Source organism: Miniopterus schreibersii (assembly GCF_964146895.1).
Source record: "Miniopterus schreibersii genome assembly, chromosome: 14".
Taxonomy (NCBI): domain Eukaryota; kingdom Metazoa; phylum Chordata; class Mammalia; order Chiroptera; family Miniopteridae; genus Miniopterus; species Miniopterus schreibersii.
In genome coordinates this window covers 33,597,504-33,863,571 of record NC_138114.1, presented here as the reverse complement: position 1 = coordinate 33,863,571, position 266,068 = coordinate 33,597,504, and the positions used below count along the sequence as shown (strand labels likewise).

The 266,068-nt window shown below is 42.5% G+C and overlaps 1 protein-coding gene and 1 pseudogene across 7 annotated transcripts; both read right to left on the bottom strand.

Annotated features, from left to right (window-relative positions):
- Positions 1–38,582: 38,582 nt before the first annotated feature.
- Positions 38,583–138,629, bottom strand: PCGF5 (polycomb group ring finger 5). Of its 6 annotated transcripts, none has more exons than XM_081157953.1 (10): positions 138,572–138,629; positions 92,538–92,832; positions 74,312–74,408; positions 71,517–71,572; positions 71,343–71,402; positions 68,931–69,079; positions 61,746–61,844; positions 59,122–59,211; positions 53,766–53,825; positions 38,583–47,369 (listed from the first exon to the last, which is right to left on the bottom strand). In XM_081157953.1, exons 2-10 carry the CDS (start codon positions 92,647–92,649, stop codon positions 47,322–47,324), a joined length of 771 nt encoding a protein of 256 aa, XP_081014079.1. In that variant the 5' UTR covers positions 92,650–92,832; positions 138,572–138,629; the 3' UTR covers positions 38,583–47,321. The 6 variants fall into 6 exon arrangements, with proteins under 6 accessions (XP_081014079.1, XP_081014077.1, XP_081014078.1 ...); XM_081157951.1 differs by lacking the exon at positions 138,572–138,629 and adding an exon at positions 138,104–138,268; XM_081157952.1 differs by lacking the exon at positions 138,572–138,629 and adding an exon at positions 95,115–95,262.
- On the bottom strand, positions 77,251–85,170 carry LOC308566925 (asparagine synthetase [glutamine-hydrolyzing]-like; annotated as a pseudogene). Its single transcript has 2 exons — positions 84,314–85,170; positions 77,251–84,233 (listed from the first exon to the last, which is right to left on the bottom strand). The product of its transcript is annotated as an asparagine synthetase [glutamine-hydrolyzing]-like (transcript).
- Positions 138,630–266,068: the final 127,439 nt, after the last annotated feature.

The following is a 266,068-nucleotide window of genomic DNA, read 5'->3' as shown; positions in this document are numbered from 1 at the left end:
ACAGCACTGATACGGAGAGCGCTGCCTCACGGCTGGGAGCTGTGAACAGGGAGCGTCTCCGGCCTCCTCGGTCGCTTGGGGTTTCCTCTGCGGGCCAGGCAGTCCGTCCCTCCCCTGCCTGGCACCCTGGCACTTAGCCGCTGTTTCAAGTGTTCTTTTTACATTTTTGGAATGTTTCCTCAAACTTAGATGCAGAATTGGTGAAAAGTCATGGCAAAAATATACAAAGAATCTAAGAAATAAAATTCAGCTTCTTAAAAGCTACTCTTATTGGGCTGGAGCTGCCCGAGTGGTGTTTGTAATCTTGATCACATTGCCCTCTAGTGGCGAAATGAGGCTATAAAGTGCCGCAAACATTTCCTCTCAGGCAGTCTGTTCATTTATTGAGCATCTACTGTATGCTTAGTGCTGAGGTAGGCTCTGAGAATATAGAGGTGTTGACATGGTTTCTACTCTTGCCGATTTCTGGGTCTAGCAGTAGAGGTATTTAACCGTAGCACAGTGTGAAAAGGAACTGCAGCAGAAGTATGTACATAGATCTGTGAGTATGCAGAGGAGAAAGTAATTCTCTCTAAGTGAGTCTGGCAGGGCTCTTCAAACACACTGCACTTGAGAAGCACTTTGAAAAATGCATAGGCGTTTTCCAGGTGTGTGTGTCTGTATTGCTTCATGATTGAAGGAGCAGCCTGAGTAAAGGAAGCCAGTCCTTTATTAGCTATTAAAATGCACAGTGTGTTCAGGTGACAGATAAGTGCCTCTCATGTGAGGTTCAAATGTGCTTCAGCCTTATGTTATAATCCAGCTTTCCCACCTATACCCACAACACACTTCACAGACTTATAGGCCATATATTAGAAAGGTTGGGACACACTAATCAAATAGGCATTTATACCATAGTCAAGATTTTGCTCTATCATTATAATAAAAATAATATATAGCATTATATATAATGTAAAATACAATTTATATAATATTAAATAAATGTCTATTTCTTCATAATAATTTAGTTTACTGTTATAACACATCCCCCCCTTCCTGGATATATAATATTAATTTTCTTTTACCATAGCTTTTAAAATTCTTATGTTTCTTAATTTGTGGGGGGAGGAAGTCAGAGCTTGAAAAATACACTTACTGAACTATCAGACTCCAGTGGCTTGTGGATTTGCCGACTTACTTTGGGGGGTGAATATCTTTTCCTTTTGCTGTGCAGCAATGCAGCAGCTTCCTAGCTTCTGGGCATCCAGTCAACACTCCTGCAGAGTCCTGGGCTATCCCCAGCTCAGCCACATTGGGTGCATGCCTTAGGCAATTTCTCCTGGTGCCCCCCCCCCCACTTTACAGGTCTGTGGAGTGGCGCAGGGTGGAGGTGTAAGTAGGGTAATTGGCTATGCCTCAAGATTCTTTCCTCTGCAAAAGCAGCATCCTGTTAGGGGAGTGAACATGGGTCCTAAAGGCAGATGGATTGGGATCCAACCCTCGCCCTGCCACTTACTAGCTGTGTGATACTGGCAAATGTCTTGGTCTCTCTGAGCTCTAGTTTTCTCATCTGTAAAATGGAGCTATTAATATCCACCTCCAGGATTTCTGGAGGGATTAATAAGACTGTATGAAAAGTGCCTGGAGTGGACCAGAAAAAGTGATCAGTAAAGATGCATTCCCTTCCCAACTCCATTCTTTGTAGCAAGCCTCATTTGTTCCAAACTTCCACTTAGATACATATATGTGCAGTAGTACAAGTTTTATGTGTATTCCATTTTGCCAAAACTACCTAACATATAGGAAGGGCCTTACCATTGGAAACTCAGTCTCTATGCCTCAGCTCACTGGGTCCTCACCCAACCCTGTGAGGAAGGGCCTCTTAGGAAGGAAGGGCTTCCGAGGCATAATGGGGATGGAGTTGTGCTGGGACACACAGCAGATTTTCTCTCTCTCTAACTTGGGTAGGCAGGAGCTCACTTCTTCTCTACCCTTGAATCTTGGCACGTACAACCAAACATTTGTATTTTTAGAGTCCCCTTTTTTGGGATGAGGGTTTGGTGTGTAGAATTTTTCCTCCAATGATAATTCTGGCACTAAAAATGCATCAAATTATTTCAAATCCTGGCAAGTTTCAAAATATGAGTGGGTAACTTAGGAAGGATCTATTCTCAAGAAATGACAATGGTGTCAGCACAATCGGAGAGACTTGAAATAGAATTTACACCACACACACACACACACACACACACACACACACACACACACTTTCAGTTCTCAGAAATTGAAATTGATTTAACACATTGAGATTATGCTACTTGGGTGTTTCTTTCAAATGCCAAGGAATAAGTTTACTTTGGCATCAGAGACAAACATCTCTAACCCACAGGAAAGAGGGCAGAGAGTTTGGGCTTAACAAGTATTATAGCAGAATTACTGCTGCAAATGCAGCCCATCCCCAGTACACCCTCCCCTCCTTCCTGCGGCTTTCCCTCACAGAACACCAAAATCAATAAGGCAATTACGGTAGAGATTCAGGGTACATACCAGCCATCCTGTGTGGTTTCAGAACATACATTTGCAAGGGTGAAAAGAAACACCCCAAAAGAATAATTGCACACTTGCACGTATAATTACTCATATTGCTCGCATTCCTCAGTCCTTTTAATTTCTCCTCCTACCTCCCAAGTTTCCTGGAAGGAATACAAGATGTATTTTTCTGTGTTTTGTACAATGTCCTCCCAGGTGGGCTGCTATATCCTGGGTAGCAGGTAAATAGTAGACTCGCAGTGACTGCTCTATTGCTGAGTATTTCATGGGGTCGTAAGCAAAGCGAGAACTCAATGTAACAGTTCTGTGCACTTTCATAAGGAAAATTCATCTATTGATATATACAAGTTTAACTTGGGGGGGGGGCTCATTTCTAAAAGACAGGAGAAAGTAGATTATCTTTTAAAATCTGAGAATGCACATCTCTTCTTTGGCTTCAATTCCTGACATATATGTAATAGTAAGATAAAAACTATCCATGATCCCCCAACATAGAGGTAATCATTGCTAACACACATATATTGCATGCAGGTCCTTTATTTATGTATAACTGTGTGTGTGTGTGTGTGTGTGTGTGTGTGTGTGTGTGTGTGTTATGTGTGCCTGTATAAAATATATGCCAAGTTACCTGCATCAAGAGGGCCACAATGAGGTGGTCCCCGGGCCAAGGCTGCATGTTTGCCAAAGCCCAATGTGTCTGGGCCATCGGCTGGAGTGGAGCATCCCTGGCTGTTCTGTGGGCCACAGTTCCTACAGCTTTGCAATAGGATTGAAAGGAAGCAAATGGCAGCACATGGAGGGAGGCCTCTTCTGCCTCCAATGTCCCTCCAGCGTTCTCTGCGGATAAAGCTTAACGCTGTGCTTGCTGCAAAGAAAAAATGCTTAAAGGGCCCCGGCAGTATCACAGAGCAGGTAATGAAGGGTGTATTTGGAACTGGGAGGCAATAAATTGGTAACTGGCCCACCACCCAAGCAGAAGGGAGGGAGGGAACTTGCCCAGACAGCCAGTCTGTGTGATTTGAGGAGGGTCAACTTCAAACGGAAGCAGCCCCCCTTTCTTTGGTCCCCTAGGGTGGAGGGGGCGAGGCCCTGTGAACTCTCAGTCCCTCACGATCTGTCCTGGAAAGTCCAGTTTGGCTGGAGTGTCCCCATAACTCCCATTTGCTCAATCACTTATCAGAGTTTCAAAACACCTTGTACAAGTCCAAAAAACAAACAACCCCCCCCCCCAACTCTTCAGTGGTTGTGATTTGCGGTCCCCCTGGAACCTGGGCCTAGGCAGGAGCCCCTCTTCCTTGTAGGGTTGAGTAGGCGCCCCTCCGATCACAGTGGAGACCCTCGGAGCCACTTGGCCATCCTCTGCCTCCTGCTCAGTCCCTTGTCAACTTCCCCATAGCAACTCATTTTCAGCTTCCTCACTTCTGCATCTTCCCACGCTCTTCTCAGAGGACCCACTCTTGGCAGGTGACGTGGCCATCTTTTATCAAGATTTCAGGCCACCCGATTTGACCTCTTTAGACTTCTCTTGCCACTGCCTCAAATGTTCTTTTTCTTTACATCTCCGAGGGAAAAAATACTTGGAGAGCCTGTCACAGCCCTGCTGAGTGGGCAGGATCTTGCCCTCTGGCTGTAGTTGACGATGATCTGCCTCAAAGCCAGACCAGTTGTTGGCCAGGACTGGCCGATCTGGGGCTCCTTTTGAAAAATTAAATAAGCACGATGATTGCACTCATGCCTCTATGCAGATTGGGACTGTAGACTGCTGTGGGGTCGGGGGGGGGGGGGGGGGAATGGCAGCCTGGGCTGTGTGCTGGGGAAGCAGAGAGCAGAAAGGAAGCCGGGGATCCCAAAGTGAGCAAGGTGGAGGGAATGGCTTCCAAATCACTCCCTAGTTTCCTGAGGTCTTGGACTTTTCGATAAGGCCTCCAAATCTGGGAACAATAGATGCTGATAGCCCCACATTTTTAACTGGAGTCGTTAGACACCCCTGCAAGACCGAGAGGGTGCCAGACTGATCTTTTATCTCTCACTGCCTTTACCCATCTCCGGCCTTTGTAAAGAGAAGACTGGAAGCAGAAGAGTTATCCTAGTGTAAGCTGTGTGCTCCACCTTCCCCTAAGGTGAGATGGGATAAAAAATGATTAGGACGCAGCGACAAGAAGAGACTGGCCTCTCCTGCCTCCGCTGGCTGCTGGCCGTGCCGCGGGCACTGAGCTGCTCTTTGCTTGCAGAGTCTGAGGCTGGCGCTGCCCACAGTGGCAGGAGGAGGGAGAGTGTGGTGCCTGCATGCCCACACTTGGAATGGCAAAGGTACAAGAATTCCCTGGGCCCGTTAGGTGTTGGGGAAGATAAGTGGGCTCCATCCGTCTTACCGAGACCCCACTGAAATGGCCTCCTTCCAAGAAGAGGCTGTGTGATATGTGCTGCTGGGCCCAGGCCCAGGAGTGCAGCCGAAGGATGCATTGCCTTGTTTGGGAAACTGCATAGTGCAGAGGTCTTTGAGGGGCCTCCAAAAAATCCACACATCTGGATCTCACAAAAGAGCCGGGCTTTAGTCTTCTGTGGCACGGAGGGCTTCAGTGGCTAAGAGGGCACAGCTAAGGAGAAAGACTTGGCCGCTTTTCTTTTCTTTCTCCCTCCCCTTGCCCTGACTCTGGAAGACCCAGAAGCAGGTGAAGGGGGTGAAAGAGCAAGGAGTGAAAGTGCAGAGGACAGCAGGTCCCCGAGCCATGAGCCACACCTGAGCGGGGAGGGGGTCGAGTGGGGAGAGGGAGGAGCTTTCAGGATTGTAGTGGACTTTTTAGTATTTGGAAGTGAGATTTGTTCTTCTACCCAAAGTTTTTAGAAACGCGTTGCTCTAGGACCAGGAAGGGAGGGTTGATGAAACACGGTGGCAGACGGGCTGGAGGAAAGTAAAACCCTTCCCTGAGTTATCCTTCAGCAAGTGTAGGTTGTTGACAGGCTGTCAGGAAGACAGAGCCCTGAGAAGTACGATTATCGTCTAATAACGCCGAGGTTCAGGGAAGTCAAGCTGCCTGCCCAAGCTCACGTGGCTGGGAAGTAGACATCGCCGAGCTGAAACCCTAGAGCCTGTGGCACCACGCCCAGCGCCATCTCGCCGGATCCCCGTGTCCTCGCTGCCCACTCTAAACACAGCAAGGTTGGAGGATGGCATTTTGAAAAAGGGAGAGTTCAAAGAGAGCACAGGCGGGGGCACTGCAGGCAGGGGTGAGTGTGGAGCGTGGGGTACTGGACCAGATGGGCTTGACCGCGGGGAGGAGCCTGTGCGGGGAAGGAAGGTCAGTTAGGGTGGAGCCAGGTGGCTGAGACCCAGGGAGGGGGCTCGGGTCAGGCTGCCCCAGGAGGATCCTGAGCCAGCAAGCTCGGGTCAGGCTCCCCCAGCAGGATCCTGAGCCAGCAAGCGAGATGGAAGTCGTGGGTCTGCTCTAGCGGAGTGAGAGAAGAGAGCACAGCAAGCAGACCCTCTGAGCATCAGATGTGGGATGAGGAGAATTAGAACCATGGTGGTGGCTACAGAAGTTGGCAGAACAGGATGACGAACTGACAGAGGGAATGAAGGAGAGGCTTAAACAACAGGGTGCTAAAGAAAAGAAGCTGGTTGGGGCCTCCCTCACCTACTGAGGTAAACAGCTTGATGGGCAACCTGTCAGTCAAGAGCCGGGGACTGCCTGGGAGGAACATTGGTCTGGTCCCCGTCAGCCTTTCCTCTGGTCCTTCCCCTGAATGACGGTGCCGTGTGCATCTAATGCTGTGGCTCAGGCAGTTCCCAGGGGTGATGCTCGCTGAGGGGAATGGGGCACAGGAAGGGCCTGGCCTTCACCCTGCTGCTGGATGAGTTTTCCCTCCCCCTCTCCTTTCCCTGGGCCCTGGCACACAGCCCACCCCTCTCTGGGGTCGGTGAGCCCTGAGCAAGGATAACAGAAAGGGATTTTTTGTTGTTCCAGAGCTTCTGCACTAGCAGGGACTGGAAACTCTGCAGCTCCGCTCCCGGGGGAGGGCGGAGAACAGAAAAGCAGGCAGATTGAAATGGTTGACAGCACAGGCCAAAGGCCGAGGGGGAAAAGAGATGAGCCCAGAGAGCGAGGAGCAGAGGTGTTTGAGAGACAAGAGGTGGGAGGGAGCACTGGGTAATGGGGGGTCCTCAAGGCCCCGGAGAGGGGTGGCAGTGTGGGTGGCCCTGGGGGCTGAGAACAAAGGCCAAGTGGGTGGGGCGGGGCTCTGAGCAGGTGGCTGGGGGAGAGCAGATGGTCTGAGCAGGAAGCGACTGCTCGGAACATTCTTCTGGACGAGTCAGTGCCTGAGACTGACCAGCTCGCAGTCAGGTTCAATTCCTGTAATGGCAGAAAACGGGCTTCATCTGCACCCGGAGAGAAGCTTTGCTTTTCAGAGGGACCAGTAGTAAGCAGAGCCACAGAAACGAAATACGAGTGAATGCCAATGTATTGATTTATATAATGAGAAAGAGCTGTGGACAGATCATGTCAGTAGATCTCTAGGTTACAATTGAGTTATACACTTGGCTTTCACAAATCAGTTTTCATTCCTCAAAGCAATTGAGTTATACACTTACACATGGGAAGTTTAGCAGCATCCCCAGCGTCTACCTGCTAGAGGCCAGTAATACTCTCACTCCCCTACTTGTGACAGCTGAAAATGTCTCCATACATTACCAAATGTCCCCTTCCCTTAGGGTCAAAATTGTCCTTGGTTGAGATTAGTTGCTGAGACTAAAGGTAGCTCTGTTCCTGCCTAATGGAGCTTAAAAGTAAGCCTTAAAGGGTTAAACTGTTTCTAAGGCACTCTACTACATTCCAGAGCAAAGTTTAGGGATATTAAAAAGAACACAAACAATCCAGCCTGCTGAAATATAAAATTCACCATGTCTAGCATCCAACCAAAAAATTCCAGACATGCAGAGATATAGGAAAGATAACCCACAATCAGGAGAAAATCAACCAGTTAGAAACAGACTCAAAACCAGCACTCAGTTGTGATATCCTCAGGGCTCCTTGTCTGCTGTGCAGAATTTTGATCACTAGATGGCAACCTAGACAACAGCACTGACTCATCCTGGATTTTTTCCCGGTTTTGATTACCCATGTCAGGCAAGCTAGCACTATTCACTCTTTGCTATCACAAAATAAAGAAGTTTCCTAAAAAGTTACTTGCTGTGACAGAACTAAGTAAACACAATATTCAGGGATTGACAGCAAACAAAAACAGCTGTAAACACATTTAGGAAGGATTGTTGGTTTGTCTACCACATTAGTGTCCCTTCCCCAATAAATTAAACACCTAATATCCCAGTGTACGCACCAGAAGTCATTAGGGGCTTCCAGTTTCTCCATTCAGCCCAGTGACAGCTGTTTACCTTGAACTAACCTGCTCACCACAGGAGAAGTCATTCAGGCCAATTCGACCTCAGAAACCTCAGAAATCTCTCTCTCTCACGAGCTCACTGCTGCTTCCCTGGGCCAGGTCTTGCCATGGCTTTCTTAGACTTTTACAATATCCTTCTAATTCGACTTCCTGCTTTCACTCTCAACTCATTTCCAACTCATTTTCCACACTGTCTTCTGAACAGTCTTTGAAAAGATGAATCTGGTTGTGTTATTTCCTTGCTAAAATGTTCATTGGGAGTTTCCAGATTATTCACCACTGTTTTGGGAAACATACAACATGATTCAAATAAATGAATAGCACTATTAATTTATTGACTAATATTATTTCGAAAGAAGCTCTGAGTCAGAAGCGTGCGGCTACTCTCCCTACTTCATAGCCAGAAGCCCTGGACCCCTGGGGACAGAGCATAACTGCTGCGCTGACCCCTCCCCCTGGGTTCTCACCCTGAGCCACCGCAGGCGCCACGGGAGCCTGTGCTCGGAGCCTGTGCAGGGGAGCTTCAAGAACCTAACAGATGGAAAGTCGCGGGATCAGCCCGAAATATTGTGAACAGTGTATTCAGTTCAGCTGATAACCGTTATTTACATAATAAAGCTGTTCCGAGGTTAACCCCCAATGAGTCCATCAAAATGGCTAAAGAAAGGAGAGTCACTGTAGGGAGATAAATGAGGAATTCAAGGGAAAAGGCAGTAAGCAGTAACAGAAAACGTGAACACTTGTACTTTAATCAAGCATAGTTTCCTCAATGAAGTTATAGTCATGAGTCCTTAGGAACCAAATGGCAGTCAATGAAGATCTATAATAAAAATTTGGAGCAATACAAGGGGAAATGCATACAACCACTGTAGCTGCAGAGTCTTTAAATATATGATGAGACAGCTAAAACTTGGTGAGGCGAGCTTACTTGCCCCAGGTCACACAGTAGGAGCACGACAGAGTTAAGCCCAGGATCCAGATCTCTCTCCCCTGGTCTGTGTCCTTTGCACCTCAACAAACTGACTTCCTTCCCTGAACATACATACCTACAAAATAAAACATGTCCCGTGCCTAAAGCCTATGCTTAGCGGATTTTGAGAAATTGTATATACAGGATGAATCTCAAAAAATTGTGAGAGAGAAGAGGTTTTTGTGACTGTGTTTAGGGGAATTATTGTTTCAATAGGCAAAATTATTTTGGAAGCCTGGAAGAGTTTAATAATACTTGGCTTTCACGAATCAGTTTTCATTCCTCAAAGCAAGAGCAAATAAATAGCTAAGCAGCCAACACCGTGGGTAAAGAGAGTCTTACTGCATGTCAAAGCGCCCGGCACACGGCACTGCATGCTCTCTCCCTTTCGTCCTTCAGCGGGGACTAAAAGGTCTTCATTTCTAAAGAGGGATCTTGGCAGCGCATCCCAGTAACCTCCACACCTACCTTCATCTTCAGCTCTGGTTCCCATTCCTGACTTAAGTGGCTGGACTGCTAGGTTCTGTTTATTGAAAGATGGTGGCTTAGTTGCCAAACGTAAGACCAACCCTCGGGGAAACCGAGGAGCTGACAGGTTTGTCATCAGTGGCCCCAGCTTCCCTCTCTGGACCCCTTGCTCCCTTTGTCACTGGCTCTTCGTCTCCCTGCTCTTCTCTTCCTTGCCAAGTGCTCTTCGGCTCATCTCCCCCCACCTCTATGACACCCTCCTTTCCAGTGGAAATTATTTGATAAATTCATTCAATGACAGGGACTGGATTTGCATTTCAATGTACAGTAGAGCCTTTGGGCCCGAGGAGTGAAGCCTCTGGAATTTCAGCCTGCCTTGGTGAGCAGAGGCATTGTTTGGGGAGAGGGGGACACCTTCCTGAGTTGTACAAATGACGTGGTGTTGGGCACCGTTGAGCCCTGAAAGTTAAGTGTGGTCCTGAAGAGATCCCAGGAAATTGGTGCGGATGGGACTGGCGAGAGGAGGAAAATGAGCTTTTTCTGGAGGCCCTTGCCTGCTGGGCGGGATTGACAAGTGCAGATAAAAGCAAGAGCTGGCTCCTTCTGCCTGGGAGCAGCTGCTGCCTAGCAACCCGGGCTAAAGAATCAAAGGCTTTTTCCTACCCTGAACTAAGAATTCATCCCTTGTCAGTTTTGATGAGTTCGTTAAAGTAAATCCAAGTAGAGAACTGGAGAAGCTAGACTTTTGTTCAAGTGATGATAGCGAAGGTACTTTGCACAGGACTAGAAATAATTTCTCAGCCCTCCTCCCCCTCCGTTATGGCCACCTGTTCCAGCTGCTGGCATGGCACTTTTTAGTAGTAAGAACTCTGGATAACCTGAAAGAGGACTTTAGAAAGGAAAGATTTTACTGATATATCTTAACCGTCAGTTGCTTAAGGCCAGGAAACTTTCTCGAAGATTTTATGTGCATAGGCTGGAAAATCTGTGTCTTTAGCGTTCCATCTGATCCTATCTTACTGTTTGGGGAAAGATCTCTTCTTTGATGGTAGGTAATTTACACCATCAACAAGTTTCACGTTGTGCCAGGTACCTACATTTTGGGTTGTTTCCTGGGAGAAGCATATGGGAAATAAGTGAGTTATTAAAGGAGTAGATTTGAAATTTTTTTTTTTTGCCGAATTCACTTCTAATTTTGCTTCATATTACATCTCTTTATTTTCAGTTTAATTTTTCTGTATGATCAGTAATATTTTCTTATATTCCACTAGAATGCAAATCCTATGAAAGCAGAAGTTTTTGTTTGTTTTGTTTATAGATATACTCCTGTACCAAAAACATGGTTATGGAATCAATAAATATTGATTGCATGAAATTCATTTTTTAAAAATTTAAATTCATATACTGTGGGTCTGTTTCCTTTCTTGTGCAACTTTTTGTTAGCTCTGGCATTAATAACTGCTTGGTTCTTATCGTCTGCTTAGTCTTCTCTGTACCTATTGCTAACACCTCCCGCTTCTCCAACAGCCTCTCAGTACAATTTCCCGCATCATAAAACATATGAGATAGTCTCCTATAGATTTCATTTCAAACTACAACAAGCCTCTCTCCCGGAGCTTCTGCTGCTCTGCAGCTCCTCTCCCTAGAACTCGGGCCTCCTGCTTCCACTCCCGTCCCTTCCCCTCGGCCAGGGAGCATCTCTGGCCTCTGTGGGCTGGATCCCGGAGCCTTTCAAGTCTCACGTAGTCTTCTTCCCTCGCTTCCTTCATCCTTCTGATGGTGTGGAAACTACGGTGGCTTTCTAAGAAAGAATGAGTCACGAGTAAATTAATTTTGTTTAGGTTGCACATATCTCAAAACTTGACCTTCTTGTTTTATTGCTTAGCACGATATAGAAGTTTAGGTTGGCAACCATTATCATTTAGACTTCGAAAGAATTTCTCTTTTGTGTTCTAGTCTCCAGTGTTGCTGTTGAGAAGCTCCAAACCATCCTAAGTCTTGACCCTCTTTATATTTTTTGAAAACTTTCTTTAGCTCCATTTTTTGGCAATATCTATTTTTTTTTTTTTTTAAAAAAACAGCTTTATTGAAGTATAATTGAAGTGCAATGAACTGCAGAAATAAAAAATGCACAGTTTGATACTTTATTACAACGTACACCAATGACACCATCACCATAATTTAGGCATATCCACTAGTTTGGATACATCAGTTTTGAACATCCAGAGTTTGCTGTGCCCCCTTATAATCCCTCATGCCTGTTCCTTTGCGTTACTTTCCTCTCATGACCTGTCCCCAGAAAACCACTGATCTGCTTTTGATCAGTATAGTTATTCTGCATTTTTTAGAACATGGACTCAGATAGTATGTACTCTCTTTTTGCTTGTTTTTTCCTCGGCATAATTATTTAGTCACCCATATTCTTACATGTATAAATATTTCACTTATTTTTACTACTGATAAGCATTCCATTATGCACAATTAGTTCTAACATTTATATGGAAATGCAAATGAGCTAGAGCAGCTAATTTTTTTTAGACATCTGTGGTAACAGCAAGTTGGAGGACTTAGACTACTTGATTTCAAGACTTACTTATTTCCAATACTGTTACCAAGAGAGCACAGCATTGGCATAAAGGTAAACATTTTGATCAGTGGAATATAATTAAGATTCCAGAAACAGACCCACACACATAATGATCTTCAGCAAAGGAAAAGAAAGAATAATCTTTTCAACCAAAGCTGCTGAAACAACTGTGATAGTCATATGGACAAAAATGAAACCTCCACTGCTACCTCATACCATTCACATCGTTTCTTTTAAATGGAAAATATATCTCAACATAAAAGCTAAAACTCTAAACTTCTAACAGAAGACACAGGAGACTATCTCCTGATGTTGGTGTAGACAGAGGTTTCTTAGATAGGATATGAGAAGAAGAAACTGTAAATATTTTAAACGATACATTGGATTTCATCAAATTTTAAAAAATTTGCCCTTGAAAAGATTCCATTAAGAAAATAAAAAGGCAAACCACAGACTGGGAGAAAAAATTTACTATACACCTATCTGACAAAAGATTATATCTAGACTAGATAAAGAATTCTTACAGGTCAATAGTAAGAAAATAACCCAATGAAAATTAGCAAACGATGTGGATACTTCCCAAAAGAAGATATACAAATTCTCCAGTAAGCACAGGAAAACATGCTCCATCTTCTATCCTGAGGTAAATGCAAATTACAACTGCAGCGAGATCCTCTTGCAAACGCACCGGAATAACTATAATTAAGAAGACTGACGACAGCAAACGCTCGTAAGGATCTAGAGCAGCTGCAGTCCTCACACATCACGGGTGTGAATGCAAAAGGACACAGCCGTTTCGGGAAACACTTTGGCAGTGTCTTATAAAGTTATTCCTACATTTGTTAACAGTTCCTCGCCTAGGTCCTTACCCGTGAGAACTGAAAGTGTGTGTCCACACAGACTTGTATACATTTGTTTTAACAGGTTCATTCTAAATAGCCCAAAGCTGGAAATAATCCAAAAGTTCTTCAAAAGGTGAATGGATAAACAGATTACGGTGCGTCCACATCATAGGCTCCTCTTCACAATAAAAAAGAACAAGTATTGATACATGCAAAACATGGATGGATCTCAAAACTTAAGCTGAGCTAAAGAAGCCAGGACAAGAGTCTATCCTGTATATCCATTTACATAAAATCCCAGAGCGGGCATAATTAATCTGCACTGATGGCAAACAAATCAGTGGCTGTCCGGGGCCAGGGAAGGGGTGCATGACTGCAAGGAGACGAGAGGGAGCTTTGGGAGACGATGAGGGTATTTTATGCCCGTCTTGAGGTCCCACAGTGTGTACATTTGTCAAATCCCACTGAACTAGACCCTTAATATGGGTGCAGTTTATGTTACGTAAATTATGCCTCAGCAATACCTTAAGAAGTGGCAGGGGTTGCTGTCACGTGGCATTTCTACTCTTGGGCACATCCTCTAGTACTCATGTCACCCAGAAGTCCAGGCAAAGGTAAAAGGTAGCAACATGACAAAGGGAAAAGGAAAATAAAGGAAAAAGAATTTCTTTTAGCTTATGGTCTCTCAATGCTTGTTAGCTTAAAACACAGAGATACGTTTTATAATTTTCGAAGGGCAGGAAACAGCCCCTGAATAATGAAGAGCAAGTAGTTGATTGAAGAGAATGTAGAGAACTCGTTCTGGAAACAGAAAGACTAGCACCTTACCCTGGCACGCACCGGCGCACAGAGCGGTCGGTACGCGGGTTACCGGTTCCCTAAGGATCAGGAGACATCCAAGTGCACTTAACCCGAAAACTCTGCTGAACAGAACGAACTCTCTGGTGACTCCCCAGGCTGCCATCCCCTAGGCCTCATTTATAAACACTGTGCTGGCAAAGAGCTGAGAGATTAATATCCGAGATTAGCAGATTTCCTGTTTATAGAATGTGAGAAACAAGGGAGTTTAACGCAGCAGTGTTTGAAAAGAGGCCTTTTAGACCTATAATGGAGTGAGTCTAATGGAGGAGGTTTTGGGAATGACAGAGGCAAGTGGGCAGGTCCAATTTTCCTCTCCCTTGGTACCACCCACAGCAAGCTTTTTCCTAATATGTGCAGAGGAGGCCTGTAGCTATTTTTCTCAGCTGACAAACAAGTTGAAGTAAACAGTTTATATTTTCTGGGACATACCCCATTATTTAAAGAGGTCTTGGATTTTACCGTTACCATGCCAAAAAGGGGGGGGGCACTTACAAATGAAAAGAGTCTTCTGAAACAGATCAAACAATTTAAATACATGGCCCTAATTATTTGGAGCCTGATCAGAATAAATGAAATGTAAAAACAAACAGAAAATTATAAGGCAATTAGGGAAATGTGGATACTAATTGGATATTGAATGATATTAAGAAATCGTTATTAAATTTTAAGTGTGATGGGATTTGGATTTTGTCTTTAAAAATAGCTTTTATATACCTACTGGCATATTTATGGATGAAATGATGAAATATCTGGCTTTTGCCACTGTGTCAAATGGATGATGACAGATACACTTTTACTTCACTTAATATCAGACTCTTAAAGGAAAATTGCTTATGGAATGAATTATGGATGAATCTGGCCGTTTACTTTAGTGTGACACTCTGGTAATAGCTTTGGAGCTTCGTCTTTAAGTGATTGAAGCATGCTCCCAACCAAAGCCACAAGAACAGGATCAGGAGCCCCCATCGTGTTCCACTCTTTAGTTTGGGAATTGCCTTGTGTCCTGTTCCCTTTCCCTTCTGTTCGTGACTTTCACAGCTTCCATGTTACTTGGCTTTCTACCTGGTTCCCTCTCTTTGCCTGGTGCTGGCTCCAGGTGGGGGACCTGTAAAGCCCTGGCCCTTTCTTGTTTTCCGGCTTCCAGGGTGGACTCCCTTATGTCTACACACACCATGACCACAGTCAAGGGGCCCCGTGCCCGCCAACCTTGCCAAACCTTAAGGGGGTAGCATTTTGAAAGGGGCTCCCAAAGACTCTGTCTGTTTGAGGCTGTAGAAAAGAGTCTGTTATAATGATACCGTTTTCACAACCGATCGTCAGAACTGGAAGAGAAAGTGTGAAATTGTGGATACATTACGGTTTCACTAACGAGCTGGATGAGCAATAGTACTGACCCCACAGAAAAGAATCCTGGAAAATGCTAATTAATTCACTGTCTAGTTACAATTTTAATTTAATCAGAACGTTATAAATTGTTATTTTTAAACCACAGTTTAAGTAATTTGATGATTTCAAACTGTGGGTCATATTCCTTTAATGAGTTGTGAAATTAATGGGCAACAAAAGGTATTTTTAATAGACTAGACTAGATGAGAATGGAATGGAATAGAATGAAAGTATTAAAGTGAATCACACATAGTAAGAGGAAATATATTTTCTTTTGAACTTTTAGTTTGGGGAGTGTGTGTGTGTGTGTGTGTGTGTGCCACGCCACAATGTAAAACTAATTTCTAACCATGGTCATTGCCAAAAAGGTTTGAAAACCCCTAGGTAATGAATTTGTATATAATCAGGTAACAAAAAGATTCAAGAGGAAAAAAACAAGATAACCTTGAATGACAATTTCTTTCTAACCAAATTCTGGATAACTGGTCACCTGAATAGAGAACTAAAGTTAAACCATGCCAACCAGTCAGAAACCAGAAATAACCTGGCAGAAGAAACAGGCTACTAGGTGTTACCTGATTCGCTGGTGTTTTTGTGCGTGTTATTTTGCTTCCTACGTTTTCCTATTAATTTTAAAAGGCCCTATGCATGTCTGTAACTGCCATGTCCAGACTGGAGTTCGCCTGTCTCCAGATGCAGCTGCTACAACATCAGCAGGAGAATGAATGAGCCTGTGCAACTTTGCAGTTGGTCCACCGAGAGCCCAAATGAGGAATTCCATTCCCCCCCCCCATACAGTATGTTCTGGTAAGAACAAGGTAAGATGACATTAGTCACTCAATCACAGACTGAAGCTGCAAGAACGATGTTCCTACAGGGTCGACTACATGCCAAGGCCACATTTGGCTGAAGAACGTGTGCCCTTTGAAATCTCAGCAGGCACATACCTGCAAATTCTCAGCTGATGAAAGGTTGATCAATTCTAGCAGCCCCAGGGTGGAGAAAACACTTTCCCCCTTGCCAATTTTTTTTTAATATAAACTTTTACATAAGAGCTACAAGCTTTCATAATGCCTACACGCCTGGAAAGTTTTAGTTCCAGTCCTCTGAAACTCCAGGCACTAACAGCCGCTCCCTGTTGTTTGAGAGTCACTGCAGCCTGGGCCTGCAGGTTTCCATCCCAACTAATAAGGGCTGACCCCCCAAGGGAAAGGCACGGCGAGAGGGCATAATTAAGACAGAGAACTTATCTCAGGATGGTACGATCATTTGGAAAATGAAATGTTCAAGCTCTGACGGATGGGGTCAGGAGGACACAAGTCCTAAAGTCTTGAAAGGGGAGTGGGGCGGGGAACACAATTGGATAGAAAAGGAATGTAAAATGTATTTATCAGGTGGTTTCACAGTGGGATCTTGTCGGTGCTGTGTCTCTGGGCACTGAAAGCAGAATGGATGGGTGGTTGGGCGGGGGGGGCATGGCTCTGTGAGCGGTCACCAGTGACTCCTCTGGAGGCACAGCTGGGCCCAAGCAGCAGGGAGAGTGCAGTCAGAGCGAGCACTCAGGCTCCGGGAACCACAGAGATCACTGTTCCAGCTCACCTCTGACACAGACCTGGGCATTGCCACCCTGCCCTTTCCCAGAGAACAGTCTGCTCAGGTTCATGTTCTTGCCTAATTGCAAATTTCAAAGGAGCTGACAAGAGTGACCTCTGCCACACTGCCCGGCAGAGAGGGCACTCATCCCCTCCTGCTCCCAGACCTTTTACCTGTTTACCTCTTGTACCTGTTTCTGCTCCTGTTTCACAAAGGAGCCTGGCTATAAAGTGAGACCCACCTGGTTCAAATCCAGCCTCCCCACATCCTTGTTAGGTGGCAAATTATTGAACTTCTCTAAGCCTCAGTTTCCTCAACAATAAAACAGAGAGATAGTAACGCTTACCTTATAGGATCATGTGAGGATTGAGATAATGTACATGAAATGCTTTGCAAATATTCGACACTCAAGGTCAGGGTTTTGCAACATTTTGACCCAAAATTCTTTGTTGTGGAGGCTGTCTTGTGCATTTTGATGTTCAGCAGTATCCCTGGTCTCTACACACTAATGCCAGTAGCACCCACCCCCACCCCCACCCCCACCCCTCACCCCTGTTAACTGTGACTTTCATCTTACTCCCCCTCCCTTCTCTCCCTCCTTCAGTTTTGGGAAAGCATACTGCCTTGTTAGAAATAACCCAAGTGGCAAGGAACTAATGTTTCCAGCAAGTAGCCAGAAAGAACCTGACACCAGCCTGCAGCCAAGTGAGTGAACTTGAAAGAGGATCATCCCGCAGTTGGTCCTCGAGATGACTGCAGCCCCAGGCAATCCCTTGATTGCAGCCTTGTGAGTCACCTTGAGTGAGAGGTGCCCAGCGAAGCCAGGCCCAGATTCCTGCCCCATAGAAACTCCGAGATACTAAATGTGTTCTCTTAAGCAGCTAAATTTTGTGATAATTTGTGATGCAATAGATAACTAAGAGTAGGCCCAGCAATGCATCAAGTAGTATATGGGGTGCTGCGTCAGGAAGCAGATGGCAGGGTTGGAGTCTCTGCTCCCAAAGGACATGAAACCCAGATGCAGCCCCACAGGGCAGATCCTGAGGTTTTATTGGTTTCCTTCCTTCCTTCCTCCCTCCCTCCTTTCCTTCCTTCCTTCCTTCCTTCCTTCCTTCCTTCCTTCCTTCCTTCCTTCCTTCCTTCCTTCCTTCCTTCCCTCCCTCCCTCCTTCCTTCCTTCCTTCCTTCCTTCCTTCCTTCCTTCCTTCCTTCCTTCCTTCCTTCCTCCCTCCCTCCCTCCCTCCCTCCCTCCCTCCCTCCCTCCTTTCCTTCCTTCCTTCCTTCCTTCCTTCCTTCCTTCCTTCCTTCCTTCCTTCCTTCCTTCCTTCCTTCCTTCCTTCCTTCCTTCCTTCCTTCCTTCCTTCCTTCATCTAGAGTCATTTAAAACTAAATCTCACACGTCCAATTTCACACTCACTGTCTTCCTCAAACCTGCCAGCGCAAGGCAGCTTCAGTCGGGGGGTTTGGAGTGGAGGAAGCCTGGGTTACCTTTTTGCTTTTTCTGCCCTCCCTCCCCTGTGGTTGGGGTGAGAGAGGGAAAATAAATAAACCAGTCCTGAGTTAAGAATTTCTGCTGAGCGACAGGCATTATCATCCTGCAGGTCCCAGGGCTGGTGGCACGGCTATAATTCAAGTTCCAGAGAAATATCACAAAGATAAGCAGCACAGATGGGCCTCTTGTGTGGTAATTGTTTTTCTTTTTTCCACACAAGTACACTTTTAACTTCAGTGGGAAACCTGAGTTATTGACACAGACATCTGATCGATTCTAGTGATGTCTTAGTGACTCTTCGTGATTGCAGCCAGTGGTCACTGACTGGCCGGCACTTTATCTAACCAGGTCCAGGTTGGGTCAGGCTCAGGTAGACTGAGTTTCCAAAAGGGTCCTCAAAACCGATCAGTAGCTTTCCATTTTCTGGACATGTTAAATTTAAAATCAGAGCCCACTACTTGGTAAGTTAGCTTGACTTGATCGGGAAAGAGAGTGGTCAGGATAAAATTAGGCCAGTGGAGAGTCTCTCAGCTATGAGAACTGCTACGATTAGAACATTCTGTGGAGGACAGAAGAGCCGACGCACAGTATCAACGCCCTGTGCGCCCAAGGGACGCCGGAAAAGTTCGCGAAGGTATCGGGCATGCTTTCCCGGTGTGGCTATGCACATGGCCTTGGCACCAGACAGACTGGGCTGAGTCCTGGTTTACTGAATGATTCTGTTGACTGAATGACTTTCAATAATTAATTCACTGAATCACTCTGGCTAAGTTACTTAACTTTTTTAAGGCTTAGTTTCATTGTCTATACAACAGGGATAATAAAGGTGATTCTACTATGCGGTTGTTGGGAAGATTTATTAATATGCGTGCCAAGCTCAGGGAATGTCAGCTGGCTGTGAGTTTACAGAGTCCACACAATAAAGGGTTTAATTTGTCAGTTCTTAGTTTTGTGAGTATCAAGGGAAAGGCTCAAAGGTGACTGCTTTTTCAGTGGCAAGCTAGTCTTCAAGACAGCGGAACCATGTCTTGCAACCGTGTGGGCGGGGAGCATGCGTCAATCCCTAGTCGTCATGGTGGCGTAGCCGAAGAACATTTGTCACCTCGGCTCAGTACAATGTACTTACCGCGATGCTATGTACTGTGAGGACATCTTGCGGACCTCCCTGTGGTGTAATCGTGTGCATGTAAATCACAGGTTTTTCTTTATTGCAGTAGATGGTAGAACTACCATATCTCCAATATGTAATGACACGAGGGAAATGTTTAGGAAATAATGTTAAAAGAAAAAAATGTAGGTTCTATAGGCTGACTCCCTTAATCACTACCTGCAATTAGGAGGCACATGAATTCAGGTCACAGCCCCTGCCTTCCTCCCAATATACCGTAGCCCCTGGGCACTGGGCCTTAGACCTGGTGACCGTCCAGTACTCTAGATCTGGGCACGGTTCTTACATTTGGCCTGGTGGCCAGGTTTGCTCTCAGCTCGGTCCCCGAGCTTGGTCTCTGCCATATGTTCTCAGCACTAACTTCTGCAGTGTCTACACCTGGCATCCACCATCGGTCCCTGACGCCTCCTGCTCCGTGCTCCGGGTCCGGGATATCACACGTGCTCAGAGGATGCCTGGGACGGGCACCTTCTCTAGGGAGCTCCCAGGGAGGGTGAGGCTTGGTGGGAGGAAACTTCTGATTCAACAGGATCCGGAGTTTCTTGTCGTGACTGGGTAGAGATCACCAAACCAAGGAATGGATGAGCGCACTCCGGGACTCGGTTGGTATCTCGGACTCAGGAACCTGACTCAGTCTGCCTCCCGGGCTGCCTGCTATCTGGAGTTTAACCCCCAGCCGTGCCAGTCAGTTCCCCAAAGCAGTCAGCTCAGCCCGCTTCTGAGGAACAGCCATCAGCACCTGCTCCTGGCAAACGGAAGCGTGAAGTGAGTCAGTTGTTTTATTCCACTTGCTCGTGGGGAGAGACGTTTCTCATCCCGTGTGAATCGAGTCATCCAGGAAGAAACTCTGCCCAGAGGCTTATTCAGACGGTGACAGCGAATGCGGCTGCTCCTGATGAGACCAGGCGGGCTCCGGGGCCCCCCGACGGGGCGGCCGGCGCGGCTGCTCTGGGCCCTCGCACCACGCTGGCCTCTCCCTCGGTCTCCCGGGCCTGTGCTTCCCCCTTTAGCAAGTCATCGCGGTGAGAATTGCTGCCTATCTACATGAAGCACGACCAGTGCTTGCTGTCCTACCGGCCCACCCCAGCACATATGCTGTCTTCTGAGGAGGTGGGCCCAGCCGCTGGAGGGCATTTCTTTGCTGAGCCCCTGAGATGCTGCCAGCGAGCAGGCTGGAGGCAGAGGCGAATTGCTCACCGTGGTGAGGGTGGAGGGGGGGGCAAGAGAACTGAAGTTCCAGGGGGAAACACAGGAAGAGAAAGACCCAAGACAGCAAGATGCAGGGCTGCGTCAGCAAAGAGCAGAGGACACCCCAGGTTAGAGATCAGACACTTCCCAAGAGAATTTGGAGCATTTCACTGGGTGTAACAATGGGAGCCGAACCCCTTCCTCCAGCCTCCGTACAGCACCTATGTTGCTCATGAATTCTCTGGATGCTGAACAGATCGTCTATTTATTTATTGGAAGGAAGAGAGATACCATGTCCTTCATCGAGGTTTTGTCTTTTTATCAAGAGAGGCTGTTTGCGGGGACGGCGACATCTGAGTTACTTGTGTAATTACACTATTTGTTTAATGCCTGTTTCTCCCCGCCTCGCCTGTGAGCTACACGAGGACAGGAACTGTGCCTCCTCTTAGTGTACCCCCCCAGTGCCTGGCACAGTGTTGGCACATTATAGATGCTCAAGTATTTGCTGGATGAATGCACAAATGACTGCACTCAATGGCTCCATACGACTTCTGATCCCAGCTGAATTGAAGTCTAAAAAACTGTTTCTTTGTCCCTTTGCCCAAGGCCGGTGGGGCATGTGAGGGCTGCAGCTGCGGCTTTCAGGGTGATGCTTTCAGAAGGACACTTTGGTCGCAATTAGGCGGTGCTGTTCCAGACAGCTGGAACAGCATATGCAGGAGGGTGTACAGGCCGTCAGGATACCCACTCCATTTGCAAGGGAGGAGGCCAATCTAATTTCCATAAGTATTCAAGTCCCAGCATTACTACAGGATCCACATGCTGATTTATAAGAAAAAATAAAGCATTGCTAGAAGAACCTTCTATGTTCTCTCCCTGTCTACCCTCTGGGAACTTCCATTGTAAAGGGGAATTAAACTCCCAGTTGAACTCAGTCGTGACATGTGGGAAGAAACATCGAGTATATGTAGTTACCATAACCTTCAATTTTTTTCTTTAGGCTAAAAGGAAACTTATTAAATTGAGAAGGAGACTCGACAGGCTGCAGTGTGTCACTGAAAGGGAATGGTGTTTTGAATCAGAAGAGGTGGGTGGAAAGCCCAGCTCGACCACGCACCAGCTTTGTAAACTGGATGAATGCTTGGAGCTTGTTTGCCCATCGGAAGAGAGGAACATTACTATGATGTGTGTCCATGACACTGTGATGAAATAGTTTTGATGTAGCTGCTTTGGCTTAGCCAATTCCATGCAGCCTGAAAGTATAACAAATTCTTTACTCTTTTGAGGGTGGTTTTTTGGTTTTGTTTTGTTTTTTTGAGTTTTAAAACAATGCATATATGAGAATCTCTATCTCATATGTGGTATGGGCTTTCATTTCTTGTGATTTATGTCCATTTTTTCCCCACCCAGGGCCCTAGTTACCTTCATGATCTATTGACACTTTCCCAGCCAGTGGATGTTGGTTATTCTAGCCATATTTCATGGGTGGGAAAGCTTTTCAAAATTCTCAGCTTTTGTGCCTTGGCCGGGTAGCTCAGTTGATTAGATTCAAGAAGCTCAACAAATCCAAGTACAATAAACATGAAGAAAATTACACCAAAGGTGCATTAGAATCAAATTGCTTAAAACTAGTGATAAAGAAAAATCATAAAAGCTGTCAGAGGAAAGGAAGACACATCACATACAGAGGAACAAGGCTAAGGATGAAAATAGATTTCTTTTTGGAAAGAATGCAATAAAACAGTGGATTATTAATATTTAAAATCTTTAAAAAGAATCTATTGTTTAAAGCAAAAATATAACAACATATTGCGGGGCTTATAACACATGTAGAAGTAAAATGTAAGACAATAACAGCACAAAGACTGGGAGGGGAGAATGCATAATGTAAAATTCTTAGATTGTACATAGACTATATATCACTTGAAGATAGATTTAAGTTAAATATGTGTACTATAACCCCCAAAGAAACCAATAAAAATACAACAACAAAAAGTATAGCTAGCAATTCAAGAAAGGATTTCTCAAATAATAGTTCTCAAATACACAAATAAGTCAAAAGGAAGGCTGGAAAAGAAGGGAAAGGTCCAAAAAAAAATACAGGACAAGTAGAAAACACACTGACTACTGCTTCTGGGGTCAGCAGCTTTGTTGTATAATTCAAGATTTGACTGTGAGGAAGCCTGAGGATATAAGAGAAGAACTTACATTTATTTATCACTTGTATTTATATTTAATGCCTCCTTACTCTGTGTCTGTTACTGGCCCAGGTGTTGGGAATACGTGGTGGACAAGCAAAGGGAACATACTTGTTGATGAACAGAGAGAGAGAGACCCAGCTGACACTGACTGAGATCTTAGGCCCAGCCTTGGATTTCACTGTGTTTAGGGAGCTCTTCCACTTCACGACTTGTATGGAACTTGGAAGAAGGAAATGGAAACAAGACAAATTAAAACACCACAAATCTTACTCTTATTGAGATTCAGCCATTTATCTTGAATAAACGCTCCTTGGATTGCTGCCAGGTTTTGGTTGATTTCTAGAGTTCTGAAAATGTTAATTTGGACAGTTATTGCCGCTATTCTCATTGCTTTTATGGAGGAGCACATTTTTGGAGGTTCTTGCACTACCATTTCTGCTGAAGTAGTTCCCTGTAATGTTCAAAATTTTGTTAAAATCCATGAGCATGTATACATTTTAAAATAAAAACATAATGCATAAAATAAAGTGAATGAAAACATAAAATAAACGTTGGCTATGTTCTAGAACTTTACAAACACTATTTCTCGTTCAATGTAACTTTGGGGTAGGGAGCAAACTCTAATCCCTGGAGAGAGAGAGCTACAGAGCTGTGTGTCCCAAACATAGGGTTTCCAGGTAAAATACAGGATGCCCCGTTAGAATTGAATTTCAGGTAAAAGCAAATAATATGTTAATATAAGTATGTCCCAAATATTGAATGAGATATAATGATACCAAAATATCATGTTATTTCTCTGTAATTCAAATATAACTTAGAATTCTAGTTTTTGTTAAATCTTGCAACCCTACCCCAAAACAATACAAATTTGGGAACTGCAAGGAATGGGAAAACTTTCCCTACTTATGTTGCAGGCCTCTGGAAGGGTTCTCAGAGCAAGTCGCAGTTGTCAGCATAACCACTGTGGAGGTAACAGCCACAGGTTGCACACTGGTCCGAGGGCAGGTGAGTTTCCAGCTGTGGGGGTGGGGGGGCACAATGTGAGCCTGGGAGTGCAAATGAGAATGGCCTGGAAAGCTTTCACTTTCTATTTTAAAATTTTCTGTGCTACTTGACTATCTTACAATATGTATTCCTTTAACATTTTTTAAATTAAAGTTAAAAAATTTTCAAGTTTGTATTGGAGTATATGCAGAAAAGTACACAAGTCATTATATACAGCTCAATAAATTCGCATGAATAAATTCTTGACTTTATGTTAATTAAAACTATGATAATTTTTAACCAGAAAACCATAGTTTTCTCCTACCTTTTTGGAATCCTTACCTCCTCTTACAGACCTGCCTCCCCAGCCCCGAGGATTGTGTTCATCTAAGTGACTAAAGTATTTTTTTTCTGGGCCATTACATCAACTGTCAAATGCTGGTTAGAATCACGGTCTGTTTTGATATGGAAATGCCCTGTCTCCCCAATTTTACTGTAAGCTTCTTGTTATAGGAACCAAGTTTGTCCATCTTACACCCCAACTCGTCAGCATTGCGCTCAATAGGTCAGCGAATTTTGAATGACAATGGTGATGACTGGCATTGATGGATAATATATAGAATTAGCTCCTTAGCTTGCCATTGGGTTGTCCAAGCTTGATTCTAGCTGAGTAAGAGAATTCTTCCTGAGTTCCTTTTAACTCTAGGATTGCTTTCTACTCTAATGGGACATAAAACAGAATCACTGATTTGAGATGCCCATAAAATACTACTTCCATCGTTTCCAATGTCAGTCTCCCATCTTCCCCCAACCTCACATGGGAAGATTGTTTCTGATGAAGTAATAGGCAATTTCCAAACACTGGGGCTTATTTAGAAACCTTTGTAACTAAAAGCTCCCAACCAATTCACCCTTATATAAATGATGGTTTCAGATCTTGTTTGATTAATAAAGATGTATTGTTGTCTTTAAAACTTAACCAGAAAGTCAACCCAATGCAACTGAAAATGATCCAGCTTTCTCAGCACAGCATCCCAGTTCTTTTGGAAGATAAACAGCCCCAATAAAAATGCATTAAGAAATTTTTGTCTCAGACTTTTCAAGAGGATTCTTCAGTTTTGTTTTATTTTCATACAGATTTACCCAGAGTTTTATTCTATTCTTTTATTCTCAGATCCCTCATTCATATCGGTATATAGACCACTGGGAACTGAGTTATCTTGGGGCCCCTCAGGTATTTTGCATCTTTAGTTGAGACCGGGGGTTTACCTCAATCCTGACTGTATAAAATACCTTCCCAGTTTAGAACTGGGGGAGTAGCTAAGGGGTGGGATGGGCCGTTGTCAGCACAGCACTGCAGAGGCTATTTTGCTGTTGTTCATAATTCCTTATATGCCCCTAAGCAGGAGCAATTTTCTTTACCAGAGCTCCTCACTGGACATACCTTTCTAATCAGGTTTATTCCATAAATCAGGAGCCTTTGCCTCTAGAAATAAGGAAGAACATTTTCCATAGAGTTCTGTTGTTAGTAAACCCCTCAATTGTAGTTGAAACCGGAATGACTTTTCTATTAAAAAATCAATGCAAGTTGTATTTGTTTGAATCTTTTTTAAGAGCAACAATACTTTCTACATATTCTTACACCCTCAGGAGTCTGGTTGCCTGGATCCAAGTATATCTCTGGAACTCACCAGCTCTATGTCCTTGTGGTGAGTCACTTAATCTCTTGTTTCCTCTTCTATAAAATGGGGTTATGATAGACCGGAGCTCACAGAGGTGTGGTGAGGGTGCAAAGAAATACGGAAAGTAAAGCACTTAGCACGTTGCAGGGCACACGACTCAGTAAAGGCTCAAGCAGTGGTAGCTAATGTTTTCGCTCCATTTAGCTTCTCGTTCAGATCCATGGAGTTTGGGAGATAAAAACAGTTCAGAGAAATTCCGTAGTGACAGAGAATAAAATTACAAATCTGCTAAGCCTCTGTCCTCAGAAACACTCGTATTTCTGTTGAGGCCTCCTCTCCTGTTTACCAAACAGTTGGAGCTGTTTCTTCTCACTTGCATCCTACAGATAAGACCCTTGTCCATTTCTTGAAACCAAATATGGCAAAACCCTGTCGGCAGAAAGCCAGGAAAAGGGGGTACCAGGGAACAAGACCAAAACACATGAACCTTGTCCCTTTCCCAAGTACTTCTGGCAGCTCAAGACTAGTGTTAATACTAGTTAAACTGAGGGTATTTAGAGAGATTCAGGGACACACTATCTTCACACTGAGTTGAGATTTTCGTCTCAGCAGGGTATGTGCACACTGAGCGCTGTGACATCAGGGTGAGCTGTCGGTCCCCTCCCAGGGTTAGCCTTCATGTTAGAACAGGCTGAGGACTTATTGTAAAAGCCTTTCTTTATCTGCACAGATTCCAGGCAAGAAACACCCTGGGGGTGAATAGAAATGCTCTGATTCAGGGGCAGAGCAGGTTTTTGTATGGCGACAGAAGTGAAATGTACCAACTCATATCACCAACAATAACTAAAAAGCACCCCTGGAAAACCACTCCGAAGGTTACCCTGACAACAGATGCGTGACAAGGCTCGTGTCACGTGGCTCAGCAAGTGTGTGACGTCTGTGGAGTCCTGGGGACAATCATCCCAGATGGAGAAACTAATGGTGACTCACAGCTCTTCTATGTTACTCTTTCTCAACGAGCGGCGCTGTCCATTTGGACTATAACGGGATTTATCCACCCTTCATTTTGCAAAAATCTGTTTGTCAAGGGATGGCCATGATTAAACCTGGTGAATTTTCTCTTTGGATGCTTTTCCAGTAGATACTTTGCTCTTCACTTGCTATCTTACAAAATGTTGAGAAATCAATGGCACTGTTGATTGTGACCTATGGACTACTAGATTTGTCGTTAGGGCAAACAAAAATACTAATAAAATGTAAATATAATAAATGGTATAATTCACAATTGTGCAGTGAACATCATGTACACAGTGGCCCTGGGTGACCTGTTAGTGAATTTGAGAGAACCTAGTGTCTGTAATGCAGCCCTTTCCTCTGGCTTATTTGCTTGGGATCTGCCTTTCTGCAGAGAGATGCTCTATGCTGTAAATTATACAAGAGAGCCCTCCCTCCCCTGGCGGCCTGCAGGCTTTCAGCTCTACCTGTGACTGAGTGGGTAAGTTTAATTCTGGGATACAGTATTAGAAAGCCCGCTGTTGCCACATCTCCAAACAGCTTGCTCCTTTTGGCCTTTATCTATCTGATTCTTGAGTCTTTCCCCCAATTGATTCTGAACTTAGAAAGTTCAGAAAGCAGAGAAAAAGAAAGTAATATTTATTGACCCTTAAAGCCCCAGCCTTCACTGTTTATTGAGCAACTATTATATAATACTAGATTCTCTGAAATATCATCTCATTCCATCTTCCCTATGCCTCTGAGTTTGGCATCATTGCCCCTGTTTTACAGTAGACTTGAGGTCAGAGCCATTCAGTGGGTGTTAGTAAGGTATAGAGCTGGGACTTAAGCTTACAGCCTTCTGATTCCAAAGCTCTGCAGTGGTTTCCAAATAATTTTTAGGGGCAGCACTTTTGTTTTCTAAAATGAAATATTTCAAGCCAAATATGTGAAACATAAAAAAAGACGGGCTGCTCTGCTTGTCATGTGGGTGGGGGCTCAGAGCTCCACTCACCTCCTTCTCCCACCTCCCATTCTCTATGGTGACCCCTGGGGGTGTCCAGTGTAGCTTTTCAGAGCACAGTTTGCAAGCAACTGCCTCTCTGGACAGCTAAGGGATCTTTGCAAGGAGTTGCTCAAGTTGGGGGCTGCCAAGAAGTAGGTTACAGTTCTCGGTTGTCAGCCGTGGGGACAGAGACAGGGAGCTGCTCGCTGAGCAGGAGTCATTGCCAGGAACCAAACCCGTGTTTCCTGTGCTCTTGGCCTGGGGCTGCCCGGGCTCCGGCTGCCAGGCCGGGGGGGACAGCTCAGCTCTATTTTAACTGCCCCTCAGGCCAGGCCGGGCCAGCTGCTCCCAGATGTGGGAGTGCTGAAGGGCTGGCAGGAAGGACAGCCTGGGGCAGGCGGCCCTCAGCCTCCCGCGGGTGGGCCCGGTCCTGATGGGAGGGAGCAAAGCGAGGAAGCGCGAGCGGCCACGTGCGATCCTTCCCTTCTGTGCCAGCCAAAGGCTTAAGTTACGAACCCTGCAAACCCTCCCGACTGTGGAAAGACTTGGCCATATGGAAAGGTTTCCCACTGTTGCCCTGGCTGGAGAGAATATTTGTTAAGTTTGCACCAGTCGTTAGAGGTTAGTCAGGGGTCGTTTCTGGGGATGAAGGCAGCCTCGCAGCCCTAAGGGGCGGCGCAGGCTCCAGTCCCGAGATGTTTCTGTGCATGCTTTTCCCCTTCACTTCCTTTCAGAGTAGAAAAACTTCTGAGCTTTTCTAATAACCAAGTCTTTGTTCAGTAACTAAGAAACATCACTTTGTTTAAGCCTCTAGTAACTATTCTTATGAGTCTCACCTTAGGCAGGTTTTGCATTTCTTGCCTTAATTAAGCAGAGATTGCTTCCATTTCAGAAGTCCTCCGTGATTTAAAGTTGCATTTGGATGGCTCCTGTGTGCGCAAGCTCTGGGCGTTGTTTTTATCTAGGGACAGGCACACTGATCAATGGTGTGCTTCTGTGTCCCTGTGTTTGCTTGCTCTGCGTGCGACAGACAGTTCTACTGCCCCGTCAGGAATATGGGAGAAACACTCAAGGATTTATTTTTATTTTTTAAAAAATATATCTTTATTGATTTCAGAGAGAGGAAAGGAGAGGGAGAGAGATAGAAACATCAATGAGGAAAGAGTCATTGATCGAGCCCGCAACTGGGCATGTGCCCTGACCGGGAATCAAACCCCGATCGCCTGGATCCTAGGTCGACACTCAACGGCTGAGCCACGCCCGGCCGGGCAAGGATTTTTTTTTTTAAGGTAGCAAACCCAAGAGGTGATTGGTCCGGTTAAAATTCATGTGTAACAAGTTGCTCCCACGTTCAGTGGTGTAAAACAATCATTTCATTTTGCTTATGATTTTGAGTGAGATTTGGGAGCGGTTCAGCAGCTCTCACTGAGCTCTGTCAAGCTCTTGCAGGCAGATGCTGGTTGGGCTGCAGGCATCCGAAGGCTCGGCCGAGCCGGGTGTCAGGGCACAGGGCCAGCAGGTGGTGCCGCTTGTTGACTGGGAACTTCATGCAGGGTGACCAGAGGCCTACAGGTGGCTTCTCCACGTGGTGGTTCCAGGTAGTCGGACTTCTTACATGGTGGCGGGACAGGCTGCTCCACAGTGAGTGTCCTAAGAGAACCAGGTGGAAGTAGCACAGCTTTCCCTGACTTAGCTCAGAAGTTAGGCCACATCACTTCCCCTGCGTGCTATGATTACAGTTGAATCACTAAGATAGTCCCAGGGGAAGCAACATAGACACTGTCTTACTGAGAAGGAATTTTCATTTGCTGTACACATCCTCCAGAATGACGAACCCCAAAGAGAGTTAGGCTACTTCTCTCATTCACTGATTTTTCCAGCTAATTCAAGTACTGAATTTTCCTATACTAAGGGAAGAGATTCTGTCTTTTTTTACCTTTAAGTTCTCCATTCACAGAAGAGAAAAAAAAAAGTATCTCTGCTGTTCACTCATTTGACAAATATGTTAATTATGGGCTGTACCAGAAGCTAGGACTGCGAATGGGGGCCCATTCTCAAGGAACTCACAATGGGGCAAAGCAAGAAAGAGAGCCATGCGTTTTTAGTATTTCTACAGCCATAAGTACGCGAGCTGCATAAGTAACAACTACACCAGTGGAAAGAAATTGTTACGAAATTGGAAGGCAGCAGTTATTTCTGAGGCTGGAGGAAGAGGGAAGGAAAGGCAGAATTTAAAGAGCCTCATTGGGGCCAATCACTGCAGCGTGTCAGGGCCGGACCTCCCAGCCCTGGCTCAGAATCAGGTGTTTGGGGTGAAGGAAGAGCAATGTAGCAAGAGATTCATTCTGGAAATTTAACTTTCTGCTTTCTGCCTAGAGCTCTGCCTGGGAGGGACTAGATATTGATAGACGCTATTTGACAAGAAAAGCAAGACTCAGAATCTAATGAAATGATAAACAATTTCAAATATACAATCTGGCTTCTCCCTGTCTGGCTCCTCTCCTCGTTGTTAGTAAACTGTAAACAACTCACAGTGACCAGTGAAATGTTCGAAGCCGATGCTGTTGGAGCTACCGAGTGGCGTGACTGTTTGCATTTATTCATCTAGGCAGTATTTACCGAGCACCTACCACGTGCTAGGAACATGCTAGCCATAAGGAGTGGATCGGTGAACATGAGATACCATATCACCCTTCTTTTGGGAACATAGTCTTGTTTTGGTCAAATGTTCTGAATTTGTGTACAGAGAGTTGGCTAATATTCCACCCCAACCATAGAGGAGCGGTCACTTCTGGGAGGAAATTGGATTTGGCTTAAATGACATCAAAAATGTCAAACCCTTGTATGGTGAGAATTATACCACCAGAACCAGGTGGTGGGTCCCAGGATGCTGGTGTTAATGCTGGGACCCCAAGACTTCCCGGCCCCGTGGGATCCAGTGTGAACTCCGTCTGCGCGGCGCGTTGCCAGGTTAGAGTGTTGGCTTTGAACAGGAACGCAAAGTTCAGAAGGGTCAGCGGTGCACGGCACGAGCCCTTCTCCCAGGGCCGTGGAGGAAGATCACTGGCCATTAGTGGGACACTGAGGAAGACAAACATCCTACTGAAAAAAGGTTAAGGGGGGCCCAGCCGGGCGTGGCTCGGCGGTTGAGCTTCGACCTAGGATCTAGGCGATCAGGGTTCGATTCCCGGTCAGGGCACATGCCCCGGTTGCGGGCTGCAGCTGATCGACGACTTTCATCATTGATGTTTCTATCTCTCTCTCTCCCTCTCCCTTCCTCTCTCTGAAATCAATAAAGACATATTAAAAAAAAAAAAAAAAAAGTTAAGTGGGACCATCTACGAAGGATAGAACTTCATGTCATGGTTTCTGAAAGTGAAAAATCTCAGTGGACAAAGAAATTCTTTTTTTGTTGTTGTTATATCTTTATTGATTTCAGAGAGAGGAAGGGAGAGGGAGAGAGACAGAAACATCACTGATGAGGGAGTATTTAGTGAGCCAGTGACCGGCTGCCTCCTGCACGTCCCCTACTGGGGATCGAGCCTGCCACCCGGGCCTGTGCCACGATCGGGAATCGAACCTCGTCTCCTGGATCCTAGGTCGATGCTCAACCACTGAGCCACTCCTGGCCGGGCAACAAAGAAATTCTTAATGTTACACTCCCCTTTGTTCTTCTGATTAAAATATGACCCCCCTCCTTTTGTAGGAAGGGTATCTTAATCCATTTCTAGATGCATATTTTACATTGCTTGCTGTGACTCACATTGTTTTCCAAATGTGCATTGAAATCCCTTTCAAAAGTGTGTTTACTTGCTGTAGACTCAAACAATTTCTGGAAGGTGGAGCAGGCAGGGGAAACTGGAGTGTACTCATGTGTAAAAAGAAAATGTAAAACGGATGCTTCAGGAGCCGAGGAGTGATAGTTCCTGGCTTCTGCTGACGTCAGCTCCTCTGTTTCTTCCTGTGTGTAGCTCTTATGCATTTTGTAACAGCAAAGGCCATATTTTACAATTTCTGAGTCTGTGGTGTTCGGCAGATTGTCACCTGTTGGACCTCGGGTTCCTAATCATGTCCCTGCAGACACTGAACCAAGTCAACCCATCTCCAAAGTTCTTGTGATAAAAATAATAAACTTTTCTTTTTCTTTTTCTTATTGTTTAAACCAGCTGAATTGGGGCTTGTAATTATTTGCATTCTAATTCCAATGGAGCATAAAGAAGGGAAACTACAGGTACTGATGAAAATTATATAAGGCTGGTGAGGAAAGGTTGACAGAAGAGCCCTGTGGGTAATTACTGTTTGCTGGTTTGGTAAAAAATTATAAGGATGGTGGTGTCTCCCGGGAATCATGGTACAATTTGCACTGAAGGCTTATTTATCTGTAGAGCCACTGAGTGCTGTTTGCTGAAACAAACAATATGCAGTTGGATTAGGTTTTTGGAAGGGTCACTTCGGAGGAGAGCTGAGCTGTGTTTTTCTTTCAGAAGCTCTATTCTAAGCAAAGATGGGGGCAGGCCATCGGTTGTTTTCCCTCCTTCAATTACTAGGGAGCAGCCTGGGTCCTCACTTGAGATGAGCAGTGTAATAATCTCAGTAAAACTCCCAACTTCATCAAAGCAATTTCTCTGTCCCAAAAAGTTCCAGGCAGTTTGCTGAATTAGATCTTTCACCATCAGGGGCCATCTATCATTGAGAGAACTCACAGCCCCTTCTGCTAGGTCCCCAGTACTGACTTCCAGCCTACTGTCCGTAAGTAAAAATAAGATTTAAAAGACAAAGCTGGGGCTGTGACTCAGCAATGAGAAGGATCTGCAACCATCTGCAGCAACGTAGATGCGTCTCACAAATGAGAAAGGAGCCAGACACAAAACAGAACATACTGTCTGATTCCTTAAAGCATAGAAACAGGCAAAACTAGTCTCCATGTCAGAAGACAGGAGGGTAGGCTACCTTGTGGGGCAGAATTTACTGCTGGCTGGGGGGCATGAAGGAGCCTTCCTGTAAATGCTCTGATTCTTGACCTGGGTGTTGGTGACACAGGTGTGTATTTTGTGAAAAATCATGATTGCGTTTGTGTGTGTGTTGGGTTTTTTTTTGTTTTTTTTTTTTTGGTATGTTAAAATTCAATGAAAAGTTTGTTTAAAAATTATATAACGGACCCTAAGATTCATATGTTTAAGAAAGATACGAGGCAGCAAAAAATGAGACATTAGGGCCTTGCTTGTTTTCTCTTTTGTTTTTGTTTTAATCACGCTAAAGCTGTTCAAACCCCCGTTTGGGTCAGGGCTGTGGGTACAAGGGGCAGACCAGAATTCCAATGAGCTTCGTCTCAAAGGGGAATTGGTCGAGTCACAAAATCTAAGGAAATATTGAAAAACCAAGGCTGGGGAAGAGCAGGGATGCAGAAGCATCTCAGGAATAGCTGAAGCCAGGTTCTCAAAGAGCAGGCGGGGCCCTCTCCCTTGTCTCTGCTGCTCTGTCTGCCTGGTGTCAGCTGCCTTCGCTTTCTTTACAGACACTATCCCTCCACATGGCCAGAGACATGTCCACCCAACTTTGTGCCATGTACCTTCCAGCTTCAGTCACCAGAGGGAGACTCGCAGTGTCAGATCCAAAGACTCCCAAGCAAAGAAGTCAATGGTCCACCTTGCGTTGGGTGTCAACTTTTAGACAAATTAACTGTGGTCAGGGTGGTGGGTCACGTAAAAAAAAAAAAAAAATCATATATGTATAACCATTAGCCTACTGCTTCCAAAGTAAAACACTTTTTATAAAGAAAAACGAAGAATATAGAATTAGGTCCACCCAACCCAAGCTTCAGTTAAATAATGTTACATATTTGCAAATAGTTCCCATTCATTTCAGCAACGTCGTTGGGGAGGCGAGCACAGGCTAAATGCAGCTGTGATTGTCTTGGGGTTTGTGCGGGAGGGACACTCATTCTTCAGGATCCCCAAGGATTAGAGCGTCTCCTTCAAGTCCACGGTGGGGACAGAGCAGGCTGGTGCACAACTCCTCACCCCACAGAGAAGGGCCGCAAAGGGCGCCCCCGGGTTCCCGCAGCCAGCATCTCGAAGCTTCTCGAAGCCCCAGCCCCCTGCAGGCGATGGGGTGTGGACATTCGAGACCTGGCTTCTCCCTCTGGTTTCCTCCCAGTCTCACCAGGCGCTGTTTGAATTCTGCCGTCACCTCCATCCATTTACACAAACCCTAACTTTTAAGGAAAGTTTCTTTTCTCAGAATTAGCTAGGAGATGTTTCCAAAGTCGCTCCCCACCCTTGCACGTTAAGCGTAGCACACGTAAGGATGATCACTGGGGGTCAGACACGCGGCTTTAGATCCTGGCCCCCACTTGCCAACGTGTCACCTCGCAATGAATTCACTCTTTGTAGAGCTGTCTCCCCATCTGTGAAATGGAAATAACACAGAGTCTACATCACGTGTGGCGGGGCTGAAGTGCGGGGGAGCGTGAGGCCCTGGGGCTTTGCACACACAGCTCGCTGCTGGCGGCCTGGCGCGTAGACGCATCGGTTCAGCACCCTGAGATCGCAGCGTTGCAAACCCCCGTCTCTCTGAAGACCCCAGTGTCCTGTCTTGTTTGAACCTGTGCCCTGTGCCTGTTAGACTGGGCGTTCCTTAGGGCAGGCCTGAGACCTGCCTGTCTTTTTAACCCTCACACGAGGATGTATTTTCCCCCATTGCTTTTCGGAGAGAGTGGAAGGGAGAGGGGGAGAGAGACATCAATTGGTTGCCTCCCACAGCGGAGGTACATGCGCTTGGCTGGAATTGAACCCAGGACCCTTCAGTCTGCAGGCTGACGCTCTAACCACGGAGCCAAGTGGGCTAGGGCTTGCCTGTCTTTTTAATGCCCTCAGCAGCAGCCTGATGCCTCAGTGAAAGATCGTGCAATACATGTTCGCTGCGCTGAATGTGTGTGTGTGCGTGTGTGTGTGTGTGTGTGTGTGTGTGACATCTAGTGACCTTTAGTTTATTCACTCACTTGAAAACCCAGCAGCTCTGCAGAGGGACTTTGCATGCAAATGACACGAGATACACCCAACCCTTCCTCAGGCGGCATAGGTCTGCGCCTTGGAAGACAGGAGCCGGGAACTTTCTTCTCACGGGCTTACCTAGCTGACGGAGGTAATGGTGAAGCTGGAAGACGTGGAGGTGTGGTAATCAAGGGCACGGGGCCTCAAACTTCAATGTGCGTAAGAATCACCTTCAGGGTTTGGTAAAACACAGGTTCCTGGTCCCCTCCTCAGCAGGTCCGGGGCCTGAGAATCTGCGTTTCTAATGAGTTTCCAGGTGCTGCTGCTGGGCTGGGACCATCCTTTGAGAACCACCGGGCAGTTAGAGCAGTGCTTCTCAAGCCTGGCTCCACGTCAGAATCACCGGGGAGCCCAGCAGAGAGAACTGGGTCAGAGTCTCAGGGGAGTGGGCCCCTGGCCATGGAGCTGACCCTTGAAAAACCTGGGCTTGAACTGCACGAGTCCGCTCACACGTGGGTGTTGTGAAAATCTGCATTGAAGTGAACCACCCAGTTCAAACTGTTGTTCAAGAGCCAGCTGTACTCCAGCTCCCCAGGTGAGCACAATATGCATTCAGAGTTCGTAATGCCCGCGTGACATCATCCAAGACAAATGAAAAAATTAAGGGGCAGAGATAAGGGCTTGGAGAGAGCCTTATACCTATGGAGTATGACCCGAAATTCCTACGTCATCAATCATGACCGGTCCCGACTGCCAAATAGCAAAAGAAGCCCACATGCATATGGGTGGGTGCTCCCGGGATGGAAGCAAGGAAATTGTTGAATTAGGCTCACGCTGGGCACGTGTGGACACGGAAGAGCCTTCTGGGAAGCACCTGGTTGGCTGTAGTTCCTGCTGAACGGCAGTGAGGACAGAGCTCCGGCCAGGCCCAGGCGTTCAGTCCGGACTTCGCTGAAGCAGGGCGGGCCGGAGCACGGCGACCCGGAGGATTGGTCTGCAGTCCATGAAACCCCCAGCCCAAGCCTGCTGTCCCAGGAGCCGGCTGAAACGGTAGCAGTTTTGTCGCTTGGTGTTTTTATTATTTTTCCTTTTTCTGTTGTTAAATTTCCAAACGTACTTTTTTGATGAAAATGTATCTCTAGTTGATTAATAATAGCCTACATTTATGGAGCATGTATTTATTTGTTGGGGTACTTTTCATGCGTTATTCTGCCTGAGGCTTCTCAAGCCTGTGAGTGAGGCACGCTCATTACTCAGCTTTACAGGAAATGGAAGCACAAGCGGGCGAGTAACATGCCCAAAGTCCCATATTTAGCAAGTGGCAAAACCAAGGCTCAGGTGTGGGGACTGGTTCCGGGGCCTTCACTACACCAACAGTGCTCACAGTGGTGCAGTCTGGGGGCCCTTGGGCCTTAGAGACCCCTCAGAGGGTTCTGCAAGATCAAAACTATATCGTACCGAGACTAAGATGTTACAATTCCCTCTCGTTCTCACACGGGATTTTTCCAGAGACTATATGACAGGGGATGAGATCATTGCTCTGCATGTGTACTTGTGTATCCTTGTGCTTTAAAATGTTCTGTTTTAACTTGCAATGATAAATATTGAAAGATATTTACCCATGTAAATGAAAGTTCCTTGGAGTTCTCCATACGTTCAAGAGCTGTGATGGGTTAAAAAGTTTGAGAACTGGTACTACCTCTGAGGTGAAAGATATCACTCTCATGAAGTACCAGCCAGCAGGGATTTGGGTACCATCCAGCCCAGCTGTCATTTTACAGATTAGGAAACCGAGGTCCGAGTTTCATGTGGTTTACGAAGAGGTCACACAAGGAGGGACAGCAGAACTAGTGCTGGGCCAACTTCCATATGTTCTAATTCTGTTAAAAGATAAATTGAGGCATATTAAAACTTTTGAGTTTGAGTAAAAATCAATTTAAATAGGGTAGTGTCATCCCGTCTGGCAGGTTAAAGGGAACTCTGAGGAACTGTGGAAAATGAATGACTTTTATAGGCAGAAGGAAGCAGAAACAAGGCAGTTAGACTTGCAAAAAAACGGGTTGGTTATTGCAAAGTGGGGGATGGCGGGGGCCTATCAGGGCGATGGCCTAACTCGTGCTGGTCAGGTGGCTCCTGATTGCCTGGGGTAAGATTCCATTTCTGGGCGGGCTGAGGCTGTAATTGAGTTGTCTCAGTTTGGGGATGTGGGACTTAGCATAAGCAACTCTGTTTGGGGCCTGTTGTGCTGCTGTTAACAATTCCCACTGATTGGCTTGAGACAAGGAGGTGAGGCCGGTCCTTTCTCCCAGGCGCTCCTAGGTTACCAGGTGATGCTGGACCAGGTGATGCTGGGCCCAGGTTACCAGGTGATGCTGGACCAGGTGATGCTGGGCCGCCCCTCTGCTTTCAGAGGCACGTTCTCACAAAGAAGGTGGACACCCTAGTGGCTTTGGAATCGGGCCCGAATGTTCACTGTGCTCACACAAATCTCCCCTTTGAAGTAACAGTTCTCTCAGGACATTTTAAACGGAAGAAATCCACATCAATCCTCGTGGCGCGGCAGTGGGCAATCAGCTCCTATTCATGCAGGCTGGCGACCGAGGCCCGTGCCCTGTGGAAGCAGCCCGGGGACAGGGACAGCATGGGAGGCCCGGCCTCGCCCTTCCGAGCTGTTAGCCGCCTTTCCGAGCCCTTCCTCTTGAGGGTACAGCCCCTGAGCGATTGCTGGGATGGGGTTTCTCAGTCTTTTCCAAGTAAAAGAGGCCAGCGAGTTAAGGCGGGAAGGAGAGAGCCTGGGCTGCAGGAGGCCGGTGCTCACCTCAGCTGGAGCTAGTGGGAGGAATCCAGCCCCCCGACGGCAGACACTCAGGCCTGCGCGCCCGGCCCTCGAGGTGGCCGGCTGTGTACTTGCAGGCATCGTCCTCAAGGTCCACTTCTGCCTCCCAACTTGCCCCACAAGGCACCAGGACTATCACAGGCTGATGGCGCCCCCTAAAGGTCAGTGTGGGTGACTGTGCTGTCCTGGCCACCCCTGGGCCACCTCCCCATCTTCAGGGAGCTACCTCTCAGGTCAGAGTCTCTGCCTGCCTGTTCTGTCCCTTCCCGTGTATATAGCTCACTCCCCCCCGCCCCCCCCCCCCGTGTGATCCAGAGGCATGCATACTCCTCTTTAACCCCTTCAGTATCTCAACTCTTAACCAGTTTTTGCAGGAAAAAGTATAGTTCCATTTCCTTCTTTTCATTTCGTTTGTGTTGCCCAAATTCAACTCTAATCACATCTGACAAGACTCCCAGGAGTATGAGTGAAATAATTCTGTAAAGGGAAACAAATTGCACCGGCTTTGAAGTCAAATAGAGTGCAGACGAGATAATCCCGCAGGGCCTGATCCGGGTGCCAGGCTCCCAGGCAGAGCGAACAACCCTCTGGGTCCATGGGACAGGAGGACTTCCTCAGCGGTGGGACTTAGGTGCTAAAACTGGGTCAGCTGGTCACCCTACTCTCAGGACTGGGTGGCGGTCCAGGGCTTTCATCCTTCTGGGGGCTTCTTCTTGATGCAATCAGAAGTCAAGGAGCTCAGAGAGGAGAGAAAGGGGAAAATAAACAACTCTTACAAGTTAGAGGCATCTGGGGACGCTCACAGTCCAGACATTTAGAAAGTTGGATACAGTACACTGAGTTAGATTAATGCTGGCCGAGTATTGATTCTGTTTTTGAATCTCTCATAATAAAATTCCCTACGTAATATAAAAGCAATCCAGAATTTTCCCAAAGGAACATTAATGATTTTCATTTATGTGTATTTTGCCTAATTTTTATTATTTTTTAAATATATCTTTATTGATTTCAGAGAGAGGAAGGGAGAGGGAGGGAGAGAGAGAGAGAGAGATAGAAACATCAATGATGAGAGAGTCATTGATCGAGCCCACAACCCGGGCATGTGCCCCGACTGGGAATCGAACCCTGATCGCCTGGATCCTAGGTCGACACTCAACCGCTGAGCCACGCCCGGCCGGGCAATTTTGTCTAATTTTTATAACTCTAAATAGCTTATGCATCTCATAAAAGCCAGAGAGTAATGGCTTCCTTTTTAAAAGTTGAGATATAATCGACATATGACATTAGTTTCCAGTGTACAACATAATGATTTAATTTTGTATAAATTGCAAAATGGTCACCACAGTAAGTCTAGTTAACATCCATCACCGCATGTAGTCACAATTTTTTTCTTTTTTTTGTGAAGAGAACTTTGAAGATTTACTCTCTCAGCAGCTTTCAAATATACAATACAGTATTATTAACTGCACTTGCCATGCTGCACATGACATCCCCAAGGACTTTAAATTTTATAACTGGAAATTTGTACCTTTGACCACCTTCACCCATTTCACACACGCACATGCACACCTGCTTCTCGCAACCCCCAATCTGTTCTCGGGATCTATGAGTTTGTTTGTTTTTTTAAATTTTTATTTCATACATGAGATGGAATTTGTCTTTCTCTTTCTGACTTATTTCACTTAGCATAATGCCCTCAAGGCCCATTCATGTTGTCATGAGATGGCAAGGTTTCCTTTTTATGGCTGAGTAGTATCCCAGTGTGTGAGGAGCACTTTCTTTATGTAATCATCCACTGAGGGACACTTAGGAAGCTTCCACGTCCTGGCTGTTGTAAATGAGGTTGCAAGAAACAAGGGGTGCATGTTTTTGAGTTGGTGCTTTCATTTCTTTGGATAATTACCCAGAAGTGGAATTGCTAGATCATATTCTAGGTCTATTTTTAATATTTTGAGGATCCCCCTATTGTTTTCCATAGTAGCTGCATAAATTTACATTCCCATCAGCAGTGCACAAGGGTCCCCCTTTCTCCATGTCCTTGCCGACACTTATTTCTGACCCTTTGGCTAACAAACATTCTAACAGGTGTAACGTCGCCTTCTGGTTTTGATTTGCATTTCCCTGATGATTAGTGACCTTGAACACATTTTCATGTACCTATTGGCCATCTGTATGTCTTCTTTAGAAAAAAACATTCTCTGCCCATTTTTAAATGGATTATTTGTTTTTCCATTGAGTTGTATGAGTTCTTTGTATTTTTTTGGAAATTAACACCTTATCAGATATATGATTTATAAAAATTTTCTCCCATTCAGTAGGTTGCCTTTTTATTTTGTTGATGGTTTCCCTTGCTGTGCAGGAAATTTTTAGTTTGATGTAGTTCCACTTGTTTATTTTTGGTTTTGTTGCCTTTGTTTTTGGTTTCAAATCCAAAAATTTATCACTAAGACTGATGTCAATTAGCTTATTGCGTATGTGTTCTTCTAGGAGTTCAATGCTTTCAGGTCTTACATTCAAGTCTTCAACCCATTTTGAGTTAATTTATGTGTATGGTGTGAGATAGTGGTTCAATGTCATTCTGTTGCACATGGTTGTCCAGTTTTCTCAAAACAATTTATTGAAGAAATCTCTTTCCCCATTGTATATTCTTGGCTTATAATTATATATTCTTAAATATACAATCCCTATTGTATTTTCTTTGTAATCAATTAATGGACCATATATGCATGGGTTTATTTTGTTCCATTGATCTATGATCTGTTTTTATGTCAATACCGTACTGTTTTGATTACTATTGCTTTGTAATATAGTTTGGACTTAGGACCTATGATACCTCCAGCTTTATTCTTCCTTAAGAGTGCTTTGGCTATTTGCAATCTTTTCATTCCTCCCTCCCGCTCTATGCAGTGTTATTGTTCCTGCTCCACCAGGGAGGGAACAAGACTTGGCCAGGCTAAGTGAATTGCCCAGTTATATAACAGAATGACCCTGAACTTGAATCCAGGTCTCTGTGGCACCACATGGCTGTTAAGAACTGAATAGTATCCTCCCAAATTCACATGTTGAAGCTGTAACCCCTAGTATCTTAGAATGTGACTTGTATTTGAGATACGGCCTTTAAAGAAAGGTCAAACGAGGTCACAATATGAGGGATGTCCTTACAAAAAGAGGAATGACACTGGACTTGCTAGAGACCGTGGTCAGCATTGCCCCTGCTTTCTGAAATCGGATTCTTTCACTAGTTTCATGGGTGCCAGTTACTATGCAAATGTGTTGTGTGAGGGTGGAGACATGCCACACGGTCACTGTCCCTCTCCAAGCTGATAATCTAATGGCAGGACTAGCAAACCTCAGTGCTGTGGCAGCGATAGAAGTGTGGAGTGTTACAGAGGAGGGAGAAAGTCTGGCCAGGCCTGCTTGGGTTAATGGGATCTGAACTAGGCTTTGTAGGAGTAGGACTTTGGTTGGTGGAAGCTGGTGGTGATCACTTGCTGCCCATTTCTCCATTCTGGGCATGATTCTCCATCTGATTGCTACGGTGGCATCCTGGCACCCAAATCCCATGGCAGGGGTTTGGGTGTCAAGCAGGGTAAGTGTGGTTTCTAGCAAAATCCTATCTGCAAATCTACCAGGCACATAAAAATCAGAGGCTGGCTCCCAGCTTCCGGCCTAGCTGGAGTACAAGACTCCTCTATGCTTCTCAAAACCAGTGGAGGGAGCAGAGCAGAGCAGGGCTGAGCCTGTGCTGACAAAACACTCCCCAAATGCAGGTGTGGCAGAGATCGATTAGCAGGTCACAAAACTGTCTTCTCCTCTCCTTGGGCCTAAGCCCTCCAGCTTCCCTGGGGCCTTCATCTCAGCTAGATGAAGCCAGCGAGTGAATTCTGGCCAATGACCTATTATAAAAGTAACGTGTGTCACATTTTTGAGCACTCTCCCTGCACGATCCTCCACACTCTTTCTCATTCCGCAACAGCCTTGCCGAGCGTAAAGCTTATCAATATGGAGAGTCAAATCCTAGTCAGAGGGTGCTCGTCACCACCTCCATGACATCACTAACGTGGGACAACGCTTCAGGCATCAAAGTAACAATGAGGCAGGGAGAGGAATCACGCAACCTCCTGGCTCGGAAGTCCTGCCTTAGCCCACCGGGAACTCCTGAGGCACGTGTCCAGGGAGGGGCTGATACAGCAAAGCTGTTATCTAACTGGCTGAAGAACGCAGCTTCCAATCCTCTGGGGCCTTTCTTTGACACCCAATTACATCCAAAATATTATTAATCTAACAAAGTAAGAAGCTGTTCTAAACTGTACATGTGTGTACACTCCAAGTATTATTTGAGGGGACGTCTGCCATCTTAAACAGCTCAAACTCTTCAGAAAACGTTTATGATCCCAAATACTCAACAAATTTCAATAAAATTTGCTACAGTCGTACCTAACGGATACTTTTAAATGGAGATTATAATCTACAACTACTAATATGAAGGATGACAGACAATAAATTATGCAATCGAAATTTTAATAACAAAGATACTATTTTTAACATGGTCAAGTATACTTGGCTAAGTCCAGATTTTAAAAAACAGAAGTTTCTAGCCCAACAGTACGACCATACAGCTTTGTACAGAACATTCCATAGATCAACAGAAAATACATTTGAGCACAAAAATAAAAAATATTTAAAGAGAATCTCTAAGCAGCATTTTATTTCTGCAAAACAGACATACATCTTGTACTGATTAAATATCTACAAGTACTTTTCCTTTACAAAAATACATATATTCTTAATAGACTAAGTCATTAACAATGACCTGGTAATCTTTCACTTCAATTTGAATGATTTATAAGCTAAATCTTACAACCACAAAAAGGTTTTTTATTTGTATTAAGATGTTACCACTTTTGACAAAAAAAAGCTTAAAATATTTTATATTTCAAAGGAAAATCAGCAACACAACTGTACACTATACTCTATGGTGGTTTTGTTTAGCGTGAGGGCTACTCTACCCAACACTGGTGCTCGCTGTTGTTGCCCGACGCGAGGACGCAGCAGGACACCGGGGCTCCCTCACGGGCGCTTGCCGTGGACCACAGCTTCCTAAGGACACTTGGGCCCCATCCCCATTCTAAAAAACACAGCAAAAGAAAACTGACCCCAAACAAGACAAGGCTGATCCCATCACATTTCCAATGTGCAGACCTCCTGCTCCAGTGGGCAGATGTGACGTCTGCGGGCAAACAGCCTGTCGACTGTCTCTGTGCTGCCCACAAACAGCTAATCCTCACTTGCACTAGACTCGTTTCTTATTCCATGAAGCTCTGGAAGGTGGAAGAAAACTAGACCCAGCATGTAACACATATCAGTTCCACTTGATTCTAGATTTAAAGGTAGTTAAAAGTAAAAAGCATTCCTGAACAATGTCTTGGTGTTGGATCCTAGGAAAAGGGGCATAACAGGTATACAGACACATTTTAATGAGCATTGAAAATTAAATTACTTTTCAGTTTAATTTCATAACTTTCTGAAAAGGAAGTGCTCAAGCATTTGACTTGTTTGAAAGCACAGTAAGAACAAGTAACACACTATGTGACAACTACTTTACACTAAGAAGACAATCCCTTTTAAATTACTGGGAAAGTGCCACTGCTGTAGAAAAACAAACAGTGAAAACCTTGTCATGTATATTTACGTACATTTTAATGAACTTTCAGTCTCCTGTTTTTCCATCAAAACACTACTGAACTATATCTATCAAGTAAAACCAGCATTGGTGGGTTATTTTGTGCTTTCAAAGGGTTTCAGAGTCTCTGGTATAGTTAATCGTTTTCAATCCTTCATGAGCCACATCTGGCAGACATGTTACGTTCCTTATTGTACAGATATATACCTTAAAATAATAATAGCATTTCACGGTTTTGTGGTTCTAATCAAGAAAATTAAAGTTATGGCAAACTCCTTCATTTCTGCAATTCTCCTACAACCAACATCTTATGTATCAAGCTCAGCCTGCTGGGAGAGTCCTCGTGACAAACCGCGGTCTGGAACAGAGTCTCCGCCTCTGTCCTGTCCAAGAGGCTCGCCTATGGCCTCCAGAGGCTCCATGACGCGAGTGTCACCTTTAAGGTGGCCTCGGCACGGCTCCCAGGAGAACGGTGTGAGGAGAGTGCTTAGTCGGATGTGTGTGTGCTCTAGATCTGAGACCCATTTTGCTAAAATTGGCTGTGTGGCTGAATTCTAGTAACAATAGAGTAACCACTGAGAAACAGGACAAGGAGTTGAAAGAGGCCTGTAGGAAAATTTTGCTTTTGTTACAGAACAAGCATTTATGTATGTGAGTCCAAAAGAATGTACTGTTTTCTAGACAAGCAAGCATGCCAGCACTTTTACCAAAGTCTGTCTTTAATAAAATCTCTCCTGTTACTAAGGACCCAGGAACCAAGTAAACGTGATTTTTGTTTCTATTGCCTCCATGGAAGAAAAGAGCTCTCAGGAAATTAGAATTTAAAATCTCCACTTCAACTTTCTTTCCCAAGTCTGTCTTTCTCCCACTTTCCCTCCAGAGGCGGCTATCTATTGTATTTATCTCTTTCTCACCTTTGAGGGTTACCTAAGACCTGTCAAATGGTGCTGGAAAAACAAGAAGCACATTTGAAAGAAAGTGTGCTCTGCTAACTGTAAGAAAAACCTGTATTTGATTAATTTCACCATGAAAATTCAATTTAAAGCCTTTCTTTGGTGATATTTTAGCAATCACTCAAGGTTATTGCCTCATATAAAATTAAATTGCAATCTAAAAATTTCCAACCTCCAAACTGTTAAAACTGTCTCTCCCACATGGTTATTGATTAGCAGTAAAATGTCTTTGGTGATACGCATTTTCTTATGAAACTCTTTAAAAAAAGTGATTACTCTAACTTACAAGTGCCTATTTAGATATGAAGTCATTCATGAGACAGGTACAGATAACTCAGATGTACGCAGTAAATCTAAAACAGATGTGCACAGCTGCAATGAGGCACTTTCTCTTAAATATTCCAGTAAAGCTAAACAGTTCATAGTATTAAATAACACACCTTTTTTCCTCTCAAACAATCATTTAAATTTAGGTTACATTTGAGTGTATAATATAGTTGAGCAAACTCATTACATTTATAAAATGTGGCATATTAGTATGGGACAGATTTTCAATGAATAAAGAAATAACATACTTTTCTAAAAGTAGTTAAAAGACATCACCGGAGGTAGCTGTACCCCAGACTGAATGAGCTAATATTACCTCATCAATGAGCCTTTGAGTTTATTTTTTTTGGTACTTCTTGAAAGTACTTTGTTAGTCTAGAGAAAAGGCCACGTTCTGGTTTTTCTATTAACTGATGTGATTACTTCAGTTAAAGTGGTGCCTATAAACCATGCGCCTTTACAGCCAAGGCCCCCTGGCTCTGTTACTAATACAACATCCAAGGCAGAAGAAAAGGTTACAGTCTTTCATGGACGTCAAGCTCTTTCAGTTTGCTGCTTAAGAAATAACAGATTAAAGAAAAACATAGTTTTACTTATTCTCCCATTTTGCAGATTCAGATGATTATTCCTATAAGTTATTTATATAAAGAGTTTGTTTTACTAGCACCCTAAGTTTTTAAAACCAACCACAAAAGTTGTCCGTCTTTTTTTTTTCTACCTGGTTTCTTGCAAACTCCACAACCTACCTTAGGGAATAATTAACTGGGATTTAGTGTATTACTAGGTATGAAAATAGCCCCACACTTAGAAAGTCACAGGTGAATGGATAGGAAGAGACTGGGTGAAGAAGTCCGTGGTTCTAGCAGTGACACCGTAAGACTCGGGACCGTCATACAATGTGCACCTTGCCCCGAATGGCAACTGATGTCCTTCTTTATGTAAGGTTTCCACATGTTTTGGCACATATTTCATTGCATTTCAGTAAAAATGTTAATACACTAAAACTATTCTAAATTCCATAATTGCTTCCTATATATTTCCTTGGAAAATAGTGAAATTACATATGATGAAGCAACAGGACAGATTTAAAGAGACTGTGTACATAAAACTCACTTAAGGTTGTAGGCTTTGGCTGGGGACCCAAAAACATCCACGTCTCATTTGTGGTTTTTAAAATGCACTCTCAGTGCGTTTTGCATTAAGTCAATTAAAATTAACTTCCATATGTAAAACATTTTAATATAATACATTTTAAAATTTCTTAGGGATGTCAGGGAATTAGAATTCAGGGCATAAAATTATTTCTGTAGCTAAAGAGTGAATTCAGTTTTTGGCTGAGTGCAATAGGAATGGTCTATTCCAACCCTTTAAAAAAGATTTTTAACCAAAAAAATCTGCTTTTTAAGTTCTGCTTGTGAGCCCTTCCCAGCACAAACACAACCTAACAAATGAAATTAAAGTACTGCCATAACCTTTTTCACAAAAGTCAGAACAAAAACAACAGAAAGCTTTAATGTGGACTTTTTGACATGAAACAAAGATATATGGAAAAAGATATTTCAGCATTTTATATTGTGAAATGCATCAGACTTAGCTGTATTTGTATGTGTTTCTTAGAGTTGTACAATGTTTTACTTCTAAGAAGCATTTTGAGACTCAGAAGGCATTAATTTGTGATACATTTTACTGGAAAATGTAGCACATCTACCATGTATACAGTATAAAAACTATGTGTGTAACACACAGATTGTGCTCATGTCAGGTTTCTAAAATAAATATTTCTCCTAACTTTCAAGGTTTTTTTCCTAAGTTTCAGAGGTTAACTTGTTTTGAAGCAATTAATAAAACAATTTCCAAAGACATTTTTGGAAAACAAATACACATTTTAAAACATTTAAAATGAAGTTCTTCATATAATTTAAGGTACAAGACTTTCTTTGATTTGCAGATTAATCTCAAAATGAATGGAAGACAACACAACTGCAAAATCAAGGACATTATCACAGCTCTGACCCTAATGAATTTATGTATAAAACAGTAATCCCATTTCCCCAATTGCTACAGGATCTAAAATGAATATCCTCAGACCATTAATTTTGGTTAGCATATTTATCTACTACAGTGCATTTATTCTATTTTTGCAAATGGTTTGGAAATGCGATAGGTAACTGACAGTTTTAATCTACAAATGCTTTGAAACTTTTGAAATCCATAAAATAGCTAATGTTACCTGCTCTAAAGATCCTAATATTTAAAATCATCATACCCCTCTGCATGCCACAGTGACACATACTTAAGGCCAACTTAAAAAGAGAAACAATGTACTCATTAAACGAGAGCAACAATATAGTGATACATCCATAAAATGGGCTACACGATGACAGTTCATGAAGCAGCACCCGCTTGTCATAAGGCATTACGAGAGAAGATTAACTTGACTCACACATTAATTCTGTTAGGAGTAAGTGTGATCAGCTGCCAACATTTCAAATGGTGGTTCAGTTCTCCCAGAATCACACACATTTTCAACTCTGGAGGCTAACATGCCCTCCTTGTGCAATTGGTAGACTACACTGACAGACGATTTAAAATGCCCAAAATTACAATGTGCTCTAATGTTAAGAATAATTGGAATTCTTCCCAAAAGATGAACTATTTTGCACACAGAAAGCTTACTGAGAACAGGACAGTGGCTCAAAAACCATCCTTGTAAGTATATTTCCCATACAAAATAATTTTGAGACCTAATAATTACTAGTTTCTTGTACAATACTCTATTTAAACAAGAATTAATAAAATATTAAGTATGTGAAAACTGTAACACCACAAAGACTGAGCTATATTACTAGTGTAATCAGACATTAGAACAGTCTTGGAACAGGCAAACAGTATCCCGAAGGCTGCATCAGGGCTGCACACCCAGCTGGCCTCAGTCATGACCTGTACACTGCGAGACAGCACGAGTAACTTACGCGGGTGGTTCAGTAGCAGAATGGCACTTGGTTTGCTCTTAACAGAAACAACATAAATGCAGGTGACAATTTAGAGACAGACAATGGCCTTATTTGCATGCTGAAAATCTGGTTGTGTCCCTCTAGTCCACACACCGTTCGCTGTGCAATCTGTCCATGAGTAAACAAATAGTGCAGGATTGATCTCAGTGGGATCTAGGCCCCTTGGTCTAACCGAAATCAATTCTTGGTCGATACTGCAATACCATGGGATATGACTACAAAATAAAAACAGACAATGAGTAAGACTTGTTATATAAAAACAATAGAGATTATATACAAAATATTTGAAGATAAAGGGGTTATAATTTCCGATATTTTCTGATACTAGTTATTAAGGTGACATTAAAACTATATATATTTTAAATGAAAATTATGGAGGTAACATTGGTTAATAACATTATATAAATTTCAGGTGTACAACATTATAATTTGCTATCTGTATACTCTATTGCTTGCTCACTACCCAAAGTCTAGTTTCCTTCTGTTACCATACATTTGACCCCCTTTCCCCAATTTGCCCTCCCCTACCTTACTTCCCCCTCCCCTACCTCACTTCCCCCCTCTGGTAACCACCGTCCTATTGTTTGTATCTATGAAAACTCTATTTTTTTAATTGCCATTATTTTTCTAGAATCAGTAATGTTTTCCATAATATACAATACAGGCCAAGTTCAAAGGCCGACAGACTCACACTGGTTGCATATGTGAACAGTGCTAAAGTAACACTTAGGGGGAGGCAGGGCCTGTGGGGGACTGAAAGCTATCATGTCCTCCTTACAGGGTTCAGTTGTTAACCTTGTGGGGCTCAACAAGACAAGTCCATAGGCTGATTCCAACAGAGCTGCTCTTCGTGAGAATCTCCTGAGTCACAAATTAAGAGACACCTCTTGCTATGAATCTATGAAAGGGGGGTCATTTTCATAAATGACTTTTTTTAGTCAGTTTGACACTTTTTTTTTTTCCTAAAAAAAAACCACCATTTTTTTCTTTAAAAAATGTTTCTTTAAAAAATGTTGAAAAGTAGCTGATTTTTTGCATGAAACATTTAGGTTACTGCCTCCTTTCAATGCTCAGTTGACCCTATTAAATACTTGGATTTGATTCCTATATAACTGAATGGTTCAGATTGTCCTTCATGTCACTCTGTGTAGAAAAAGTGTCCTACACCAACATATGGCACTACGAGGAAACAGCTTCTGGTAGATAAATGGTGTATGCCGCCCTGCTACTCTGGCATCTGTTCTTACCCTCTGTTAACACACGTACAGAAACCAAGTCATAAAGGATCTGGAGAACCAATGGTTTTCCTTTACTTCAAGCTGCAGATTCCCCCCTTTAAAATGCAATTTTGAGGAGCTATTCTTAGGAAACCAAGAAAGGGCTGAAAGGGCCATTGACTGTTTCCCCTTCAGCTCCGTGTGGTGAATGCAAAAATCCAGCACAGAGAACTGTTTTCCTTCATGCGAACGGAAGGGACAGACTGAGAGCCTATAATCCTGCAGAGACCGTCTCGATACTTAGCATAGCTGTTACATGCCGAGAAAACTCAGGGTTGGAATCCCTTTTACCATTCAGCCCAGGATGGGAGTGGGGGGCGGGAATGAGAATTCCTAGGTCTCGCTCCTCTGGCTGAGTAAGGTGATACCACTACCAGTTTTCTAGGAGCTGGAGAAAAGTCAGAGACAGTCTCTCAGGGTTTCCATGGTCTAAATCAATTTTGGTCTAAATTTTGTTTGCTTGTTTTTATTTTAAACTTTATTTTGTTCTCTCGGAATAAGAGTATCTGGGAGTGGGGCACAGCAATCTGCATTTTATAAAACTGCCTGGGCTTTCTGAAGCTCAGCCAGACTTGGAGAGGGCTACCTGAACCTCCAACTCTGACCTTACTGCTTCCCAGTCTACACAGCTTGCCCTTCACCACAATCCTCCTTCCACGTCTGCTTCCACTCCCGACTGCTGAATCTGCATACTCTGCAAAAACTAAGTCATCTGTCTTAGAATCCATTCATAACGCAGGGAAGAACCCATCACCGATTTTACTACCGTGAAGTGGAGAGGAAGTAAAATGGCTTGGTTTTAAGTGGCTGGGATTTTCTGTTTTTGGCTAAAAATAGTTTTGCTTTCCCCTCCAACTAACCATTTGTGTTTGCTCTATGACAACACATGGAGCTTAATAATTTTATTGAAATGTGTTACAATACTGGGAATTAAGATGAACTTTAAGTTCTATTTGTGTGTCGGTTTGCCTTCTTGTGCTAAGGAAACAGGCACATCACTCCTGTTCAGTGACTGCACTGAATGAACCCACATTTCCTAGTTACTAGTCCTGACTCATCAGGTACTAAATTAAAGAACAGATACTTCCAGAGTGTATGTTTCAAATGTGATAATTTTAGAAAATCCCAAAATGAACTTTGATGCACTTTTTTTCTTAAAAAACAAGTTCTTTTTCAAAAAAGGAAATTGGCTTTACTGTGGATTTGGAAAATACAGAAGAGCACCAAGAAAAATAAAACACTTAAATGCCACCATCCAAAGATAACCACCATAGTCAATTTAGTGTATATCCCCCTAGTCTTTCTATGTACTTGTTTTTCAAAACTGAAATATTACACATTGTTTGACAAATAATTCTGTCCATTTAAAAATTCCATAAACTAATTTCTACACTACTTAGTGTCATTTGTAAAGGCTGTGTATAACGCCTTTGCTGTACATTTCACTTTATTCTTTTTTCCTTTTATTGCTATTACAAATTAATGCTGACCCAATGACCTATGGTCTAGGCCCTGCTTTCCACCTTACCCACACCCCTGGGGTGGTTCCTAGAAGTGGAACTGCTGCTTCAAACAGCACATACATTTCAAAAGCCTTTTTGCTAAATGCATGTCACAGAGAGTGAACTCCAAGAAAGTTGTTCTGTTTTTACATTTCCAAAAGAAATATGAGGGCTCCTTCTCCCACAGCTCACCACTAAGGACTACTATCCTTTCTTCCCTTTTAGTTTGGGAATTTAATAAGCATAAAACAGTATTTTATTTCTTTTCTTGGCTTCTAAAGAAGTAAAGCATTTCTGTATGCTTACTGGCCAGTTTCCTTCTTTTGTGACTTGCCTAATCATAGCTTTTGCTCATTTTTCTATGGAAAGCTGAAGATTGTCTTATAGATTTGTATGAATTCTTTCTGTATTAAGGACAGTAAGCCTTTCTGTCATAATGCTAGTATTTCCTCAGTTGTGGTATATTTGTCATGTACTTTCAATATTAATAGTGAACTCAGTTTGTCTTTTTTTTCCTTTTATATGTATAGGGAGAAAGGCCACCCCACTCTGAGATGCATTATTCAACTATATTATCTTCTTTAAATATTTACTACTTTGTCATGAGAAACTCATAAAATGTGAAGTATGGGTTGAATCCTGTCCCCCATCATCAGCACCAACAGTCTCAGTACAATTCACTAAAAACAAGCCCTATTAGACCACACCCCACTCCCAACAACTATGTTCTGAGTTCACCCTGCCAACTGCCGGCTACTCTTTGTTCCAGCCCCAAACCACCAGACAAGACCACTGCTCCAGCTCTTTGCTCTGTGTTCCCTTGACTTGCAGTGCCCCACCCCACGTACACACATAGCTATTTCCCTAAGTGCTTTTTGATCAAATGTCATCACCTCAGAGATCTTCCCTTGGCAAGCTTATCTAAACTATTTATCTACTTTAATTTTTCTTCTAACACTATAAATTTTACTCATTTATTTTTTTATCTGTTACCATCGTTAGAGTGTAAGCTCCATGAAGGGAAAAATTTTTTTTTCCTCATTTCTACTTCTGTGTCCCAGGGCCTAAAAGAATGTCTAGTTAAGTGCTTAATAGATACTTGTTAAATGAATCTTCTTTTCCTCCACTAACCTGAAATACTCTCTATAGATTCATACACACTAGTTTGTCCCTAAGCTGTTCTTTTTACTCATATGTCTATGTTTAAGTTAGTGCTCTATTTCAATTACTTCAGCTTTACAATACATGTCAGTATGTGGCACTGCACATGTGCCCTGATTGCTCATTTACAAATGTGACTGACCAGAAGCACTGGTTTATATTTCCTAATGAACTTTAGAATGATGCACTTTGTCAAGTTAAAAAAGAAATTGCTAAAAGTGTGTTTAGAACCTCGTTAAATATCATAATTATGGGGAGAACTGACATCTCCGGGATATTTAGTATACTATTTAAATTTCCCGTGCGTGTAGTAGTATTTTCGTTATATATGAGAAGGCCTTTGTTCTTAGATATTATATGCTGAGGTATTCAGTGGTCTATTGTCATGATACTTACAATTTACTTTCAAATGGTTCCACAAAGAAATAGGTATATGTATAAAGATTAATAAGATAAGGAGAGAGGAAGAATGGAGGGGAAGACAGAGGGCAGAAAATGTAGCAAAATGTTAATTGGTATAAGTAAAGAATAGTCCTCTGTATTATTATTTCAACTTTTTTGTTGTTTTGAAATTTTTCAAAATAAACTATTTGGAAAAAGTAGGACTTAACAATGAATTTTGTCAAATGCCTTTTTGGCATCTACTGATGATTTTTATTTCTTGCATTACTGACAAAAGTAGTATTTGGTCTTGGCTTCATTACTCTTTTAGTATAATAATTTAGTATATATAGTATATTACTTATCTTTATATTAATATTCAAAATAAGATTTGAGCCCTGGCTGGGTAGCTCAGTTTGTTAGTGTGTTGTCCCCGTACACCAAGGTTGAGGGTTTGATGGCCAGTTAGGGCACATACAAGAATCAATCAATGATGCAGAAATAAGTGGAACAACAAATTGATGTTTCTCTCTCTCTCCTCTTACCTTCCTCCTCTCTCTAAATAAATTAATTGAAAAAAAAGATTTGATAGTTTTCTAATTGGGGGCCAGTTTTTGCTATCATGATTATGTCACTTTTGTAAAATGAATTAGGAAGAATTTGATCTTTTTCAATGATTTAAAACAATTTAGAATGGGAATGCTCTATTCCTTGCAAATCTGAAGTGGCTCCTTAATTAACATACATTTGTCCCAACACTAAAACTTCAACATCAGAGACAAGATTGCTAGTTAAGTTTGTTGTATAATTACAATTTTCCTTTCTAGGCTCCAAGGAAACAAGGATGAAAAATAATTTCTAGGATAAAAGAACAATGGGGGTTTCTTTGGGGGGAGGGGAGGCTATCATTATCTTTATGTTTAATTTCTCATATTTTCCTGCTCTCATTATGTTCCTCTTATACTTAAAAATGATAGAGGCCAAAGCAAAGTGTTATTAAAAACTCAACTTTCAAGAAGTTTATTTATAATATTTATAATAAAAAGTAAAACATTTTTCCCTTGCCCCCCAAATTTTGAACATAGTTTTAAGATGTGCAAATCCAAGGGTATGACCATGAAGTAAGTGTTATTTCATTTTTTTCTGTTCTTTAAAAAATTTTTTCAATTACAGTTTACATTCAATATTATTTTATATTCGTTTCAGGTGTATAGCATAGTGGTTAGACAGTCATATACTTTACAAAGTGTTCCCTTGATATTTCTAGTACACCTGGCACCATACATAGATATTACAATATTAGTGACTATATTCCCTACGCTGTACTTTATATCCCCCAGACTGTTCTGTAAATACCAATCTGTGCTTCTCAATCCCTTCACCTTTTTCACCCAGTCCCCCTAACCCCTTTCCCCTATCTCAGTCTGTTCTTTGTGTCTGCGTCTATTTTGTTTGTTGTTCTTTAGATTCCATCTGTAAGTGAAATCATATGGTACTTGTCTTTCTCTGACTGACTTATTTCACTGAGCATAATATCCTCTAGGTTCATCCATGCTGTTGCAAATGTTAAGATTTTGTTCTCTTTTTATGGCTGAGTAATAGTCCAAACAATGGGGATTTTAAAGAAATGCTTTAATTAATCCATGGACTAAGGTTGATTATAGATCATCTATGTATAGTATTTCTTACTATACCACCCTTAGTCCCTTCTGTTTTCCAAATTTATAAACTGTATTTTTATTAAAATTTCTTCAGATCCATGTTCAAGTTTTCTCAGTGCATTATTAAATTAGTTCACTATCATTTCTGTATTAAAAGAGGTAACCCAAGTAAAGCACTTAGGGCAGGGCCTAGTAAGCCAGCTCATAATTAGTTTTAGCTGTTGCCATTATTTTGCTTCACCTCATCTGGCATTTTATCTTTCACTGTGAGTGAATGATTAATTTTAAAAAGATACTTATACGAAGAAGTGTTAAGTATGCAGCAGGGATCCAATATGGGGCAGAGATTTCTCAAGGGCTAAAACTGGTAATTGTTAAAAATTCCTAACTCATAAATAATGGCCTTAACATTTATAGTTTCATTTTTAGTTTAGTAAAATTAAATAGGTATTTCAAGAAAACTAAAATAATGAAAAACTTTGGTGACATAATTTGAAAGAAGTTTTGTAGCTCAAATAAGTATTAGTTTTACCAAGTTACATGTCTTGGGTACTTGAGTTTGGGGTGGAAGCAATCCCCATGGTGACAGCATCATTAGGGTCATATGTACAGTCGTGAGTGCCTCTTACCTGATACAAAGGGCCATCCTGAGGGCAGACTTGCGAAGCTGAGCAGTTCAGACACCGAAACTGCGGAGGAGATGAACTCATCAGATAAGAGGCATCCACAACTGGATACATATTTAAAACTGATCATTCAAAGTACTTTAACGTAAAACATGAGTCAACATGATTAATTTTAAGTAAACACTTTCCAAAATAGGGTGGTTGGTTTTTTATTTGAAAAAAAATTTATTTTAATAAACTTAGTGACTGGTAAAATTTAGCTTGAAGTAATTTTAGTATCTAAATAAGAGTTTGGCTAATATTCTGCAAATATTTTACCAAAATGGTAGCCCATCCTTTCCATCTCTTCTTCAAACACTAATGCCTGTGAAAATCCTCACCTCTTCAATCCAGGAGGGCACCCTGTTTCTTCCATCCCTTCCTATGATTAATCTCTAGATCTCCTCAACTACGTCCTGGGAATACCACTGTTTAAGGATATCAGAGCTCTGGCTCTGATGGGGGCATGAAATTTGCCTTAACCTGTAAGGGATCCATTTTCTCTTTTAAATTTGGTTCCTTAAGTTGTTCAGATTAGATTCTTAGTCTCCATATGTATTTTAATTTCATCAGATGGTGAGTTCCTTGTGTCTCTATCTTATTTATATCTGCAATATTAATAACTAAGGCCCAGAACTGGTTGGCACACAGCAGCCACTCAAAAAAATGTTTTATGAGTCATCTAGAAATGAACATATTTTAAAACTACTGAGTAAATTCATTTGCAAACTAACTTTTAGCAGTTTAACCATTCATATTTTAAAAATCATCCCCAAATATTGCTTTTCAATATTATGCTAACATAATTATGCGTATGTGAATTCAACATTGCATGCCTCTTCAAAATGGAAAAAAAATACATAAAAATGTAAAGTGTGATATAACCAGGATAAATCTAACACCCTAGAGCAGGTTTTTAAGAGAGATATTTAAAAGAATACTTAAGTAAGCAATAATTAAAACAAATGTATTGGCAGTCTTTAAAATTTTAGAATTTTTCCATTTCCCCAAAGACTTTAGCAATTTCCCCCCTAAGAGTTAGTCCTTGAATTTCTGTGCAGGGCTGATCAACATGCCGTGAGACATGCCCAGCATTGCTGTGTCCTTGGCAACCTTCCCCTATGAAGAGTCCTCAAGCTCTATCAGATTTGGACTAACTACCCAAGACCCAAATAGCATTTGAAGAGTTAAAGTGGAAAGAGGCCATTTCACTATTTCCCCCCACCATTAATCTTTCTGATATGAGTCAAGATAGATGTTTGCTTTTCCTAAAACTGCTTGAAAACTCAAAGCAAAGCAAAATAAACGTGGTACAGTAACTTTAGATATGGACTAGCAGGGGTTGCTGAAAGATAAAACCAACCAGGATCATCTGGGAAAGACGGGCTGTATTGAGAATGGGTACTCAGCTTTCCCAAGAAGAGATGAGTAGGAAGAACATGAGTTCATGATAAAAGCTAAGGCTTAAACTGAAAGATGTATTAACAATAAGCTCTCAGATGAGACTAAGTGTAGGGGGAGAGAATTATAATAATAATAAAAGCTAACATACATTTGTTAATAAAATAACTAACCTTTATTATGTCAGGCACACTGCTAAGTACTTTATACTATCTCATTAATTCTCACTAAAATTTTTCAAGATAGGTAGCATTACTCAAATTTTATTTTTTTTTAAAATTTATTTTTATTGATTTCAGAGAGAGGAAGGGAGAGGGAGAGAGATAGAAACATCAATGATGAGAGAGTCGCTGATCGAGCCCACAACCCGGGCATGTGCCCTGACCAGAAATCGAACCCGGATCACCTGGATCCTAGGTCGACGCTCAACCGCTGAGCCACACCCAGCCGGGCGACATTACCCAAATTTTAAGGATCAAAAAACAAACAAAACTAGGAAGCAGGACTCAAATGGGAGGAAATAACCTCAACATATATAACAAAAGATTAGTATCCAGAATACATAAAGAGGTGCTAGAAGTCAATAAAAAGAGAGTCTTAGCTTTGTTGCAGGTATGTGTATGTAAATAAACAAATCCCAGGTGGATTAAAAGTTTAGTATAAAAATGTACTAGAAGCAAGTGAAAGAACCACAAGGTGGACAGTGGTTTAGCAAATAAGCTGACCCCAGCCTGAGGCAGAGCCAGTTAGCAGTGCCAGCAGGTAAAGTACTGAGAACTGTCAGACATCCTGGCATCTGCTGGCAATGGAGAGTAGAGACAGAAAGATATGTGGTTGCTAGTAGGGGTTTAATCAAGAAATGATTGTTTTACTGTTAATTTGTGCATTCATTTCAATGATCAGAATTCATTAATTACTATTACAACTCACAACTGGAACAAGTTAAAAATTGTTTAACAAAAACTGGGAAATTGAGATTCAAATAAATGGAATGATCTTTAGGGTGTATTTTATGTAACTATTACCTTATTAAAGAAAAATTTTCATTCAATTCACTCTTCCAACAAATATTTATTGAGTACCTGTATTAGGCACTGCTCTTGGTGCAGAGACTTAGCAGTGAACAGATATAAGCCCTGCCCTCAGATTGCATTTTAACTGGGGGACAAACAATAAACATAAACAAGAGGCACAGTATGTCAGGTGGTAATGAGATACGATGGAAAACAGTAAGGCATCAAAAAGGATTAAGAGTGCCAATGGGAGAGGGGATTGTGACATTAAATGAAGTCAGGTGCTTCACTGAGAAGGTGATGGAGAAGCAAAGTTCTTTCAGCAAAGGGGTAAAGGGATCGAGTTAGGTGGACACTTGGGAGGCCAGAGCAAGCCTGGCATGTTAAAGGAAACAGAGGCAGTGAGGCTGAGTGCGGGGAGCCCGAGAGGGAGAGAGGGTAAGATCAGAGAGGTGTCTGGGGAAAACCATGTGGGGTCTGTATCTATAGGTCCCTGGAAGGATTCTGGCTTTTGTCTACATACTATTGGATGTTACTGGAGAGTTCAAAGCAGAGAAGTGACATGTTCTAACTTGTTTTAAGAGGATAGCTCTGGGTATTGTACTGGAAAAGGTGGGAGGGGGAACCGGGTGGCAGTAGGATTGGAAGCATCGGGTCCAGGTAGGAGACTGGTAGAAATTCTGAAGGATTGGTCTGGCGGTCTGGGTCAGAGTTGGTGAGTGGAGGTGGTAAGACATAAGAGGATTCTGATTATTTTGTATACTATATAGTATATGTATACAGTACAGAGGTCACAAAGTTTGCTAAGGATGGATAAAAGAAAAAGAAACTAACCAGGACTGACTTCAGGGATTTTGGTCTGAGAAACTGGAGTACTGGAACTACTAGTCTTGGAACTACTGAGATTGTGAAAACTAAGGGAGAAACAGGCTGGAGAGGGGGGAAAAAAACATGCTTATCATGGTGAAAAGATGAAACAGACTAATATATTACTTTACTGTCGCACTAAATATAAAATGTGGTAATTTCTCTATTTATTGGTTTTGTTTTTACGTGAATGAAAAAAAACATGATACTGAACCATTTTTTGAACCAACTTCGATTCAAGTATGCCTTAAATAACTAAGGACTTCACTCTATTCAGAAATGTGTAATCAAAAACCTAATTGTAGCAAAGACTGATTGAACTTACAGTCCATTAATGACAATTTCTATGAATTAGCCCTTTCATGCTTTGACCTTAGAATAACTGGCCATGTGGGTGACCTTTGGGAAGGGATGTTGTGACGGACGGTGAGTGCTAGCAGAGGTCTTGCAGTGGTGACTACTTACATCTCTTCAACCTTAAGGTAAACCTATTCATGACGATGGTTTCAAGCACATTCTGAAATGCCCAACGAACTATCAAAGGAAGCTAAAATTATATCAATGAGATATTAATATTACATGTAATATCACCATATCTAGGCCCCAACAATGCTGGGAAAGAGAATTGACTGTCTCTGTAATCTGTGCCTGGGACCTGAAACACTTTGGTTGGAAGGATTAAATGAGGGTGATATATGTACAACCATTTAACAACTAGGAAATGTCATATAAAAGCAAGTACTAATTTACCAAATACAATTAGATTTTAATTTTTTTTAAAGCACTAGAGAGGTTTAATGAGTTCTTCAAGGGCACACAACTAGTTGGTGACTAATACTAGAATGTAATTTTCCTTCCTGGTCATGAAAATTCAGCCTTACAAGGAAGGCTTTACCCAAGTGAGACTCAAATAGAAAAAAAAATTGTGACTAAGAATCTAGGTGCTTCATTTATTATGATAATCATATCAAGACATTTCTTCTTAAAAATAGCCAAATATTATACCCATTGAATGGCACACAAAAAAGATATTTTGAGGTTTGTTTCATAGAAGTTCCACATATGTCAACATTCAATATAAGTATGTTTTCGAACCACTGTAACATAGCAACCCTCATTATATTTGGATTCTGTATTACCTATCTTTGTGTGAGGTTGCATTTCTTAATGTTATGTTTATTTTTATAGTTAATTTATATTTTCATGAGAAAATATAATAAAATCTATCTTACAGAGAGGTTAAAATTACACAGAGTTTAAAAATATGACACATGGTACCCTATACACCACAAAATCTTAAGGTCTAAAAGGAGGTCATTTAGTCTAGCCTTCTAGACAACCATGTTTATTCATGTAATCAAGTTATTACAGCTATATATCAGTCTTATAATCCCTGATCCTTAAATGTCCCTAATATCAATGTTACATATAACTCAGATAAGATGTGCTTGAACCTTCTAATCAGCCCTAATCAAAGATACAGTTCAAAATATGAAATTCTCCTTCTATCTTTTTGGGATTTTCTTGTTTTTTCTCCTTTCAATCATTTCTCCTATATTGCATAGGGCCTACGGCACAATAATCAGGCAACTCACTGATTAGATTATCTAAAATTCTACTCTATCTGTTCCCTCTGTCATGACCAAAAAATCATGTTATCAGCCATTAAACATACTAGACAGGGCAGAACTTAGTCAACTCACCCATACTCCATATAGTTAAAAGTTCCTGTATTTTACTGGGGTATAAAAAATGTGAGTGCCATCTTCTCTGTCTTGAGGTTAGTAGAGCTCTGAACATACTGAAATGGGGTTTTGAACTTACCTTCATATAACAAAACTACACTTAACACAGACCTGGGTCTTGTACTTGGGGATACTTATCACGAAAGAGCTGGGACAAACAGTAAGAGGAACTGTTTTTTTTTTTCTCTTTCCCAAGCTAGTTTGCTCTTTGAGTTTCTAGGTAATACTGTTAAATTTGAGTAACACAATGGTCTATAACTAAATACACACAAGGTAAGTAAAAAAGCAATTTACGTTTTCGCCTCTGAGTCGCCATCTTGTCATGTAGATGAATTCCATAGTGTGATCCTTCCCCATAATTTCACCATTGCACAGCACATCCAACTTTTAAAAGAATAGTTACAGACCCGTTAACATAAGTAATTTCGAATGTATGTGTTTTACATGTTTTTTCAAATTTCAAAAAAGATTCAAATAGTTATAACAAAATAGAAGTATTATCCATTTATTTAAAAAGAACACTATTTTTATTAAAAGCACTGATCCATCTCATAAGTATTAATTCAGATATAAGTACCATGAAGCACTGTGTGTCTTGCCCCACATACCTGTATCTCAAGTTTGTACACATAATTTTGAAATGCAATGTAGGTTTTTAGTCCATGTCTCTGCAACCTTTGAGATTTCAGACATATTTCTGTGATTGCTTCTTACTCAATGAGAAGAACTGTGGAAACCTCATGGTTCCTCACAGCAGTTTTGCCTTATAAATTCATCTCTCAGAATACCTTCACCTTCCCAACCCAAATTTGAAGGAATTACTTTCATTAGTCTGTATTTGAAGAGGGTAAATGAATGAATGTGGATGTGTGATTTGTGGGGCCTTTGAGACATATGAGAATTGCCAGTAATTACCTGTAGCTAAATTGACAGCACAGTTAGGACCATGCACTGGCCTGTGTTTTCTAGGACTCCAGGCCTTCAGGCTTCTCTGCTCTGCTTGGTTGGTAACTTGCATTAACCGTCACAGAAGGGTTGTACTTATCAATGCTCACTTTTGCTCTAGTATTGCAGGAGCCAAACCACCCCTAAATCCTTAAGAAGGCCTTAAGAACTGTGACCCTGATTTATTAATTCAACAAAGCATAATAAATGTTTTTTGTAAGTCCCTTTAAATAAAACATTTTGGTTCTCTAGCTATTAAAAGCAAATGGATGGAATTAATTTAAAGAGCAGAAAGGGGGAAGAAAAATGAGTTTTAAATAACTGTTTGGCTAGACAAAGAATAGAGTTTTGAACTTTAAAATGAGTATAGTTCTAATTGTATTAGACAAATTATTAGCTAAAATATATTGATTTTTTGATTTATGGTAACTTCAAAATGTTTTTTAGACATTTTATGTTTAAAAGAACAAAACAGATACTTTCATTTTATCTCACCTCTAAAATAAATTCATAAGCAAAGAAGTAAAGGGACACACTTAAGATGCAATTCTTAATCAGGTATACTGCTTCCATTATTATTTAAAAACTAAACTGTCCTGCCCCAATAACAATGCAGTTACAGGATCTTCAGCTGTCAGGTATTTCATTAAATCCTCCTCCTACATGTTGGGCAGCAAAATAAGGGGGGACCAGTAAATATTACTGAAAAATCGTAAGAAAAGTCCTCTGCACTGGAATAGATAAGGAGCTGTCAGCACACTGAGTCTCTTCCCCTTCTGCCCTCTCCTACAGAGCAGTGCATGTGCCAGCAGTAAGAGTGTATGAGAATAACAGTTCTCTCAGCTCTAACAACTTCCTGAACACTAGGAAATAACCCAATGAGTCACACTTAAAAGGAAATAAAACTGCAAAACCAAATCATAAAAAACAATTTTACTCCCTATTTTCACTGTTGCACCTGTAAACTGTTATTACCTGTTACTTTTACAAAGTACATAGGGCTTTAACTCTCAGTTTTTTCCTAATGTAAACACTGATGTTTCTGGAAATTTTTTTATATTTGTAGGACCAAACCATAATAAGAATTTCTAATCCACAGATTAGTCATTTGAAAGAATTTTTTAAAAGTAATCTCTCTCTCACCCCCTTTCTCTCCCTAAAATTTATTGTCCATAAGCCTGAAAACTGTTGCCTTTGATGTCTGTTTATATAGGAAACTAGTTTTGGTCCTTAGTTTTTTTTGGATGCTGCTATCAGAACCCAAAGGAGAGGAAGAGACCATTAATATAAGTTGTAAGATTGTCATTTGGGCAGGTGAGCCATGTTTCATTATGTTATAGCTGTACGCCTAGGATCACAAACATTCTCTAAACATTGAATACATTACAAGCTGTGCTGGCATCAACATTAGGGCACTTTCTCATGTAAAGAAACTGGTAAACTGCATATATGCCGATGCAATACTAAAACACTAGCTTTTACCTAGTGCTAAACAATACTACTTTTACGTACCATGGAATTAAAGGAACATTTACAACATCCCTTTTGACAATGTTTTACATTCTAAAAAAGAAGTCTATGAAAAATTGGTAAAAATGGATCTCAAAGGTCTCAGATTAAAAATAAGAAACACAAAAAAGACACACCCTAAAGCATGCTGGCATAAAAATCAAAGAAAAAGGATCCATTTAACTGGGATATTTATTTTGAAAATACTTAATGTTATTTAAATATATCCTCTAATAAAACACTAAAAGCATTAGTGTTATGTTTTAGTCAGGATGTTAAATTAAAAAATAGAGACCACATAAATAGAATACTACATTCTAAGAATTAAATTTGTAACATAAAAATAACCAAAGTTTCCACAAATTTTAATTTAAATGTAATCTCAGTTAATTTTCACTTATTTTGTAAGAATTTTACTTCAGATCATAATTATCAAAATGATCAAGGTTACATTATTAACTTACCTCATAAGAACTTGGAAGTTTTAGTTTTAAACTTAGAAATTTTTTAATAGTTCCCACAGTTACACGTGTAGAACATCGAATGAATTTCTTCATTAACCCCTAAAGGAGAGAAAGATAACTAATTAAAACATGCTACCTGTTTACAAAGAAACTACAGGTGTAATTTCCACTACCACTATGAGTACTTTCAAAGTGTATTCTGAAAATGTTTGAATTCACGGATCTTTAGTATTTGCAATAAAAATGTTCCTAGGACATCTCGCTTCCCTACATGTCATCAGTTTGGCACAAATAAACTCTTGTAAGAATTTTAAAAATGTTCCCAATTCTTAGTACATTCTTGAAGACTATCATGTATCTATCATGTGTACTAAGAAAATCCTGGCAAACAGACAATCTGCATACCTCTAGACATTTGGTCAAAAACACATCATGAGTTAAAGTAAAGAAAGGTCTTAAAAAGCATATAAATATTTTATTATGTAATGTCATTTCTGAAAGTATTAGGGACATTAAAAAAGTCTCATAACTTTTAAATACTTATTTAAAAAGAAGCAGTGATTTCACATAGGGCCCCATGGAGCCCTAGGGGTCAAGAGAGAGTGGCCAGTTAGTCCACAAGAGCCCAGCAGCTAAGTCACGTAGAATGGACTCTCGTTTGGGGAGCAACAGGCCCAGCCAGTGTCTGATGGGCTGTGGCAGTACATTACTGGAAAAACAATGTTCTGTGTGCCTTGATTATCTCATTTCATCAGCAGTACTAATTTACTCCTTAAGGCTGACCATCACTAAAATACAACATCCAATCCAGAATGGACACCCAAACTGAAAGTGGATTAAATGAGGTTGTAGACATGATAAATATGAACAAATGTGTAAAACTTGCATCCCCAAACCTCAGAAAATATCAATACTAAAACAATAACAAAAACCAGCAACTGGATCTTTTAAAGATATAAAGTATTATTCTACTTACAGTGGACAGCTGGAAGTGTTCTTAAATTCACTAAGTCAAAAGTAGAATTACCCAGTCAATATGTATTTCCTAGTAAATGTATTCCCAGGAAAATGTATTTACTAGCAAAGGCCAATAGAAACAAATCTACAAATGATGTGTAGTCACAATTCAGATGCTAAAATGTTTATTAAAAGAAAAAAGTTAAAAGTTTCCTCTAAGCAAACATACTCTATCCTCAAAGAGTAAGACCTTCTAAACTTCTAAACAGCATCAAAACAAAGGGATAAATATACACGCATATCTCCTCTCTGTTACCTGTTCACATTTCAACCACACCAAGGTTTCCTATTTCCTTGCTCCAAATGGCTAGCACATCTTACAGGCTGCATTAAGTTAGGGAAAAATGTGAGGGCACTGGAAGACCCTCTAAGTGTATTCTCATCTGCAGAGAAATGTTTGTTGAAAGAACCTGCAGAAATGACTATGAAAAAATGATCTTTCAGAAATTATTAGAGATGTCAGAAGAATTAAGAGAAGATTTTTAGAAAGAAAAAGCTTGTTTCTGGAATTTATAATTCAATAAAGTTTGATATCAATCTAACAAAATTCCATCCTGGAATTTAATATTTACTTTGTAGGTACTTAGAAAATAAAAATATAACAATTATGCATCCTCTCTCTCTCTCTAGAAGCACTGTAATTTTATCAGATAACCCTTGTTGTGTCCTAGCTAGGTACATCTGGGATTGCTCTACAGATCTCTGAAAAGTACAGTGATTGACACATCTTAAGAGGGGCAGTAACAATTAAAGAGTGTTCATAGAAGATGACAGGGATGGTAGGGAGAACCTTAAAGAGCGAACCTAAGCGCAGTGCTTCTTCCCTACCGCTTTATTTCATAACACATGGAAAAGGGGAAACATCTGTACTATACACTCAGGAGGGGGAGGGGTAAAGGGAGACTGCTCCTGGGCCCGTGGATGCTGTGGCCCAGCCCTGAAGGGCTCACCATTTCAGGCATTCCTGTATATTTGAAGAAATAATTTATGGAAAGAGATTTTTGTTTTGTTTCCCTCTCATGGCATAATCCCCTTCCTTGCCTTCAAACCTTTTCCTTCCAATTCAGGCCAGAAGAGGAACAGTTCGAAATTGCTCCTTTCTGCTCTAACGTGGTTAACCTAGAGGACTCTTTATCCCTTGGTTCTAGAAGAGTTAAAATACTGTATCTGAAATCAGATAGTGGTCCACAGCTCAAGTTAGATAGGCTTCCAGTTCCAGGATACAATTTAAAAAATTCTAGTTCTTATGATAATGATTACTGAGTTTTTTTGTCTTTGTTGGTTTCTTAAACCCAAACCCCTTACAAGGTTTTTTTCTCTCATCTTCAGATGGTATGGTTAGTATCTCCACCCACTAAAGCAATTGTCAAGCTAGACTTTTTAAAAATTGAGATATAATTCAAATGTCATAAAACTCACCATTTAAAGCATACAGTTCAGTAGTTCTTAGTATGTTCATGAAGCTGGGCAGCCATGACCACTATCTATTCCCAGGGTATTTTCATCACCACACGAAGACACCACATACCCAATTAGCATTCACTGCCCTTCTTTCCTTGCCCCAGGCCCTCCCCCCAGCCACTCATCTATTTTCTCTCCACAGGTTTGTCTATTCTGGACATTTCATATAAATGGAATTGTACAATGTGTGGCCTTTGTGTCTGGCTTCTTTCACTTAACATACTGTTTTCAAGATTCATTCATGTTGTTTATGTTGTGGCATGCAGCAGTACTTCATTTTAGCTTACAGCTTGAATGACAGATTTTGTTGACGCATTCATCAGCTGATGAACATTTTGGGTTTCCATTTTTTTTGGCTATTATGGATAATGCTGTCACGAACATTCATGTACAAGATTTTGTGTGAACGTACATTTTCAATTCTCTTGGGTATATATTTAGGAGTGGAATTGTTGGGTCATATGGTAACCCTCTGTTTAACTTTTTGAGGAACTGCCAAACTGTTTTTCACACTGGCTGCACCATCCTACCTTATCAACATTTATTATTTTCCTTTTTTAAAAATAGCCTCCCTTGAGGGTGCAAAGTGGTATCTCACTGTGATTTTGATTTGCATAGCCCTAATGAGGTTTAGCATATTTTCATGTGCTTATTTGGTTATTTGTGTATCTTCTTCGCCCACTTTTTAAAAAATGGGCTTTTTGTTGTTGATTTTGTAAGAGTTCTTTATAAATTCTGGATACTAAAAGTTTACCAGACATGTGATTTGCAAATATTTTTTTCCCATTCTGTAGGTTGTTTTCAGTTTCTTGACAGTGTTCTTTTAATTTTGATGAAGTCTGGTTTATATTTTCTTTTGATGCTGGTGCGGATCATGTCTAAGAATCCATGGCCAAATCCAAGGTAATGAAAATTTATCCCTGTGTTTTTCCACTTCAGTTATTATACTTTTCAACTCCAGAATATTTTAAAACTAATTTCTATCTATTAATATTTTCTATTTGGTGAGATTGTTCAGACATGGTTTCTTTTAGTTCTTTGCACGTACTTAAAATGGATGATTTGAAATCTATTATCTAGCAAGTCCAATGTCTGGATTTCTTCAGGGACAGTTCTATTGACCGCTTCCTTTCTGGTGTATGTGTTATACTTTCTTGTTTCTATCTGGCTCAATTTTTTGTTGAAAATTGAACATTTTAAATAATATAATGTGACAACCTTGGAAAATCAGATTCCCGCTGGCCCCTAAGGGTTTACTGTTGTGGCTGTTTCTCTTTGTTTAATGACTTACCTAAACTAATTCTGTAGTCTCTATTTTTTCCATCTAGTGACTGGCTAATGATTGAACAGATTTCCTTATACACTTGGAAACAATAAGTCTCTCAGTCTTTGCTGAAGACTCTGTGTATGTGTTTTGGGGCACACCTCCAACACTAAATCAGGCTGTTGGAAACTCTGCCTTAGTTTTCACTTCCTGCTCCTGCAGAGCCTCAGGGTCAGCCAGAAGGGAGAGCTTCACACCTATTCATGCCTTTCCTGAGTATGTATATATAGTCCTGTGTAAGTGGCTTGGCCTTTTAGATTCCCAAGAATATGTCAGAGCTTTTCAAAGCTCCTTGTGAGTGAGGTATTCCAGGAACCACCAGATAGGTCAAATAATGACAATTACTTGGCAATTTAGTTTTGAAAGAGCTCCACCTCTGTTTTGTCCCTTTGGTGCCGGAGAGGCCGCAGTGGGAATGTGGGCTATTTTTTCACGACTCTCCAGAGAGTGGGGAATGGGACCAACACAAGTTAAAATGGCACAAAGCCAGACATTTTTCTTGATTAAATGCTCCACAGACTTCTGCAAACCTTTGGTTATTAGAATTCTGAAAAAGTTGATTTTGAAAGTTTTTGTCAGTTTTTTCATTGCTTTTATGGAGGAGCAAATTTTTTGGAGGTCTTTACTATTTTCACTGCCTTCCTGCTCTTGGCATTGGCTTTTTTTTTTTTTTTTTACAAAAGCAGTAGCTATACTGTGTTAACTATCCATGTAACTACTCCAACACCATATTTGAGAATCATATCCTACTGCAAAGGAAGGAGATGGCTGAGGGGGCTATAAAGGAACATAGATATTGTTTCTCTGCCTTCAAGGAGTTTATAATGTTTCAAGGACACCACCAAAAAAGATAAAAAACAGCATCAGTCCCTGGTGCCTTCAGGAATACAATCAATGCTGACTTAATAACTAACAAACTACACCCTAATTGAGTGATAAATGCAAGTCCCACAGAATTTCAGAGAAGGGATTCACTAGGGTGGAAAAAGCATCACAAAGAATAGAGGTCTCTGCTTGGGTCTTGACAGAAACATAGGAAAGTGGTGGGAAGAGGGAAGAACATGCCAAAAAGGAAAGCTTCTTCAAAGTTTTAGAGGGTTGTAAGTATTCTTAGTAGTAGCCTTTATATATCCTGGATGCAAGTCCTTTGTCAGGTCTGAGTGCCAACGTATATGCTGGTACTCATATATAAAGCAATAATCATGTTTTGAGAGGAAGTTTCACTGATGGGTATCATAGGAGATAAACTTATCAAGATAGGGAATAGTTAAAAGCCTTGACTACTATTGGGAAGGGATTAAGACTTTGTTCTATTGGCCAGAAGATCGGAAACTATGACCACAGCTCTCAAAAAAATAGATGGCCAGCCAGAGTTGGCTTAAGTAAAGTTTTATTGGAACACAACCATGCCAGTTCATTCACTATTGTCTATGGCCACTTTAGGGTTACAATGAGGAAGCTGAGTAGCTTCAACAGAGACCATATGGCTCACAGAGCCTAAAATATTTACTATTTGATCCTGATATTGGCCGTGACTCTGGCCTTCACCCTCTGCGGCTGTGGACTCAGCCTTGGATAAGAGAAATTAAGAGTACAAAACAATTAAGAGACTACTTCAAATAATCTACATATAAGGTGAGCAGCACTAGGACTGGGGAGTTTTTCAGGACTTATGACAGGCTGAAGGGAAAGAGGTCCAAGATGACTCCAAGGTTGTGGACTTGTATAATTGGTTGAAAGATGTTAATGATAACTGAAATTGTATGTATGGAAAAAGAATAATGAATTTGTCTTTAAACATGGGAAGTTTCAGGTGTCAGGGAAACTCCCAACTGGGATACTTATATTCATACTAGAAATCCTGCAGAAAAGTAGACTTTACATTTATTTATAAAGATATTCAGCTTTTCTACAAGACAATAACTCATTCATTAGAGAGCTAACGGATGATCACAATCTCTATTATGAAGAACCCCCCAAAATAGGGGTTACAGAAATGTTAGCAATTAAGAAGTGTAAGGTTATTACAAACCCTGATGAAAAGACTTACAAAAAAGAAAGGGCGTTCCATCAGAGCATAAAAAAGCAACAGAGAAGCCTGGGAAGATAAACAGGTACAATGGCCACCTCTCTAAAGATTTCTGCACTTTATTACATGCCTTATCCTTGTGTAAGACCTCACCAAAGTTCCTTGAGTGAATTTTTTTCCTTATTTATATCTTCACTGTCTAATATCAACATAGTGGGTTAGTATTCACTGAATCACTGTTCATATATTCTTTGTTGCAAGATACTGGGAACACTTAATTGGAAATAAAAATTTATTTTTCATTTCCTAAAAGAAAAATATTATTAAATTAGTGAAAATTCAACCCACTGGCCTACAGATCACACAGTGGAAGTGAAAGAGACATTGAATATAGTCATTTGAATAAAACATGGACTACAAAAAGAGAAACAATATTCTCAGCAGCTAATATTTGCTAGAACAAAGTGACAAAAATCTATTTAAGTGGTAAAGTAGTGAATATTTATAATGAAAACAAAAGTTTCTTGTAATAAAAAAGGAAGTAGAGCCCGGCCAAGAAGCTCAGTTGGTTGAGCATCGTCCGGTGCACAAAAAGGTTCGATTCCTGGTAAGGGGACTTACCTGGTTTACCTGGTTGTGGGTTCAATTCCTGGTTGGGGCAAGTACGGAAGGCAACTGACTGATGTTTCTCTCTCTCTCTCCAAGCATATCCTCAGGTGAGAATTTAAAAAAAAAAAAAAAGTAAAAAATAAGTATGTGTTGTAAATTCTCTAATATAGAGATCTTTACAGAAAGGTTCAACTAGCAGGGAGATACAGAGAGAAACAGGGTTAGAAACAGAAATTCTACAGGAAACATCTGGGAGCCCTGAAGGACTTTAAAAGTTCATACACGGTTTACAACATCCAATTTTACTTCAGAACCAATTATATTAGCCATGACATGAAGAGTTTTGTTGAGTTACAAATAAAAATAGAAAAATAAAGGAGAAAGTTAGAGGAAGTTGAACAAAAAGGTTGGAGACACTGCCCAATGTGAAATGATTTGAGTCTGAGTTGGTATCCCCACTTAAAAAGGGAAAAACAATGTACTTTATGTCAAAGGTATAGAAGGAGGTGGAACAAGAAATAGAGGTGTGGTTCTCTGTGTGAGCCACTAGGTGGTGGCATTGGCCCAGGACGGTTCAGTTGTGCGGGTTGGAAATCAGGTACCTGGAGCAAGCAATAATTGCTTGGGCATTTGTAGGTATGGGACTGTCAGAGAATGGTATTCTACTTGATTATGTTAATAAAAATTTTATCAAAGGTTTACTATAAAATAATTGTAAAAAATTCAACTGTACTTGTCCACTTACCTTTACTACATTGTCCCCTGATTGTCCGTTATTTCGTAAACAATCTAGACATATAGCAATTTGTGGGTCACTTCTGTGATAGTCTTTATCATCTTGATTTTCATCACCTTCTTCATCTACTTTAGGTTTGTCAACTTTGGAAGTATCATCTGACAATTTAAACAAAACCAAGATATAATTCAAAATCAGTAATTAAAGTTAAGAAACAATATATTAATCATCAAAACAAAACTCAACTTTAAAAAAGATTTAAGTTTTTGATGAAGAAATTTTAATACCTTTAAAAATATTCCAACTAACTCAACAATGAAAATATTTTAAAAAATCATCAGTGACTTCCTAACATGGTCTAAGGTATCTAGGCTCACTGGGATATCAAATGAAAGATTCAGGACTAGCTATATTTGGTCACAAAATAATTGCAATTAGTGATTAGATCACTTAGAAAGTAGACAGGATATAAAATACTTCCAAATTCTATATATATATTCAAATTTAAAACTGAGTACTCTTTTAAAACTAAAATATTCTTTTTACTTCTCAAAATTTCAAATTATTAGGTATTCATAAAATCAGCTGGTTAAATATAATATAATGAATTATCTTTTTAAACATGTACATGTGTATTTCTTGATTCCTTCATTCACTGAGTGCCTTTAACTCTGTTAGATATGCACTGTGCTAGGCTTGAGGGAACAATATTGAGACTAGAGTTATCATCCACATCCTCACATGGTCAGGATATAGGAGGAGATACAGGAAAGTAGAGAAAACAGATGAAGTCAGACAAGGCCTTTGATGGAAGAGGTAAAATAGACTCCATGGCAACATGTAACAAAGGTAATAAACTCAAACTTTGGGGTGAAGATTTCCAGATAAAATATCTCTAAGCTGAAACTAGAAAGAATTAGCCAGCCAAGCATTACAGTATGGAAAAGCCCAAGAAAAAAAGGTCAGCTCCTCTATGATGACTGTAGTATAAGCATTGTCGTTCTATCATGAAAAGCAAGTGGGTTCTCTTTTGCATTCTTTCTTCTACATATTTATATGGAAACCACACAGATACTAAGTCGCCTTTTAAGAACCAAACTCCCAGATCCAAGAAAAAATCCAAATTCTCCATCCAAACTAAAGACCAAATATTATAAAATACTTTAGAGGAAGAAATAATGGGAAAAGGGAGGAAAATAAAGTAGGCTGCAGTCCTTCACAAGTCACTCTATAAGATACAGAGTCAAGAACTAAACCTACCATATCGCTTCTGATAATGATCCCCTGGAACCCTGTCCTCTTGAAAAGGTAGTCAAAAATTGGAACATTTCGTCAACTTTATATCATCTATGCTTTCACTACAATACTATCGTCTAAATTGTAATTTACACTTGGGTAATACAAGCCTTTAAGTCATTTCTTCTCAGGCTTTGTTTCTTTGCCTATTTTGTTATAAAGCAAAAATAATCCCTTTCTATTGTATCCCAGTCATTCAAAATTATGTCCCTACTACAGGAAGCCAGCCCTGCACAGTTAAGTTAAACTAATGAAACTATGATCCCCATTTTACAGATGAAAAGAGAAAGAGCATTTTTTTCACCCATCTTAATTATTACATATAATTGAAAATCCTATGATCTTACGGAAAAACCAGAGATGGGAGACAGAGCCTATAAAAACACACATACATCCTTCAGAGATTTCAGTGGTACTTAGGTCATCTTGAAATAAATCTTACATTAAATAATGGGAAAGGATACTTCCTTATAATTTCAGGTATGTTTTACTTTTTTTCCCTTTGTGTGAATTATACACTTCCTAAAAGCCTTTTCTCTGCCCAGTAATGTTACTTAGCTGAAATTATTAAAAATGTACTGATTGCTGAATCTCCTGGGACCCAGAAGAGAAACTTGGATACTCAGCACTGAAAATGGGAAAAATTCCCATCAGCACCTAGAAATATTTTTCAAATTCCAGGATATAAAAAAATTTCTATCACCTGAGCTCCACCCATGAAAACTTCATTCCAAGATCCCCTTGCTATGCTCTCAGGCACATCTCAGTTCCCTCTCAGTTCCCTCTCCTATTCAAATAAATGTACAAAATAAAACAAAATCCCTCACTGTTTAATTGCAGGCTATGGCTTGCTTCAGTTTCCTTCAGCTCTCCAGCAAATATTGCTATAACCAGTAGTCAGTTTTCTGTTATCTCCTCTTTCTCTTCCTAAAGTCCAATTTCCTCTATTTCCTATTACCTTTAACCAGAGTGATCTCATGATTTTAATATAAAGGATTCATAATATAAATAAAGAATTATGTACAGGAGAAACTTTAGGTTGAAGAGAGAGATTAGTTGACCAAAGCTACAAAAAGCTAATCAATTTGAGAGAAGCTGTCAGATACAGACGTAAGAAAAAGTCACCTTGTCCATTTTCTTGAGGCTTATTTTTCTTCCAAAATTCAGATTCACGCTCAAGTTCTTCTAATTTAAAAGAAAAAAGAAGTATAAAAATAATAGAAATAATCATGAAATATGTAATAGAAATGTTGATTTCATAAAACACAGAAATCTGCAAGAAGCCAAAGAGCAACTTACGTTCTCGTAGTCCAGGGACCAGTTTAAATATGATTTCCTCTAATGTATTATCCAACCTTCCAAAGGGAAAAAGAGAATATACTAACAATGAAGACAGCAAAATCCAATGCATATGCTGTTTGAAATCTCTATCTTATGTGTGTTGCAAATGTAGAACATGCAACAGTATCAGCACATCTACAACAAACTCCTCTGCATGCAGAGCACACCTATTTCTAACCTTTCCCACAGTGACAGGTTGATTACAAAAATGGTCCCAGTCCCCAGCTCTCTATCTACACACTCCGAACATCACTCTGAATTCCTCCCTTGATTAAGGGATAGAGTCTCTTTCCCCACCCCAAGAATATGGGCTGGCCTTGAAATATGGTTAAGCCAATAGTATGACACTGTGCTTAGTCCTGTGCCTAAGCCTTAAGAGGCGCCTCATGCTTTTGTGTACTTTCTCTCTCAGAATCCATGAGAACAAAGCTGAAGGACGAGGTGCCAAGTACAAGAAAACTAAGCTGCCCTGCTGATCTCAGCTGGTTCTATCTGGCCAGCAGCTAACTGCAGTTGCATTGGTGAGACCTGAGGAACCACTTAGATCTGTGAATCACAGAATTGTGAGGAAAAAGAAATGTGTTTTTGTTTTTAATTGTTAATCATGACACTTAAGGGTGGCTGGTTTGCAGCAATAGCTGATATACTTACTCTCAAAATCTCTACCAAAACTCTCGCTCTTTCCTGTAAAGGAAATAATCTCCATGCCTCTCTTCTGAGAAATTTAGACCATTTATTCTATCTTCCTAGATAAAAGAATGTAAATATTTATCTTAACATTATTCTAGGGTTTTTTTTCCTGGTAAGAGTGTAACTCTTCCTCTTCAATGCTTTCATTTCTTTACTCTCATTCTCTTGCTCCCACAACACCCTTTACTCTCTTCATACCTTCATCCTGCTCAGCAGCATTACTCTTCTCTAACTACAAACATGTATAGTTTCCTTGCATCTTAAAAAACCCAACCTTTATTTAACTTATTGTTTTTTCAAGCTGTTAGCTCTTTCCCAATCTTTTCTTCCAATTGGGAAACCTTTGAAAGCATAATCGACATTATTTTTGTCACACATTCTGTGTTTTGTTTCCTTTACTGAACTCCCCAAATCATCCATAACTTCAACTGAATAGGTTTAAAAACTTTTTGAAGACATTTTTCTCCCATTTTGCTCTGCAGCAGTTTGATAGGGTTTTCTAACTGCCTCTTTCAAATTGTCCTTTCCTGGTTTTCTTTTTTTCTGTCCCTAAGTATTTTTCTTTTCCAGCTACCTCTAAATCAAGTCTTTTCCAATGCTCTGCACGCTTTGACCTTTTCTGCAGGCTGCCTTCCTTGAGGATCTCGGCCACTTTTGTGACTTCATATAAGCAGATAACCTATATATTTATATATAATTTTAATATAAATATAAGTTAGCTTAAATACATATTTAATTATAATTAAACTACCATATAAGCAGGTAACTTTTATACACACTACATCTCTGCTGAGCTCAATATTTCCAACAGATGCTGGATATCTTAAGCACCTTCCCAGCAAGGGGTGGCCGATGGATGGTGATACTTCTCTCTCTCAAATCAATAAAAACATATTTAAAAAAAAAATGCTTCCAGACACCGCTAAATATACACTTGGAGGTGGGGGAGGGGGGCAAAATCACCCCTGGTTGAGAAGCACTGATATAAATCCAATCAGCAGAAGCCTTGCTCAGGACCATGGGCTACCGGAGACCAATGGCCCTCAATGTTAGCACATTTCAGAATCATCAGAAGGCTTTTACCTACAATGGGCTCCTCTCAAAGTTTCTGATTCAGCAAGTCAGAGGTGGGGCCTGAGAACTGTCATTTCTAACAAGAGACTCATAGTTTGGGGACTATACTTTGAAAACCACTGGGCTAGACATTAACCTGTAGATAAATTACCCCAATTACAGGCACTAAAATTGGCAAGGGGGGAGGGGAGTTTGAAATGTTTGACTTGCAAATCCAGATTTACGGGATGACAGCAAACATCACACAGAAATGAACATTACATATGGCTACCTAGAGAATATCCAGTATTGTTTTTAGATGTGTACTTCCTTAAGATCCCACAGTTTGTGACAGAGCTATGATAGGAACAGTGGGGAAAAAGCAGGTTTAGTGGTAACGACACCTGGCTTGAAGCTGGGAAGTGCCATTTGAGTTTGCTGAGACCTTAGGCAAAGCCATGGTAAATTTTAATTTTCTAACCTGGAACAAAGGGTTTGGATGAGGATCTTACTACTTCCAGCTTTAAAAATATATGATTATACTTACATAAATGACAGTAATTTTAAAAATTCTATAAGCTTTAAGTAAATGTTTGTGAATTCTGTTTTGAACATACAATAAATTAAAAAAAATTTAATAGTACTAAGATTAGTCTTCCTCACTATTAGGTCTGCTCTCTTTCCACTACCATGTAGCTCAATACAAGTCATGCATTGTGTAAAATATTAAAATACTGAAAAAAACTACAACTAAGTTAACCCTGAGACACTAATATAAAGTTATAATTTGGAAATGTATTAAGTATTTAATATGTACAGCCTTATTTTTCAAAGTGTTAATACTCTAAAATGAAATAAAATGCTTTAAAATGAAAATCATAAAATGTATAAAATCTATATATATATATACTGAGTCAAGGCGCCAACAAATATTAGGACGCATAATAAAGATTAGTATGTGCTTCTGTAACTTATTTAAGTTAGATGAACTACAAAATACATTGACTTACCTCAACATTTCTAATGGGTTTGTCTCGTGAACCTGGTTGCCACACCGTGGACAATCATTGCTGTCTTCAAAGTGCTGAACTATACAGGTCTTACAGACTAAGAAGAAAGAAGGTGTCAGGTTAAAATGCATCATTTGAATTTAAACTGAATGTAATTAGAAATAGTCCTTAAAAATTACCTACTACAGGTAGAGTGCTATTCTTTAATCAAACTTTATAAAACCTTAAAATTGTAACACTGAAAAAAAAAACCAACTGAAATAAAGCCTGCTGTCACAATTTAAAAAGTATACACCACTTTGTTAATTGTTTTTCTTAAATATATTCACAAACCAAATAATTTATTCATATTACTATAAAAAAGCTACTCATTTACATAACACAGGTTTTTCTTAATTAAAGATGTAAGACCAAAAAAAGGTTTTACCTTTATTGAGAAGTCTGCATTTACTTCTTTTGCTAGAAATTTATTTGAATGCAAAATAAATAAAAGAACTTGAGTTTTCAACATGTTTGGATTACTTTTTACTGGCAGGGTGCTTCCTGGAACAAACCAGGAGTTAAAATGAACTTCCAGCCTTTGCAGAGTATGAAGAGTCTAGTCTGTGCTTACAGGACACATGATTCCATGAACACAAAGTATGGTAGTGGCATCAAGTTAGTAAAGTGAAAGAATGACTGCAAAGCTGACAGGGAAAGCTAAGATTTTAAATGAAGATTCTCGACTAAAGTAATAGAAATATGATTTGTGGATTTTTTGGCCACAAATCTATATAGCCTACATTTCCTCCAAATAATACTAATCTTTCTTCCTATGAATCTCTTTCACCTTTCCCTAAGCTTCAATTACCTATAATACCAACTGTCTTGCCCCAAAACCTTAGACATATTTACAGCACTGAACTATAAAAAATTTTCAATCCACTTTCCTATCCCAATACCCCCTCCTCCATTTTATTACCCTGTGTAATGTGAAAATACAGACAGGCACCCCCAACCCCCATTTTACAACTCCATTACAAACAACTTTTCCCCCTCCTCATGCTCCACACTATCTAAAAGAAGTAAAAGTTTATCGAGATGACTGAGCAAGAGTAAATACTAAGGGATTCCTATCACTAATATTAGGTAAGAAAATTCAAGCAAATTACATATACTAGTCAGAGCAACAATGGTCAGGGAAGAATTCTACTAACTTTAAAATCATTAACGCATAAAGAGAATAATATCTTGGTATTTCCTTTCATTGATCAACAGACGTTTGTTTACGGAGAGCCAGACATGGTATTAGGAGTTGGGATGCAGAAGTAAACAAAACAAAGTCCATACCCTTATGAAGCTTATATTCTATTTGGGAAGGCAAACAGAAAATTTAGTAGTGAGGAATAAAAAAAAAAAAAAAAAGGGTAGAGAGAACTGGGGGCTGGCAGCTATTAAGATAGAGTGATCAGTGGAGGACTTTCTAAGAAGGTGACATCTGAGCATATTTTTTGTTAAGTACACCTGAATCACATGTTATCAACCTCTTGATACCATTACATACAGCTATTAAGGTAACACCCTTCAGTACTGTTCTCTCAAAATTTGGATGAAACATGTTCTAAAACATATTTTAATGTTTTAGAAAACATTAAAAATAAAACCGCTTAGATATTAATAATATATCCTCTGTCCTCCAAATCTCTTGGTCCCAAAAAGGTTCTAAAAGTCTTTTAAAAAGTCAAAATAATGTTTGGGAAGGAAGGGTTACCTTGATAAGCCACCTAAAGTGCAAGACAGAGAAGCTTAATTCCTCTAGAAGATTGCTGATATTTGCTCTTTTCCCAGGGACAGTAGATAAGGCTCTGAAATTTGGGGAAGTCAGCAGAATAGAGGCAAGAATGAAGGGGTATTACAAAGTCTGATCCTGTCCTGGAGTGCTGATCCTTGTGATTGAAAAGGTTTATCATACCCAAGGATTCAGAAATTCCTGGTTGTCTATCAGCCTTGGCCAAATAGAGAGGCCTGTGATATGCCCGGAGCAAGCCCTAATCTGAGTCAGTCCACAGGCTAAGGGGTAAGGAGCCTCTCCTCTCAATGACAAAAAATACTAATCTAGACTGCTGAAGAAAGAAGTATAAAGCTCACCCACCCACCCACCCAAGGTTTCAAGAATAAGGCTGTGTTAATTGCTTAAGGCCAAGACAACATCAGTGCCCAAGGATGCTGAAGGGGAATATTAATCTATATTCTAGATCTGGACTGTCCAATATGGTAGCCGCTAGCCATGTCTGAGCAACATGAAATGGTGCTAGTTCAAGGTGAGATGTGCTGTAAGTGTAAAATACAGATTTCAAAGGTTCAGCATGAAAAAATAATCTCAGTATTTTTTTTATATTAATTAGATGTTGAAATATTTTAGACACACTGGATTAAATAAAAATATTTTCATTTGTTCTTTTAAAAATGTGGCTACTAGAACATTCTAAATTACACAGGTGGCTCACTTTTATTTCAACTGAACAGTGCTGTTCTAGAGCAAGATAAAAAGCCCCATTTGGAGGTGAATTTATGTTTCACACCAACATGTGAGATACAGTATGTTATTCTAGTTTTGCAGATGAAGAGGTTCCTATAGGCCAGGTAACTTGTCTACTCTGATGAATGGCAGTATAGAGACTTGAATCCAGGTTTTCTGATATGAAATCACAAATTTTATGTAAAATTTTAAAGATTTTTTTAACTTTACAAAGGAAAAGAATGTTCTGTAGAAATGCCATCTCTCCAAAACATCTTAAGCATCTCTGTTAAATCTGACCACCAAATAAACATGACAAGTAAGCCATCCCACAGGGCATAAGAATTTACCTTACTACACCATCCACATTAAAGGAATTTTTAAAAATTTATTTTTCAGAGGCTAAGGCCAAAAAATTGTTCTTTTTTTTTTTTTTCACTTTAGAAAGAGAAAAAATTAAGATGTTGAAATACATTTTTACTCTAGTTTTCATTTTTGTTCAGATGATTTGGTGGTTGTCATAATCATTAACACAGGACTTATGTACCAGACACCACCCAAAATGCTTCAACATATATTTAATTCAACATGTTAATTATTTAATCCTCACTGCAACCCTATTAATTAGGTAACATTATTAGGTCTCTCACAGATGAAGTAAGTAGGTAGAGAACTTCATCAGTTTGCCAAAAATCATAGATTCAGTATGGATGTGAATGCCAGGATTGTAATAAAGAGCTTATTTTCTTAACCAATACATACCTATTTTATATATTTTCTTCCAATTTTACTTCTATAGATCTGCAATAATTTTTTTTTTAAAAGCCTTACCCCTTAATTTGGGAGCCATAAATATCTCTACTTGTAGAATTAAATCTCCTTTTAAACTGAATATTTAGCGCAAAATAGTTTGTTCTTTAAAAAATAGCTTATTTATTCCTTAAAAAAACAAAAAACCCCCGTCCTGACCACTGTGGCTCAGTTGGTTGGGCATCATCCCATGCACCAAATGGCTGCCAGCTTGATTCTGATCAGGGCACATGACCAGGTTGCAGGCTCAATCCCCAGTAGGAGGCGTGCAGGAGGCAGCCAATTGATGTTTCTCTCTCTCTCAAAATCTTAAAAAAAATAAAATAAAATAAACTTGTGGTAAAGACATCTCCCATATGCTTTTTAAAAGCTGTTAAATAAAGCACAGCCTTATACAAAGTAGAAGCTGAGAAAAAATCCAAGCCAGAAGTTCAGTGAGGATGTGCTTTCCCTTAGATGTTTACAAAACTCATCACTACAAATCTACCCTTTGATTCTTAGTCTTTAATTTGGTTTATACCAGCTGTAAAACACATTTAAAAAATATCTTAAATATTTAATGCGAAGCTCTTTAATTGCTCAACTGCTGTACTGGTTAACTAAACTGGTCCAAGATAAAAAGGTCCCAGTCTGGGTTAAGACTGTATGGAGACTAATTAGAATCTTCATTCTCACCAGCCACCTACAGATAGGTGCTGTGGCCACAAGAAACACCTGGGTCAGAAAGGGAGTTAGGTTCACCAAAGATATCCCCAGTGGAAAAAACGCTTAAATAGCAACAAGTGCTAACATTTACTAAGCACTCACCAAGTATTCGGTTCTGGGCTCAGAGCTTTGTATAGATTATAGATAGTATGAACTGTTACCATCCCCCTTTGGCAAATGAGGAATGCAGTATTGCAGAGCTTGATTAGGCTGCCATGGCGGCCCACAGCTGCTCAGCTGTGTAGCAGAGATGGCATCCATCCCCAGGCTGTGCACCTCCAAGCCTAAAATCCAAACCACTATGTAAGGCGTCATAAAGTCAATAACACTTGGTCCCTGGCATCAAGATTTCTTATTTTTAACTGATTTTATATTTAGCCCATCACTAACATCATGAAACTTCTGCCTAAAGCTTACTAAGTGAAATCCTTCCTTTTACCATTTCTTAGATTTGAACAAGGTTGTTGCACAAATTAATAGAGAATCATGTATCATCTAAAACAGTGGTTCTCAAGTTGAAATGGGCATCGCAATCACCAAGAGAATAATGGGCCCCATCCTAAAACAAATCAGAATCTCTGGGAGATTAGCACCAGGACTCTAACTTTGCAAAGCTCTCTACCAAAACAGTCAAAAGATAACTGGGAAATCCTGGCCAAAGGAGGCCAGGAGCTGGCCACAAAATCCTTAACGGAAAGTACCTCTGATAGGTGGGCCTGTTCGAGGATTTGGCCCTCTGCCAAATCACATCAGAAGTCACTTTACCATTCACTATTAGGAAATCACTGCCATGGGACAAAACATAACCAAAAGAATATGGGATGAACGTATTCTCTCCCTGTAATGGGGAGGCCAAGGGATTACAGCACAATTGTTCTAGACAAAAGACAATCTGGAGGCAGACTGCCTGGACCTGAATCTCAGCTCTGCCATTAGGCACATTACTTACTTTGTCCTTCAATGTATAAGAGAGATAACAAGGACACCTATTTCACAGGGTTCTTGTAAGGATTAAATGAAGTAATATAGGTAAAACATGTAAATAAGTGCATGGTAACTTGTAAATATTCAATGAATGTGAGCTATAACTAGTTAGATCCTAACAAGGAGAATCAGAGTAATCAAATATTGAATGGGAACAGACTATGATTAGTCTGATGCGTCCATCTTAAATAACAGATGATCTTGCTACCGGAACTGCAAATATTTATTATACACTGGAATTAATCCTCTGTAGCTATGATAACCCTAGAGATAGTCTTACAACTTCAGTAAGATATTTTTTCACCTGAATGGGCACTGCCTATCCTTGCATGTATGAAACTTCTTTTTCTGGGGTGGAGGGTCCAAGATTGATCAACACTTCTCTATCATACATTCCTTCCTTAACTTTATGTTAATACAATTCCAGCAGTCCCACTCGTCTAGGAGCTACCTTGTTCTGTTTCTTTACTTTGCAGGTACCTGCTCAGAAATACTACTGTATGTTGATTTCATAGTTTAATAAAGGGCTATCCTACATCCTTATTTTCAAGTTCTTGAGAGGTGGTGGTAGGGTATTCTTTACAACAGGTGCAAGGACCATTTGTTGCTATCTTAGATATATGGTCCCCCCACAGCTCTAAGCATCAGAGAGCTAGCTTCCCAGCCCTGATGACATAAAGTAACTTACACAAATTTCTTTTCGTGAGCACTAATTCTGCTATTATTCATAATAAAACAATAGTCTTTTCTCTCATGTCCTTGGTGCTGTCATTCATCAGTAATGTTCTGTTTATTAAGTGATCAAATGCTGATTTCCTTTGGCAAAACCATCCTAATGAGTTGTTTTTATCTGTCAGCATAGAAGCAAGTTTTTTCTTCCTTCCTTAAGCATATCACCATCTTTATGTGCCCTTGTTGATTAATATTCACTTGATACAGTGTGCTTTAAAAACTTTATTATCTGCTAACAGTTTTAAGTAAACTGTGGTCATCTGCAAGGGGAAGAGGCATCAGGTTCCTGATTTTGATACATATTCTTACAGATGAAACTGACAATATTTTAAAGAATGAATAAACACCTTTCTTCTCTTATGTTATACATGGCACATTTTCAAAGGCCTACGTGAGCTGCAATTTCATGGAGAACATTAAGGACAGCATTATTTTCTACTGAGAAGAATGCTTTATTGTTTGACACGACAGAGGGCTAGGCAGCAGCGAAGCAAAAGGATCTTACATCAAGCAGGCCAGGAGACGAAAATGTCCAGGAAGGACATGTCTTCCACTGACAGTTATGGAGTCAAGTGGGACTCCATGGTCAGGGGAGAATTTGGTAACTCAGTGAGTGCAGCAATGCCCTCATACCCCTCCTGATAAATATAAATTCTGTGCTCCATCAGAATAATCACTTCTTCACACATATTCCTGATAGCTCTGCTCTTCTTTCTTTTAACTTTCTACCTCCCTTTTCCTCATACTTGCTCAGTTAAACTATTAACCCTGGATAATCCAACATACTCTGCTTCTACAAGATTATAGCTATGGGAGAAAAACATGCACCACACTGACTGTCTCTCACTCTAAATTCATGACCATGAACCTAAAGTGGGTACTTCATCTGCCAAGCGGTTATACTCAATGCCCAAGTCCATTATGCTGTCAATACTTCATACCTTCTCCTCTCTCCTCCCCAATCTCACTCTCCACTGACAACCTTGCCTCCTAGTTTACTGAAAACAAAAGGAAAAACACCTGAGACAGAGAAAATTCATACCACCACATTACTAGCATCTATACTTTGTGCTCTTGCCTGTTTCCAGAACTTTCAAGTCCCTATCTAAAGCCAATTTCTGCTCTGTGTACTCGATCCCCTCCCAATGACCGAAAAACACTGCTTCAGTATTCTCCCGTCACCTATGTTAGTCTTTTGCTATCTACTGAAGATTCCCGTTAACATTCAAACATGTTCCCCATCTTAAAAACACACAAATCCTGTTAACCCTACTTCCCTTGCCAGCTATTTCAGAGCTACCTATACTCACTCTCTCCAATTCCCCTCTTCCCGTTCTTTTTTTCACTTTTTTTTAACCTTCATGAAGATGAGATACTTACATAATCATAGTACAAGTATCAAAACCAGGGAATTAAAAATTTTCCATCCTCTCACACCTATCCACTTTCCCTCTTTACCACCCACTGAAAATGCCTGATAAGATTATCCATGACCCCCACTGCTACTTCCAGTGGTCTATGCTCAGTCCCATCTGACTCAACACGGGTGCCTCAGCTGACCCCCCTCCTCGACACCGTGTACTCTGCTCCCCAGAACTCCCTGTTTCCTTCCTATCTCACTGACTCCTCCTCAGCCCGAGCTCCATCCTTGCTGGTCCTCTTCTCTTACTCCACTCACGCCTGTGGGACTCCCACTATTTAAATGGGATCTATTCGCTGATAATCTCCAGACTCACATCCAGCTCCCAACTGGACATCTCCATTTGGATGTCTCAAAAAATAGCCTCCTGATCTTCCACCTTCAGCCTTTTCTATATGATTGGATGACATCTTTATCCCTCCAGTTTCTCAGACCAAAATCTTAAAGATATCCTTTAGGACTGACTGAACTCCTTGACTCCTTTTTCTTTTATGACCCCCATGCAGTTCATTAGCAAATCTGGCACTACCTTCAAAATATAACCAGAATCGGACCACTTTTACCACCAGCACTTCCTTGGTGCAAACCTTCACCGCTTTTGGCCTGGACTATTGCAACCACCTCTTAACAGGTCTGTTTTCAATAGCAGTCTGAGTGACGCTTTTAAACATAAATCAGACAATGTCATTCATCTACTCAAAATCCTACCTGAAATGGGTCATTTCTCTAGAGTAAAAGCCAAATCCTTACAATGGCTCTATGAGAACTGCACACTGTGCCTGTGGCCCCCATCTACCCCCATCACGTCTCTGAACTCTCCTTTGCTCACTGCTGTCCAGCCACACTGGCCTCCTGACAATTTCTCAAGGTTGTCAGGCACATGCCTGCCTCAGACCCTTTGTCTTGCTATTCCCTCTACCTGAAATACTCTTCCCTCAGACATATAATTGGGTAAGTCCTTTACCTCCCTAAGTCTGTTCAAATGTCACCTTCTTAATGAGGCCTACCCTGAACACAGGCTTATTTTAAATTGTAACACCTTCCCACTGGCTGCCCCATTCCCCTTACCCAGCTTGGCTCTCCCTTTTTCTATACCATTTATCACCTGCTAATATACACTATGATTTACTTTTTGCCTATGATGTTGCCTAATGTATCCCAGGTGCCCCGAATAGTACCTGGAGGAGGAGGTGCTCAGTGAATATTTGTGGAATAAATGAGGACACAGGGTTAGGAACAGGAAATGGAGCCAAGATTCAAGGACTTACAAGTGCACTATTGTAGTCAAGTCAGAAATCTGCCTACGTTTTCAAATAAACCAAGGGAAGAGATTCTGAGTTTACCAGTAATTTTTTTGACAACTAAAATGAATTAATTCAATCTAAACTAAAATCCATTTTAGTTTTCTAAAATGCAATGATTATTTTCTGTTGAGTAAAGAAATGTCAATGGTTAAGCCTCTGAGGGAACATAGCTTTTGTTTCCTGGTATTTAAAATTTTGATATAATATAGTAGTCTGGTAAAAACCAGTGTTATGAAGCTAAGAAAAGTCTTCAAAGTATCTAAATGGAAATTATCTTTTGCCTTTTTTACAGGATAGACTGCACTTATTCTTAATGTTTACACTCAACCTTTCTACTAGACTCCCCTGCCCTTTTTAAAAAATTTAAGACTTTAATTTTTTTCACCTCCTGGGTAGATGGCGGTCATTGCTACTCTTCTAGCCCCCAAACCCTCTACCCTTCACAGTAAGAAACATTTAGCTTAGAAAGTGCCCAAGCTTTGGTGGCTGACTTGTGATGGTCAGAGTGTATGCAAAAGGGTCAGTGGCATTTATCTACCCAGGCATCCAGTAGTGGGTCAGCTGGCCAGCCTGGCCTGGGTACTGGCATTCAGAGATATGACGGTAGTAACAGCCTTCTTTAGTTTTAGGAGTATTGAGGGAAACTTTTGGGCTGCAGCTGCTATCATGGCATCATCAGCCTGATGTTCAATATATTCCTGTAAAATTCTGAACAGGAATTCTTAACCGAGGTTACGCCATCACTGAAGGCTTCTTTTGGTCACCAGAGAATCTCTTTAGGCATCAGACTGGAGTCCTCAAATGTCTCAGATGTTTTTCTATCCCATTCGCGGGAGTTCTCATATGGTGGCAGAGACAAGTAATAGGAACAAAATCGATGACCCAGGAATGGGACTCGCAATTCAAGGCGATGGGCAGCAGTAGTTTGATCTGCATGGAGGAAATTAAACAGAGTTCCTTCAGAAGCCTCTCACTCTCCTCAGCTTTTCAGGAGGAGCCTTGTGAAAATATATGTAACCCTGTGTAGGTTCATCTGAACCTTCTCGAGAGATTACCACACTATCTGTATTCCTCTGAATGTACTTGGAAATTAAGTACAACATACCCACTGAAGCGTGAACTGTTGTAATGTCATAAGCTTCCAAGGAAAATATGACCTCATACAGGACCTGAATACCTTGCTCAGAGTTAATGAGGACTTCATGGTGTTCACTCCTAATGTAATTTGCCACCTTTCTGGCAGCTAGTAAATCAGGACTGTCTTCCATGCCAACCACAAATGTCTAGAGAGGGTATTGGACTTGGGCCTCTTTCAGCTGCTTCTCAGGGTAGCAGCAACCAAACTGGAATCCAAGCCCCCTGTAAAAGACAGCCAATCCTCCTGTCTGTCATCAAATGTTTCTTAGTGTCATTGGAAAAAAAATCTGGAGGTTGCTCTTCATGGTTTCTATCTTAGAACCTGGAAGTTCGCTGTGAGCAGTGAGCAGGTGGCGAACAGCAGGCGAATGGGGCCTCTGCTAGACTCTTAAACATACCTGTACGCTGAGAACCTAAGAACGCTGTCACAGAGGGCGTGCAGAGGCTCACCTCTGCAGAGATATTTAACCATTTCCACTGACACAACTTTGCCATTTGGCTTTAAATCCAAACCTCATAGTGTCTGTCCCAGAAGAAAAGGCTCCACTTTAAAAAAACAACAGGAGCTATGGAGTGCTTTGAATTAACAAGACCTTTAGCTTCTGAAGACACAGCCAAAAACCCATCTTTAGTCATAGCTTTAAACAAAGGTCTGACTACACAGGTATCTCCACCCAGGAACACTTTCTCACTGGCAGTATTCAGGAAAATAAATGCAAATGCCCATCCAAAATACAAACCATTTGTTCAATTCCTCCTTTGTCATAAAGATGAAGGATTATCTCACCATCTTTGGTCTGATATTCAAATTCAAAATGGTGTTGCAGCTTCTGGTGGCTGTAGATTTCTCTGTTATAACATAGCCACAAATAAGGATATTTCTTCACTCAAATTGGCTGCATTCCAAACAGCTGGTCAACAACCGCCAACCGGTGAAATCCAAAGCAGCAGTTGGTATATCCATTGACATTCTCAAAGCAAAATGCATCTGGACCCCTGTGTGCAACCTTCATAGCACTCAGACACTGAACAGAAAGGCAGTCATCTCTGCCAAAGAGGGCCCAAATGCCACACACGGCACAATGGAGCTATGAGCTCTCTGGATGCGTAGTTCTGGTGAGCAGGTGGCGGAGAGCAGGCGAATGGAGCCTCTGCTAGACTTTTAAACATACCTGTACGCTGACCATGATTTCTAATTCTGAATATGTATTTTAGGTTACATATTTTCTTTCAATCCATTACTGGTGGTATAATTCTGACCTAGATATAATTTATTCTCAGAAGCCAATATGAAAGACAACATTTTTTATCTGTTTTATCTTTTAGTGTCCACTACGAAGCTTTGCTCCACTGTTTAAACATTCTTTACTATCTAGTGCAGAGATTTTCAGCGTTTTTCATCTCATAGCACACATAAACTAATTACCAAAATTCTGTGGAACAAAAAATATATTGTGTTGCTGATCTGGCCTAAAAAATAGGTATAATTTTGATTCATTCACACTGGATGGCTATTGTTGTATTGACTGTCATTTTTTTATTTGACGATCTAAGGGAAAAGAGGTCAGTGCCCCTGACTAAATAGTCAGGTATTGCATATTTTAAAAATTCTTGTGGCACACCAATTGAAAATTGCTGCTCTAATGCATAGTTTCAAAAGCTAAAAGAACATACATCTCATGTAATTCTTCTTCAACATTATTACTAATACTAGATGACACCTAGACTGATTAAAACCTGTAATTATTCTTCCTTATTTAAAAATCATCAAAATGATCACTATACTCACTTTCTTGAATAAGTGACTAGTTTCTGCTAAAATGCTGTTTGAAATATGTAACATCAGTATACCAGTAACCTCATTTCTAGTATCACCTAAAACATTTTATCCATACCCACTAAAACTTTAATATAACTTCTACTTAGGCCTTATATATTTTTCCTTTTTTCTTAAAAATAAACAATTTATTTAAACTGAAAAAACAATACAACAGTTCACCCTGTTTCTCCCCCACCGCTGGCAACCACCAATCCATCCTCTGTATCTATCAGCTTGGGTTTAAAAACAATTTTTTTTAGATTCCACCTATAAGATAGATCATAACGTATTTGTCTTTTTCTAACTTATTTCACTTAGCATGTCCATTCATGTTGTCATAAATGGCAAGATTTCATGTTTCCTTATGAGTGAATATTTCATTGTGTGTGTACACACCATATTTTCTTTATCTATTCATCCATTGACGGACACTTAGGTTGTTTTCATATCTTGCCTGTTGTAAATATTGCTGCAATAAACATGGGGGTTTCATATATCTTTTTGAGTTAGTGTTTTTCTTTTTTTCATCTAAATACCTAGAAGTGAAATAGCTGGATATGGTAGTCCAATTTTTAAAATTTTGAGGAACCTCCATACTATTTCCATAGTAGCTGCATCAATTTACATTCCACCAAGAGCGCACAAGGATTTCCTTTTCTCCGCATTCTCGCCAACACGATACTTGTGTTTGATAATAGCCATTCTAACAGTTGTGAGGTGATACTGCATTATTGTTTTGATTTGCATTTCCCTGATGATTGGTGATGTTGAGCACTTTTTCATGTGCCTGTTGTTGGCTATCTGTATGGCTTCTTTGGAAAAATGTCTACTTAAATCCTCTGCCCATATTTTAAAAATAAGATTTTTTTTTTTGCTATTGAGTTGTATGAGTTCTTTCTATATTTTGGATATTAGCCCCTATCAGAAATAGGATTTGCAATTATTTTCACCCATTCAGTAGGCTGCCTTTTTGTTTTGTTGATAGTTTCCTGTGCTGTGCAGAAGCTTTTTAGTTTGATATAGTCCTATCTGTTTATTTTTGCTTTTGATGCTAGATTCAGAAAATCACCAAGACCTACGTTAAGGAGCTTACCACCTATGTTTTCTTCTAGGAGTTTCATGGTTTCAGGCATGTTTTACTTTCAAGTCTTTAATCCATTTTGAGTTCATTTTTGTACAGTATAAGATAGTTGTCCACTTTCATTCTTTTGCTGTGGCTGTCCAATTTTCCCAACACCATTTACTGAAGAGGTTGTCCTTTGCCCATTTTATATTCTTGGCTCCTTTGTTGTAAATTAATTAACCATATAAATATGTCTATTTCTGGGTTCTCTATTCTGTTCCATTGATGTGCCTATTTTTATGCCAATATCACACAGTTTTAATTACTATAGTTTTGTGATATAGTTTGAAATCAGGAAGCATGAAGTCTCCAGCTTTGTTCTTTTTTTTCAGGATGGCCTTGGCTATTCAGGGTCTTTTATGGTTCCATACAGAATTTAGTTTTGTTTGTTCTATTTCTGTATAAAATGTTTTTGGGATTTTGACAGAAGTTGCACTGAATCTGTATACTGCTTTGGGTATTAAAGTTTAATGATATTAATTCTTTTAATGATATTAATTCTTCTAATCCATGAGCATGGAATATCTTTCCATTTACTTGTGTCTGCTTCAATTCTTTCATTAATGTCTTAATTGTTTTCAATATACAGGTCTTTCACCTCCTTGGATAACTATATTCCTAGGTATTTTATTCTTTTTGCTACAATTGCAAATGGGATTGTTGTCTTCATTTCTCTTCCTCATAGTCTGTTGTTAGTCTACAGAAACACAACAGATTATTGTGTACTGATTTTGTATCTTGCAAGTTTACTGAATTCATTTATTAGTTCTAACAGTTTTTTGATAGAATCAAAAACTTTGATAAACCTTTGATTTTCATATTAAAAACAGGTCTTGACTAAAAATAAGATTTTATAAAGAATACACTATTAGACAATTCACTTTATATCCTTTCTTCATTAAAATAGCTATTTAATTCAGGATCAATAATAGATTCAGATCCTGACTGGGTATATAATCGCAGGTATATACAGTCAAGAAAACAGTTAAAGAGGCTCATTATATACACATTTTAAATTCATATGTTGTTAGAGAAATTTTAGAAAATAGAGCCAAGCAGAAAGAAAAAATTTGAGGGAAATGACAATATGAAGATGTGCCCGAGTCAGTTCTCCAGGATGCAGAACCCAGCTCCAGCACTTATTAGCTGTGTCACTTAACCTTTCTGAGTCTTTGTGAAAAATTCTGAAATATGGATCTGAAACACTCTGCCTTCAAACCTTCTCATAGCTTGCTCCTTCCTGTTATTTTGGTCTCTGCTCAAAGGGTAACTCCCAAGGAAAACCTTCCTCTATTTTATTTTTCCTCATAGCATTTGATACACACAATGTCTGAAATTATATTGTTTACTTGTATGTTGTCTGTCTCTCCTATTAGAACATAAATCCTAGGAGGGCAAAGACTATGCCTGTCTTGTTTATTGTGTTTCCACTGGCTAGAATAAAAACTCGTAAAATGTAGGTGCTATAAACATTTGTTGAAAGATTAAATAATACCACCTAACTAGAAGGGCCCTTGGGAAGATTAAATAAGGCAATAAGAGAAAGCTCATGGCCCCAAATACGACATTTAATAAATAACAGCTATTAGTTTAATCTTTCATTAGCATTTATTTTAATTACTGTATGATTAAAAGTACAAACTGCCTACTTCAAGAGATGCTAGTATTATAAATGTCTGGTTCAGAGCAGTGTTTCTCAAATTTTCGTGCATCACAGAATCACCTGGAGAGCCTGTCATTACACAGACTTCTGGCTTTCTCCCCAGAGATTCTGACTCAGTAGGTCTACAGTAAGGCCCACAGATACGCACTTCTAACAAGTTCCCAGGTGGTGCTGCTAGTCTGGTAACTGCACCTTGAATAGTAAGTATACGCAGCACGAGATTTTTAAACATTAAGTATCAACGTATGAAAAGTTCTCTATAACTTAAAAATTATTCCTCCATTCTTCCATATTACCACATAAAATCACCAAGTCCCTTAACTGTCACATCAACTATATTTAATTATCAATTATCCTTTGTTCTTTGCATAAGTTAAAAGCTAAGTACAAAAATGTGTTTTTCCAAAGAATTCATTCTTAGTTAGGGGGTAATGCCATAGGTTTTGAATGGGCAAAAAGAAGAAAACTTTCCTATCCTGTACCATAGAATTCTGTGTCTAAACCTTCCTTTTTTTTCTGAGAAAAGAATCATCAGATTCTTAAAGCAGACTCTAACCACAAAAGAGTTAAGAACCAATGCATGGTATTCTTCACATTTTAACTGCTGGAACAAAGCTCCTTTGTTCTTAGTTTAAGTGAAAAGTCTTCCATTTTAAGTCACCAGCCTACCTATGCAGCCACCAGCAAATACACTCTACGTAACCTCAAAAAGTTCCTTAGAACCCTAGTGCAAGAGATAGAGCATCCCTTAATCTAGAGCCACCAATCTCTAGTCCCCAATCCAGCATCTCTCCCTCTCCCTACCTAAGACCCACATGACTCCCACCTGTATTTTAGAGGACAGTTTTTTCAAAATCCGTAAGTCCTAACCAACACTGTCTGCATGCCTCTCACTGCATTTTAATCTCTGAAAAACACACAATAAAATAATTAACTGACCAGCTATTTATTTATTCATATAAGCTTTTATTGAGCACTCAAGTATGGGGCTCTAAGAATACACAAATCTGACTGTGGTAGCAGGTGGGTGGCCTATCTTGGAGATGATTTCTGAAGAATGGGTAACTTGTTAGCCAGGTATACAGGAGAAGTGCATTCCACGAAAGCAAGCTGCTAAACCAAGTATTTGCACATGTGTGTGTTGGACAGTGGGACAAAAATCAGTCATACCTAACTACCCTTAATTTGTCCTGTGGGCATTAGAGTATCTGAAGGAAATTTTGGGTCAGCTGAAGAGTGAGTGATGAAGACAGTAAGATGTTTAAATGATCATCACTATGACAATGGTTAAGAGTGGGCTTTGGTGACCTTGGTGAGAAGTAATGAGGGCCTGAACAGTCATGGGGGAAGGAAGTGAGGGGACATTTTTAAGAGATACTAAAGAGAGAGGCCAGTTAGGACTTTGTCCTTGTTTTGGTAATGAGGGTAAAGGGAATCAAGTGTGAAGAATATTTCTTGTTTTGACAACTGAGTGTCAGAATCCCATTCATTCATTTTCAGATAAGTTGAGTTTCCAGGTGGCTTTAGGACATCAAGTGGACATACAAGAGGATTCTGAAACTCAGAGGAAAGGACTATGCCAGAAATAAAGATTTGGGATATATCAGCATCGGTAGTTGATGTCTCAGAGTAGATGAGTTCACACAGATAAGAAAAAGATAGATCCAAATATATGTGTAGAAATTTCTTCTTGTCTTATGAGAAGTTTTGCTTGATAGAGTTTTAAGTTCAAAATTTATTTATTTTTTACCACTCTACCCTAGTGACCAGCAAAGTGCTTGACATACAATTACTTATTTTTAAAAATTCAATAATTATTTGTGTGAACATGTTTATCTCCTTAGGTTTGTTGAACTACTTAAATTATCTCATAGACTTGTAACCATAATAAATGGAGACTTAGTTCCTCTAGTATTAAGTGATTATTTAAAACTAAAAACTCACTTACGTTTTAAATTTTTACCTCATTTTAAAATTTTATCTTTTTATAGAATGTCCTTGGCCTGCTGAAGGGAAGTGGTATTAGTAGGCTTTTATAAAGTTTTTTCCCCCAACTCCTTGCCAGGAACCTGGGACACAGCTTGCCCTGCCATCTCTGCCTCCCTCTTCCAACTGGCTTGCCATTTCTCCTCCTTCCACCTAGCTGGAGTACTTAATAATGTTAAGGGCTGCTGCAGTCAGTCATCCCGCTGGTCCTTCTGGCCCTTCTTTCTATATCTACAGGGAAGCCAGTCAGTGTTAGCTACAGAATTTCTCAATGGGAGAGCAACAACCTCTCTGATTTGAACAGAGAGAAAGAGTTGACTTGCCTTTGTGGAATATTTTGAAGGAAGAGTAAAGCAACTTCATTTATCCATATCAAAGCAGGGAGAGGCACTCATGATCCCTACTGCCCACCTCAATGCACTTTTACTCGAGGGCAACAGATAATTTGTATTTCAAGACAGTTCATAGTTAACTGCCAGTTGAACAGCATGGGTTAGTAATACCCAAAGGAGTATATACCAGCATCACCTGGAGAGGTTTTCCAAAATGCTTGTGCCCAGACCTCATAACTCCCACCAAACCTCTCCAGGTGGAGTTCTGAGCATGTGCATGTTTATACAGCGTCCTAGATGATTCTATTCTTTTTTTATTGTGGTAAATACATATAACATAAAATCTGTCACTTTAACCATTTTTGGTGATTATATTTTGCATCCCTGTTTAAAACTACTGGTAAAATATTATGTCAGTTCAGCAGAGTATAGCTGAAAGGGAGGATTTAAAAAGAAAGAGATGGACAGACAGAAACTATTTTATCTTAGAAAAAGCACAGGCTTTGGAGATGAACACAGGTCTGCTACTCATTAGCTGTGAGACTGAGCAAGTTACTTAACTCGTAGTTTCCATACCACAAAATAGATAGCCTTTATACCCATTCTTTCTTCCCATATCCACTCCAAATTGCTCCAAGGTTACTGTAAAGCTAAAATGAAACCTAGTACATATATAAAGTACTTACTTTTGTACACATAATAGGCATTAAACTAGAACTTACTGGAATTACTTTTCATTGAAATAGAAAAATAAATTCATATGGGCAGAACCACAAAAGTATTTAAAACCCTGGCATAAGTGGCTATAAAATTTCTCATCTACTCATAGGGCAGGTGAGAAAGAAACTTGTTAGGAGTTCCACAGATATGATCATCTTAGAAGAGTGATTCTCCAACTTGAGTGTGCTTCAGAATCACCTGCAGAACTTGTTAAACGCATATTGATGGGCCCACTCCCAGATTTTATGATTCTGGGCTGAGGCTTGATAATTTGCATTTTTAACAAGTTCTCAGGTGATGCTGAGGCTACTGGTTATTAGTCGAAGGGTACAAAATTTTGGTTATACAAGACGAATAAGTTCCTGGATCTTCTGTACAGCATGGTGCCTTATGGCTACCAATACTGTGTTGTATACTTAAAATTTGCTAAGAGAGTATATTTAATGTTCAGTGTTCTTATCACAAATAATAATAAATAAGAGGGTGGGAGGTGATGAATAGGTTTATGGCACAGATGTGACAGTTTCATGGGTGCATACTTATCTCTAAACTCATCAAGCAGATAAATATAATTACAGTTGTTTGTATGTCAACCATATCTCAATAAAGTAGTTAAAAAAACCAATGAGTTAAAGTATGCATATTCTAAGAAAACCTCTGAGCAGATTAATTCCTTCAGTATAATTTAAATAAACCCCAAAAAACCTAAAATAGTTTATTTTTTAAAAAACTATAACCAATAATATGCTTATGATTTTTACAACATTTAAAAATCTGATAAAAGTCAACTACCTTAATTTCAATAAAACAAGAATAATTTTATACCACTGGTATACCAATGAAAAATTCAACCCTGTAAATATAAAGTTAAGATAATTCTTAGTATACTCATTGTTTTAAAAGTTAAAAACTAGATAAAAACAAAATGTGGTAATTTAAAAAGAGCAAGTATAACCCATAACTGCTGATGGGTACATGACATAAGATTACTTACAGGTATGGAGGCATTCCGTCACTGTAGTTGGCTTGATCAGATACCCTTTACAGATGTAGCAGGTGATGTAAGGATTGAAATCTTTCACCAAGTGTTTCCTTTGGGTAGCCATTCGTAGTTAGCTAGGGCTGGTGTCAGTAGTTCAGGTAAAGAAGGGTATTAAGTAGATGAAAGTTTGATCCCAAGAGCTGGTGTGGAGTTCCCAACTGGATATCCTGAGGCATGAGAACTAACATCCAGATCTATCATGAGATTGCCGGTCATCACTCCTTTTGGTGGTTCTGCTTTCCCATACCTGTTTCCACAATAATTTAAAAGGTAGAAAATGGTGTTAGATGCCTCATACTGTATTAATACCATTATATTAGCAGCAAGTGTTAATTGTTCAAATTGGGTAAACAGGTGAAGAGAACACTGCCCTCACTGTAACAACTAATTTGTAAACCTGCTACAATTTAATTCAGAATAATGACAAACTCATCCAGTTCTGAAGCCTCAACTATCCACCTCTATACCAATGACATTCAAGGCCATTAACTCGTTTTGACATCTTTGCTTCTCCAGTAATGCATTTTAACTGTCTGCTTGACTCTATTAGTTCTTGGCGATCCAAGTTAAAGGATTCAAAATTCAAGTCACACTGTCCCCCTATCAAAATGGTCCCTATTTCCATTTTGTACCCCATTCCCATTCAGTCCTTTCCATCCACAGCCACTCCATCCACCTTCAGTTCATCTTATATTCTGCTACCAGGTTAGCAAAGAATGTCAGTGTCTCCTCTTTACAAACAGAAAAACGTTTAAATGTCTTAGCTTGTCTAAGACCCTCCACAGGCTGACCTTAACATACCCCATACCGTTCAACCCCCAAGCAGAATAAAAGGCTTGCTCTCTCCCACAGTCCGCTCTGCAGGCCCTGTGCCCTCTATCCAACAAGCCCTTCCTCTCCTCCGTCTGGATCAGCTATTTTCGCCCACAAGAGGCACACTGGTGTTTGCCACAAGAATTTTTAAAACTTGTAATATCTATTTAGTCAGGAACACGGACCTCTTTTCCCTTAGATTGTCAAAAAAAAAAATGACAACAGCCAACACAATAGACATCCGGTGTGAATGAATCAAAGTTATACCTTTTTTTGTCAGATCCGCAAAAAAATATATCTTATGTGTGCTGCAGAATTTTAGTAATTAGTTTATGTGTGCCATGAGATGAAAAAGGTTAGAAATCGCTGGTCTAGATCCCACCAATCCTTCTAAACCCTTCTCCAAAGCTATCCTCCGGGTAATCTCTCCACGTTTTTTAACCCTTACTTCTCTCCTGTTACATTTCCTTTTACATATTTTGATCTATAGTTATATTCACTCTTTATCTCCTCCATTAGACTGCAAAACTCTTTGAAAGAAACTGGTCAAATTTAGTAAATGTATATATAACCTGGGCAGTGTTACTTACCCTCTTTGTTTTTTTTTTAAAAACTGTATATGAAAACATGAGTGCCAGCCTCCTAGAGTGGTAATTAAATAAGACAATATGCATAAAACTAGCACACAGTAAAAACTGAGTCATTAACTTTTTTCCAGACACGTTTAGCATAGTTGACTTGTACATAAGGTTACTTTTTTAAAAAGTTTTAAAGGTTTCTTATAACAAATGTATCCTCTTAGAAAACATGACGTGAGAAAGGGGTCCATTTTCTAAGTTTAATTCTGGAAACAGGAATTTTCCCCGATCTTAGCTGTTCACTCATAGATAAGCACACATAGAGCAACCGGAAAGGTAAAAGGCATCATTCCACCCACCACCGCCACTGCGAAAGTGCAGGGAATAGGCTCTGCGCGTAGCCGTCCTGTCTGCTGGGGAAACTGCGGAGGGTGTAGCAGAAAAAGAGCATAATTAACAGACGGGGGGGGGGGTCCGGGTTCTCTCCTCAGCTCGGTATGACCTTCAACCAGGCATTTAACGTCCGCGCGTCGGCCTGCGCTTTCCCCTCTACTCACTGGGACCGCGGGCCTGCCTTTCCCACAGGTAGCTTTGCCAGGAAGCTCCGAGTTAGAGAAAGTCCTCCGAAAGAGGAAACGCACGTCCGGACCCGGGCGGCATTACGACCGCCAGCCGGAGCCCTGTCACCCACACAGAGAGGAAGCAAGTACGTGCAGTGACAGCGCAGCGGCGGCGGGGAACTTTTCCGCGTCCTCCAGCGGCGGGACCCTGCAGCACAGCCCTGGGCGGTCCGAGCACAAGCCCGCCCCGCCCGGCCCGCAGGTGCCCGGCCCCGCGGACGCGCCGCTCGGCCCGGCCGGGGCTACGCCGGGGAGGACGCGCCGCCTCTCCCCGGGCCCGGCGCCGGCAGCCCGCCGCCTCTCCGTGCCCGAGGGGAGGCCGCGCCTCCGAAGCCCCCAAACCCCGGCCGGCCACCCCGCCCCGAAGGACTCTCCCGTTCCAGACGGGGCGGGCCGCGGCAGGTGCCTGGAGGTGCCGGTGCCGGTGCCGCTCCCCCTCCGGGCCCAAACTTGGACGGGGAGCGCGGGGAGGCTGGGTCCCGGCCCCTCGGCCGCCCTCCAGCCCGCCGGGTACCTACCCCGCGGCCGCCGCGGCCGCCGCCGCTCCTCGCCCGCCAGCGCGCCGGCCTCACAGGGAAGGAAAGTGAAAGAGAAACAGCGCCCGCCGCGGCCTGGCCGGTCCCGGCGCCCCGTCCGCCCTCCCCCTGCAGGCGGGAGCGCGCCGGCTCCGCGGGGCCACTGGGCTCGGGCACAAGAGGGCGCGACGGGCCTCGGGGCCCAGGGCCGGTGCCGCCCCCAAGGGCAACTCCACCCCCTTTCAACCGCCGGCGCCAGCGACTGGCCACGCCCCGGCCACGCCCCCGCGCCACGCCCGCAGGCCACGCCCGCCGGCCCTCGCTCTACGCAGGTGCGGGGCCGCCCCGCCCGCCCGCCGCCCCGGCTCCAGTACGACACGTAGCCTTGGCCAAATTTTATCTCAGTTCATCTCTCCACCAGTCCCTCCCCGCTGTTTTCCTCATCACAATGTCTGGGCTAGTTTTCCTTGCGGTTTTAAAAACAACGGTCAGTGCTGAGGATGAGTCACGCTGCGAAACTGTCTCCTGGACTGCGTCTTCCCCCAGCCAGTCCCACCTGGGCGGACAGGGCGACGGAGACATCCTTGGATTTGGACCTTATTTTAAAAAAAACATTAACGAACTTGCAACTGTGGGGTGGGTCCCGGCAGCATCACTGTGGACAACTGTAAGCAGGAGGGAGCACGGTGGGGGTGGGGGTTTCGGTGGGAAGGTAAATAGTTGTGATTGTTTGCAAGGGCCAAACCAAAACAACAAAGCCAGTGGACACTGAGATCCACAAAAGACCATTTTCCCCAAAAACTGTACTTAAAAGCATGCATTAAAAGACTCCTCAAAGTCATTCAATCCTATTCTGCATTCTACAAACTTATAAATTTCTACTACAACCACTATTTTGCTAAAGATAAATTAGACCTCGTTCTTGGCTTCTTAGAAGACTGCAGCCCAGTAATCTCAGGGTAGCAGGGAAAACAATGTGGTCTCCACCCGTAAAACAAAATTTTAAAACTAACATCACAAAGGGAATCAGCAAAGGGCAGCTTTCAATCTTATGTAGTATTAGAAAGAGGAAAATTTGTTGCAGTTACATTACCTTTGCTTCTGTAGAAGTGAGAGCAGTGATGGTTAGCTAGGGAGGTGACAGAAGTGGAGTGGGAGGGGAGAACGAATGCAAAGGATTTGCTTCATCTCCAAATGACAGGAGTCACTTTCCTTATTACCAGAGTGACAGACTGTGAAGATGGCTCTAGTAACAGACCAATGAACTCAATGACCACTAATCCAGCAGACATACAGGTATTCAAAGATCCATTTCAAATTTAAAATACACCAAAAAGTGGACCAGGACAGCTTCTTAAAATATCCAATTTATAATTAAACTTATGTAGAGTGGATGTAACATTTTAAAATTACCATTTTTAATATCATAGAAGGAGCAATTCGCTTTCGGAAACAGCATTCAATGACCACATTTTAAAGACAAACGTGGCCTTTTTTAAGCCAACATGCCCATTTCCAAGTTGGGTCAACTTCAAAAAGTCATAGCAATCACAATGAGAATGGAAAACAAGTCAGGTCAAATGACTTTACAGCTGAAGAATTACTCTTCAGATATTTTCATCTCAGAGACTAAACAAATCATTATGTGAAAATTCACCCTATTTCTAGTGTATTTAAAATATGTGATGGAAGATACTACCATAATACTGCAACATACATAGTACGACTTGGTATTTTCCAATTTTGCATGTGAACCTATTTTAAATGTATTTTTAAAGAATAATACTTAATGAAGTCCAGGCGGCTTAAATGTGATTGGCAATCAACATTATAAGTAGGGCTAATTAGCATTACTTGAGGAAATGAGTTTGAGGATTGGTATTAGGAGGACTTCCACTGGCAATGGAGGGGGGGGGGTCACAAAGATGCTATAGAGCAATACCTGAAGATAGTGGGGAAGTGGGTTGCCATAATAAAAAGTGCAAATGGTGGACTTGGGGTGGGGGAGAGAATTACAACCTTTGTAAGGAAATCTGTGCTTTGTGTCCCTAGAGGCAGCATGGTTTGTAAAAAATGTTTAGTGGTCTCTCCTTTCCCTTCCTTCAGCAACCACCCTATCTTTCCCATTCCAAGAAAAAAAAACGAAAAAAAAAACCTTGCATAAACACACACAAAAAAATAAAACAAAAAACTCCAACTTCTGTCTGGTTAAAAAAATAACAACAATAGAAAAGGCAAGAGAGAATGTTACAAAGGGGCAAGTTTCCTGACCTATGTGCAGGTTCTAAGCATTTAAACATAAGACTTTCAGCTGCTGTGTTGCCTCTCCTCCCCTGGGACAGCTTTCCAGTAATTCATTCTTTAGTCCCTTGGTTCTGACAGTGGGGGCTGGGAAAAACCACAGAAGGCTCAATATGAGGGGTGGCTCTGATAACAAATCTCAAGTACCAGTGGGACCCTCAAGTAAACAAAGGCCTGGAAGCAACTGGATATGCAGGACCAGGAAAAAGAAAAGGCAGATAAAAGAGTCATAGCTGGGAGCCCCCTTATCACTAATCTAGTTCAGCTTTCTCATTTTACAGATGTCAAACCCAAGATCCTGAGAACTTGCAAATTCATAATCACAGAGTTGATTTTGGTAAAGCCACAACCAAAAAAAATGTGCTAGTTCCATATTATTTATACCTCTCAAGAGAACTTCTCAAGTCCAAAAATTTAAGGGAGGTCTGGTAAGAAACAAATTAACTTAAAGAAAATAAAGGAACAAAGGGACAGAAGAATGGATGAAGGGAGGGCAGGAAATAACTGCTTAGATGGTGTTTAGGAGTGAACTGGACACTGGTGATTTCCTATCAAAGAAGCATAATCCCAAAGCAGTAACTTGTTTCATTGATCATTGATCCAGATTTGTCCAGGGAACTACAAATGGCTCTGGATGGCCCTTGGAACTACTTGGAACTATCCATATACCTAACAAATATTTTAATTATGTTTTATGTCTAGATTTTTATTTCCATTAAAGCTGGACAATGGATGGGCAATTCTGTACTGAAAAGTTTACATTCCTTCCTTATCTAATAAATATATCATCAATGAACTGTTGAACTGTTGTTTAATGGCATAACATTTTAAAACAGGGTTATATCTTTACATTTTCCTGAAATATTAAATAATATGACTTTCATTCTTGTAAATTATTTTATGTATCTTAAGTATGCTATTTAATCTTTTAACATAAAATATCTCTAACATAAAACTACCTTCTGTATTCTAAAAAATTTTCCAGAAAGATTTTAGAATATATTAAAATTTAAAGTGTCCTACTGGGTCCAAATGTATTTATTTTATGGCCATGGATATTACAGCTCAAAATTTATGATTGCCTAAAATCAATGATGGAGGAGTGGGAGGGGAACAGGGAACTGAAGGATTTCTAATCACCCTTGACCATGTCTTTTTCTCTTAGTGCAGCTCTCCCTGCAATCAATAATTCTCAAGGACTCTTTCTGCTAAATGTCTCTTGAATCCTTCCACTTAACCTACCCTGGTTCAGATCACTCTCATCTCTACCTTCCATTACTCCAGTGAACTCTTAAGCAGTCTTCCTACAGCTCTTCTCCGCCAAAACATTCTCTACAGCATAGCCAGAGGACTCTCTCTCACTACAAATTTGATCATGCTGCTCCCTGGCCTAAAAAGAAAACCCCACAAAAAACAACCCTTGTTCTTAGGATAAAGCCAACACCTAATAAGCCCATTTCAGATCCCTGTCACTTCTGTAGCTCTCCCTTGAACTCCATGCTGCAGCCATAATGAACCTTTTCACCCTCTGGCTAGAAAGATAGGTCTTCTTTCAAATGAGCGCCCTACCCCAATCCCCTCACCTCTCCCCATCCTTGCTAAAGCTGGCCAACTCTTACTTATCCTTTAGGTATCAGATGACTCAAAGGCCACCTTCCCAGGCACCTCAAAGCTGCTTAAGAGTTTCCTTGATATACATACACCACACGCATACATAACAACTGATAACCAATTTTCTCAAGTTCTATATCACACTGTCTTGGATTATATGATTTGTATGAACCTCCTACTAGTGTGTAAGCCCAGCGGACACATTGCTTGACTGTGTATCCCTAGCAGAGTGGATGACAAATGGTAAGCATTCAAATAAATACTGACTGAAAAGCTGAATGATTGCACATACTCTAAAACATATTCTGTCTATTCTTCCTTTGGTTTCCTCTTGGAGGGATATTTATAAAGGATGTGCTAAGGCAATATCCCTGCCCTCTAGGACTACTAATTAAAATCACCCCAGGGATTACAGACTTATCCACAAGAAAAAATTATGGAGCAACATACCAAATTTATTAATAAATTGTTAAGTGGAACCTGATCAAATGACAAAAACTCTAGTTGAAAGATGGAATACCATGGGTGGTTAAGAAGTTAGTCCCACATGCTTAAGACTCTACCAGTTACACAGACAGCAAGGTAAAAATACCAAATGCTATAGTATTAAATGAGAAAGCCAGAAAAAGGGAGAAATTAAGTCAATATACTAAAAGTGGGTACAGATAAACACATAGGTATAGGGACAAGATTAGTCTGTGAAAGACTGTGAAACTAGTTAAATAAATATTTCAAAGTGCTTTAAATACATTATGCTAAAGAGACAGATCTACAATTTTTTTCTCCTTTGAGAGGCAGAAAAACTAGCTGTATTTTCTTTACTGTGATGTCAACAGCTGGCTGAAGCAAGTTTCATTTATACTGAATGAACAGGGCTGTAACTAAAATAGGTACAGACTATAAGGAAAAACTGAATTTATTCCAATCATCAGGGTGATGATGTTTTAAACCATCATTATAGAACCACAACTGTTATTTTGGGAGGTCAGATTAAATCTGAGGATCATAAATGAACAAATAACTTAACTGCAGAAACTAAGAATATTCCATCAAATCTGAATGTGGATGATTCTAAGTTAGGAGTGATTATAGAAAAGTTAGAAAAAAAAGTACTACCAAAAAAAGATATGAAATTCAATTGAGGCAAATGCACTACAGAAACTTAGTAACATAAACATTCAAATACCAAAGGTTACTAGGCACATAGATTGAAAAGGTCCTGATTTTACACATAGCTATGGTTTAGAAGAAAGGCCTCTGGATTCAGTCAAGAGAACCTGGTTTTTAGTCAGGGCAAGCCACTTAACTTTCTTTGGCTTCATGTTCCTCCGCTGAAAATTGAGATTAATATTATCATCTTAATCACTGGCCTGCAGGGAAGATCTTCTTTATATACTTGTATGCTGTTATAATGAGCATATAGAAGATTAAATGAGGTAAGTGAGAAGGGTTTTTCAAATTGTAAACTGTAAAAAATAAAACGTATACGTGGTAATTCTATGGACCACCCAGCAGAGGTCCTGATACTAAGATATATCCAAAGATTGTTTGCAGAACAAATGAGACACTCCAGGCATGGCAATGGATCCAGACAGGACGCAGCACAAAATAAGGCATGAAATGATAAGAAAGTACTCCTTCCTTTGCAACAATATTCATCACACCCATTTTTAAAAATCAAGATGGGGAAACCTAAATATTTCACTAAGCAATTCAAAATCATACAAAGAAAACTAGTTCCCCCAAAATGTTTAATAATTTGGGTCAGTTCAACATGGTAGACATGGTGTGTTAAATCTTTACTCACTCCTCTCAAATGAAGGGTTAGCAGAAATGTTTTATATTAAAATGTATAGTCTCCAGGCAGGTCATAATTGAGCCCTTAGGAGCCATCTCTTGAGCTATCCGCAGCTCACCAGGATTAGTAGACTTCTTACTCCATAGGACAACAGGAGGTTTTAGTTACAAGTCAACACTTTAGCAAGTCATTAACTGTAACTTTTTGCTGGCTAGGAGGCTGGGGAGCCAGAGGGAGGAAAGAGTATCGGAAAGAGGATTGCAAACCACCAAAGATGATCTTCTCTTTTGTGCATCACAATTTTGTCTTGGATCAACAACAACAAAAATCTCTTGAAAACAAAAGGGAAAATTAATGTGTCATACTGTCTTCAACTTGACTAAGATACTGGTTGATTTTTAAATAGATCTGCATAAAAGCTAAGAGAAAACTGGCAATAAATTAAAGCAGGGGACATTAGCTATAATACAAGATAGACATTCTTAATTCTTGACCTTCAGGGTGAAAAACCCTACAATAGTCTCAGATGCTGTGATAACTTGTCCTTGATAGTTCAAGAGGAAAGAAACAATATTTGTCTCCAATGGTTTCTTCAATTCTGTTGGAAGATGTCATCCTAGCTGACTGGAAAAGCTCCTGCCATTTACCAAACCTCAATGAGAAGCTGAAAAAAACCACCAGCATCAAAGCATCTTAGGTTAGATGACGAATGAGAACCCAAGATGGCTTCGTAGAAAAGTGGTTAACAGCGTATAAGCTCCATGAGGGCAAGGCATTTACCATTATTGCTGTATCCCTTGAATTAAGTCTAAAACATAATAGGCTCTCATTAAATATTGGCTGAAGGAATGGACAAATAAATGAAATCTGGCTTTGCAGTCAAGACTGCTCACGTTCAAATTTCAGCACAATCTCTTCTTACTGGCTAAGCGTAATAGGGCAAAGAACTATTTTGGGTCTCCGTTTTCTCATCACTTCAATGGATATAATAAAAATACAAATCTCAGGAGTTTTTAAGAAGATTATATGAGATAATACAAGTAATGCACTTAGCACATAGTAAGCAAACAAATACTTGCTGAATTAATTTTAAGAATTGCGTATCTATACACTTTCCTGCTACTGGGACAAAACAACAATAAAAATAGGATATAACTTAAGGCCTGATGACAAATAGTTAGACAAATCCCTTAGAATTTATTTGCTTTTATGAAGTCCATGGAGGCAGCAGTTGGTCACCTAACTTTCCTGCCAAGTGCCCTCCCTCCCCCTATAGGAATTTTAAAATAAGGTTTATCTCTAAGTGCTAAATGAGTAAAATATGAAAAGCATGGCGCAGATCACTAATCTCAAGATGAAATCAGGAAATGGCACGTACACGGAAGTCTAAAGAGTTTTATGAACACTCAGAACTCCAACTGAATGACCTGGGTATAGCCTTAGAAAGGCAGGACTGAAACGCGACCTATTTAGTAACCTAAAATGGAATCAATTATATTCTACCCTGTCTGAAATAACTTTGTGCAAACAGAACAACGATGAGCACAAAGCACAAAAAAGGGAAGTACGAAGAACAAGACACGGACGGTGTGTAGGCAACACTGTCCCGGACGGGGAGATACGGAACTCTGCAAACTTTGAACTCGTCACCAGAGAAGTATGCTCGATCCTCCCCAGGAGTGGGTCGTGAGACCTCAGCTATCATCCTTCATCTCTGGCTCTGATTCACAAAGTTACTTCCTCAGTATTATCTTGCGCTCTCTTGTCCTGAAATACTGGAAGCAAATATCTGAACTGCAAAGTTAATACTTTGTGACTATTCCATATAAACTTTGAGATCTCCCTTTTTAATTTTAATTGACTATTATCACGATACTGTGTTGTATTCTTCAGGAAGAGATTTGTCATTTTAGAGCTGAGGACATTAAGAAAATTTGATCAGTTTACCCTGGATCAAGTCAAGTGGTGAACCAGTCAGGGGCCAAGGCTGGACTTTACCTGTTTCTGTAAAGCATATTTCCTTCACTTAAAGTATGGTTCCACTTACATGAAGTACCCAGAGTAGGCAAATTCATAGACAGAAAGTAGAACGGTGGTTCCAGGGACTGAGGGGAGGGGAACAGAGAGTTATTATTTAATGGGTACAGAGTTTCAGTTTGGGAAGATGACCAAGTCCTGGAGACGGACGGTGGTGATGGTTGCACAATATATTCACACCGTTGTACTGAATGCCAGGGAGCTGTACACATAAAATGGTTAAATGATAAATTTTTCATGTGTATCTTATCATAAAAAAAAGTTATAAGAAAGTCTTTTTTTAAAAAAGTAAAAGAAAACCATCAACAAACAGTAAGACTCTTGGCAAGTCATTTCATGTGCTTTGACCTGCCCATCTATAAAATCACTTTAGACTTGAAATACACAATCTCTAACAGGCCTTGAAGTTCTTCAATTATATAGTTGCACAATTTAGAAGCATTACCTAAAGTAGGAGCCAGCAAATTTTATCTGTAACGGGTTAGATGGTAAAGATTTTAGGTTTTGTGGGCCATAGTTCCAACTATTTGACTCTGCCGGCACAGGGCAAAAGCTGCCAAAAATGACATGCACGGGAATGTATGTAGCTGTGTTTCAACAAAACTTTAAGAAACAGGAAGTGAACCAGATTTGGCCCTTGGGCTATAGTTTGCCAATTCCTGACCCGGACAACATCTCTGTGAACCTGTATCGATGACAGCAATTAGAAGCTTCCTGTAGCCCAAGGCTGATCACTTGTATAATTCCAATAGCTTTTGATGACTGTTTCAAACCAGAACACTTTTAGTGCAACATCTTAACTTTACGATTTAACTACCAAAAGGTGGTGGTATCATCATCATCCTCACCATCACCATCATCGTCAAATGGCTCAGAGAATTAGAAATGATTTTTTATTCTTCTTTGTAAAGGTTTGCCCCAATCTTATCTTTCTCCTGTGTCACAGTGAAGAGAGTCTACCAACAAAGAGAAAAGGAATATTAAACCAAAGCATTCTCTCCTGTTCTCCAAGGAGCAGGCTTTGTCTCTCACCTCTGCTTTCGAGACACCCAACAGTCCTAGTGGTACTTCAAGAGAAAGTATTTTCCCATCCTACCTGGGCCTGGAGAATGCTCATCTAGAGAAAACACAGGACTTCAAGGGGTAAACTCTGCTTACTTACTTAGAGAAAGTGCCGCAGGCTGGCCTGACCTGGAAAGTCCAGCCTGTCTGTGGCCAGCCATGGCAGCCTGCATCCTGGTCTGAGAAGAGGCCTTGAAGGACAGGGTGGCAAGAACTCACCATCTCATCTCCTTTGAAGGAGAGCAGCTGCAACAAGAGAGGACACATTTGAAATAAGGGAACTAGATTTGGCCTGACAGATGAAGGAGACAGAAAGGAACTTCTAATTCTCTGATGCTGAAAGGAATTTATGCAGCTGACAGGTACTGACAATATTCTCCCCTTCTAGACTTTTGGATGACTATTATATGCAAATCAAGAAGATATGTGAACAGGGTAGAAGAGTTTCAAAGTACTTTTCACAAAAGTCATCAGACAGAGGTCCATTCACTACCTATATTGTTGAATTACAAAAGAGGAGCCTTTGATAGATGATCACTTGAATACCAGCATTTTAATTTACTAAATTAAGAAAACTGCAGAAAAATCCAAGGAAGACAAGTAATTCCATGTATTCACTTACGTTTTTAAAAGGTAAGTTTTGTCAAGAATTGTTGTTCTCAATTTAAGCAACTTATAATGATACTTCACTTCCTAAAAATCTCAGAAGGATGATGCTTATCACATATACTGACAAGGGAGTTATTTGGAAGTTGATAATTATAAATTAGTAGATCATCACTTCCTTTACAGTATTTCCTGAACAATTTATTCTTTACTCCTTTTTACCAATGAAGTCAAGTCTTAAGTGGGGGTGCTCATTTTTACCAGAAAAGGAAAGAATATTTGTAATTAGAAACTGAACTTACAAGCATAGGCACGAGTACTTGTATGAATGCTTTATGCCATATAAGATAATTCACTTTAGAGGTATCAAATAATAAACTAGTCATTAATAAAACTGAATAAATAGAAGTTATCTTTTAAAAGTTGACGTAATACCCATACTCAACAACAATGTGAATGTTTCACACTTCTGTACTTTATTGTTTCCATATGCCACATTAAACACACACACTTCACACACATGTTTATTACATGTTAAATATTGCACAGATTTATTCTAAATGCTCGTTATGGATTGAATTGTGCCCCCCTTCCCCCGCAAGACTTGTTGTTGAAGTACCTAACCCCTGGTACCTGTGATTGTGAGCTTATATGGAGATAAGGTCTTTGAAAGTATAATCCAGTCACAATGAGGTCATACTAGAGTAGTTGGGCTCCTCATCTAATAGGACTGGTGTCCTTGTAAGAACAGGAAAGAGACAGACAGGGAGAATGCCATGTGAAGACACAGACACACAGAGAGAAGATGGCCACAGGATGACCCGGCAGGGACTGGAGCAGCAGCAGCAGAACTGCACGTTGAAAGGAGGGGAGTAAGTGCCATTTATACTGCACTTAATTCTACATATCCTTTTGAATCAGTTCAAAGGAATCTGATATCGATGAGTACTTATACTACCTGGCATAGAACTAATCTGTGTTGTGTATACTCGAATAGTTACAGAGATTACTGATACATATACACATAAACATATACATATACACCCATACAATATGATAGTATATTTTAAAGGCCGCATGGACTAAGACCTAGAGAGATGTATTTTCTTAAAACACTATAGTCACACTCACTTTTAACTCACCTCTTTTCTGTTTTATAAGACACAAATATCATCAAGACCTAATTAGCAACTGTTGATGTCAATAAGTGCACAGCACTATATTTGGCACCCTATACCAGAACTATTAGCATTTATAAGCCTTGACCCTTGAAACCACTGAAATGGTACATAAGAACACTCCATGCCATACACGGAAACACTTACAATGTTCAGAATCAAAATATAGGCAAGTAGCCCCCAGGAAGTAAAACTTACTATGATAAACAAAAATGTGTTCTGTAATGTCATCCTCTGAAGGTGCTGTTTCTTCGCATATTGTAATGCTTGTGCTATAAAAATCTCCATACAATTTCAACCATGAAGACAGAACTGAAGTGGGACTTATTCATATCTTTGCAAAGACAAAAGCTTAGTAAGAATTTAAACCTCCTACTGGATGAATAAAACTTCCTTTCAGCTAAAAATCTCATAGTTAAAAGAAAGAAAAGCTTCAAGGAAAAGTATGAAAAGAATTCCTGTTTTTATATGGAGAGCTGCCTTCCGTTTTCTTAGCCACACAAAGTGTAAATACAACAGAATTGGCATGTGCATGTTATGTAAATCAGGCGCGACAATTCTTACAGGGATATTCAGTTATTTTCTATTTTGATTTATTAAGATTCAATTCTCTATTTCATCTCTGTTAGCACAGAAGCCTCTGGATACACAATATAAAATATTAACCAAGAAACCAAAAGGCAAGCAAACAAACTTCCAGTTACTTCTGGCCCAATAATTCACTTCCTTTAACAGACCAGCTGAGATTTCTCTATGGCTAGTAAGGGACACTGCCTATTACTTTGACCAAATCATTTCTGAATGACTGTCAAGCGTGATGAATCTTAAAATCTGTGAAATGGAGAGGGAGTGAAAACAGAACGGCTTCGCTCAACAGGTCATCCTGTACACATTCCTGTCCCTTCTTACAGAGTCTGGAAATGGTGGTGACACCTCTAAGTTCCTGTCTTAACTCCATCCAGGTAAAAGGAAACTCCACAAAGCCTCCTCAGGCTCACTCCAGGAAGTTTTCAACAAATGAAAACCCATCCTGCATACCAAAGTCAGCTTTCTAAAGCAAAGCTGCCACTACTTATTTCCCTTGCCTAATAACTGATGATGTAATGGACTCTGCTAAGTACCCAGCACTGTGCTAAGCAGTTTATGTTATTGTTATCTCTTTTATTCCTTACAGCAACCCTGTGAGACAAATAAAATCATTGTCCTCGTTTTACACAAGGAAACTATGCCACAGAGAGTTTGCATGACAACCAGGATCACGTAGCTCAGGACAAACGAGGCAGGAGTGACACCCAGCAAGGTGCCTCCAGGACCATCTTCGGGCAGTCTGACCACCTTCCAGACCACTTTGCTCTGCGGCAGCGTAACACCTCTGGGTGTTACAAGCTCTGCTGCCTTATCTCCACTCCTTCCAACATAGAACCTCTACTCCACAATGGACGAGACTCCTCACTGTCCCACAAACTCAATGTGAACAGCAACCGTTAGCCTCTGCTTATCCTGCTCCCCAGTAAGTGGAATGCCCTCCCTCTCCTCCTCTTCAGCACCCACTAAGCCCAAGTCAGTGCTACATCTTCCCAAACTGTTCCTCCTCCCGGCCTTTCCCCACTCATTCCAGACTCTCTTTTCTGCTGGAGATCAGCACACCTGCTATTTAACCAGTGTAGTATTAGTATTGATGTTTCATGTTTATGCAGCCTATTGGCTCAGGTGGTAAATGACCTGAAGGCAGGGACAGAGAGGGCCCAGCACAGGTCTGTGAACCAGCAGATGCTCAATCACTGCTGGTTGAACTTATAATACCCTCTATAGCAACTCAGTAAATAAAAATTAATGCAGCCACACTGTTATGAAGTAACCCTCTAAGACATCATCTCAAGACTTTTGGGTAAAATTAAAGGCACACATAACTTTCAGAGTACTCTGCAGCCTTCCAACCAATTCCCCCAGTTAATCACGTCAACTAAGTAGGAGCTTCTGTGTCTGGTATAGCCAGTCAGTCTATGGATATGTGTGCGCACTAACAGCCAGGGGCTGACATTCAAGCAGTGTTCAAACATAGCCCTGGAAATATAATGAGGGATCCAAGTTTGCTGGAATCAAAATGATGTTTTGAAAAAGCTGGTAAGATGGGAAATGAAAATAAAATGCACCCAGTTGCCATTCCTTCTTGCTTTGGATCATTTATTTACCAAACACTTCCAAGAACCTACATGTTGAACATTGTTTGGGGCCCTGTGAAGGATGCTGCAGCAGCCCTAAGCTGTGTGTGTGTGTGTGTGTGTGTGTGTGCACGCGCATGTGCCTATGTGTGCGCCTGTGTGCGTGTGCATGTGTGTGAAGTAGCCTGCCTGTCTGAGAATTTTTCAAAGTCAGAATGAGATATTCTTCTACATCTGGAAGAGAGAACAGGTGAAGCTTGCTCTCTTACTACTATGACCAGATTTTACACACAGTTTTAAGAGGTTATAAAGATACGTAGAGGTCTGAATCAGAATCTGAAACATTTCTGATTTTCAGTGACTTTTTTTTTTAAAGACAGGAGAGACCAAACAGAAAGCAGGTGTGGTCTAATTGGTACCAGGTGTCTAGCACTCAAGGCACTGAAACAGCCTTTCTGTTTTCCACAGGGGCTTGGCCCCCTGCCATGGCCACACTCCTGAATACCTAACAGTGGCCTGTGCAGACCACCGGTCCTGCTGGCCCCGGGCTTCTATAGCAACCATGGAACCTCTGTGGGCAATCATCTCGCACCAGGCCAAGCCAATTATGCAGTTTGATGTTAGAAATCTTCAGATGACATCTTCTAACAAAGAAAACATAAAAAGCACCTCCTTGTTTATGCATCTAACTAGGAGATTTCCAGGTTAGGTTTTAGAAGTAATGTTTCACAGTGAGGCTATACTAAACACCTTCTGCAACACACACATTACCCAGGGAGTGAAGGTAAAGTCCCTACTAACTCCACACAGTTCCATGAGCAATAAGCATGTGCCTGACGAAAAAAGGGATCTACAGAGCTTCTGGCAGAGAAGGGGGCTCTAGCAGCAGGTAGATTTTTTGCAGTAAGGGGAAGAGTGCCTAGCATCCCTCAGCAGGGAGGCGGGGCCAGCCTTCTGGAAGGAAGGGGGAGCTGAGAAAGAGCACTGGGACATCTGAAGTTGTGAATCATTCATTCATAAGTCAGGAATCACCTAAGCTTTACTCAAGTCTAATACTATTATCAGGTATATCTATCTAAATGCCAGAAACAGCAAAACATACAAATGGTAGAGATTAAAGCAAGGAAGCAAACAAACAAACACAAACAGGACATTCACTTTGGAAATCTTCCAGATTCTGTTCAATAAGTTGGTGTGAGCACATCGGCTCCACACTCCTTCATTCTCCAGTGCTCATTAGTAGCTGCGAAACTAGGATGATTAAGTAATTTTACATCAACGAGTGTCTTAGTTCAGGTTGCTGTAACAAAATATCACAAAATGGGAGGCTTATAAATAACAGAAATTGATTTCTCACAGTTCTGGAGGCCGGAAGGCCAATGTCAGGGTGCCAACACAGTTGGGTTCTCGTGGGAACCCTCCTCCAAACTGCAGAGAGCAGACTACTGTTGTAACCTCACGTGGCCAAGAGCAGCGCAGAGGTAGCAAGGCCTCTCGTGCTTGTAAGGGCACTAATCCCTTTCATGAGGACTCTACCCTTATGATTTCATCTAATCCTAATTACCTCCCACAGGCCCACCTCCTTAGGACATATTAGGCAGTAGGATTTCAACACAAGAATTTTGGGGGACACAAACACTCAGTCCATAACATTAGGTATCCTCTGATTTCTAATGTGTCACCTCCACAGAAGGATTTCCTTGCTTGTAAAGTTCTCTCCTGTAAGGAAGACCCCATCCATTCTTAGTAGAATGAGGTAAGGGAAAATGTAAAAGTCAGATGACAGATGGGTAAATGAAATTATGTAAGGAAATAAGAAGGATTACTGATAAAAATGTAAACAGATTAAACAAGATTACCAAGCAATGCAAAATACCATGTACATTTGGCATTTTTATGAATGTAGCGGTCGCAAACTGCAGATGCCAGAGTGCCAGGAACAATCTGTCTAGAAATGGCTTTAAAAGGGAAAAAGAAAATTATTTGCCCAAACGCCACTGAAATCCACAAATGACAGAAAGCTCATAATTCCCACAGAGCAAGAACAACTGAACATTTATTTTTGATGAAGAGAGCTCAAACTGCCTGATTTCCCCTGATATCAATAAAGTTCAGTCTGACTAATGGGGAATGCTGGTAGAGACACATCCTCCACTGAGGTTGTCACTATTTCCCCTGATCCCAGGTGTCAGGAGCTGAAGGCAGCTCCCTGAAAGGTCAGGATTTCCCGGGAAATGCCAAAACAAGCCCGAGTGAGGGGAATACAGCCTTCCTCATTATCACGGTTTCTGAGAATTGAGTAGCTGGGGTGTGGCTCTTCTCTCCCTTCTGCCTACCAGAGCTTACACACACTTCAAAAGATGAGTCTCTTCTATGCAAATTAGGCAAATTTTTCATCCTAATACAAGATGTGTTTTAAGTCTTCCAGATCAGTCTGCAGACTCCTATGCTTTTGCTGTGTCAACTGCAGTCCACAGGCCATCAGCATCAGCATCACCAGGGAGCTTGTTAGGAATGCGGAATCTGGGCCCCAGGTGATTCGAACACAATTAAAATTTCAGAAGCACGTTGAAAAGTACTTCTTACTCTTGGGATTAGATATTTCTTTCCCCAGATGCTAGGGATCAGTTGAGTCAGATAAGCCAGCCAATCTAACAATGTGAGCATCAAAATGAATGATAGTAATGGATTACAACACGCTGATTTTAAAGAAAAGAATTCACAAGTCCATATTTATAATAAGGAAATAAACAAATGGGTAAAGGGAAAACTCTTCCTTATAATAGAATGCCAACTTATAAATATATAAGGAATGAAAGTTAGAAAATCACCATTTTGCAACTACCATCCTTATAATGGATTCTGGCAAGAATCTCCAGAGATCCCCAAACCATTAGGCGAAAGTTTGCTGGGGAGTAGGACAGTTACATAGTTTTGTAGTATCTCTCAATAGACTATTTCTAAATTACAAAGGGAAAAAGGTACCTTTCCAGTGAAGAAATCTGGACACTACCTAAACCAAGTGACCACAATTAATGTCATTAATTGATGTGACCACCTGACATCATGTACCTGCTGAGGTGATGCACTTAGGAGGTTAGGATTGTCATCAATGTAGCATTTCTGCCAAAAATGCATAACCTAACTCTAATCATGAGGAAATATAAAATAAGCCCACATTGGGGAACATTTTACAAAACAAATGGCCTGTACTTTTCAAAAATGTTAATGTCACAAAAGCCAAACAGAAAGATAAAGAGGCTTGATAATGAAATGCAATGTGTGATCCTAGACTGCTCCCTGGATTGAGACTTCTTCCCTGTTGTTAGATGTGTATTGTTGTCATAAAGGACATCATCAAAGCAGGCCTGACATTAGATAATGCTATTGTATCAATGCCACACTTCCTGAATATGGTAACTGTATCTCCCTGTTAGGTGATACAAACTGAAGTACTTAGAGATGAAGGGTCAGATCTGCAACTTATTCTTTTTTTTGGTAATACTCATCCGAGGACACGTTTTAGTGATTTGAGAAAGAGAGAGAGAGAGAGAGAAACACTGATATGAGAGAGAAATATCAGCCTTCTATACTCGCCCCGAGGGGAATCAAACCCACAACCCAGGTATGTGCCCTGACTGGGAATCAAACCCGTAACCTTTTGGTGTATGGGACGACGCTCCTACCAACTGAGCCACCTTGCCAGGGCTGCAATTTATTCTTAAATAGTTCAGTGAGAATTGTAATAATATGCATACCTTGAGAGAGAGCAAATGTGGCAAAATGTTAAATGGTAAATCTAAGTGAAGGTATGCAGATGTTCACTGAACTATTCCAGCACACTTTCTGGAGATTTTGAATTTACCAAAATAAAAAATTAGAAATAGAAGGGGGGAAAAAACAGTGAAAGATAAATAATTAATGCAATCACAAATGGCCCCCATCCCACAACCTTCTAGTAGAAGAATACAGAATACTATCACCAACTGCACCCTCTGCCCACCCAGAGTGGTCTTGAAATTGAATACAAGTAAATGGCAGGCTGAAAAGAGATTTTAAAAAACCCACCTTTTTTTAAAGATTTAAAAACTTTTAGAAGATCTTTTAAAAATTTTATTATTTTTAGGAAAAAGCACTTTCTAGGCTACAAGCCCCTTCTTTAAATATGCACCTTCACCCAGCAGCCGTGGCTCAGCAGTTGAGCATCAACCTATGATCCAGATCTCTGGTTTGATTCCCAGTCAGGGCACATTCCAGGGTTGCGGGCTCAATCCCCAGCAGGGGGCCTGCAGGAGGCAGCCGATCAATGGCTCTCATCACTGATGTTTCTATCTCTCCATCCCTCTCTCTTCCACTCTCTGAAACAAATGTGTGCGTGTGTGCGTGTGTATGCACCTTCTAATTGCTTCTACAACATGCAATGGTGTGTCATGGCCACAGGAAACAGAGACCCTGTTCTCATGGAGCTTACATTCTTGTAGAAGGAAACAGACAGTAGACAAATTAACAATGCCAGGAAACTGTTAAGTGCTATAAAGAAAAATGAAGCTGAGAGGGACTGTGGGGGAGTGCTATTTAATACAGAGTGGTCAGAATGGACTCTAGTCAGGTAACATTGAGCAGAGAGACCTGCATGAAGTGAGGGACTAAAAAATGTGCAGGTAACTGGGAAACTTGTGTACTAGACAGAGGACCATGTGCATGTGCAAAGGCACGGAGGCAGGATCCTGCTCAGGCGAGAGCAGACAGAGTAAGGAGGAGAGGTCAGAGGTCAGGCAGTCCCTCACAGGCCATTATCAAGACTCTCTTGTCGACTCTGATAAGCTGACTGTTGCCTCCCACCTTTTCCACCAAAGTCCCACGCGCTCTGGACAGTCCACTGTGCTGTCCCATAACGAGGGGACACTGAGGGGATGCAGCCACGTTTGCTCTGCTCAGTGTGTGAGGCTCTGTGGAGGCTCCTTCCTTCTGCTATTCCATCTCAGTTTATTTCTTCCTCACACCAGAAAACACACTCTGCCTAACTCCCACTCCCTTCCATACTCTTATAACCCTCAAAGGTTTCTCTTTGGTTTGGGAGGTTAAAAAAAAAAAAAAAAGAGCCCTATAATAGTTGGTAAGCTTGAGAGTGATATTGGTAACACCCAGAGCTGGTTTTCACAGAAGTCATAACCCCTTCTGGGATGTTAAGTTTTGAAGGGGATTGAAGCAAACAAAGCATTAGTGCTCTGAGCATAAAGAAGTCACTGAAAAAGCCCAGAAGGCGCTTCAGAAAATTGTACCAACCTCTCTATTCTCTAATCAAACCCACTTTTCTTCAAGTTCTGCTGTGAAGCTCCTTGAAGGCAGAGGTCATCTGCTGTCTTTTATTCCTAGTGACAGGGACAGAGCCTGGTATATAGTAGTCCTTCAATAAATATTTGTGGGCCTATTTTATAAAGATTAAAAAGCCAATTTCTTGGTAAGCGGATGAGAACTGCCGAATGTTAATATACTGTGCCTTTCATCTCTATTAACTGCAAATGTTCCATGAAGGATTCGGATGCAGTCTCGGGCACGGCACGCTGCTTGGCCACAGTAGGAACTTGCTAGGTATTTGATGGATAGAAGGATGGTTGGATGGATGACCAACCACACACCAGACAGCAGTTGTGTGGGCTGGCCTGTGACACTCATCATTTATGATATTTGTAACACTGTCTCTAGAGGAAAAAGTGTACCTGGAGCCTGGTTCATAGCAATTAGTTTATAAATGGACTTTGGGCTGCAACCTTGTCACTTGTCATATTGATACCTGGGCGTGCAGGTATGTTTTTCCTCGCAGGCTGTTTGTGAGGGGTGGCAGATCTCGGATCCACGTGAGTTGAGCTGAGTGCATAGAAGTCAAAACTTTCTAGTAAATTTTAGAAATCTAGTAAATTTTGGAAACTCAGAAAAAAGGAAATAAATTCAATAACATGCTTTCAAACTATATGGGAGCAATGTGCTCAAGAATGAATGACATGGAGAATCAAAGAAGTAAAGATTTTTTCCCAACTTAGTGACTCTAGTGAGGAGTTGAAATATATGTGATACTTTCAATATAATTATATTTATGGATCTACTGTCACTGGACTGGAAGGACTAGAATTGTAAACAGTTATGACAAATAGTTTGGTTTACCCATGAAGTTTTAAAAGTTGCTTATATAGATAAAAATTATAAAATTTTTAGATTTTATATATAAACTATACACACACACACACACACACACACACACACACACGTTTCTTAAACTTGGTGACCTTCACAGTATCAAATCAATACCGAAAGTACTCATTTTCAGAAAAAGAAACTGAGAGAGTTAAAGGGGGAAGAAATTTGAGAAGGAAAACAGGGCAGAGCAACAATGAATTGGGAGTGGGGGAGCTTCTGCGATGTACATCTAACTGGCTTTACCCTCTGAGCTATCCCTCTTAGCATCTTCTGGGTTCCCATGTTTATCATCTTCTGAGACTTTTGAAAACCAAAGGTTTGTCTGAATAGAAATGGCTCTACCATTTTGTATTAATTTAGTCTCCATTTTGGTAATTTCCAAACAGGCCAATTACACACACACACGCACACAGCTGCAGAGACTGGAAGAGTTTGGTACAGATGGCTAACAAACGAACTCAGAGGATATGTTATGTCCTGTGATTCTCACAGCTTGGTAATATCCTGGATTTCACATCCAACCACATTCAGCATTCACAGAATCTGAAATCGTCTGTTTATTGTAAAGTTTTACGAGTGTCCTTTTTTTGTGAGGAAGTGAGAGTGGGCAGGTAGTGATTCGGTGAGGCCAGAAATATTTTGTTGAGGGCCCTCCCACACACACACCAAGGCTGCAAAATCACTGTTTGCCTATTGTTGTTTTTTAAATCACATTTGGCCTCTACTTTTCTATATTAGAAAATGTGCTGCCTACCCTGTGTTGTTTCAAGTCATTCCCATCTACCCCTTGTATGAATACTAATGTCAACCTTTTAACCAAAAAATATCCACTCCTTCAACATAAATACAAGTTCTGAATCACAGTTTAATAATAAGCATTGTATTACATAGTATAAACGGTCAAGCCCTCCACCACCACCCTTTGTTCCAATATTAAGAGGCACAATGAAAATGTTTATTATTTAAGATCAATACGTTAACAAACTCTGCTCACTGAAAACCAATTAAGTCACAAGAAGGGTCTTTCTAAAGGCTTCTAAGGAGTCAATATAGGAAAAACTTCTGGCTCTATATTGCATTACAATTACAGCATCCCTCATTTAGAGCCTTAATAGTTAATAATAATGTTGGTTGTGATACAATGTGCCAGATACTGTGCTAAGGGATTTATAAATTTTATCCCATTTAATCCTCACAACAATTCTGTGAACTAGTTTGTATTATTAGGCCCATTTTTCATATAAGTAAATGAAGTCCCAGAAAATTAACTTTCCCAAGATCACAATGGGGGTGGGTTCCAAATCTAGGTTATTTAGCTTCAGAGCTCAAAGGCTTAACCACTATGCTATGAGAATTATAAAAACAGGAATAATAACAATAATAATAATGGCACTTGTATACATGTATGGTACTTTGTAAAATGCTTTTTTTAAAATTTATTTTAGAGAGAGAGGAAGTGAGAGAGAGAAACATTGATGTGAGAGGGAAACATCAATTGGTTGCCTCTTGTACGTACCCTGACCAGGGACCCAACCTACAACCTAGGCATGTGCCCTAACTGGGAATCGAACTGGTGACCTTTTGGGACAATGCTCAACCAACTGAGCCACACTAGCCAGAGATAACTGTATGGCAGTCTTTATATGCAGGCACTATTCTAAGCAATAAACATATAAAAACACTTATTTCTCACAATAACCCTATGGGTTAAGTATGACTATCATTCCCAATTTATAGAAGAAAACATTGAGGCAAAGAGTAGTTTAGTACTTGTTCAAGGTCACAGTGCTAATAAGAGGCAAAGCTGGGATACAAACCTGGACAGTCTGGCTCCCAAGTCCTGGGCCTTCCTTGAAACCACGCTGCTTCTTGTTATAATTTGAAAAGCACAGCGTAAGTAAACAGTCCTAACTCTTGAGAACCTCTGAGGTTGGAAATCACCACATTAAGGCACAGAACCGTAACTAAACGTTCATTACTATAATCAAAAATCATCAAGAACAGATTAAAAGGTTTTCATTCAGCCTTGTTAAGAAGGCAAAAAAGTAATACACTTAAGCAAAACTTCATCCAACATGAGATTCTAAAAAAAAAAAAAAGGCTTTCTGGAAAACTAACTCAATACAGAACAAATGAGGTGTTACAGTCGTTTTTAAAAACCCCTCTAAAAGAAATCGTTTTTGTTCTGCAGCTTTGGGGTTTCTCAGACTCCCTCAGGGGCTGTGGGTGGCTGAGGAGGAGGGCAGAAGATAGGACCCTGCTTCCCCATGCCACTTTCAAACGAGCAGCCCTGTTTATGTCTTCACAGGCTGGGTTTCCCCATGAACTTTCGCTCTGATGGGACCTAGGCTCCCATGAGAACTTGGTCTGAGTGGGCAGAACTTCTCGACTTCTTGACACCTTTCCCTTCTCCTCTGTCAACAATAATCACGACCACAGCAGGCTTTAGGTCACATGTTTTTATATCAATGACTTACGGGATGCACTGAATTAGTTCCCTCTACTGGCCCCCCTTTACAGAGGAGTAAACTGAGGCTTAATTCGCCCACCGTCCTATGACCCCTGTGTGATGGAAGTATGATAAAAACTAGACGGCGCACTCCGCCGGCCCCCCGTTCCTAACCAGTGTGCCATCTGCCTCTCAGTCCACATCAATCCATGTTCGAACTTCCACTGAGACTCTGCTCCACACGCAATCTCCTGCAAACAAATGAACAAAAACAAAACAAAACACCCCTTTCCTCCGGAGCAGCCCCTTACAGATGTACCTCAGCACTGACACAGCAACGCTCCGCCTGCGTACAGCATCATCTGCACGCCTGACGCAAAGGCTCCTAAAATCCAATCTCGTGTTCTTTCAGACGTGAATGTGGGCTTGGCTCTCCAACTAGACTGCTTCCCAAAAAGAGGGACTATATCTCCTGCTCTCTCCACAGCCTCGCTCTCCTCACTAGATGACTTACACGGGTTTGAGTCCAGTGTAGGAAGCTGTGCAATAATCAGTGTTAAGGGCCCTTGTCGGTAGTCAGGGCTCCTGAGTCCTACTCTAGTTTTCGGCAAGGCCTTGCAGAAGATTCTGTCACTGTCTCCCACCCCCTCCTGTGTCGTCAAGGCTCACCTCTACATGGCAACACCTGTGGCTTTACCTCTGGCCCTGGGAGCAGGCCAGGCCCACACAGAGGGTGGGCTAGGGATGCATGGCAGTTAATGCCTCAGTCAAGGATGGATGGGAAGTTGCTGGGCAAATATCCTAGCTTCCTTGCCCTCTGGGTGGTAGAGCTCTAAAGTCTGTGGACTGTCTCCTTGAGTTCCTGCAGGGCACTGAGCTCCAGGTGTCCACAGCAGTAATTCTCATGACAATGCACTTTTACTGACTCCCTTTACTGACTTCCTTCTCCTCCCTGTCCCACTTGCTCACTTCCCTATGGAAAATTCTTCTCCCTATTTCGGGGGAGCATCTGTCAAATAAACCACTTAGTTTCAAACCCTTGTCTCGGGTCTGTTTCTGGGAAACCCATATGGGGATTTCCTCCCTTTATTACTCCATTTCTCCATCCTTTAAACCAGAGGGCTGGATAGAGGATCTCTATGGCTTCTTCAGGTGCTAACATCCTATGCTTTCAATGAAATGAAACACATTTCAATATCAAACTAAAGCTGATAATGGAGGTTATTTCTTAACTAAAACACTGCATCCTATTTTGGAGCAGTAGCTGGACTGCACCCTCATTAGTGCAGAAGCAGCTGGGAGGTACTGCCCAGATCCTCCTTCAGAGGCCCTCTTCAGCACTTGCTGGGGATGCTGCTGGCCTCTGCAGGGATGGCCTCAGCGGTAGAGATCCTTTTGGCCCAAGGTCATGAATTTTCCCAAGGTAGGCGCCGATGACTGAGGGATGCTGAAGTATAGAATCCTGGCCATCTCAGCTTAAGCAAAGACAACCCTGAAGAGCGATTCTAGCTCCAGAGCTCTAATAAACATCCTGAGCTCCACGTCAGACCCTGCTTCCCAGGGAACCCAACCTGTGACAATTACCTTATAAATTTTGTTTATTATGTCATGAAAATCGTAGACCCTGGAACTTTGCCTGAGGAGGCAGGGCTGTTCCTTTTAATGCTGTAAGACCAGACAGTGGTAGAGAAGAGGAAGAAAAGCTAAGTTTTTAATAAAATGGGAACGAGGCAGATATAAACCAGCAATGTATGAAATGCAGTTTCGGTTTCTGAACAAAAACAAGAAACACATAAAAGGTCGGTGTAGTGAAACTGAAAGCGGAGAACTCGGATGAGCAGTCGCCGAGGGTGCAGAGAGAGAGAGATGTCTTGTGAAAAGGAAAACAAGAGCAGCCTTGCCAAGGAGGAGCAGGCTGAACATACCAAACACACCCAGTCAAATTCATGGGGTGCCAAGAATCCATAGGAGAGAAGGCCCTGTACTGCAAGAGGCTACATTCAGTAGGAGGGGTTATACCATGTGTGACGTACTGGGAATTCCCACTAATGCAGAATTCCCACTAACGGGTTGGGACATTCAACTGAAGAGGCGGGGGAGATTCCCATGGCACTGCCACTAGGCGGGGCCTTTCCTGAGAACTCTCCCAACAGAACCGAGAGACCGTTCTCCAACCCACAGGCAGGCCTGTCCCCAGGAGGGACGATGCTCTGCCAGGGGTTGTGCCCAACTGGTGGTGCCTGGCCATCTCCTCTGCTGGGCTGTGACCTCCTGCAGAGTAAGTGAATTTCAAAAGAAGGTGGTCAGGAAGGCACCCCTGAGCAGGTGACACCTGGGCAAAGACCAAAAAGAGATGGGGAGTTAGCCTGGTGGTAATCTGAAAGAAGGGGTGGCTATGTAGAGAGAAATGAAAGTGCCAAGGGTAGAAATGATGCTGATGCCCAAGGAACAGCAAAGAGGAACAGCACGGAGGCCAGTGTGGCTGAGAACCAAGAGGGCGCTGAGGTCAAGGGGATGAGGGCCGGATCCGTACAGCCTTCTGGACCACTACAAGCCCTGTGGCTTCTACTTGGAGAAGATAGGAAGCCATGGGAACATAACTGGGTGGACTGACATGACCTGATGCTTCTATTCCCCTTCTCTAGACTGACTTTTCTCCATAGCTTTCTCACAGTCTGACAGATTATACAGGTTATCTATTTACTGACGGTCTCAATCCACTGGAATATAAACTCCATGAGGACAGGCATTTGTTTTGGTCTGTTCTGCTCACTGCTGTCGACTCCCCCAGTGTCTGGCACTCAGCAGATAACCAACATTTACTGAATGAATGGGTGGATCAGCTTGAGAGAAACCTGAAGAATTCTTTTCTAAATGGCAATATGAATCCAGACAAATAAAGAATGTTTCTACTTCCTCGGAAGGTCGGTGCTTAAATCAATGTTGTGAGGCCTAAACAACAAATACCTACTTGTGATCTGTTTTAGGCACCCGGAGAGGTTCTCAAACCAAACATGTTTCTAATTTCTAAGAACTGGATGCCTTGACGCAGGGGAAACCATAGGAGCACCAGCAGTTTGGGAGGTACAGAACGGTGTTTATAGAATTCACTCATTAGACACACACTGAGCAACAGTGTCTATGAGATGCTCCACAGTGAGATTTAAAATAAATAGGATTTCAAGGATATTGCCTTTCTGGGTGCTACAGGCTAGCCATTCTCAAGGCAGGAGGGAAGACGTTGTGGGGAGGAGGGAAGCATTTACAAACTACTCTAGTTCCCTCTTTATCACGATGGATAATCCCCTTTGAAAATCACTGACCTAGATGGTTCTCAGGGATGCCTTCTGGGTGCATCTTACTTAACTTCTTAGCAGCGTTTGTCACAAGCTATCACTCTCTTTCTTGATATGCTTTCCTCTCTTGCCTTCCAGGGCATCACCCTCTCTTCATGTGCCCCCTACCTCCCTGCCTACTCATTCTTGGTGTGCCCTGCCACTTCCTTCTTTCTTCCTGAGGACCCCTTGACGCTGAGTGCCAAATGGCTCCCTGCTCTGCCCTCCTCTCTATCTCTACGCATTCTATTGGTGACCACACTTAGTCCCATGGCTTTAAATGCCATCTCTATGCTTTCAACATCCAGATCCCTCTCTCTTCACCTCCAGACTCATCTCCAACCGCTTACTCTGTATTAGTTTTCTATGGCTGTTGTAACAAATTACCACAAATTTAGTGGCTTAAGACAGTGATATTCAACCTTCTTCATCTCATGGCATACATAAACTAATTACTAAAATTCTGCGGCACAACAAAAAATATATTTTTTGCTGATCTGATTAAAAAAAAAAAGGTATCATTTTTATTCATTCACATCAGATGGCTATTGTTGTGTTGGCTGTTATTTTTTAATTTGACAATCTAAGGGAAAAGTCAGTGCCCCTGACTAAACAGGTATTGCACATTTTAAAAATTCTTGTGGCACACCGGTTGAAAATCGCTGGCTTAAGGCAATGCAAATTTATTATTTTACAGTCCTATAGGTCAGACATGGTTCTCACTGGGCTAAAATCAGATGTTGGCAGGACTATTCCTTTCTTGAGACTCTAGGGAAGGATTCGTTTCTTTGCCATGCCCAGCTTCTAGAGGCCACCTACATTCCTTGGCCCATGGCCCCCTTCCTCTAGCTTCAAAGCCAGCAACACTGCATCCCTCTGACAATGCTTCCAGAGTTATATCTCTCTCTGACCACTGCTGGAAAGGTTCTCCACTTTTAAGGGTTCATGTGATTAGGCTGGGTCCATCCAAATAATCCAGGATAACCTCTCCATCTCAAGGTCCTTAATTTAACCACATTTGCAAAGTCCCTCTTGCTACCTACAATGACATATTCACAGGTTCTGGGGATTTGGGGGCCGTTCCTCTACCTACCACACTGCATCTCCGAAGGGATGTCTGCCAGACACCTCCATCCTTGCTTTCTCCAAAATGACCTCCAATTCTCCCCTCCACTCCAAATGTCCTCCACCCACAGCTTTCCACATTTCAGACTGACGACAACTCCATTTTTCTAGTTGTTCAGGCCCCAAACTATAGATTCGTCTTTGACTCTCCTCTCTTTCATATCCCACATCAAAGTCACAAAGAAATAGACTTGATCTTCAAAACATATTGAGAATCTAACAGTTTCTCATCTCCACTACCACTGGTCTAAGCCACCACCATCTTGCATAGAATTTCTGCTGTCACTTCCTAATTGGTCTTCTTGTTTCTCCCCAACAATCTATTTACAGAACAGCCAGCATGATCCTTTAAAAAATTAAGCCAAATGATAATGCTTTTCTGATCAAAATGCTGCAATGTCTCCCCAGCTCCCTTGGAATAAAAGCCAAAGCCCTTTATGGTCTCCACCCTCTACCTAAATGTCCTTTCTGACCTCATCTCCTACATGTCCCTTTACTGTCTCCCCTCCAGCCACACTGGCCACATGCTGTCCCTCTAACAGTCCACGCGGATCTCACTTTAGGACTTGCTCTCCTTGCTCTGTCTGTATGGAATGCTCTTCCCCGACACCCTCAGCTCACTTCTTCATCCCCTGCATTAGTTTTCTATTTTTGCCTTGAGCAATTACTACAGATACAGTGACTTGAAACAACAGCCATATTATTTCAGTTCTGTAGATCAGAAGTCTGGCTCAGCTGGTCCGCAGCTGAATTGCAACGGCCAAATATTTTTTTCCATTATAATTTGGCCAAAAGTCTCAAGATCAAAATCAAGGTGTCAGTAGGCCTGCATACCTATTTGGGAGGCTCTGGGGATAAATCTGCCTCCAGGCTCATTAGGCTGTTGTCTGAATTCAGTTTCTTGCAGCCGCAGGACTGAAGTCCCATTTCCTTGCTGGTTATCAGTTAGAGGTTGGTCTTTGCTCCGCTTTCTTCTCATGCTTTTCTCATGGCCCTCCTCGCGCCCTCCCCACCTCCCCAATTCAGCATTGGTAGGCTGAGTCTCTCCAGCATTTCAGATCACTCCAGCTTCAGCCATGTCTCTCTGACTCAAACCACTACCCTCCTTTTAAGGGATCATTGATTAGATTGGACCACTGGGATAAACCAGGATGATCTCTGTATTTTAAGGTCTGTAACTTTAATTAAAGCTGTAAAGTCCCTCTCGCCATAGAACTTTATTTACAGGTTCAGGATTAGGGCATGGATATCTTTAGGGGCCTTTCTGCCCACGACACCTCTTTCCCTGACCATTGTATTTCCACTGTAACCCAGCTCTCTGCTCCCAACCCACCTTTCATTCCCCTTTTCCTGATCAACTTTTTCATTTTTCTATAGCTCTTACCATCTTATAACAAACCACATAACTAATATTTATTATGCTGATTTATTATTGTGAGAGAAAATAACTCCATTACATCAAGGATCTTTGTTTTGTCCACTGATAATCCAATGACTACCCAGTAGGCACTCTAAGAGTATTTCTTGAACAAACAGATAAGCTTAATCTATCCCAGAACATTCTCTAAACCCGTTTCCACAGATTTTTATTTTTTTTTAGTTCAACAGTTTAAAAACACTAATTTGAACAAAGATTTTTTTTTTTTTTTTTTTAAATATATCTTTATTGATTTCAGAGAGAGGCAGGGAGAGGGAGAAAGAGATATAGAAAGATCAATGAGAGAGTCATTGATTGTCTGCCTCCTGCATGCTCCCCACTGGGGACTGAGCCCACAACCCAGGCATGTTCCCTGAACAGGAATCGAACTGTGCGATCTTCTGGATCATAAGTCGATGCTCAACTGCTGAGCCACGCCAGCAGGGCTGAACGAAGATTCTTCATTGATGATAAGGAATATGGGTAAATATCAAAGACCTGACCTCTTAATATTGCTCCATAGCTAAGGTCAATAGTATAGAACTAGCTTAGTTCTCATTAACAACGACTCACAGCAATGCATGCTGGCGAAGAAATGTTTATTATTTCTACAAAAATAAGAACATTTTACTTTTATGCTATTATCTAGATATGCAAGCCAAACAAATTGAGCTTTTGAGTTAATCTGGTCTCAAGATGTACAGAAAAATAAAAGGAGTAATACTGTCACAGAGGCTTTTAAAAAAATATGTGGAAATGCCTGTGGGATAGAAAAATAATCCATACTGGTTTGAGGAAGTACCAGGAGAAAAGACAGAGACTTGCTGAGGTCTAAGATTACTGATTGTCATGGGTCACTTTAGGGCTGGAGACAGGATGACTAAGCTATAAAGAAAAAAAATAAAAGAATTTTGGAGCCAAAAGCAGTTTAGAAATAAAATCCCAACTTTACAGAGGAGGAGATGGAGGCTCAGAGAGGGTAAGTGACTTGCTTAATCTCACACAGCTAGTCAAAAAAAATAACTGTTAAGGATCTTGACAAAATCTGCAAGTATTTATAGATATGGACTTGCTGCCAGCAGGAAGGCAAAAATGAAGGAAAGCATATTTTAAGGGAAGAATAAATAAGACATATTTTGAATGGGGTTCTCACACAAACACAAAAGACAGCAGGAACTGATGTGAAATACTTTCTAAATTTACCAAATCACCACCTTCTGCTTTCTGAATACCTGCAACAGGAATGCAAAGGAGCACAATAATTCAGCTTCATGTTTAAAACAGAGACAGGAGCTTGTTTATTTGGTATTTAAGACAATCTTTCATTCACTTTTGAGAACTACTCATTATGGAAAAAAAAATCGGTTTATTAAGGCAACACACACGGAGTGATTTCCTCAATGGGTGAGCATCAGTGTTACGCAGAAGGAGAAAATAAGTCTATTTCTGGAGTCACCAATCAACTTTCCTCACCATGGTTACCGACTGTGTTTCATAACTTTCCAGAATCACAGATGATTCAAAAATGACCTTGGTAATAATTTAGACCAAATCTCATATTTTATACATGGGGAAACTAAAGCTTAGGGAGGTGGGAAGGACTATCTGACACAACAGCCCTTTAATGACACATCATGACAGAGCTCAAGTCTCCTCCACTCCTATGGAAAAATCATTACCTCAGAAAAAAGGTACCTCAATTTCTCTCTGAGTTTTACTCATTTGTCAACTATACAAAATTGTTTCGGCAGTTAAAATCTCCATGCTTCTACAAGATTGGGAAAAAACTTTTGAAAACTACATTTTTATACGCCTTACTTCAATACAACTTGAAAATATAGGAGTGTGTAATACCAGCTCATGTTTCCTAAGGTTTTGACCTGTTTCCTACTAGACAAAGAGGCCCGTCTGAAAGAGAACAGATAAGCCATGTGCACTCTGCAGGCCTCTGTGAAGCTTGTTATCCCAGACATTTAATATTCATACTCTTTGATCTCTTGACATTTCTTTCATTTTCACGCAGATATATGTATGTATGTGTATAAACGCATGTATATGTGTATATCTGGAAAGATCTTATTAACTTGAATATTTGGTAGGGGTAGATCAGACTAAAAATTAAAGCCATAAAATTTTTTATGCCGTATACTACTAAGTTGAATTCACTTTTAAAATGACCCTTATCCAGTAAGAACAGATTCTCAACACTTTACAGAAAAATCTTGCATTGATTCACCCAGCATTTACTGTGTGTACTCTGTGCCAGGGACTGTGTTATGAACTGGGAGACCAAAAGATCACATCCCTGCCCTTGCTGAGTTCACAGTCTAGAAGAGACAGGTATGAACTGATACTTGTCACAGCATGGTAAGTGCAATCATAGTGGCTGGTTAATGGAACAACGGGGACAGAATGGAGGGAGATGATCGAATTCCCATGGAAGTGACAAAAGAATGTCTGGAAAGAGAAGAAAATGATCATCAAGGCTTCTTAAGGAAAGAGAAAGATTTTTTCCAGGCAAAAAAGATAAGGGATACTTTTCGATGGAGGACCCGACATGTACAAAAGCAGAGACAAAAGCGGAATGGCTTAGTCAGGCCACTGGCAGGATGCAAGGCTCCATCCACCTCCTCCGCACCTGTATCCCTGCAGCCAATGCTAGGTGGTCTCACTTCACACCTATCACCACCTACCTCAGGAGACCTTCACTGCACCATCAGTCATACTTCATGTCCCTTGTGCTATATACTCTCCCACTCTCCTAAACCACTCTTTCATGCCTCCAATATTTCCTCCCCAGTCTTCAGCTAAGAAGTGAGTAAACTGCTCTATAAGGAAGTGACAGGGACAGAGTGGAGAAAAGGTAGGGGCAGGTCAGAAGGCTCTATATGACACCCTGGAGATTTAGACTTTATCCTCAGGCATAGAGGGCCATGGAGACCAGAGGGGACTCTGGCAGAAGGACTGTAAAGGGGCAAGATTGGAGGGAGCGAGGTCCAGTGAGGAAATTAACGTGAATGAGAATTAACTGAAGTCAGTGGCGATGAGGGAGACAACATAATTTTAAGGAAATAAAATCAAAGGCCTATTTTATGATGGAATGGTGAGGAGGTAGAGGGGAGGATCCCAATTTCTAAGCAGCATAATTATATTTAATTTTAATCTGCTAGTTTTAAAGCTTATTGTCTTCAAGAAATTGTAATTAACATAATTTTAATATACATAAAATTGTATTATCTGCTTCTAGGAACATCCTTGTAATAACAACAAAACAATTAACCTTTGAACTGAGCTAAGACCCATGATTTTGAGAAAATCGAATCATCAATCTGCTATTAGCATTGGAAGCTCCTGAGAACAGACAGTTCCTTCATCAAGATGGTAAGTCACCCAATTTTTAGGACAAGTTAGGACCCAAAAGTAAATGTATAGAAAATATTCTATATTTTCCTAAACAGATGGCAAATGAAAAATATAAATACTAGAATTCTGGTTGTGCAGAAACTTTGCAAGAGCACACATTTATAGGTAAACACATACACAGGGATAGTAAGGAATAAATTTATAGACTTCTCTGGAGGAACAGAGCACCAAAGTTTAGAACATAATTTTCCCATGATCTCTCACTAAAAGGATGTAGAAAACAGAAGGATCCCCTGAATAAAGAGATACCAACTTTGTATTTGCTGATCACTTCAAATTCCTTCCTGTATCATATGACATCTGGGTTTTACTGGAAAGGCCAGTTTTTCTTCTTTGGTATGCCCTCCTCTGACAGCCACCTCCACCTATCTCCAGGAACCTAGAATCCAAGAGGAATCCCTTCTCTATGGACAGTATCCATACAGCAGGTGGATTCATATCATAAAGGCTCTAGAAGGTGCTTTCCAGATTGCTATGAAATCTACATAAGAGCTTTCCTATAAGTCACAGCAAAAGTGTACAGAGCTTGTAACATTGTTCTCAATCCTGTTTGCACATTGGTGTCACTTGGAGAGTTAATATATATATGTATATACACACACACACATATACACACACGTATGTATATTATGTCTGGGCCCCACCCTAGGCCAATTAAGTCAGAATCACTAGGGATCGGTCCTAGAAGCTTCCAGATGATTTTAAAGAGCAGCCAGGGTTGAGAACCATTAGCCAGAATCTTGGTTCCTTAAGTGTGATCTGTAGACCAGCAGCATCCCCTGGGAACTTATTAGAAATGCAGAATCTCAGGCCCCACCTGAGATCAAATGAATTGGAGTCTGAAATGTAATGCCATCCCAATGATTTATGTGCACATTAAACTGTGAAAAGCACTGGTCAGGAAGAGTCTGGTGCTAAGTGGGCAAGCTCTAAATAAGACTTATTGATGAGATGAATCAATCCTTCACCTTAAAGATCACACTTTGGCCCAGCTGTATACACATATTAGGTAGAAAGTGATCCCTCAGAAACTGTCAGGATAGCTCCCTACATACTGGACAGAATGCCAGAGGCGAGTCCTATCACAGCTTGGAGAAGGGCACTGGCTTGATGTGTAACCGTTACAAGGGGATCACTGATACACCCCATTCATGAGAAATGTAGAGTCTAGGGAGGCAGGAAATGGGCCTGGGAACAAGTACAAAAGAAACTAAGTATGTCTGTAGTTACTGATATTTTAAAAAATCTCGTTAGTCTTATACTGTAGTAGTGACTTATATTGTGACCTATGTAAATATTACTATCTGCTGGGCCAATCTCTTATAAGTCTTTTCTTGTGCTGCTATTTATTCCTCTGGAGTTTATAACTGTCCTTTTAAAATTTACTAGGTTTTTTGAATCAATAATTCATCCCAAATGCTCCACAGGAACTGGAAAGCTCCTCCAAAGAATATTTTGCCCTTGATCAAATCGTCAACCAGTTTTGTTTTTGTTTTCATTTGGAAACTCCTGGAATGGATCTTCTATTCTGATCTGGACTGGCTTCTCTCTAGGCTGCTACTCTACTGTCACCTTGAAATTTCTCTTTGCTGTCATCCTAGAATTTTTGTTTTGTTTTGCTCCTATGTTTGACTCCCTGTTTCCAGAATCCCATTCATTATTCTTTCTTGGTTTATGCTCACATTTTGGTAAAATATAGCATCTGGTGATTTCCTGTAAAATATGCACAGAGATAAAATTTTGAGACCTTTCATGCCCTCACACTGTCTTCATTCTATCTTCTACTTGATAGTTTGTGTTAGAAATTCTAGATTGTAAATAATTTCCCTCGGAATTCTGAAGGAATTAATCCACTGTCCTCAGGTTCCAGTGAAGCTGTTAAGAAACCTGGTGCCATTCTAATTTCCAATCTTTTTGCATGTGATCTGGAATTTCCAGCACACCCTCTACCCTGCCCAGATTCAGGATATTCCCATTTTCCTTGGTATCTTGAAAATTTACAGTGACATGTCTTATACACTGGTGGTGTGGATCTTTTTTCATTCATTCTACTGGCTATTTTGTGAATCCTTTTAATCTACAAATGTATGTCCTCTAGTTCTAGGAAAATTCTTGCATTACTTCTTTGGTAATTTCATCTACTTTTCTCTATAGTTTCTTTCTGAAACTCTTACTAGTATGATATAATCCCTGCTGCACTGATCATCTAATTCTGTATTTTCTCTCCTTTTTCTTTCCTTTTGCTTTTATTTCTACTTTACCTTCAGTCCTTCCAATGATTATTTTTTTGCCATGTTACTTTTAATTTCCAAGATTGTTATTTTCTAATTATTACTTTTTTAGAGCCCTGTCTTATTGCATTAATTACATGTAGGTTGGTTTTGATTATTTTCATTTTTATTCTTCTTTGCAGATCTGTTTCCTCCATGATTTTTTCTCATTTGTCCGTTTCTGGCTTTTAAAGAAATTGAATGCTTTCTTTAAATGTCTCATATTCATTGGCTATCTATTTGTCTTTAAGAGTAAGACACTAAAAAGCTCATTGCAAGTTCTACGTTCATGGAGCAGAGTGAGTGGGGTTGTTGACTAGTGGGTTCCCTAGAGGAAGAATGGGTAGTAAGTCAGTGTTGTTATTGTGGGACCTCAGATGTCAGTATCTATAGGACTTTTCTCTGAGGGTCTTCATTTCATCCAGAGGGGAATCCTTCAATACACTGCCTGGGTTGGTAATTACCTAGCTATCGCAGGATCGGAGTAGGTGAAAACAGTATAGTATCTCACTGTTTGGTATGCACATAAGTTCATTTAATTCCTGTTTTCAGTTGAACATTTCCCTCTTCCCCTCTTTTTTGCCTGGTATCACTAAATCTGGAGTACCGTTCATTTACTTCAATTTCTCCAGAGGAAAAATGTCCATTCTCTGGCATTCTCTGGCAAGGACTTCATCTCACTGTATGGAATGGGGAAAGTTAACAGGGGCGTGGTTCCTTTTACAGGTTTTCAATCAATTCATTATTGTCAGCTCTATGCCCGATTTCAAAGCTTCTAATTCCAGAGCCTTTCTGGGATTTTGGGAAATAAACCGTTTCTTCCCAGTATCCACTCCCAACCTCCTTTAAGGGGCACTAAGTACTGACTTTCTCCACTACATTAAGTCAGCTGCCCCAGATCTGTTTGCTTTTCACTCTCCAAAACTTGGTCGGCATCTCCCATCTGCTGTTGTCTCTTCTCAGGTTCCCCATTTCCACAGTCCTGTTTCTGGAGGGACAGACAGTAAACACATGTTCAGTTCACCAAGCTCTAATCCATAAAGTCCCTATCACTGAATCTTACAACCATAGGAACTGCCCCAAAAGATGAACCTTATCACTTTTTTAAACCCTTGTAATTTTTGGTTTTTATAGACATACCTGATCAGCCAAGATACTTTCCCAATATTTTATTTTATTTATTATTTATTTATTTATAGATTTGAGAGAGAGGGAAGAGAGGGAGAGAGACAAAAACATCTATTGGTTGCCTCCCACCGGGATCGAACCTGAAACCTGGGTTTGTGTCCTGACCAGGAATCGAACCTGACACCTTCTGGTGGTGTACGGGATGACACGTCAACCAACTGAGTCACACCAGCCAGGGCTTTCCCAATTATTTTAATGTTTATCATCTTTCTTAATCATAAAAACCTTATTCAAAAGAACCTTTTTCTGGATACCACAAAAGACTTTTGATTTGACTCATTAAGTCTTGAAAGATGGTAGAATTTAGAACATTAGATTATAACCGAACGAAGAAAATACAGATTTTCATGCAATAAAGCTGTTTTTGCTGACTCCTTCCTGCCACTTCAAATCTTGTAGATGGTGGCCTAAGCTCAGAGGTATTTGCCTTGATAGTGATCAAGTACTTTCCAAGAAGACCTATGACTACTGGACAAAGTCATCGTCAGTATTAGAGTTTTAGCTGTTTTGCTTTTAAAGATAGGCAAAGGAGGGGTGATCAGAATACTGAAAAAAACAATTAAGCAAGAGGACTTTTCTCACATCTAAAGGATCACAACTTTTTCACTCCCATCCAAAGGATACAAATGTGAAGGCCCTTAGCCTGATCTTTAAGGCTGAAAACTCAGGACTTGTCCTAAACACTAAATTCATTGTTATAGAAATAAGAAATAACTAGAGTAAAAGTAAGAAAAAACTAATATTATACCTTTGATCTAATTCCACTCAAAGGAGCACATATTCTGGACCTGTCAATACTTATTTTTGTCTCCTGCTACTACTCATGACTTTCCTGAAAAGAAAACCATGCATCTAACAAAGGAAATCTATTCCTATCAAGAGAAAAATTAAAATGCTCTGTTTCTTAAGCTGGATAGTAATTACATGGACGTTCACTTTTTCATAATTCATTGAACTGTACATTTACATTTTAGAAGTTATATATGTGTCACATATTATAATAAAAAGACTTGTAACAATTAACAGAGAAGTAAGGTGGGAATTTCATCTGTCATGAAACATAGTGCTCTCATCTTACTTGGCTATAATTATTAGACACACTGACAGTGAAAAAGGGAGAAAAGTCATCCTGATTTACCTTAAATGCCTAAACCAGAGTCCCACCAAATTTCAACAGTCATCTTAGTTGTTTTATTTGAAACACTATTTTAAAAAATTCTTAAACTTCACAGTTTACCTTGCATCCCCTAAGGTAATATTGATAGCTTTGCATAAGACTATTTATTTGCAAAGAGCTTTCACATAGAATACCTGGGGAATAGGATAGGTATTATTTTCTCGCATGCTGCAGATGAGGAAACTAAGGCACTTAATAGTTATTAGTACAGTCACTAATAGTGACAGAATCAGGACTAATTCCAAGCATCACATGTCCAACAAGGGCTCCTTTCTCCTTTTATAAGGAGAAAGAACTTTCAAGTTCTGAATTCAAAACACGATGTCAAAGCTGGTGGTTTCTGCTATGACATCTGTGGGTTTCCTGAGACTCCCTGGAAGGAAGGAAAGATGCACTGGGTATGGCTGTGAAATACATTAACCATTCTGAGTCATTACACTCTAGTTAACAGAAAACTTCACCTGCTGTTTCAGAAGTTAGTTTGACTCAAATGCAAACAGGCAAGTGAGGAGAGGTCAATAACTTTAAGAGGAACAAATGCCCCTTTCCCCTCATACAGTTTCCAAAGGAGGGACATCCTGATCCACTCCTGTCTGTTTGCCCTACACCATCTCCTTCCCCATAGAGGTAGAGCAATTTGGTTGGTGTGTGAAAGCCATGGTTCTGTTTCTCAGTAAATGGATGGAGTTTTTCTTTCAAAGACACTGGGCGTGAGAGATTTGGCCTCTTATTCTCTCTACTTGGACAGTGAAAGGCAGAAACCTGGGTATTTCTGCTCTGCAGCCTCAAACTTTTCTTCCAGTGGGATCGAAGTCTAGACTAGGGTGTAGATGGTGCATAAGATTATTTTGGGCTTCACAACAAGCTTCCCAATCTAACCTTCATCAAAAATGAAGTTAATATTTTGTCTACTGGCTGAATCCTTGTCTGTTCCTTGGTTGGTGAATAAGAACTGATGCTTTCCATGGATCCTTCTCGAAGGTGCCATCACCTGCCTTTCGGTTAGAAGTCTGAGCACCTGGACTTGACTCCACAGCTCTCCTCAGTGGAGTTCCAGGCCCACAAACACTGGGGTGGGCGAGCTGTAGGGCGAGCAAGTTTTCTAAGATTTTGTTCAGTGGATACTCTAATTGCTTCTACTGCCCTGCAGAGCAATACTAAACTGAGGGTCAGAGATTCTGATTCTTTCCAGAGACACCTCTGCCACACATCTGTGATCTGGGTAAGTTGCAATCTTTCCAGAAAGTCTTTAGAGGACATTAGCTTCCTATCTCTTACATGAAGTAATAACTTCCCTATCTTTAAGGTACTTTCCAACTCTACGGACTAAAAGCTCAGAAAGGCTTTAACAATTAATGCATTCCAGAATGTTTAAAAGACATTGACATTGATATACAATCATTGTAACGCTTTTGCCTCAGAGTTCCTGAAGATCAATGACCTTCTACCTCATGCCTGTGTCACCTCATCGTCAAATTCAGCCACACTTAGAATTTACATCATCGCTCATACAGGATCCCTCTGTGATAAGATCCTCTGAGAGTTCCTCATATCCTTTGCCACTAGCCTCAGAACCTCACCGCTCCACATTCCCATTTCTCTCTTTGTTCTTGCTAAACCAGCCACTCACTATGTATTCTAATCTCACATCTCCTGCTCACTCTCGCAGCCCATCAACACTCTAGTTTCACTTGCCTTCCTACTTAACCAGGGACCCATATGGAGTTGGCAGTCTCCATGATACTCACACCATCTCCACGCCCAACTTTCTGAGCTCTGCTGGAGAAAGTCATGAATACAAGGAAGATCCATTCTAACACAGGGCTAAGGCTAAGGCCTTTTAGCAACCTGCCAGGCCCTCATCACCTTTCGCTCCCTGTCACCAGCAAATCCACAGCTACTCTAAACCCTTCCCACGCTCCTCCACCTCCCAACTTTACCGCTCACTCCCAACTTACTTTCAGCAAATCAACTGGTCGCCTCTGTTATTTTTTTCCCCAAACCACTTTAAATGCAGCCACCCTCTCAGCTTCCAACTTTCCTTTCTAAATCTGTTTCTCTTTGCCTTTATTTAACCTCATTTTCTTTCCATGTCACATCTGGCTTTTCATGAATAACTATTTGACCTGTGTCATGACCAGTGTCATAAAATAATTTATTATTCAAAAAGGGACTTTCTGTTAGAATAAAAATAGGCATTATTTGTCCGAATATTTGTTCCAATATCATTCCATAATTAAACTGGGATAACAGGTGTGAACTGAGACTGTCCTGGGCAATCCGGATATATGGTCACCCTATCTTGCTCCTGTCCTTCCTACTTGCTCAGGGCCTGGTACATTAATTACCCTCCCACTCCCTCTCTTGAGCTTCAGTTCCTTCCTCTCCACAGACAGCTACAACATTCTTGGGACTTACTTATGGTTTTATTTTAAAGCAAGTTTCACTGGTATTTTCATTGCCTCGTCATCAGCCTCTCAGATTTTCAGTCCAATCATAGCTCACACCAACTCTCCTCATTTCCTTCCCATTCCGGACTCCTCAGGTACCTGGCTGACTTCTGACCCCCGTCCTCAAAGGCGACCAACGATGGTCTTTTTTTTTTTTTAACCTGATCTTTTCCTTGTTTCCCTCTTGTTTGTTTCTTTCTTCTCAGCATCCTACCAGCCTCTATCTGTCTTCTCCCTCTAAGTATACAAACAATGGTGAATCCAAGGCCCTGAGCTGGCCTTTTATACTTTCCCCCCACTACTTTTGGTGCCTTTACTAGTGGCTCTTCCTGACTATTTCAATCCCTGCCATTGCCATCCAAAGTTACTGTTTCAGTGTTTGACTTCTCCCTCAACCCCCTCATCCAATTCGTCAACAAGTCCTGTTGCATTTATTTCTACAGTCACACCCAACCCATCTGCCCCGTACCCGAATTTAGGTTCTCACTGCTTCTCTTCCGGAGACTATTTTAATAGCTTCCTAACTGGAACTACCCCTTGTTCCTTCAATGCAGATTAATCTTCTTAAAGCACAGCTTCAATGACATCATTCCCCCATTTAAAATACCTTTGATAGTTAGCTACTAAAAAGGCTCCTTAGCCCAGCATTCAAGATATTCACAATATGGTCCCAACCTTGCTGTGCAGCCTTCTGTCCCACTATCCTGCCCCCAGGTTCCTCCAACTCAATCACATTCCCCTCCATTCCTGGATATTCTACTAGCTTTAGTACAGGCTGGTCCCCACATCTCTGCCAGTTGAAGTCTTCCCAATTCCTTAAGGCTTTGCTCGAGATCCCTTAATTAAGTCTTCTCCAATTTTTCCTTCTCTGAAATCACAAAGCATTTTTTTATGCCTAACAGTTCTTCCATGTACTACAGCCTTTGGTTACCTGTCTTATGCACCCTACAAGCCTCTCAAAGAAAGAGTGCCCATGTCTTATTAACCTGTGTACTCCTTATACTACCTTGAATATAAGCTGAGAGGTTGAAATATTATCTTTGTACCCATTATATAGCATATAAAATAATAAAAATGTACTTAATATCATCAAAGTTAATTATGCTAAATTATTAGGAACCCCTAGAAACAAACCATGTTTGTAGTTCCTCTTGTTAGATCAATAGGAATCATTTTATTTAAACTAAAATTACAGAAGAATTGTGTATTCTTACTGGTTTCTTATATAGATGGACAAAATCTTTTTTTTTTTTTTTTAAATATATATCTTTACTGATTTCAGAGAGAGGAAAGGAGAGGGAGAGAGAGAAACATCAAAGATGAGAGAGTCATTGATTGGCTGCCTCCTGCACGCCCTCGAGTGGGGATCGTTCCCGGAACCTGGGCATGTGCCCTGACCAGGAATCGAACCCCAATCACCTGGATCCTAGGTCGACGCTCAACCACTGAGCCACGCCCGGTCGGGCAAGATGGACAAAATCTTATACATCATTTAATTCCCCTCCTCTCATCTCAACCACCATTCTCCAGGTGAGAAAACTGAAGCTTGAGAAATTAAGCTGTTCCCATGGTCACAAAAGTCAGAAGTCATAATTATAGCTGTTACCATTCATTAAGGGCCCAGTGTGCACCAGGTACTTTATCTATGTTATCGTAGTCTTACAGCAATCCTTTGGGGTAAGTGGTATTACCCCAAACCCTTTAGAGATGAGAGGATACTCAAAAAAGTTAGATAACTTGCTACAGAGAGCCAGCCCTGATTGTTAGGGGCAGAGCTGAGCTGCAGGCCCAATGCTATCTGGCTACAAAGTCGAGGCTTTTCTAATTAAACACTGTGGCAGAGGCAAGACCTACCAGGTCTTTCCTACTGTTTCCCCAGTGAATACTTATGCTAACTAAGCAAGCACACACACTTGTAAGTTGTAAGCTATTTTATTTGAAATCCTGGAGCCATGTAAACTAAACAGTAGCTTCATTACTATAAAAATTCTAAAGTTAATTACAGCCAGCATTCTGACTGTCAGAAAACCTCTTCAATCCGGAAAAGAGATATCTTTTCCTGTGTTTTCAATTCTTAAGGCTACTTTCAACTTAAAATACATTGTCCAACCACATTCAACAAGTATTTGTTGAGCCCTTAGGTGTCTAAGGCACATGGGAGGGTACAAAGTTGAATAAGATGTAGTTTTACTAAGAGTTCATGAGCAAGAGGGAGACAGTCAACTAATGGAAGAAATCACTCCTCCCCCACCTATGGGATCTCTGGCTAATTCAGGGTCTTCCAACTAGAAGTCAGAACCCGTGGTTCTCATCCCTGCCCTGCATCTTGAGCAAGTCATCTCAGTGTGCCTTCGTTTCCTCAGAAAGTGAATGGTAAAAAGCAATGACCTGTGCCAAGCAATTTCAAGGTCCTTTTTAGCTTTAAATTTCTATGATCTCTGAGCTCACCCTGAGATTATGCTTCTGTAAGTGACCACAGCCACTGTTAAGGGAACTGCTGGGTGCCCAATCTTCTTTAGCAGTGACTTTTGAAGTACTGAGTTCTAAAAAGACTGCTACAAGATTAAAGCTGACTAATGTGCTTCTCAAGTTTATTATTTATAATAATATAAAGTTTACCCCTCTAAGGAGGTAGAATTAAGCACTACATTCAAATTGTCCTCCCATTATATCACTGGCTTATTATTATAGCCTTAATTCTTTACAATACACTTAAGATGTTTAAAATATAATTTTAATAACGTCTTCGATCTGCTGTTCTGTGGAGTTGTTAGCAACATTAACAACAACAAAGCAGAGTTAAGACCTCTGCAGAGATGTACCTTGTATTCATTAAGTTAAATTAATACTTCATATTAAGTTCTACCTGCTATGGACCTTCCTAAACTGCAGCTAAATTTGAGTTTGGTGCACAGGCAGTGGGGAGAGAAGACTACAGAAATATCAGTATTTTAAATGTGAGTGGAAATATATACTACTGTGGGAGCTTGACTGTGCTGCTTCCATTTCAATATCCTGCACTTTCCCCCTCAACTAGCACAGATAGTATTTTTAATCATCCACTGACTTAAACAGTAACACATTCTTTTGACACGGCTCCACATGCCTCCTCTTTTTCATACTCAGCATCTTAGGATGCGATGCACAAACCCATCTTGTGCTGTAAGTTAACGGCACAAAGGAGGCAATCAATCACGAAAATTGGAAGAAAAAAATTAGAACTGTATCCTCTTAGTGCCTGACCCACAAAGGCACCAACTTTCAACTGCCAAAGATATTCCTACCAAGAAGTCAGGAAAAAAGAATTTATTTATTCACTAGTCAACAAATACCGAGTGCCTAATATATGCGGGGCGTAGTGCTAGGCGCTAAAGTTATAGCAGTGAACAAAACAGGCAACGATTCCTGCCAGAGTGGAGCGTTCATTCTAATGCACAGAGGCAGGATTTAAAGAACACCTAAGTACAGTCATTTCATAGAGCGAAGAAATGCTATGAAGAAAAGGAAACAGGGCTAGGAGGTGGTTCTTGGAGTGAGGGGTAAAAAGCTACTTAAAAAGTTGACCACGAGGGCCTTTGCTAAGCATAGTCCTAAGTGACGAGAAAATTTTACTCTGAATTCTCCAAGGGTGGGCTGGGGTGGGAGTGAGTCAAGTTAGTCTTTCAGGGAGGTCACCACGGTCAAAAGTTTACTATTAGGATTGGCTTTTAACCTCTATCCCCCCACCCCCTACTTAAATCTTTAAGTAGGACTTCTCTACTTAAAGGCCACTTATTTTCCTTTCAAGATCCACTAACTTTTTAAGTTTTGCTAATTACTTTAGCGGTACCTGAGTAGAGGCAATTACTAGAAGGCTTCCCTCCGAGCCCAGTAGCTCACTTGACACCATCCAAATTCTGAATGAGCCAGGACCCAGCCCTGCAGCGAATCAGCGCTCCTCCACCGACTGTGGACGCAGCCAGGTGGAATCCTGTAACCCTCCCAAGAAAGTGAAACACGCCTTGGGAAATCTGGGCAACTTGACACCCCCAACGTCTCGCCAAATCGTGGAAGGGGCGAAAAACAAAAAGAAACCGCCACCCTTTTGTATTAACTCTTCCCCGCCCCTCCAGGCGTCATCTCTGCAGCAGGGCCGCTGTCCCCGGGTCGGAGGCTCGCGACGAGTACGCGCGCCTGTGCACACCCCGCGTGAATCATCGGTGCCCGGTCCGAGGGGCGGTGATTCAGTCCCCGCTCTGGAGCTCACAACCACACTTTCCGGGCGTACTATGACGGCCGCACACGCAGCTTCCTTAATATTAAACAAATGTTTCCAACTACGGGCGCCTGGAGCCAGAAACGCTGTAGACCCAGGCCAGGCGGCCAGGGGGAAAGGCACCTTTCGGCGGGAGCCCGAGTGTTCCGGGGTCCGGGAGGAGAGCGGCGGGCCTGTCCGTGCGCCCCTGCGGACTCCACCTCCACCCCACCCCCGGCGCGCGCGCGGGCGGCGCCCTCAGGGGCGCGGAGGGCGCACAGGTGGGTCCCCGCCCGGCTCTGCCTCCAGCCCCTCCCGCCACTCGCGGCAGGCCGACGCTCCCTCGCCAACGCGCCTCCCGCTCGCCCCTTTCCTCTCCGTGACATCTTATATAATAACCCGAGCGAATCAAAACGGAAGCGAAGCGCGCGGCCGGGGCCCGGCCCCCCGCCGGGAACAGATGCCTGCGCCCCCGGCCCGCGGCCCCCGCACTCGGAGCCCCGGCGCGCGGCTCCCGGGCGGGGGAAGGGCCCGAGCGCCGACTCGGCTCGTCCCTCCTCGGGGAAGGCGCTGCTGTGGCCGGTCCCCGTCAGGAAGCCGCGAGCGTCACCAACTGCGTCAGCTTCTTCAAACACATTTCATGGTCTCCCTCCAGCCAGGGAGCCGGCTGCTCCCGCGGCGGGGCCGCGGCCGCGGCTGGAAGGAAGCCCTCCGGGGAGGAGAAAGTTCCTCGGGGCCCTCCCCTCGCCCGCACCGCGCCCGGTCCCGCCGCGCCGCCCGCCCGGCCGCGCCGCCCGCCCCAATGTCAGGTTGGGCAACTTGGGACCCCCGGGAGACCGGCCGTCCCCTCCCGCCCGCCGGGCTCGCCCGGAGCCGGGGGCCTCCCGGAGCCCGGCGGAAAACAGCGACGTCAGAAACTTCCCCGGGCCGCGCCAGGCGGGGAAGCCGCCCGCGTCCCCGCACGTCGCCCTTACCTTGCTCTCGAGAGGCCACGATCCGAGCGGGCTGCGCGGGGCGCGTGGTGCGCGAGCGCGCGCGCGTGGGGCGGTAGGTGAGGGAGCCCGCGCCGGCGGGGGCGGGGCGGGGCGGCGGGGGTGCGAGCGGCGCGGGGCGGGGGGCTGGGCCGGCCCGGCGGGCGCGAGGGGAGCGGAGCCGGCGGCGGGCGCAGGGCGAGCGCGCGAGGGGGCGGAGGAGTTGCCGCGGGTTTGTTTACGCGTTGCCGCCCGGCTCCGGGCACAGCCCGCACTCCCTGATTGGACACAAACTGGGGCACTGCCTCCCGCCGCCGGCCTGGCCTCCTCCTGCAGCGGCCGCGCGGCTCGGGAGCGCCCTGCCCGGCGCGGCCCGCGGCGTCGCCCGGCCTGGGGGGGACGAACCCCCGCGGCTGCCGGCGGCGGCCGAGGAGCCCCACGTCCGCCCGCCCGGAGCTCGCGGTCGCCCACCTGTAGTGGCCCATGGGCAGGGAGAAATCCGAAACTTCTGACGCTGGGGACTTGGGACCATCCAGCCGTAGAAGGGGCACTTTTCTTCCCCCCAGACGGAGGCAGCGTGCCCTTCAGTGGACAGAGAGGCAGCTCAGCCCCAAACGTTGCTGTGCCCCCTGGGCGCTGGCGAGCCGAGGCTTCCTGTGTAAAGCCATCCCCGGGAGCGGCAGTTCCTTCCCGTCCCCAGCTGCCCTGAACCCGTCCCCCTGCGCAGCATTCACAGTTGCCACCCCAGAAGTGACCTTGCCTCATGGAGCTCCAGATCCTCCGATGACTCCCCATGTCCTCAGACCCCAATTGAGCTCCCCAAGGCCGGGCCTCTACCTTTCAGTCTCCTCTCTTACTCCAGCCATCACCCCCATAAGCCTGATCTGCAGACAGACACCACTTCATCAGATGCCTATGTCCTTTCACAATTGGTTTTGATCCCGCTCTGTTCTCTGCCGGGAAACAAAACCCCAGAGCTCGTTCCACCTGTCAGACCCTCCACTCAGCTTGTCTAACATGTGCAGCCTCCCCCCTCCCCCCCCTTCGTTTGCAGAATCCCCCCTGTGGCTGGCATCCATGTGGCTTGAAGGTCAGTCATGTGCCTACTCTCTGCCCCCTCTCCTCTGTGGACTCCTGAACAGGAGCCTGGTTTAAACAGGGCTCTGGAGATGGGAGAGATGACCGCTGCAAGAATAAAATTGTCTGTCTGCAGCTCTGCTGGGACTGTAAAAACTCCAGAGTCTCCATGAAGAGGGTCTCCTCAGAGAGGGTTCAAGAACCTCATTTTGCAAAAAGCAAAAACAGAATGCTCTCCATTTCTTCTGTGTCTCCTCCCCACCACATCTAGCTATGTAGCCGCTATACACATAATGGGCACTTAATAACCCTGGGAGGAATAAAACTCAGATGTTCTTTAAGTTAAGGCTCAAGTGATCAAAGTGAATATAGGAAATCGGGAAGGAATAGACATGAATGGCCTGGAACCCAGTCATTTTACAGATAATCCCCAAGCTCAGAGTCCCTCAACTCTGACAGTTAGTGTCACTCTCCAAACAGTCGCTGGAGAAGTGGACCCAGACCCTTCCTGACTCGGGATCGCTGATTTCTTTCTCTCCTGATGTGCTGCTTCCACTGGGAAAGTTGTCTTTGAACTCTGAGGGCGAATCTAAGTGAGAGTAAGGTTTTCTTTCTCAGACAATTCCTTAGGGATAATTCAGTGCCGTGGCTTAGTTCCATAGGGGCTGAACGAACTGGAAGTGCAACCAGGGTAAGGTGAGACAGTCCTGAGATTAGCAACTGCTGGATTCATCCCCACCCCAAGGGCTGGAGGGACCAGGGGCGGAGGCTGCCAGAACCATGAAGGGCTTGTCCAGTGGGAGTTGGAGCCAGGAAGGAAATGCAGCTACTGCTGGGGAGGCCTCCCAACACAAAGCGGGAGAAATCCCCTGACTTCTTCCTTCCTCCAACCCTCCGGGGCCACCCAGTGGTAGAAAGCAAGAGAGGCCTATGGACAAGGTGACAGAGGCAGGGGTCAGAACCTTCACAATAGAGGGCAGAGCAGGAAACGGAGAATGGGTCCTAGGGAGCAGTGGCAAGTGACTAGTACTCCCAGCTTGGGTGCTGCACCTGGTTCCCTCCGGGACTCCTCCTCCGGGTCAGAATGCAGGGGCAACACAAACCTTTTCTTTCCGAGCCCCAGAACTCCCTTCCTCTTTCTGTTTCCTCTGCCCTTTTGCTTCCATATCGCCATCTATTCTCTTCTCTACCATGTATCCGCGTCTCCACCATGATGCCCTTGCATTCCTGTTCTCTCTCCCACTGCTCTATCTCTGGCTCCCGTTTTCCTGTTTGCGCTCCCATATACCGCCTCCTGATTCCTCTTATTGCCACCGAGCCTCTTCTCACCTCTGCTTGTCCTACTCCTCCCTGGGCTGCATGGCGGCCTTCGTCAGCGTGACAGAGATGAACTGTTCCTGTGGTACGCAGTGGAATTCGGAACTATCATATTGTTGCCCCTCTAGACACTGCTAGATATTTCAGGTTATCTCATTTAATCTTCAACCCACACCTGTTAGCTGGGAACCACTTACTATAAATTTGGTGGACTTACAGAGAAGGCTTTGCTAGGGTAGGTCACTCTCAACAATGCTGGCAGGTATCTACCTTTCCTTATCTATGTGTCTCCCTCCATTCTTTCTTCATCATTCTAAATCTTTTCCTTTCATTAGCACACATATTTCCCCCAAATCCCAACCCTCTAGAGTCTAATACATCTCCCCTCTAGATCTCCAAAGGTTGAGAATGGCTACTTGGAGGAGGTGGCATTTCAGCTGGCTTTTGAAAGATGGGAAGAATTTCCACAAATGGAGCTTAAGGAAGGGTATTCTTGGTGAAACAATGAATATTATGATCCAACTTAACTGAAACCCAAAAGACAGCTAGGAAATAAACCCAAATTTTAGAAATTTGTCTTTAGATTCCAGTTCTCTATGACAGACTACTCAGAAACACAGATTAACCCTAACCATATTAGTAGAGATATAATTCATACAATTAGAATCATAGCATTTTAAAGCCAGAAAGACACTGTCTAGACATTGTCTGGCGCAACTTGGCCATTTTAAAATGCGGGAACTGAGGTCTAAACGACTTAGGTAACTGGCATATCATGGTAGTTAAACATGAGCACTAGAATTCGAGTACCTGTATTCAAATCCCTGCTTTGACAAATGTTAGGCAACATGACCTCAAACTTATTTGTGTTTAAGTTTTCTCATCTGTAAAACAGGAAAAATGATAGAATCCACCTCAGTGAATTATGGAAATTAAATGTTTTTACAGATAAAATGCATAGTGCGGTGACTGGTGAATATATTATGATTTCCTGTGGCTATTCAGCCAGCAAATACCAGAGCCAGAACTGGTCCCTCAGAGTCTTTTAAGCCACAGTTGAGACGTCTTCATTACTAGAAGTTCTGTCTTAGGGTGCTTGGAGAATGCCGCCTGTGAAAATGTGTTGCTCCTCGGGTTTGCTGGTTAAAGTGGTTCCAGCTCCTGTTCCTCTGCACTCCCTGCTGCCTGCTACCTGCTCTGCCACCTGCCCCAGCGACCTTGCTGTGCAATCGGTACTACGCACTGTGACATTTTGGGGAGAAGGGGGACATGAAAAATTAGCAATGGACATGTATTCCACAGTCAACAGTACAGTTTACAAGTTCTGATGCAGTCAAGTTTTACTAATTTAAATTTCAAAGAACCACTTCAAAAGGACCATTCAAATTTCACAAAATCGTGGAACTGAAGGCATTTGCATTATCTGTCACTCCTCAGCCTACAGGGTGTCAAAACTACCAGCTTCAGCTTTGGTTCCATAGAGGAATCCACTAGGACTAAGAAAAAGCTGCCTTCTGAGTGTCCAATCCTTCAACAAAATTGTGATGGAAGAGAAGCTTCTTTGTCCCTCCACCTTTCCTTTCTGAGCCCCTGGTCCTACGTTTCAAAACTACCCAGCACCGTGATTTTCGTGCAGTCTGTTCTCTGGACTCTAAGTCTCTGGAGGCAACGAACCACAGTTGACTTACCTTTTCATCCCTAGCACCTTGCTTAGCGTCTGGGGCATAACAGACGCCCACATGTTGTCGAACTAACAGACAAGCAATGCCACACATGCCAAAGCATCCCTTCCTCCTCCCCTTCCAAGTCCTCATCTCCTCAGTTGACTGTCCTTAGCTAGTTGTCAGCCTGCCGCACTAATTCACCGGAAAGCATCACAACAGCTGAATGTGAAAGAAATGTGCATCTTACAATACAAACTACATTCAAAGGGTTTATTTTAATGGTGTAAATCCAGGCAGTATTTTAAGAGGGTCAGGAAGACATTTTGGGGACAGCTGGGCCATCCCAACACCTTCATATTATACCATGCAAACTGAAGCTTATCTTTTCTATAAATAAAGGCTATTTGACTATCAGTATTACACATTTTACTTTAGATTTCTTAGGTTTGTAGATGGCCCCCATTCTACATAATGGCTATATTAATTATCCTGCCCAAGTCATTTCCTAAAAGGCACAGTTTTCTTTGTCCCAGTTTTCTCTTTTACTTCAAAGCCAGACTAATGACCCAATACCTTGATCACTCACTGACTCTTTTTCGTTTACATGCTTCCTCTAGGAAGCTGGAAGGAATCCAAAGGATGAATTCTAGACCAACTTATCATTTTATAGAAGAGAAAGCTGAGCACAGAGATGTCAGTGGCAGAATCTTGAGTTCCCATAGCTCTCATCCCATGCTCTGTCCACCTAACGGTGAACTTCCCATCACCAGCTGCCCTCCCGACTGCCCCATTTTTGCCCGTCACCACTCTCCTTTGGGCGCTTTAGGATTACAACAGGTGATCTTTGACTCTCCCTTCTCTGCAGGCTCCCTCTTCCACCTCTGGTAGCTCTCTGACTTGTTTTTCTAGTCTGAACTGGCCCATGGTTCAGAGCAGTTTCTCTTCACAACTCTGTTACTATAATAGGTTGCTAATGGTTTATTGTCTCTCTCCAACTTCTTTCTCTTACAGAAGAACCATCTTAATATAATTCAGTTTTTTAGTTATAATAAAACAATGCCACTTTGCCATATACAATCAAATCCAACATGCATGTAGACTATCAATAAAATACAAGTTTATTACTGTCAAACATTTTCAATTCTGAAACATATACCAGTAACTAGCTATGTGACCTTGGGCAAGTTGATTAGCTTCTATGAACTGCAATATCCTCTGTCTGTTAACTGGTATTCTTATTAGTATATATGCCTAACTTACAGGGTTGTTTGAGAATTAGATGGGATAGTAAATGTAAAGTGATTAATAATAATAGTTGATAACAGCTAATGTTTGTTGGTCTTACTATGAACCAGGCATTATTCTAAGCTCTTTAAATGAAATATCTCCTACCAACCCTACAACATAGATTCCATTATTTCTAAATGAAAAAAACTGAAGCTCAAAGGAGTTTTAAAACTTCCCCAAGATCAACAAGCAAGAAGTGACTGAACCAGGATTTAAAACTGGGCAGTGAAACCTGGACAAACCTGTATGCTGCAGACTGGAATGTAGAAAGCATTTAGTAAATGTTAGTTGTTGTTGTTATCAGTATTATCACTCTAAAGAAATGAGAAAACCTTTCTCTGCTTTCCTTCCAGATTTCTTTCAGAAACTGAGCCTTAGCATCATTTTAGGAGGAGATAGATAACTCATGATAATCCAGTTTGCTGGGTACCACTTGTTTCTGCTTCCCAAAGAGAGGCTGGAAGGATGGTTAGGGGTCCTTGCACTGATTGGGCCCTGTAATCACCCTGGTCCTCCCCATCCCCACTCAGTCCTCCAGTATTCTTGATAAAAAGGGAACCACACAGGCAATCTCTGGCCCAAGAACAGTTCATAATGACAGGCCAAAGATTTATTCTGATTTTGCTTACAGTTCTTTAGGGCTTGCTGGTGGATGGGATCAGAACAGTCTCTGTGTCTAGCTCTGTTTGTCTGCCTCAGACATTTCTGCCTCAGAAGATAATTTAGAAAAGAGAATTTGCCCAGTGGCATCACAGAATATAATTCTTTTGGTCTCTACTATTATTTCAATTCCTTCCCTTAGGGCACCTTTTTGCACAATGGTCATCAAATGGTCTGATTTAACTGGCTTATCCCTTTCATGATGCTAAAAACAAAACAAGCCCCCTCATTACTGGTTTTGATGTCCCTCTGCAGGTGTTCTGTGAGTTGGTCTTTGGCCCACTGTATTTCTGAACTGTACTTGACACACCATGCCTCCCATGATCCCTTGCTTTCCTCTAGTGCCTGTTACCCCTGAGCATCTGATTGTTTATATTTGAACATCTGGTCTTTTTGATTCATAGTAAATATTGACCTTGGCCTTCCAATAATGAGACTTTTACAGATCCTAGAATCATAAAATGTTAAAGCCAGAAGGCCTTTTGTGGATAACAGAGGCCAATCAATTCCTTTTATAGTAAGGAGCCAAGACCCAGAGAAGCGAAGTGTCAGATGCAAAGCTACACAGCCTATCACGGGGGAAAGCTAGAATCAGACCCAATGCTTCTGCCTCATTTGTTTCTTGTGAGTTAGATTATGATTCCTGGAAATAATGATATGAGGAATTTAAAAGTGTCTTCTACCAAAATGTTTGTGTTTTCACATCAGCAGTTTCCTAATACATTTCCAGGAGGCTTGGAGGAATAGGTATTCCAATATAGCAGAATGACCGCCCTAAGAAGACAAGAATTACAGAGCTGGGACTGTGTCCCTTAACGATAATCTTTCTTTTCTAGTGGTACTTTGTACAGTGTACACAGCAAATTCTCAACAATGATGATGAGGAGGATGGTTAATGACGACTAGGCCTCATATTTCTCTGCTCTCAGCCCTTATCTACTATTTCATTCTCTATAGAGGCAGCCTTTTCTGGCTTTCAAGCCTCCTGGAAGCCTGGCTCATGGAGCTCAGAGCTCGTGAGGGTCATGGGTGGGTATTCGGTAGCCGCTTCCACAGTGATGATGGAGATAACTTCAAATTGTTAGAGATCCACTCCCAAGCATGCGCACACACACACATTATAAAACTTTTCTGAACTTGAGGAAGTGTGTTTCTAAAATAATACCAACTGTTGCATAAAAGCAGCATTGTCCGGTTGGGTAGTTTCAAAAATACTGTATGAAACAGAATTAAACAGCTCCGGGTTGATTTGTTTTGTTTTTATTGGAATTCACAGGATCTTTAAAACACTAATGTGAATCCTGAATTCCTAAAGGAGGGTGGTGAAATACATAGAATTTCCCAAAACACATTTGACTATCAACTCCTTTATTCCTTAAACATCTTTCTCATGGGACTGGTGTAACATGGAGTAAACTTTGGGAAATGTTAAATATCCTTTGGGTTTCAATTAGAGCCTTCACTACTCCATTTGTTCTAAAACTATCTGTTTCAAATGTCAGGATACCTTTCCCTAAGGTTTGTTTTCTTAGATATAATGTCTTAGCCTGTGCCTCTCTTCTCATTATTTATTATTTCAGGACAGAGATACTGTTATTTTTTAGCATGAATTTCTCCAGACAGAGAATTTGTAGGTTGTTTGACCTCATATGTGAGCTGCTCGATTCCCATAATTTCAACTGTTCTAATCTACAATTTTCAAGGTGCAGGGTCAATAAGTTAATGATAACTATAATGACAACTAGCATTTTTTAGTGTGTATGGTGGGCCCAATATTATGCTAATAGCTTTACATATAACTTCTCACTTAATTGCCACCACAACTCCATAAGGTAGATGTTACTATATGTTTCCATTTTACACATGAGGAAACTGAAGTGCGCTGAAGTAACTTTGCCCAGGAAGGTACCAGTTAAGGCTGCGAAGCTGGGATTTGAACCTGATTGTGTTCAACTCTTAAGTATTGCCGGACACTCCCCTTCCAGCGTTAGTTCTATTTTTTCAATATAAGTGCTGCCTCCCCAAGCAGAGTCCATGTGGTCCAGACCTCAGTACAATCTTCTGTGCTTGACACAGCACCTGGCAAACTGTAGCCAATACTCCTTTGAAAAGAAAGGTTAAACAGCTTGCCCAAGCCATTCGGCTGGTAAATGATAGGCCCAAGGTTTGAAATCATCTCCCTCACTGCAGGCATCACGCCTCCTGAATTTCCCACCAGGACCATGCTCTGTGCACCAACTGAGCTCTCCTTCCCCTTCGGGCCTCACTCACTAGGCCTTTGAGCATCCCAAAGAAGGACTCATGCCTCCCCCAGCTCTCCAACGGAGTCATTCGGTCTTCTCCCAGACGACTGTTCTAGACCTAGTGAACTAAATCCACCCATAATGGCTAAAGTCCTGGTAAGCAAGAAAGCACTTTGCTATTGGCAGGAGCACTTGGTGGTCTATAAAGGTACGTAGATGATCCTTGGAACACAGATAATGCGTGGATAGAGGCAGAGTCTGTGAACTGCCATGAACTAGGTGAGGTAATGGGTCATCTTCGCCTAGAAGCTGGCAATGATGCCAAGAGAGTGAAATGGGTGGACATTATCAGCTCAAGCTTTATGCCCGCCACTCCAAGTTTATTCAGTTTGTGGCAAGGAACAAGGTGCTCAGTGGAGTGAGGACATGTATCTCGATTTCTCATGTAAGCCAGCGGCCTTCAAAATGAACATGGGCGGATAAGAGGCGAAGAGCCCCGAACTCCCCTAGAACAGGACAGGGAGTCACTTCTGCTGGTTATTTTCCAAAACTGCTCATGGTATGAAGGCTTTGTTTTGGGGGATAATGTTAGACACATGGGGGAAGGGAATCTCAAGCTTCTTGGCTTTCCATTGGCAGAAGAGTAATATAGTCACCTGTTGTATAGATAGCTTTAACCAAATTATATAACTAATTCTCTTTGAAGAACTGTGGGTAAAACAAAGATAACTTCTTACCAACCATAACCTCTACTTTTCAGCTGGCTTGCACTGGTCAGTCCTTTCACCCGATGTGTTAAATTGTGGTCTAATCTAATATGCAATCTGATTTTTTGGTAACATTTCTTTTTCAAGTTTAGCTGTATGTGGTCTTATATTTGTTGCTTTTAAGTATGGAAGTTCTCTGGTTGTTCTTGTTTTTAGAACCTTCAGTTTTATGGGAAAAGTTCCATCTCTATTTTAGTCTGTAAGAATCAAGTACTCACAAAACAGAAGAAATGTAGTGACAAAATGAGCTGAGTATCCAGCCTTCTGGTTAGCAGAACTGTTTCTGTCTGAAAAGAATGAACTGAGCTCACAACATTTGTTTCCTCTCAGAAGATGAGCCCCTCATCTCAGAGACCCTAAAAATGTGAATTCCCACCACGAAGAAGTCTTTATCAGGAGATGTATGTATAATCTCAGCATAATAAAAATACTATTCACATCTGCCTTTTCTTAATTATATGTTATATAATCACTGGAGTCTCTATTGCAGGTACTGCGAGGCTTTTAAGGAAACACTTCAATAATAATAGCTAATACTTACATTCCACTTACTGTCTGCATGCACTTGTTTAAGTGTTTCATGTATAGTGACTTATTTATTTTTTGGAATCACCCTAAGAGGAGGGTACTTTTATGTCACATGTTGGGATCCCTGGGGAACAAACTCTGAGAGGGACATTAGCATTGCAAGATGTTTCTTAGGGAGTGGTCTTGGGATCAACTCCTGGGGAAGGTTTGGGAAGGAAGCAGGATTGAGTAGAGTGAGACCTTGGCTGAAGCCCAGTGAGGTTCTCAGCCAACCATATGGAGCTCTGGAGCTGGGAAGGCCCTTCCAGCTGCCCTGATTGGGGTGAGGGATTCAAGCCTTTGCACCCCTTATTGATCAGTCATTGGATGTGAGCTACTCCTGGAAGGAGGTGTGACCTTGGGAGAGACAATTTTCTCAGCCAAGGCAATCCTCAAAGAGGGCTAACTGCTGAAGGCCATCTTCTGGTAACACTTCCAGCAGATGAGAAGGGGAATCTGAGAAAGGGGAGGGGCAGGCATTATAGGGTCAATCACATATCATTATCTCTGTTTTACAGATGGTATAACTGAGGCACAGAAAGGCTACAGAACTTGAACCAAGTTTTACAACTAGTAAGTGGTGGAGGCTCTGGGGCCCCACAGTCCACCCCCTTGACCATCCTACTATACCCCCTCCAATAGCTACCTTTCTATAGTTTCCAGGTTCCTTGTACACTGTTCCTTTTAAAACGGAAAGAAAAAGAAATTATCATTATATTTCTTCCTACATGCACATTTGGTCAGGGTTCCTTTGTCTAAACCTGAAGGACATATGCATGGTTTCACTTGTTTTTCTCTTGAAAGATGTTGTATTTATATGGGTGATGACAATTATTAAAAGGTTCACCTAGATGCCCATCATTGTTTAGACTCAGGAACAAATTTCATGCATCGCCTTTCTTTGTGAATTCTATAACTGCTTGTTTGGGGGATGGAGCCATTTGTCCTACTTATTAGTCTCATCTCAGTAACTTTTCCAGGTGAGATATGCTTCCTGTATTTATTTGAATAATTGAGGTACCTGGTTGGTCTAACATATTTGAATGGTCCTAAATCTACTTCTTTTTTTTTCTCTTCAAAATGTAAGCTCTGAAAAAATACAGTTACGTACACAAATACACACACATACACACACATTATAATCATTGCAAAACCCTGAAATAATGAAGATCTAATGTCTCAAATTTAATATATCCAAAACAGAATTCTTTATTTTTCCCTCCAAGAAAACTGTTTCTCCATCACTCATCCCTGGTAATTGGCACCAAAATCCACCCAAGTTATACAGGAAACAAGGAATTATCTTCTATTTTTTGCTTTCCCTCACTTCCCACATCCGATCCATCTACAAAATGTAGTCAATTCTATTTCCTACAAAATATATCCCGAATCATTCATTGCTTTCCACTCCTCTGACCACCCCAATCAAACCACCATCCCTTCTTTTCTAGACTATTGTCTTCTAACAGGTCTCCCTTCTTCCACTCTTTTCCTCCTGCAGGTCATTTTCCACAAAAAAGTAAAATGACATTTTTAAGAATGTCAGTCACCTCATGTCCCATCTCTCTTAAAACTATCCAATGGTTTCTTTTTTTTACATAAAATAAAGCACAAACTCCTTATCGTGGCCTACCTGCTCTGGATAACGACCACACTCCAGTCTGACTTGGTCACCTTCCATCCTGAGCTAGTTTAGCCTTTCTCTTCCTGGCACATCTCATTTTCGCTTCTGCCCCAGGGCCTTTGCTTTACTTTTCCTTGCCTAGAATGTCCCTTCCCTATCTCTACAAAGTCAGATCCTTAAGTCCATCAGGTCTCCATTCAAATAGCACTTTCTCTGAAACATTTTTCCTAGCCACCAAATATAATATAACCCACCCAATCCATTCCTACATCTTAACGTGCTTTATTTTCTGCATGGTATTTATCATCAGTGGGAATTATCCTGTATATTTTTGTCTACTTACAAGAGAGTCTAGGAATTTTTCGGTCTTGTTGACTGCTATATCCCAGTATCTAGAATAGTGTCTGGCATGGTTACAAATTATTTGCTGCCGTTAACAGTCTTCTATATACCCTTCTCTCTTTAAAAAAAAAATTATAAATGTTTTCACATTACCGTTGACCTGTTAGTCTTATTTAAAAACATTTTGAAATAAGTCTAGACTTACAAAAACCTTGCAAAAATAGTGCACAGATTTCCCCTATAATCCTTCACCCATCTCCCACAAATGCTGAGAATTTATTTACATAGTACAATTATTACAGTTATTGAAATTGAAAAATTAACATTTATTCAATACTTTTACTGTTAACTGACTACAGATTTTATTCAAAATTTACCAATTGTCCCACTAATATCCTTGTTTTGTTCTAGAATCCAAGGATTCTGCATTCATTTAATTGTTATGTCTCCTTTATTTCCCATTATGTCAGATGTGGAATCAACTTGGGCAGAAGGAAAAAAATGAGAAAAATATCATAAAGGCAGAATCATCAAGACATGCCTGACTCAGAAAGGATGAGACAGAAGCCACACATAAGACCAAGATCTCAGTTGGAAATGATAAGTTACATAGGAATGCTGAAGAAATTGGTGTTTATTTGTGGATAGGTAAATTAAGGGAAATGACAGGACACTTTTTGGTAGATATTATTTACTTATTGAATAATTTATGCCACTGTTCCTCTCCCCTGCATTTTGAATGTAATGAATATTAATTTAAATTAGAAAATCTGTGTGGCTGTTCAGGGTACTTAGAAAATTAATTGTCAAGTATTGAATATAATGTAAATTTATTACTTATAATTCTTACCAGATGAAGTAGTTTTATCAGAAGAGTATTCTTTCACTATTATTTCCTTTCCAGAGCAACAGGGCCTTTTGATTTTTTTTCAGATTACTTTTGGGAGAAAAGACATTGCAGCTACTTGCAATTTAATAAAGAAATTCTTTTATGGCTTCCCACTTTGGGATGCTGTTAGATTGCGTTGGCATGGTATAGGGAGAATCTTATATTTAGAGGTTCTACAAATTCTTGGTGGTTTTAATGTTGTCATAGACTCTAAAATACCTCTGTATGATTTTTACTATGTAGAAGCATTGTTTCATTAACTTTGCCTCATTTGGTTAATAACCTACCAAAATAAACTCAATGAAAACTCTTTCACTTTCTTTTTTAACCCTGAAAGCAACAGCTTTTTCCTTGGTTAACCATGGTGTAAGATAACAGAAAATATATGTTGGTCTCTGCCTCTCCTTCCTTGTAATTTCCTAAGTGATATGAGCACTAGGAGAATCTTCTGTTCTAATGAGGTCACTCTGGGTGGGCTCCTGGTTAGCTCTTGGATGGGGCTGGTCTCCAGAAAAACCAGGCCATGATTAGGAGCTTGGAATTTTCAGCTCTCCCAACCCCGTCCTCCAGAAAGGGGAGAGGGGCTATGGAGTTAATAACTGATCATGCCCACGTGGAGCCTCCATAAAATCCCAATAGTGTGGAGTCCAGGGAGCTTCTAGGTGCATCAACACATCTGTACCCAGAAGGCGACGCACCCCAGTGTCACAGGGACAGAAGCTCCTGTGCTCGGGACCCTCCCAGACCTTGTTCTATGTGTCTCTTCATTTGTTTGTTCATCTGTATTCTTCATCACATCTTTTAATAAATTGCTAAAAGTAAGTGTTTCCCTGAGTTCTATGAGCTGCTTTAGCAAATCTTGACCCTCTTGTTCCTTTAAGGGGAAAATTCTACACTTTAACATAACTATGATATTAAATGTGGTTTTTGGAATGCAACCATTATAAGGTTAAAGTTTTCTCCTGTTCCTATTTGCTAAAAGTTTTTAAAAATATTGCTGCTGAATTTTAATGAATAGTTTTTCTTCATCTATTAAGACAATTAGGGGTGTGGGGCTGAAGGGGTCAATGGGGGAGAAGGGACATCTCTAATGTTTTCAACAATAAAGATAAATTTTTTAAAAAGACAATTAGAAACAGTTTCCTTTTATTCTGTTAATAGGATAATTTTTGTGACAAATTCCATGTGTTCTTGGGCTAACCCGTTTTCCACAGTTTTGTGTGTGTGTGTGTGTAAATAGAAAAAACAGCAAGTTAAAAACAACTATCTCTGAGAAGTGAGATTAGTGAGAGGGTATGATAGGGACCTTTTTTCTTTATATATATTTTGTGGACAATTTTAATTTTTGAAAAAGAACATGTATTACTTCGATAATTGAAAATTCTTGTAGAAAAGCACTAGCAAGACCGTTGCAAGGGTGAGGGTCCAACTCGAGTGCCCACCTCAGAAATGCTGGGATAGTCAGGCAGTCCATCAAGACTCCTATTTCCATGGGGAACTCTATTCCTGGGATAAATGATGAAGAGACTTTGAAGCTAATAGTCAGATACTAAGATACTCATCATATGGCTCATCAGAGAGAAGATAAAAGAGTTGCTGAACCTCTGGGATCAGTATGCCTCCAGGAAGACGGAGCATTTACTGAGAGGAGAAAAAAATGTATTTCTGAGTGCTCAGTACAGGGATGGTGGCGACTCTTAATTTGTCTCTCCTGCTTCCATTCCCACTCTGCAGAGTTTTACCAAGTCCCTCTCCTAAGGTGGCTAAGCACGACCGAGGCCATCCTAAGAGCTAAAAAAATAACTGTAATCGACCACTCTCTCAGACCTCAAAGACTGAATACAAATATTGTCCCAGCTTCTAGAACTTCTTCAGTGATGCCTATAAGGGCACCCCAGCCCAGCACCAGAGGCAGCAGGAGGCATGCCCCCAGTGTTGGGGTGCAGTGGGGTTCGAGGCGTGCGTTAGAAGCAGCGGCTCAGGATGACGACAGTTGAAGAACCCACCAGAAGGTCATGCACTGGGAAGTACAGGGTGTCCAATACGATCTCTTGAGGTGGATAGATCCAATACGATCTCTTGAGGTGGATAGACACAAATGCCCTTGCTCTCATTACCCGCATAGATGCCAAGACCGGTGTAGCTCGGAGAAACAAGGCCTACACAAAGGAGTGATGGAGAACCTTAAGGCAGCTATGGTGACAGATGTTCCCGCCGCCTCCCTCGTGCTCCCAAACACGTTGTTAGTGCCAATCAGAGCTGCTCAAGTCAGCCTCTGTCTCCCCCGTTAGACTGGCCTCCTGGGAGGTCAGAGACCGTGGTGTCTCTAATCTTTTATACTGTTTTTCATATTAGTATCCCCAAAGCACTTATTTTAGTGTGTGTTCAACACATGTTTATTAAACCGAGTGATGAGCCCGGGCTGACATTTTATAATAAGGAGGGAAGCTACAAAATTAGGCCAAGTGATTATAACCAGGGACTTACCCCCCAAAGAAAGATTTATACAAACTGCAGCAGTTCTCCTTTAACCTGGACCAGATAAAGAAGCAAGGAGTTTGAGATCATACAAATTATTTTTTAGAAAAGAAACCCACAAGGAAAGAAATATATTATATTCGGTCCAGAGTGGTGATCAGGAATGGCTAATAGCTACAGAAAGTAGCTGTTTGTGAGCTGTTACATAACAGTGACAACGTAATTGAATGCAGAATCTAGAGGGAGAGGAAAAGTAAGAAACAGATCCATCAGGAAACTTAATTTTAAAAAGAAAATAAGACTAAATTGCTAGATTGAAATAAATACCTGTAGTTCCTTTACAAAATAATACCCAAACTTCAAAATGTTAAAATATCTTCTTGAGAAATGAATGTCACCAATTTTACAAATCAGTGTTGGTGGGAAAATCATGTGCTGCTCACTGGTGTAGAGGAAATCACGGAGGTAAAAGGATTTCATGGGAGGAGGGAAACATTCTACAAATGACAGAAAGAGGAAAGCAAATAACTTCTGTCAGATCAAATTCTTATCAGCGGTTAGGCAGTTAGGATCACAAATGACAGGAAATATTTTAATATGAACCATCGTCGAGGAAAAGGACTGTATGGAATAAGCCATTAGAGCTGCGAGGAAAACTGAGTCAAAGATGAATTCTTTGGGAAAAATGTTCTGTAAGGACAAATCAAGCCTGAAAAGTGCCCGAGGGATTCTCAAGGGGTTTCATGTATCTGTAGAGAAGGGAACATACAGATGTGGTCCCTACTGGGTATTATCAGCTCTCCACTAGATTACACACTGTAGATAATCCTAATGTTGAGATTTCGTGAAACAGGACAATGTTTAGTCCAGGGAAGATAGTTGTCTTTGAGACAGAAAACATATAAGGCTAAATGAATGCCCTTTGAAGTTAATAGTTACAGGGGAAGTCCTCCTTAACATCTTTATGAATGACTAGAAAGGCAAAACCTCCAAATTTTCAAATAACACTAAGCTCCTCTGAGAAGTGAGATACAGGATGCTCTTCAATCAGGCCATGTGGGCCACCATAAAGCCATCAGCTCCAGTCAGGAGCTCAGTGTAGGCAGGGGTCAGATAAGACACGTGGATAAAAAGTCATCCAGTCTATACTTGAAAGATGTTCAGTTTATATCATAAAGAGGTTGCTCCCTGCTCGTAGGTTATGATAAAAGAAGATCTACAAGAAGACCTATTCTAGACCAGCGGTTCTCAAACCTTTAGGTCCCAGGACCAAAAAAATTAAAATTTATTGAGGAAAGAGTATTCTTCTGGTGGCAGGGCCTGAGGCCTGAGCAGCCTTGCTCATGTCTACTGTGGAAGGGAGGCAAAGGTTTTCTAGACGTGGGAACAGGGATCTGCAAACTGCAGCCCACAAACTATGAGTGAGGAGTGTTTTTGTATTTTTAAGTAGTTGAAAAAGTAAAAGAAGGATATTGTATGTGAAAGTTTCATGACATTCAAGTTTCAGTGCCCATAAATAAAGTAACTGGGCAGAGACCGTGTGGCCCACAAAACCTAAAATATTTGCTATTTCGCCCTTTGCAGAAAAAGTTTGCCTCCCCCTGTGAGAGGAGAATAGCTTCCATTTTTGGAGTGTTTACTGTGTGCCAAGTACTATAGAAATAATTTTACATGCATTTTCCCATTTAATTTTCATAACTCTCGCTATTGTTAAAGATAAACAGAGGCATACTTTAAAATGTTGAGTTTGAGCAAAATTCTATTCCAATGGGGAAACAGCTAATCTAACAGATAGGAAGGAGCCCTGAGGAGCTGTACAAACTGAAAGACTTTTATAAGCAGAAGGGAGCGGAACAAGCAAGTTATGCTGCGCAGAAAAGTGGGGAGGTTGTTGCAAAGTTACTTTCCTTTAGCGGGTGGCAGGGGACTATCAGGCAGATGGCCTAACTCGTGCTAGGGAATCTGAGGTTTTAAGAAGTTCAGTTTTCCGTACCTGGTAAAATGGTGCAGCTGAGTTTCCAAGCCAGATATCTGACCAGAGAACCTGGAAGTTTAATTGTGTGATCTGAGCAGGGTCAGTGGACATCTTTCTACAACGTTCCTTAGGCTTTCCTGTCTTCTCTGACCACTGTATCACGTTAAACCTGCAGCTGGCGCAGAACATGAGAGAACATGGAAAATGCCTGGTATAGCCCCTGCCACTGGGCAGGTATTCAATACATTTTAGCTAATATTATTATAAAAATATAACATAGTGATTAATAATGAAGTGTGCAAGTGGCTTATTTTGTCTGATACCTGATAAGCTATAATTAATTATCCTTAGGTCAAATTCTCATTGCCTGTTTTACATACACCACATTGAAGCACAGAAACATAACTATAGAGAAGATATGCATATACACGTATAATATGCATGCATACCTATATCTGCAAGGGCACGACTTCAGGGCTTTATCCTGAGATAAAGCTTTTCCCACCATTCCCACCTCCAAAACTGCAGAGTGGCTGGCACTCCTTTCTCTCTCCTTTCAGTGTCTGCTCTTTTTTATTTCTATTGTGGCTCTAACTTCTTTCAGTTGCTGCAACTCTTTCCCTCCCTCCTCCCTTGAACTCTCCTCTGGTCCACCTCGTTTCTAATCTCTCTGTAAAACTCAGAAGGCTTTCTGTCCCAAGAAAAAGGAAGGCTTTCAGCACCAGGGCTTTGACAGGCCCACGCTGCAGGAACTGCGACAATATAGTGACACCGTCAAGTTTTTGACAGATGTCTTTCATGAGCCATATAGCTTTGTGAACTCTGTTTTTTGTTTATAAACATTGAAGTTTATAAATCATTTAAGTCAACCTCATGACTATTGTTAGAATCTCTTCTCGTACATCCTTGACAGATGGCACCCGGGTTCTGTGGTGAGGGGCTAACCGTCTCCCAAGGTGATCTATTCCCTTGTGAGAACCTCGGTTACCAGGAAGTTTTTCCTTATGCTGAACTGAGTTGGCTACTCTGTTATATCTACCCAGCAGTGTCAGGAGCCAAGTAAAAGAAGTGCTTCTTCCATGGGGTAGCCACCCACACACTTACAGATAGTCATCACGTCTCCCTAAGCCCTGCCTTCCCCCCCTTCTGCATGAATGTTGGATTCCAGCCCCCAGTGCAGTCCAGACAGCTGCCCTTGGAGAGCATTCATGACCTTGTTACAATCTTTTAAATCACCTAGGGCGGCACTGAACAAAAGATACCTGACTAAATATGGTGGATTTGCACTACCACCATGGCCTTGCAGGATAGGATGAAAAATACTGCAAAACCCAGAGAGATATCCAAAATCAAGCATGGATCTTATTACTAATGGCACCAATTGTGTGATCCAAAAGCAATCACAAATGCATTTTTAAAAAATTGGAATATTCCATTAAGTACAAGGGCTCGTAGAGTTAGAAGAAACAAAACACTTCTCTTAAGGATCAAAGATGAAAAAGCCAGTCAGATGGCCAGTTTGGCTAGGACTTGCAGGCATCAATGAGAAGAATAAAATCTAAGTAATGTATAAAGTTTGAGTCCAGGGAAACGACTTACTTGTCCTCTCTTCTCCCCCTTTTTCTGCCCTGTAAACATTTTGAAGTTATAAAGTCATTTCCAGAAAAACAAATTGGATTCAATGTATTCCATCAAGCTTTCCAAAGAATAAAATGCTATTATAAACAAGGAGTTCTTCCTGTTGGACTCTGCATTGAGGTAGGGCATGAGAGCTCCTCCTTCTGGCCTCCTGACTTAATTTTAAATGAGGTTTCCGTTAAATAATTTTTACAAATGCAAATTTTATGGGACCTTATCATTGGAAGAGACTTCAAGTATCCTCTTATCCCAGTGACCTTGAGTCTGGAGCATTTGTATTCCAGGGCCATAAGATTTTTCAAGAAGCACTTAAGGTTGGATATTTGAAGAGGCTCTATTTTCAGATCCTTAACTTCTATTTTATTATTAAACTTGATATTTTTATTAAAGTTGATCTGTCTGCCCGGGTTGGGGGGCTGGATGAAAAAATGAAGGGATTAAGAAGTACAATTTGGCTGTTATAAAATAGTCACGGGCATGTAAAAGTATAGCCCAGGGAGTAGAGTTGATAATATTGTAATAACTATGTACAGTATCAGGTGGGTACTGGACTTATTGTGTGATCACTTTGTGAAGTATATAGATGCCTAATCACTATGCTGTACACCTGAAATTAATATTGAATGTTTACTATAATTGAAAAACAAAAAAAGATAAATTTGATCTGTCTGAGAAGTGGCTCATTTTCCCACTCAGTAAAAGGAAGTTGTGGTCCTTGTTTATGTAAAAGCTTACTTTGGTGCCTGGCTTCAAGGTGCAAAACTTCCTGGGCACCAAGCCAAAGGGAAGCCTTAATTAATGAGGGCAACATGAAGCCCAGGACAGCCAATAAATAAGTTGCAGCTAAGCACCATCAAAGGAAAAATAGTGAGGAGTCACAGAGGATAACAAGGAGACAGGTGTCTACTTAGAACAAGTGGTGAGGTGACACCTTTCACTTAGGTGATATAGAAGATGAGACTGAAGGATGAGGCCATTTTCTTGTTTTCTGTTCTAAGAAGCAAAAAGAGGGAGGTAATATTTGTTGAGCACCGCAGAATACCAGGAGATTTATACCATATTACTAATTCCCACTTTACAGAAGAGACAACTGGAGCTCGGGAGGCTATACCACCTCTTTGAAGTCACACAGGATTCAACCCCATGAGTTGAAAGCAAGTGTTCACATCAACACCTTGTGAGTACTGCTAAGGAGAATGAATCATCAAAGAAAATAATCTTCTGCAAAGAACTTGGAATTGATACTGGAAGGACTACAGCAAAGATTATAAAGAAAAAAGAGCATGCAGCTATTTTTAGGTGAGATCAGGTGTTTGTATTGAACAAATGCTAGACACTGAAGAAGATCAGGGTTGTGATTTCTGAGAGAGCCGCTGTCAGGAATCTCTGAGAAAGCATGGGGAACACATTAGAGATGCGCAAAAGTAAATAGAGGCGGGGTAGTAGCTCATGATAATAACAGATCTATAGAATTGACATTAACCTCCCAGCAAAATTCTGGACAAGCACATCAGTGGAGAGGTTAAGAACCCAAGCTCCAGCATCAGACAGACTTTACAGGAACAAACCTCAGTTCCTCCACTTTCTAGCTGTGAGCATATCACGTAACCTCTCTGACCCTCAGGTTCTTCATCTGCAAACAGGAGTTGGTAATGACCCCTTCGCAGGGCTGTGGTGATGACGTAATGAGCTCATGTATGTAAAGCATTCAGTACAGAGCACAGTAGATGGAAACATTCAGCAAACAATAAATATTATAGCTACAATTTCTCAAATATACGATTAATCAAATGACTGATGAGTGCTCAGAAAAGGAAATGGTGACAGTCAATCAGTCATTCATTCTACAAATATTTATTGAGGGCCTACTAGGGATCTTTCCTACGGAGAAAAGAGAAGCTACAGAAAGAAATTGTGATTTATAGTCTATCTGAAACAGAAAGGTTTGGCTTACTCATTAACTGTCCCAAGTTTCCATTACTGGTTACACTGTGTACAGTTCTTTCTGCTTGATCTGGCAGGGAGGTTGTAATTCTGCATTTTTGTGTGTGGCATTGCAATCTATCTGTTGCCATGGAGAGGCAAAGTGAAAAGAAGGCGAACCATGGCTTCAATACAAACAGTGTCAAAGAACAAATATAGAAAAAAATAATGAAAACAAATGGAAAAAGCAAAATGGCTTTCTGCTTGAATGTGTATATGACAGCATGAAGCCTCTTTTGTCATGAGGTAAAATAGGAAGTAGAATCAAGACCCCATATTCTAAATACTGGTTTAAAACCACATTTTAAAACGCATTAAACTAGCCATGAAGATATTATAAGCAGGACGGAGAATATATTAATTATAAATTATTTCTGTGCTTTATTTTTCTGGATGGTTAGAGCTAATTTTATAGCATTTTTTTTACTCTGGGAACCCAACACCAGGGTTGTTTGAATTGCAAAAATGATATAAGGGTGTGTGGTGCCTTTTCATTTAGGCTTGCAGAAAACAGTTTAAACGTTTTTAGTTGTATCATTAATTTTGCATTCTCTTGCTTCCAACACACAGCCTCCTGTAGAAGGGCATAGTCCAAGGGATGGCTTATTAAGCACCTACCATGTTTGATACATTTTCAATACATCATTTTACTTAACAAACAAACAATCCAACCCATGAAGCTCATATTAGACAAAGCAACTACGATTCAGAGAAGCTGTGTGATTTGCCGAAGATCTCACTGCTACTGAGACGCAGGCTGAGAATTTGTAACTTGAATCTTCTGACTCTATGCTCAGGCTCTGACCACTTCGTGATGCTTCTTCCTACCTGTCAATGTGGTTTAGAGGCCAGAACACAGGCTGGGAAGCGGGTGACCTGGTTCTCATTCCTAACATTAAAAGCTATGGGATAGTGGGGAAATTACCCTACTTTTCTAGGGTCATTTTCTTACTTGTAAAAGAAAAATGGAGGGAGGGAATGCCTGGGGTCACCTTCCCTTCCCACCTACAATCCTGTGCTCTATGGTCAGAGATGGATTTACTGTGAAGCGAATAAAGCTTAAGCTTCAGAGACTCTCACTTGTATGGCTCCTGTGAGGGCTGGCTGTTGCAGGGAGCTACAGAATGTTCTAAGTAGAGAGGAAAAGCCAGGCTGCCACCAGGAAGCATATCTGTGTAAGCATTTCTGGTAAACTGCCTGAAGAGATCTCAGAAGAAAGGCCCTGAATGTCTATGATTCCAGGGATCTGAAGTCTAAATAAATATTCGCTTTCCTACCTAATTTGTGTTCACAATTTTTCACCCCTTTTTCTAAAGAGAACGTGTTGTATAAGCATCAAGATGTGTCTCAGAGTGTGGTCCTGTGGGACAGTAGGAAAAAGGAGGGAAACTGAGATAGGGGCTCTCGAACTCTCCCTAAGCTGCCAGGTACCACGCAGCTGCTGGCCGGCTTTGCACATCACAGTCCTGCCTGGACATACACTCCTCGCCCTCTTCAGACACATGGCTACTATGGACAGCTGCCACCCCAGCTTAGAAGTATCCTGAGATGTCACCCATGCTCATGCAGCACGAGCTCAGATCCTCCCTGACTAGAAGTCTTTGATTAAAAACACCTTGTAAAAAAGGTTGGGAATCCCCATTCATCAGCTTTCCTTGTGGGAAAAGACAATAGCAAAGAAAGGGCCATAGGCAGGGGGCCCTGGGAAGGGAAGAATGCCTTTGGGAATCCGAGTTTCAGCAGCCTCGCAACCTCTACAGAACTGATTGATAACGAAGATCCCCTCTGCCACCCGCCAGACCCCTGTTTCCCAGAGCAGGCCTTTTACTCTCTTTGCCCACCTCCCATGGTTCTCACTTCACGGTGGGAAGAAATCACAAGCAAGTGTGGGCAACACATTCTCAGCCTGTGTCTACGTAAGAATCAAAGCAACAATCTGGACTCCGCAAGACAAAAAATTTAGCTTTGCATCAACCTCCTTGATAGGGGAGAGAAAGAGATGAGAGCCTGGGGTAGCTGCCACCCGCTGTGGGACCTTAGGCACTTACTTGGGTCAAGGATTTCCAGGACCTTTGCTCTGTGGTTACATGCTGCAATAGTAATGACCATGGCAAACACTTCCTGGGCTATGTCCCAGGCACTGTTCTTTACATCTAGTAATACCTTTAACCTCGAGACTCCAGGCTCCATCTGTAGGAGAAGCTGAGCCCCCAGAGGTTCAAGACCATTGGAACTGGACTTTAGGGCAGAGGTGGGGATGGGGGTGATGGTCAGGATGGTAGGAAAGAGAAAGGGGACAGACACAGGCCCTGTGTCTAAACCTTGCAAGCTCTGCCTAGCCTACCTACAATTAAGGTAGGTCTCTAATAAACAAGGCAGCAGGCCTTGAAAAGATTCCTTCTACTTTGGTTGCTCTGCTTCTTGTAGTTTCTAGACCTGTAAGGCAAATACTATCATTACTTTCATTTCACAGATGAAGAGACTGAGGCATAGAGGTGACCTAATAATCTGCCCAAGGACACACAACCAGGAAATGAGGGAGCAAGGATTTGATCTTAGGTGGTCCGGCTCTCAAGCCCATGGCCTAATCATGTGTGTACTGCCACTGGTTAGCTCCACTTGTCATCTTTAAAAAGACCTCACACAGATATACATGGCTTTTTAAGATATCCTGGAACTGATTTCTGTTTCTTTTGGGTGGGACTCTTTGGCTAAGCAGGGTGGGAGGAAGAAGGCCAATTTAATTTGAGGTCCATACATGATCTCTCCCAACATCTGCAATAGGTCCCTATGATTATCCCTAAATTTTAAAATTGATTTTAGAGAACGAGGAAAGGGGAGAGAGAGAGAGAGAAACATCAATGTGAGAGAAATACATTGATTAGTTGCTTCCTCTACTCCAGCTAGGGATTGAACCTGCAACCCAGGCATGTGCCCTGACCAGGAATTGACCCCGCGACTTTCCGGTGCATGGCACAATGATCCAACCAACTGAGCCACACCGGCCAGGGCTCACCCTATTTTATAGATTCTGTGGTAGTCAATGACTTAGCCAAAATCATGTCACAAGGATTTGAGAAAAGGCCTGTTGACTTTTCATGTTCATTCAATTACATTGATGTATTTTGCTTCCATACCTATAGATCTCTTAGCTTTTGAAAGAAGTCATTTTTTTTCCAAAGTAAGAACTTCTTTTTACCTATCTGTTGAATGAGTACAAAGATATTGAGGGGCTTTGACAGGAAGGAAGCAGGCCACGAGTTCTATCACTCTGTCTCCTGGAGCTGGCAGTCTCTTCCAGGGCTACTCCACGTTAATTATGAGGAACGGCCCCCAAAGGGAGCAACGACAAAACAGAGATGGTTTGCAGAAAATGAGATTTGTGAGCAGAGGCCAAAGGAATTGCAGTCATAGATTTCAAGCAGATTTCTCAACTCTTCCTACCTGAAAACGACTTGGAACGCTTTAAAAATACAGATGCCCGGGGTCCAAGCCAACGGTACCAATCAGTAGGTATGGGAAGTGGCCCCTGAGCCCTGGCCTGGGGACAAGGGGGAGAAGAAGGGACAGGTGTGCGTGTGAGTGCTGCAGGTTACATTTCCACAGTAGCCCCTTAGCAAAGCAGGTGCGCCTTGATGAACACTGGCGGCTGAAGATCTGGGTTCGAATTCTGATTCTGGCCCTAATAGCTTTGTGACTTGAACCATATCAGCTGATTTTCCTAAACTTTAATATTATCACCTGGAAAATGGATGTGTTTTTGACTTTACAACTACCTGTTGTGTGGAATTGGTTTTGAGGATTATTTTAAATAATGATTGCCAAATTAACCCAGCACACAGCATGTGCTCAATGGCTTTCAATAAACATAATTTAAGGATAAACGAAGAAGATTTGGAATGAAAATGCCTGTTAGACATAAGAATGTGTCACCAGGAGAAATAATGAATTTCACTCAGGAGATTTGAAATAATTTGCGATTTTCCTGGCATTGAGTACTGTTCTATACTTTAAAGTTTCCTTACAATTAAAGAAATTGGCCATGGCATTATATTCCAACTAAGAAAAGAAAATCAGTTATAAGACATACCTTTTACTTTTAAAGGAATTTTCATCAACAGCACACTTTTATCAATGAGTAATTTTATTTCTTAATTGCACAAATGTTCATCAAACATGATTCTTTTCGAATGCTACAAAGCATTGGGCAACTCCTGAAAAGTCTGTTCTCTGTTAAGTGGCTGCCATGGAGATTCTTTTAAAGGCTGAGTAGAAACCAGACCTGCATTAGAGTGCTTTAGAAGTATCAACTAATTAATTCTCTTCAAAGACATTAAAATAGTTTAGAGTTATGACTGTAGCATTGAAGGAAATGAATGACTGTCGTTCTAACAAATAGTTACTCTCTTTGCAAGCAAGAGGTAAAGCTACAGAGTGCTAATCCTTCAACCTTTACAGCAGAATATCCAAAATCTGCACAAGTGGATACTTACATTCTTGGGTTTCATCCCCTGAAGGAAAAGGATTCCTCACATGGAATAAGTGCTTCTCTTGCTCTTTCAGAATGTGGCCAGCCAATGTCCAGGGGTCACCACCAGGAAATGCACGTGTTTTATCCTGAATTTTCACAAGAAACAGAAGGGACACTTTTCCACAGATGAAGTTGAATTTAATAGAGCCTGAGTGTCCTTGCCCAGGGTTGCCTTGAGCCCATCTTAGGGCTGGTATCGGTGTCAGTCGATTCCAGTCAGTAAAGCCCCAATCGATGACATCTGACTACTTTTCTCTATACCAAGAGGACAAAGCTGGTTCTGCCTCTTGATAAGCCTGCTCAGCTGCCTCAGTTTTCCTGGTATGCTTAAGAGAAGGTTCAACAATAGAGACTGAGGTTGGCCTTCTATGTGGGCCTCCATCAGAGACATTCATACCAAATGCTGGCGATGGGCCCCATGGTAATAGCGGATGCTTTCTTTTGCAGTCTACATCCTATGATGGGTATTGCTACACACTCCTCCTGCCACCACCAAGTCAAGTTCTATTTCACTGAGAGATCAGTAGCTTGGAAGGAGCTTAACTCTGATGTCAGAGAGAACTGAGTGGACCTGCCCATTCCCAACTGTGTGACCTTGGGAGGGCTAATTAACCTCTCAAAGCCCAGATTTCCTTATCCATACAATGAGAATGGTAAAATCAATTTAGTGTAAGGCTTAAATGAAATGATGCATTTAAAGCACCCAAAACTTAATAGGCTGACCTAAGGTCAGAAACATAAATTTTTAAAAAATTAATTTTTGCTCCTGGCCCATGGATAGTCACTTGTTTGGGTAAATGATGCATTAAATTACAAAAAGTTAGAGAGTATGATACAGGAAAACCAATGTTTCTGGAAAATGACTGAACTATAACAAAGTGATAATAATTCCTTAGAAAATCAGATTATAAAACTATGTACTTTTCATGCTTGTTATAAAAACACATACATACATACACATATAACCATATTAATGGGAAAAATCATGGAAAATATGCAATCAGACATTATCCATGATATCTTGTATCTGTGGTGAGATATTATCCTTTTGCATAAATAGATTTTCTAATTTTTCTTCAATGAATATGCATTATGAAATTAAAATTCATTTCTAAACCATTTTGTAGTACTTAAATGACATTGTTCATTTAAAATATACCTTTATCCCAGTTCCTTTTTTTCACATTAAAATCCTGGCTCTCCTGGTGCCCAAAGCGCCCACTGCATGATAACACCAAAGCGGCAGGTGCCCAGTCCTGTGTCCCGCGGCCCTGGCCCTGAGAGGCAGGGGAGAGAGGACACAGTGAAGGCCCAAAGAAGAGTGCCTCTTTACCACCCTGCTAACGGGAGGGGATTGCGTTGCTGGATGGGGCACTGATGGAATGTCCAAGAAGCAAAACAGAGGAATTGTTCTGAAGAGCATCAGGCAGGAAAAGGAGAGGCTAAGTCAAGGGATGGTTTTCCAGGCAGGAAACCATGTGGAAGCAATGTCTGTACAGTGCGCAGGTCTGTTGCTCCTCGGTTTCCCCCTGTAGCTCTCCCTGCTCACTCTGTCCCAACAGGACTGCCCCATCCTATACCTCGCTATGCCACTGCACACCTCCAGACCTCCTGAGGTACACACACACACATGCACACACTCACACATGCACTCCCATGTTGTGCAAACCCACCAGGATATGAAGCCCTCTTCCTGGCCAGGTTGGACTAGGTGGGGGAATCTTCCTGGCGAAATGGAATAAAAAGCACTGTTGCCAACGCTGAATTAACCGATACTGAACTGGGCCGGCGTTTCTAAACCATGCCAGTGATAAAACACTCCGGCCAGGGAGAGCTGCTCTACCCCCCCGCCCTGTCCCCTCCATGCCCACCCACCTGCCCAGCAGTGCACTCGGGCCTGGAGAATTAGCGAGGAAACCGCCACCCCTAGATCCTTACTTCTACCCCAAACGGGCTGCCGCTGGCTGGAGTGGAGAGAGGCAGCGGCCCCTGTCCCGCCACGAGGCCATCACGGCGGAGCTCCTCGGGTCGATCGTGGTTTCCCCCCAGTGATTCTGAACAAGGTGGAAGAGTGATTCACGAGCAATCTCTAATCCTTGGTGCCTTTCACAGTGACGCATGACCTAGACGGGGTGTGCAGGTGTGTTAACCACTCAGGAAAGGGGCAGGAAGGGGCAGCTGGAACAGCATCATTTCCTTTGATCAGAACCTCTCTGCCACAGTTCTCCCAGTATTTCTGTCTGCGGCTTCTGTCTGTGGCCTCTTTCCAGAAGTTTGGAGTTCCCCAGGTTCCCAGGAGCTCTCCCCCTCATGGAGTCCCCAGCATGGTTACACCCTGTGGTGACACTCGGCCACTGGGATGGAAGTGAGGCCTGGAGGCTCAGTGGGGAGAGTAAAAGGGGAAGCTACAGGCAGAGCAGATGGGCTGGACCAAGAGGGTGAGGGGCCGAGGCCCTGGAAAGGCTTAAAGCAGGGGTTACAAATGCAGATATGTGAATGAAAATGAACGAAGCTGGCTGGTATCAGAGGAAAAACACTGCACAGTCCTTCCTACTTGTCTAGAAGGTCTGGCCTTCTCCATGCAACATTCATTTCCCCGCATGTGGTGTGAACAGGGCTGCAGGTAAATATTTCTTATACCCATGTTAGAAAAACAAAACACTTGGCTCTGTGTTGAGGAGAAAATCAGGAGGGGAGGGACAATGCAAACAGAAACAGGCTTGTCCCTTGTGAAGAAGTGGCCACACTTGATCACTGGGGGAATGAGGGTGAATTGAGGTGGGGGCTCCTGATTTGACAAGATAACCTGGGAGTCTGGCCTGCTACATGAACTCTTCCAATATCTGAGTGTTGGTTCAATTACAAACAACAGCAGCAGCACTGAAGGACCAAAGAAAATACAGCAGATGTGGCCCTAAGGCCACTCGTTCTTGACGTTTGCATCAAACAGAGCTTCCTCTTTGTTCCCCAAGGGAGGTAAGATAACAATTTCCTGTGGAGGCTGGGCCTTCCTAGAGAGGGTGCTGGTCGCATCTCACAGCTGTACTGGAGAGATAACCACCCCATGCATTCTCTGTCACCCTCCCCCCCTTGCCCCAGCAGTTAGTCCCTGGGGAGTATTCCAAGGTTGCAGATGGTTATGCCTTTTTCTGCATCACTTCTACTCCTCCCTGGGTTGAAAACTCTTCTTGTCCTGAAAGCCATGGCCAAAGACAGCTCCAGAATGTCTATTTAGAAGGGACCTAGGGTTACGCATCTAGTTGGAGGAAGACTTGAAACTGCCTTTGGAAAGCACTTTATATTACGATTGAGAAAAGGCTGTAAATTGTCCTTATCAAGTTTTGAAGAGAGGGCTGCCTGAGGCCATCATAATGACTCCATCTCCCCAGTGGAAACATTCTTAGGATAAGATTAGATACAGCTGGTCACACAAAGACATCAATACAGGAGGCTTTACTGTGGTATCTTTCTCAGGAATAGTTGCATTCTGGCAATTCTTTGAAGCCAAAGGAATGAATCTTTACTAGTGAAATGCTGATCATGGTACTTTCTGTTTAAAATCCTTTCAGGATTAAGTACAAAGACTTAAGATCACTTACAAAGTCCAGTTTGATCTGGTGTTTGCTTGCCTCACTGCCCTTATCTCCCACAACTAGTTCTTTCCCTCATACTGAATGTTTTTTGGTTCCTTGAGTATGTTACACTCTCTCTGGCATATCTCTATTTGGCTGACTTCTACCTTCGGCCCACTTGTGATGTCACTTCCTCCAGAAAGTCCTCCGTGCTCCCCCCCTTCCCACGCTCCCAGGCCTGGGTTAAGTACCCTTCCTATGTACTCTTCCGAATCATACGATTTAACTGTATTGGGTCGTGCTGTTGCAGGTGGGGTCTCCAAGAAGCAGGTGCAGAACTGTAATTAGGAGTGGAAAAGATTGGGGAGTGACATCTGTGAAAGAAACAAGGAGTGTATTGGTTTCTTAGGGCAGCCACAACAAATTACCACAAACTTGGAGGCTTAAAACAACAGAAATTTTCTCTCACGGTTCTAGGGGCCAGAAGTCCAGAGTCAAGGTGTTGGCAGGGCTACAGTCCCTCGGATGCCTCTAGGGAAGACTCCATTCCTCTTGTCCTCCAGCTGCTGGGGGCTCCAGACATCCTTGGCTGTGGCCTCCTAACTCCAGCCTCTGCCTCCGTGTTCCCACTGCCCTATGTCTCTCTCCTCTGTGTTTGTCTCTTATTGAGACACATTTGAGGCCCATCCAGACTATCTGGAATGGTCTCCTCATCTTAAGATCCTTGATCATTCACATCATGAAAGTCTCTTTTTCCAAGTAAGGTGACGTTCACAGATTCCAGGAATTAGGAGGTGGACATACATATTTGGGAACCACCATTCAAGCCCACTAGAGGCAGGAAACATCCCCATTGCCATAGGTGAGCCGAGTTCTGTGACAGACTCTCTATCGTCAGCCCTGATCCCCGAGGAGAACCAGCACTGAACACTCAGTGATGCTGGTCATGGTCCTCTCGCCAGCACATTCTCAATGCCCATGGTAAAGGGCATGTCCTCTCCTTGGTCTTCTGGCCTCACTAGTACACCCATTCCTGCATGCTCACTTCCCTGAGCCTTTTAATTTCTCCCATGTCTGGCATGGCAATTGGGCATTTCAACCTTCCGCATGGGCCATAGCTTTCTCCAGGCTCCTAGGAGCCATGCTAGCAGCAAGTTTGTATCGTTTCCTGGGTGCTTCCTGTATCTTAAGAGTGACCCAGGTATGAAAAAAACCTGCCTTATCCAGGCTTACGTTCCAGCCTCCTTGACCAAGCACCCTGACCTCATCTTGCAGCTCTTTGAGGTTATGGTCACTTTCTTTCCTTATCAGGCCCAACATAGCCTTGGTTGGGTTATGCTGTGACTTAGTCCTGGCTATAGGCTTGATGTCCAGCGGAGGAAGAGGGAGCCACCTGTTGCCCTTCTGGGGAAAACTCTCTGGACAGTTTCCCCGTGCTAACTCTTAATGGATGGGGTGGGCCACTCCTGCAGGCTCAGCAGGTTCAGAGAAGTTTAGGGAACATCCACCCAAAGCTTCCAGCTCCATGTATCATGGCCCCAGGTGTTGCCAACAAGGGCCTGCCTTTGGCATAAGAGCCCTGCTTTGATCAATTGTTCTATTGTCTCTGAAGTTCAAGAACTCCATTAAATCCTATACTTTATCTTCAGCTTTTCTGCCCACACATAGTAAGAGGGCTTCTTTGTAGAGCCTCCTTTCATACTTAGTTTCAATTGTTAACTGTCCTCAGCTTTCCACCACCCTTCTGTAGGGCATCAGTGCAACTTAGTGGTAGTCGTCCGATTCCATCACCTTAATCAAAGTACATTTCAAATGCTTGAGTCAGTGTGTTCCCCTCTGCCTACATGCCATTCGGAATGGGGGCGGGTCCTCATAACTAGCTGGGCAATGAGTGACCTGGTCCCCAAATCTTTGTCCTACCACTTACTTTCTCAGATTATTCTTGGTACCAACTCTTGCAAGTTGAGTTCTCTGGGAAACAAATGCTGAAATGGAGTCAGAGATGCCAAAGATCGATTAGGGAGTAATGCCTGTGAAAGGAAAAGGAGACAAATCAGGATTGTGAACCATTGGGCCAGAATAAAGACGTGACAGTCTCTGCCAACCCAACAAGAGCTCTGGAGCAAAGACTGCCTATGAGGTTGAGTGGAAATGGGAGGCCTTTGTGCTATTGCCTTGCTCAGTCATTGACTGAGGAGTAAGATTCCCAGATCAAATAGAGGGTGCTATTAAATTTGCATTGCAGATAAACAAATTGTTGTAGTATAAGTATATCCCATGCAATATTTGGAGTATACTTATATTAGAAAATACTCATTGTTTATCTGAAATGGAAATTTAACTGGGTGTCCTGTGTTTTTATTTGTTAAATCTGGCAACTCCTGCTGGGGGTCATCCCAAGAAGTGCTTGCTCTCAGTGACCACTGCTTTGCTTCTCAGTTGTCTTGGAGCCACTCTGAAAATAGTGTGACCTTGGCTTGGAAGCTGAGGTAGACCTGAGGGTGCTCACTTCTGGAGGCTGTCAGCTAACCACACTTTCTTGAAGGGGGAACTGAGCAGATCTCTTCACCTGCCCCATTAAGTTCAGTTTAACTGTGCCTCCCTTGCTAGACGTAAGTCCAGTGAAGGTGAGAAAACTGTCCCTCTTGTTTATCTTGTGTCCCCAGTGCCAGGCACAGTGCTTGGCTCATGGTAGATGCTCAGTTATTACTTGTGAAATTGAGTTAATACTTAAGGCTTTAGGGCGGACATAAGGCAGTGCTCTTGTCCTGTCCCCAGAATCACACTCTGAGTTCCCTGACCCTCAGTGGCTTTCTGTGCTGCGCGTGCGCTAAGCAGAGGTAATGGGTAGAAGATCAGCTTTGAGCTGTGGAGTCTTGAGTTCACAGCCACCGAATTCTACATCAGAGCTAATTATTTATGGAGTTAATTAAGTGCTTTCTAAGTAAGTAAAGAAGGTTCTAATTGAGGAATTCCAAGAGAGACCTCATAGATGAAGGTTGGAATTTGGTGCTAATGTGTTGTGTCTGTTATGTCCATGTCTGTGTCCCACAGAGGGACCAAACCCAACAGATCCTGCGCAGAACTTAGCATCCTTCCTTCCAATACTTAGATCCCCATATCACTTTTGTGATATAAGCCAGAAATCCTTGCCTTGCCCAACTCCAGTCTGCAGTTTCCAACCATTGAATAGGTCCAGCAGATTCCACCCCATTTTCTCTCTGAAAGGCATCTCTGCCTCTCCATTCCCACAACTACTTCTGTAGTTTGGATCTCCATCATCTCTCCCCAGGATGAGAGTATGCTAGCTGGCCTCCCTGCCTTTGGTATTGTGCTCTCTCCAATTCATCTTCCACACTATTGTCAGGCATTTAGCTTTACGACTTTAAAATAAATTGCATCCAGTCAAATCAATCAACTCATGTTATTTTCTTGCCTTAAATCTCTGAGCGGTTCCCCTCCTTTCAGGATCACGTCCAACCTCATCTATTACTCTGCTTGCCAGAAGGTTTCTTACTCTGCTTTTAAGTGTGCAGGCTGGTGATGTCACACCCTTACTTTACATAATTTATTGACTCCCCATTGCCTATTCTGTAAAGTTCAGACCTCTCTGTGTGGCTTATACAGCCCTCTGTGGGCTGGACCTGAGTTCATTTGTGCCACACCCCCCCTCAAACCCCTGCTGTGGCTTCCAGTCTCATGAACACATCACACTCTGTCATATCTACCAGCCTTTGTGCAAACTGGTCCCTCTGCCTGAAATTCTTCTTCCTGTTGCCTAGACCAGCACTTCTCAAACGTTCATGGGAAATCAATCACCTGGGGATAGTGTTAAAATTAATATGCTGATTCGTTAGGTCCAAAGTGGGGCCCCAGCCTCTGCATTTCTAACAGGTGATGCTGATGCTGCTGGTCCGAAACCACACCCTGACTAGTGACGGCCTGGATCATGCTTGTCTTTCAAGTGTCACTGCAGGGTTATCATCCCTCTGAAACCTTTCCCGAACCTTCTAGAAGTAATGGATACTTTTAAAAAATTCCCCTAACTACAGCTCCCCATGACCTTTATCAAAACACCGGTGACACTTCATTGCACTTTCACTCTGTATGCACCTTCCTCTTCTACACTGTAAGCTCTTTTAGGGCAGAAGCCATGTCCTTGTGTTTCCAGCCCTCAGCACAGCACCTGCAGTCGGCATTCAAAAGGAAGTTTGTTGAATGAATAAATGTAGAGTCATCCTCAGGAAAATAAAAAGTATATTCAGTATATAGAGGGTTCTCTCTCTTCTCAACTTTCTGATGCTAGACTTGAGTCTACTAAAATAGCACTCTTTTGGCTACAATATCCAACTCAAGTTTGCTTTTTCAGATTGGTTCAGGTAGTTGAGAGGGAGGAATGCTAGGAACCCAAAGGGCCCAGGGATACTAGAAATTTGTTGCCTTTTCCTTAGAAAGTGCCCTTGGTTGACTCGGCCTGAGTTGCCTTCTGTGTATCTTTCATTTCTGCTGGTCTCTGCTTCCTTCTGTGTTGGCCTCTTACTCTCCTATAGCAAACAGGTCTATTCCAAACTGTCAGGCTCTGGGCAGTCATCAGACTCAATTTAACATCACTGCAAAGGAAAGTCTGGGAGGGGCTTAAGGGTCCAGGAAGTCCTGTCAATATGGTTTAGTGCCGAAACTTCTTCGGCTGATGCAGGACATCATTGGCCCTTGTCAGTGTTAAAGGCCACTGCATACCAGTGCTGGTTATATTTACGCAGTGGGCTAAAATTAGCTGGCATGCTCTGCTGGCAACCGGGAGCATATATAAGGCTCCCAATTTATCAAGTAATGCTAATTTAGGCAAAACCAAAAAAAGGTCCTTCTGCTATTCCCAGTGGATAGGCATTCAACAATAACAACCTTTTCCCTCCTCTTCCTCTTTCTGCATGTCAGGAAATTACAAATATAAATCCAGGCTAACTTTGGTTCAGAGCAAAAACCTACAAACATGAAAACCTAATGGAGGTCCTGTAAGCAGGAGAGTTTAGGGACTCTGCTCAGGTAGAAGTAGAACAGAAATAAAATTAAAACATGTTACCCTGTTTTCCATCAACACTGGAAGAGCAACAAGCAAAGAAGGGCCCCAGTTGGAGCAATGGCATTGTAAGCGCAGCTGGAACATTTGGGGAAGGCTGCATGTAGGTCCTGACCTCCATGGTAAGTACCACCCAGGGCGGAAGCACACCTAGATCCACCTGGGCTGGGACTGTGGATGTTGCCACCTCTTTGAAGTACCTGCAGTCTGTCTTGAAGAAGCGTGAAGCTGTATGGACTCAACATGAAATGGTGATGTGACCGATCGGTGATATCTACCAAGGAGTAATATCAGGACATGTGGTGAGTATTTGTGGTACATCCAACAGACCCAGGGATTGGAAAAGACAGTGGAGTAATGAGAAAAACCCAGGTTGAGGTATTAAATAGGCCTGGTTCAAGCTATATGATATCCCTGAGTAGCCTGTGAAGGTAGCAGAGAATTGACTAGAATTCACTGCTCAACACTAGACTTGTCCTTAAAGGGTACTATGGCCTAAATGCCTGTGTTCCTCCAAGTTCATGGCTTAAAATCCTGTGAAAGTATTAGGAGGTGGGCCTTTGGGAAGTGCTTAGGTCTTGAGAGTACAATCACCACCACCATCCATCTCCATAGCTCTTTTCATTTTGTAAAACTGAATATAGTTGTATTTTTTAATAAACGATTTTAACTCACAGTTGTGAATATGACTTATGATATGTTAGAAATTAAGGTCCTTCATATTGTTTTACATTGTATGTGGCAGGAAATATAATGGCCTTATGCTTTTTGTTTTTAGAGCTTAAGTAGAATCTTACACTGTATGATTGTGTTTGCTTTGCTTTGCTCCATTTGTCTGACTTTGTGTTTGTGCCATACTGTTTTGATTACTTTCACTTATGAAAACTCTTGATGTCTGGCAATGTAAAACCTTCAGCTTGCTTTATTCATAGCATCTGAGTACAAGTGATGGATACATACATGCATGCACACACACATACATACCTACCTGGTGTCCTGGGCCCCTTTCATGAGATTGCGGTAATGGATCTGTGAGCTCATGAAGGATAGGACATCGTGCAGGAACTTGCTCTACAGTATGTTGATTTCCATACCTCACTTTTCTACCCCTGATCAAAATAACCTACAGCCAAAAACAAAACCAAAATTCCTCCTCACCCACAGGCTAAACTTCCGAGAGCTGGAAGGACAGGAGAATAGGAGAGGAGACAGAAGAGAGGTACTAATTGTAAAAGGGAATCAGCCTCCCAGAAATTTCCCAGATCAGGTACAAACTGAAGAGGGGTCAGAGAGTCAAAGCTCACCCAAGACAGTGGTCATTCTCATTAGCTCAACTGCTTTGGTGTAATGAAATTAACTGTAATCTGAATACCCGGACTTAAATCCCAGCTCTTTCACTTACTATGTGACCTTGGGTAAATCATCCCATCTCACTCAGTTTTGTTTTCTATAAATTTGGATGGTATTATTTTCTTTGCGTATGTCACCAGATCATTTTAATATAATTACATATGTCAGGGGTCAAGGAAGGAGAGCATGTGGAGAAAACATGTGTGGTGTAGGCAAGATTCAGAGCTATCGTCAAAACTGCCAGTGGTTAGGGGGCAGAACTAGAGCTCACAGTCTAGATTGGCCACAAAATTGGGCCAGCAGGGCAGGGGTTAGGAGGAGGTTGAGCCCCAGGGTCGTGTGGTGGGAAGCAGAGATAGCACACATCAGTGCCACAAAGAATGATCTGGGAGTGGGCATAGTAGGGATAGACAATGATGTGATAGAAAGAGCCGAGTCCTAGGTAAAGTGAGGAGGAGGAGGGTGGATATTTTTCACTTGCATCAGGATCAGCAGTTAGGGGCCCATGTAGCCGGATGGTAGAATCACTCGTGGGAAGATCTAAGAGTCGCCACTCAGTGCTTTCCAGTTATCAATGTAGTATGAGACAAAGCCATCAGCTGAAGGTCGGGCTAGAGGAGTATTAAGAAATGAAGAAAGTTTTAGGACTAATTTGTTCTGTTTTTCACAACCCAAGGATGGGTAAAGGGGCAAGGCTTTATCATTTTAAATGGAAAAGTGTAGAATGTCTCAAGTAATGTCCTCATTCTTGGCCTCAGTTTCCCCGATTTCCCTTGCTTTCTCTCTAGAGCCCTCCTTTACCTTCTGCTCAGCATCCACGCCCCTCTCTGTCACGTCCGCTCTCTCAGAGCCCTGTGTCTCTCTGCCACTTCTCATATGCTGAAAATCGCTGCCTCAAAGTTCAGCAGGATTTATTTTTAGCATCTTAGACTAGAGTTTAGGGATTATTCAAGTTTTTATCTTCTTTGTTGGCTTGTTAGTTAGAACTCTGTTATTCTAGTGACTGCTTTAGGGTTTATAGAGTCCATCTTTAACTTATCAGAGTCCACACTCAGTAATACTATCCCACTTCATGTAGGTATAAGAGCCTTATAACAAGATACTTTCATTTCTCTCTTTCCAGACTTTATGATATAATTGTCATACATTTTACACACATGCGTGCACACATATACACACACACACCCCTATAAATCCCATGCCATATTGTTATACTTTTGTTTAAACCATTACCTTTTAAAAGAGATTTAAATAATGAAAAAACCTTCCATCTCTACCCATATAGTTACTGCTGCTGAAGCTCTTCTTTGTGTACATCCATATTTCCATCTGGTATGACTTTCCATAATTTTTCTTGTAGTGTGGGTGTGCTGGTGATGGATTTTTTCAGCTTTTCTATTTCTGAAAAAGCTTTCATTTCAACTTTGTTTTTGGAAGATATTTTCTGTGGGTATAGAATTCGAGTTCAAACGGTTTTTTCCAGCAACTTAAAGCTGTTGCTCAGTGTCTTCTCACCTGATGCTTCTGATGAGAACTCCCTAATCCTCTTTTTTGCTCCCTTGATTTTCTCAGCGTCGCTGATTTTGAGCATTTGATTATGGTGACCCTTGGAGTAATTTAAAAAAGTATTTCTTTGTGCGTAGGGTTTGTTGGATTTGTGGGTTTATAGCTTTCAAGTTTGGAAAATTCTGGTCATTATTTCTTCAAATATTTTTCTGTCCCTACCCTCAGTTACACTTACATTAAACTATCTGAAGTGCCCCCATGCTCACTGATGCTCTGTTCATTTTTCAAATTCTCTTTCTGCTGTTTTTCATTTTGAATACCTTCTATTGTTCCATCTTCAAATTTACTAAACTTCTCTTCTGCAGTATCTGATCTGCCATTAATCCCATCCAAAGCGTTTTTCACCTGACGCAGTGTAGTTTTCCTCTCTAGAAGTTGAGTTGGAGCCTTTTTAAAAATCTTCTGTCTCTATTTACCCTTTGGAGCACATGGAAGGCAGTTGTAACAGCTGTTTCAATGTCCTTGTCTGCCGATTCCAACACCTGTGTGAGCTTGAGGTTGATTTTAATTGATTGTTTTTTTCTCCTTATTATGAGTTGTATTTTCTTGCTTGGCAGTTTTTATTGGATGCCAGACACTGTGACTTTTACTTTGTTGGGTGCCGGATATTTTCTGTATTCCCATAAATATTCTTGAGCTCCCCCGCCCCCCTGGAATCCAGTTAAGTTATTTAGAAATACTTTGATCTTTTGGGGTCTTGCTTCTAAGATTTATTAGGCAAGACTGGAGCAGTGCTCAGTCAAGGGCTAATTTTCCCCACCACAGAAGTCAGAACCTTCTGTGTACTTAGCCGAATGCTCCGTGAATTAGGCAGCTTCCCAGCCTGTCTTTTGGGAACAGGTGCTACTCCTAGCTGTGTGTGATTGTTGGGCTCTGCTGGCTCTAATTCTTTTGGGTGTTTCTTTCCCCAGCTTCCCGTAGTTTCTTTACATGCTTGCGCCGATCATTACTCAGCAGCATACGCAGTGGGGACTCGAGGTTTTCAGTGTTCTCTGCATTCTGCCTTCTCCTTCCCAGCCTTCTGACCCACAAACTCGAGCCGCTTTCATCTTTCAGACCCTCGGGCCCACCCCTCCGCTCAGGGAGTCCTTGCACTGTGCTGTGTTTTCCTCACCCCTGAGCTGAAACCCATGAAGTCTCTCAAATAAGAAAGCTGAGATAATCATAGTGCTCATCCTGTTTGTTTCCTAGCTCTCAGGGATCCTTCGCTGCCTGGCGTTCAGCATCTTGAAAACTTATTTCATATATTTTGTCCAGTTTTTGTTTCATGTGGGAGAGTAAATCTGGTCTCTGCTAACTCCGTCTTGGCTAGAATTGGAAACGTCAATCTAATGTTAAAATACTTCCGAGACACAGTTATCATGGAGTCTACGTGGCTATGAATTGTGTTATGCAAAGGTCTAAAAGAGCTCTTGGCAGCATATTTTTGGGAGGCAACTAGTAATGGTTCCAAACCCCCTTCTCAGAAGACTCAGTTTCCCTATACAAGCCATCACTCTGTTGTGCTCATTCTGAGCTGGGCTTGGATGTAAGTGGTGCCCAGCAAAGCCTCAGCTTTATTTAGAAATGGCAAATTGTTGCAGATTTATGGAGACACTTTCTACCACCTTCCCTGGGAATTTAAATGATAAGAGCCAAAGACTATCAGCTGTCTTCGATCTGCAAAGCTCCAAGTCATCTCTGATGTACTGAACTATAAGGCTTGGAAATTCATAGGCTTCTGAGCCAAATTGAGATTCACATTCAATGTAAATAAGAATTTGTCTGTGATTCTGCAGTTTTGTTCTGTGACCTGGTGCCTCCTGAAAAAATAGAAATGTCAGTGCCTGGCAGTGGAGAAGCATGCCAGCTGATATTATGGCCCGAAGGACCAAGAAGGCACTGGCTCCAGAGCCAGCTGGCATGCGGCCATTGCCAGTGGGAAAACCATTCCTGTGTGATAAGACAGCGACAAATGCCTTCCCTGTGGCTGTGATTAAAGCAGGCTCTGCATTATGACACAGTGCTTTGAGCTTCACATAGCAGTCATTTTTGCTTAATATTCATATTCTTATTTCTACCCTCCCAGGCCTTGTCTGAAATTGGGGAGTTTAAAATTTCAGGCAAAAACGATTTTCCTTTTTTGGGAAGAAAAATTAGTGGACAAAGGAATAGAGGAATTGAGACAGGGATGGGGAAAGGGAAAGGTAGAGGATTCTGGCATGGGTCTTTAGAAGAGCTGTGTATTTCCTCTGCATGCTTAGTAGAAAAGAGTTGCTAAGTGTCTAGGGCATTATCAAGGTAAGCTCTGATCTCGGGGGGCTGTATTTTTCCTAGCCCAGCAACTCAGAAATGTGTGTTGAATGAATGAATAAATGAGTGAATAATCTATAAAAATGGTGCTATGTCCTCTAGGGCAAAGAGTCAACATTGTCTTTGTAACTATAAAATCTAAACAGGTTCCTGGCACATAGAAATAACTCAAACACATGTTTTTGGATTAGTTAATGAGTGATAAAGGGAAGGGCGGGAGGCAGGGTTTGAGAATAGACAGTTGGGCTGGCCATCCACCTCCCAGGACCCATGCACCTGGCTGCCAAGAAGCAACATTGTTTGTCTTCTCCAGCTGTTTGTTACACCTGCTTTGGGGCCATAAAATCTCAGGCCCTTATGGTGAATCTCTCCACAATTTGTTAGCTCTTTGTAACTTACAAAACATTTCAAAGGTTTCCAGGTGGCACAGGCAACTAGGGAAATTTCGTGTTTTACCTTGGGAGGGATGGCTAGCTTCTCAGCTGGCCTTCTGATCTTTGTCACCTCTAGCCCCTCTTGTACCCCCTCCTACCTGCGGATGGTGTGTGTGTACTGGAAGACAGCTTCCTTCTGAGTCCTCTGGAAGCCCACCTGCCAGCATCTTTTGGCTTCCACATCCCCTTCTACATTCACCTGGAGCTCTGTTCCTGCTTATGCCAACATAAGAGCTCGTGGGCTTAAGGCTTCAAGGGTTGAAATGAATGGTGAAAGTTTATGGCACCTTAGCAAGATTATGAAAGGGGAATATGGTATTTAATCTCCCTTTAAATTGGACCCAGTAAACTCAATGGAGAAAAATCTGTCTACATTCTTCTTATGTGTAATAAACTAGAGACTAGTCTGAGAAGCAAGAGCTTTGGTCCCTGTCTCATCTCCTCTGCCTCCAACCAGCTGTTTGCTCATCGGGGTAATGGGAAGGTTGTGCTGTAGGGTCTGTAGAGTTCCTCCTGGCTGTAGCTCTTCTATAATTCCAGGAAGGGCCTGACCACCCCACATGCCTGGTGATTCCGATACACTGGAATTCACTGCTCCAAGTAGAGCTTGAGGTGGAGGACACTGGGTAACCGCTGTCCCCAAGCTGCCCATTTGGTTTTGTTAAGCTTAGCACTTTGGGGAGAAAGAAGGATAACCTGGTGGATGTCAGAGACACAAAAACTAAGAAATGGACCACTCGAGCCTAGAGCCACAGTCCTTAGAGATGACAAGGGTGCCTCCTGTTCTGCCTCTCCCAGCCCTCACTGTAGATACCAATACCTTCACTCTGCAGATCAGCCTTAACTGGTCCCCGGACCAAGGCGGGGATTACACAGGTATGAACGTAAATCTGGTGTGACTCTTGGATAATGATTAAAAACAACGATGTATCCAACTGCATCCATATCCACAAACTCAGGAATTCTGAAAATACCCCATTTCTGTGTTTTCTTTAAAATAATATGAAATCTATCTCAGAGTTCTCAACCTGCCACACTCATAGGAAATCCATTTTAGTGAATACTAAAGCTCCATCCTGAGTGCCACTGGGTAAGATAGTCCTGGATCTTCAATGGCAGAGCATTAGCATGACCATTCTCCTGATTGATTGACCAGTTTCTGCTAAGACCTCCTGCCCCAGTTCAAATGATTCCTCAAGTCTGGCATCTCTGTTGCCAACCACGGTTATCTATGATGAGACCTGGAGCCAGTGTACCAGGGTCCCGCCTCCCTGGGGCACCATGCAATCATTCCCCCTAATACATGCCACCACCTGGGATGCTGCCAGAGGGTGAGCAAGGGTCCCCACTGTTTATGGGTCCTGAAGGCCTCAATCGTCTTCTTTGTCTAGAAGAAAGCTCCCTGTTTTTGTGTCCTCAAGTCATTCCTCATTCTTTCTTCCCCTTTCAGGAACATTTATTCAATGATTTAGGGACTTAAAACTAAGAAGGACTTTAAGCAATTTCCGTGTTAGGCGTTCAGGAAAATACAGCTTAGATGCTAGGAAATGGCGTGTGTTGAAGTCAGGGTATAGGCTCGGCTGCTATGACAAGAGGCAGCAGCCTGGAAGTGAGGGTCAAGGTGGGTGCATTTATCTTCATGTGGGCTTGTAGGGCGGAGCTCCTCTGTCTTACCCCTTCACTCGCCCCCAGGTGTTGCTCTCATGTGCATGGCCAAAGCTGGGTCCCCTCTATGTCTGTGACCAGCCAGCCGAAAGGAGAAAGATAGGAAGCTGGGGCCTGTGACTCGCCTTTAAAGAGATGGTCTAGAAGTTCTCATGTCAGTTTTCCTAAACCATTGATTGAACCAACTCACAAGACCACATCTGGCTGCAAAAGGAATACAGCACTGGAGGGGGTGCTAGAACTGAGAGAAAGGAGAGGGTATCTATCAGGGACAATTAGGGCTAGCTGCTCACAATAGAAAGGAAAATACAAGAAGAAACTATAAATTAACACTGTGACAAATCACCTTGTTATTAACATCAGCAGCATTGCCATTCCCTTCTCATTAGTGAGGACCTGACACAAAGATTTACATGTGTCATCTTTAGTCCCTCACAATAATTCCTTAAGGAAGTTATATCCCCTGTGTTATCCAGGGCTCCGTGGTGGCTTTTCACTGCGTATATTTAGAGAAGCAGAATTACTTCTCTGTGTGATTTGGGATGCGGGTTGGCCATGAGAGAAATGTGGATGGTATTTGGAAGACAATGAAGCAGCCGCTATTTCTACGTCAGGCAGGGCGGCAGCACCCACACACCGTCGCTGGTCTGCTGACTCCCCTTGTTGGGGGGCAGCACCCAGGGGCCCAGCTCCTCCACCTCCCGCTAGATTTTCTCCTTCAGCTTCCCTGCAGCCTGGGCCGGGTGCGTGCGCAGCTCCTTGGTGACGGGCACGGGCTTTCTCGCAGGTCGCTCATGTCATCAAGTTGAGGTAGTGTGTCTGCGTCTTCACGGGCCCCACTTGTCTTCCCAGGTTCGAGTCTGTGCTTGCTCTCCCCCCGTTCCCGTGTGGCTCCATCTCTCATCTATTTCCCGAGAAAACCAGCCTGAGCCACCTTCCTCTTCAGGTGCTCCCCTCTTGGCATCTGTGCTTCCACTTTCTCTTGGCCTTTCTCCCACTTCTCGGTCAGCCCCCGTCTGCTTCTTTCCAGGCTAGCCTCTCTCTGCCTTTTCTAATTAGAAGTTTCTCGGTTCTCTTCCCTGTTCCTGCTTTCAAATGCCTTCTATGTGTCAGGACCCCTCGATTTATGTGTCCAGCCCAGGCTACTCTTTAGGTCTAGTTTCCTCCTTGACATCTGCACAAAGATGACTGATGAGCATCCCAAATGTAACTATTTTCTTCCCTCTGAATGAAGCCTGTTTCTCTGCCAGAGTTTTCCACCCCAGTAGACTGCACCCTCCCTGTGGTTCCAACCAGACACCCGGTGCCATCCATGACTCTCCCTCTGCTTCACCCCCTGCAGCTGGAAGTTCAGCAGGTGCCCTCTCTTATGTCTTGTCATAGTCATGCAGCTGGTACTAAGGCTCCAAAGTTTCTTTAGGCTTCTCTCTCCCTGGTTCCACTATGAGAACAATATGACAAGATCTGCCTTGAGGCAGGCAGGTGCTGAGCACCTGGGCATGGCACAGTCACGGGCACAGGCTGGGTCCGCTGCCAAAGTGCCCTTTGAGGGATGCTGGGTTTCTAACCAAGGCACAGAGAAATGCAACAGGTCTGAAGGTCCTTAATGCAGCATTATCATTTTGATGGTAAAACGATACTCTTTATATCACTTTTATTAGATAGACATACATACATATATACTTTGTATTAGTATAAATAGTGTATATTTTTGTGGGGGGAAGGAGGAGCTTGCTTTGTTCACAGGCCTTTATCTCTGAGAATCAAGCATAAGAAAACATTACAGGTTTATAGCATCAAAGCAAGCAAACGAAAGTACAGTGCAAACCTTTTCTTTAAACAATGTAGTCAGTCAAATATTTACTGAACACTCACTTCGTACTAGAAACTCTGCTAAGTGCTGAGAAGGAGCTCACTGATGGATAAGACATGGCTCCTGTTTTCAAAAAATAGTTAAGTTGGTTAGAGCGTCATCCCAATACGGCAAGATTGTGGATTCCTTCCCTCATGGCACATACAAGAATCAACCAATGAATACATAAACAAGTGAAAGAAATTGATGTTTCTCTCTCTCTCTTTCTCTCTCTCCTCTCTTCCTCTCTCTAAAATCAATAAATAAAAGTTTTAAAAAATAGTTAAGAAACAAAGCACAATGAGTGAACAGTTAACAGGAAAAAAGTGAGTATTACAACTTTGTTTATACAAAACAATACGGAGCAATTATATATTAGGATTGCTTCTAAACAATGCTTTGCAAGGAATTAGAAGCACAAGGGCTGAGCAACTGAAGGGATCCTGCAACTGTTTCAGTCCAGCTGAGTATTATCTCAGTGAACACCTCAGCTGGTCATTTCCATGGTTACTGCAAGGTCTCGGGGAGTAACCACATTGATACTTACGAAGGTAATTAGAATCCTGATCGTGCACGCGGGGATACACTTCGCTGGTATCATCTCGTTTAAACCTCACAACAACCCTACGAGGCAGTGACTGTTCCCGAGGCCCAGGGAGGGTAAATGTCTCACACGCATGAGAGGTGGACTTGACCCCAGAACTGTTTGGCTACGACTCAGATTTCAAAGCCAGGTTGGGAACCTGCCTCACCCCTTAGCACGTCCTTCTGAGAGCAAAGAATGAAGCAAGACAGTTATACAGGGGAGCAGGGTGGCTGGGGACAGAGGAGGCGGCATGGATCCCCTCAGGTGCATTCCGCCCACAAACTAAGGGCCGCAGGAAGAGTGTGCGGGTGTGTGCTGGAAAGTCAGTCTCCCCAGAGCACTCCTGACAGTGGGGCTGGTGCGCCTTTCCTGACGTGCATACAGAAGGGATCGCAGAGGGCTGCTGTTCCTGACCGTGGGTGGGAGAGCGCACTGAGAGTGGCCTAAATCTTAAAGATCAGTTCGCACATTTGAGAAATAATTTAGAAAACGGAACTTTAGTTTCTAAAAAGTGAGCAAAACTCTCCCATGGGAATCCATGATCCTTCCAGCCGAGGTTCAGGAGCCCTTGCGGTTGCAGCAGCGGCTCCCCCGCTCCAGCTGCGGCCTGAGCTGGGTGCCAGGTGCGCGGGGACCTGCCAGCAGCCTGACATCCTGGGGTGGCGGGGAGTGTTCTACACGGTGGGAACCTGTAAATGCCCTCGCTTCCCCGGGGAGCTGGTTGCTAAGTGTTTCCCAGCGCACCGCCGCCTGCAAGCGACGGGGGTTTTAATTAGCACCCCTTCACCCGCCCTAGGGACCTGGTAGGCCTAAGGCGCTGGAAACGGGGCCTCGAGGGTGTGGGGAAGGAAGATGGGGAGCGCAGAGTAGAGTTGGAGCAAGTGGCCCACGTGCCACCGTGATCCCCGCATCCGCTGCATGTGAGAGTTACCTGGGGAACTCCTCAAAGGTAAAGGCCTCTGGGTCCCATGAAGTGCCTTGCATAGTTGGCACTTGGAGTTGATAAACATCCCCTCCTCTATGTGACAAAGTTATTTTAATAGTAATTACGCAATATCAGCAATAACTGATCATGTTATATAAAATACATAAAAGTCGTGTTTATGTAATGTATTCATATGCATATGTTACTCCTATGCATACATAACAAAATAAAAAACGCTATGTATAATAACATTTTTACTCATTTTTATTTTATAGTTAATAATTAAAAGAAAGAACAATCTTCAATTTAAAAATAGTATTCAATATAATAGAGCTCATGTTTTTCATTATAAAAACTATTTGATTTTTTTAAAAAGTAAGTGCATGGATTGCTTTAATAAAAATAAAGCTATTATCTGAAAAAAAATAGTTCATGTATGGAATAAAAGTTACCCTTTCCAAAATAAAATGCACTTTATAATGTGTGCTCTATTTCACCATTTAAATTTGAAACAAATAAAAATTCTAGGTGATTCCGTAGAATGGCAAACTTGAAGTAACTCCAGTTCTGTTTCTTGGTCTTCACTAAGGCTATCACCCTGTGTTATTCTTATTTATTTAGAATGCAAGAAAATGTAGGACTATGGGTATTAAAAATGCAAACTGAACCCAAAGCCAGCCTTAGAGTCCAACTGTTAAAAACTTTCTCTAGAAATGAACATATGTCAGTGAGACTGTGTAAGGGGGACTGTCCGCATTACTGGTGGTCCTCCAAATTAACTCCCATGTAGAACAGGGTGTTTATTAAAGGGTACGTAAGAAAATGCGCAGTTTGAAGCTTGAGTCTATATGACTTAAACTCAACAGGAAGGGCTTAGACCAAAGACAGATTTTGAAGGAGTATTTCATTACGAACATTGTATAGCACACGGTAATAATAATATTGCTCTTTAAATTCTCTAAAGACAAGGCAGCCATTACTACCTGCACCTGTTTGTGCCCTTCCTGCCACCCTGCCCTTCGCACATCACCGCCTAGATCCCGCCTCGAACCAAATATTCAGAATCTCTTGGTGGGGGAGGGCCTGAGGAGAAATCTATATTTGTAAAAAGCTCTCCCACATGATTCTAACGATCACCCAGGTTTGGGAACCACTGATATCAGACCAGCAAAGACAGAAACACCTATGACTTAATATCAAGGGAGGAGGCTGGGGCATCTGAGGAGCTGCTCAAGTCTCCAAATTCTAGAAACCTTATCGCTAGTTACACTGATTGGCAGAGGGACTATCACTGACAACAATCATGTTAAAAGAACCTCAAATTGAAACTATAGAAAGTTGTTTTTACTGTGTCATCAAAGATATTGAACACACAGATATTTACATAAAACAACAAAACATACATTTTTATTTAATAATATATTGAGAAGAATCTATTTTTTGCTCTTTCTGTATAAGGACGAAAGGATTTAATAAACCCTCTCCCTCCTTATTGGTCTCTCTGCCCCTTCCCTGACCATCTCTAAAAAGCCTGTTCTCAATAAAGTAAAAGTGTTTTTGTTTTGTTTTTGTTTTAAATAACTTGTTAGATGTCACTCTTCTGCTCACATGCCTCCAGTGGGCTTTCCACCTCACTCAGAGCACAAGCCAAAATCTGGCTATAGTTACAAAGCCTTATAGTGTCCCCCTCCATCCCACCACCACTGCCTCTTCTAACTGCATCTCCTCACTGACTCCGTTCCAGCCACATTGGCCTCTTGCTGTTGTTCCTCTAAGTCACTAGGCACTCCCACCTCCGGGCCTTTGCACTGGCCATTCCCTCTGCCTGGATAACGCTTCCCTCAGGAATTCACATGGCTCCCTCTCTCACCTCCTTCAAGTCTGCGTTCAAATCTCCCACATGATATAAAAGAGCTTTATTTTCCTCCATTGCACCTAACATCACATGACATACCACATATTTTACTTATTTTCTGTCTCCTCTACTGTATTTTTGAGGGCAGAATTTTTATGTTATGTTCAGTGCTGTGTCTCCAGTGCTAAGACTCTTCCTTGTGCATGATTGCCACTTACTAAATATTTGTTGAGTGAACAAATGAATGAAAATGCACCTGATTTCCCACACCTGCCGGGGAATAGGGGATGTACCTCTAGGGCAGGGGTGGGGAACGTCCGGCCAGCGGGCCGTGTTCATTTGGTCTGGCCCTGCCAAGGCAACCGCTGGTAGGACTCACAATTTAATAAATCTAGGAGCTTTTTTCATAGCTAGTTTTTTAAGTTGATAATTCTGTATGGCCCTTGGCAGAAAAAATGTTCCCCACCCCTCTAGGCGGAGGACTCAGGTTAACCAAGTTCCCAAGACTGATGTGCCAATGCACGTCTTTCCAATGAGAACCACAACTTTTAGGCCAATAGTGATGTGCATATTGACAAGATTGACATACTTTCTCCCAGTAGACAGATGTGTGTACGAAACCAAATTATAATAAAAGGTAGCTTGGTGAGCATAGAGTCAAAAGAAGGAGTTAGGTGAAATGGATGCTAAATCTCAATGGACACAGATAGCCTGGTCAACCCTCTCTCAGGGGAGGAAAGGGTCTACCAATGTGACCTCAAGGTCTGTTGTCTGTGACCTCCCTCCCTGGTGTTCGTTGCTTCCTTTCTATGCCTCCATTGCTGACTAACCCCAACATATATTTAATTTTCCCCCCACAATTCTCATTACAATCAAGCCTAATTGTTCTGCAAGCCATTCTCCCTAAGGTAAGTTAGCACATCTCTGTATTAAAATAATTCTCAGACCCGTCTTATTTCCTCACTCCCAAATTTACAGCCAGTCGCATCTCTGTTGCCTTCAGGTAAGAATATAATGTCTATTATCTATTGATTAAAGGCATCCTGGAAATTCAGTAGCTCGTAAATATAACAAACTGGGCATCGTATCTCTGGAGTAAGCACATTTCTGAAATGGATGGAGGCATTTCTGCAACAGCCAGGAGACTGGTTGGATGTCAGACCAGGTTCATGCTGGGCTTGAACATGTTTATAGCTGCTGTGACCTAATGATTTACCACCAGATGGTCTATCAGATTGTAAGGAGAACTGAACAAGGAATATCAGAGTTAATCCACTACACCCAGGGTCTGGAGTTTCTTTTGAGTTGTCTGCTATTGTATAGTACTATATGATAGTGTAGCTTATGATACAGCAAAGTGTAAGGAAAGGAGGAATTGGATAAATAAGCCTAAAGTGAAAAAAATTTAAATACATTGATACACTTATTGAACATACATTTAATATTTATTGAACATCTACTATTTGCCATGACCCATACTAAATCTTGCAGACACAGACACAATATCTGACGTCTTGAAGCTAACAACCCAGAGAAGACAAAATTAAACAATAATTACAGAAATAATTAAATAATTATAACTGTGAGAAGTGTCGTGAAAGATAACAGCTTGCTGTGAAAACATGAAACAGGAAAGACTGATCTAAGCTGGGATAGGTGTGGGGGGGGCAGGTGTGAGAGATGATTCTTAAGGAAGTGGTGTGTAAATTGAGGCCTGAAGGATGTGCATGGACTAACTTGACAAGAGATTGGGAAGAGTGTTTCATGTAGAGGGGACAGCATGTGCAAAGGCTCAGAGGCAGGCAGGGGCACGGCTTCTTGAGAGAAATGCAACACCAGTATTGGCAAAGGGCATCCATCAAGAGACTTTGATGAATAAGATAAGTGTGGAAAGCAAATAACAGCATTCCTAGCTGTTAACAATTATGTGCTTACTGGATGGAGGGGCTATTGTTCAGTTCACAGGTGTAGAATGTAGTTACCTTTCAGCAAGGAAAAGGTCAATGTTCTAGTCCATGGGTGGTAAAGCTTTTAGAGAAACTAATAATCCTGAGAGCTGGGACTTCATCTATTCCACCTCATACAATTTCAGCAACTTTGAAATAAATACTTCTTCTGCAAGCAAGAGTGCTTAACATTTTCTTGGTAGATGAATATCAGTTAGAGAATTAGGTCACCCTTTGAGGAAATGCTTTCTTCCCCTCTTCTGTCTGTCCTTTGAAGTTCTTTCCAGTTATCAAGGCCATCCTTACGGACCGAATCTGCCCTAGAAGGGTGTGGGTCATTTGTGGAAGTCTTTTGCTGGAAGATTAAAAGATCAAAGGAAACAAAGCTTGGGTTCCCAGACCACTGGTGGTCTCATTGGATTTTCTTTTCTGTTGTGTTTTGTTTTGTTTTCAGTTTAAAAGTATCACTCGAAGTTCACTTTGCTTCCCCACCCACCCACACCTCTTGCTCCAATTCTTCCCATGTCAAATCTCTGTACTAACCCAAGCACTACTTCCAGTTTCAACTTTCATTGTTCTCCTTCCACAGGAAGAGGTAAGGGGCTGCTTGCTTGATGCAATTGTGTCTAGTTGTATCTATATGTACATTTGTAAGTTATGAGGGTGTATAATTATGTGCAAATATAAAACTGTTTATGTAGGTAGGTGTCCCTACATATATCAACAAGCTAATGTGTGTGTCCTGTGGTTACAACACTGTAAGAAGGCTGCATTGGCCAATATGGGTGGCCACTATCCACATTTGCCTATTTAAATGAACTAAAGCAAACTAAAGTTAAAAATTGAATACCTCCATCAAATTATTCTCACTGTAGGTGCTCAATAGCCCCATGAGGCTAGTGGCTACCATATTGAACAGAATAGATTTAGACCATTTTCACCACTCAAAACTCTACTGTATAGCACTGCAGCAAGAGTGTTCCTCCTCTCTCCCTTGGGATGCAGTTTAGATTCCTTGATACGTCTTACAAGATGCAGACCTAGCCCCTTCTGACCTCTGTCTTCATATTTCGGCAGCCTCCCCTCAAACACTATTTGCCGGTCATGCTGAACTTCTTTTAGTTCCTTGAGTATTCTACATTCTACTTACTAGGTTCCCAAGGCACTGTTCCTTCTCTCTAGAACACCTTTTCCTTCCTTGTCACCTATCTCCTATTTGTTGCTTAAATTTCACTTCCTTGGGGAGTCCTCCCTGATTGGGAGGCTCTGCAATGTGCACTCTCTCCTTGCCCTCTACTGAAAGTAATGTTTTAAAAACGACTGCTTGTTTAATTACACCTAATTTCCTACTGGAGTGTAGACTGCATGAGGCCAGGGATGTGTGACTGTGTCTGTGCTGCTTAACGTCTGTAGCTGGCACTCGGTAAGTATGTGTTAAATAAATAAATGTCTGCTATGTCTATAGCTTTAAAGGTGGGAGCATACTAAATTGCACCTATAACTGCGATGTACGTCGGGGCAACTCCGTGTTTACATGACACTGATACCAGGATGCAACCTGTATGCATGAGACGCAGAAGTGAGCAGTGAGGGTGGGAAGGAGGTGAGAAGACGGAGACTCAGGATGACAGAGGAAGGGGAGGGTTCCTGAGGGAGCAGAGCAGAGGTTCTCGGCAGTCACTCCTGATATGATTCCTCAGTATCCATTGAAGAGGAATATTACTCAGCCGGAAAAAGAATGACCTCTTGCTTTTTAGAACAGCATTGATGGACTTAGAGGGTATTATGCTGAGTGAGATAAGTCAGTCAGAGAACGGTAAGTGTCACATGATCTCACTCATATGTGGAATCTGATGAACAAAATAAACTGATGAACAAAATAGGTCCAGAGACATGGAAGCATGGAACCGACCGATGGAGCTCAGAGGGGAGAGGGGTGGAGGGGACAGAAAGAGATTAACCAAAGAACATATATGCCTAACCCATGGACACAGACACTAGCGTGGGGAAGGCCTGGGACGGGGGTTGGGTGGAGGGGAGGAAGGGGGGATGGGGCACATTTGTAATGCTGTAAAAGGAACAAAAAAACGGGGGGGAAAGATGATTAATTCTGTAATAGGTTAAGGAAATGGAGGCAGCTGATAATCATTTCTTTAGGTTTTCATTCAACAGTCATCTGCTGAACGTCTTCTGATGCCCAGCCCTGGTCAGGGTTGGGGATACACGGTGAGTAAAATTCCCAGCCCCTGTCCTCAGTGCAGTGGGAGATAGAGACACGTGAACAGCCCTTGCACTAAATATAAGACTCAAAGAACTAACTTGCTCAAGATTACACATACGAGGGGAAAGTGGATTGAAACTGGAACTGCCCTCAGAACTCATTCTGAAAATATGTGCGTATGCGTGTGCTCGCGTGCGGATGCTTGGGGAACAGGCCTTTGCCGGTGACGGATTTTCCCCCATCCAGTCACCTGAAGCTCAGAGAGGTGAAGTGACTGGAACACAGCCAACCTGATTATCTGTCTACATAAATATATTGTGATTTAAACTCGGGCTGGCTGTGCAAAGGCTTTGAAATGGAGTGCAGGCTGAGGGGCTGGCACCCCTTATGGGTGGAAAGAGAGTTATGAAAAGCAAGAGAAAATATGGAAGATGACACCACGAGGAGCTGGTTCGGGGGAGAACTGTGGGGTGTGCTGACCAGGAGGCGTCAACACCCACCTGGAGACTCCCAGGGCACCCGGGATCCCCACTGTCCCAGTATCTGGGAGTGGTTCCTGAAGAGTGGAGCCCTAAGGTGTGACTGCCGCAGGCCAAGGACAGCTGAAAGTCCTCAGCTTTTGGAGACAGGGAGCAGCAAGCGGGGCTGGGAAGAAACACAGACTCGGAGAGCCAGCCAAGTAAAGACCTGGGCTGGGCAAGGCTGGCCTAGAACCCCCTTGGCCCTAACCCGGCGTCCTTGAGACATGTCCCCGCACTCCTTACCCTGTCGGAAAGTTACCTCTCCCATCAGGGGCCCGACTGGGGTGCTGCTGGAGCTCAGCTTGTGGGAGGGGGAATGGAAGAGACAGACTGCAGGCCCAGGCTCAGGGTCCCACGGGGGCCACCATGGGCTTTTCCTACCTCTTTCTGAGTGTTTGTCGCAAGGCTTGGAGCTCTCTTCCAGGTGAGCACTCCATGGCAGCTGACGGCAGGAGCATCACAGAGAACACCCCCAGGGAAGCGGACGGATCACGACAAAGATCAGTACATCTTAATCGTAGAGGATCCGGCGTTCGACGGTCTCCTGCAATTTTACACGATACGAGTTCTTGGAGGGTGGGACCCACGCTTAGCCTTGGCGTGGGGCATTTATCATCTGCTTTAAACTTTTTCTAAAAATTTTGAATTTATGAAAATAGCATGTTTATGGCAAAGCATGAAAACAACACAAAGGTACATAGATATGAAAGTGAACATTTCACTCAGAGCCCCTTTCACTCACTCCCCCCTTAGGAGGTAACCGTGGGTGATACTAGAGTGTGTGCTGCAAGATTTCTCATAATGCTTTCACAGCTCCCCCCTCAAGTATGTAGGTGCACACACACACACACACACACACACACACACACACACACATGAGTTATGCTATGGCATGAAAAGTTATGGCTTTCCTTTTCTACAAAAATAAGAGCATATTCTATACTTCATCTGCGATTTACAACTTCATCCATCACACATGGATTTTTATGTCCATCAGTCACAATTCTGTTAGCTTAGCACTCACAGATGGAAGGACACTGAGCTCCCCTCCCTACCTTACAAGTTTGCCTTGAGGATTAATCATACATTAGAAGGCACTTCGGATGTTTTTAAAAAGTGGTACCCAAGGTTTTGCAGTGGCCACTGACATATTATTTTACAGGGAGACATTATACAGATTAGGTGGTGAGTTCCAAAGAGCGAGGACAGGGAAGTAATTTCTCGTTTTCCACTCTGAATGGGACACTTTGTGATCTGCATTTTAGAAAAACACGAAAGTGAGGTCAGGCTTGGCAGGGAAATTGCTGGCTACAAGCTTTTAGGACAATTAAGAAACAGCAGGATCATTCTGGCACGAGCTTCAACCAGTTGGCAGAAAAACGCCTCTTGGGCTCCTACGGTGATGGCAATTCAAAGTAAATGGCGAAAATCGCCTTTCATGTCTGTGGGCAGTTTCTTTGTTGAAGTTTGTGAGTCTTGTCGAATTCTCTTTGATAATGGGGTATCTCCTCTACTGGGGCAAGTCTGACATCTATAAAGATTATTTCAACCCATATAGAACAAAAATTCAGTGGTGGCCAGAGTTAGGAATCCTTGCAGCCTTGCTCAAACCTAGAAACAAAATTTTTCCCCAAAACTTTTCTTTTTTAAGGCTTTGTCGCCATATACTGTTTTATATGATGATTGACACACTAATAGGCATTTTGAAATATTAAAAATAGCTCACAGACCCCTGTATTATCTTTGCTGAAGTCCAAGGACTTGGAACCCTCGGTAGGACATTATTAACTTAAAATGTCCCTATTCACTTAAATTATAAGCTGTCAACAAATGTCATTTTTCTTCCAAATTCAACTTACAGTTCTCTCTGAGGCCACATTGCTCCTCCCACGCCCACTCCCTAGCCGGGGCAGCACCAATGACGACCTGTTGGCCTGCTGCGGAAAGTTCGAAGTGGAGAGCTGTGCCCTGTAAGGGTTGAGCGTGGCCTTGGTGCTTCAGTGGTTGGTCCAAAGCCAAGTGCGACCGCGTCTGCTCAGAGCCTCCATAAAGTGGAGAGGATGGTGGCACCTACCTTATAAAGCTGTTGAGAAAATCAATGAATCCATTACGGAAGCATCTAGAACAGTGCCTGGACCACATGACGTGTTAGTTGTTCCTGGATCTTTTACATTTAAAGACACTCCCTTTAACTTTTGTTGGTGGAATGAGGTCAGTAGCTATTATGCTACTGAGAGAGGAAACCTCATCTCATTCCCTGTGTCATAACAGAAACTCACTCTCCCCTGTATTAGGTCAGGTTAAGAGTGGAGGCCTGGAGCCAGTCTGCCTGGCTTGACCACTCATGACTTATACCATGAACAAGTTTCTTAACCTTTCTGGGCCTTGGTTTCCTCATTTGTATAAAGGGAGTAACAGCTCGCTCTGGTCATAGGGCTGCTGGGAAGGCCAAGACAGTGTGAATAAGGAACTTACACATTGTAAGCGCTCTGTCTAGTTAGCTGCTAAGTTAATTCAAATGTAACAGATTCAAAGCCACCCACTGAGCATCCACTCTGTGTCCACTCTGTTTCATTTAACAATAACCAAGGAACACCCATCATCTTCACTTACACGCTAAGGAGACTAGGATTTGGAAGGTTAAATTCTCAGTGTTGGAAGGTGATGGAGCTGAAAGGTGGACCCAGGTCTTCAGAATCACAGGCTAGCATTCTCCATGCACCACGAGTATCTGGTTAGTCTAAGGGCTCTCAGGGTCAACTGAGAAACAGGATGGAGGGACTGTGTTTTTGTTAATATTTTAAAAAATTGATTTGAGAGAGAGAGGAAAGGGGGGGAGGGAGAGAGATTTGTTGTTCTAAGTATTTATGCATTCATTGATTGCTTCTTGTACGAGCCCTGAGGGGGTATTAAACCCCAAACCTTGGCATATTGGGACCATGTTCTAACCAACTGGGCTACCCGGGCAGGGCCTAGAGGGACTGTCAGCCCCTGCCTTCTGCTGGCTGTCAGAAACCTTTTTGGTTATTTTAAAAATGACTAACCCATGTGTAAACGCACAACATGCTTGTAACAGCTCAACAATCTTAACAGTTTTTCCATAATCATATTCTTGGGTTCTTTCCCCTCAAAGTTTCACGAACTTTCTAGAATGTCTAGATGACTGAGAGTTTTCAGCCTGGAGAGCTGTTCCTCTTCTATTGATCCTGAAACAGTGAGCTGACTCCTCTCCTTCCTGGGAGCTTTTTTTAAGTGATTACAAACAGCATTTATCTTTACAGTTCTCGAGTGACCTTTAGTGCAAACATTTCTTTCTTCTTCCTGGGATGGGCTCTGACATTCTCCAGGACACAAAGGCCTCGGCTGGATTGATTTATTCTGCTGAGGCTTTGGAAAGGGTCTCGTCTCTGACCACGTCTTAATTCAAACTGTGGGGGAAAATACTTAGCAATGTTTCTCTTTCTCTAGTGTTGCTTAAGTTTTTTTTGCTTTTTGTGGTGTGTTTTTTTAAACCAGTGATTCTAACATCTGCTTGGAAAACTTTATTGTCCCCAGTCAAAAGTATGGCTTTTTATCTTTTATCCAATTATTTCTTATCTTGGGCTACTTCTGCTCTTTTTTAATTCAAATCAGCCAGCATCTGTTCCCAGGATTGCGAGCCAAGGTGCCACCCAGCTCCGAGGAGCTCATCTTTCATCTTTTTCTTTTGCCTCTTCTTGGGAGCATACATTAGTTAACATCCCCAAGCCTCCCACATTGTCCTGATTCCCTTTGCAAATTTACATGGGAGTTTAAAAAGAAAACTTTAAAAGGAGAGCTATGAGGCTTATTCATATTAAGGGCTGAATTAAGGTAACCGAAAACTGCGTGGTTTTTGCTTGAGTGTGCTCTCGTCTGCCTACATGTCATGTGGCTTAATGGGACAAGAACTGCCAATTTAGCACAAAGCACAGGGCTTTTCAGTATCGGCTCCTCCTGTGTCACAGTCCCCGGTAAGTTACCCAGGCGGCTTTTCATGTCATGGGCCTGATGGTGGGAGCCACCTCCATAGGTCAAAATTAATGTCAGAATCTGAGAGGCACAGGGTGGCACATGCCTTACCAAGGACAGCCTCTGATATTTGCAGTTACTTTTCTTTAGCTTCTTTTTGCAAACAGGTCCCCACTTCAACCGCTAACTATGGTTTTGCAGTCTCACGCTGACATGGGATTTTCGTCTAACACTTGAAGAAAATCTTTTATTTAAGCATGATGATTCTTCTGAATTCTAACTCATGGTTATAGGCATTTTAAAAGTGAGAGTGGCATAACTCATGTAAGATGGAGTAAAAAAATAGTTTTGAAAAGTGTTGAAAAGAAATTTTACATCACTTAATCATTCAATCAACACCCATTTATTTAATGCCTGCTCTGTGTCAGATACTACATTAGGCTCCAGCAGCACAGTAGCAGGGAAAGCCCCCGTGTGCCAGGGGCTCCGAGCACAGCTGGTACCTTCAGCAGACACAGTAGCAGTTTGAATGTGAGTTATGGCTTTTCTAAGTCAGGCTTAAAGCTTTGCCACCTGCCCCGAAGCCATGTAAAAAGGGTGATTTCCAGTGAAATTCCGTGAAAAAAGATTCTGTGAGTCCCATGCAAACTTTATCTCCTGGGCATTTTCCTAAGAATTTGGAGCTTTTTTATACACGAACCCAAGTAAGTTAATCCTTTCTATGGTTTGGAGAGCAGTGGCTAGTCTAAAACAAGCACTGGCAAATGACTGTCTGTGGGCCAAATATAGTCCACTACCTGTGTTTGTGTGGCCTGTAAACTAAGAATAGTTTTTACATTTTTAAATGCTTGAAGAAAATCAAAAGAGGAACCATACATTGTGACACATGATAACTATATGAAATTCAGTTTTCAGTGTCCATAACAAAGTTTCACTGGTGCTGAAAGGTGCCCTTTCATTTATGTATTGTCTGTGGTTACTTTTGTGCCACAATGGCATAGTTGGAAAGTTGCAACACAGTGTACTCTGCAAAGCCTAAAATATTTATTATCTGGCCCTTTAAAGAAAATGCTTTCCAACCTCTGATCTAGAAACTTTCTGGTGCTGTCACTCATATGGCATAGCCGTGGTTAACTGTCGAGAGACACCTTAACCCCAAACAGCCCCTTCCCGCTGTATGGCATGAAAAACAGGGAAGTTTAGGAAGAGATAGAGAATGGCACATTTATAAACAGCTTCAAATTTTCTTAAGCCACCAACTTGAATGTGCAAGAAATATAACGTTGTTTTCTATAATGAAACTTAATGTGCTTAATGTCAGGACACACAATCTTCATCGTTTCTACAAAGCCTCTGTGTTTTCTCAGTCTTTTTATCTTAGAGCTCAGCTAATTCTGGATTTTCGTTCTTTCTTGCGCTCCGTGGCACCTTGGCAGAGGCTGCCTCTCCTGAGATGTTTCCCACCTCCAGTTACTGACATTCCAAGAGGGCTCAGGCCCGCACCTGATCTTGCTGCTTTCTGCCTCAATGTCCCTTTGTCACCTCTGCCAGATAGTCCCGGGACCAATCAGAGCTCCCGGGCTCCTGAATCCTTGTCAAGTGTCGGGAAACTTGCACTGCTCTCCCACGGTTCCCTGGGCCGCTGCAGATCAGTCGGCCCCCTGCGGTCTCCAGCCCTGCGTCCCAGGGTGCTGAGTGGAAACCAGGTCTGCGCCACAGTGCCCTTGCACTCACTGATGCCATCCTTCCCCTTCACACAGACAGCCTCTTGAGGGAAACCCCCCCAGGGCTGTCTCTGGAGATGGGAGAACAGGATGGGTTCCCTTTCAGGACTGTGATCCGAGAGAGTAAGCTCCTGCTGGAGAAGCCTTTCAGAAAGGAGCCTATTTGTCTTCCCCAGTTCTGTGCAGGTTCCGGCCAGCTCAAGTCAGACCGATCGGCTCTGATTGATTCAGCAACTTTAGGCTCTCGTTGGGCCAGATGGAAAATCAGTCCTGGAAAAACGAAAATGTGAAAAACCAAGGCAGAGAAGGTCACCCACCCCCTCATAAATCTAAACACACTAAGTCCATTGAAGGACTTGCCAGGAAAATGCTATTTTCAGTTTTCTCGGTGGGTTCAATTTATCTTTACTGCTAAGGAGTCAAGTTGAATTAGATCCAGAATCAGATACAATTCGACTCTTTTTCCTTGAAGGCAGTTACCCCACCTCCCTGCCAGGGACCCGGCTACCCTGTCCTCAGAACAGCTTTTCCCAAGTGAGGGCTCCTGGCCATCTTCCTTTCAGACCTCAGAACTGGGTGCCTCCGGAGTTTCCCTTCCTCAGATAAAGGAGGGATTTTCTCTTTTCTGCTGTATCTCGCTAAGGATGAGAAACAGTTGCTCAGGATGGCACGTTGCTTCACTGGGTTTTGCTTTATGAAGGTGGCAGCTTTTCTGCATCTTACGACCTACCTTGGCCTGAAGCACAGCCTCATCGAGCATCCTGACCATTCCAAGTGTGGAGTTTTGAGAGATATGTAATAGGATGGAGTACAAGGAAGGCCACACCTGTCCAGGCAGCTTGGATGGCCAAGTTAACCCCCGTGTCAATGAGATGTTAGAGTAGGCATGGGAATGCCCACACCGCCACAATATGACCATAATTCTGCATAAAGATAAAATATACAGTGCTTTAAAACATTCCCCAAGTTTTTACTAAGAAGAATCACAGTTCCCATCCTAAAAAGACAGAAGCAGAGTAGAAGAGAGAAGTCTAGGCATATTTCCCATCTGAATGGCAAAGTAGAAATTGACTTCAAGTTTTCCGTATAGAAACAACTGGTTTCTCCCACATTGGCTGCGTAAAAAAGGACAGGTGTCCTGTGGCTGATCCCTTAAGGACAGAGTGAGAGAAACCCCTCCAAATTCCTTGTGGTAGTCTTACTACATAATCACAAAGTCTTTGCTACACCTCCCTTCAAGAGGTGGGCTTAGTCTCCCCCTCCCCTTGAGTGTGAGCTGGATTTAGTAACTCACTTCTGATGACGACAACATGGCAGGTGTGACCTTGTGCCACTTACAAAGACGGGAACATAAAAGGTACTACGGCTTCCTCCTTGCCCTCTCTTGGATTACTCACTCTGCAAAAAGCCAGCTGTCACGTCATGGGAACACTTAAACAATCCTATGGAGAGGCCCACATGGTGAGGATCTAAGGTCATCTGCCAGCAACCAAAGAGAAACGGTGGCCTCTTGCCAAAAGCCATGTGAGTGAGCCGCACTGAAGTAGATTCTTCAGCCCGGGTTAGGTCTTCAGGTGACCCATCCCTGGCCAACATCTTGACTGCACCCCCATGAGAGATCCTGAGCCAGAGCCACTGAGCTAAGCTATTCACAAATTCCTGACTCGCAGAAGCCGCGAGATAATAAACGTCTCCTGTTTTAAGCCACTAAGTTTGAGAGTCATTTGTTATGCAGCAATAGGTAGTTAATAAAGTCTTCCTTGGATGACATTTCATTTATGGTGAAAATCTTACTCTATGTGTTATTTATGATACATACATTTATGTTTAATGGTAAAAGACAAAACAAAAACAAGTCAGCTTTCAAAAGAAATAGGGCTGATAAAATAAGTTACCGTATCAGCTTGTACCTGAGCTGCCCAAACTTCACCAGATGTGGTCAAAGAGCTTGGCCACGTTCCTAGAGGGTTTAGTGGATACACTCAAACACTCCTCCATGTGGGTCACTTGAGTGGACAAAGAAGTGCGGTGGAGGTTTATCAGTTCCACTTCATTGCAACAGCAGAGTTAAGCAGATATTGTGAGGATGTTGCAATATGCCTGCGCGTCCTTTAACACCCCTCCCGCTGAGAGCAAAGAGTCACTGCCCCTTCCCTTGGAACCTGGGCCAACTACGGTGACTTGTTTATAACCAGCAGATAGTTCAATCAACAGCCCCAGCTGAGGGCTCAGCCAAAAGCCGGTATCACTACTACCAGGCGTCTGGCAACGACACTTCCCAGTGATTTCGGCCCCACCACTGAGTTACTCCCAACGGTCAAGCGCCCCCAGCTTGTCTTCCAACTTGAAGCTGCGGACAGCGCAGAGCAGGGACAAGGCAGGCCCTGTGCGCCCTGCCCAAATTCTCGTCTTACGGAGTTCAAGGGCGAGAACGGGCGGTTTTGTGCCACTAAGGTCTGGGTCGGTTTGTCACACAGCAATAGAATCCAGGACAGATACACGGAAACGGTTTTCCTTCGTCTTTCAGGTTAGTTGAAAACAATCCAGTTTAGAGATGAGCTAATTAGCCAACGGAGGGAGCCCTTTGAAGGACTCAACTTCAGGGCAAAGCGGAAGGGTGAGGAGGAGGGTGGTGACATAAGGGACGCTGTATGAATTCTGCTCCGTTGTAGTTTTCTGTTGCAAATTGCAGCTCTCTGAGGAGAACATTAAAAAGCTCATTAGGCAGCATGTTTAGAGATAGAAGCAGTAAGCATAAATTTCATCTTCAAATCTTTCCCTACTTAAAAAAAAAATACAATTGTGAAAAATTTCAAACAGAGAAATGCAGACAATAATGAGACACAGTTATATTTACCACTATCACGCAATTCCCAGGTTAACATTTTTGGACATATTTGCTACGTATCTATTTTTAAATAAGAAATTAGCTGTTAGATACATCCCCACTCCCACCCAATTCCAATTTATCCCATCCCCAGAGGTAACCACTATTCTGAGTTGGTGTTTCCCTCTTGCCTTTGCCTTTTAATTATTTTAAGAATAAATAGTTCTGAAAGTTATAATTGCATTTTTTTGAGAACCAGTTTTAATGGTATTGTCATTAACAAATAAATTGATTTGGTTAAGACACTACAGACAAATGTTTGCTCTCTCACCAATGGATTAAAAATCCTAGGATACATGCTCTCCATCTAGTGGTAAAAACAGGAGAACAGTAGATGCATGTACGTCCGATGTAGAGGAATGAACACATTTAAAGTGATGTCTATGGATAGGAGGCTCTTCTAGCCTCTGCGAGGAGTACAAGGATGGACAGAGCACAGACTCTGGCCCTCAGGGTGCTCACAGTCCGTAGAATACTTACCGTGTGCTCAACAAACGCATGAGGAATATGGGGGCTCAGAGAGGCCAAGTGACTTGCTCAAGGTCATACGACGCGTGAGGGGCGGGACAGCGACCCAATCTCTTACAGTTCTGACTTCAAAGCCCATTCTATAAACAGCAAAGCTTGATAGAACTTCAAAATGTTATTTTTATATTAAAGCAAATACAGATTTCTTATGGAGCAGAATGCAAATTCTGATGAATTATAAGCCATCAAGAAAAGTCTTCGAATAAATTTGTCCTGTTTCTTGGGTGTCCCCACAACCTCAAATCTAAGAATGTCTGCCTTTTGGGGTCCCTGAGGGAAAGACTTTGAGAAGCTCTGCCTGGGAATGGCATTCTCGCACAGAGCGGGAGACGTTCAGAGAGGGGAGTGGGGCACTTGAAAGACCACTAGTAGCCACGGTATTAAAAAATGTTAACACCTGGATCAGCTGGGCTCTGATTGATCAAACAGCGTACTGACCGATCAGACCAGCTTAGCCATGACTACACTTACCGTCTTCTTATGGAAAAAAGAAACTTATGTATCCTAGATATGGGAAAGGGGCAGAGAGAAGGGGAGGGGGTTAATAAACTATCCTTCAGCATGCCCCAAACCTGTTCTTCCCTGTCTATTTTCCTGCCTGCATTAGTCTCCCAAATTAGAAACCCCGATGTTGTCTTCCACTTAATTTCTTTACTAGACTAGAATCCAATTTTGATTTCTGCTGCTTATCTCATTGGTCCCCTGGTCCCACTCTGAGGAAGAGAGAGAACCACGGCATCCTAGAACCAGTCCCCTGTGGATACCGAGGCAGGACCGTACGTTATAAATCTATTTATTTATGTGTGCGCGCCTTTATCTCTCACCAGATTATACATTTCCTGAAAGCAGAGAGGTTGTCTTATACTTGAGTGATTAATTCAGTTTTTATTTTGCAAAGGCTATAAGCAAGCCACATGGTAGATAAAGTGTTATCAGGCATAGTTCTACACCGCCAGGACCACTCAATCCGGGGCACATAGGAGGAGCTCCTTGACACACATCTTAAATGAAAATGAAGTTGGAAAATATACAAAGGTTCCAATCTACATACAGGGAAATCCCACTGAGATTCGTACTCCAAGAGGACTTAACTGGCTTGAATTAAGAGAAGGGGAAATGCTACAGGAAACCCACATTAGCTCTTTACAGAAGATAACAGCCCTCCCATGAACTGTCCAAACGGACCCTGAACTGGAGAAGTGTTTGTGTCACTTCTTCCCCGACTCTAAACTCGGGGAGGCACTTGCATGAGCTCAGTGGAGCGTCCCCACACCTTCCTCAAGGCTTGGCGACGGAGACCCTGGTGGAGCAGGTGAGTGAAAGACAAATACCCTGGGGAAAATTCTCTCCTCTCGCTTCTGCTTTTAGGATGACAAAACAGCACTGGCTCAGCCTTCATCTTAGGAGGCGCTTTTATCCAGAGGGACATGCAGGGCCAAGTGGAACCCAGGAGGAAGCAAACCAAGAGGCTGATTCCTCATCATTAGTTCTGGCTTTGGCTTCAGACTAAAATAAAGGGAAAAGGGGAGAGACTTTGAGTTTAAATGTTGTTTGATCTAATTCACTAAGATAAGGGAGCAAAGAGGGATCAGGGACATAACCAGGAATAAAGTCATAACTAAGAATAAAGAATATTCATTTAACTTAATCATAATCCTATGTTATCTCATTCAGGAGTCCAGGCTTGGTGGGTAATAACTGGAGAAATGTGCGGATTCGGCCCAGGTAAGGAAACTCCTCCCATCTGGTGCAGTTGGCAGAGCTGAATGCGGCCATCTGGTAAACCTCTAATAAAAAGCTGCCGCTTGGTTTCGGAGAGAATGCCAAACACCTGTGCCTGTGATTAATCATGAAGTCATTGAACATGAGCTTTGAATAGCTCAGGTACCAATGGCAAGTGAATTTTAGGTTCCTGCCTATATGTCATGTTCATCCTCTCTCTAGGCATGTGTAGTGTTGGATAAAGTCCTTCTTAAGACGCATGTTTTCTGTGCTTTCAGATTCTCATTCTGCGACCTTCTCTCCCCTCCCTGATCAGGTTTTTCCACTGAACGATGTTCCCAAATTATCCCATTGATTCCATAAACCCTCACACTGCCTAGTACCGCGGATCTTGGGCATCTCTTTGGAGGAAAACCGTGTGATTGAGCTTATTCACGCTACAGTGTGAATGACTGAATGCACGTTATTCATTCTTCAAATGGGCAGGTCTTAGGAGCAGGATGTTGGGCAAACAAGGACCATTGCCCTAGCACTTCCAACACTATCCTGTACTCTTTTATTGTCCTTATCACAACTTATAATCATGTATTTCATAATTAACTGGTCAATTTCTTTCTTTCAATTAGATGACAAGCTTTCAGAGGGTAAAGCCCATATCTGTTCACATTTCTTAGCCTCAACCCACCATGACTGATGCAAAGGAGGAGACTAATAAATACTTATGTGAATAAATGAATGAACTGAATGTTCATGTACAGGTGAGACAAACCTTTTTCACATCTGCTCCAAAGGGCAAAAATAAAAACACACACAAAACAATGGTGACGCGGTCTTAAGAAAAATGAAAAGATTTTTGTAGGGAGCTGATGGTTTATTTTAAAATAAAGCATTGTGCATAACTTTCTTTAAATTAAAAAAACAGAGAGAGAACTCATTGAGGCCGACAGGTAGGTTTCAAGGAAGCGAGGCCCAGTTAGTTAACATCCTTTGCTTGCAGGGCATCACCCCCTTGCATCAGAAAATGAATCAGTGCTATTCTTTCCTCCCCTGTCCCCTCTGCTGTGATGAGATGAAGGACTTGGAAACACAACAGCTGGCATGAGCCCTGTGTTTTCAGCTCTCCAGCCTCCAGCCGTGCCCACGACCTTCTCCTTCCCATCGCCACCCCACCCAGACCCTCTCTTTCTAACCACTTCATGCTCTTTGTTCTCTGGCTTTCTCAGGGATGAGGCAAGGAATAAGATGCTGGCCAAAATTTGCCAGTTTCGTCCAAGGCCCAGCCCGCACTGCAGGAGCATCCTTGCTCTGCCGGGTTTCTATAGGAATGAGAGGAAATAAGTAAGAGCGGGTGCCTAGTAGGCACTTAAAACATACAAGTGTTTTCCTCCATCCTTCTTGGTTCATAAAACACTTCTGAACCACAGCTGTCCAGCAAGGATCTCTCTTGATCTTCTGGCCTAAAGGGGAGTCTAAAATGTTTGTAATTAATTAAGCCGGAAGGCAGTGAGCTGCGGCTAGAAATGTATATCTGTGGCAAAGAGCTAAGAAACTCTACATGGCAATAGCCTGTAATTCCCTAGATAAAGGACTTCTTAAAGAGGGTGATTTATCTTTAAAGCATTATTCAGGTGCCTTTTTAATATTCCTACTGTTGCTATGGAAATCACCCCTGTAAAAAGAATGCATGCAAATGCAGAATGTATTGCCAGATGCATGAATGGGGGGTGCACGCAAATGGCAAGCGTGTTGACACTTGGTCTCCAGCTATGGACCTGAAGAAAAAGAACCAGAATGTGGTTGAGGAAGGCAAAGGTGGTGCTGAGGGGTAGGTCGACACCCCCAGAGGTAACCTGGTGCCTGATAAACCCCACGACCTTCAGGAATCTCCAGGTCTCCACTCTACGACTTAGTATGACCAATATGTCTGTTGTCTCAGCATTCCCATTATTAGCATCTCTTTCCATTGTCAATAGCATCCTAGCTTAGTTGATAAACCAAATAGTCACATGATCACTACAGAATATAATTTCCCCCACACAATAGGAGAATCATTGCTGAAGTGATCCTGTTAGAGCTGTGATTGATTATATTTTATGCACAGGCTTAAGTCATTTATAAAGCTATTTTCTGGGTAGGAATCATCTCTTCCTCTCTCTGCATGTCTATCACTTTTATCACAGCTTCAACTGAGCAGCTGTGCCCCCACCTCCCGCCCTCTGCCCAAAAGAAACAATGGGAGCAGAAGTTGTCTGCTACCATTTCACAAGAAACAAATCAAGCTGTGTTGAGTTGTGGATACTGGGCATCGGCTAGGCTCACTCACCAGTGAAGCAGCTAGATCTTACATGTTAGCCTTCCAGATCACATATTTCAAACTTGTGCTGCAAGGAAAAAATTAATTACTGTCTATTGTGACCACTTTGTAGGTACATCATCATGGTTTCTGGATGCAAGCAACTTGAGTATAAAAAAGCACTGGGAACATTACAGAGTCCTTAAGGGAAGGCTAGAGAACCAGGTTTAGAAAACAAGCAGGCACAAAGTGATGCATGACAGCCAGTCCTCAGCCAAGATAAATGCCACAGAGGTTGTCCAGTGTGGACCATGTTGCCCTGCTGCTGGGCACTGGACCCCACCGGAGGCACCAAGGCCATGGTTGCCCCTACAGACTGGATGTTGCTTCTGTCTTTGCTGTCACCACCTGAAAGGCTAATCCATGATCCATTCTTCTTTGCCTAATTAGCTTCTGATTCTAAATCCCACATATGTGCATCTGATGGGCCATGCCTAGGCTGGGTGCTTAGACCCTGGCTGCAAGTGAGGCTGGAAGAGTGAACATCAGCCCTTTCCAGCTTCTCTAGGAAGAGATGAGTACTGTCTTCCCCCAATTTCACAAAAATAGGAAGGAAATTCAGATGCTCTGCAGCCAAAACAATGTCTGCCACAAGGGGAGGTGGTGAGTATTAAATCTGAGACTGTCAAGGCCTCGCCGCTATATAATCTTCAGAAATTAGATCCCTAAAAGTCTTTTGAAATCAAGATCAAATGTTCCAAAATGAAGCCTTAAACTAGAGCTCCCTGAGGGTTTTTTTTTTGTGTGTGTGTTTTTAAAGATCTAATTTTCAATCGTCCAAAGGTTTGGCTCTAATGCTAACAGAGGAAAGGGGAAGAAGGGATGCTGATGAAAATTCTTGGGGACAGGGAAAGTTCAGAGTCCTGGAAGGAGGAGGGAGCAGAGTTGCCAATTTTTCCACCATAATCTGCCATAAGCCACTATGGTGTGTGTGGGGGTGTGGGGGTGTGGTGCGGCATAGTGTAATAGAAAGATGGAAGGCACTGAGCCGGGTAACACAGAATCCCAGCCCCAGAGAAAAGGCAAAGATGTGATCTGGAGCTGGGGAGAGAAATGCCACAGTGAGCTTTGGGCCATAGGGAGTGGCATTCTCAAGGAATCTTGAACATCTGGGTGCCACATACAGCGGGTTGTGACTCAGAGGCATCCTTAAAGAAAGAGGAAAAATAGATGATTTGAGGACAAAATAAAAAAATGGTAAAGGTCATCTCATTGTGAGACAGGCCAGCTGTCAGGATGAGAAAATTTGCCAACATGTCGCTTTGGCTGCAACTGATAGAAACCCAACACTAACTAGCTCAGGCAAAAGAGTACTTAGTGGAGTGATGGGGTGTCTCACATAACTGCCAACAAAAGGTGGAGGGGCAGTTGGCCCCCGAGGTTCAAATGTCCCCAGGACACTGTCTGTCTCTCATCTCTGCCTCTCTCTGATGAGAGAGGGAATCACTTCCTTGAACTGGAGATCAGAATCTTTGGCTTGGTGGGGAATAGAACTGCTCACAGGGCCGAGGTCCTGCTCTGTGGTTTCCATCTCCAGAAGAGAGATGACCCTCTTCTTTCTTTTTTTCTTTTTTTAAATATATCTTTACTGATTTCAGAGAGAGGAAAGGAGAGGGAGAGAGAGGGAGAGAAACATCAATGATGAGAGTCATTGATCGGCTGCCTCCTGAACGCCCCCAACTGGAGACCGAGCCCGCAACTTGGGCATGTGCCCTGACCGGGAATCGAACCCCGATCGCCTGGATCCTAGGTCGACGCTCAACCGCTGAGCCACCCCCGGCCGGGCAACCCTCTTCTTTTAAGTTCTAATTCTATAGCAATACCCAGGTTAGGTATCCCAATTTAAGGTTTTGGCCACTTTTAAAGGACAGTTACTAGTTGTGGGCAAACTACTAACATTTTTACCTACCTCTAGGGTGATTGATTGTGGATAGCAAGGTGGTTCTGATTGGGTCCATCTAGGGTTCATTTCCTCTGGATCTGCCAGCTGTGCAAGAAACAGGGCCATGTAACGCAGACACGACGGCTGGGGTTCCATCCCTGTTTTCAGAGAGGGGAGGACCACTGAGCTCCAGTTGGTGTCTGTTACATCCAACAATCTGGATGGGAATTTGGACACAGAGTCTCTCCCTGGGAGGAGACAGGTAGTAGCCATGCTATTCTACTGAGTTTTCCTACATAAGAAGGTAGTCGACCTGAGAAAAGCATCCATGTGAGCACCTTAGGACCAAAACAATGCCTTCATCAGCTCTGGGTACATCACAGGGCCCTTGTGGGTGCTGCATAATGGTAGGGTGCAAGGGAACTTGTTGCAAACTCAGTCCAATAAAGTTCTGGCAAGAAGCACACTATTAGTCTAGCACAGGCAACTGCCCATTATGTGAGCCTTACAACAGGGGAGGAGCCGAGGTTTAAGGGGGACCTGGGGCAGAGGCAAGATGCACCAGGACCCTTCAGGGAACCATGATTGGGATGGTGCTCAGGGTTGTGAGGTTCTCATTCCATGACCAACTTATTATCCCAAGTTTCCACATGCCATCTCTGGCATGCAGCTGTCTGATTGGTTTTACAAGGGCTGGCTTGGAATTGTCCAAATATAAAGCGAGTCTATCCTTCCTGCCTACTGCTCATTCCTAACATACCTAAGGCAGTATTTGAAAAGTCAGAAAGCAGCGACTGGCCGATCTGTATTTATGTTCCAAGCAACTGCCCTGAGAGATTCTTGACGGAATGGACTTCATGACGCAGTTGTTTTGCTATCGCACAAACACAGCCTCAATCTGTAGTTTGGTAATAAGTCGGCGTGCGTCTATGTGATCTGATGCCATCTGATGTCAGCTCCACCTCCCAGCCTGGCCTGGCTGTGCTGGAACCAGACCCTCAAGAGAACAGGTTATATTACACTTGCAGTTCTCGGTGCTGGAAGAATTTTCACAGTGCCTTTTCAGGCAGAAGTGGGTAATTCAGAAGCACCTGAAAAACTGTCGTGGAGTTTATTCTTCAGCCTCGTGACAGTTGAAATCGGCATCTGCCTCCTAAGTTACATGTGCTACCAAACAATTGTATGAAGCGATGTTTTCGGGACCCAATGTCATGCTCCCTCCAACTCTATATAATGAGTCATGTTTAACAGCCTTCTCTATGGGAAAATAAAGCTACGTGAGTGGACTCAACTGTCATTTGTTACTTCTTAAAACTGCCTCAGGCTCATCCTTTCTTTTTTTTTTCTACTTTTACTCAAGTTTGTGACTTTTGGACACATTCTTATTATAAAAAATGAAAGCTCTGTCCTTTTAGGGATATATGTCAACATGTCAACTGCCTTGTCACATTCTTTGCTAATGCCAATGCCATCAGAATTTCAAAAGCCGAAGCAAGGCATTGCATTTGAGATGAATGCCACCCTGAGCAGGACCGGCAGAGGGCCAGAACCTTCTGGTGCAGAGCGTTTAAATCCCCTTTACAGTCTGATCTTCCTCACCCTTTCCCAGCCTCCAAGGCCCCCTGGAACAAAGGTGGTGTCACATTCCCAGGCACAAAAGCTGCCTGCCTCCACACTTCTAGTGTAGACACCATGCTTTCCCTCTTCCTGTCCCCACCCTGGCAAAGCATCGTCTGCAAATCACTTTCCAGCCACCAGTCCCCCCTGCGTGGGCCAGAAAAAAAAAGCAGATTTCACATGAAGGTCTAAACATCATGCCTCCCATCAGCTTGCTGGCATCCAGTGTCCCCTTCAGGCTGAGAGATTCCCAGTGTAAAAACCGAACGTGTGGGCCATCTCATAGTCCGTATTTTTAAATTTATTTTTAGCCAGCTATGATCAATACATTCAGCGTGTAGGTGCATGAATATAAGTGCCTTCCACGTATGTGTCCTCGTTTGGGGTTTCCCGTCCGTGTTCACACAAACGGCTCAAGTTCGGAAGCTATTCGTATAGGACATTTCACATCAGGAGCAGCAGGGACATGTCTCTGGGAGCCCCGCGGTTCAGAACAGTTAGCAGCAGCATGTAGAAAAGTATCCAAGAAGCGATTTCATTTCCATGGCAGCCGGGACCCAGACGCCAAAGCTTTATAGATTAAAATCAATGCCTGAATTGCATTCAGAAAGCCTGAATTGCCTGTCAGACGTCAGGACCAGCAGCGCAACGTGATAAATGAGGTGAAGAGCCTCAGCCAGGCGAGGGAGTGCTGCCGCATTAGCGAGCACTTCTGTGTCTCTTTCAAAGCAAATACCAAATAGAATGAATTACTGGGGAGCAGCAAATGAATGTCAAGAATTTGAGATGCGGGGGTTATAATTTACTAATTACTGGGAAAAGATGAACACAGAGTCAATGTGTGAAAGAATGTGGTGGGGGGAAGGGGGATGCCGGGGAGACAAAGGGAGTATGTAGCACATGCAGGAGACTCCTATTTTCTGTCCCAGTCAAAAGAGACACAGATGGATTTTAGAGGCACGGATACCCGGTTCAACTCTCGGCTTGGTTATTTCCAGCCTGTGTCATAAACTGGAAGAACGCTAAATAAGATAAATATATACAAACACCTACTCTAGCACCTGGCACATAGTAAGCAGTCAATAAATGTATCTCCCTCTCCCCAGCCCCCTCCTATTCCTGTCTTATTTAGTACAGGAATCAAATTAAGACAACTGACGTTCTCAGTGGTTCAGGGTTAGAGAATGAGCCTCGCAGCCTCCACAGCAGGTCATCAACATGTAAGGACAGTAAAGCAAGGATGGAATGATGCAGCAGAGAAATTCAGAGAGAGGCCTTCACAAAGACCGGGTTCACTATAAAACTGCATAAGTAATATAACTTTTGATGTTGTTTTCTGCCTATTGGTGCAAATCTGTCCAATGGCAAAATAATGACCCACAACTTGATTCTCCAGTGTCCTGGCCGCCCTTCTATGACACTAAAGCATTCTCTGAGCCCAGGGGGAGCTGGGCACAGCAGCCCATCACCCAGGTGCTCCTAACAGTGTCCAGCAGCCAACATAGGGACTCCTGGGGGTCTCCTCTCTGCCACAAGGAAGGGATAGGAAAGATGAAGTCTGGAGAGGAACCATGGAGTAATTGAGCAAGACTTGGGATGGGAGCCAAGTGACAGAGATGCTTGTCCTGGCTCACCCATCAACCAGCTATGAAATGACAGGCTCAGACCAGAGCATTATTTTCCAACCTACTCTTACTAGTTCTTTAGGAGAATGTAATGGAAATAGATTCTTTCTTCCCTATATCCACTGCTCCCTTCTTGGTAATATTACCCTTGATTTTAGCTGTGAGTATGGCTGCTCAAAACACAGACCACATTTCCCAGCCTTCCTCGCATCTTTGCCATGTGGCAAAGCTCTGGCCAATGAGATGAAAGCGTAGGTAGTGTGTGCGATTTCCTGGCCGTGACAGTGGAGAGTGTGTGTCCCTCTCCTGCCCGCCCACCTTCCCACTGGTTTTCGTGCATTTGTGATGGCTGAAACTGGAGCAGCCACCCTGACCTTGATGGGAGAGCCACATGCTGAGGAGGGTGGAGGAACATCATAAGGGAAACCTGGTCTCTGGCGTTGCTAGGAGCCATGCCAACCCTAGACTACCTACATTTCTCTTATGCAAAAGGGGATGAAGTTACTGTTAACTCTGAAATTGAACCTAATCTTAATCAATATAGATAACAGATGTTCTCATAAAAAAGGTTCTTTGTGCAAATAAATTCTGCAAATTCTGTATATTATCAACCCTTCTTACAGATTTGCAGTGCATCCTAACACATTACAGGTTCTAAGAGGTCCTCTATAACGAACCGCAACAAGTCTTACAAACCTTTCTCACGAGCCTAGTGCTCCATAGATCCTTACGGCTCAGAGTGTGGTCCATGGACCCGCAGCCTCAGCATCACCCAAGAGCTTGTTAGAAACGTAGAATCTCTGGTGACCTGGACCTACTGAGAATCTGCATTTTAAACAAGACTCCCAGATGATCTGTCAGCACATTAAAATTTGAGAAGCACTGCTACTGATTACAATGTGGAAAACAGTGGCCTGTAAGCCTAGATTATGGAACAAAAATAGCAACATACTCTTGGGGGAAGGGTGTAAATCTGAAGCCTCAGGAGTAAAGGAGCAAGCATGAGTGATTCTCCAAGCTCCAAACTGGTCCTGAGCTCTGCAGGCCTGAGACTGCCACTACCAACTCCACGAGTCCTCCAGGGAGTAGCCCCTGCAGCTGCACACCTTGTGGTCTACTACTTCTTTCCTTGGCAAGTTACACCTGGACCTACAGGAGAGGTGAGAAGGGACCTCCAGGAGACCCAGTGCTGCCTGCCAGAGGCTGCAGGGATAGCTGGGGAACAAAGCACCTGTCAGTCATTTTCAATGACTCACAAGCTCTCACATGGACACCAAGTCTAGCCATTCAAAACATCAGCTGAATTAGGTTATACTGCTTGGGAAAAAGTGAGCAATTGGATCAATCCCATTTACTTTCTGCATTACAGTTTATCTGGTGGCAGTAGGTTAGAGACTGGACTGGCAGTGGTAAAGATCTTGTTCTCCAGAGCCAGGCTTCCTGGGTTTGGGTCAAGACTAACCATGTGCTAGCTGCATGATTTTAGTCAAGTTACTTAACCTTAATCTATCCAAGCCTCAGTTTCCTCATCTGTAAAATGGGGATGAAAATGGTATCTACCTCCCACATTTATTGTGAGGATTACATAAGGAATAAATGTGACACACTTAAGACTTGGTCCTGGCACATGGGAACTACTATAAAAGGAATATATATATATAGTTATTACCATCATAATTCAGGGGATTGAAATCTATACCAAGTGGATAAAAATCTGAAAATGAGGAGAGAAGTCTAAATATTATAAGTTAACATCAAGGTTTTTAGCCCTGTTTCTTCCATGGGTATTAGCTGAACAAATGATTGTCAGTTTCATTAAAGTAGAAGAGAATTTTGAGCAAGCACACTAGACTGACTCCAAAGAACAACAAATGCTTTTCAGAGAAGGGGACATTTCAACAGGGCCTTGAAAGGTGAGTCAAGGTGAGGAAGGGGGCTGTGTCAAGCCGAAGAGACACCCTGGGCCGATGCAGAGGTGGATGAGGCTGGCAGTAGAGGAGACCAGGGCCAGTAGAGGTAAAAGAATCGTGAGACATAGAGATGGGAAGGTTCACAGGGGTGACATGGCAGAGGATTTTCAGTAAGAAATTGAGGAGCTTGGACTTCATTCCATAGACAAATGTTAACATCTCAAATGTCTACGGGCCCTCAAAGAAGAGGAAGGAGTGTCTGGACAGGATGGGGCTCCAGAGGCGGAGCATGAGGTAGGAGGGAATGCTGAGGATGCCGCGCAGCCAGCACACGGACCACACTTTAAGGCATCAAAATCTAAAAATCCAAACCCAACAAAATAACCGGCTGTACTTGCAAAGCTAAACAAATCTGCAGTGAGCCCGGCCCACCAATGAGCAGTCTGCAAATTCTGTTAGGCAGTGGTACCCCAATAAAAAAGGGGTGCAAAGCTGGGGACACAGACACCCATTAGGAGGCTGTGCTGAAGGACAGAACTAGACATTGGCAGTGAGTGGGGCAGAATTTTATGGATAGACAAATGTTAACAACTCCAATGTCTTCTAGAGAAGACATTTCTAGACAATTCTTCTAGAGATTACTAAACAGCTAGATTTTCCTTAGTTATCACTTGCAATGGGGGAAAGGGACACATTAAGCATCATCTCTAGGCCTGCTTTTGAAGCTTCTGAAATTCAAATGGATGGAAATACTTTCTGTAATTCTTGCGATTTCACCGAGAGCAGCTTCACAGCCTGCAAGGTGGGGGGCGGGGAGAGGAGAGAGGATAGTTAAATAAAAACAGTTCTATTTTGGGCAGGCTTTAATGACAACCTCTCTTCAAAATATTTTTCATGCAATGCCTTTTCTGTTCGGTGTCATTGAAAGTGTTTTTAATTTCAAAGAGAGGCTGTGGCACAGGATGTTAATCAATGAAATCCTGGCATGCTCTTCTGTGAACGTGGCTCATTACTTATATTTACCACTGACAGAGATGAGTTCTTAAGCCCAGGCGATATTATCATTCATGCCTGGTTAATAAAGGAAGAAACAAATGCTGCAGGAAATTCATCCTGATGTTGGAGGGAGGGAGAAGGACCCAGCTCTGGGATATTTCATTGTCTCCAAGGCCCTCCCTGTGAGTCACGAGACAGAAATTTGAGGCAGAGACGGTTGAAAAATAAGTTTTGGCGGAGATGCTGGATAATGGTGTTTATGTATTCCTTGCTTGCAGGTTCCTGCAAGGCTCTCTGTTCTGTATGCGCGGGATGCAGCGGGCAATGCCAGCGTCTTTGTTCCCCTGAATTCCTGTCCTTGGACACTGCCAGGATTTAGGGTGGGGTCAGCCCAGGGCCATTTTAGCCCCAGTGAAGGTCTGCTTTATTAAAGGCCTGCTGGTCCCTCGCCTGTTTACTGCTGCCTAACACAACACTTTCTTTATCTCCTTTTGGCACTGCCCCAGAGAAAGCAGGGAGACTTGCTGCTGCCGGGATCCCAGTTTCTATCTCTAGTCGATCTTATGGGGTTTAGGAGCTCAGGATGGGGAGGAGCCAGGCTGGGATTAAATTCCATATATTCCATAGTCCAGTTGAAAGGGACAACAGCCGAGCAGTTTCTTCCCTGTGGTTTTTATGAGGAACTCTGCTGTGTCATCCCCCCACCCCCCTTCTCGTACTTGATGATAAGACTTACGGGAGAGCTGACAGACTGACAGATGTGAGAAGTGAAGACTATGAATATAGAAGGTGTTTCCCTGGGAAAACTAGCTGATAACTCGGGAATGCAAGCTCTGATTTTATCCGAATTATAACCATGTTCACTCTGACTTATCTGGTGTAGATAGTCACTAAGCTAATAGGCAGGGTCAACTGCGAGCAGGGCTGGTTTCCTGAGCATGTGACCTCTGGGTTGCACAGGGCTTCATGCTTAAAAGGGCCCTGCCTTCAGTTGAATGTTCTGCTGTCCCTGTCTTGAAATTTATTAATACTTTGTAAACAAGGGACCCACATTTTCATGGAGCACTGGGCCCCACAAGTTAGGCATCTGGTCCTACAGTAAGACCAGATCTTTGAGCATTCCCCGGTAAGACAACCGATGGTGGAGAGTTCCCCTTTTAGGCTCCCCAGTGGTATTCCAGTTTTCTGAGGATTAAAAGGAAGCATATGACACAGTGACAAGTAGGAATGCTTGCAGAATCCTGAGATCTGGTGACAGTGAGGGGCTGGGTTCATTGCTTCCGTGCCAAAATGTGGCGTAGCCTTGAAATGACCGCCCAGCAGAGCTAGACGGTCCACAGAAGAGGGTGATTGGCAGTGGCAGGTGCAGCTGTGAGGTCAAGGAGGGAAGCACAGAGAGGCTTTTGAATATGCCCTTGAAGATGTAACTGGAGACCTAGAGAAGCTGTAGAAGAGACTGGTGAAAGCTGGCTGGAATTAAGAGAATTCCAAAAGTGGATTTGGAGACAGCAGGAAAGAGAACACTTTGAAGAGAATATAGTGTGGATGAGAGTTGGTGAGGGCTGAAGATTTGCAGGTGGGTGTCCTGCACCAGTCTGAAGGTCACTGGGAGGGCAGGGAGGGCAGAGGGAAGGTGTGACCATAGAGAGAGGAAGGAGAGCAAGCCTGGAAAACTGAGGTTGCAAAGTGGAGGGGAGAGAGGGAAAGAATACCACAGGGGACCCGGCATCCTCACCATCTCACTGCCCTGCCCTGGCTGGTAAGATCCTGAGCACTGGAGGAGTGGAGGGGAAGGGAGGTTAAGCAAAGCTTCTGAATCTGGCCAGGTACATCTGCATCAGAATCACTTTCTGGTGCTTGTTATAATGTATTTCCTGGGTCCCCCTCTCCACCCCCACTATCAGAATCCCCCAGGGCCCTGGGGTGAGAAGGCAGGAATCAGCATTTTAATACTCACTTCCCAAGTAGTCCTGATGGTACCAAACATTTGACAACCAGGAGGAAGGAGAGTAGGGGGGACAGACAGCTAAGGCTTTGCTGTACCACACAGTGATGCAGAGGCTGGGTCAGAAAGGGAGGGTTCTTGGCACAACAGCCCAGGCCGTCAAGTGTGGACGACTGCAATGCACATCTGTCACAAAGGGAGGCTCCTGACACAAAGTCCCCAAAGAGGCTTCCTGCCAGTCAACTTCCCGCCACCCCTTGCCTCTCTGGGTGTAATAATTTCCTTCAATCACCTGGGCAGAAAGACATTTCCGTGAAGACTACGTTCCTGAAAGTTGTGCTCCGGCCTATGTTGCTTTGCTTAGAGGTAAGTCAGTCTAAGGAGGGTCCATCCAACGCCAGCCCTGCGAGGGTGGTTCTTTGCGTAAAAGGGAAGACCAAGCGAGCTGGGCTTATGGAGCGTGCCCAGCACTGTGCTTGGCTCCCAAACCCAACACTGTTACGGGGTCGCCTCTTCTTTATTCAAAATCTCCTCCTTAAACACCCAGGAACAGTACAGACCTCAGCGTGGGCAAAACTCCTTAGTGTTCTGGGCCCAGCCTCTCAGTCCTGGATAAACTCGATCTCTCCTTACGCCGCAGATTCTGCAAGCCAAAGCCGACAGGATTTATGCTCAGTTCTTATGTTCAGCCTCTTATTTAGCTCCCCTAGCTGCCGGCTTCCTCTTCTCCTTAAGATTCCCCAGCAAATCCTTGTTGATTAATCCCCGATTGATGTCTCACTAATCTACTCAGGATTCCTTCCAAACAGACCAGTTTTGCCTCTTAGCTGTGATCCCCAAAGAACGTCTCAGCGTACCAACCATCTCACAGTTCCTGAATGTTTTCGACAGCCATTTTTCTCAAACTTTAATATGCAGACAAATTGCCTGGGAAAACACATTCTGATTTAGGGGGTCTGAGGTGGGCCCTGAGAATCTGTTTTCTAACAAGCTCCCAGGTAGATACAGATGCTGATGGTCCACGGACCACACTCTGAGCAGCAAAGCTTTCTAGGATAAGAAGCTCATAATTCTCTTCCGTCCTGCTCCACCTGCTCCAGTTTTTTTATAGCCTAATTTTTCTACTTTAAACATAGGATTAGAAACATAATCTTTGGTAGTTACAAAATAGTCACAGGGATGTAAAGTGCAGCACAGAGACTATAGTCAGTAATATGATAATAACTATATGTGGTGCCAGGTGGGTACTAGGCTTATTGGGGGGGTACATAAATGTCTAATCACTATGCTGTACACCTGAAACTAATGTAATATTGAATGACAACTGTAATTAAAAATTTTTTTAAATTTTTTAAAGAAAATAAGCTATCTGCAGTTAATTTAGATTTCATTTTCTTGCTTCTAGTCAGGTTGATCCCTCCAAACCAGCTTCAAATTGGTGAAGCTCTGAAATGGGGCATTGACATCCCACACACAGGTTTCTACCATTTGCTTAGCATTATTTTCTCAGGACTCTATTGAAAATGTCCTGTGCATTAGGCATAGTGCATTATATAGAGAAGAACAGTGGACTTTAGAAAGCTGATAAGAAGCCAGCTTCCTCCAACACTGGATAGCATGGCGGCAGAAGTTCCCAAAGGTTGGCCTCAGAGAGGCTGAGTTCTCAGGCCCTGGGCCGTCAGCTGAGTTCATCTCATATACTCTGTCTCCGCAGCTCTCTCACCCAACACCCAATCCCCCTCCTCGCTTGCATTAGCAATTGATAAGTGGAAAGGAGCCACTGCTAGAACCCCTGATTTGGGGGCGGGGCAAATCATGCTTTTCCACTTGCACTTAGGATTCAAAAACATTTATTGCTCATACATTTACATTTTAAATGCAGATGTCTTTATTTTTCTACTAATTGAATGAATTGAGTGAATCATCTCTCCAAAAATAAAGTTTTGGAATAGTGAACAGATGTATCACAATGGTAATATTTGAGGATGGAGGAAACAGTTATTAAACATATATCCTAGGTCTTTCCTACCATAAAACCTCCTACTTGTTAGAATGATCACTTATTCAGAGGCATCTTCTTAAGTGTCTCTTTCTCCTTAAGACACTCTCTCCTTAAGTGTCTGAAGTGGGCTTCTGTTTTCTCAGTTTCACTCAACTTGCACTTGGGAGACATAGGCCATCTCTCAGTCAATGGGTCTAATGATTTTCAGTCTGTGTGCTTCCCTTCTCAGAGCACATGATGTTATCACCTTTACCCTTTCTCCTCTTGGCTTCCTGACTATTGGGTGTGCTGATTCACCCCACTATTTGAGCCTGTCTAAATCTTATGTTCTGTCTGCCCTTTCTCTACCCACCTCAACTGCACATGCCAAGGCAGGGACCTATGTCCAGGACTGTTCTTTGCCAGCTCTCTCTCAAAGAGCTCATCTATTTACATGGCTTTAACTATTTGCCTACAAAATCTACAACCTCTAGTGCTGCTCTGGTCCCCCATGTCTCATTGCCTGTTTCCACTTTTCCACTGTTGCCTCCAAACTCTTCCTTCTACCCAATTTCTCTATTTCAGTTTGTAGCAAATGTGACTTTGCAATTGTGAATTCAAGAGGTCAAGAAATATTACATTTATTATTTTTTTAAACATCGATATGATTCTGACTCTAGAATTTCATTCCCCTGAGGTATCAGGAAATTCAGTCTCATTTGTTCTAGGGTCTAATCTCTGCCCCTCCAAGGTTATGCCAAGATCCCTCCCCAGTTCTTTAACAATGCTTAAGCATTAAGGAAGCTTCAGGTGACCACTAAGATGCTCTTTATCCCAACTCACAGGGTCCCTTAATATCTAACCACTCTGTTATTTCCATGACACACTTGAGGCCCAGAAATTTTTTTTTTTAAGATATTTTTTAGCTCTTCCTTTAACCTTCCCCCTTCCCCCCTTCTGAATAATTCTATTCTAAAGGCATTTCGTGGGGCAGAGCAAGGTTGGATTCCAGGTGGGTGTGGAGAGAGGGAGCCACTGTGCCCCAAAGGGAGATGTCAGAGGCCAAGGAGTCTGTTAAGGGCATCTGCACAGGAGGGAGCCCAATGGAGCGGCTGGCGTGGAAAGTCTGAGTTCAAGAGGCTTCAGGGAGGTGTTCCTGTGAGAAGGAAACCGAAGGTGTCAGAGCCAGAGCAGTGTTAGGAAGGAGGAAGCCAGAAGGACCCTGTGGTGTTAGGTTGGAATCAGAGGCACTGGTGTGAACTCGTGACTTTATGTACATACCTCTGAAGATTTCCCAGCTCTGTCCACGGAGAGGGCCTGGGAGCAGCAACATCCCAGCAGCAGTGAGCAACTATCTTGGCTTCCAAATACCATTCTCCACTAAAACAAGCCAAGGCTACCATCAAACTAGCAATAGAAGGGAACTTCCTCAAACTTATAAAAAAGAATCTACAAAAAAACTCTAATAACATTTTACTTAATGGGGAAAGACTAAATACTTTTCACATAGGATGAGCCACAAAGCAAGGGTGTCTACTCTCACTACTTCTATTCAACATTTGTAATATATATATACATATTCATGTACATTATGATGTTCTGACATCTTAAAAAGCTGGTTCTGGCTGGGAGAGACCGTCCCTCCTGGGCCAGCCAATTCTTAGAGAAAGCAAAGGGCTCAGCTGGAAGCATGCCTTCCATAGGCAGACTAACCGACCCAGAGCCAGCCTCCTCTACCTGCCTGTGCACCAAGGCGGCACTATTCCTCTGCCTTCATCATCCCAGGCCAGGTACCAGGCACCTAGAGACCACCCCCATAGCGCGAAGCCTGCCGAAATCATTCACACTAAACAATCTTAAGCTTTTCACCTTGCCCTGCCTTGTCTTTCCTGCAGAAATCCCCATAAAAGCTCTGGCCTCAGTCTTCTCCTTGGCCTTGCTTTCAGTCTCCTGCTCACCCGAGGCCTCCCATGTGGCCTGCGTGGCATGCCATGCCTCCTGCTCCTAAGACCTATAAGTATAATAAAGTTTTGTTTTTCTGAGGCTCTCTTGTGTTTTCCCCTATGGTTGTGTCTGACTGTCCATCACATAAAAGAACCAGGACACAGTGTACTGGAAGTTCTAGCCGGTGCCATGAAGCAAGAAAAAGCCATAAATGGTATCTAGATAAATAAATGAAGAAATAAATATTCACAGATGACATGACTGTCCACGCACAATAGCCTTTCTTTGAAAAGGCTACTGGAGGTATGTGAGTTTTGCGAGGTTACATGAACAATTGGAAGACTGAAATGTCAAAAGCAAAATCATTTGCAATAGCATCAAGAAGATGGAATACTTAGGGATAAATCTGACAAAAGATGTGCAAGGTACGTACACTGAAAACTACAAAACACTGCTGAAAAGAATTAGGGAGGGACTAAAAGGATCATGGGTCGGATCATGGATCTAATAGTAGTAGATGTCAATTCTCCCAAATTTATCTAAAGATTTAAAATAGTCCAATAGAAGTCACAGTTGGCTTTTATTTTTGTAGAAATTAACAAGCTGATTCTAAAATTCATAAGGAAGTGCCAAAAACCTAGGATTGTTAAACCATCTTGAAACAAAAAGAATAAAATTGGGGGGCTTAAGACTACCTGACCTCAAGACTTATTTTAAAGTTATAGGAATCAAGATACTGTGGTATTGGCATAAAGACAGACAAATAAATCAATGGAACAAATTAGAAAGTACAGAAATGGACCATTGCATAATTAGTAATTGATGTTCCACAAAAGTGCAACAAAGGATGTTAGAACAATCGGATGTTTGTATGCAAAATAATTTAAAAATTAAAAAGATTTTAAACCCTTTAATCCATAGGTCGTACCATATACAAAAATTAACTAAGAAATGGGTCATAGACCTAAATATAAAGCCTAAAACTATACAACTTTCAGGAAAAACAGAGGAGAAAATCTTTGTGACCTCAGCTTAGACTAAGATTTCTTAGTTACAGCACCAAAAGCACAGTTCACAAAAGAACACATAATAAATTGGGCTTCATAAAAATTAAGAACAGTTCTTTGAATGAGATTGATAAGCAAATGAAAAGAGAACACACAGACTGGGGAAAATGTTTGCAAATCACATATCTGATGAATGACTTCTACCCAGAATTTATTTAAAAATTTCAGATCTCAACCCAAAAGTCCATCAGCAGGTGACTAGATAAACAAATCCTGATATATCCATACAACGGAATACTACACAGCAATAAAAAGGATGGATATAACAACATAGATAGATGCCAATATAACTATGCTGAATGAAAAAAGCCAGTAAAAAAAAGTTCATACTGTATGCTATCCCGGGCCCTTTCTTGTTTCACTGTCTCCAGTTTTAATAAACATCCTCTCAAAGTCACCTGGACTAGTGTTGTGAAATTTTTCCTGCACAAGGTCAAGAACCCACCACTGCCAGCAGGCCCGAGGCAAACCAGCTCTGGGCAGGTCCCCCTCCTGGTAACATTAACTCCTTTAAATATTTTTAAAAGAAGTAAATCATTAAAGATACAGTGGGAGCCTCTACGACCCTTCCTAATCCACTCTCCCTGCCATCCCCTCCCCCTAAGCGTAATCACTATACCGACTTTGATGATTGTGGAGCCCAAGCTGGCTTTGTCCTTTTGCTTTGTACGTGTGCCCATAAATAATACATACTATGCTTTGGCATGGTTGCATATTGGGAATCCTTATTTAAATGGTAATTTCCTCCTGAAACCTGTTCTTTATATTCAACATTGTAATCTTTGAAATCTATCCACGTTGCTCTAGTTCATTCCTTTAGCTGTCTACTTTGTGAATATATACCATGTATTTAAACAGTCTCCTCTTGGATTTTAAGCCATTTCCAAATTTCCCACTCTTTCAAACAATGTTGCCCTTTGACATTCACGCACCTGTCACCTTGGGCTTATACATGGGAGCTTTCCTAGGGTAGTATGCAGGGGATTTCGGGGAATCTTCAGTTTAACTAGAAATGGCCCAACTGCTCTCCAGAGTGGGCTATCCTCGCAGAGCTATTAGCATTCCCATGCTTCTCACCCTGACCCACTCTTGGTTCTGTACCACTTTTAAATGTGAGGCATGGAAATCTTCAGCTCTTCTGGGTGGACCTGGCTTCTGATTTCTCCAGGTACATCTTGCAGCCACCTTCTCTGAAGCTCCCCATCTTTCTGGAGGGCAGCCGCTGAACCGGGCAGGGCGCCCCCTTCGATGGGACCCTTCTCGTCTCTCGGAATCCAACTCTCCTGCCCTCTCTCCCTGGCCTTGGAGGACTCCTTTCTCTGTTATTATCGCTCATCACTCTGAGATATCCAACATCATCCTTTTGTGATGTTCTGCTTTATAACAGACAAGGAGGGCTGACAGCTCTTCAGGCAAAAATCCTTCAAGCAAAGAAGTACGAAAAGCCTGCCTGATTTGTGAAATTGGTGGGCTTGGGGGTGGCAAGGATAGGAAAAACTCAGAGAGCAAAGGCAAATTGTTTTCTCCGATAGGTAGCCGTGTGAATGGCACCAATCTCTTTATCATCCGGACTCCAAACCCCACCTAATTCGCTGATAGCCATTTATGTAGTTTTCACATCTGGCCATTACACGCTGTCAACTCCTTATTTAATGCCTTTCACAATCTACATTTACCCCCACCCCAGACCTTTCTCTCACAGTTAGCCCCTGGCTCCCATTTCCTTCCTTCCCACTCCATTGCACCCACCCCAATCCCTTCTGCAGATGAGAAGACCGCTTTAAGCTTGTCAGTGTCTTGCTGACAGGCTGTTCAAGGCTCCTCGCTGCCTGTAAGACAAGGTTCAATTACTTAGCCTGGCAGTCAAGGCCTTTCCCAATCCAGTCCTACCTAGACAAACTGTAACTCCCTTTCCTTCCTATGTAATCAGCCCTCCGCTCGGGCCAAGCTGGTCTCCTTTCCCTTTCAAACAGCTCTGTTCCTTTCAGCTGCTTCTCCGTCACTGATGACTGCCCTTCTCCGAGGCTTAGCACCAGCCGTTTCTATTCACCCAGACTTTAAACTCTACGTCACTACTATCTTTTCCGTTTTGGAACTCAAGCTGTTTATTATATCCATGCCAAACATCTGGGCACTCAACCCCAGCTTGCTTTATGAAATTTTTACTTTGCCATTTAACTTTTCACATGTGCCTCTATGTTTCTCTCTCCGTGAAGGCTACTGCTTTCCTACACATGTTGCATAGATATTAGTCCCTCCAGCTGCTCAAACCAAAGGGTTGTTTCAAATAATTTTGGGAAAGGCAGCATGCCATGTCCCTCTCTAAAAGATTCACACTGCACGTTAGCATGTTAAAGGGCCTAAAAGTCTTGTACCAATGAGACGGCTTAATTTCTGATTCACTTCTTTGCTTATTTTCTGATTCTTAAGTATCAAGAAATTTGTCTTGTAACAATATTAATATAGCCAGAATTTAGTGCATGCTCCTCAGAGAAGACTGTGGGAAGCATGGAATTAGACTCTAAAGTCCTTACTCATAATTGCAATCCTACCCTGGCACCTAGCCCAGCGCCCCAGCACTTAGTAGGTGCTCAGGGAGCATTCGAGGATTTGGTGAGTAGTATTTTACTCACTGATCTAAACTCTTCTAAGAGTTTCTTTCTGTGAAGTCTTGAGAATGTTATTAAAAAATAAATAAATCACCTTCCTTCCGTTTCTTACTAAATTTATTGGCAGTAGACTCTGAAACTAACGGGATTTCTAAGTCCTCTGCGTGTTTCCACGCCTGCCGGAGAGACAGCCTGTGCTCCTAGAGAGTGGGAGCACGGCAAGTGAACATTTCCCACTTCTGGGCCAGCCCCAGGCTTCGCTCACTGTCCTTTCGTCTGCCCCAGCGCTTTGTTTCACTCAGAGGACCGGGTCCGAGGGAAGCTCGGAGGGGAGCCGGCTGGACTCCGGCAAAGGGACTGGCCTGGAACTTCTATACAGATGAGCCCTGTTTTCAGGACTAATGTTTTTACATATGAGGGCCTGGATGTACTTTCTCACCAGCATGTTGGATAGAAAAGCTAATGATTTGAATCTGAATCCGAGATAGCAAAAGAAAAATAACTACAATTATTTCAATACCAAAGTGTGGTAGAGAGAGAACAGACAATAAGTTAGTGATTTTTCTTTTTTTAGTTAGTAGGATTTTTAAAAAAATTACTAGTAATAGGTGATATAAAAGTAAATAATATATCCTATACATTATAGTATACATATTACATTATACAATATACAACATTTCACATGTATATTTTAATGTGTGAATATATTACAAAACTTCAACATATACAGTCAAGTATATAGCAAAAAGCTAATTCCCTCCCATCTCTGTTTCCTGCGCAGACAGTCCTCCCCAGAGGCATTCCTTTTCTAAAAGGTGCTTTTCAAACCTTCTAGGGATAGTCTATGCATTTATGCAATCCCGAATGTTAGTATACAATTTATACTTTTAACCTTGCCTCTTCCACTTAATATTAGAGATGTGTCCATTTCAGTACATGCAGAGCTGCTTCTTTCTAGTGGTTACAGTGTATTTTGCTGTTTGGGGAGTATCACCATTTATTTCGTTTCCATGTTAATGGGCATTTAATTTATTTCCAATCCTTTGATAGTATAAATGATGGTATAATGAATAGTCATATATATATATGTCCTTTCACAAATTATGAATAAAACTGTATAAGTAATGCTTACATTTAGAAATGTTGGGGTCAAAAGACATACATACATTTAATTTTAATAGATCCCACTCATTTGCTCTCCTTGGCAGTCATGCCAATTGAAAATTCCACCCCCAATGTATGACAGTGCCATTTCCCAATACCTTTGTCTACACAGCATGGTATATAAATTTCTTTTTAACTTTTTCCAACATTATAAGTGAAAAAACATTGTCATCATCAGATTTCTCACATAAGTGAAGTAAAGCAAAGCATTTCTTTAGGTGCAACACCTACACTATTTCCTTTTCTGTGAATTGTGCACATTCTTGGTCCAAGCTTCATTGGGTTCTTGTCTAATTCTTGATTCATGAGAACCCTTGATATACTGTCTGTTGCATACTGAAATAATTGAATTTCATGCCAGTGCTAGTTCCTGAAAGAGACATAAAGACCGTCATCTTTTCCAAAGTGTCATTCTCTTCACACTGACTTTTTCAGATATAAGTTAGAGACTATTTCAGGGCAGACTGGTTTCCTTCCTTCTACTTCAGCTTTATAAACTATTTCCCACCAAACAAGACCACACTTACATATTAGTACATTCTGTATCATCTTTCCAGACTTGGCCAGTAGATTTAATAGATTTTTTCAGAAGCGCTGTACTCTCATGACTCGCTTATGTTCCAGCAGAAGTGGGCTGCCTTTCTATCAGGGCTGGTGAGATTTAGTCACAGAGCAGCCCCCCCATTTCCTCTAGAGCAGAGGTTACAAATTGGCCAGTCAAGGGCCAAATGCAGCCACAGAGTGTTTTACTTGGCCATCGTGGTATTTAGAAAATATTTGAATTAGTTGTCCACATTAAAGACAGTGGGTAATTTTACAGGAATATCTAGATTTCTGACTTCTTTTGGAAAAATCACAAGATCTGGCAGCATTGCATTTCCACATGACAGCAGCTGACTGGAGCCTGGGGGAGCACGCATGCCTCCTTCACGGACCATGTGCTTCTGTGACTGAAAACCAAGCCTGCTTCCCTTTCCATGTCACCGCCGGGCTCCTGGGGGTGTCTGCCTTTCTAACCTCTCATCGTCTGTTCCCAAAGTTTTCCTTTCTCCCGCTCAACTAGAAAGGAAACAAAATCCCTTAAGTGTCTTGTCTCACTCAGCCTCAGACCTTCTCCACTTCTCCGCCTGGGTCAGCCTTTCTCCCTTTCGTCTTTGAAAAGCTGTTTCCCTACATCCCATGGACAGCTTGCACTTCACATCAGGCCCTCAGGTTCCCCTTCAGCACTCCCCTTAGCGGTGCAGTCTGCTCCCTTCCAGAAGACCTCGGGAAGATGAGAGACTACTCTACTTGGGATGCATTTTAAATCACAGTTAAGCAGACTTTAACAAGGTTTTGAGAAAGATGAATAAAAGCCTGTTTCTGAGGCTTCCTTTGGGTGCTAATGGATGCTCTAAGACAAATTATTTTCTGGGATGGCGTAGGTGGACCTGGGATTGGTTGGCTCCTCTCTTTCCCGACTGCTTCTCATAGCTCAAGATCTTTCAGCTTCCACCTAAACTACTGCTTCGGCTTCACGACTAATCTCCCTGCTGCCAGTCTCGGTTCTTCAACTCTGTCCTTCAGGAATAATTTCCCCAAGTGTGAATGTGATTTCATCATTCCTCACCCCTCTTAAAAACCTTCAATCATCCCTATTGCCTAAATGTGTCCTTGTCAACAAGGCTCCTGAGGTCCTTTATAATTGTCCTTAGGATTTCATCGCCAACCAATTCATTTGCCTTGTAGCCTACTTACATCCACCAGACTCTTTGCTAGTCCCTGAGCAACCAGGAATGTGTGTCCCCATGCTGATGCCACTGGTGCTCGCTTTCATCGAGAGGCTGCACCCCTGCTCTCTGACATCACATGCTCCTACTCATACTTCAAGACCCAAGGCATTATCGCTTCCTCCGTGAGGTCTTCTATTTTCTCCTACTTGGTCTCTCCCTCTTCTGTATTTCTATAACACTTGTCACAATTATCCAAGGTTCTTTCTCCCCCATTAGACTGTGAGCTCTTTGAAGGTATGAAACTCATCTTATTTATCATTATGTTTCCAGGCCCGAACACAGTATCTTATATATAGTGGGTGTTCATTAAATGTTTGGTGAATAAAAGAAGGGACCATTAATATCTTAACTTGTGTTAATTAGCCAGTCAGTCATTTGGTAGCTTCTAGAAAATGTCACCCTCCCTTTTCAGCCAGTGGTGTCTTCCTAACTGTAAACGTCATTAAGTCATGATTTTCAATGGTTTTCTAGTGACCTCAGTATAAGGACAAGGTCTCACGTAATTCCTCAGTATGGTGTGTGCTGTCCGTTATGATATGATCCCTTGCCTACCATTCCAGCATTCGCTATTGTCAACCTCCCACACTTGTCCAACCTCAAAGAAAGAACCCTGAAAGAACTCTGCTCTCCAGGTCTGGGCCTCAGCATTTGTCCCTCACTCACCCAGGAGGTCTTCCCCTATCCCCGCCCTTCCCCATGGCTGGGCATGCAGGACACCATGGAGAAGGCTTCCTGCATTCACCTGCCTTGGACTGGGTTGGGAGCCACCATGTGCTCCCACAGCACTTATCACACTGTGATCTCTGTCTCTTCAGCTGTCCCAGCCCCACCCCGCCCCCACTCTGAGTTCCTCTATGACAAGAACTGTCTTTTTCATCTTTTTAGCAATGGTGGGAGCATAATCTCTGGCACAAACTAGATACTCAATAAATGTCAGGGGAATAAAAAAATTATGATCAAGGGAAAGTAACCTGATGTATGTAATTCATAGGGCTATGTAAATGCTTAACTCTCTTATTTGCATTTAAAGAGATGCTTTTTAAATTAATATGTATAATAGTCAGCATAGTCAGGAAAATAGAGACCATACTAGGTATGTCAAACAAAGGAGATTTAGTACAGGAAATTGTTCACAGATGTTGGAAGCCTGGAAGAGCAAAATGGGAAATTGAGGCAATCTAGTTATTGATCATTGTGGGAAGGAGCTGAGGTAAACCAGCTACCTCCCTGAGGATACTCGTGCTAATCAATGAGGATTCAGCAGCTAATCACATGGACACAATCTTCCTTTGCTGTGTTTTCAGCCTGTCAGGAAGGAGAGACACTCAAGTGATATCAACGACAATGTGTTTTGACAGAGTGCATATGGGGAGCCCCAAGACCACAGAGCTGGGAACCTAATTTGGCCCGGGGTAGTGGTACCCAAAAGTATGTTCTGAAGGCCAGCACTATCAAAATTACCAATGAACTTGTTTAAGTTACTCCCCTCCCAAACCTACTGAATGAGAAGTAGGGGAAGTAGGACAGAAGTGAGAAGAAGGAATCTGTATTTTAAGAAACCCCTCTCCTGGAGATTCTTATGCACACCTAAGTTTGAGAGGCCCTTCTACGGAGGTCTGCATGGCCTACGTAACATTCACTCCGAGGCTGGAAAAATGAGTAGACGGTAAGATGCAAGACGGGTGGGAAAATATTATTCCAGGCCAAAAGGACAGCATTGCCAAGATCTAGAAGTCCGAGGAAGCCAGATTTACCGCAGAAGCCAACAGTATATGGGAATGGAGATGAAGGATCATAGAAGGAACAAAGAGAAATTAGAAGGTGGTATAATTGGTCCCTATGAGTTCTGATAAAAATAAGGTGAGATTGGAATAATAAGATTAACTTTAGGTGACTAATCTTGCCTGGTGGTAAAAGCAACTTCATAATTAATAGAGAATGGAAACCAGCAAAGCTTCTTTAAAGAAAATGAAGACCCAAATTAGGCCCCAGTGAACATTTGCTGTCTGTGTAATGAGACAAACTGCCAACCCAACTCACTCCCATTCCCTCTCTCCCAGGAGGAGGCATGCTGAACCTAAATAATTCAGTCTGGTCTAGAGTTCTTCCTGGCCTTTCTAGGGAGCATCTGGTAATAGGTGGCCTAGCTCTTTTTCTCCTGCTGTTTGGTGCCTGGGGGGAAGTCTGTTCTGCACACTGATGGGGCTTGGTGGACTGGCCAATGAGAAAACAGGTCTCCAAACAAAGATGCAGGCCACATAATCCCTGAGATAGTGTACGTGCCTGATTTAACAGGTCCATGATTAAAAGGGCTGGGATGCCTGCAGCTCATACTGGGAAATGGAATTGTGGTCAGAAGGAGGCACGTCTACCCATGATAGTGGGACTTAAAAAAATTTTTTTAAGATTGAGTGGCAATGGACATCTTTGACCATCCAGTGGTGCTGCTTTAGACTAAGGAACAGACTTGTGATTTTGCATGGGAATAAAGGATGAATTCAAGGAGAGAGACCTCTCACTGCTGATGGGGAAAGGGGGTGTTTCCAAGGGTAGTGGGTAAAGATTTACACAAGACCTAAGGAAGAAAGTGTTTGGGTTGGGAGCTAAAACCTGAGGGCAAGTGAGCTAAATCAGCAGTGGGAGGGAACCAGAGCGAGGACCTCATCCTAGAGAGAGACTTAAGTTTCCAGGTACCTCCCTCTGAAACTCAAGAAACTTAAAAGTTGGTGAGAATGTTAACCTTGCTAAATGAAAAGTCAATGTCACAAGGGAATTAGAATGAAGAAGGAGCTCCTTCCTTGTGATTTCCTCTGAAATGGACTCTCTGCTCAGTGGGTTCGTGGGTTTATGTCTGCAATGCCCGGTGTGGAGGCTGAAGAGACATCGCCCACCTGTACCTCACTCCACCCAGAGGAGGGGGTGGGTAGCTCCACATCGCTTATCCAATGGATTGTGACGGAAAGTTCTGGATAAGCTGTCCATTTGGAAAACAGATGCCTAGGAGAGCTGGTAGAAGGAGCACTCCAAGGTGGGCAAACTCAAGGAAAGTGTAAAACCAAGCCCTTTTTTACCCCAAAGTTTAGACAAGCTGCCTTCTGGAGGACAACATGGGAGGCTGGACATCCTGCTAACACCCGATTGCCTTATCTCTAGGAAGAAGACTCACAGACCAGTGCAGATATGTGTCCGAAAATGTAGAACACACGATCCGGAAGATTCGGGGCTTGAGTCAGTACCTCATATCTCCTCCTTCGTGGTCAGCGCCCCTAACTGAGCTGTCAACATGCCCAGACCAGGAGGGCATTCTGGACTGTAAAACTGCAAAGGAGAAGACATTAGCTACTCTGGGCTGCCTGCAGGCCTAGTGGTTTGTGGCTGTTTCATTTTTAACGAGTGACTTTCCCTGGGGCAGTCCCCTTGGTAGATTCCAGAATCTGCTCATTTTGTACTGCCCTTCCTCCACCCCCTCCAGGGGCAGATTCTTTACCCCCAGGTAGGGTTGCCAGATAAAATCCAGGATGCTCCATTAACTCTAATTTTCAGAGAAGCAATAAACACTTTTTTTTTTTAGTATAAGTACGTCCCAAATATTACAAAAATGTCAAATTTAACAGGCCATCCTATGTTTTTATTTACTAAGCCCTACCTCTAAGAGACTCTCTAAGAGAGCAGACCCCTGATTCTGCTCGTGTGAGCAGTTGGCTTTGGTCCTTTCTCCTACCTGCGATCGCTCAGTGATCATTGACTTTACTACATGTGAACATTTTCCGCATGGTCTTTAAGAAAATGGGAGAGAAATAAGTGACTATTTCTCGATTCTGCATATATTTTTTTCTTCCCTAATATGGCAAGCAGTTCAGTAAGGAAACTGAGAAGAGAATTGCAGGATTATGAGTTATCCATAACCCCCTCCCCAGGTCTTAACTCTATAGCATTGGGATATAAACTAGAGGTAGACAAGGAGACTGCGGATGAAACTGTCAAAGAGGATTGTTTTCCAGCTGCCTCTCACACCGCAGATCCCTCAGTTGGTTAGTTGTGAGTAGGCTTTTTATAGTACCAGTACTGTACTCTCATTTTAAGAAAGCAACTTGCCCTTAGCCAGGGGGAGAATTAGATAAATGTCTCCCCTCACATCAGATTATTAATGGCTGAAACTCTCTGCCTGGAGATTTTTGAAACTTTGATGAGTGCAAACTGGAAAAACAGCCACTTAAGTGCTGCCAGCAATTTTCTACTTTATAGGAAGTGGAGATTTCAATAAACCTTTCAGAGTAGAATCTCCTTTTATTTACAGTGGTACCTCGGGTTTTGTATGGAATCCGTTCCGGAAAACCATTCGAGTTCTGAAATGTTCGAAAACCGAGGGATCCACAGCCAACAGCTAGGCCTTGGGATCTTGCCCTCAGCTGAAGCTGCGGTGCGTGTTCGAGAACTGAAGCATTTACCTCCGGGTTTATGGCTTTCCTAACCTGAAATGCTCGTCAACGGAGACATTCGAAACCGAGGTACCACTGTATTTTTTTTTAAAATATATCTGTATTGATTTCAGAGAGAGGAAGGGAGAGGGGGAGAGAGAGAAACATCAATGATGAGAGAGTCACTGATGGGCTGCCTCCTGCATGCCCCCAACTGGGGATGGAGCCCGCAAGCGGGGCATGTGCCCTGACCTGGAATCAAACCTCGATCTCCTGAATCCTAGGGCGATCCTAAACTGCTAAGCCACGCCCAGCCGGCTAGAATCTCCTTTTATTAGAATCATGAGATGGGTATCTACTGCTTCTTGGTGAGAAGTGTAAAGTTACCACAAACATGAATGTTAAACAACAACTAGACACTCACGGTTCTGTCTGGACTACACAGTGCTGTGCTTGCAGAAGTCAGAGCTAATCTCCTGCATAGTTTCTTTGGTTCCAGGGATTGCTTACAGAAGCTGAGAATCTGGGTAGAGAAAACAAAAGAAAAACATGAGATCCAAATCTGATGCTAGAGGAATTGAATGGAATTTGGCACAACCCAGCCCATAGCTGTCCCATGCACTCTATTACTTAAGACTGAATTATACAGAATGTACTGATGTTGGACTCATGTTATGATAGTATTGTCATGTTGAGGCATATAGGGCAAGGCCACCCCCTAGTGGTAGGGGTTGGGATAGCTCCTTCAGGAGGGAGAAATTCCGGTCAATCACCCCAAAAGGACAATTATTAACACCCCCACCAGAACATCTGCTACAATTGATGAACATACACTGACACATCATAATCACTCAGACTCCATGGCTTACACTACTGTTCACTCTTGGTGCTGTACATTCTATGGTTTGGATCAATGTACAATGACATGTACCCATCATTATAGCATATTTTCACTGCCCTAAAGACCCTCTGTGCTCCTCCTAGTCACCCCTCCATACCCCCAACCCATGGCAACCACTAGTATTTTAACTGTCTCCATAGTTTCGCATTTTCCAGAATCTCATATAGTTGGAATCATACAGTATGCAGCCTTTTCAGACTGGCTTCGTTCAGTTAGTAATATGCATTTAAGTTTTCTCCATGTCCTTCCATGACTTGATAGATCATTTCTTTCTAGTGCCAAATAACATTCCATTGTTTGGATGTACCACTGGGGTCTTACTTCTACTGGTATGAACTGTGGGAAATTGGGTTTTTTTAAAAATTTATCTTTATTGTTGAAAATATTACAGATTTCTCCCTACTTTCCCCCATGTGGGAAATCAGTTTTGATGATGCCTGAAGTTTATGAATCCACAGACTCTGTCCATTTGTATAACTTACCCCTTGTACATTGTGTCTGCATTAGAGTACAGAAGAACAACAATTAAATAGGTTAAAGCAAATATCACAAAAACACACGAAAGAATGGAGAAGTCCAAATCCCACCGCATCGCATACAGACCTCCCAGAATCCAGCCTGTGCTCTTTCTCCAACCTTACCTCCTACCTACCGCACCCCCCGTCGTGCCTTCCGAGGTCACCTCTTCACCTGTCACATCCTCAATGCATTGCACTGTTTCCAACATCTTTGCTTGGAATTCTTTCCCCACTTCATGTACCTGGTGAACCCCAACCCTTTCATCAAGTTGCAGCTTAAGTGTCATCTGTGTGGCATCCTTCCTGGACCTCCACTGGCAGAGCAGAGTGCTCTCTCTCCCTCCTGTGCACCCTGGCATGTCCCTGCCACTCTGAGTCCCAGTGGCAGTTGGGTTCAGGTCTGCCTCTTCCACTGGTGAATGAGCACCCCAAGGCTAGGAAGTCCTTCTCATGTAGCAAAACCCCAGGGATGTGACACACACAACAGATGCTTAATTAATGTTGGTTAAAAGAGTCAATCAGTGTCTGTGCCTATATTTATTTACGTTTATATTTACTCAATTTTTCTATTTAGGGCATCAGAATATTGAATGCAATTCTCAGTTGGATCCATTCTGTTCAGATTTATATGTTAAAATACCTAAATAGTTTATTTAACTTGGGACTTTATAAATACACACAGACACAAAGAGTTCTTGGGAATATTGCCACCACTAAGAATAACTAAAATTTATTTATTATTATAACACAACAAAAGAGTTCATTAGCAATATTGTTACTGAGACTGACTAAATCTACAGCATGGGAAGAGCTATGCCATGTTTCCCAACAGTTAACTGAAGTAGATGTACATGACAAACCATGACTGTTTCGGTGTGTTCAGGTATAAGTCCGTAGTTGCTAATCCTTCTGGAATTAGGGATGTTTTGAAAGACATTAGATGAGACAGGGTAAGCTAGGGTTTGTTAACAAAACACACACACCACCAACAAATGCCCAGTCTCAGAGGCTTAACACAAGCTTTATTTCCCACTCGTGTCAGCCTCCTCCGTGCAGCCTGTGCCACCTTACATGTTGCTCCAGCGTCACTGAAAGATCCCCGAGCCGTCTCACTCTGCCCACCTCCCATGGGTCGGGCCCTGTCCCATGGCCCCCGGCCGGCTAGGAAACGCAGCGTGGCGTCCCCGTCTGCAGGGAAGGAGGGTCTGCGGTGGAGATGACCGTGCAGAACGCCTGAGGGGCTGCTTCTGGGGCACGCCTGCAGGAGGGAGGACTGGGCAGGCCGGCGGGGCGAGCCTCAGGGCAGTGACCTCAAGAGCCTTAGCTGACTTTGTGGGGAGTTTTAAGGATGAGGGAATTTTAGGGCTGTCCTGAGTTGGGGCGAAAGGGCTGGACATTTGTACCCTTACATCAGTCGGTCACTGGATCAGGCTGTCCTGAGGGAGGCAGCTCGGCCAAGGCGACTCCAGAGAGGACTGACGCTGAGGGCTGTGTGCCAGAAGCTGGGGCATAGGCCCCGCTCGGATCTCTGGTGGGGTTCTGGGGAGCTCCTCACAGCACCCCCTCAGGGAGCAGGGAAGTCTCTTCCAAGCAAACGTGTCTGCACAGATCACATGTGAATCCACTTTCATCATCCTGGCTTTGAACCAATCCCCCCTTGACCGTGAACCACACCAGCTGTCCCCACTAGTGATCCTGCTGAGCGTGGGGATAAAGCACAGTCTTCGCCCTCCTGCTCGAGCTGTCCCTGCTGGCTGCCGCACAGATTCGGGCGCCGCTGAACCCCAAAAAGAACATTCTGCAGAAGCCCTGCTGCCGCCTTAACCACAGGGCAGCTTCTCCTCCCCTGGGCCTGGTCTCTTCCAGGCTGCCCCTGTTATCTTTCCCCATTTACATATAACAAAACCATGGCACAGGCCATTGAAGACACTTGCCCGGGGTCACATGAGGAAAAATGGTAGAATCGGTGCTGAACCCCAGTTAGCCTGACTGCAGAGTTCAGGCTCTTCATCACTGTCAGTGTCCAGGGCTTCTTCAGCCAGGGGGTGAGCCCGTAAGGCCGCGAGGCATGTTCGCACGGAGGGACATCATGGAATGGACTGGCGGCCAAAGCTTGCATGGAAAGCTCCACAGGGAATGAAGCCCCAGCCAGGAACTCCCTTTACAAGCCAGGAAAGTGAATTAAATGTGAGTGAATTTAGGGACGGGGATTGCCCATGAAAAACTGAAGCTGGTATTAAAATATAAATGTATGGACTTCGGTATTTTTAGCACGGGACAACTTACGAGCAGCTGGTGTGAATATGCACTATGGTTCCAAGAAGCAATAAGGTAGCAGAATAAATTAAATTTGGAGGTGAGATAGCCACGGCTATTTGTGGGTGGGGTGGGGTAACAAGGGTGGAACTGTCCCCTGCCAACGCGGAGCCCAGTGTGTCTCTCCCTGTGAGACGCAGACGGGCAGCTACAGCCCCATCGCCCTCACTGTCTCCGTTTGCACAGGAAGCCTGACCGTCTCCAGAGAGTCCAGGTTACAGGCGGCCTCTTCTCTCTTAAATAACCTGCTGGGAACTGGGGGACCCCTTATAAACCTGATAAAAACACTGGACAAATGGCTCCTTCACCTTCAGTGGGATGGACTGTCTCCACACCACATTACCTGCGAGGTGGGGCTCGAGGGAAGCTGGGTGTCACAGTCCTTCGCCAGGAAAGCTAACCTGCCATGTTGGCTCCAGTGTCAGGACGCAAATAGCCACAGTGAGGCCATGGACCAGGCTTAGCAAGTCCTGCCCAGTGATGAAATGTGCTTGCTTGCAGTGGGCTGGGGCTGGAGGCGATTGGGGCCTGACAGCTCAGCCTCCAAACCACATTTTCCATGTGTCAGGAAAATGAACACCATGTCCACTGCGCATGGTTTCAGCAACTAGACCTTTGTTAATACCTCGGAGCAGCTGGAACTAGAAATAGTCTCGAGTGCTCACATTCTTTCAACACACATTTCAAGAGTGGTGGCAGCTGCGGAGGCCAGGTTTACTCATCTTGGGCCCAAATCTTCAGACTCCTGACCCCACGCTTTGCGCTTGGACTTTGTGGCTCCAACAAAATATGGCTGCAAAGCTCTGCTCTGAGGAACCAGACCCTCCTCATTAAATGAAGTGTCTTCTCCCCCGCCTCCTTTGTCCCCTCCACGGTCACTGGTTTGGGTTTTAGAAAGGAACTTCCTGCCCAGCCGGGCGTGGCTCAGCCGTTGAGCATCGACCTGGGATCCAGGCGATCAGGGTTCGATTCCCGGTCAGGGCACATGCCCGGGTTGTGGGCTTGATCAATGACTCTCTCATCATTGATGTTTCTATCTCTCTCTCTCCCTCTCTTTTCCTCTCTCTGAAATCAATGAAGATATATTAAAAAAAGAAAAAAAGAAAGGAGCTTCCCTTTCTGTGTTTGGGGTTTCATTTCTCCCCGAGTGGGAGTGTTGTAGTTCAGAAGCCTCTTACTCGGGTCCACTCCCCTCCCAAGGATTCTCCCTGTGTACCTGTGCTGGTCTGGACTTCCCAGGAAGACTAGAATTGGCCTAATCAAACTGCCTACCCAGTGAGAATCCTTCTGTGGCTTCTGCCTCAGTTTCCCCTAGGCATGCACTCTCCTGTGGCAGTGGCCAGTTTTCATTACAGGACAACTCTGGGTATTTAGACTTACTCCCTTAATCTGGCCTCTTCAGGTGTATCCCAGTTTATGTTACTCCACTGAATGCAACATTTCCAGGCAGACAGACCTCATGAGTATCCTGGCCACTCCAGGCCATTCATTTTCCCATGCTGCTCCAGAGAAAGCGAGGCTGCGGTTGTAAAGTTAACGCGTCCCTTCCCCACCCAAGGATGAAGGACAGGTTATCCTTCAGGCAATGAGTCTAATGTCATCTCCTTCAGAAAGTGCCTCCATTTAATGTATTCGTTTTTTCCATTTCCAGGAATTCCCATCATATTAAGTATGTACTGTTCTGGGTTAAACTGTGTTGGAGTCCTAACCCCTAGTGCCTCAGAGCATGATCTTATTTGGAGATAGTCTCTGTAGAGGTAGTCAAGTTAAAGTGAGGTTTAGAGTGGGCCCAACTCCAATGGGACTGGTGTCTTTATTAAAAGGGGAAATTTGGGTACAGAGACATGCGTAGAGGGTGATGTGAGGAGGACAGCCATCCTCAAGCCAAGGAGAGGGGCCAGGGACAGCCTTGTCCTCACAGACCTCCGAGAGAACCAACCCTACCCACACGCTGATTTTCGTTTCTGGTCACCGGAGCTGTGAGACCATAAATTTGCTGTTCAAGCCACTGAGTTTGCAGTTCTAGGAAATTAGTACAGGTGCACTATGAGGACTTTCATTTTCTACATTATTTTCTTTAAAAGATTTTTAAACAGGAAAGTATAAAGAAGAAAATAAGCTGGGGGGGAAAAAAAGGTTTACAGTCTCTCTGTAAATCGTGTGTGTGTGTGTGTACAAAATCTGCTCCTCAGAGGCAGGGTATAAACCCTAATCCAAGAGCAGTGGGAGTGTGGTGTGGGCAATGGTGTGGGCAGAACCCCCTGGGCTTGACTTAGTTCCCAGAGGGAGACAAACTAGAAACAAAGGAGGAGTCATCATACAAACAGGCCAGGAACCGTCTATCAAAAAGATGAAAAAATTATGAAATTGTTGACTTTTAAGAATGTAGTCTCAAAATATATGAACCACAAATGACCAGAACCACAAAAAAAAATCTAGAAGTCCACTACCAGAGTGAAATATTTTAACACAATGCTCAATATTAAATAGCTCCAGCAAACAAAGTTATTAGTAAACATGTGAACGATTTAAACAACACATTTGATAGCTCCAACATAGCATTTCCTGTTGGTAACAGAGGATACACGAGAAACTTTTTTTCGAATGACTATGGACGTGGTCACAAAGCAAGTATCTAAAAGGAACAAATGAATCAATATCATACAGACCACATTCCCTTTCAAAATGCTCTAATTGGAAGCAAATTACAAAAATGTAACTAAAAAAAGGAACCTATGTTTGGAAGTTTAAAAACATTTCTGAATTATTAATGGGTAAAAATAGGAATCGTAATAGAAATTTTAAAATATCTAGGGCTGAATGATGAGGGCGAATGGCCTATCAAAATTGTAAGATGTAGCTAAACAGTAGTTCAGAGAGAAAATAACAGACACACACGCACCTGAGAAGAGAGTCTGAATATTAATGAACACATCTCTTAAAAGACGTTAGAAAAAGTAACTGAACTCAAGAAAAAAACAAAGAAAAAAAGATACAGGTAAGAACAAAATTAATGAAACGGAAGACAACTGAGATGGCCAACAAAGGCAAAGGATCAGGAAAAAGAAAAAATGGTACAAATGAGTCATACTGGGAAGGAAAAGGAAGGTGGGACTATAGGTATAATATAAATTTACAAAGTCATGAGACTACCTTGTATGACTTTATCATCATATCATTAAAATTTTAGATGAAATGGGAACATTCCTAAAAAATATAACTCAAAAAGAAATAGAAAAGCTGAACAGACATATGGCTTTTTAAATATTTAATCAGTACTTTAAAATCTATCTACAAAAAGAGTTGACACCCCAAACAGCTTTACAGGTAAGTTATTCCCAATTTTCAAGGAAAACTGAGTTCTTATTTTAGGCAATCTTTTCCAGAAAAGAGAAAAAGGAGAAAACTTTTAAATTCATTATATGATATTAATATAACCTTCATAACAAAAACTGGAAAAAACATTATGAAAGGGAAAAAAATACAGGTGAATTTCATTTATAAACAAGAACATAAAATTTTGAAATCAAACATTAGTGAACTGAATCCAATAGTGTTAAAAACAATACATCATAATCGAGCTGGGTCACCCAAGAAATGAAAGCTTTAATAATAGAGAAGCTATTAATATGATTTGCTACACACACGATAAGGCAGACGAACAAGTGATCACCTCAAAAGATGCAGAAAATGCATCTGATAAAATTTAATAACCATTTATAACCGAAATCTCTTAGCATACTAGGAATAAAAAGAATAATCCAATAACAGTAAAAGTTACACTTGGTGCGTCTCTAAAATAATTCCACTTAAGTTCAGGACCAAGGCAAGGATGGCTACTGTCAAAAGTCCTTGATTCACACTGGTCTGTACCCAATGAAGCAATGGCGAGAAGCAGTAAGAAAGTGAAGAGAAACTCGAAATGAAAAAACAGAAAAACCCTCACTAGGCTGCTACGATTATTCTTAAAAATCCAGAGGAGAGAAGAGGCAACTATTACAAGAAATAAGGGAATTCACAAGTTACCGAACGTAAAACTGATTTCTAAAAATGGTTCCTAAGCACCTGCAAAAAATTGTTAGAAAATGTAATTAAAAAAAAAAAATTGTTTACAGCTGTTGCAAGCACTCTAAAAGCCTCATAATATAGCTAATAAAAATGTGTAAAATACTTACAGGGGAAAGTATAAATATATATTAAATAATACAAATGCATCATTTTACAAGAAGGCCCTAAGTAGAGAGATGTACCACATTTCTGGTTGGGAAGTCTCAACATTGTACAAACAGCAAAAATGTTCAAGTTAATCTATTTAGATGCACTTCCTTTATCAATCCCAATAGGTTTAAAATATATAATAATTATATATATATATATATATATATGAATTAAGTAGCTAATCCTAAAATATTGGAAGGGTCAGGACTAATGAAAATCAGAACAAATTTGAATCCATAGTCAACAATATTGTATAACATAAGTGAAATTTGCTAAGAGTTAATCTTAAATGTTTTCAACATACACACACGGTAACTATGTGAGGTGATACTGTGTTAACTATCACTATTGTGGTAATCATTTAAAAATATATACATATATCAAATCATCAGGTTGTACACCTTAAACTTAAAATGTTACTTGTTAGTTATATCTCAATAAAGCTGGAAAACAAATAAATGAATTTGAGGACAAAGAGTGTACCAACTACTAAATATAGCCATTAGCTATAATAAAGTTAAAATTATGGTACCATGGAGGAATAGACAAATGGACCGACAGAATGGTCTAGAGAGAGTTGAAGAACTGACCCACTCATATAGGGGAATTTGTATGGAACAAAAATGGCATTTCTCATGCTGGGAAAGTCTGGACTATCCTTATGAGGTGCTGAAACATTTAACTTTCTATTTGGAAAAAGATAAAATTAGATCCCTATTTCACGAAATAAGCAAAAGTAAATTCCAGATGGACAAAATTTAAATGTGAAGAGCAAAAGTTTAGAATTTTTATAAAACAATATGGGATAATATCTTGGATGAGAGCTATGAACAGATTTATGAAATAAAGAACAAATACCCACAAACCTTAAACAGATTTATGATTTGACTACATTAAATTTTAAAAAATTATTCATAACAGAGGATAACATACACAAAATAAAAAGGCTAGATACAGTTTGGGAGAAGATATTTGCAATTCAAGTAATAACTTCAGAATAAATACAGAACAATTACAAATGTGTAAGAGGAAAGGATAACCTAGTTTGTTTTTTTTTAAAAAAAAAAGAACAAAAGATTAGAACTGGTATCTCTCTCCCTCCTCCCTCTCCCTCTCCCTCTCTCTGTCACACACACACACACACACACACACACACAATTGGCTTGTAAACATATGGAAATGCTTAAGCTTACGAGTAATAAGGGATATGTAAATTAGGACAATGAAACACATTTTACACCTATCAGATAAGAAATTTTAGTCTCACGAGTGATGGTGAGGGTGCGGAAACTGAATGTCCAACCCGGCAGGAACGGGGGTTGGCCCAGCGCCCGGGAGGGCCGCGCCTCGGTGCAGCAGCGCCCCCCTGCCCCTTAGCGACACCCCCTCTCAGTGTCCGTGCTAGAGAGTGACACCACGGCACAGACGGACATGCAGAAGCGTGTGCACTGCCACAACAACGGCAAAGAGCAAATGACTAATTGTCCCTCAGGGTGGACAGGGGTAAACTGCGGAATTCTGGGCTGCATTTAAAATGGGTGATTTTTTTAATCAGATGGACAGAGGACCTGAATAGACATTTCTCCCAAGAGGACATACAGATGGCCAGCAGACATATGAAAAGATACCCGACATTACTAAGTACCAGGGGAATGCAAATTCAAACCACATTGTGATATCACCCCACACCTGTCAGAATGGCTGTCATCAATAAATCAGCAAGCGCTGCCGAGGTGTGGAGAAAAGGGAACCCTCGTGCGCTGCTGGTGGGACTGTAAATTGCTCCAGCCTATACGAAAAACAGTATGGAGGGTCCTCAAAAAATTAAAAATTCGACTACCATATGACTCAGCAATTCTACTTCTGGTCATTTATCCAAAGAAACCCAATACACTAATTGGAAAAGATATGTGTACCCCTGTTGCAGAATTATTTACAATAGCCAAGATATGAGAGCAACCCAAGTGTCCATCAATAGACCAATGAAGAAGATGTGGTATATACACAATGGAATATTACTCAGTCATAAAAAGAATGAAATCTTCACATTTGTGACAACATGGATGGACCTAAAGGATATTATTCTCAGTGAAGTAAGTCAGAGAAGGATAAATACCTATCATTTTACTTATATGTAGAATATAAAAAAATAAACGAACAAACTAAATAAACTCATAAATATAGAGAACATTTTGATGGTTGCCAGATGAGAAGGGCATTGGGGGAATGGGTGAAAAGGTGAAGGGAAAAGAAATACAAATTGCCAGTTATAAAAATTGTCACGGGATGTAGAGTACAGCATAGGACATATAGTTAAAACATGGTTATAACTATGCATGGTGTCAGGTGGGTGATCTCTTCATAAGTTATATAAATGTCTAATCACTATGTTGTACACCCAAAACTAATATAATATTGTATGTCAAAGGCAATTGAAACACATATTAAAACAAATAAAAATGAATAAACTAGGTCTACATTGTATCCATACAATTTAGGTCTCTAAAATATACTGTTGAGTAGGAAAAGCAAATTGCCAAATAATATAAACAATATGATGCCACGAATGTAAATGGATGCACATAAAACAATAGCAAATGGTGCTTTGCATGTACAAATATTTAGTGACGGTACAGAATCATGCCTGGGAAAAACACACACCAAGGTCAGGCAGAGGTTTCTGCAGAGAGGAGGAGGGCTGTGAGTGAAAGGGGGTGGTTTTAGCTGGTTTTATCTTTTTTGTCTTCCTTTTGTTGTGAGCGATCTAAAGTAAATATGGAAAAATGTTAACAGCTGTTAATCCGGGTGGTAGGCATCTGTTTCATTTTCTGCATCTTTCTATATGTTTGAAATATTTCTTCATTTAAAAAATTAAAATATGGAAACATTTTCAAGAGTTGAAAAACAGAATTCAAGTATCTGCCCTCTGATCTTCACCACAGTTAGCACCTGTGCAACTCTCATGGGCCAGGTATGGGGGAACTCGTTGTCAGAGGTGTGGTCCCAAATTCAAGGCCCACATGTCCTAGCGGGCAGGAAGGTAACAATTATTCCTTACCCTTTTTGGTACCTGCCGATGACAAAAACAAGCTGCAGTTTTTCATTTGAGCTAAATATAAATGCAACAAGGAAAGACCCATGTGAAGGGCTTTCCTCAGGGCCACATGCTTGGCTGCTGTGCCTACAGATGGCAGTCACAAGCTCCCTTTCACTGCCAAAATGTCACTGGATGGTGGTGCCTGTCTGTGTGCGTGGCAGAACCGGGGCCACTGGACGCTAGGCCATTTCACAGACTGCGAGTAGCAGGGCTCTCCTGCAGAGGCCATGCTCTTCCAGGATCACTCCGGATAACTGGTTTATTGGGATAGAAAGATAAAAAAAAGGAGCTCACTATGGGAAAGTGGTTGCCAAGGGTTGGGGTAGGGCAGGGTGCATAGGCGAAGCACAGGGGGTTTTTAGGGCACTGAAACTACTCTGTGTGATACACAATGCTGGCTACATGTCACCATACATTTATCCAAAACCATACAATGAACTTACCCAGAGCGAACCCTAATATAAACCATGGATTTTGGTTTATGATGTATCAGTGTAGGTTGATCAATTATAACAAATGTACCGCCCTGTGAGGGATATTAATAATTGAGGGAATCTAGGCATGCGTGGGGCTGGGAGTGTACAGGAAATCTCTGTATCTTCCTCTCAATTTTGCTGTGAACCTGATACGTACAGCTTTACAAAAATAAGTCTTTTTAAAAAGGAGCACAGAGTCTAGTGGGGAAGACAAAAATGGAGATCAAGACATATGGTCCATAAAAGAGGTAGAAACAATATGCTAAAAGAATTGGGGATGTGGGAAGAAATGAGATTTTAGAGGACTTCTTGGAATCCACAGAGTTTCAGATCAGCTTTATTTCTGGTCACCGAGCATGGGCCATTCAAATTCCTGTCTGAAGGGTAATATGGTATCATCTCAAATTGCTATTGACAGAGGATGCTTTATGGAGATCTGCCAGTTAGGCTTAAAGCACTATTCCACTCCCCTCCCTTACCCACCTCTGCCCCCACCCCCAGGTCATAGCATGCCCAAGAATGCTATTCAGCACAGACAATACCCCACAAGGGTGACTGCAGGCACAGAATTTGGAGTTAGAGGCGTAGAAAGGAAGGAAAAGAAAGAGAGACAGGAGACACAAAGAGTGAGTTCTAGCAGTAGCAGGTAAGATGTAATAATTACTGGTGTTTCATCATAAAGGCCTGAATCAAGAAGTAGGTTTCCCAGCTGAGACCAGGCTACTTGGGACAATAGCAAATGGATGACAAAAAAAAAAAAAAAGACCTGGAGGTTGCCTCACTTTTAGGTAAATGTAAACTACAAATTGAAAGCAGAATGTATGCCCCCCAGAGTTCGCTATATGATTCCGTGATGGGCTAAAGAATGGCCTGCAGACACATCCCTGCCTAATCCCCAAAACCTGTGAATGTGGCTTTATGTGGCAAAAGAAACTGCCAGTGTGTGATTAAGTTAAGGCTCTTGAGATGGGGAGATCATCTTGGATTATCCAGCTGTGTCCTCAATGCAATCATGTGTCCTTATAAAAGGCAGGCAGAGGGAGATTCAACACAGAAGAAGGCACCGTGAGCACTGAAGCAAGAGGCTCTGTTGCTGGTTTTTAAAATTGAGTAAGGGCTGCTGGCCAACACATGCAAAAAAATCAGCTCTAAAAGCTGGAAAAGGTAAGAAGCCAGATTCTTCCCTAGAGCCTCCAAAGGGAGCCCAGCCTTGCCAACACTTCAACCCAGTGAAACTGATTTTGAGCTTCTGATCCACCAAGTTTGTTGTAATTTGTTACAGCAGTCACAGGAAATACAGATTTCTTTGGCTACCTTGATTAAAGAAGACTTCTAGGCATTTTGATATGGAGAAGTGGATATCCATTGGATGACAAGAGTCAAGATTCTGGCCCAAAAGAAGGCAGGGGCAAGGGGAGTGATATTCTAGGGCAAAAATTTGTGTGCAGGTGGTTCCTGGGAGTGCTCTGCGGCAGACTGCTGCACAGGGGTGAGGGAAGCAGGCCAGGGCAGAGGGTAAAACTGCATTTTGATGCAGTAGCACAGAGGGCCCAGCCAACCCCACAGGGAGCTCTGCAGTTGGGGTGGCCCTGCAAAGACGTCCTGAATTGAGCAAGGGGGCCAATCCTTTGCACCCCACATTGACCAGTCATCAGATGCAGGCTGGTCCTAAGAAAGGGGTTGTAATCTTGAGTGAGTCAACAACCTTCATCAAAAGGCAGTCCATGGGGAGAAACTCAGCTATGGGCCATCAGCGGGCAACACTCCTGGCTGCTGGGAGGGTGTGTACCTTGGTCCTGAGGCAGGGATCCGAGCAACACACTCAGTCTCTGCTACACCATGGGAGCAGCCCAAACACAATTTTATCTGATTAAGTTCCTGGTACAGAGATGAAGGGAAAGTTTCTTGCTGACCCTGCTCTCTGGCCATTCTGTCAGAGGCACAGTCCAAGTCCCGTCTGTGCAATTCTTTTAGAAGCTCGCAGAAAGCAGCTCAGGGACACCTTGGGCAAAGAGACTGAAATAACTAAGTGGTTTGGTCTTGGACTGAGGTTTGAAAATAAACCTCCCAATGGAATATTTGGAAAGCCTTCTGAGAAAGCCCCTGAATAAATACCATAGCCCCTTGTGCCATCAGCCGGAATTGTTTTGGTCTGGATTTCTGGAACTTGCACTGTGCCCTGGCTGATAAATAAAGCCATGTGGAAAGGACAGGGAGCCCAGAGCCAAACCCTGTCCCCACCATCACACCACACCAGGCACCGGCCAACTCTGGCTTCACTCTCCAATGCCAAGGCTCTGGGGCAGAGCAGAGCTGAAGCTGGCTTCCAGAGAGCCCGGACTCTGGAGACACCAGTCAGAACCACCTTGAACAAGCCCGAGGCCTTTGGTTTCAGCCTTTTGTTATTCCACATCCTGCTAAACAGCCCTGCTGTGCTCTCTGCCTACGTGTTGCACTAAGCCTAGTTCAGTGGTGTGTTAGTGACTTCCACCCACCCAATGGCTCAGAGGTATCCCTCTGAACGGACCATGGTGTCTGAAGGCCTGAGGTCATGCTTTACTTCTGATATCTATTCATAGTGTGACCTTGGACAAGGCACTGCTCTCTGAACCTGCTTTCCTCCCCTGTAGGACAGGACTGCATAAAATTATCTCTAAGATCCTGTTTCATCTTCATGCTTAAGGAAATCTGCAATCCTTCTATGGGCATGGAGATTGCAGAGAATGACACACATTTGTACAGATGCTGGCACATCCTAAAATCTGCTTTGTTGGGAGCAAATTCCTGCCATCAGATTTCTTTCAAACGGATGAATATATGAATATATCGTGCTTATTTGCATTGGCTGCGTTTCTTCAAAATCAGCGGCTTGATATTCACTTGTGTCACTAAAATAGACCCTTTTCATCAGCCTGTTATTTTCCAGGGGCTTGCACAAGAGTGGCCATTATATATTTTTTAAATCCACAGCATTATTTTAGAAGTTTAGTGGGATGGTAGAACAGAAAGCCTTCTAACTTACTTGTCGGATTGTTTGCGTTGCGATCTGTGCCAACCACTCACCTTGTGACACTGGCAAGCCATTTAATCCCATTGAGTTGCTGATAGGCAGGCCAGTCAAGGTCAACGCTGCCTATGACACAGAAATTGTGAATATCAAATGAAATGGAACTCACGAGAGGACTCTGGAATGTGCGAAGCTTATCGAAATGAAAGCAGCTGCTATTACTTTAACACCTTCAAAGCCACACCCGGGCAGTGTGTTCCACCGCAGGCATTTGCTCGGGAAAAGCCTTTGCTTTTCAAAGCAGAAGCCTTTAGTCAGTGTTGTCAGGACATAAACAGTGAGGACAAAGATTTATTTTGCCAGCTTCCGAGGCTCCCAAGAGAACGACTTTCAGCAGTGAAAGTTGCTAAAACAGTTTGTGAGGTCACCTGCTCTTAGCGACCACGACTGGAAGAGAAGGAGCTAGCCCAGGATCCCCCGGAGGACTGGTGCTGACACCGGCCCGCAGCAGCAGGGGCAACTGCTCAGGCGGCTGCGGCCTCTCCGCTCCCGCTTCTGCGTCAGAACGGACAGTCTGCTAACTCCGCCAGAGCCACAGTAAGTCATGGGCCTCCTCTGGTTTCAAGGACAACTGCAAATGTGAATTAAGTCACGGTACAAAATCACAATCTTTAAGACTTTATGATTTCTACTGTTCAAACCTTATTTCTTCTAGATTGTAGCAAGCCCACGGAGCAGCACCTCACCTATTCTCCTACCCCCACTGGGTCTCTACGAAAAGCCTTACACATGAAAGACAACATCCCCCCTAGGTATCACTGCCATAAATGCAGCAGGCTTCTTCTAGGCTTTAAAACATCTCGAGTTCCACTTTTCTTCAAAAGATTCCTGAGAAAAACACCATTGCGAACTAATTGACAGCTCACTTCCTGTTCTTGCTGCCAACTTAAAAGAACCCAGATAAAGCAACAGTGAAGGCCATGGAAACTGTGTCAAGCTTAGGATGGCTTAGAAAAGCTCTGCTCTTATTTGCTTGTTTACCGAGTCTCCATTTTCCTCTTGCCACTTCTGGGAAATACGGATGCTCTGTGCTGGGGTCTGGGTGGGAACAGGCGCGGCAGGTCCGGAGGGGCCAGGCCGAGGGCCCGCGAAGGCAGCCCGGTTTGGCGGGTCGCCCCGCACACAGCCAGAGGAACCTCCAGGGCGCTGGAGCCTGTTGTTATAGAAACCTGGATCTTCCTGGGTGTCACACGAGGGGGGGCAGCAGGTCTTTGGGAACAGAGCAGATAGCGAGACCCGAGACGGCGTGGCAGGACTCGACGCAGGCTCACAGGCAGACCCACACGCGCAGCGAGCTGCCAGCCGGGCGCAGGAGGGAGGCTGCTGTTCTGCACAGGGTCGCGGCACCGTCTCTCCTTCCTCCAGGCAGGTGTCGCCTGACAGGTGCACCCCGCTCTCTTCTTAGCAGGCAGAGCTTTGCAGGTGCTCGTAATTACAGAGCCAGAAAGGGTTAGGTCTTCTGGGAGGTTCTTAACAGTCCTGATGTCAGTTATTTGTGGGATCCCATTTGTCTTCAGCCAATTAACTAGAGTTTCCTATAACGTAAGGTAAAACATGGGTGCGCTGGAGTCGCCTTCCTCTCTGAATTTCACAGACGTAGACACACAGAGAACCACAAACACATATAATAACCTAGACACACACATACTCGGACACAAACACATCCTCACAAACCCACCCTCGTGGGCCCTCCAGGGAAGACATTCCTGAGATTGAGGAGACATATACTTCAGAGAATAGAGCTTAGCTGTGTTTCTAAAGATTACAGCTGTCACGGGGATGTTTGCTTGGGGGTCGGGTGGTTTCCAAGCTTGTAGGAATTTGGGTTGGAAGTAATAAAGCTCCAACTCCTTTTAAAATAGCTGGGCTGCCTTGGCTAAGAGTGATTTTTAACTTCTCTGAGATTTGTCATGATATATGGTTTCAAAATACACTGCCAGGGACCCCAGGGTTGACACTTGCTCACTCACTATTTTTTTCAGAATATACGTGAAATGTGTAGCACACAAGACAGGAACAAGCCTGCCCAGGGTACCCATTCTTAAGGTGAACCCGTTTCTGCTCTGTACCCCTGGACCAAGAATCTTGACCTCAATTGTCAGGAAGCCTTTCCCTGCCCAGACCCCTCATGTTAGAAATGCCCATAGGAGAATCCAATCGGATTCTTCAACCCATGATTTTATAAAGACAACAAAAAAGGCCAACTGAGACTGCTTGACTCCAACTATGAAATGTGAATTATGTGCAGTTTGTTATACAGCTAACCTTAACACGTTTCTATGTCCCACAAGCCATAAATAATACCGTAGGTCTGGAGCCAATTTCCACATCTTTTTTACCCAAGATTTGTCTATAGGCGAATGTTTCTATCCAATCCTGTTCAGACCTTTTTTCCTTTCACTGTCCCAGTTCCCCTCTATTTGCGGCCCCTTTCTGTGAGCCTAACCACTGAAATTCTGATCATGTTTATGTTGCACAGTCTGCACTGAGGTGGGTATTATCAGGAGAAGGCTAATCCTTTGGCTAGCCAACAGCGGGTGACTTTAGACTTTTGCAGAGGAAAAACTAAGGGCAGCCTGAAATGGAAGCCCATCTTTCCTTCCCTCGACCTCCACTTGTTCTCATTCGGCTGCATCCAAGCCCTTCATCTGTGGGACCAGGACACACGCCCCCACAGCCTCCACCTTCCACCCTGGGAGAGCAGAGAGAACTGGCCGGAGAAAGAGCTGGGGGACAGGAGAGCATCCTCAGGAGAGGACGCGGTGCCTGCGGGAGGGAAGGGCTAGCTCCTTCGTGTGTCCTCCGTGTCCAGAAGGACAGAATCTGCAAAGCTCTCCTTTTACCTCCGCCCTGCCCCCTGCTTGTTCTGTTCCAGGTCTTTGAAGCAACTAACTGAACTTTTTAGAAAGAACCACATGGCTTCGTCAATGTCCAACATGTATTTGTCTCAGGAAAGTAGGACATCTACTGAGATCAGCAGCTCCCTCCCTGTCTCCATGGGCCACCCAAAAGCCAGAATTGGCTTCTTCTATCTAGACAGATTCTGCCCCCACCGTTTCTACTCCCCAAAGGTTCCCTAGGCTCTCCCGTTGTGAAAGAGAGGAGGAAAGACCTGCTAGGTAAATCAGTGGCTTAGCTACCTATCGGGTCCCCACAGTGATCGAACCTTCCTGAAGGAAAAGCTTATTCCTTATAGGCCCTTCTCCCTCTCCCCCCACCAAAGTAACCAAACTCAGTGTCATGCCCAGAGGGAAACGTTAATAAATGATTGTTAATATTTTGGAGAAAATTAATAAAATGAAAAACATTTACTGAGCACGGGCTTCCAGCTTAGCACTATGGTAACAGCGGTAGAGGAGACCGACAAGAATTGTAGGTGAGAAACACTGCCTTTAAAGGGTTAAAGAAATATGACAAATTGCATAGACGTGAAAAGAGAGCTAACAACCCAAGTCTTTACAATGAGAAAAACTTAGGAGGTTAAATGCATTCCCAAGGGCACACAGCTGGCAAGTGATGGGACCAGCATTCTAGCCCTAACACATCAAAGCTTTTAGCCAGTGAAGGCAGAGGAAAGGAATTCCGTGCCATTCATCAAATTCCAGGCTCCAGGAAAAAGGTTTCTGAAAAATTAACGTCAAAGCCTGGGCTAGGAGCTGGACCTCTAACTTTTGGCTCAAATTATTGTGAGGTCTGGAAATTATTTCCCTTCCCAAAAAGGTTCACTTTTTCTTATTGAAAGCTAACTCTCAGATCTTAACGTGGTTAACAGGTTCTGACACTGTCATTATTTCTTGCCAACCCTTTTGAATGATATCTTTAAGTCAATAGGTCAATTGTCTCCAGAATCATGAACTAGGCATGGGGGAGGCTTCACACCTTGTTTAGAACTTTCAGGAAGTTAACAGTTTTCAATCAACTCTCTCTTTCTCCTGTCTAGTGCTTTACCTTTTTAAAATATATATATATATTTTTGTTGATTTCAGAGAAAGGAAGGGAGAGGGAGGGAGAGAGAGAGAGAAACATCAATGATGAGAGAGTCATTGATCGGCTGCCTCCTGCACGCCCCCGACGGGGGATCGAGCCCGCAACCCGGGCATGTGCCCTGACCGGGAATAGAACCGCGATCTCCTGGATCCTAGGCCGATGATCAACCACTGAGCCATGCCAGCCAGGCACCATTCTTTTTCTTACTAGTGATCCTAAGGCACCCCCAATTTAAGCTTCTTAGGCACCCCGCAGCAGTGAAGGCCATTAAAACCAGAAATACAAGTAACTAAAACCCAAGACTCAGTTTTATTTTAAAAAGCTCTCACTGAGATAGCTGTACTACATTTGTAGCAGACATTTTCAGCAGTTTGTTAACCCTGCCCATACCTCCTCCTCAGAAGAGGGAACTAATGTGCAGCAAGAAGCTGAGATAAGAGACCCTGTGCCCGGAGAGCTGGGAAGGGCTACCCTGGTTCCCGGTGGCTCTCCCCTCTGGAGCCAGTCCCCAAAGGGCCTGCTGCCCTTGGGTTCCAGGATACCTTCCTATGTCCTTGCAAAAATCCACCTTATAGCCTTACGATCATTTTAATGGTCCTGGACAAAGACACTCTCGCTCACTCCTTATTCATTTGTCGCTGGATGGCTTTAATACCTTCTGTGAGTTTAGTTGACATTTTTTGCCTTGCCTCTCTAGTTTTATGGGTTTACTAACCTGCTTGAAATAGTTACTTAATTTTGCTTTTCATTGAATCAGGACGAAATAACTGACATGGGACAAACAGCAAGCCAAAGAGTAAATCAGGGATATTTGAGATAGGAAAAGATTATCGTGGGTTATAAATCTGAATTCTACCTTTAGTCACAAATTGTGAAGGGGATTTCCACATAGCTAAAATAAAATTACTTGTTTCTTTTATTTATACAACATCAGCAAATTCCATCATCTTAACTCTTAAAAATCTGAACTGGGAAAACCATGGAGACTAATTCAACTCTAATTTTGCAGATCAGGAAACTGAATCTCAAAGAGGTTAAATGTCCCATTAGGATGCCCAGCCCAGAAAAAATTATTTTAGGCCAGAATCTCCACCCTGGCCTTGACCCCAGAGGGAGACAGGTATTTCCACATCTCTTCTGTCCGTAGGAATTTCCTAATTTTCCTGGGCAAGCGGTTTCCATCTGTGATGCAAGTCCTTAGGGGCAGACTGGGATCTCTTCACCTATAAGTAATGGGACATTGTGAAGTACTGCCTGAGGGTTTTTTCCTGCTCCTGACCTTGCTTTTTGAGGCAGAGATAAAGCACTATTGAGATGTTAATAAGTTCTTGGAGCTGCTCACATTCAGAGAAAGCCCTACTCTGGCTATAGAACTTCCCTCTCACCTGCTATCACTCACCACCCACTACCAGGTGCAAGAAAGGCCTCCCTGGGGCGGAGAGATGTGAGAGAACTGAAGTCTGGAAAAAGGTTGTCTTTGGGGAAATCTATCCTTTTCGAAGAGAGGCTGCCCTTCTCTCAGGGAGAAGCCCACAACTCACCCCTCCCTAAGGCTATAGAAGTGAAGTCCACAAGAATTGTCTTATAAGCTCTGATGGGTAGACTGAATGTCTGCTTGGCCTCTTGACCTGCAAATCCACCCCAGTGGTACTTGAGTCCTTGGTAGAGAGTGGAGGCAGGGCAGGCAGTTGGAGGAATAAAGGCAATGCTCCCAAATTCTCATTTCCCTAAAGGCACATAAAATGGAGCCTTTTCGTGCCCAAAGTCTTCAAAGGACAGATGAGATTGGGCAGAGGGAGACGAGCCCGGACTGCTGCACACGGTGGGGGAACACCACAGTGAAGAACACAGGTGCTTGCCCTAAAGAATTGGGGTATGAGTCCCCAAGCTGGTGGAGAACATGAATTTTCACAAGGGGCTACTAATTAATGCCTGGGGGAGCTGGTTGGGGCTGAATAACTGCACGTTGGGGCTCCTATGTCCACTACTTGTCTACCTATGGAGAAATACAATACCAGTAACACTTTTATAAGGGCTGATTCAGTGGCAGGAACTCAGTCCAGAAGGCTGGCCGCTGAGCCCATGGCTTTTCCCTGAAATGCGCAGTGCCTGAGAGGCCTCTGTTGGCAACGACTGCTAGACTCTAGTTATAAATCTGTGCCCAGTTAACCATGAGGAGAGGAGTTCTTGGCAGATATAGTACTTCTCAAGGTCCACAGAAGGAGCTGCCATTTTCCAAGTGCTCTTCAATGGGCTTTGCTCTATACTAAGTATTTCATTTACTGCAGCAGTTATAGTGGACTGTGGATTGGTGGGCAAAGAAAAAAAATACATTCAAACCCACTATATGCTCCTATATTAAGTGCCTGATTTACTTAGCCAAGGATTCAGAAACTTCCTGAAGCATGTAGCTCAGCTGCACAGGGTAAGAGCAGATGCAGTTTATATAGGTAGACTTGCTCCTGACCTCCGGAGTCCCTAACAGCCAGCTGGAGCTTCTGGTGACAGTATCCATACAAAGCAAAGTCTTAACATATCTAAGAAGCTCACTGCTTGCTCTGCCATTGCCTTTCTATACCTGGGGCGACGTTACCATTCTTGAAAACTGGCACTTACATCTATATGCTTATATTTAAGGAAATATTTACAAATATTAGATTCTCCTGGTTCTTGGACTAAACTTGCTGGCAGCCCGGCCACATTCTCACCCATGGGGAAACACAGAGTGTGATATTGTGACTTATAATAAGAAATATATATTTGGTCTTCTTTCCCATTCCTGGCACAGAGCTCCTAAAATCCTTGACATTTCCTAAGTGATAAGAGCGATAAAGATGTTCTGATAGTCATAACAAACCCCTTTCAACTACACCTAAGGAAAGCACCTAAGGATGGGGGAAGGTTACCAGAAAAACCAACATGTGATTAGAAGTTTGGAATTTTCATTCCCATTCTACTGACCTTCAGAGAGGAGAAAGGAACTAGAGATCTAATCAATTACCAATGGCCAATGACTTAATCAGTTGTGAATAAGTAATGAAGCCTCCACAAAAAACAAACAAACAAACAAACAAAACAAAAGGGCAGGGTTTGAAGAGCTTCAGCTTTGGTGAATATGCGGAGATGCAGGAACAGTGGTGCGCTCAGAGAGGGCATGGAAACTCTAGGTCCCCCTCCCACATACCTTGCTCTATGCATCTGTCCCACCTGGCTGTTATGTCCTTTAATAATGAACCAGTAATCTAGTAAGTAAAATGTTTCTCTGAGTTCTGTAAGCCATTCTAGCAAATTAGCCTAAAAAGGGGGTCTTAGAACATCTGATCTATAACCAGCTGGCCAGAAGCACAGGTAAAAACCTGGTGGGAAAGTGAGAGCAGTCTTGTAGGACTGAGCCCTTAACCTGTGGGATCTAACACTATCTCCAGGTTGCTAGTGTCAGAATTGAGTTAGTTGCTTGGTGGTGTTGAAAAACATACACACCAAACAGAGTCAATGCCCAAGTGTCCCTGATCATCACCTCTGCCTCCAGCCCTCTATTCCCCAACATGTCTATCGTCCATGGAAGCCCATTATCTCAAACAGACATCATCTCAGTAGTGCCCACCACAAACCTGTGAAATAGAACAAAACTGAGGTTCAAGAAATTACAGAAGTTGCCCAAAGTCACACAGCTAGTATGTGGCCAACCCAAATTTTGAACACTGGTCTGACTGTTAGCCAGTACTCATACTGCCTCTTTCAGGAGGCACAGAGCCATTGCTCCATCTCCTCCATCTGGTAGCTGGGTCAGGGTGGAGGCAGTGAATTAGAGAATATTGCATCCTAGAAATGTGGTAAGGTTCACTCCCCAAAGTCCTGTGAGCCTTCTAGATGTGGCCAGTGTGGGTCCTCAAAAGCCAGTCCCTTAAACCGAGTAGACAAGGGGAGACTAGCTTTGGGCTACCTTGGGGTCTTCCATAGAGCATCCTGAGCTATAGATAGCAAAAGGCTTATAAGCCCAGACACCTCTCTTTATAACAAGAGCCATCAATTTTTAAAGTCCCTCATATTCCCAGCACTGTACTAGGCACCTCACATAGATCTTATTTGACCTTAACAATACCTTTGAGATAGAATCTATTGCTAAGTCCATCTCAGGGAAACTGAGATGTTATTTAAGCTAGTAGGGTTTGGGGTGGTTTATTACACAGTAAGAGCTAACCTGGTAACAGTATGTCTCCACACCTGCAGAACTGTGATCTTTCCTCCTCGCTCTATTGAACCCTCCAGAGCTTCAGTTTCTTCACCTATAAAATCAGGTAGCTTCTCCTATGTTCTGCTATTAATCTGGAAAAAATATTTTCCTCAACCAGCATCAATAAAGAGCATAAAAAAATAGTTTGCATTCATTCAGGCTTGAGAGCAGTACACATCTATTGTCTCCTTTTCAGGATCATGTCCCAGGGATCTCTCCTGTCACAACATAGTCCAAAGGCCATGATCACCTTGACATTCCACAGACCATCACCTGAGCCCACTCTATTGATTCAACTTGATGAGCAGGGAGTGACAAGTAGTTTGGAATTTTTTATAAAACAGATTACACACACACACATACACACACACAGACACACCAGAGAGAGGAAGCTACACCCTGTGAAGATTCAGATACTCTTCACATTAGTCAAGTTTTGGGGTCTAATGGTCAGATCATGCTGGGACAGTCCCTCTAAGGCAAAGAACAAGTTGTGTGCTTTGCCTTCCTCTCCACTAATGACAGGCACAGCACTAAGTGGGCTCCTTTGGATCCTGGAGGCAACATGTCCTCTACTTGGAAACTCTTCTCCAACACATGTATTGAGTGATTCAGAAGCTTCCAGACTTGAGTGGAAGCCGGAGCAAGAGAGGCTCAGCAGATTCAGGCTGTAATACAAGTGTCCTGCCATTCAGTTCCTATGATGCATCAGACTCAGTAACACTAGAGACAGCAACAGTAGATATCAATGCTGAGTCGAGTCTCCACCAAGGCCCAATAGGCAAGTCACAGCACAGAACCCAGGATTCTGGAGTAAGGACACATCATCTATGGTAGAAAACTGATTATCATTTGCAAAGCAGCATCTGGTGCAGTACTGAGCCTTCCTAGAGGTTGAGTGCCTGAGCATAAGATTACTAACCATGGGGTGAGTATTATTAGATCCACCAAGTCACAAGGTCAGGCAATCCATCATATGATAGAAATAGTACATTCAGACTTGTATCCAAGCAGACTCCGAAAGTACAAGTAAGTTTACATAATCAGATAAACAGATTCACAGACTTTCATATCACCTCCCTCTGTTGTACCAATGCCTTGTGCTTAGGTCTCACCTACGGCCTCATGAGGACCCCCCTGCAACCATCTACAGAGGATGGGGAAACCCGAGCCCGGTCCACAGATGGGTTCTAAGTGGACATACACAGCTATCACATTTCAGAACCACTACACAGAGGTAGTCCTAAAGGACAGCGCTGAAAGAAAGCCCTCCCAGTTGGCAGGGCTTCCGGCAGTGCACTTAGCCATTCGCTTTCTATAAAGCAAGAAATAGCTTGAGGTACAGATATACACAGAGAAGAGGGAAATGGTTTGGCCGGATGGTCAGGATCCTGGGAGAAGAAAGGTTAGAAGACCAGGAAGTTTGGGGAAAGAGACGTAGAAACAGGAGCAACATGATTGTCTCTTTGAAGAGGAGGCACTGAGCAGGCAGGCAGGGTAAGCTGTCCTATGGATATTAGCCACTTTCTTTTCTCAGCCACCCCAGTACTTGGACAATGGTCCCACGAGTGACCACTGTGACAGGGATTGGGACTATAAATAGGCCTAAAATATAAATGGGCTGAGATCAAGTCTCTCATCAAGGCTCTTCCAGCTACTACCACTCATGAACGCCCATCCTGACGGCTGCGGAGACTGCCACTGAGTACTTGATGTGGGACTATATCTTCAGGAAGTCAGCTAGCCACACAGTGGTATGGATTACTCATTATATGATTACCAGATTACTAGAAGGGGTACCACTGAACCCCTTCCACTCTGGATGGAGCAATGATTCATCCTTACCAGAATGGTAGCTACTCCCTCTGGGTCTGGGTTTGCCTTCCCTGTCTGCAGTGCCTCTTTCTGCACCACATCTGAAGTCTTACAGAATGTCTGGCTATTGACATGATATTCCCACATAACGTGGTCTCAGACCAATGGACCTATTTTACAGTGAAGAGGAGGTGACATTTGGCATATAACTATGGAACTCATTTTTCCTATGAGGTACCGAATCACTAGCCAGCATGATAGAATGATGGAATGGTTGATTAAAGACTCAGCTATGGCACCATCTCAGGAACACACCCTGCAGAATTAGTACAATATCCTCTGGATACCTTATATACACTAGTAGCTGATATAGGGTGTGTCCTCGGTAGCCAGGGATCAATGAGGTGAAAGTAGGTTTGACCCCTCTCGCCATAATCCTGAGGACCCACTGGTGAGGCTTATGTTTCCTATTCTTGCAATCTTAGTTAGTGTTAGATTACAAGTACTTTTTCATGAATGGTAGGGAAAGGATGTTTCCACAAGGAGATTCAGTAAGAGTTCCACTGAACCTGAAACTACTATTAGCATCAAGTCACTTTTGGCTTCTTAAGTCAATGTGCCAAAGACAGAGACAGAAATGACCATAATCACTCATTTCCTTGATTATCATGAGGATCTCGAGTACCATTGTGTAGTCAGGGCAGGAAGACGTACATCTTGATCAGAGTGTTTCTTGGTGCTTCCATGCTCAGTGACAAGCATAAATGGGTAATTGCAGGAATCATGACCCAACAAGGATGAAATAACTGAGAGTTCTAGTCCCTCAGATGGCAGTCCTACACCTGCTGAAGTGCAGCAAGGGTAGGAGACATAGAGAAAGGAAAATGATAAATATCAATCACAGCCCAGGACCAGTTCCGCAGCAGAACTAGCTTGTTCTATTTAGTCCCCCTGAACTGAGTGTTTAATAGGCCTCGAGACTACTCACCCCTTGGCAGGTTCTCTGAATACTGGATTTAACAATGGCCGTGATGGATCCAAGCAGCGTAAAAGGTGGACTGTATTGGTCCAGACGAGTTTCTTGTCTCACATCTTCTTAGCTCACCTTTTCCCTCCAGTTGTTGCTATAGCAACCTGCAAATATAACCTGAAACACTATTTTCTTCCACTTTATTAGCTTCCTAGGACTGCTGATACAAATTAGCACAAACTTGGTGGTTCAAAACAACATAAAATTTTTTGCTTACAGTTCTAGAGGGCAGAAATCTGAACCAAGTCTTTCAGGGCTAAATCAAGATGTTGGCAGGGCCACACCCTCTCTGGAGACTCAAGGGGAGAATCTGTTTCCAGCTCCAGAGCTACATTCTTTGGCTCAGGAGCCCTTTCTCCATCTTTATAACCAGCGGCATATCACCTTCTTTTTCTGAATCTGCTTTCGTCATATGGCTTTTTCTTCAGTTCGTAGTCAACTCTCCCTCTTACAAGGAGGCTTGTGCCCACCCAGACAATCCAGAATAAACTCACATCTCAAGATCCTTGATTTAGTTACATCTTCAAAGTTCCGTTTTGCCATATAAGGTGACATTTGAAAATTCCATAGATTTGGAGTTGGATATCTCTGGGGCCCATTATGTAACCCAAGATAGCCATCACCATATGGGATGCCTAAAAGAATCTGCTCAGACATCCTGGTGCACACACCAGGTTTTCCCAGATCTCACGGGCCCCAACTTTCATTGTTAGAGGCCGGAAACTGCCAGTTACTGTGGTTAGGCTGTGACTGTGTCTCCTGCACAGGAAGCCAGTTAACCAAAGCAGTACTCGGAAAACAAACGGACACAACATATTTCTTCCCAGGTTTGTCTCAAAGTAGTTTAACTCTATTACCAGTGATGAGTTTCCAAAGAAAAGGGTGAACTCTAGTCAACTGTTTTCAGGTGCTCTTGTCAGAATTATTGCCTCTTAGAGAGCAGAAGTTCTGAAAATCAAGGGTGAAGATGAAATCCAATGTAAACTGAAAGGATTTGACATAGTTTAGGGGAGAATTTGGGTTCTACTAATTATGTGCTCTCTAAACTGTTAGTTAAAAATAATTACCTGAAACATTACAATTGTGCACATGAAAGAAGGTTTGAGAAGTAAGGCTTAGATTCTCAGTGTTTTAAGAGGTTTTGTTCTCTTGCAATAATAGATATGTTTTGTTTTAGCTTTATATTAAAAATTATTTTTCACTTAACTGGAACCCAGGTAAATATGTATTTCATTTATCTGTTGTCTCATAACAAGCCACCCTCAAGTGTGATTTCAAACAAGGATTTGCTCCCTTGTCCTGTGAGCAGCTGGACAGCGCCTCTGCCTGCTTCCTCTGAGCTCACTCATGCAGCTCTATTCAGCTGGAGACTCAGCTGCACTTGTGACAGGGGTCAGAAAACTTTGTCTATAAAGGGCCAGGTATTAAATATTTTAGGCTTTGATGGTCATATGGTCTCTGTTGCAAATACTGAAGTCTGCCATTAAGCACAAAAGCAACCATGGACAATATGTAAACAAGTGAGTGTGGCTACGTTCCAATAGAGCTTTGTTTATAGACTCTAAAATTTGAATCTCATATGATTTTCACAAGTAACTGAATATTATTACTTTAAAAAATATTTTCTAACCACTAAAGTATTTAAAACATTCTTAACCCATAGGCTATATGAAATGAGCTGGGCTAAATTTGGCCCACAGGCTGTAGTTGGCCAACTCTTATTTACATGGTCCAGGATGGTCTCACCCATACGTCCAGCAGTTGTTGCTGGCTGCTGTTTGGGCATCTTGGTTCCTCTCAGCAAGGCCTCTGATCCTTTAGGAGGCTGGACCAACTTCCATTCCTGGCCGTTTCTGGGCAGCATTCCAACTGGGGGGAAAGCAGAAGCTGCAAGGACTCTTGAAGCCCAGACTATAGGCTACACTGAATCAACACTGTTATATTTTCTTAGTCAGAGTAAGTCACAAGTCCTGCCCAGACTCAAGGAATGAGAGAATAGACTTCATTTCTTGATAGGTGGAGCTGTAAAATATTGGGGCTGTGATTTTCAATCTACCACAATGAGTAACTGTTATTGGCTGAATTGTGTCTCCCCAAAAGTTGGACCCTATCTTCAAAAGAGGTCACATTCTGAAATACTGGGGTTAAGATTTTAACATATGAATCTTGAGAGAACATAATTCAACACATGACAGCTAGTAAACCACTAGAAGCTAGAAGAGAATCACAGAACAGACCTTCCTCACAGGTCTCAGAAGGAATCAACCCCATTGACATCTTGATCTTAGAATTCTAGCCTTCAGAACTGTGAGAAAAATAAATGTCTGTTGTTTAAGACACCCTGTTTGTGGTGCTTTACCATGGAAGCCCTAGGAAACTAATACAGTAATCATAAGTAAAAGGTCATTTTACAAGAGCTGAAAATGCAACTGGAAACCAATGAGAAATGATAACCTATTAAAGATATAAAGTTCAGCACTCAGATGCCTCTATTCAAATCTGTTGACAGATGAAAGTCTTCCAAAAGTCACTTTGAACGATTTTACATGTGTTAGTCACAAATACCAAGGGTTGGGAATCTTCACATTTCATACTTTTTCAAAATAGAAATCTGAGCAATAACGCTCTCAATCCTGATTTACATTCCTATACAAACATGAAAACAAATTGAAGCAAACCAACCGTCAAAAATCAAAATATTTAGGGATAAAAAGAGGAGTTTGATAACATCTAGTCTAACTTCATTTAATAGCCGAGAAAAATGAAGTTCAAGAAATGTGAGATTTATCTAAACCCAGGAAGTTGGTCAGGGCACTAGGCCACTTACTGGGACCCAGGCAGTGTAAGTACTGGATCTCTTTGTTCGTTTTTTTTTCTTTTCTCACTTTTTTAGTTTATAACCTTTTGTTACTATTTGAAATTTTTGCAATGTATGTGTACTACTTTTATAATGGAACGAAAACATTTAAAATGATTTTTTTAAAGTAAAGAAGTAATGGCAGTGAAACATGAAATGGAATGTCAGCTTATATCTCTTTATTCTTAACCAAGTGCTCTTTCAGCCAGCCAGCTGGCTCCTCTCCTTCTTTTATCCCAGAAATGTCATAGTGTATCATTTCAATTTGGCGTTTATAAACATATTTTTACATATATATTCTCATCTTTGTCCTGAAGGGTAGGGTGTATTATCTCAGTTTTACAGATAAGGAAATGGGGACTAAAGATCACTCAAGATAAACAATTTAATTGGACAAAACTTGAATCCAGGTCTTCAGATTCCAAACTCGAGCCACTTTTGACAATACTACAGCTACCCCCCAACACAGAACAAAGGTCTCTCAAAACTCAAGGCCAACTGGACCCCAGGATTAGGGAAGTCAGCTCTTGCCTTACGTTGTGATTTTAATATATGTATATAATTCTCAAATTTCTGCCCTAAATATGGTGAGAGGGTGTGGATTCCCATTTGTGGCATGAAAGACCAAATAGCATGAAGCACACCCCTCGTGAGGCGGGGCTTTTGAACATTACTAACGCTTGTCACGCTGTTGCCTTTTCAAAACTATGAGGTGTCGCCAGTGTGTTCACTCCTCAGTTAACCAGAGCACTTCCATCCTTGAGCACCCGGGCTAAGGTGGCACTTTGTCAGCATGTCTCATTTCTCTTAACAGCATGATAGACTTGGTTTAGTGACAAGTGTGGGCTCAGGAGCCAAGAGACCCAACTCTGGCAGTGCCGCTCTCTAGCCGGGTCAGCGTCTAGTTACCTCACCTCTACGAGCTCCAGGGTCCTCATCTGTAAAGTGAGGACAAAACTAGAAATACGGGCACTGCCAGCACGTAGCGGTTCTCAGTATTGGCCATCAGTATTATGAGCCTATAGCATATTATTAGCTGGAAGGCATATTTCAACGATTTAAGCAGTAGAGGACAGGGCATTGGGCAGTGGTAGCCATCGGAGTTCATTTCTTAATCACAGCATGCACCTCCCAGAGCATTTTTATTTTGGAAATTGTTAGCGTATATTATCCCCATTATAATGTAATGAATCATGTTCCCCTTTCTGCTTTGGCCACTAGGAAGGTCAGAGTGAAAGTTGTGGCTTAATCTCAGTGAGAACGTAGGACCGGAAGTCCTGTGGGTCTTTGATCTTATTTGCCCTTTTTCTTGACTATCATTCTATTCAGTTCATATTTTTTTCTAATCCCACTTTTTATTTTCTATTGTATCAAATGGCTTCTTTTAAATCACTTTAAGTCTTTTGCGGGACAAAGTCAGGTATGCGACTAGGTTACTGAGGCATTTCTACCTGTTGGAGTATAAACATGAGACGTTTTGATTTCTTTCAAATGCTGCTCCCAAGTCCCAATTATACTCCGTCAGTTCATTCTTTATGCTTTAACAGCATCTTAGGTATATTCCATGACATTCTTTCCACTTTTAGCTGTTAAAATTTAGTCTAGTACAGTATAAGACTTCAATCCCCTAAGCGGTTCAAAGCTCTACCCCTTTCCTCTTCACTCTCCAGGCTCTAGCTCCTTCACTGTGTTGGGGTGGCATCTTGGTCAGATTTCTCCAAAAAACAGAACCAATAGGATATTGTCTCTCTATATCTATATCTGCCTATCTTATCTATCATCTATCTATCATCTATCTATCTATCTATCTATCTATCTATCTATCATCTATCTATCTATCTATCTATCTATCTATCTATCTATCTATCATCTATCATCTATCTATAGATTTATTATAAGGAATTGACTCATGTGATTATGCAGACTGGCAAGTCCCAAGACCCGCAGTTGGAAAGCAAGAAAGCCAGGAGAGCCGAAGGGATAGTTCTAGTCCACATTAAAGGCTTGAGAACCACGAAAGTCAATGATGTAAGTTCCAGTCTGAATCTGAGTCCAAAGGCAGGAGAAGACCCAAGTCCCAGCTCAAAGACAGTCAAGCAGAGAGATCAAATTCTCTCCCACTCAGGGTTTTATTCTACTCAGGGCTGCAGCAGGTTGGATGAGGCCCGCCCACGGTGGGGAGGGCTACCTGCTTTATTCAGTCTACTGATTCAAATGTTAATCTCATCCAGAAACACCCTCAAAGACATACCCAGAATGATGTTTAACCAAATATCTGGGCACTCTGGCCAGTTAAGTTGACACATAAAATCAATCATCACAAGTGGGGAAAATACCTACTAAAACATATATTATTTTAATTATAAATTCACCTCCCCTTTATTTATATTATTTCTATCAAGTTAGGACATTATATTGGTTTTGGGGGGGCTTATATGTATATACAAGTTATATTATTTATTAATTATATTTCAAATTGGCATTGAACAATGATTATTGTTAAAAGGAGCATGCAGTGGGATGGAGATGATCGTCATCCACACAGACTGAAGAGGGAGTATGGGAGTGATGGTAATGGGGCTTCCACAGGGCTAGTTCTACCATCTCTTCCTTGTGGCAAGGTTTTGGCTCCAATTCTTGGGTGTAGCTAGCTGTTCTTACTTTTTAGCCTGCCCTAGACAACAAATCTAGGGCAAGAAGAAAAGTACCACTCAACATCTTGTTAAAGGTATAAATTAATAATATTTACTATTACTTACTTATGGGAAATTTCTGGATATTGAGAATGTGGGATAGGAAATACTCTGTATCTTCCTTCTCACACATTCTAGTTCTATTCCTGTTTTATTTCAATCTTCCACTGTGTAATATACTGATCACTATGCCTAGCATTACTTACTTTGGTCCAGGTGCATTTAGTTCAATTCAGTTCAAATCAATTCACTTCACTTTGCTCCACTTTGTGTCAATTCATTCAATTCAGTTTCAGTTCAGTCAGAATCTACTTAATTCAAATTCTGAGAAGTCTCAGAATTTCTGAGGTAGGCCTCAATTTCCTCTTCTATAAATGTACATGGTTACACTAAATAGATTAGAGATGACACAATTGTGTGAGCATGCTGCCACTCTTTATTCTGGTGTCCATGCAGACACGGCCAATCAGTTATGACACTTTTTCTTGCTAAGCCTTGATCCACCCTGAGACTATTTTTTCAAAACAACACTTCAGACTAGTCATGATCAATTAACTGGAGTTGTCCCAGGAGAAGCAGCTCAAAGGGCACTGGACAAAGAGTCTTGGCCCAAGTCTTGATGGTCAGATATCGTGTATGTAACTTCGAGCAAATCACTTAAACTCATTGGATCTTAGTCTCTTTTTCTGTCAAAATGGGAATGAGAGTTCTAGGAAAGATCATCCAAGATAATAGACATCAGGCTTTGCAAATGGTATAGGGCTTGACAAACCTAAATAGTTCTTACTATGACAGTCTCCATAACATTCTGAGATTGACTGAACAGGTTCAGGGAGGGTAAGCAGACTCCCCATCTGGGACGTTTGTTGCCACTGAGGCTCAGAGCCAGTTTTCTCTCTGTGGTTGGACTCTTGGGTGGCAAGTCTGCTCATGAGACAGGTGTTTATTTGGAAACACAGACTGTAAGGTCAGCAGGCCTGGGTTTGAATCCCAGATCTCTTCCTTCCTTGATGTGTGAACAAACTGCTTTAACCCACCAAGTTTAGTTTTTTTCATTTGCAAAATAGTAAAAATAATTGTACCTGTATTAAAAGGTTACTATGAAATTGAAATGAGCTAGTTAAACATTTATATCCGGGTGCAGCATATGGTGAATGCCTAAGAAATGGTAATAAACAGGTTGGGTTGAGGGAGAAGTCTCATTACAGTTTAGAATTTGTCCTAGGTGGAAAGTTTCACAGCTTAGACAGCCCTTCCAAAAGACTTTAAAAACCTTTTCTAATCAATTTCATGAGCCATGAATTTAAAATATAAGCTTCTCTGCCTTTCTGACTTGGACTCCCCTAAAACACACACACACAAAGGAAATACAGAAAACTGGAGCTATACCCTCGACATTCTGCATTATAGCTTATCTCCCTGCCCCTCACCACAGCTGTCTCTGCAGCTGAGATTGATGCTGTCCATTTTGAAGATTTTCTGTAGGTTCTAGAAGGACTCAGTAAAAATGAATTCCTTAAAACAGCATGGAGGAATGTTTGATTAAGCAAAGCTCTTTAATTATAAAAGTTATTCCCCCATAGGTTGGTTGAAAGATTTTTAAGCAGCCTTTTGCTCAAGGAGCACCTTGGAAAACTACTCACGTGGGTTAAATCTCAGGCAAACAAAATTATCCATTATCCTTCACTCTAAGTGACATGCAATTGAAGCATTCTAGAAAGTTCCTGGCTTTTGCCACAGAAATAAATGAGAGGAATTCTTAGCATTTCAGAACTCTGATGTGGCAATTTCTTTGAACATTCTTTTAAAAGGAGGTTGGATTTTTTTTTTTAAAAAAAGCTTTCAATAGTTTCATTGTTGTACCTGAGCTTTCCTTATCCAGTGATTTACTCTAATTATCTAAATGATTCTAAGGAAGATGGTTTCCCCTCCAGTAAGAGCACAGCAAAGTGATCATAACAGACATAAATGTATATTGCCGTGAGATAGAAAATCGACTGAATTGTAATAAGTGGCAGCTGCCAACGGAGAGCCTCTGCTGCCTTTTAGGAACGGAGGTCTGGCTACATCCCTCTGTCTCCTCCTGCTCATAGGTGTCTGAGCATAATGTGGGCCAGTGTCTGTGACAGTCCTGAGTTCCCTGAGCACGGTGCAGAGTGCAAGCACTGCCTGGCTACCATGATCTCACCCCTGACGGGAGCCCATTTCCATATTTGGGCATCCTCAATGCTCATTCCATCAATAGAAAATGCATCATAGCAGCAGCAGCAGTAGCAGCAGCCACAGAGCAAAAGGCAGGAGTAGGGAAGGGAGGGAGACAAAGAGAGGAAGAGAGAGGGGCAGATGCCAATGACTGAGGGAAATATGCTGAGCTCCATGGAGAGATGACAGAGACAAGACCTACCCACTGCAGACACACAGGGAATGGGACAGAGGCAGAGTCAGGCAGACTGGAGAGGAGAAAGGGGAAAGAGAAGACAAGGGATAGAAAGGGAGAGATAGAGGCCCCAAATGAATATCTAAATACACCTATCATCTATCTATCATGTATCTATCTATCATCTATCTATCATCTATCTATCATCTATCTATCATCTATCTATCATCTATCTATCTATCTATCATCTATCTATCTATCTATCTATCTATCTATCTATCTATCTATCTCTATCTATCTATCTATCTATCTATCTATCTATCTATCTATCTATCTATCATCTATCTATCTATCTATCTATCATCTATCATCTCTATCTATCATCTACCTATCATCTATTTATCATCTATCTATATCTATCTATATATCTCTGTCATCTATCTATCTCATCTATCATCTATCTATCTATATCTATCATCTATCACTTATCATTTATATAAATATATATCTGTATATGTGTGTGTGTGTTCAATCCAGTCCCACACTAAAAATCCTTGCTAGTCTGTTACCTAGTGGGGTCTGCTCTCCATGTTCCCACAGAGTTTGGAAGCATTTACCTGGTTTGGATGTAGGATATAAGTTACTAGTGCGCTCAGCTCAACTACATCAACTCCCCTTTAAGTATAGGAATCTCATCTTAGTGTAACTTAACAAAGGATCAGGAAGAGAAAGCTCTCTTCTCTTGGAAAACCATTCAGCTTTTCTAACCAATTCACGGTCCAATTTTCACTTATCAGAATAAACTCTAAATTAGCACTTACTAGTTTTCTTTAATATAAACTCGGATTGTGTCCCCTTGAAGGATATCATTTAGAAACCGAGCTGCCCAGTCCAGAGACCTTCTCCTCTTCAGCTTCTTGGTCCCTTTTGTCCACAGACCCCAACCCTGCTGGAGGAAATGAGATGTGTTCAGGCACTGAGAAATTCAGTTCCCTAATTTTGTAAGAAATTTCATCTCACCTGCGAAGAGCTTTAAACTGCATCATCACTCTTTTGCCTAAAACATGGTAGGTAGGAGTTGTAAAAAATGAACTGGTTTTCTTTCTATCCTTGTTTCCATTTCTGGCAAGAAGGGGCTTCATTTTCTGGCATACATTCCTTCCCTGGCTTCATGCCCACAGTCCTGGAAGAGTTTAGCTATCAATCCTCTAAAGTTTGATGGATTTGTCATTTTCTGGTGCTGGAATGAGTTTGTTGGGGGGAAATTTATGAACACATTTGGCTAACTGGCAGGAGCCTCGAATGCTTGAGGATTTCCTGAAGAAACACTCCAAGAACCTTCTGTGGCTTTTTGTTTTTCCTTAGGATGTGGTGTGATTTTCATGGTCTATTTGTTATAATGCTTCCCTGACGTAAAACACTCATGCAGCATAAATAACCTCTCCCTGAAATACTTTGAAACTTCCAATTCTGGAAGTCTGAGCTTAAGCTCCCTGCTTTAAATACACTGCAGACAAATTAACCACTGGAAGAGACAGCAAGTTTCTACTGGGCCCAAATAGTACTTTCTGCCTTGCATACCGTTCTCAGCATGCCTGAGAACTCAGACTTGGTCTTTAGATATTTTGATGCTATGTGGTTGACTGCATAAAAATTAATTACTGGTATTTTTGTTGGATTGTGTTTTTCATCCCTCGTTGTCCCATTTAGTGTTTTTTTTTCTTTGATTTATTTTGTCTGGTACTAACATTACCCCTTCTGCTTATTTACATGGTGCCTCTTTGGCCATCCCTTTATTTTCAACCTCTCAGTGTCATTCTGGTGTAAGTGTGTCTCTTATAAACAGCATTTGGCTGGGTTTGTATTGTTCTATCCCATATAAGAGTATCTATTGGTCTTTTAAAGGAGGCATTTAACTAATTCATATTTATCGATTTGGACATATTCCTGCCCATTTCATATTTATACCAATTTATTTCCTAATATGTACAGCAAATATTTTCTCTACTTTCTTGTCGCTTCTCAGGCATAAAGTTCTTGTAAATTGCATTTGAGCTGTGGCTGTAGCCATGGTGATGTGGATGAATAAGGGAAGTGTACCTTTTGATACCATGCCTTGAAGAAAGAATACTACTTGTCTTGAACTTAATGATGTTTGAACTTGGCAAATCTTCTTGACAATGACTGCCATCAGGCTCACACTTAGCTGTGATGGGATTTAACTACAATACCGGCGCCCTGGCCTTGGAGTCAGCTTAGGGTTTGAATTTGCACTCCCCTCGCATGCACACACACACACACACACACACACACACACACACACTTGCTATGTGACTGCGGGTATTTAATTAACCTCTGCACCTGCTAATTTTCTCATCTGTTAAAATCCCAGGGTGATTGAGAGAATTAACTGAAGCAATATGGGAAAGCACTCTCCACAGTTCCAGGCTTATTTCAGTCTTAACAATGTCTATATAAAAATAAAACCCCGCCTCTCGTGGTTTGTGGTGTGTTTCCTTTTGGGAGCTGGGGTCCGGTTGGTATGCAGGGAAAGGAGAAGGCATGCGAGCTATGTTATCTGCTTGTCATGACAAGAGGAGCCAAGTGGCGGGCCATGGGGCGAAGCACATCCGGAGCACGGACTGGGCCTCAGAATTCCAGCGAAGGCTCGAGATAAGGAACCCTCGGGGGGGCTGCCCAGCGGCTCGGGCTTCTGCTAACCAGGGCCAGGCTCTTAGGAGAAGAGTGATGAGGAGGGAATGTGGCTTCCAGAGCCACCAAATAAGGAAGGGCAGCATCTCTCTCCCCTTCATCCAAGTGTAGGTGGCAGCACCCGGAGCAACGCGCCCCACACATTCTCAGCACCTCCTGGACCTGGTTCTGAAAGGACCTGGGACCCTCTCTGAGCAAGTGGACCAGTAGGAAATGCTCACGCGAACAACTCAGACATTCCTTTTATTTTTTGATATGATTTATAGCCTCGGTTTCCCCCCCTTTCCTTCTTTGCCCACACATAATTTACCTACGGAAATTCACAGCTGTCCTTAAACGTCGCAGAGCCCTCCTGACCCCAGCCCCTCCCAGGCCGTGCCCGGGACGCTCCGTCCAGGTCGGTGGTTCTGATCTGCTACCAGCCCAACCTGACTCCCGAGGGAGCAAGTGGGCTGTGCCTCCAGAGGTCGTTTCCTTGCCAAACATTCCTTTTCAGTGAGAGGACATTTTCATCCCCCGGTAAACAATCCCCAGCCCGCACAAAGTGGAGAGGGATGCCTGTCCCTCTTCGAGCTCTCCACTTAGTCCTGAGCCAACTCCAACCCCAGAGGCGTCAGTCTGCTCTGTAAATTCCTTTGTGAAACCTGAGAGCCTCAGCTCCCAAGGAGAGCAAAGATCTTGGAGGGGGTACAGTTTCCCTCCACCCTATAAGATCTGCTTATGTTGGCAGCAGAGGAGTGTGTCTTTCCAAACAGGCTCTTCCCTTTCTTGTGCATTCAGTTCAGAAAGCACTGCCAGGCCCCTTCCAAGTGGGAGAGGTAAGATCACCTCCCTTGCAGGTCTACACAGGAAGGAGATGACATGCCTTGGGGGGCTTTTCTAGTTAAGGGTCTGAACCTCCTTTTCAAACAGTCACTATGAAGATGGAGTGGCTCCACTTACCAGGTGGCCGGGAGGTGGCGGCTGAGGTCAACCTGAGCTTCACTTTAGTTTCAATTACTGTTTGTGTATGTGTGTGTGTGTGAGAGAGAGAGAGAGAGAGAGAGAGAAGAGAGAGAGAGAAAGCAGAGGGATGAAGGGATGAAAGAAATGAAAGAGATGGCAAAAGAAAGCCTAGAAAGAGAAAGAGGGGGGAAGAAAAAACCTTTTATCTTCTGGCCTTCAGCTGAGCCCCCACTGTCAGTCACCCGCCCAGAATCCTCACCACCGCCTGGTGCTCTCCTTTAAGCTCCTGGGGCATCTTTGTTTTATTTCCATGCCTGCCATTTCTTTGTATATATGTTTCTTCAGCCCCAGAATTTGGAAATGAAGTAGTAAGTCATCAATTGGTAGCATCTTAGAAAACTTTAAAGATTAATATATTGTTTTGGTGGCATTAAGGGAGATACACTGAAGAAAGGGGTCAGCTGTTGCCTTGCTGAAGACTTTCAGTGTCACCACTTGCACAGGGTCTGTTGGATCTCGTGGCCCCGGAGGTCTAACAAATGCTCAGGTTTGCCCCTGAATCTATGGGGCACCTGAACCCGTGTGTGTGACGGGGATGCCTGCATTTTTATTCTCTCAAAGAAACTTCGTGCCATTTCCAGTGAGATCATGGTGGGTGGCGAGAAAGCAGGTCACGGGTAAGCCACTCTGGCTGAGCGACTCTTTCCCCAGCCCTCTGCCCAGCTGGCAGCAGGGGAAGCGGATGCAGCTGAGAGCACTGCCCGCAGGAGCCTCACCCCTGGCATTCCCGGGCTCCAGGCAGCTCTGAACACTGCCTGGCAGGGCCGCCTTCCGTCCTTCCATCCAAGCTGAGTGCCTTCTTTTTGCTTTTGTTTTATTAAACACATGTTTATTGAGTGCCTACTATGTGCCAGAAACTGCTCTAACTGCTTGGCACCCATCAGTGAGAAGAATAGACAAACACCCGTTGCTTCGTGGAGCTTAAGTTCTAGGCTTCCTATTTTACTAAAAGGTTTCATTTATTTATTTTAGCATTTTGAAACGTTGAAAAAATGGAACGAATAGTCCAATGAGCACCTGTATACCCTTCACCTAGATTCAACTGTTAATATTTTACAGCGGTGCTCTTTTTTCTCACTTTTCTCTCCCTCTCTCTCTCTCTATCTACACACACACACACACACACACAACTTTTTTTTGCAAACCATTTGAAAGCAGGTATCATGACACTTCACTCCTAAATAATTCAGAATATATCTTCTTAGAATAAGGACATTCTCCTATATCACCTCCAAACCATTATTACACATAAGAAAACTGTCATTAATAGTGTCTAAAATAAGTCTGTTTTCAAATTTCTTTGTCTCAAAAATGTATTTTATGGCTTTTTAAATTTATAAAATCTAACCAAAGTTCATGTATTTTGTTTGATTGTTATATCTCTTTAGTTTCTAGACCAATCCCCCACTTCTTTGTGGTTTGGCTTTTCAAGTCATTGACCTTTTGGAAGAGCCCAACTAGTTGTCTTGTTGAATATCCAACATTCTGGATCTGTCTGGATGTTGCCCATGATTAGATTCAGGTTCAACACCTTTGGTTAGCATGTTCCATAAGCAATGGTGCGGACTTCTTACTGCAACACTTCAGGAAATCATAATGTCAAGTTGTCCCACAGGAACAGGCTAGA

What these genes read in the sequence shown, in the direction of transcription:
- PCGF5 (XM_081157953.1), bottom strand. Translation starts at nt 92,649, where the DNA reads ATGGCTACCCAAAGGAAACACTTGGTGAAAGATTTCAATCCTTACATC. An exon ending in GACGGAATGCCTCCATACCT is followed by an intron (nt 74,409 to 92,537) that starts GTAAGTAATCTT and finishes CTTTCTTCTTAG; the next exon opens with TCTGTAAGACCTGTATAGTT. An exon ending in AGGATGGCCCTTTGTATCAG is followed by an intron (nt 47,370 to 53,765) that starts GTAAGAGGCACT and finishes TTTATTTTGTAG; the next exon opens with TCATATCCCATGGTATTGCA.